Source organism: Salmo salar, chromosome 18 (assembly GCF_965601325.2).
Source record: "Salmo salar chromosome 18, fSalSal1, whole genome shotgun sequence".
Lineage (NCBI taxonomy): Eukaryota > Metazoa > Chordata > Actinopteri > Salmoniformes > Salmonidae > Salmo > Salmo salar.
The window spans coordinates 73,019,462-73,285,161 of record NC_138308.1 but is presented as its reverse complement, the minus strand read 5'-3'; the positions used below and the strand labels follow the sequence as shown (position 1 = coordinate 73,285,161).

At 43.4% G+C, this 265,700-nt stretch overlaps 8 protein-coding genes, 1 non-coding gene and 1 pseudogene across 13 annotated transcripts; 6 read left to right on the top strand and 4 right to left on the bottom strand.

The window, feature by feature from the left end:
- The first annotated feature begins 14,808 nt into the window (after positions 1-14,808).
- On the top strand, positions 14,809-29,926 carry slc1a1 (solute carrier family 1 member 1). The gene is made up of 12 exons (XM_014155794.3): positions 14,809-15,350; positions 19,782-19,922; positions 20,244-20,336; positions 20,517-20,631; positions 20,786-20,828; positions 21,055-21,165; positions 22,133-22,317; positions 22,779-22,886; positions 23,465-23,587; positions 25,291-25,485; positions 25,826-25,960; positions 26,332-29,926. Exons 1-12 carry the CDS (start codon positions 15,251-15,253, stop codon positions 26,570-26,572), a joined length of 1,590 nt encoding a protein of 529 aa, XP_014011269.1. The 5' UTR covers positions 14,809-15,250; the 3' UTR covers positions 26,573-29,926.
- Positions 29,927-39,212: 9,286 nt separating this feature from the next.
- Positions 39,213-43,343, bottom strand: trmt10a (tRNA methyltransferase 10A). Its single transcript, XM_014155793.3, has 7 exons — positions 42,896-43,343; positions 41,742-41,910; positions 41,443-41,514; positions 41,233-41,307; positions 40,322-40,471; positions 39,976-40,081; positions 39,213-39,782 (listed from the first exon to the last, which is right to left on the bottom strand). Exons 1-7 carry the CDS (start codon positions 43,063-43,065, stop codon positions 39,520-39,522), a joined length of 1,005 nt encoding a protein of 334 aa, XP_014011268.1. The 5' UTR covers positions 43,066-43,343; the 3' UTR covers positions 39,213-39,519.
- Positions 43,344-44,143: 800 nt separating this feature from the next.
- Positions 44,144-46,232, top strand: LOC123728662 (tapasin-related protein-like; annotated as a pseudogene).
- A 14,541-nt stretch (positions 46,233-60,773) lies between these two features.
- Positions 60,774-60,847, top strand: trnae-uuc (transfer RNA glutamic acid (anticodon UUC)). Its single transcript has one exon. It is a non-coding gene; the product is annotated as a tRNA-Glu (tRNA).
- A 5,918-nt stretch (positions 60,848-66,765) lies between these two features.
- Positions 66,766-77,369, bottom strand: c18h4orf54 (chromosome 18 C4orf54 homolog). The gene is made up of 2 exons (XM_014155789.3): positions 72,708-77,369; positions 66,766-69,605 (listed from the first exon to the last, which is right to left on the bottom strand). The coding sequence occupies exon 1, from the start codon at positions 77,367-77,369 to the stop codon at positions 72,732-72,734; it is 4,638 nt and encodes a 1,545-aa protein (XP_014011264.3). The 3' UTR covers positions 66,766-69,605; positions 72,708-72,731.
- Positions 77,370-106,673: 29,304 nt separating this feature from the next.
- Positions 106,674-120,592, top strand: hacd4 (3-hydroxyacyl-CoA dehydratase 4). Of its 2 annotated transcripts, XM_014155787.3 has the most exons (8): positions 106,684-106,872; positions 107,054-107,224; positions 107,942-108,048; positions 108,810-108,937; positions 109,271-109,383; positions 115,525-115,631; positions 116,636-116,767; positions 119,799-120,592. In XM_014155787.3, the coding sequence occupies exons 2-8, from the start codon at positions 107,121-107,123 to the stop codon at positions 119,879-119,881; spliced, it is 774 nt and encodes a 257-aa protein (XP_014011262.1). In that variant the 5' UTR covers positions 106,684-106,872; positions 107,054-107,120; the 3' UTR covers positions 119,882-120,592. The 2 variants fall into 2 exon arrangements, with proteins under 2 accessions (XP_014011263.1, XP_014011262.1); XM_014155788.3 differs by lacking the exon at positions 116,636-116,767 and having other exon boundaries at positions 106,674-107,224.
- On the bottom strand, positions 119,088-195,997 carry focad (focadhesin). 3 transcript variants are annotated; one of them, XM_014155779.3, is made up of 43 exons: positions 195,937-195,997; positions 193,244-193,315; positions 193,053-193,127; positions 192,655-192,809; positions 189,353-189,451; positions 171,086-171,187; positions 170,525-170,768; positions 170,151-170,351; positions 169,488-169,575; positions 168,962-169,155; positions 168,430-168,690; positions 162,924-163,028; positions 162,484-162,585; positions 153,060-153,190; positions 152,483-152,609; positions 149,784-149,918; positions 149,572-149,622; positions 149,400-149,483; positions 147,480-147,624; positions 146,386-146,574; positions 145,903-146,024; positions 139,224-139,316; positions 138,957-139,045; positions 135,716-135,757; positions 135,216-135,324; positions 134,432-134,548; positions 133,999-134,237; positions 133,739-133,828; positions 131,122-131,272; positions 130,750-130,869; positions 130,539-130,661; positions 130,306-130,383; positions 129,621-129,692; positions 129,382-129,484; positions 126,118-126,327; positions 125,807-125,922; positions 125,313-125,573; positions 125,066-125,155; positions 124,743-124,920; positions 124,304-124,401; positions 121,543-121,794; positions 121,292-121,367; positions 119,088-121,051 (listed from the first exon to the last, which is right to left on the bottom strand). In XM_014155779.3, exons 2-43 carry the CDS (start codon positions 193,298-193,300, stop codon positions 120,978-120,980), a joined length of 5,448 nt encoding a protein of 1,815 aa, XP_014011254.1. In that variant the 5' UTR covers positions 193,301-193,315; positions 195,937-195,997; the 3' UTR covers positions 119,088-120,977. The 3 variants fall into 3 exon arrangements, with proteins under 3 accessions (XP_014011254.1, XP_014011256.1, XP_014011255.1); XM_014155781.3 differs by having other exon boundaries at positions 168,430-168,687; XM_014155780.3 differs by having other exon boundaries at positions 195,878-195,945.
- On the top strand, positions 141,711-145,854 carry LOC145861829 (uncharacterized). Its single transcript, XM_082965442.1, has 4 exons — positions 141,711-142,056; positions 142,983-143,253; positions 143,449-144,182; positions 145,797-145,854. The coding sequence occupies exons 2-4, from the start codon at positions 143,116-143,118 to the stop codon at positions 145,852-145,854; spliced, it is 930 nt and encodes a 309-aa protein (XP_082821568.1). The 5' UTR covers positions 141,711-142,056; positions 142,983-143,115.
- mllt3 (MLLT3 super elongation complex subunit) lies at positions 194,111-243,701 on the top strand. 2 transcript variants are annotated; one of them, XM_082965108.1, is made up of 14 exons: positions 194,111-194,234; positions 201,880-202,060; positions 223,281-223,363; positions 223,673-223,816; positions 224,649-224,687; positions 225,763-225,891; positions 228,310-228,900; positions 237,465-237,537; positions 237,687-237,740; positions 237,850-237,994; positions 238,322-238,421; positions 238,779-238,847; positions 239,297-239,368; positions 240,793-243,701. In XM_082965108.1, exons 2-14 carry the CDS (start codon positions 201,964-201,966, stop codon positions 240,922-240,924), a joined length of 1,728 nt encoding a protein of 575 aa, XP_082821234.1. In that variant the 5' UTR covers positions 194,111-194,234; positions 201,880-201,963; the 3' UTR covers positions 240,925-243,701. The 2 variants fall into 2 exon arrangements, with proteins under 2 accessions (XP_082821234.1, XP_014011260.3); XM_014155785.3 differs by lacking the exon at positions 194,111-194,234 and adding an exon at positions 201,123-201,283.
- Positions 243,702-253,923: 10,222 nt separating this feature from the next.
- On the bottom strand, positions 253,924-255,493 carry LOC106577590 (histone H2A.Z). Its single transcript, XM_014155778.3, has 5 exons — positions 255,368-255,493; positions 255,012-255,089; positions 254,614-254,727; positions 254,357-254,486; positions 253,924-254,251 (listed from the first exon to the last, which is right to left on the bottom strand). The coding sequence occupies exons 1-5, from the start codon at positions 255,368-255,370 to the stop codon at positions 254,190-254,192; spliced, it is 387 nt and encodes a 128-aa protein (XP_014011253.1). The 5' UTR covers positions 255,371-255,493; the 3' UTR covers positions 253,924-254,189.
- Between the last annotated feature and the right edge of the window lie 10,207 nt (positions 255,494-265,700).

Below are 265,700 nucleotides of genomic sequence, written 5' to 3'. Positions count from 1 at the left end.
CCCTGTGGATTTGTGAACGTTTAACGTTCAAAGGTCTTGCTCACATCGGCTACGGAGAGCGTGATCACACAGTCGTTAGGAACAGCTGGTGCTCTCATCTTGCCACATCCAACGAGCGTCAGAGCCGGTGTAGTAGGATTCAACCTTAGTCCTGTATTGACCCTTTGCCTGTTTGATGGTTTGTCTGAGGGCATAGCGGGATTTCTTATAAGCGTCCGGATTAGTGTCCCGCTTCTTGAAAGCGGAAGCTCTAGCCTTTTAGCTCGGTGCGGATGTTGCCTGTAATGGCTTGTGGTTGGGAAATATACGTATAGTCACTGTGGGGACAACGTCGTCGATGCACTTATTGATGAAAAAGGCGACTGATGTGATATACTCCTCAATGCCATTGACGAGTTCTCATCTAAACATCCTATTCTCCATGTACTTCCGTTCTGTGTCAGAAGACGTAGAATAAAATACCTGTATGTCTCTAGTGGTAAACTTGAGTAGTGTAGCAAAACACAACATATTAACCTCTTGTGAAAGTAAAACTCTCTAAGCATAACCCAACTCAAGCATTCCACAATTCTTGAATTCAAGAGTTATTTTTATACAAAGCACAGAATAATAACAGTTAAAAAAGCACAACATAGTAACCATAACGACAGTAACATCAGAATATCACATTGACACTTTAGCAGTCAATTACAGTACTCACAATTTTTCAGATTTGACTGAATATAGTCCTTTAGCCAAGCCGGGCTTCTTCTGACTCTTGCCTGACTCTGAATCTCTGTTTGAATAGTCTGTTGTGATTGCAAGGGAACTTGGGGGTGGGTGAGCAGCACTGTTTAATAGTGTGGCCTGCTCAGGACACGTCTTTCCGTAGTCAAAGACATATGTGTTTGGTCCTTTCGTTTGGATAACTTTGCATGGCACACTGTAATTTAGTGCACCCTTTTTGACATGAAAGGGAAGATTTACCCACACGCGATCTCCCTCTGATGACTGATCTTTCGCCCTCCGTTTGGCGTTCGTGTAGGATTTAACTTTTTCTTGTGTGGCATCGTCGGAACACGGAGGGACTGTGTAGCGGGAGAATGTTAAGTTTTGTGCGCAGCATTCTGTTGTTCAGCACATAGGGCACAACTCCTTTAGTGGCATGAGTTGTTGTCCTGTAGTGCTGTCGTCCTGCTGGGGCAGTTTCAAACAGACCAACAATGTCATTTCCAAGTTTTTGCATGGGCCTTAAGCAATGTCTGACAGAGTTGACATGTTGATATTGTAGTTTTTTCTGTTGGATCAGTTGGATCAGTTTTAATCTTGCGGATAGATTGTCGCTTCCATCAATGTAATTGTCTGCATCATTTCCAAACCCCCATATATTGTTTGGGATATATATTATATATATACACAGTTGAAGTCGGAAGTTTACATACACCTTAGTCAAATACATTTAAACTCAGTTTTTCACAATTCCTGACATTTAATCCTAGTAAAAATTCCATGTCTTAGGTCAGTTAGTATCACCACTTAATTTTAAGAATGTGAAATGTCAGAATAATAGTAGAGTGATTTATTTCAGCTTTTATTTCTTTCATCACATTCCCAGTGGGTCAGAAGTTTACATACACTCAATTTGTATTTGGTAACATTGCCTTTAAATTGTTTAACTTGGGTCAAACATTTTGGGTCGCCTTCCACAAGCTTCCCACAATAAGTTGGGTGAATTTTGGCCCATTCCTCCTGACAGAGCTGATGTAACTGAGTCAGGTTTGTAGGCCTCCTTGCTCACACACTCTTTCAGTTCTGCCCACAAATTTTCTATAGGATTGAGGCCAGGGTTTTGTTATGGCCACTCCAATACCTTGACTTTGTTGTCCTTAAGCCATTTTGCCACAACTTTGGAAGTATGCTTGGGGTCATTGTCCATTTGGAAGACCCAATTGCGACCAAGCTTTAACTTCCTGACTGATGTCTTGAGATGTCGCTTCAATATATCCACATAATTTTCCATCCTCATGATGCCATCTATTTTGTGAAGTGCACCAGTACCTCCTGCAGCAAAGCACCCCCACAATATGATGCTGCCACCCCCGTGCTTCACAGTTGGGATGGTGTGGTGTTCTTTGGCTTGCAAGCCTCCCCCTTTTTCTTCCAAACATAATGATGGTCATTATGGCCAAACAGTTCTATTTTTGTTTCTTCAGACCAGAGGACATTTCTCCAAATAGTACGATCTTTGTCCCCATGTGCAGTTGCAAACTGTAGTCTGGCTTTTTTTATGGCGGTTTTGGAGCAGTGGCTTCCTCCGTGCTGATCGGCCTTTCAGGTTATGTCAATATAGATACTTTCCTACCTGTTTCCTACAGCATCTTCACAAGGCCATTTGCTGTTGTTCTGATGGTAGGCCTTGAAATACATCCACAGGTACACCTCCAATTGACTCAAATTATGTCAATTAGCCTATCAGAAGCTTCTAAAGCCATGACATCATTTAATGGAATTTTCCAAGCTGTTTAAAGGCATAGTCAACTTAGTGTATGTAACTTCTGACCCACTGGAATTGTGATTCAGTAAATTATAAGTGAAATAATCTGTCTGTAAACAATTATAGGAAAAATTACTTGTCATGCACAAAATAGATGTCCTAACCGACTTGCCAAAACTATATTTTGTTAACAAGACATTTGTGGAGTGGTTGGAAAAACGAGTTTTAATGACTCCAACCTAAGTGTATGTAAACTTCCGACTTCAACTTACCGGTCAAAATAACATCAAATTGATCAGAAATACAGTGTAGACATTGTTAATGTTGTAAATGACTATTGTAGCTGGAAAAGGCAGATTTCTAAGGGAATATCTACATAGGCGTACAGAGGCCCATTATCAGCAACCATCACTCCTGTGTTCCAATGGCACGTTGTGTTAGCTAATCCAAGTTTATCATTTTAAAAGGCTAACTTATCATTAGAAAACCCTTTTGCAATTGTTTGCACAGCTGAAAATGGTTGTGCTGATTAAAGAAGCATTAAAACTGACCTTCTTTAAACTAGTTGAGTATCTGGAGCATCAGCATTTGTGGGTTCGATTACAGGCTCAAAATGTCCAGAAACAAATAACTTTCTTCTGAAACTCGCCAGTCAATTCTTGTTCTGAGAAATGAAGGCTATTCCATGCGAGAAATTGCCAAGAAACTGTAGATCTCATACAACGCTGTGTACTACTCCCTTCACAGAACAGCGCAAACTCTCTCTAACCAGAATAGAAAGAGGAGTGGGAGGCCCCGGTGCACAACTGAGCAAGAGGACAAATACATTAAAGTGTATAGTTTGAGAAACAAATGCCTCACCAGTCCTAAACTGGCAGCTTCATTAAATAGTACCCGCAAAACACCAGTCTCATCGTCAACAGTGAAGAGGCGACTCCGGGATGCTGGCCTTCTAGGCAGAGTTGCAAAGAAAAAGCCATATATCAGACTGGCCAATAAAAAGAAAAGATTAAGATGGGTTAAAGAACACAGACTGTCTTGAAGGCCAGCATCCCGGAGTCAACTCGTTTTGCGGGTACTATTTAATGAAGCTGCCAGAAGAATCTCAAATATAACACTTTTTGGGTTACTACATGATTCGATGTGTGTTATTTCATAGTTTTGATGTCTTCACTATTATTCTTCATTGTAGAAAATAGTAAAAATTAACAAAAACCCTTGAATGAGTAGATGCTCTAAAAACTTTGACCGGTAGTGTACATATACACATCTTTTTAGAATACACCTTCCATTATTATTCCCCGCAAACCCTACCACCCCTCCCCCAATTGGAGTAAACTAATAAACAATAACACTTAGGCTATTACTTCCAGCTTATACATACTAAACACATTTTTACATAGTCTATTTTACAGTAGTTATATTTTGTTTGGTTTTAGTCCTTCCTCTATTTTTGATGTCCATCCAGTTTGATTTCTATTTGCCATATATTTGTAACTGTGCTATTTCACAAAAGTTCTGAACCTATATACATTTTCCAGATATTGATATTGTAGTTTGTATGGATGTGTCCATTCCAGGCCACCAGTATAGCGGTTTCGACCACGGTACACTAAACAGTCTTGTACAGAGAGTTCATCCCGAATGGAAAAATAAGGTACCAGGTCTGGGGAAAAAAGTTCTCGTTTAGGGTAGTAAGGGCCTGATGATCAGTTCATAGTGTAAAACGTGTACCCCAAAGGAACGTTTGCCACTGCTCAACCGACCACACACAGGCAAGCACTTCCTTTTCTACTATGGAGTATTTGCACCTGGCTGAGGAGAGGGAACGGGTTGCAAAAGCCACTGTGCGTTCTGTTCCATCTGGATGGATTTGCGTAAGCACACCCAAGCCATAATCTCGTGGTCGAATATAGCCAGGGCAGAGCTATTGACAATCAGCTGATTGACTTTCTCGAAGCTCTCCTGGACAGCATCCGTCCACGAGAAAGGGTCGTCTGTCCTAAGGCAGGCGTGCATATGCTCGACCTCTGTAGAGTAGTTGTAGACGAATTTGGAGTACCACCTAGGTTAAGCCACGTAAGGATCGCAGGGTGGTAGCATCGGAAGAAGCAGGGGCCTTGAAAATGGCACTGACATGTCCATCATCAGGTAGTAGTCCTTGTGCAGTGATGGTATGACCAAGAAGGGTGAGGCTCGTTTTGTTGAAGTGGCATTTTAATTTGTTTAGCAGCAGACCGGCACTCTCCAAGGTGCTGAGAATGGCTTGCAAGTTGCGGTCATGTTTCTCTTTCGTTTTTCCATGTATTATGTAATCCAGGTAGGCTTTTCCACCTTGTATGTTCTGCAGTAGGGAGGACATCAATCTTTTGAAAACCAGCAGGGACTGAGGCCAAACCGAAGGGGACCCGACGAATTCTGAAAAGGCCGTTGTGCGTCATGAACGCTGTCAAAACCCAGCTCTCATAGTGAAGGAGGACATGATGGTAGGCACTAGCCAAATCAATGGTTGAGAACACAATAGTGCCTTGTAGCTCAGCGAAGAGATCTCATGTGAGGAAGTGGATAACTGTCAATGATCACTGCTTTGTTTGGCTCATGAAAATCCTCACACATGCAGATATCTCAATTTTTCATTTTGGTAACCACTATGAGTGAAACCCATGGGGAGGCATCGATTTTCTCAATGACATCAGAGGATTAGTATGCAAACCAGGTCAGCAGAGACCCTTTTTGTAACAGACAGTGGATCCATAAAAGGTGAGAGCAGTGGTGGATTGGCCAGAACCCACGTCCAGGGTGCAGCTACAACGGTTTCTTGGGTTTGCAAATTTCTACCGCCGTTTCATTCGGGGCTACAGCACCCTGGCAGCTCCCCTCTCTGCACTCACCTCTCCCAAAGTACTGTTCACATGGTCCCCAGCAGCAGACAGGGCTTTTGTGGATCCGAAGCAGCAATTCACTACTGCCCCCATCCTCATCCATACGGACCCGACCCATCAGTTTGTGGTTGAGGTTGACGCTTCCGATGTGGGAGTAGGGCCGTCCTTTCCCAGAGATCCGTCCAGGATAAAAAGCTTAATCCATGTGCCTTCATGTCCCATCGTTTAAACTCTGTGGAAAAGAACTGTGACGTTGGGAACCGGGAATTCCTGACGGTTAAGATGGCTCTGGAGGATTGGAGACACTGGCTGGAAGGGGCGGAACATCCATTTTTGGTGTGGACTGACCATAAGTATTTAGAATACCTCCGCACTAACAAGCGCGGATTCTAACTCAAGGCAAGGATTCTATTTCAAGGCGGGCCCTGTTCTTCACCAGGTTCAATTTCACCATTTCCTACCACCCAGGGTCCAAAAATGTGAAGCCGGACGCCCTCTCTTGCCTGTACAGTTCTGCTGCCACACCCTCTGAATCTGAGACCAACCTCCCTGCCTAATGTCTGGCGGTTTTGGTTGTCTGGGGTATTGAGGCCCTGGTCCGCAAGGCACAATGTTGAGGGGGGCCCGGCTAACCGGATGTTTGTCCCTGATTCGGCCCGGCCTCAGGCCCTGGAATGGGCTCACTCCTCTAGGCTTACCTGTCATCCTGGTGCCCGTCGTACCCTGGCTTTCCTCCGACAATGCTTCTGGTGGCCCAACATGGCTCCTGATGTCTCGACCTTCGTCACCACATGCATGGTGTGTGCTCAAAATAAGACTCAGCGGCAAGCTCCGTCTGGCCTCCTTCAGCCACTCCCTGTCCCTCATCGCCCTTGGTCCCATCTTTCCCTGGATTTTGTCACTGGGCTTCCCCTGTCAGATGGCAACACCACTATCCTGACGGTGGTGGATAGGTTCTCCAAAGCCGCCCATTTTATACCTCTCCCCAAGTTACCGTCAGCCAAGGAAACGGCCCAGCTCATGGTGCAGCACGTCTTCCAAATCCATGGACTCCCGGTCAACATTGTCTCTGATCGGGGTCCTCAGTTCTCGTCCCGATTCTGGAAGGCGTTCTGCACCTTTATTGGGTCATTGGCCAGCCTGTCATCTGGCTTTCATCCCCAATCCAATGGCCAGTCGGAGCAAGCCAATCAAGACATGGAAACGACACTTTGGCGTCTCGTCTCTAGTAACCCCACCACCTGGAGCCAGCAACCAGTCTGGGTGGAGTATGCTAGGAACATTCTATGCTGCTCGGCCACTGGACTCTTCCCTCTTCGAGTGCTTCATGGGGTGTTAGCCCCCACTCTTCCCGGAGCAAGAAGTAGAGGTCAACATACCCTCAGCCCAGATGTTTGTCCGCCGCTGTCGGTGTACCTGGAAAAGGGCTTGGTCGTCTCTTCTCAAGATCACCTCCAGGTACCGTCAACAAGCGGACCGCCACCGGACTCCGGCTCTCCGCTCTTCTCTCGGGCAGAGGGTATGGTTGTCTACACGGGATCTGCCCCTCTGGGTGGAATCCCGCAAACTTTCCCCCCGTTTCATTGGTCCTTTCCCCATCTCAAGTCCTTAGTCCCACTGCTGTTCGCCTGCTGTTACCCCGTATCCTCCGTATACACCCTACTTTTCATGTGTCCAGGATTAAGCCCTTGTCTCACAGCCCTTTGTCTTCTGTTTCCAGGGACATCCCTCCCCCTGTGTCATCGATGGCCAGCGTGTTTTTCCGTGCTCCTGCTTTTTCCAAGTCTCTGTTTTTCTAGTCCTTCGGGTTCTGACCTTTGCCTGCCCTGACACTGAGCCTGCATGCCTGACTATTCAGCCTGCCCTGACCTCGAGCCTGCCTGCCACTCTGTACCTCCTGGACTCTGACCTTGTTTATGATCTTTTGCCTGTGCACAAACTTTCTCTTGCCTGCCCCTTGTTTTATAATAAATATCAGAGACTCGCACCATCTGCCTCCCGTGTCTGCATCTGGGTCTCGCCCTGTATCATTATAAGTAAAGGTTGTCTAGAGTTTTTTTCCCTCTGGTTGCACATGTGACATGCTGGTAGAAATTACGTTAAATGGATCAGTTTGTGGTGGTAAATAGACGGCTACGAATAATATATAGATAGTGTGGTCTACAGCTTATCATGAGGTATTCTACCTCAGGCGAGCAATACCTCGAGACTTATATTAAACATCACGCACCAGTAGTTATTGACAAATAGACGTAGCTGCTGTGTCCTGCCGATGCACGGAGAGTCCAGCCTGCTCTATATTATCTGTGTCGTCGTATAGCCACGTCTCGGTGAAACATAAGATATTACAGCTTTTAATGTCCCATTGGTAGGATAGTCTTGATCGTACTGTAGATCGTCCAGTTTGTTTTCCAATGATTGCACGTTGGCCAATAATACAGAGGGTATTGGTGATTTACCTACTCGTCGGCAAATTCTTACAAGGCACCCCACCCCCTTTTTCTCCGTCTTTTCTTTGCGTCTGACTCATTAAAGAAAAAATCTTCGTCCAGTTCGAGGTGAGTAATCGCTGTTCTGATGTCCAGAAGCTATTTTTGGTCATAAGAGACGGTAGCAACAATGCAAAAAGTTACAAGCAATGCAAAAAAAAATATATAAATAGCACAGTTGGTTAGGAGCCCGTAAAACAGCAGTCATCCCCTCTGGCGCCATTATAATATTTGTGCGAGTGTTAGTGCAAGAAAGACAAGTCTTCGTACATACGTCCCTATATTATCCAGCATTTAGTTTTGTGGAGAAATGGAGCATACGATTAGCAGCGTGCATTCACCATACATTTAAGGAGTCGGGTTACACTGAGATTGTGCCCTTGAATCAAATGGTGCACTTTAACAGTTGTGTTTCTTTACCAGCTTTTCCCGCTAATCTGGTTTCAAGGGCTTGTCGTCATCCACTCTGTTATCCAATATCCATGCTGTTTTCCAAAGCTTCAAAAAAATATGGTGTGAATTTGAAGCTCTCCGCAATTCTATCACAAGCCTTTTTGTTATGTTTTTTCCCCCTAAAATATCTCTGCTAATATTTCCATTAACGACATTTTTAAAATGTCCTGCTTTCTACTGTATGTTTGCTTCTTGGTGGATCGTTGCTACATGACCATCAACATCATGGGAGATCGCCTTTGTACTATCCCCACGCCAATGCTGTCTAAGAAGGAACTGCAGAGGATGGATCAGTTGGCGACGGGGGAGGAATTGGAGATGATAGCCAGAGCCCTTAAGGTGATGTAGTTCATTAGGCAGGGATTCATTAGGTTCCAAACGGAAGAAAACAGATTGACTACCTGGACATAAGAAATATATATATATATATATATTTTTTTTTAATTGCATGCCCTATTGAATACAAACCTACGGTGACATTGTTTGTCCTCAAAACAGTATTTGCATGCAAAGTTTGCATGCAAAGAGATTGACTCTGTCAATCACCACATTCTTATTGGCAGACTCAACAGCCTTGGTTTCTCAAATGACTGCCTCGCCTGGTTCACCAACTACTTCTCAGACAGAGTTCAGTGTGTCAAATCGGAGTGCCTGTTTGCCGGACCTCCGGCAGTCTCTATGGGGGTGCCACAGGGTTCAATTCTCAGGCCGACTCTTTTCTCTGTAAACATCAATGATGTCACTCTTGCTGCTGGTGATTCTCTGATCCACCTCTAAGCAGACGACACCATTCTGTATACTTCTGGCCCTTCTTTGGACACTGTGTTAACTAACCTCCAGATGCGCTTCAATGCCATACAACTCTCCTTCCGTGGCCTCCAACTGCTCTTAAATCTAAGTAAAACTAAATGCATGCTCTTGAACCGATCGCTCTCCGCCCGTCCAGCATCACTACTCTAGACGGTTCTGACTTAGAATATGTGGACAACTACAAATACCTAGGTGTCTGGTTAGACTTTAAACTCTCCTTCCAGACTCGCATCAAACATCTCCAATCCAAAATTAAATCTAGAATTGGCTTCCTATTTCGCAACAAAGCATCCTTCACTCATGCTGCCAAACATACCCTCGTAAAACTGACTATCCTACCGATCCTTGACTTCGGCGATGACATTTACATCTACTCAGCAAATTGGATGCAGTCTATCACAGTGCCATCTGTTTTGTCACCAAACGCCCCATATACTACCCACCACTGCGACCTGTATGCTCTCGTTGGCTGGCCCTCGCTTCACATTCGTTGCCAAACCCACTGGCTCCAAGTCATCTATAAGTCTTTGCTAGGTAAAGCCCCGCCTTATCTCAGCTCACTGGTCACCATAGCAACACCCACCCGTAGCACACGCCCCAGGAGGTATATTTCACTGGTCACCCCCAAAGCCAATTCCTCTTTTGGCCACCTTTCCTTCCAGTTCTCTGCTGCCAATGACTGGAACAAATTGCAAAAATCACTGAAGCTGGAGACCCATATCTCCCTCACTAACTTTAAGCACCAGCTGTCAGAGCAGCTCACATATCACCGCACCTGAACATAGCCCATCTGTAAATAGCCCATCCAACTACCTCATCCCCATACTCTTTTTTTTAAATTTGTTTTGCTCCTTTGTACCCTAGTATCTCTACTTGCACATTCATCTTTTATCACTCCCATGTTTAATTGCTAAATTGTAATTATTCCGCCACTATGGCCTATTTATTGCCTACCTCCCTTATCTTACCTCATTTGCACACACTGTATATAGACTTTTTCTCTATTGTGTTATTGACTGTATGTTTGTTTATTTCATGTGTAACTCTGTTGTTTGTGTTGCACTGCTTTGCTTTATCTTGGCCAGGTCACAGTTGTAAATGAGAACTTGTTCTCAACTAGCCTACCTGGTTAAATAAAGATGAAATAAAATAAGAAGTTGGAGCTAGTTATATTATCTGAGAACTAGAGATCCTAATTCTGCATATTCGGACTGTAATAATGTAATGGATATTTTCAATGACCAATAATGAGGAGAGACAAGGTCAGTCACCAATCAGGATATTCACTTTATTAAAAACTTATTGATAAGGGAGCTGGTCACACCACCCACAAAGTGAAAAGAGTGAGAGCCCACTGAGTGGAGTGAGCCTCTGGGTTACATACTATATAGATGCAACATTAGAGATGACGTACAATGGTCCCAGACACCAACCCCACACATCCTGTGCCAGACCTTGGCCCCAAATACAAAGATATTGTTGTTTTGTTCAGTACTAAGAACTTAAAAGGACATTTGTTATTACTTAGTCTCCACCTTGCTAAAAAGGGAACTAGGGGAGAGAATAATCTCCCCAAGGTGCAAGGAGGGGGTGACTGATGCACAGACATTGTGATTGGTGATTGGTTCCTTCACATGGTTTGCAATAGGTAAAGACACATATTCACATATGGAAACAATGTTTCCTTCTGACCTCCTTTGCCCTATTCTCTTTCTGATAATCTGTACAGCAACAGGGACATGTGATAGACAAGCCTGACTTCCCCCCTCTCTGGGCCCAGGTGACTGAGGCCATATGAGGAAGTGCAGCTGCCAACACCAGAGTCCAAAGGGAAACATTCTAATAACAGAGTTCAATCATATAAGACATCTTAATTATCTATGTTACTTAGCTAATTCTGATTCTCCTACCACAAAATCTCAATCTGAGTTCACCCCCAGTCACCTAACACCTCCTCAGAAGGAATCAGATCCTCCCATAGCACCACAGGGAGCGAACGCAATAGACTCCACAACAGCCACACTGTCTGACACCCAGGTTTAAGCATTTTAGCAGACGCTTTTATCCAGAGTGAGTGCATACATTTTCCCGCGTGGGAATAGAACCCACAACCCCAGCATTGCAAGCCACATGCTCTACCAACTGAGCCACAGGCTACGTAGCCCTGTTGGAACACTTCGTTACGGACGGGATATTAATATATGCATATGCCATGTTTTTTCAAATCTATTTTGTGTACAGATTTAACAGCTTATCACTGCCTATCCTTTTCCGGACCTATTAAATGTCATTATATATATTGTATTTCTCTGAATTCTGTATAAACTCCTCTAGGGATGGGGGAAAATGAGATAAAGTTAGTATTGCAATATTATTTTCAACGATATATCGATTCTATGACTCCAAGTACCGATTCTTTACAATTATTCAGTTGATTATTTTACGATGATAATAAACATTCTGAATCGAACGAGTATTCAGACCCCTTGACTTTTTCCACATTTTGTTACGTTACAGCCTTATTCTAAAATGGATTATATAGTTTTTTTCCCTCATCAATCTACACACAATACCCCATAATGACAAAGCAAAACAGTATATATATATTTTTTTTTGCAAATGTATTCAAAATAAAAAAAACGGAAATATTACATTTACATAAGTATTCAGACCCTTTACTCAGTACTTTGTTGAAGCACCTTTGGCAGCGATTACAGCCTCGAGTCTTCTTGGGTATGACACTACAAGCTTGGCACACCTGTAATTGGGGAGTTCTTCCCATTATTCTTTGCAGATCCTCTCATGCTCTGTCAGGTTGGATGGGGCAGTGTCGCTGCACAGCTATCCAGTGATGTTAGATCGGGTTCAGGCTCTGGCTGGGCCACCCAAGGACATTCAGAGACTTGCCACTCCTGTGTTGTCTTGGCTGTGTGCTTAGGGTCATTGTCCTGTTGGAAGGTGAACCGTTGCCCCAGTCTGAGGTCCTGAGCGATCTGGAGCAGGTTTTCATCAAGGATCTCTCTATACTTTGCTCCATTCATCTATCCCTCTATCCTGACTAGTTTCCCAGTCCCTGCCGCTGAAAAACATCACCACAGCATAATGCTGCCACCACCATGTTTCACCGTAGGGATGGTGCCAGGTTTCCTCTAGACGTGGTGCTTGGCATTCAGGCCAAATAGTTCAATCTTGGTTTCATGAGACCAGAGAATCTTGTTTCTCATTGTCTGAGAGTCTGTAGGTGGCTTTTGGCAAACTCCAAGCAAGCTGTCATGTGCCTTTTACTGAAGAGTGGCTTCCGCCTGGCCACTCTACCATAAAGGCCTGATTGGCGGAGTGCTGCAGAGATGGTTGTCCTTCTGGAAGGTTCTCCCATCTCCACAGAGGAACTCTGGAGCTCTGTCAGAGTGACTATCGGGTTCTTGATCACCTCCCTGACCAAGGCCCTTCTCCCCTGATTGCTCAGTTTGGCTGGGCGGACAGCTCTAGGAAGAATCTGGGTGGTTCCAAACTTCTTCCATTTAATAATGATGGAGGCCATTTTGTTCTTGGGGACCTTCAATGCTGCGGACATATTTTGGTGCCTCCACACAATCCTGTCTTGGAGCGCCACAGACAATTCCTTCGACCTCATGGCTTGGTTTTTGCTCTGACATGGACTGTCAACTGTGGGACCTTATATAGACAGGTGTGTGCCTTTTTTAAATCTTGTCCAATCAATGGAATGTACCACAGGTGGACTCCAAGTTGTAGAAACATCTCAAGGTTGATCAATGGAAACAGGATGCACATGAGCTCAATTTTGAATCTCATAGCAAAGTGTCTGAATACTTATTTAAATAAGGTTTATTTTTAATAAATGTGCAAAAATGGATAACCTGTTTTCGCTCTGTCATTATGGGGTATTGTGCGTAGATTGATAAGCAATAAGGATGTAACGTAACAAAATGTGGAAAAAGTCAAGGGGTCTGAATACCTTCCGAATGTGCTGCATACTGAACAATGTTATGAAAAAATAAGGACAGCAGAATGTATGTTTAGAAATGAGTTATCTCCTCAATGTTCAATTAGAATGGTATTTCTATAAATGGGCATTTTTATTAAAGGATCTTGTGTTATATATTCTTATACGATGCATGTTGTGTGTTAGATAGTGTAAAGATTAGGTGCAGGTGTCTAAGGCACAGTAGGTGGCAGTATAGTTAAGGAATGGACACTGTGTGGGGCTAAATATGCGATACAATAAAATCTCATCAGATAAGATTTGGTGCCTCCACACAATCCTGTCTTGAAGGGCTGACAGTTTGGAGTCCAAAACAAAACAGTTAACTACATTCATCCTAAAATTTGACATTAGAACAATTAATGCAAAAATAAAAATAAAACTGAATGGAAAGGCATTCATTTGAATCATACGACTCCTATGAACATTGAGTTAATCATTTGATAATACATGTCAGAAAAGACCCATAATTATCCATACATGTATTACATGTTTCTTTATGCTTTTAATGATCCATGCATGTTTTACATGTTTCTTTATGCTTTTAATGATCCATGCATGTTTTACATGTTTCTTTATGCTTTTAATGATCCATGCATGTTTTACATGTTTCTTTATGCTTTTAATGATCCATGCATGTTTTACATGTTTCTTTATGCTTTTAATGATCCATGCATGTTTTACATGTTTCTTTATGCTTTTAATGATCCATGCATGTTTTACATGTTTCTTTATGCTTTTAATGATCCATGCATGTTTTACATGTTTCTTTATGCTTTTAATGATCCATGCATGTTTTACATGTTTCTTTATGCTTTTAATGATCCATACATGTTTTACATGTTTCTTTATGCTTTTAATGATCCATGCATGTTTTACATGTTTCTTTATGCTTTTAATGATCCATACATGTTTTACATGTTTCTTTATGCTTTTAATGATCCATGCATGTTTTACATGTTTCTTTATGCTTTTAATGATCCATGCATGTTTTACATGTTTCTTTATGCTTTTAATGATCCATGCATGTTTTACATGTTTCTTTATGCTTTTAATGATCCATGCATGTTTTACATGTTTCTTTATGCTTTTAATGATCCATACATGTTTTACATGTTTCTTTATGCTTTTAATGATCCATGCATGTTTTACATGTTTCTTTATGCTTTTAATGATCCATACATGTTTTACATGTTTCTTTATGCTTTTAATGATCCATGCATGTTTTACATGTTTCTTTATGCTTTTAATGATCCATGCATGTTTTACATGTTTCTTTATGCTTTTAATGATCCATGCATGTTTTACATGTTTCTTTATGCTTTTAATGATCCATGCATGTTTTACATGTTTCTTTATGCTTTTAATGATCCATACATGTTTTACATGTTTCTTTATGCTTTTAATGATCCATACATGTTTTACATGTTTCTTTATGCTTTTAATGATCCATGCATGTTTTACAGTTGTGAAACCAAGGACGCCCTTTGAAAAACGTTTTTCATAGGCCATCTGTAACATCACTTGTACATCACTGCAAAATCTTTCCAATCCCTCCCAGAAATGGTTAACTGTCTGTGCGCATATGATACAGCAGCCAGCCAAACAATATTGTGCCATTTCTCCCATAGCATACTAACTCTGTTAGGATACTACCCATGAATAGTAGGCTATTGCATACAGTGACTGTCTCTGGAGAATATATTTTTTATCTCCTAGATGTAATGAAGGAGAAAGACCCCAGACTGAGCAGCTCTTGGGGTGTGTAGGTGGGTGTGTGTGTGCGTGTAATGGTGGGGGGTTGGAGGTGACCCTATGGATAAATATCTGGTGATGTATCTCCCCCTCTCATTCTCTCCGTCACACACACACTTTCTGCCTCACACAAACACAGAGACACACACACAGGAGGCGGTTCTCTCCAGTCCCTCTCCATCAGAAACAACTGACAGCCAGGCAGGCTAGCTGCATCCTCTGGTAGCTATAGCAGCAGCGCAGACAGCAACTAGCCGCCTCTACTGTCTGCTGCATCTGTCAGCTGGCCACCCGATACGTGGAGCCTTTTGTGTCTCCAGAGAGTCCCGACTCCCATTGTGCTCTCTATTGCGGGGGCTAAAGGAAACAACCAACAGCCACACCAATGGACATGATGGGGAAGAAAGAACGCAGGGGCTGGGACTTCAAAGGCTTGCTGAAGAGGAACTGGCTGCTTATTGCGACCATTGTGTCGGTGCTGTTAGGTAAGTGAAAGAGAAGCCCCCATAATGTCTGCGCTCTGCTTAACGTGAAGAAGCCTTGCTTGATGTCACACTTCCGCGAGGCTGCCCGTCTGTCTCAACTCTCTCCTTGCTCTGTCAGCGGTGGTGCATCCTACCAATTTCTCCTTCCCTCTGTCCTTTTTTTCAGCAATTTATTTTCTCCTGTTTTGCCATATTTGTCATTGCTTTCTCTCCTGATGTATTCCCCTGCTGCAGTCCAGGCTTGGAGTCATCCAGCAGCTTCTCTTGGTCATATAAGGATGCGTAGGGCTGGGGACTGGTTGATTAGAATAGCAATGTGCACGCATGTGTGTGTTGTGTGCATAATGTCGGCTTGTGCATAATGTCGGCTTGTGCATGCTGCATACCAACCTGGTCTCAGAGCATTTCGTATGATTCTGTACGGAAATCTCGAGACACTACGTTTAGTATATGTTGCGTTTTGTATGTATTAATTTGTGGATGTCCATCACCAATTTCGTATGATATATTCCGAATTACAATTTGTGTTATATGTTATGAATTTACTAAACGTACAATATGTTAACATTTAAAAAAATGTATGATATATTACGAATTCTGTCTAGGTGGGTTAAGGTTAGGGTTAAGTTTAGGAGTTAGGTTAAAGGGTTAAGGTTAGGGCAAGAGTTAGATAAAAGGGTTAGGGGAAAGGTGAGCTAACATGCTAAGTAGCTGCAAAGTAGCTAAAAAGTAGTAAGTAGTTGAAAAGGTGCAAATTAGCTCAAATGCAAAAGTTGTCCATGATGTGATTCAAACTCACAACCTTTAGGTTGCTAGACGTTTGTGTTTTTCGACCAATCACCCTACTTTCATTTTTTAATCATCTGTCTAATGTAAGCAAACCAAACGTAACATACTAATTTGGGTGTTCTGGATTTACGTTTACTATGTTACATCTAGTGTATGAGACCAGGCTGTGCATGCATCTGTGTGTGTGCTTATGCTGTGAGGATGTTCGAAGATGGATGCAAACAGTGTGTGACTGTGGCTGTTCATAATGAGTGTATCTGTGTGTGTGACTTATCATTATAGTGTGTGACTGTTCATAATTGTGCATGTGTGTGACTGATCATTATGCGTTCGCAGTTTCTGCTGCTGCTACGCCATTCGTTGCCCACTCTCCAACAGAGACAGGGTTCCCTGTGCTGAGCTTTGCTGCCTCCCAGAGCCTGTCTCACAGCCCCAGTCGAACGTGACTAGACTGAAGCGGCACACTCCACTGGTTCCTTCAGTCCAGTCAGTCGGTACAGCTGTTCTGCATGCAAGGTCCTGTCAATGTGATTCGCAAATAGTGTGATTCAGGGGCCATAAATGGCTCTGATATGGCCCAGCCCACCACAGCATTTCTGGCTTATGACATTTATGTAATAGATATAAAATACATAAGGGATAATCAACCAGGGGCTGTGGAGTCCTGTGGAAATAACCTACGACACAGTCTAGCCGCGGTATAAACTATAATATGCTCCTTTGTTGTCATTCAAACTGCTAAAATGCAACGATGAGCTCACAGCAAAAGGCTAATGGTGGTGGTGGACAATTAATCAAAAAATGCATTGTTAATTATGGAACGTATTACTTTATTATGCAGAGAAGGCTATTATTTATTTAGATTTATTCACAATCCCCCTCTGAAGCTGCCTGCGACCCCTTGTTTTTAGAAAGAATTACACACCGATTTGTATGGCCCCTGTCACCGAATTGTCCTACCCTTTAACCATTTTTGGTGCTTGCTTGGCTTCTTAATGGTTGGTCATTTATCATTTTATGAACTAAATGGACTTAGTCTCAGTGGCAGTATTGTGTCTAATGCGTTTTAAAGGCTTTCGACCAAGTAAATGATAAATGCTGACTTTGAAGTGTCCTCCACAAGGATTACACCATCTCTGCTTAAGCAGAGTTTTAGAATGTCAACATAAACCTGTGTTGGTCCAAATGCACATGGCAAAATAGATAATCCATTCCTATTTTTATTGATCTTTCTTACGTTTTAAGAGCTACAGTGGAGAGGAGTGGGGGTTAAAAGCCAATTGGAAGCCGGGGACAAGGCATATGAGGGTGCAGTGAGATACCTGATGGGTTGGACGATACTTTTCTCATCAATCATCATGGGAAAAAAACATATACTTAACTGGAAATCAACCAATCCTCCATCGTTAACACATTGGAACGGTCAAATGCTTTATTATCTGAATGTTGAAAGTGCGTGGGCGACTGAGAGAAACAAAATGGTGCAGTTTGAGGCCATATGGCGGAGTGATGCGGGCGCTGGAGATGAGGGTGAGTCTGGGCAGGGGTGATGTTGTGGATGTTTGTGTGCATCTGTATGTTGTTTGTATAATATATGTTTTGTGTAGTTAAAAAAAATCTTCAATAAAATCTTTCAAAAATATAAATAAGGAAGCTGGGGACTTTTAGGTGGCCATAGAAGTGTCCCATTTGAATTCTGGCCTAAGTTTGAGTGTTCTGATTGAGCCTTCATTTTTTGTGAATTTCATCGGAGAAATGGCAGAATATGCCTTTAATTAACACCCCTAATTAAGTGACATGGAATCTTGAGTGACAACAGAGAAGTCAGGACCTCGTTTGGATTACATGCTGAGATGAGCACTCTTGTCAGTGTGTAATTTGGTTGGATGCCATGGAACGCCTTAAACAGAAAAGTAGTTCCGCCATTGGATGACAAAAGTTCACTACTCCACCATGTGGCCTCTGTTGCTGACCACTACTCTTTATGAGCAAGGCAGCCCCTTTCATGCCAGTTCTGTACTTAAGTAATTACATGGGCGGTATTGTTGGACGTCATCATGTATGTTTCATTCATAAGTAAGTAATTTAGCTTTGCCAATAACTGTCCTGTTGTGGCAGTATAAAAATGTATGCACTCACTACTGTAAGCCGCTCTGGATAAGAGTGTCTGCTAAATGACTAAAATGCAAATGCTGCAAGATTTCCATCTCCACATGACCTGTATTCTCAGAGTAGGAGTGCTGATCTAGGATCAGGTCCCCCCCATCCATATAATCATATTTATTAGGATCTAAAAGACAAAACTGATCCTAGCACACATACTCTAAGACGCTTTGTGAATACCGACCCAGATCTCAAGAGATGTGCCGACTCATCTTTTTAATTAAACCATGAAAACTGATCAGAAAACGGCATGGAGAGTGCGATTCGTAATTTTTGGAAGAAGCACATTATTTGACAGAAATTACCTGATATTTACATAGAAATTGCATGGCAAAATGCTAATTACAACATGAATCACTTGTTTGTTTCAGTAGTATTCGTCTAGGCTTGTGTAATGTCTATTTGGGCATAATTGCGTAGCCTAGTGGTTAGAGCGTTGGACTAATAACCGGAAAGGTTGCAAGATCGAATCCCCGAGCTGACAAGGTACAAATCTGTCGTTCTGCCCCTGAACAAGGCAGTTAACCCACTTTTCCTAGGCCGTCATTGAAAATAAGAATTTGTTCTTAACTGACTTGTCTAGTTAAATAAAGGTAAAAAATGTAATTAAATTTGGTTCTCAGCATGTCAACATGACCCATCCAGTAGCCCCCACAACAGTTTCTAACACTAAACCACTACTATACAGTATATTCATTATGAGAGGTTTTATTTTTCATTAGGAATGATGTAACTTGTTCAGTTACGATTCGCTGTGTCATCACCTTGCACAAGGTTATTTTATGGTGGCCTGTAATGGTTGATAACACACTCAGGGTGGGGTGGAGGGGGGGGGATTTGAGAAACTCACTGTATGTGGCATTTATGGGCGAAAACCCCCACAGCGATGCGCAATGAGCCTTATAAAAACGGCAAGACAGGCAGCCCGCTTGGCCAATAAACTAATGCTCTCCAAGGCCGTTGTTGCTGCGCAGGTCAGAAATAGCAATGCTACTCGAGCAGCTTATGGCTAAAGGAAGTGTTTTCCTCAATGTCACAACCTTGAGCCAGCGTCATGAAACCCAGAGCAAGGCAAAACTTATGCAACACCTTGGCCCGTAAAACTAAAAACAAGAAAATCACAAGGGCATAATATTGTGGTAGCTTACATGGCAGCTCTGAAATGATAATGATGTTTCCGTTTTAATTTGACGTGGCAGGCAGGTCAAATATCAATATTGTTCCTTTTTGTCATCATTGTCTCTCCCTTTCTCTGTTCTCCCACTTTAAATTTCCACCGTAAAAATGCCTCATGTTAAGTGTATGGCTAGTGTGGGACACGGTCTGCAATAATAGTGTGATGTATCGAACAAGCCACACATTGAACTAACCTGTGTGAACCAACCTCTTGAATTGGCTGTCTTATTTATGTCTTTCTTTCTCTCGCTCTCCCTCCTCTCTCTTCCTCTTTCTCTCTTCTTCCTTCCATCTCTCCCTCAGGGATAGGTCTTGGGGTGGTGGTCAGGGAATATGCCTCCCTCTCCCACCTTCATAAGCAGTATTTTGGCTTCCCGGGAGAGATCCTGATGCGGATGCTCAAGCTGGTCATCCTGCCCCTCATCATCTCCAGCATGATAACAGGTAACTTGGGATGAATTGCATCCCAGTCACTCAGCACTATGTTTAATGAAGAGGGCCATCAGAGAAGGTTAAGATATCTTACTTAAGTATTAATCTGCTTAGTTCCTAGAAGAACTTGGGCTGCTTTCTTTGCCTCAGGAAAGGGCAAGCGGGTCTTCTTGAGTTCTGCGTCTAGACACCTGCGACAGGTCATGGTTGCGCCAGATATCTTAGTTAAGGACAAATGAAATAGTCATTGTCATTGAGAGGACTTGTTGACAGACATGCCTCCTTTGGGTGAACAACCGGTTAATTGTCTTTCTGTCTTGTTTGTGGTCACAGGAGTCGCCGCCCTGGATTCTGAAGTTTCTGGAAAGATAGGTTTGAGGGCTGTGGTGTATTACTTCTCCACCACCATCATCGCAGTCATTCTGGGTGAGTTAACAGGATGACTGGCTTGGTCTCATTCTCTTTCAGCTGCTCCCCATCTGTTATGAAGCACTGAACAAAATGTGTAAGGTTTCAGTGCATCACGCTTCAGATTAAGTGAGTGACAGACTAACTATGTAACATGTTGAAAGCTGAATATTGACTGATGATTAACATGTTTTCCAGGTATTGTATTGGTAATGACCATCAAACCTGGTGTCTCTCAGGAGGCCGAACATATCGACAGGACAGGGACCACACCAAACGTCACCACTGTCGATACTCTACTGGATCTTGTCAGGTGACAGCTACGCTTCATACCATCATATAGGAGAATAGTTTTATAGAATTTCTACAAAAGGTCCGTCCTCCATCAGTCAGAGGTGCAGTGTGTATAACATTTCCACATTTGTCTCACATTGTTGCCATCTCAACATGTCTTATTCCGTCCACAGAAACATGTTTCCTGAAAACCTACTGCAGGCTTGTTTCCAACAGGTAACCATCATTGTCTGATTTGTACATTAAAGCTTTCAGTTACTAGCCTGGTACCAGATGTGTTTGCGCTGTCTTGCCAATTCTCCTAAGAGTTGACAAGACAGCACAAACAGATCTGGGGCCTGGCTATACAATCACTGCACTTTGAGGAGAAAACATGATCCTACATTCAAATGTAACCATGTCAAATGTAACTATTTCAATTCAACCTATTCAATCATTCCAGTACAAGACAAAGCGCAAAGAGCTGGAACCACCTAAAGTGAAGGGGAACACTACAATTACAATGTTCCCTCCTCTCTCTACCACTGTCATGGCAACCATTTTCCCCCCAGAGGTAGGTGTCACTGTTTCCATGTGTTTATCCACCTGCGTGTCAAAAGCTGTGATTTGATAGGATCGAAGCTGCTAAGCCTGGTTTACTTTTAATCAGAAGTGGTTTACTTTCTATACCTGATTTGAGTTAATCAGATTTGGTTTACTTTTTATACCTGATTAGTTAAATCAGATGTGGTTACTTTTTATTCCCGATTAGAGTTAATCAGATGACTATCTGTCCAATCACAATCTTTGTCTTTGTGGGTTGAAAACGTGGGTCTTCAACTTAGCCTTTGTGAATCTACACCTGACCACCCACATCTAATGTGATGGATATGACCACAAATCAACTTACATTATGATGCCACTGTGTAGACGGGTCAATATGTTGTGATCTGAGGAAAAAGCTCAAGACATGGATGTCAGCCCACTGTAACACAATACTTCACAAGTGGATCTTTAAAAAAAAAAAATTTATACAATTTTTAGCCCCTTTTTCTCCCCAATTTCGTGATATCCAATTGGTAGTTACATTCTTGTCCCATTGCTGCAACTCCCTTACGGACTCGGGAGAGTCGAAGTTCGAGAACACGACCAAACACGACCCTACCAAGCCGTACTGCTTCTTGACACACTGCTCGGAAGCCAGCTGCACCAATGTGTTGGAGGAATCACCGTCCAACTGGCGACCGGTTCAGCGTGCACAGAAGTTGCTATGGAGCGCGACTCCTGCGGACATCCCGGCTGGCCAAACCCTGCTCTAACCCGGACAATGCTGGGCCAATTGTGCGCCGCCTCATGGGTCTCCCAGTCACGGCTGGCTGTGACACAGCCCGGGATTGAACCCGATTCTGTAGTGATGCCTCTAGCACTGCGATGCAGTGCCTTAGACTGCTGCACCACTTGGGAGGCCCCACAAGTGGATCTTTTGACCAAAATCTATTTCGTACTTAAACTACTTTCTTCCTTATTTTTCCCCTCTGCAGAACATCACCAAGGACTATAAGATAGTCGGGTCATATTCTGATGGGATCAACGTGCTGGGTCTCATCGTGTTCTGTGTGGCGTTCGGGCTTGTCATCGGCAAGATGGGCGAAAGGGGACGCATTCTGCTGGAATTCTTTGACGCTTTAAACGAGGCCACCATGAGGCTAGTCCAGATTATCATGTGGTATGTAACAGCCTGTTAGACGACATACATCTCTCACTTACAGTACACAACAGCTGTTTAGGTGAATTCACCCGGTAGCTGTTTTCTATGCTATAATAGATGTTATGCTGCCATTTCTGTGGTGATGATGATGACAGTGATGATGATCATAACAATGGCATTAACACTACATTCTTAGAAAAAAATGGTAATCTAGAACCTATAAGGGTCTTTGGCTGTCTCCATAGGAGAACCCTTTGAAGAACCCTTTTTGGTTCCAGGTAGAACCCTTTTGGTTCCAGGTAGAACCGTGTTGGGTTCCGTATAGAACCCTTTCCACAGAGGGTTCTACATGGAACCCAAAATGGTTCTACCTGGAAGCCAAAATGGTTCTACCTGGAACTAAAACGGGTTCTCCTATGGGACAGTCAAAGAACCCTTTCAGAAACCTTTTTTCTAAGAGTGTATTGTTGCAATTACAGCTACATGCCAGTGGGGATACTCTTCCTCATAGCTGCCAAGATCATCGAGGTAGAAGACTGGGAGATCTTCAGAAAGATGGGCCTGTACATGGTGACAGTGCTGAGTGGGTGAGTCTGAGCCAGCCATCTTAGTCCCTCTTTCTCTTTCTGATACTTTGCCACAACAAAGCTAGATTTATAGCTGGCATTAGGGTCCAGGTTTCCTGCAAAGATACTGTAAAAGCCCAGCTCTGTCTCGGCACAGATAAGAACCAAGGACATTTAAAACTGCTCAACCTGCAGTTGCGGTAATGAGGCCTTTGGCGAACGCCTGTCCAACCCGTAAATTTAGCGGACAGAATGATGCTTCTGGGTGACCAGCAAAAGGAAACTGAGTTTAGTGAGGGGGAACGCAGTCGTGAGGGGGAACGCAGTCATGTGTGTCCCAAATGGCTATATAGTGCACTACTTTTGACCAGAGGCCTATGGGCCCTGGTAGTAGACTATAAAGGGAATAAGATGCTATTTGGGACGCAACCCTGGTCATTGTGTTATTATAAGCTGGAGGAGGAGAGTTTTAGTCCCCAGTTAACACCAGGGGTTAGTCAGCTATTTCTTACAATGAGTCAAAACTTGTTTGATCATCACCATTTTTTAATCAGACACTTTTTTTTCATGGCAATGTAATGCTTTATTTCTCTCCTTAGCCTAGCTATCCACTCCACCATTTGTCTGCCGCTGATCTACTTTGCCATTGTGAGGAAGAACCCGTATACCTTTACCTTAGGGATGGCCCAGGCACTGGTCACTGCTCTCATGATCTCTTCCAGGTAAGCCTCAGTCACTATTCAGGATCATACAGTCGTGGACAAAAGTTTTGAGAATGACACAAATATTCATTTTCACAAAGTCTGCTGCCTCAGTTTGTATGATGACAATTTGCATATACTCCAGAATGTTATGAAGAGTGATCAGATGAATTGCAATTAATTGCAAAGTCCCCCTTGCAATTAATTGCAAAGTCCCAAAAATACATTTCCACTGCATTTCAGCCCTGCCACAAAAGGACCAGCTGACATCATGTCAGTGATTCTCTCGTTAACACAGGTGTGAGTGTTGATGAGGACAAGGCTGGAGATCACTCTGTCATGCTGATTGAGTTCGAATAACAGACTGGAAGCTTCAAAAGGAGGGTGGTGCTTGGAATCATTGTTCTTCCTCTGTCAATCATGGTTACCTGCAAGGAAACACATGCCATCATCATTGCTTTGCACAAAAAGGGCTTCACAGGCAAGGATATTGCTGCCAGTAAGATTGCACCTAAATCAACCATTTATCGGATCATCAAGAACTTCAAGAAGAGCAGTTCAATTGTTGTGAAGAAGGCTTCAGGGTGCCCAAGAAAATCCAGCAAGCGTCAGGACCGTCTCCTAAAGTTGATTCAGCTGCGGGATCGGGGCACCACCAGTACAGAGCTTGCTCAGGAATGGCAGCAGGCAGGTGTGAGTGCATCTGCGAAGACTTTTGGAGGATGGCCTGGCGTCAAGAAGGGCAGTAAAGAAGCCACTTCTTTCCAAGAAAAACATCAGGGACAGACTGGTATTCTGCAAAAGGTACAGGGATTGGACTGCTGAGGACTGGGGTAAAGTCATTTTCTCTGATGAATCCCCTTTCCGATTGTTTGGGGCATTCGGAAAAAAGCTTGTCCGGAGAAGACATGGTGAGAGCTACCATCAGTCCTGTGTCATGCTAACAGTAAAGCATCCTGAGACCATTCATGTGTGGGGTTGCTTCTCAGCCAAGGGAGTGGGCTCACAATTTTGCTTAAGAACACAGTCATGAATAAAGAATGGTACCAACACATCCTCCGAGAGCAACTTCTCCCAACCATCCAGGAATAGTTTGGTGACGAACAATGCCTTTTCCAGCATGATGGAGCACCTTGCCACAAGGAAAAAGTGATAACTAAGTGGCTCGGGGAACAAAACATCGATATTTTGGGTCCATGGCCAGGAAACTCCCCAGACCTTAATCCCATTGAGAACTAGTGGTCAATCCTCAAGAGGCGGGTGGACAAACAAAAACCCACAGATTCTGACAAACTCCAAGCATTGATTATGCAAGAATGGGCTGCCATCAGTCAGGATGTGGCCCAGAAGTTAATTGACAGCATGCCAGGGTGGATTGCAGAGGTCTTGAAAAAGAAGGGTCAACACTGCAAATATTGACTCTTTGCATCAACTTCATATAATTGTCAATAAAAGCTTTTGACCCTTATGAAATGCTTGCAATTATACTTCAGTATTCCATAGTAACATCTGACAAAAATATCTGAAGACAATGAAGCAGCAAACTTTGTGAACATTTATTTTTGTGAAATTCTCAAAACTTTTGGCCATGACTGTACAATCTGTTGTGTATAGCAAAACATAGATGTAATGGCTGACTTATCTATGTATCCATCCATCTATACAATCCACCCATCCATCTATCCGTGCATCCATCCTTCATTAAACTTAAATACGACCTCTAGCTCTGCCACCCTGCCGGTCACCTTCCGCTGTGCCGAAGAGAACCTCCGGATCGACAAGAGGATCACCCGCTTTGTGCTGCCTGTGGGCGCCACTATCAACATGGATGGCACGGCTCTCTACGAGGCAGTTGCTGCCATCTTCATTGCCCAGCTCAACGACTACTCTCTGGATGTGGGTCAGATTGTCACCATCAGGTAAATTACCAACAGCCTACGTCAAAATTTGATTTTATATTCTATGTACATAATTTGGGCAAGTTAAAGTGTCTTAGTATACTTGTGATCAGAACCCATAGCCTTTGGTGGCATTGGACTTCAGCTGCTCTGAATGAGTATGCCACTCAGTGATGTCAGAAGAAAACATATTTGAGCTTGACAAAACTGAAAAAACTAAATTGTAATCAGGTGAAATCTGATGTCACATCAATTTATAACATCTGTCGTGTCATTATGTTAGTATCATGTATCAAGCATCTGACCTAATAATATGTCAGGGTAAGGGAATTGTAAAGATGTTAACTTACTCCAATTTCAGTATAACAGCAACAGTAGCCAGCATCGGAGCTGCCGGTGTACCTAACGCTGGACTTGTCACCATGGTGATTGTGCTGACTGCCGTTGGACTACCTGCAAATGATGTCACTTTAATTGTTGCTGTGGATTGGCTACTGTGAGTAATACCTTGTTGAGCGTAATATTGTCAAGATAAATTATTATTTTAGTGATGAATACAACAGTGCGACGTGTTAAAGGTAGCAATATAACATCACCATTCGCAGTGGTGCGACTTCTTAAGAGAAAACAACAGAATTTCAATTTGTCAAGACTGCCACTACTTTCTCTTCCCGATTTGTGCCATCCCTTGAGCAATGCCCAAGAGGGCCAGTCTTGGCAGAATACATTTTGTTGTTGTTGATGTCTGTAAGCAGGGAGTTACCCAGCAATGTATGATGATGTGATATTGCAAATTCTACAGTATCTTTAACTAACTCTTAATCAACAGACAATAGTCACTCACCATACCCCCTCTGGCTGTTTTAGAGACCGCTTCCGCACCATGATCAATGTGCTGGGGGATGCCTACGGAGCTGGCATCGTCCAGAAGCTGTCCAGGCGGGAGCTGGAGAGGATGGACGTCACCTCGGACGTGGACGTGACCAACCCCTTCGTCCTGGAGACCACGCTGGATGACGAGGAGTGTGAGAAAAAGTCCTATGTCAACGGCGGCTTCACCATCGACAAGACCGACGCCATCTCCTTCACCGAGACTTCCCAGTTTTAGGAAGGAGGGCGGGGAGCAAAGAAGTGCCATTGCTGCTAGATGTTAGCCTGGTGGTCCCATCCTGTTTGTAGCCTGGTTCTAGATCTGTTTGTGCTGTCTTGCCAACTGCTATGGTCATTGGCGTGACAACGACTATTGGAGTTGGCGAGACAACACAAACAGATCTGGTACCAGGCTAGTCTGTTTGTGATTTAGCCAACTCCTCTCTATGTTCGTTCATTGCCATGTATACAGTGTAGTACGGCTTGACAAGGATAGAAGAGTTGGCTATAGCCAGGGGTGAAAGTCAATTTAATTTCTTCCCGGTACGGGACCGCCTATGTGTGTACGCACTTCATCATAGAATTGCATATAGAATCCCTATTCATTCATAATGATCTCTGTGGGCTTAGTTGTAAAGATTTGTAATTAAGGCCTCCCGAGTGGTGCAGCGGTCTAAAGCACTGCGGTGCTTGAGTTGTCACTACAGATCCGGGTTCAATCCCGGGCTGTGTACCAGCCGGCTGCGACCGTGAGACCCATGAGGCGACGCACAATTGGCCCAGCGTCGTCCAGGCTAGGGGACAGTTAGGCTGGCCGGGATGTCCTTGTCCCATTGCGCTCTAGCGACTCCTGTGGCGGGCCGGGGGCATGCACGCTGACACGGTAGCCAGTTGGACAGTGTTTCCTCTGACACATTGGTGCGGCTGGCTTCCGGGTTAAGCAAACAGTGTGTCAAGAAGCAGTGCGGCTTGGCAGGGTCATGTTTCGGAAGACGCACGGCTCTCGACCTTCGCCTCTCCCGAGTCCGTACGGGAGTTGCAGCGAAGGGACAAGACTGTAACTACCAATTGGATATCACCAAAAATTGGGGAGAAAAAGGGGTATAAAGTTTAAAAAAAGATTTGTCATTAAAAAATATAAATGTATTACCTTTTATTGTGGCATAAACACAACCAATCATGATGTTTTAATCTGATTGTGCAACAATCACTTCAAAAGGCCTCCTTTAGCCTATTAGTGTACTCGTGCACAATCATGCACTCAAAATATATTTCCAGCCTCCAAACAGTGGTGAAGGGAAAGAGACACAAAACACCACAAAATGTAATGACATTTTGGCGATTGTCATTAGGCCAGAATTTATGCACCCACTGCTGTTCGTTAGCGTCTCGGTGTCGGCCATTAATCTCTGCCTTGGCAAAATTTCAGTGTTCTCGTCGAACAACATCGCATTTTTGGAGCATAGGCTATCCCACCCGTTCAAGTCCATTTGCTCATTTTTCATGCCTCTGACATGTGGTAGCCTATTGATAAATAATGGTGTAATGGTTCTTGACATTTTGTTTTAAATATTGTGACAGGCTCATGTTTTACCAGTACGGCGTAACCCCACTATTTATTTTGCTGGGACGCCATACTGGACCATACCGTCTTACTTTCATCCCTGGCTATAGCACATACAGTATACGACCAGACTTGGTAGAAATGTGAGGGGGGTTCGAAGCTATTCATAAAACCAGCGCTTGTAAAAGAGAGAAAAAACATGACATGAGACACTTTCATGCTCGAACGTTAACAACATTAGCCACCATGTGTTTTCTCTAAATACTATTCCCAGCACTGTCCCTGATGATCAGCCTGCTTTTTAACCTCGAGCGGAAATCCACAGCAGCCCTTAAAATGAGTTGGAAAGTGTCTGAATTGGCACCCTATTCCCTAAATAAGCCCTGGTCAAAAGTAGTGCACTATGTAGGGAATAATGTGCCCTTTCAGACAGACCCATGCTCTCCTTTACTAAAAGCGCTTCCATCGTTATGTTGACATAATGAACACAGTCACTTTTGAACGAATCGATACTTTTGTTATTGTTTTTACATAAAGGGAACTAGGATATGGGGACTACTAGGAGTCAGAGCTTTTGAAATTCATACCTCCACCGTGTGTGTGAAGGTATGTGTTCTGGTGGTCGTTTGTATGTTTGTGTCTTTGAGAAAACGTAAATAATATATCGCCGGGCTGAGCTGTGTAAATGTATTGCAAAAAAGAGCATGGAAGAAGAAATACAACTATATTCCAGACGTTCAATATACTGTGTATTGCAAAGATTCAAACAGACTTTCATAAACTACAGTGTTCCGCTTTGTTTGCCCTTCAGAAGATAACTACTCTTTACAAATGTCTTTTAATTTTTGTCAAAATTCTTGTAAATTTTGTGTGTAATGTTAATGTTATTAAGCTTCCTGTGTCCAACTGTAGATTTACAATATGTGCCAAACATCATATTCACTCATTCATTCATTCACTTTGTATCATTCCATGCAAATTTTTTCATTGCATGAAGCAATACGGCAAAGAAATACAGTGAAACTTGTAATGAACATAGACTTACTATACAGTATGTATTTTTCAAGTGACAAATGGCCTTTAGTAAGACAATAGAGTTGATGGCACAATAACGAGGTTTTCGAGTTACGACTTAATTGAATACTGTTAAATATTTGGAAATATTTTCATAATGAATTGCTAGAGTTAACGCTTAACCCTTGTTAAGGGGGGCTATATGGATAACTTAAGTATTTGGTCTTAGCGACAAAGGCTTTCTGATAGTGAACGATAACTATAAAAGCTTCATGATAGTTTGTCAGAGAAACAATAAAAAATGGTGGGGCCTCTGAAGCAATGTTTCAGAAGACCCGGCAGTAGAATCCAGGAATTCCATTGAATGCAGTTGGTACAATTCCAACTTTAACCATGAAACCTTAGTTAAATGAGATTTAAAAAAACCCAGAATTATGAGCTCCAAACAGCTCATAAATAGGCATTATGTACGTAATCACTTTGTGTGGTCCAACAAATGTATTATTTTACGTAGCCTTACTTTAGCGATATGACCCTTTCTGAGCCTTCACATCAGTTGCAATCAAGGTGTTAACATTTTTTTTGTTATTATAATAATCTCCATCAATTTATTTCAATTTTTCATCCCTTGAGGCATGGGATTATTGAAACTGCCACTCAATGTTACAGCTCATTGCAATCCACCCTCTGTGACTTGTTTTTTTGCCACAACAGTGGCATAAGGGCCTAATTTGAGGTAGTAGACAACTTTAATATATAAAATTTCTGAAGCCGGCAAGGTATTGGGTGCTGGAAAGCAAATTGAGGGCAATTTGTAACATTTGGTTAATCAGATGTGACTAAAAAAAGCTTGTGAATCAGGTTCTTCTGTACATTTCAAAAGCACATTATGATGATATTAACAACAAATCAATAAATGGCTATAGTGTGTACCATTCACAAATCACCTCAGTATATGAATCAACATGTACTAGATGTATCTAACTGCAAGCTAATAAAGACAAATATAACTTGGGTGTTTCTCTTTTGGAGGGGTTTCAAAAATGGTTGAGATGGAGTATTACAGAGTTGTGGACATTACTTCTTTCATTTCCTTGTTTTTTCTGTCCAGCATTGATTATTGAATGTGCATATTTTTTCTACTGAGAATGGTTACTGTACACCGTTTTTTTTTATTATCTATGAGCATTGCTTGACTTTGGCAGGAGATCACCTCACATTTTCTACTGCTTGAGCTCCTGTTCCTCTTATAGAATATTATCTCAAAAGTATTGTGGAACTCCTGCACCCAAATATAAACAGTACCAGCACCCAACATGAGTACCGGCACCTATTTCAGTCCAAGTCAAGCACTGTCTATGAGAATGCCTTAGCACAGGGTTTCCCAAACTTTCTTGCTTCGTGACCGAACATACAGACCAAAGAATAAGTAAAAAATATCATCTTGGCAGGAGACAGAACATTTAGCAGTTTTCAAGGTAGACAGCGAATGACGTTGCCACGAGCAAGACTTCGCTCTCAAACAGTCACTCACACACAGTATGCGCATGTGCATGGGTTCGCTTCACGCTGTTCATAGCATGGTAGCCAGGGGACCAAAAGTTAATTAACCAGGGGACCAAAACAGCGGAGAAGTTGAACCTTGCGCTTGAAAGCTATTAGTTGTTGTGGAAATTGACCCACTATGCTGTTTACTTTCAGCATCTACCGTCATATCGCTGAGTCTACCTTTAAAGCTAATTTCCTGCAGTTCTACATATTTTGCCATGGAGCTGAAAGAAATGTTTGAAGTTTTAAAGCCAATTTCCTGCAACTCTATACATTTTGCCATGGAACTGAGAGTACATTTAGCAGTTTTTAAGCTATTCTTACGCATTTTGACATGGCTAATGATGTGTTCAGGGTTGGGAAAGTTACTTTCTAAATATAATCCATGAAAGTTACTAGTTACCTGTCCAAAATTGTAATTAGTAACGTAACTTTTGGATTACCCAAACTCAGTAACATAATCTGATTACTTTCAGGTACTTTTAGATTACGTTCTCTTTAAGAGGCATTAGAAGACAAACATCCATCAAACAGATTTGGTGTGTCATCAAAGTGGTCTTTGGCTTGTGTTCAGACTCGCTCAGGTGGAACAAACTTAAACTTGCACCTTTTTTCAATGCTGAATTGAATGTCATTGAGAAAACAGAGAAGTGTCATAATTACTGTTTGGCAAACATCCTTTCTGAATTTAAAAGTAATCATGTAGTTTTTCAAAAGTATCTGTAATCTGATTACAATATTTTTGCTGGTAACGTAACTGACAACAGTAAAAGTTTTTTGTAATCAGTTACTCCCCAACCCAGGTTCTTATGCTCAGACGTTATAGCAAAATGAACGGGAGCCTGATTATCTAGCTTTTGTTTTGTTGATTGTAAATTCTCAAAGATTATAGGCTAGGTTACACATTCAGATGTTCTAAATTGAATGAAATGCCTTTGTTCTCTCTCTTATCCTGTATCCCGTCCATGGAGGAAGGTTGTATGATCAATTCTCATTTCCTAGGCTTCTAGGTCTCTTGCCTAGTAGGCATTTCTTTGTTCATGTCTTGTAAGTTAACCTTAGGATCTATATGCTTGGAATAATGCCTTGTAATGCTTGTTAATGCTTTGTAACTTAATCTTTATGCCTTGTATGTGAATCCATTAATTTAACAAATAAATGAAATACACTTGTATTTAGAATTCCATTTCTGAGACATTTCTTGATTGCCGATTACTGTAACTCAACTATAGTGTTCTTACATATTGCTATTTATCTTATGGAGTCAGATAGTTAATTTAATGGGCTAACTGCTTAGTCTTATTCAGAGTCACACGTGATGTAAATATAACATACATATATCAAATAATAATACCCCACTACAAAGGTATGGTGATGGAATAGAGCCAGATCCCAATGTTCCTGAAGCAGCCGGTCAGTGTATATAGTCACCTCGACGGCTATAGAGCTCGCCAACTTGTAGTCCTAAATAACAGAAATGAGTTACCTCTGGTACATTCAGCCATTCCTAATCGGGAAAATGAATGTGGAAAGAATAAGGTTTTGGGATGAACGCAGAAAATAAGGTCTGAGGTTAACACAGGCTTAGGAGATCTTATACGTTTTGTTCTATGAGATAATATCAGTCAGTTAACATGACCTTTATGAATTATGAAGCTTTTTATGTGCTTTTTTTTTTATTACAAAAATGCTTCAACATTCACGAAAAGTGACCTTAGCTGCAGTTGCGTAGCCAGAAATCAGTTGATGGCAGGGCCAGCAACAATCTACATGTGCCATAATTTGGGCACTCAAATCATTCAATTATCATAAAAGCTTACCCTATACAGCAAATTATCCAGTGTTAAATCAACACCGACAGCATTCAATTTGACACTGGGCCAGTGTCTATACAGGTCCACACTTTTGAGTGTTAAATTAACATTGTGCTTAGTGCTGACGCTATTACACTTTGTAAGTGTTAGGGAATGAACACTTTCAGTGTTATGCAATAACACCTCATATAGTATTTTTAACACTAGGAAGTGTATGTAGTTTGCACCAATGGTGTTATGCAATAACACCTCATTTATTTAACCATTACACCAAGACATCCGCATCTCTTGACAAGGTCACTCAGTGTTGGGTTAAGGACATTACAATAATATTTACAAGTCTTTATTGCCACATGCACTTATGTAAGCATTTATAAAGACTTCAGAATTGGAAGCAGAGTTCCACCCATGACTGTATTTGTTAGTGACAGAGACATGGTTGTTGAATTTGTTCATTTTCAGTCCTGTGGACTTCACCAAGTGAGTTCCTACTGTAGGAGAATGGTATCATTAAAATGTTACTGTTTATGACAATACATTACATATATCATAAGGCAGTGGTCAATATCACATCAGCACTGGGTTCACACCACATCACTAGCTTAATCCCATATCTGTTTGTGATATCTTGCCAACACTTGTTACTGTCAATCTTGCCAACACCTATGTCATTGTCAATCTTGCTAACAACTATGTCATTGTCAATCTTGCTAACACCTATGTCATTGTCAATCTTTGTAGAAAAACACAACAGCCAAAGAGAAAGAAGAGACAGAGACAGAGGACAGAGACAGATAAAGGGAAAGAGGAGAGAAAAGGAAAGGTTGAGGGGAGATTTTTGTCTTTCTGCTGGAGTTCAAGGTCCCCCCATGATCATTTCTATCTGGTGTATCCTCCCATACATACCAAACTCTACGGTGGCTAATTGCTAATACTTTTAATTAAATTAGTGTGATGTGACCAGAGGATGAGGCAAGTTATGACATTGTCAAAACATTGGCTTTATAACAAAGTGTAGGGATCAGGCATGACTGCAGACCTGGGTTCAAATACTAGGCTATATGTTTGTTCTAGCCTGCCCGGCGTGCCAGATGGGCGGGGTTTGCCGGTTTACAACTATGCTATTGGTTCCATTGCGCCAGGCAAGCTCAATGAAGCTGACAGAAAAAAGTAGCCTCTAAAGGTTTCAGCTGTTGAGAATGTAACTAGGTCAAATTGAAGTTACAATCTTGTCAGGGTACATTTGGGGTCAATTTCTGTTGTGATTACTGTTATGCATTCCCATCCACCCACTGCAGATGATAGTGGTGTGTGTGTTACTCACATGGGAGAGTCTGTGCACTGCTCTTGGGGTGATAGGGAGTCCTCGGACGCGGCGATGTACCTCCTCCCATGTGCCCTGGGAACTTGGGCGTAACCTGTCCATAGAAATCGAAATAACAATCAGGACAGGGTCAGGCCAGGCCTCAACTGGTGCCTCCTGGTAAAAACGTGCCCTGAACCAAGTGACATGGAGGACCTTTGTCAATGGCTCCTTATAGGAGTCAAGGGCTTACGTCAAGTTAAGTCAAATAGGCTAGACATAACCATTTTGGCTCAAGCTTTCCATGTAGGACCGTCAAAGCATGGAAGGGATGGGTGTGGGTGTAGGGGTGTTAGCCAGGGAACATTGCTGGCTTGGACCTGGGGGGGTAGTCCAGGAGATTGTCTGTGTCAGAGGACGGGGACCGTGGGAGACGAGGAGAGGAGCCGTTGGTCAGGGTGTGTCTGGCCATGACAGGGAAGAGATGATGTGTGGGGGAGTTGCCAGTACCGAGCCAAGGGTCCCTCTTCTAGGGACAGGAGGAGAACACAGCAAAAAACACAATAAAGTCTAATACAATAAAGTGAGGTAACACGTCACTTGAAGGGGTATACATAAAATGACAGGCATGAACCAAATTGATTGAGTTGGGAGTCCAAAGCCTGAAATAACCCTATCATTTGCCAAACGGAATAAAGGGTTTTGTTTTATTTGGAACTGGTGTCCAAAAGTAGACACTAGTCTTTTACATGAATTGATGATGTGCTGCTTTTACTGTCTCCATGTCCTTTGTTGTTATTGTCTAATTATTGTTGTTGTAGTATGTATTGGCTTGTGCAATCAAAATTCACCTTTAGGGGATTGATAAAGTACTATCTAATCTTACCTTATTAGTTGAGTTCAATGTCCTATTTCCTTTATCAACAATGTCATCATCTCAATAAAAGCATGTTATGCCCAGTACAGGAAATCATTGCTACATGACTGAGCAGGGCCGTGGATAAAAGACACATCTGGGAATATTCCTCATCACTACAAATAACAGTGAGCTATTCTCTGCCACCTGCTGGCTGTAATGCCACACGCACACACAAACACATAACTGCATGTGCGCACACCCACCCACAAGCGCACACAAACCAAATAAAATAACATGAACACACATCAATACAACTATCACTTGAGCCCACTGGCTTGTCGCTGGCTCGCTGGTATGACATAGCAGAAGTCATACTTTCATTTGTCACCATGACAACTCACACCACTAGAAGTTAAATATACTAACACGGCAAGGTCAAAACTCCTCATCTATATCCCAGCTTGACCCCAAACTGAGCTGTGCCAGTCGACCCATGTTTCCATGACAACCGTCCATCTGGCTGGCTTTATACGGGGGAGAGGGAGCACAACCTGGGCATTGCTGGTGCCCATCGGGCACTGTCCCAATCTCCTCCTCAATACCCATTTCGAGACCTTTTAGTGTGTTCCTTTGGCACCACCATCCTCTGTGAACAAATGAACGAAGACAAGAAAAGAGCAAACTATTATGGAAGCCGCATGTTTGACTCCATCTCATTTATTCCAGCCATTACAATGACCCTGTCCTCCTACAGCTCGTCCCACCAGCCTCCTCTGTGCTCAGTGTTTTCAATCTTGGTCCTTGGTCCAATGGGAATAAGTGGTTAAAATGATATTCTGCACATAGGCATACAGCTCCTACCTTGGACCAGAGACACCTCGTGCTAGGGTAGGGGCCAATAAAGTCTACGGAGAGTGATAGAAGTGCTGATGGTGTAGTGAAAACATTACCGTTGGAGAACTGAGATGGGTGTTGTTGACCTTGGCGTTCACAGAGCACTCGCTGATGTTGTTCTGGTGGAGAACTCTAACCTTGGAGCAATACCCTAGGGAAGATGAAAGAGTGGATGACTTGAATGGATAGTGGCCCGATCCACTAGTTAGAAGAGCAGCTTAATGCGTCAACATAAATTGTGTCCTTTCAGTACATGTACGCTGTCTCTGTATTTTCCTACTGTGACCTATCAATTATTGTCCAGTGAAACATCCTTGTCTTACACATCTCACTGTAGCAGGACTATAACCTATAGCCATGGTGATGGTGTAAACTCTGTGATGTAAAAATCTCCTAATTACAGGGAAGCTAATGGACTGTGTCATGAGAACATTTCTGACCAATCCAGAGAAGGAAGGAAGCAGTTTGGGTTCTGGGAATAGGAAGCTCCTCAAAGAAGGCCAGTGCCTTCCCCACTGCAGCAAAGCATACAGTGGTCAATCGGTAGGAATATGGGGCTCACAATGCAAGGGCCATGGGTTCAATTCTTGCTGGGGTCATAGAGTATACTAAAATGTTTGCACTTGTAAATGGCGTATGATCAACTTGCTTATTGTCTATTAGGCTACCACGTTGCCATCATGTTAAACACTTAGCCAATTGTTGGACCAAAGTCACTTCTTAACATTTAGAAGACAAATTACAGCACCTGGAGGAATCAACTGTACCAATTCAACGTTGACGGTTTCACCTAGGGAAAAATAAGCTAACAAATAGCAGTTGAATATGAGCATACAATATCTAACATCGTAGTAGAAAAAGGTATCAAATAGGCTTGTCTACAGGCAGAGGTATATAAAATAGAACTTACTCTCCAGCACCTCTGCAACATCTCCTGGGCCAACAGCATAGTGGAACACCTGAATGGGAAGAGAAACTGAACAAATCTCATTTAGAAAATCTTGTTCATACACATTCTAGGATTTCTCTGTTACCAGTGTATGGGACAACTGCATGGCGCCAAACCTCCTGGCATCCAAGAGAGCTACAAGGTATACAGGCTTTTGTTCCAGCCCTGCTCAAACCCACCGGAGTCAGCAAATCAAGTCTGCTGATGAACAGCTGTGTATTCTAGTATCTACTGTGCAAAAGCTTGGCTGGAACAAAAGCATGCACACCTGATAGCTCTCCAGAAGAGTTGGTTGGCCACCCTTGGTTTAGAATAATCAGGAGACGTGTCACATTGAGCCACCTTCTCAAATCTCATCTTCTCTTGAAACAGGAGTGGGAAGACAGGGGGGGAGACACTCCAACTTGTGGTATTGGCTCATGAAGCACCCACTGAGGTAGATGTCATCCTTGGCTGGCAAATGCACACCAGGGCATGATACCTGAAATGCATCATTATATTTAATAACTGGTTATGGTGTCATGCCATCAGCTTTGCAAGCAGTTAGGATGTATGTTCCCCATTGATAATGTAGCAATTGAAAAGGAAGATCCAACCAAATTGGGGCTTATACCCAGGGGCGGAAATCCCGGGGGGGACGGGGGGACACGACCCCCCCATCCTGGGAAAAATATGATTTGTCCCCCCCAATATATCACTGAAACATAACTATGTAATTTAAATAATATTAATAATACGCAATGAAAGCAATTGTGCTGATTATAGACACTTAATAGCGCGTTTTTAAGTTTCAAAAGATTGCGACCCCCCCCACCCTTTGCCTCACAATGGTTTGATCCACTGCCAGTTCCTTAGCTTGCTAGGTAACGTAGAGGTCGTATCTACTGTCTGAAAGGCACTCAATGCACGTAACTGACGTGAGGTTAATCCAGTCAATCGCGCACACACACTAGCTGAATATGCAGAGCTAGCGCACAAATATTAACTATTAAGCTAGCTAGTACCTATTCCATTTATGTGGCGTCGTCAAAGATGGAATCTTTGCTATCGTCAATTTATTCCAAGATCAGCATGCATGTAAGTTAGTGCTTCAAAGTCCCTGTGATAAGGTTAGCGATAAACTGAACAGAACTACACTCTCTTCTACCATTGTTTTAAATATATTTAATGGTCTCGTTGCAAAAGCTAAATTGTTGCAAGGGAACTTTTATTTATATATTTTATTTCACCTTTATTTAACCCGGGTAGCAAAGATTATAGCAAACACCACTGAATTGGTGCTCGCTAGCTTTGCAAATTCAGCTATTGTTAGAAGCCAGCCAATATGAAACAAACGATTAAAATTACAAAAGGTTGCAGCATATGTTGTGTAAATGGTGAACTCATACAGCTGTCAACTCTTGTCACTGCAATCCGTTTCACATTTGCTAGCTACCTTTTAGATCGAAGCCCATATAGAATGATAGAAGATAAGATGATAGAAGCCCATCTCCTACTGTAAATAACCTACATACTGTGTGTGTGTAGCCAACCAGGTAGAAAAATGGCAGAAAAAAGACGGACATCAGAGTATTTTTCAGTACACCAAAACGCAAAGTAAGAACCCTAGTAGCCTAATATCTCAGACTAGTTGATAAAATGTTCATAAGAAAGAAGTGAAATGCTAATGGAAATGTTTCACAATGATGTCATTAGGCAGAGCAGGCAACAGATGGCACACAGACAGCAGAGTTGGGGACAGATATGCAGGGACAGACTGGCAGAGACAGGGAGTCTCAGGTAAGTTTGTTGAGTCTTTGTTTGGCAACATTATGAAAGGTTCTCAATTTTTTTAACTTGTAAAATAGGAACATAATTGGAAAATGCCATGGATACCCCCACTCTCAACTTAAACTGGTGACTGAACTAAGATTTGTTAAAGGCAATGGTATTGCTGTTGTGATTAGTTGTGTAGTTTTGGGTACCGGTAGTTATGAGTACGGCAAACACCTTATTTCTTTGGTTCCTCAATATACATTTACCATATTAAACGTAGGCTATGTGTTACAGCACTACTTTTGGTGTCCCCCTCAGGCATTGCTCTTGAGAAAATGTAATGTAATTGTCCCCTCCAAAGTTGATATCAGATTTTCGCCCCTGCTTATATCATAACTCTCCAATGATGATGGCCATCTGTGCCATAAAAGCCCTGGCCTCAAGGCAGAGGCAGTAGTGTCAGTACAGTACTCAAGGCTACACAATTACTGCAAATCAAAACGATGAAGTCCGGTAAAATCAAACACTGTGGATGGATCCCACAAGTACCGTATATCGCCAATGTCATTATTGTTATGCATATCCTGCATGAAAACGTACAAACTTGCTAGATATGCATGTTTTGCAACAGAGACAGTTTATTTTATTTTCCAGGTTGCTCAAGAGAACCGAAGGCATTAGTGATAAATGGAAGTGCTAGTTGAATGGGCTAGTTTCCGGGTAGATAACGTAAACGATACAACACTGTAAACGACGCTCTTCACAAAAGTAAACTACTGGGAAGCAGGTACATTAGCTAGCTAGTTGAATTAACAAAACGTTCTTACCACCCTGAGCTGTAATTAAACTACCACTTTCATTGCTTTTCTATTCATTTGATGTTAGCTAGCTGCTAATGTAGTTTATCAAGCCATGTATATTTAGCAAGCAGAAGCAGCACAGGTCAGCGTCATCCATGGCGTTTGACATTTACGGTTTCAACCAGATTATTTTAGGTGTATCATCTTTCCTTGGCCACAAGAGGCAGTAGGTCCAAATGTGCAGTGCAGTGATTCTCCTGCAGAATTACCCATTACATATAGTGCTCCGGTGCTAAATGTACCAGGCAACTTTAATTGCACATAGATGTATGTAGGTTATTTTTCCTACAGAGACCCAATTTATACCAGTAATACCAGTCTGTGTAAGTCAACATGTTTTAATTTAATGAAAAGCATTAGACTTGCTACAAAGCACTAATAACAGGTCAAAAGGTATAACATAGATCTGCAAATGTGTGACTTGTTCACTTAATATATGCACTCCAAGTCAAATATTTTCCATAAAAAAGCATAAATCAACAGAAATCTGATAACATAACACTGACTAAAAATTACTATAATTTTGCAATCAAAAAGAACTCAAACCCGCAATTCACTAAATCAACCATTTTGCAACAGATAACAATTCATATTAAGACCCAGAAGAACATGGTAGCATTTGGGGCTATGCTGCAGTCTGCTCTTTGGGAGCCTCTTTCAACTGCAGTGTGTCCTGTCCTCCCTCCTGTTGGTCCTGTGTGTTCGTGGTGTTCTGTATGACTGTCTCTGCTGTGTCTGAGTCTCTGTCAGAATCCTCCTCTTCCACATTCTCTTCCGTCGCTGGTCCCTCTTGGCCCAAGGGAATGGCCCCTTTCCTTAGAGGCAGGACGGTGAAGAAGGCCTCCTGCCAGTCCCTCTTCTCCAAGTACACCAGCATGATCTCAAACACTGTGGCAGGGAACATGCACACACAAACACAGTTATACATTAAGAATTGAATATTAAAAACCCTTATCACATACCACTCATGTTTTTATTCAAATTTCATAAGTCTGTCAATGCTACACACTACATGAACAGGCTACGGTAAATGGAGGTGGTTTCTTATCTTGAGGTGTAAATCATTAGGATAGTTCCTCACCGTGGTTGACCGCCAGCACTTTGCGGCTGTTCATTTTGACGAAGCTGTTCAGTGGGAGCTGTGCGTGGTCGATCCCCAGCTCCTGAGCCCGCTCAAAGGTGATACCCTACAGGACAAGGTAAAAGGTCAAACATAACGCTCACCAACGACTGACATAAATGGGACCTGACGAGGGCTCCCATTTCAATGGCTCAGATCTAGGTGAAGTGTCTAGGGGTAGGGGGTCGATTTGGAATTGGTTGTCTTGACTTGCTGCTTAACATACACAACATGTTGAGTTAAAAAAAATACTTAATAGACCATAAATTAATCTTCTAAATGTTCTAGGTCATTCTGTAGTCCTGACCTTGTGGTGGTTGTGATCCACCAGGCCTCCGATGACGTAGGCCTTGGTATCGTCCAGCTCCGTCAGAACGTTGGGAGAGTCAGAGGTCAGGTACACCAGCTGCTCCTTGGCCACCACTTCGTGGTACGCCTCTGCTTTCACCGTTATATCCTGCCCAAGACGGACACACACACACAAACAAAAAGGTACCAGGTGTTAATGTAAGCTGCCGCCTCCTAACCTCCTAACCTACATAACACCCACGGCCTAATGACATATTACTCTTCCTTCTTCACTTACAGCCGTCTTAAACCACTCAGATTGCATCCCTAAGTAGTGGGGTATTTAATGGGTAATATGGTTGGCATCTGATGGAAAGCGTTGGCAAGTGTTTGGGAGAGGTGTTGACTTGTGAATGTATCCAATTGCACACAGCTCCAAAAATCTATTTTTTATTTTATTTAACCTTTTTTTAAACTAGGCAAGTCAGTTAAGAATAAATTCTTATTTATTTACAATGACGGCCTACCCCGGCCAAACCCTAACCCGGACGACTCTAGGCCAATTGTGTGCCACCCTATGGGACTCCCAATCACGGCCGGTTGTGATACAACCTGGAATCGAACCAGGGTCTATAGTGGCTCCTCTAGCACTGAGATGCAGTGGCTTAGACTGCTGCACCACTTGTTCCACCAGACAAAAGTCTTGCCTACCTTTCGCCAGAGCTTTAAATATGGAAACCCCCATGAGACATTACTCCCCATATGTATGCATACCCCTCAAGTCATTTCCTATCTTCTCAAACACAGTGTAACATGCGCAGTACAACATGCGCAGTGCATCTCTGAAAAACACCCCCCTAACTATTTCCATTAGTAATTTCAACATGCATTGGCAGTGCGTATCCAAACTAACAGACAGGGTACACTCACCTTCCAGTTAACCCATCCTTCATCGGTCTTATCCATGTTTTGCTTCAGCTGTCCACCAAGGCTGGTTAGAAAAAACTGGGAGATGAAAAGAGAGAAAATACAGCACTAAGATGAATGAGTCTTGAATCACTTGAGTTCAGTGGTGGTTGATGGATGATTCTGCAACGGATGATGATGATGCAAGGGGTCCTGTGGGGCAGGTAGACTCACCTGAACAGGGTGCACCGCTCGCCTGTTCACTGCATAGCATCTCTGGATTTGCTTATGGAGCTTCCTAACATCCTTCACAGGGGAAACAATACATAAAGCATGAAACACGGGATTCAATACTGTGCCATCTTCTATGTACATGGAACGTTGCAGTCAGATAGAAATGCCATGAATAGAACTGCCGTGATTCGTTACTCTACATGTCTGAGATGAATGTTTGTTCTACACAATATATTTACATCTGAACATTCCACAACGTTGTGCCCTACTGACCACGGGTGCCCTGACAGTCTAGCTACCTTAAACATCATGAGGTTGTCGAAGCTGCAGTCTATCACCAGTCTCAGGGGGCTGCTGGGCTTCACCTCTTTCCTCAAACGCTTCCGGCCAGCCACAAACTCCCCACCCTCCTCCCCCTGGGTCTTCCTCTCAAGGCTCCTCTTCTGCCTCTTCTCCTTCCGCTTCTGCCTGTGAAGCACACACCATATACAAAGTTAGTCAAATGGAACTTTAAAAGGTAAGACAATACACAACATGATCATCATACACAAAATGGTGCTTTCTGCTTCAGGATATCAACAACATTACAATTTGTCATGTGGGCATTCTTCAAGGTACAACTTGCCATAAGTCAATAGTGGCAATCTTGGTAGATTTGAATTATGTTGTTGTTGTTGTTGTTGTTGTTTGTAAGCAGGAAGTAGTATGATGATGTCATACCGTTGAGTTAATTATTGCCCAGTATGCCCATAATCACTAAGAAGTAGCCTAAGTGAATACAGGGGGCAGTTTAAATGTAAAACATCACTAATGTAAAACACAGTATACCTAGCTAGTTAACTAGCTACTTGCCTGGAAACCCGATGTTGAATTGCATTGAATTCTACATCGGCACAAATGAGTGTTAGGATCAATAAAGTTTCCTCTCTCAACCTCTACAAGCCAGTATGTTGAATTAAATGAAATTTAAAACATACTCTACCAGTTGTTACAACTATTGGTCCTTTTGACAGTAGGAATGTGGGACAATATATCCACAGGAAAGTATAAATAAATCACTTTATCAAAGCGCTGGTAGTGAATTCAGATTTCTATCTACTGAAGCATGAGCAGAACCATGTAAACATGTGCAGGAGCTCAGCAAGTATGCATCTCTGAGGTATAAATGCGTGGCGTGCATGCATTTGTATTTTAATCTTGTACGCATGCTTCCGGAGATAGAAACCTTTGAAAAGTTGATTTAATTGTACTTTCCTGTGGATATATTGTCTCACATTGCAAAAGCATCAACCGCACAGACAACCGGTAAGTAACAATTGAATTGTATTAAAGATTCTGGCTTGTAGAGGTCGTGAGAGGAAACTTTTCTGATTCAAAAGCACATTTCTGCCCGATGTAGACTTCAATGCAATTCAACATCGGGTTTCCAGGAAAACTAGCTAACGTTACTTACTTGCGAAGGTTCCTTTCCTCCTCCCATTTCTGGTGCCTCAAAAGCTTCTTCCTCTGGTTTTTTGAGAGAATCTCTGTTCCTCCGTTATTACCGATATGCGCATCCTTATTTTCAGTGGCAACATTGTTCTCCCGGGACGGTGTCAAATCTTTGACAGTGTCGCTGGACATTTGACGTGTATTTTTTCTTCTGTTGTAAACTGAATGCCGAGTGTCTTCGACTATGCTGCCTGGTTGTAACTGCTAGCTAGTGTTCAAATATACGCACGTACTACGGGAAAGTAAAGCTTACCAACCTCATGCATATAATACTTCACACACACATTAGCTAACTATTGTTTTTAATCGAAAAGTACCATCTAAGAACCTAACAAAATTGCCAAAATATTCCCTGTCAGTCTGGCCATTCCACATGTAGCTTTTTCGTTGTCGCACAGTGTGTCGTCATCAGAAAACACTTTATTCTTCTTAGGTGGGATTTAACGGAGGAGGTTGGCATCCAATTTGTTGCATTACCGCCCCCAACTGGACTATAGTATAAATCCATTATACTTTGATACAAAATGGGAAAAGAGGAAATAAAAAAAACACCCTTCCATCTAACCCTACACTCATCAAAAACACACTACCTCGTTCCACTACTTTGACAATATCTTCTCCTGCACCATGCCAACGGCCTGAGGAGATGGGGCACCACCACTCAACACAGCCAGGAACTCTTTTGAAGTCAAATTTCATACACCCAAGTACTTATCTGCAGCTGCCACCACAACATCTATTTTCTGTGATTTAAGTTCCATTTCTGCAGTACAGTTGATAACCATTGCTCTGAACGCTAAGAAGCCAACCTTACTGAAGCATATATCACTCATTAGCCTATCCCTCTGTGCTGGAACAGATCTACCACTCACAGGGATCCTCTCAGGATCCCTCACCCTTGACCCATCCTCCTCTGCTTTCCTTACTACCTCAGCATATGAGACCTTCTGCACTACTCTGACTGGTCACCTAACCTACCTCTCTCGCACAAGACACTTCCGATCCCCAGCAACATGGGCACCCCTACAGTTGACACACACAACTTTTTACAGCCAATCTGCACAATCACAAAAGTGTGATCATAGAAAGTAAAGTGAAAGTTCTTCTTCAACTTATAAAACAAGTTGAACTTGTTTCAGTTGAAGTGAGAGAGAAGTGATATCTGACATTTCTGAAACATGAAACTCTTCACTCCTCTGTTTAACTCCAGATGCAGGTAAATTATTTACATATTTTCTGTTATTATTATTTTTTTTATTTTTTTTTCACCATTAAGGCTAACATTCATCCCTGTCTGTTTTCACACCCTTGTGTCCAGGCTTGCTGGGATTCCTACAGGTGCAATGGCTGCCCTGTCAACTGACGGATGAGAATGTATGGACAAATGCTGAGGGACACATTGAAACTAAAGGCATCTACAGAGATGCTGTGGTGCAGTTTGGCAACTCAGGAGACAGAGTTTTGTAATGGAGGGTAAACTCAGTTTACCCAGTTTTCTTTTCATGAATTGGGTTTACCTACCTATCACACTGTTTTTAATTTTTTTGCATTAGGGTTTACCCAGAGCCATTAATATGATTATATGGCTCTGGCTTTTCAATCAAAAAAAATCTACAAGTTAAAGGTGCAATATGCAGAAATCACTCTGGCATTTCCTGTTGCTAAAATGCTAATATTTTGCCTAATTTCAGTTTGTGACAAAACAAACAATGTATAGTGTAGAGAATAATGTACCATCTAAACTGCTGTGAAATATATTTTCATTAACCAAAAATATAGTATTTTCAACTGTTTGAAGCTGGTGTACAAAACCGAAAGTAAAAGAAGCAAAAATAACCTTAACGGGAAGCATAGAAATAGCATGCATAAAACAGATCTACCCCTTTTTATTGCTTTCAATAAGATTGACAGATCTATAACTCATATTTCTATATGCATTTGGTCAGGTCGCCCAACAAGTTACATATTGCAGCTTTAAATCTCATCTTGCACTGGTGGTGGTTCGGAATTTTAAGCCAGATGTGTCTCACTCAACATCTAAGGTGGATATGAGGACGTTTGTGGATGGTCCGGTTCATCGGCTGCAGTGTGAAATCCACAGGTATAGCAAAAGGATGAGCCGTGTGCGTTGACCCAGCCTGGCAGGAAAGGAGCACGACATCTGGTTCACTTGCACACTGTGGCACAATGCAAGTCTCTTCACCATCACCTCCTTCCTCAGAGTCACCCCCCACCACGACCATGTTCACCTACCAGCCAGACTTCCACATCTGGCACACCATCAGAGTTAAAGAAAAGCTATGCACTTCAGGTATGGTGCAGACCAATAGATTTTGTTTGTATTGTGGGCTTTCGTACAAATACCGGCACACATACTGTAATGTAACATGTATTCTTACAGTGCACTCTTATGTGTCTACTGGTACACAGAATTATGGCCCAGTTTTTCCTGGTCAGTTTGTGGTCAGGAACAACTTCTGGCCCTACTCATACTATGGGTGTCTCATTTGATACAGTTATGTCTGCCAGTGGTCCAACCTAAGATCTGTCTGTGTACCTCCCCCCATTGCCCTTACCTTCCCCACACTCTCCCTGTAGCCCCTGTCTCTGTGTAGCTGTTATGGTGCTTATGACCCGCTCTCCGTCAGTGCAGGTGGGCCTGCAGAAGGAGCCGATCCTGCACTGTCAGTTTGCCGTGGACCACAAGGCCCCTCACCTCACAGTGGAGTGGTATCTACAGCGGCACGGCGGGTACCGAACCAATCTGTTCAGCTACTCCAGCAGCTCAGGGCAGACAGAGGGCAGCGGGGTGGCAGGAAAGGGCATTGCCAGGGGTGACGCCTCACTGACTGTGCCCGTTACCAGTGTGAGCAGTGAGGGGACGTAGGTGTGTTCCATCCACGTACCCCTACTCAGTGGTAGCCTGGACATTGCCCTGCATGTCATGGGTGGGATCTCTGGGGGTGTGAGGGGGGTAATTCACTGTGTTGGTGTCAATTCAGTTTTCAATTCAGTCAAATCAGGAAGTGATTTCAAACGATTTCTCAATCATAAATCGAGCTGTACAAAAGAGTACAGTACTTTACTTGCGGAAGTATACGTAAAGGTTCACAACTTCACATAATCCCACGACAGACGCTATTAAATGATACCTCACTAACCTCTCCATAATATTGCCCGTCTTTCGTGTTTCACCCTCAGAGCCTCCCCGTGTATTCTTGACCACAGAGCAGTTTTACCCCCGGGACATGGAGATTGACCTATTCAAGGAGACCAGTAGTGGTCAACGGCCTGAGTAGCTGGAGAATATCACTTACTACAGTCACCATAAAAACAACGATGGTACCTACTCTCTGTCAGCCTTTGTCAGGCTGCGGCCCTCCCCTGAGGAGTCAGAGTGCGCAATGTGTTCCTGTAGAGTGTCTCCTTGCCGGGCCTGTACATCCACAAGAGCATTATTATAACTCCTACATATGTGTGACCTGTACCATTTTAAGCCCAGAGTTTTTAGCAGCTTCATGGTTAAGCATGTTTGTCGTAGGAAGGAGACCAAAGCGCAGCGTGGGTATCGTTCCACATCTTTTATTTTAATGTGAAACTATGCAAGACATACAATAAACTATAAACAAACCAACAAACCGTGACGAAGCGGTGCAACATGCACTAACTCAAAATAATCTCCCACAAACACAAGTGGGAAAAACAACTACTTAAATATGATCCCCAATTAGAGACAACGATGACCAGCTGCCTCTAATTGGGAATCATACGAAAACCCCAACATAGAAAAAATTAACTAGAACACAGCATAGAAAATTTAAACTAGACAAAACCCCCCAGTCACGCCCTGACCTACTCTACCATAGAAAAATACGAGCTCTCTATGGTCAGGATGTGGCAATGTTACTGCTCTGCAATTTGCTGTTAGTGCATAGGGAAGATTGGAGCTAAATCCAACACGGGTCAATTGTAGGGTAACTTGGGGTAAAACGCAACCCTACCTCAAAATACGTTTTTGGGAGTGACTTAAAAAATTGTGATGACATTTTTAGTCGAGCAAGAGTAGTGGCAACCAGGGAAAGTGTTGGGGTGGAAATGCCAGACATTTCTCCAGAGGAAACAATGTGTGTGGTACTATGTTATTGTTTTTAAAATTAAATAAATGCTTTTATTTAAGAATTTCTGTACTGCTTCTGGATTGTGCATTGTTTTAACAGTTATGCTATACTTTCTTCTTTCTTTGTTAATCTGGAAGACATACATGTATAGCCTATATAGTCTGATGTAGACTATAGATTGTAGCCATAGAGGTAAAATCCATAAAGTCATATTATCATTTCCAAACAGGGAGACTGGAGGGAGGGACCTCAGGAGAAGGGAAATGGCCTCTGTCAGTATGTCTGGAATGTGTTGCTGGCCAACTGGGATTAAAGGGTCTCTTCCACATCAATTTGATCCTTCCGAAGTCTGGCCACAACCCTGTCTGTGACCTTCCTCCGCCTGGGATTAGCCATGATATATAAATGCTGCTGGATCAGGTCTGTCGGGCATAAAATGAGATGACAAAAGTCACTGCTATTAACCTACCATAAAATGGTCTAATTGAACACACTTCAATGGCCATCTATAGCTTTCATAGACATTTTTTTCATAGACATGTCTCAATACCCTTATACGATTTGTCTTGACCATTACAGTGTACTATACTATCTCTGAATATGTCTGTCTATAAATAGTAATAAAAGAGGCAGGTTTGGTATCACCTGTTTCTTTGATCTTACAATCTTACTTCCTTAGTGAAAGCTGGAATGTTCCGCTTCATAAACAGTCATTGTCGTTAGGTGACAGGCATTCCATATCCAGAATGGCTTGCATACCTTGTTAATTTATTTTCTTTATAGGGCTTATATAGTATGTGGCATTGTGTGGGCTTGTGCCCACTGTTGACTGCATTTGACCAGTGTGGACAGGTGGACTGTAAACGTTTGATGTCAAAGCTCCATCAATAAAAGGACAATAGATAAATTACAGGAGTCAGGACCACAACAGGGGGTGCAGTATTTTTGGCCTTTTTGCCTGGATGCATGCCTGGTGAAGGCAATGCTTCAACTCTAGATACAATGCTCTAAGGAAAGCAAAGCAACTCTGGATCATTCATGCTGTGGGTTTCAGAATGGAATGGATATCTGATGAAGCAGCAAAATTAATAATTGAAACATTCTATGTCAATAAAGTTAGATTTGGTTTGAATGCTGTCACAAGTGTTGAGAGGAGTAGGCAGGAGGCAGTCGCAGGTATAGAACTACTGTTTTTTTTAAAGCACTATATAAAAGCGCCACGAAACCCAAAGTGCAAAATAATAAAGAACTTGGGAATAGTTGGGAGAGATTCCTCTCAGGAAAACAAGCAACATTTACAATGACCGACAAAGACAAATGACAGAGGGAATATATATACAGTGATAGAGTGGGGATTGGAACCAGGTGTGTGTAATGATGACGAGACAAGTCCGGGGTTGATGAGTGAAGGGCGTTTGCTTCAGCAGCGGGTGCCGCCGACCTTGGGAACAACCCTGGAGACGCAGTGCGGGTTGGTCGGGACGACGCCTGGGGAAGTCCTGAATGAGAGAACGCTCCAGGACGTCCTGCGCCGGAACCCAGCACCTGGACCGTACCCCTCCCAGTTGACAAGGTACTGGAGAGACCCCCCACGACGCTGTGAGTCCAACAGGCTGTGGACGGAGTAGGCTGGGGCCCCCTCGACGTCCAAGGGAGGTGGATGTGCCTCATGGGGTCCAGCAGCTGTAATCTGTACGTCACCTCATTGACTCTCCGCAGGACTTTGAATGGCCCCACAAACTGTGGGCTCAGCTTCCAGCAGGGCAGCTGGAGGGACAGGTCCTTCGTAGAAAGCCAGACCCTGTCACCGGGGTGAAAGACAGGGGTCACACTGCGGTGACGATCATCCTGCGCCTTCTGCCGGAGGACGACACTCTGGAGACAGGTGTGCGCTGTGTTCCATACCTCCTCAGGGCGCCGGAACCAATCGTCCACCGCAGGAGCCTCGATCTGGTGCCAGGGTGCCAGGGCCAGCTGATAGCCTAGAACACACTGAAAGGGTTTGAGGTTAGTGGAGGAGTGGCGGAGGGAGTTTTGTCCGTATTCTGCCCAAGGCACTCCCCCGGCCGGTCCTGACAGTAACTACAAGGTACCTACCCAGTTCCTGATTTAACATTTCCACCTGCCTATTTGATTGGGGATGGTACCAGGAGGTGAGACTGAAAGTCACCCCCAGTCGTTCCATGAAGGCCTTCCAGACACAGGAGGTGAACTGAGGACCACGGTCTGACACGATGTCCTCCAGGATCCCGTAATGCCTCTGCGGTCTGCATGGCCGTAGGGAGACCAGACAGAGGAATCAAACAACAGGCTTTGGAAAACTGGTCCACAACGACCAGGATGGTGGTGTGCCTCTCCGAGGGGGGAAGGTCTGTGACAAAGTCCACGGAGGGATGGGACCAGGGTCATTGTGGAACCGGCAGCAGGTGGAGTTTTCCATGGGGGAGGTGTCTCGGTGTCTTGCTCTGTGCGCAGGTGGAGCAGGAAGAGACGTAAACCCGGACGTCCAGGGCCAAGGTGGGCCACCAGTACTTGCCGGCTATACCCGGGTGCCCCGACACAGGTACTGTGTGTGCCCAGGCGAGGAGACAGTCCCGAACATCAGAGGGCACGTAGGTACGCCCCTCGGGACAGTGGGCAGGTGAGAGCTCCTGTTGCAGGGCTCGACAGATGTCCGTGTCCACATTCCACACGACAGGAGCCACAATGCAGGACAGGGGGATAATGGGTGTCACTTTCTCCCTCCGATCCTCTGTGTCATGCACCTGGGACAACGCATCGGCCTTGACGTTGTTAGATCCCAGTCGGTAGGAGAGGGTAAAGTCAAACCTGGCGAAGAATAGGGCCCACCTGGACTGACACGTGTTCAGCCTCTTTGCTGCTTGAATGTACTCTAGGTTCAGGTGGTCCGTCCAAACAAGGAATGGGTGTTGAGCACCCTTCAGCCAGTGCCGCCATGTTTTCAGCACCTTCTTTTTATTGTTTTTTAAAATGTTATTATTATTTTACCCCTTTTTTCTCCCCAATTTCGTGGTATCCAATTGCTAGTGTCTACTGTCTTGTCTCATCGCTGAAACTCCCGTACGGACTCAGGAGAGGCGAAGGTCGAGAGCCATGCGTCCTCCGAAACACAACCCAACCAAGCCGTACTGCTTTTTGACACAACGCACATCCAACCCGGAAGCCAGCCGTACCAATGTGTAGGAGGAAACACCGTACACCAAGTGACCTGGTCAGCGTGCACTGCGCCCAGCCCGCCACAGGAGGCGCTAGTGAGCGATGAGACAAGGATATCCCTGCCGGCCAAACCCTCCCTAACCCGAACGACACTGGGCCAATTGTGTGCCGCCCCATGGGCCTCCCGGTCGCGGCCGGCTGCGGCAGAGCCTGGGCTCGAACCCAGAATCTCTGGTGGCACAGCTAGCTAGACCACTGTGACACCCGGGAGGCCCTTCAGCGCCTTCTTGATGGCCAGCAACTCATGATCCCCCACGTCATAATTCCACTCCGCGGGAGACAGCTTCCGTGAGTAGAAGGCACATGGATGGGGTTTAGGCGGCGATCCAGTGTGTTGGGAGAGAACAGCTCCTACTCCAACCTCGGAGGCATCCACCTTCACTTCAACACAGACCTGACATGAGAGTCATGTTGCTCGCATGTAGTGGAGTACACCAAGATGTCATCTGTGTACACCACTACACAGCGACCCAACATGTCTCGAAATACCTCGTTAATGAAGAATTGAAACAGAGGATGCATTTGTCAGGCCGTAGGGCATTACTCTGTATTCGTAGTGTCCGGTGCTGTTGCTGAGGGCGGTCTTCCATTCATCCCCCTTTCTGATGCACACCAGGTCGCAGGCACCGCGTAAATCCAATTTGGTAAAGTACTGAGCACCGTGCATCTGTTCGATCACAGTGGGTATGAGAGACAGGGGATAACTGAATTTAACAGTTGCCTTATTCAGTGTCCGGTAATCAATACAGGGCTGGAGACCTCCGTCCTTCTTCTTCATGAAAAAGAAGCTGGAGGAGGCCGGAGAGGTGGACGGACAGAGGAATCCTTGGACCAGCGCGTCCTGGATGTAGACCTCCATGGCTTCGGTCTCTGCATGCGAGAGAGGGTAGATGTGCCTCCGCGGGAGGGTAGAACCAGGCAGTAGGTTGAAAGTGCAGTCCCATGGGCGATGAGGGGTCAGGCACGTGCCACGAGTCTTCAAAAAAGCCACCTGTAGGTCCCGGTATTCCACTGGAATAGGGACGTTGGTGGCCTGATCCGGACTTTCCACGGAGGTGGCACAGATAGACACAGAGAGACACCTCCCCTGACACGCCTGCAACCAACCCAACAACCTCCTCTCTGACCACGATATCCTGGGGTTATGCAACTGTAACCAGGGGAAATCTAAAACTATGGGGTGTGCGGGAGAGTCTAAGATGAGGAAAATGCATTCATGGTGGTTGTGAGAAACTGTGAAGGAAATGGGAATCATGGTCTGGCACACTAGTCCTGTTCCTAGGGGACGGTTGTCTAGGGCATGGACTGGGATAGGGGGTTGTAAAGGGCTTAAAGGAATGCGTAATGATAAAGCCACTGACCGGTCTAGGAAATTGCCTGCAGAACCTGAGTCCACTAGGGCAGGGCTAGGTGGGGGGCCAGGATAGTCCGGGAAGGTGACAGGAAGAAGGACGGGCTGGGTGGACAGAGAGGAGCAAGGCACGTCCACTCCTACCTGGGAAAGTACAAGAGCGCTCCTCGGGCCTGTCGCTTCCTCGCCTGGTTCTCCTTCTGGGACAGGTGTTCCAGAGGTTGTCCAACTCCCAGCAGTAGGAGCAGAGACCCTGTTGACAGCTGCGTTGACGTTCCTCTGGGGGAAGGTGCGTCGTGCCCACCTCCATGGAATCAGTCTCGCTGGAGGTTCCTGGGAGAGACCCGAACCCCCGGGATGGGCGACGACAGGCTTGCAGGAGATTTTCCAGGCGGATCAATCAATCAAATGTATTTATAAAGCCCTTCTTACATCAGCTGATGTCACAAAGTGCTGTACAGAAACCCAGCCTAAAACCCCAAACAGCAAGCAATTCAGGTGTAGAAGCACGGTGGCTAGGAAAAACTCCCTTGAAAGGGCGGAACCTAGGAAGAAACCTAGAGAGGAACCAGGCTATGAGGGGTGGCCAGTCCTCTTCTGGCTGTGCCGGGTGAAAATTATAACAGTGCATGGTCAAGATGTTCAAATGTTCATAGATGACCAGCAGGGTCAGATAGTAATATTCACAGTGGTTATCGAGGCTGCAACAGGTCAGCACCTCAGGAGTAAATGTCAGTTGGCTTTTCATAGTCGATCATTCAGAGTATTTCTACCACACCTGCTGTCTCTAGAAAGTTTAAAACAGCAGGTCTGTGACAAGGTAGCACGTCCGGTGAACAGGTCAGGGTTCCATAGCCGCAGGCAGAACAGTTGAAACTGGAGCAGCAGCACGACCAGGTGGATTGGGGACAGCAAGGAGTCATCAGGCCAGGTAGTCCTGAGGCATGGTCCTAGGGCTCAGGTCCTCCGAGAGAAAGAGAGACAGACAGAGAGAGAGACAGAGAGAGAGAATTAGAGAGAGCATACTTAAATTCGCACAGGACACAGGATAAGACAGGATAAATACTCCAGATATAACAGACTGACCCTAGCCCCCTGACACATATACTATTGCAGCATAAATACTGGAGGCTGAGACAGGAGGGGTCGGGAGACACCGTGGCCCCATCCGACGATACCCCCGGACAGGGCCAAACAGGCAGGATATAACCCCAACCACTTTGCCAAAGCACAGCCCCCACACCACTAGAGGGATATCTCCAACCACCAACTTACTATCCTAAGACAAGGCCGAGTATAGCCCACGAATATCTCCCCGACGGCACGAAGCCAAGGGGCGGCGCCAACCCGGACAGGAAGATCACGTCAGTGACTCAACCCACTCAAGTGACGCACCCCTCCTATGGATGGTATGGAAGAGCACCAGTAAGCCAGTGACTCAGCCCCCGTAATAGGGTTTGAGGCAGAGAATCCCAGTGGAGATAGGGGAACCGGCCAGGCAGAGACAGCAAGGGCAGTTCATTGCTCCAGTGTCTTTCCGTTCATCTTCACTCTCCTGGGCCTGACTACACTCAATCATAGGACTTACTGAAGAGATGAGTCTTCAATAAAGACTTCAAGGTTGAGACAGAGTCTGCGTCTCTCACATGGATAGGCAGACCATTCCATAAAAATGGAGCTCTATAGGAGAAAGTCCTGCCTCCAGTTGTTTGCTTAGAAATTCTAGGGACAGTAAGGAGGCCTGCATCTTGTGACCGCAGCGCATGTGTAGGTATGTACGGCAGGACCAAATCGGAATGATAGGTAGGAGCAAGCCCATGTAATGCTTTATAGGTTAGCAGTAAAACCTTGAAATCAGCCCTTGCCTTAACAGGAAGCCAGTATAGAGAGGCTAGCACTGGAGTAATATGATAAAAAAAAATTGGCTCTAGTCAAGATTCTAGCAGCCGTGTTTACCACTAACTGAAGTTTATTTAGTGCTTTATCCGGGTAGCCGGAAAGTAGAGCATTGCAGTAGTCTAACCTAGAAGGGACAAAAGCATGGATACATTTTTCTGCATCATTTTTGGACAGAAAGTTTCTGATTTTTGCAATGTTACGTAGATGGAAAAAAGATGTCCTTGAAACAGTCTTGATATGTTCATCAAAAGTGAGATCAGGGTCCAGAGTAACGCCAAGGTCCTTCACAGTTTTATTTGAGACGACTGTACAACCATCAAGATTAATTGTCAGATTCAACAGAAGATCTCTTTGTTTCTTGGGACCTAGAACTAGCATCTCTGTTTTGTCTGATTGTAATAGTAGAACATTTGCAGCCATCCACTTCCTTATGTCTGAAACATAGGCTTCTAGGGAGGGCAATTTTGGGGCTTCACCATGTTTCATCGAAATGTACAGCTGTGTGTCGTCCTCATAGCAGTGAAAGTTAACATTATGTTTCCGAATGACATCACCAAGAGGTCAAATATATAGTGAAAACAATAGTGGTCCTAAAACGGAGCCTTGAGGAACACCGAAATGTACAGTTGATTTGTCAGAGGACAAACCATCCACAGAGACAAACTGATATCTTTCCGACAGATAAGATCTAAACCAGGCCAGAACTTGTCCGTGTAGACCAATTTGAGTTTCCAATCTCTCCAAAAGAATGTGGTGATCGATGGTATCAAAAGCAGCACTAAGGTCTAGGAGCACGAGGATAGATGCAGAGCCTTGGTCTGACGCCATTAAAAGGTCATTTACGACCTTCACAAGTGCAGTCTCAGTACTATGATGGGGTCTAAAACCAGACTGAAGCGTTTCATATACATTGTTTGTCTTCAGGAAGGCAGTGAGTTGCGGTGCAACAGCTTTTTCTAACATTTTTGAGAGGAATGGGAGATTCGATACAGGCCGATAGTTTTTTATATTTTCTGGGTCAAGGTTTGGCTTTTTCAAAAGAGGCTTTATTACTGCCACTTTTAGTGAGTTTGGTACACATCCGGTGGATAGAGAGCCGTTTATTATGTTCAACATAGGAGGGCCAAGCACAGGAAGCAGCTCTTTCAGTAGTTTAGTTGGAATAGGGTTCAGCATGCAGCGTGAAGGTTTAGAGGCCATGATTATTTTCATCAATGTGTCAAGAGATACAGTACTAAAAAAACTTGAGTGTCTCCCTTGATCCTAGGTCCTGGCCGAGTTGTGCAGACTCAGGACAACTGAGCTTTGGAGGAATACGCAGATTTAAAGAGGAGTCCGTAATTTGCTTTCTAATGATCATGATCTTTTCCTCAAAGAAGGTCATGAATTTATCACTGTTGAAGTGAAAGCCATCCTCTCTTGGGGAATGCTGCTTTTCAATCCCCCGACCTCAACCCAATTGAGATGGTTTGGGATGAGTTGGACCGCAGAGTGAAGGAAAAGCAGCCAAAAAGTGCTCAGCATATGTGGGAACTTCTTCAGGACTGTTGGAAAAGCATTCCAGGTGACTACCTCATGAAGCTGGTTGAGAGAATGCCAAGAGTGTGTAAAGCTGTCATCAAGGCAAAGGATGGCTACTTTGAAGAATCTAAAATATATTTTGATTTGTTTAACACTTTTTTGATTACTACATGATTCCATGTGTGTTATTTCAAAGTTTAGATTTTTTTCTCACTATTATTCTACAATGTAGAAAATAGTCAAAATAAAGAAAAACCTTAAATGAGTAGGTGTGTCAAAACTTTTTACTGGTACTGTAGATTGAGTAAAACCAGCAGTTTTGATTGCGCTGGTTTTACTACTTCAATTGCATGCTTTTCCAGGAGAAAGGAGATTTCTGAGCAGAGTGTTTGCTTTTGAGCAGGGTTACAACCTGTTGTTTTCAAGACACCCCTGAAAAGTGGGGGTCGATGACAAAATTGTAGTGTGTAGCCTTGTGTTAGAGTGCATAACACCCATTTGTTTGCCATTGACCTTTTCTAGCTGGAAAGGTAGTGCTCGGGAAAACGGTGTTGTGCTAGAGAGTCGGTCCCATCAGGACCGAGGTAGTGCGTGCTGTGGTGCAGAGGGTATGCGGCCTGCATATGGTGCACCTCTGCCTCTTTGGCGATGCTGCACTCCACCTCTTCGGTAGGGCTGAGTGTGTCTGTTCCTCCACTCCTGAGCAGGTGCAGCGTGAGTCTAAACCTGGCTTCTTGGCATCTCAGTTGGGGCCCTGGATCGGGTGTAATGGTTTGGTGGTTGATGCATTCTAGGCTTTGGAATGAGGTGCTGAAGCTCCACCTGTGCTTTCTGTCCTCCTTAGACACTTGTAGGTTGGCCGCTGCTTGGCCAAATGTCTGGTCAGGTGATATTTGCACACCTAGTAGTGGAACCTTCTCTTCGTCAGGGAGGTTGGACTGCGCTAACCATCAGCTAACCATGAAGGCATTGGATGAGCAGGTCTGTAACTGTAGACAGTTCTTTCATGGACTCAGCATAATAGATTGCGGAGAGGCATTCCTGCAGCTCCTTATGATAGAATTGCTGAATTGCTAACAAAGCATATTGGCTGAAGCAGTGCTGTCATGTGTGCTGCATGGTCGCAGTTGTAAATGAGAACTTGTTCTCAACTGGCCTACCTGGTTAAATAAAGGTGAAATATATATATATATTTATATTTTTTTATAAATAAAAAATAGGAAGCGATCAGATGCCTGCATCGTTTGTTATGCAGCTCTTGGTCTGAACTGTGACAGAGAGAAGCAGACAGAAGCAATTGATTTGTCGATACGGGCCAAAACCATTCTCAACTGCACCGTGAACTGTAGGGGTTGGGTTTGGTACCGGCAAGGGAAACCTGTCCAGGATGTGCTCGAGGTCAGACTCAATGGTTGCTATATGACTGTCCAGTGACTTAATCTCTTTGCACATCTCAGTGTTGAGTTTTGTGCCCAGGCAATGATGAGTGATGCAGTTTATTGATCATTGATCTGTGTGATAAACTCATCTGATGAGAATCCAGAGGCTCAGCCCCCAAAGCACGCAAGTCGAGATTTCAATGCTCTTGGTTTGTGAGTGCAAGAGCTGCTACCCTGTGCAGCCACTTGAGCATGTTCAGCTCCCGAGCAAAGAACGCAAAGCGTGTGCTCATCTGAGGCTAGGAGTTGTTTTTCACACTGCTGACATGGGGGATTAATAGCAATCTCATAATGTAAAACACGTACATGTGAAGAAAAGACAGTATGTCACGCCACACTGCCTTTTATAGGGACAGGTCACGTGGGTACAGTACGGGTGTGGCATGACTGTAAACATCTTTCATATTAAGCATCTCAATCACATCGCGTGGAGTTCCCATAGGACGGTTGGCAACCCGTTACAAAAACAAAAGAGAACCGAAGCCATTTACAACCTTCTCTAAACACATCAATGGCTATGGCAAGTGTCAAGTTGTATTTGTCAACATTTTAAGGGATGAGTAGATGGACATAACCTACTGCAATCATTCTGGTCGAAGACATTCAAATATTTTATGTGACTGTGTGTGTGTGTGAGAGAGAGAGAGAGAGAGAGAGAGAGAGAGAGGGAGAAGGACCCCTTTGGCCTTCCCGGTCTGAGTTCATCCTTGGTGGGAATGTCTTTACAAATACGGCTGGTTGTCATCTCTGCCAGTGTGTATCATCAGGGTTTCAGGAGATAGGAAGCCCACCTGCCTACTCTGCCCCCCCAGCACTGTGACACCATATTTTCTGAAACAGTAAAGCTGTTGCTTGACTCAATATTGTCAAAGCTGCTAGCCATCGGTATAGCTACACTGCATATTGACTTTTTCCTTGCCATGGTCGACTGGAAATTGAGAGGCATATTAGCCAATAACAGTGTTTAATTAGTTCATTGATTTGTCATGTCCAGGTAACACAGTTATTCTTGTCATTAGAATCACTGGTGTTCAAGAAACATGTTACAATTTACACAAAGTGTTGAACTATGTTTCCTTGATAATGGTTTCCAACATACAATTGGCAAAACTTCACTGAAGAGCAATATTTTGTTATTGTAATTCTAATAGCAGAATACTTAATTGTTTTGACTAGTTTCTGGTAACGGAGTGGCACTCTAAATTTCACTGAACACAGTTTAGCAACAATGGATAAGTCCATTTATAGGGCCTTCCTCTGAGCAAGAGGACAAGCACATTAGAGTGTCTAGTTTGAGAAACAGACGCCTCACAAGTCCTCAACTGGGAGCTTCATTAAATAGTTCCCGCAAAACACCAGTCAAAGCCTCAACAGTGAAGAGGCGACTCCGGGATGCTGGCCTTCTAGGCCGAGTTCCTCTGTCCAGTGTCTGTGTTCTTTTGCCCATCTTAATCTTAAATTTTTATTGGCCAGTCTGATATATGGCTTTTTCTTTGCAACTCTACCTAGAAGACCAGCATCCCGGAGTCGCCTCTTCACTGTTGACGTTGAGAAGTGTTTAGCGGGTACTATTTAATGAAGCTGCCAGTTTAGGACTTGTGAGGCGTCTGTTTCTCAGCTAGACACTCTAATGTACTTGTCCTCAGTATTTGCTCAGTTGTGCACCGGGGCCTCCCACTCCTCTTTCTATTCTGGTTAGAGACAGTTTGCGATGTTCTGTGAAGGGAGTAGTACACAGCGTTGTATGAGATCTACAGTTTCTTGCCAATTTCTGGCATTGGAATAGCCTTCATTTCTCAGAACAAGAATAGACTGGGGAGTTTCAGAAGAAAGTTATTTGTTTCTGGCCATTTTGAGACTGTAATCGAACCCACAAATGCTCCAGATACTCAACTAGTCTAAAGAAGGCCAGTTTTATTGCTTCTTTAAACAGCACAACAGTTTTCAGCTCTGCTAACATAATTGCAAAAGGGTTTTCTAATGATCAATTAGCCTTTTAAAATGATAAACTTGGATTAGCTAACACAATGTGCAATTGGAACACAGGAGTGATGGTTGCTGATATTGGGCCTCTGTACGCCTATGTAGATATTCCATAACAAAATCTGCCGTTTCCAGCTACAATAGTCATTGTCACAGATTTCTTCGTCGTCTGACGATATAGCGAAATCATCGTCGGAGAAAGTGGACCAATACGCAGCGGGTTGCGTGTTCAACATCATATTTATTAAAGACGTTGACCACGGAAAAACAAGAAATGCAGACAATACGACAGGAGACAGTTTCGCAGGCTATACCTAGCAGTGCAAAAAACAACTACCCACGAAACACAAAGACAAACACACCCTACTATATAGGACTCCCAATCAAAGGCAACTCAACACACCTGCCTTCAATTGGGAGTCCAACCCCAATTAACTATTCATAGAAAAACAACCCTAGAACCTATACCAACAACTAACACACCCCACTACACCACACACAAAACCCCAAAATACAAAACAAATATACCTCTGCCACGTCCTGACCAAATATAATACAACTAATACCTAAATATTGGTCAGGACGTGACAGTCATTTACAACATTATGAATGTCTACACTGTATTTCTGGTCAATTTGATGTTATTTAATGGACAAAAAACTGCTTTTCTTTCAAAAACAATGGCATTTCAAAGTGACCCCAAACTTTTGAACGGTATATATACACTGCTCAAAAAAATAAAGGGAACACTTAAACAACACAATGTAACTCCAAGTCAATCACACTTCTGTGAAATCAAACTGTCCACTTAGGAAGCAACACTGATTGACAGTACATTTCACATGCTGTTGTGCAAATGGAATAGACAACAGGTGGAAATTATAGGCAATTAGCAAGACACCCCCAATAAAGGAGTGGTTCTGCAGGTGGGGACCACAGACCACTTCTCAGGTCCTATGCTTCCTGGCTGATGTTTTGGTCACTTTTGAATGCTGGCGGTGCTTTCACTCTAGTGGTAGCATGAGACGGAGTCTACAACCCACACAAGTGGCTCAGGTAGTGCAGCTCATCCAGGATGGCACATCAATGTGAGCTGTGGCAAGAAGGTTTGCTGTGTCTGTCAGCGTAGTGTCCAGAGCATGGAGGCGCTACCAGGAGACAGGCCAGTACATCAGGAGACGTGGAAGAGGCCATAGGAAGGCAACAACCCAGCAGCAGGACCGCTACCTTCGCCTTTGTGCAAGGAGGAGCAGGAGAAGCACTGCCAGAGCCCTGCAAAATGACCTCCAGCAGCCCACAAATGTGCATGTGTCTGCTCAAACGGTCAGAAACAGACTCCATGAGGGTGGTATGAGGACCCGACGTCCACAGGTGGGGGTTGTGCTTACAGCCCAACACCGTGCAGGACGTTTGGCATTTGCCAGAGAACACCAAGATTGGCAAATTCGCCACTGGCGCTCTGTGCTCTTCACAGATGAAAGCAGGTTCTCACTGAGCACGTGACAGACATTAAAGAGTCTGGAGACGCCGTGGAGAACGTTCTGCTGCCTGCAACATCCTCCAGCATGACCGGTTTGGCGGTGGGTCAGTCATGGTGTGGGGTGGCATTTCTTTGGGGGGCCGCACAGCCCTCCATGTGCTCGCCAGAGGTAGCCTGACTGCCATTAGGTACCGAGATGAGATCCTCAGACCCCTTGTGAGACCATATGCTGGTGCGGTTGGCCCTGGGTTCCTCCTAATGCAAGACAATGCTAGACCTCATGTGGCTGGAGTGTGTCAGCAGTTCCTGCAAGAGGAAGGCATTGATGCTATGGACTGGCCCGCCCGTTCCCCAGACCTGAATCCAATCGAGCACATCTGGGACATCATGTCTCGCTCCATCCACCAACGCCACGTTGCACCACAGACTGTCCAGTAGTTGGCGGATGCTTTAGTCCAGGTCTGGGAGGAGATCCCTCAGGAGACCATCCGCCACCTAATCAGGAGCATGCTCAGGCGTTGTAGGGAGGTCATACAGGCACGTGGAGGCCACACACACTACTGAGCCACGTTTTGACTTGTTTTAAGGACATTACATCAAAGTTGGATCAGCCTGTAGTGTGGAAAACCACACTACAGGCTGATCCAACTTTGATGTAAGAGCAGAGGAGAGAGAGTTAGCACTTTAATTTTGAGTGATAAATTGGATTTCCATTGATTATTTTTGTGTGATTTTGTTGTCAGCACATTCAACTATGTAAAGAAAAAAGTATTTCATAAGATTATTTCTTTCATTCAGATCTAGGATGTGTTGTTCCCTGTAGCTCAGTTGGTAGAGCATGGTGTTTTCAACGCCAGGGTTGTGGGTTTGATTCCCACGGGGGGCCAGCACAGAAAATAATTTTAAAAAAAAATAATGTATGAAATGTATGCTTTCACTACTGTAAGTCGCTCTGGATAAGAACATCTGCTAAATGACTAAAATGTAAGTGTTCCCTTTATTTTTTGGAGCAGTATATATAGATATATATTAACCTTTATTTAACTAGGCAATTGAGAACAAATTCTTGTCTACAATGATGGCCTACCCCGGCCAAACCCTAAGCCGGATGACGCTGGGCCAATTGTGCGCCACAATAACCTACAACACAAGGCAAAATCTACACTGGAGTTGCTTTCCAAGAAGACAGTGAATGTTCCTGAGTGGTTAACAGAACTTGAAGAATTTTGAAAAGAGTAATGGGTAAATATTGCACATTCCAAGCTCTTAGAAACTAACCCAGGAAGACTCACAGCTGTAATCACTGCCAATGGTGTTTCTAACATGTATTGACTCGGGGTGAATAAGAAATGTTAGATCCCCCCTAGAACAGCCTCAATTCGTCGGGGCATGGAGTCTACAAGGTGTTGAAAGCGTTCCACAGGGATGCTGGCTAATGTTGACTCCAATGCTTCCCACAATTGTGTCAAGTTGGTTACATTTTACATTTACATTTAAGTCATTTAGCAGACGCTCTTATCCAGAGCGACTTACAAATTGGTGCATTCACCTTATAATATCCAGTGGAACAACCACTTTACAATAGTGCATCTAAATCTTTTAAGGGGGGGGGTTAGAAGGATTACTTTATCCTATCCCAGGTATTCCTTGAAGAGGTGGGGTTTCAGGTGTCTCCGGAAGGTGGTGATTGACTCCGCTGTCCTGGCGTCGTGAGGGAGCTTGTTCCACCATTGGGGTGCCAGAGCAGCGAACAGTTTTGACTGGGCTGAGCGGGAACTGTGCTTCCTCAGAGGTAGGGAGGCGAGCAGGCCAGAGGTGGATGAACGGAGTGCCCTTGTTTGGGTGTAGGGCCTGATCAGAGCCTGAAGGTACGGAGGTGCCGTTCCCCTCACAGCTCCGTAGGCAAGCACCATGGTCTTGTAGCGGATGCGAGCTTCGACTGGAAGCCAGTGGAGAGAGCGGAGGAGCGGGGTGACGTGAGAGAACTTGGGAAGGTTGAACACCAGACGGGCTGCGGCGTTCTGGATGAGTTGTAGGGGTTTAATGGCACAGGCAGGGAGCCCAGCCAACAGCGAGTTGCAATAATCCAGACGGGAGATGACAAGTGCCTGGATTAGGACCTGCGCCGCTTCCTGTGTGAGGCAGGGTCGTACTCTGCGAATGTTGTAGAGCATGAACCTACAGGATCGGGTCACCGCCTTGATGTTGGTGGAGAACGACAGGGTGTTGTCCAGGGTCACGCCAAGGCTCTTAGCACTCTGGGAGGAGGACACAAGGGAGTTGTCGACCGTGATGGCGAGATCATGGAACGGGCAGTCCTTCCCCGGGAGGAAGAGCAGCTCCGTCTTGCCGAGGTTCAGCTTGAGGTGGTGATCCGTCATCCACACTGATATGTCTGCCAGACATGCAGAGATGCGATTCGCCACCTGGTTGTCAGAAGGGGGAAAGGAGAAGATTAATTGTGTGTCATCTGCATAGCAATGATATGAGAGACCATGTGAGGATATGACAGAGCCAAGTGACTTGGTGTATAGCGAGAATAGGAGTGGGCCAAGAACAGAGCCCTGGGGGACACCAGTGGTGAGAGCACGTGGTGCGGAGACAGATTCTCGCCACGTCACCTGGTAGGAGCGACCTGTCAGGTAGGACGCAATCCAAGCGTGGGCGGCGCCGGAGATGCCCAGCTCGGAGAGGGTGGAGAGGAGGATCTGATGGTTCACGGTATCAAAGGCAGCAGATAGGTCTAGAAGGATGAGAGCAGAGGAGAGAGAGTTAGCTTTAGCAGTGCGGAGAGCCTCCGTGACACAGAGAAGAGCAGTCTCAGTTGAATGCCCAGTCTTGAAACCTGACTGATTGGGATCAAGAAGGTCATTCTGAGAGAGATAGCAAGAGAGCTGGCCAAGGACGGCGCGTTCAAGAGTTTTGGAGAGAAAGGAAAGAAGGGATACTGGTCTGTAGTTGTTGACATCGGAGGGATCGAGTGTAGGTTTTTTCAGAAGGGGTGCAACTCTCGCTCTCTTGAAGACGGAAGGGACGTAGCCAGCGGTCAAGGATGAGTTGATGAGCGAGGTGAGGTAGGGGAGAAGGTCTCCGGAAATGGTCTGGAGAAGAGAGGAGGGGATAGGGTCAAGTGGGCAGGTTGTTGGGCGGCCGGCCGTCACAAGACGCGAGATTTCATCTGGAGAGAGAGGGGAGAAAGAGGTCAAAGCACAGGGTAGGGCAGTGTGAGCAGGACCAGCAGTGTCGTTTGACTTAGCAAACGAGGATCGGATGTCGTCAACCTTCTTTTCAAAATGGTTGACGAAGTCATCCGCAGAGAGGGAGGAGGGGGGGGGGGGAGGGGGAGGAGGATTCAGGAGGGAGGAGAAGGTAGCAAAGAGCTTCCTAGGGTTAGAGGCAGATGCTTGGAGTTTAGAGTGGTAGAAAGTGGCTTTAGCCACTTAGATGTCATTTTGGTGGTGGACCATTCTTGATACACATTGGAAACAGTTGAGCGTAAAAAAACCAAGCAGCATTGCGGTTCTTGACACGAAGCGGTGCGCCTGGCACCCACTAGAGCAGCAGCACTGTGAGCAGGAGTGGACTCCTCTGGGACAGGAGGACCCAGAGCCCACACAGATTAAAGAGGGACAGGAGGTACTCAGGACCAGTCAGGAGGAAGAGCAGCTTCAACGGCTGGAAGCTGATGTCAAAGAGTTCATATTCACTCCTTCCTTTGTAAAAAGTGAATGTGATAAGGAGGACACACTTCAGTCCTTGACTCTTCCCCTATCCCAGACTGTCGAGAACAGAGAGTGTGACTCTAAGCCAGTGGATCTCAAACCTTTTGACATTGTAACCCATCTAAAGGGTCTCTGCATTCCCTGTAACCCTTTAGGTAATCAAAACAATGCCTCCAGCCACAGCTCAGCCGTAAGCAATGACCAATTAGGACTTACCAGCAGCCTACCATTGGATCCCAACCCACCAATGGAGAAACACCATTCCAAACCCAGCAACACATTTAAAAAAACTCACTACTGCTGTGACTGTGGCGGAACATTTGCTCTGAAAACTGACCTACAAAGGCATTTGACTCTCGCCAAGAACAGACCCAGCAAATGCCTCTTCTGCAAAAGAACGCTACAACTCCACCTGTCAACTGAAGGTCCATGTCAAACTCTCTCATGTGGAGAAACTCTGCATCTGCAGACATTTAAACTCAAAAGACATCTGACCAAGCACATGAAGGATCACACTGGAGAGAACCAATTATCTGTGGGGACCGCGGGAAAAGCTTCAATGTGAAGTCGAACCTAACAGTGCATAAACTGACTCACACAAGAGAGAAACCATTTAGCTGTGATGACTGTGTGAAAAACTTAATTCAGAAGAGTGACTTAAGGAAACATACTGACTCACACAGGAGTAAAACCATTTAGCTGTGGTGACTGCGGGAATAGCTTCTATGAGAAGGGACACCTAGCTGAACATATTGGGACCTACACAGGAGAGTATGGCTGATCGGTCTGTGGTGCAGGATTCAAACAGAAGGCACTTCTGCTGAAGCATGTGGATAACGTCCACAAAGGAAAAAATTAAGAAAATTAAGCCAAGGTGATCTTCTGTCAGAGGATTGGGAATAAAAAGGAAGGATGTAGACAACACTATTAGGAAAGCAAAGCAACTCTGAATCATTCTTGCAGTGGATTTTAGATAAATATGTGTAATGCATTTACTTTTGTAAAACATTTTATGTAAATAAAGTTTGATTTGTTTTAATGATGATGTAATGATTAAACAGTGCAGATTATTGTCGGAAACTCACAGGTCTGCTGTTCAAAGTCTGTTGTTTTAGAAACCGGAAGTCCTGGTTTGTTTTGTAATGTCTCTCAGGGTAATGAGAGAAGGGTCTGACTTATGTTGTTGATACCTTAAAAATATACCTTCCAGAAAATACTCTCCTTCCATTTGTCCAAAGGTATCTCTCATTCATTGTGTTCGAGCACTGCTCATTCATGTTTTAATTTTGTGTGAAGTAATGATATACAGTCGACTCCTGATAAGTGCATTTTGAATAAGTGCAAACTCTGTGGGGGGTTTTCCAGTCCCAATAATATATGCCATATAGCAGAAGTTTTGGGACTTGAGTGCATACATGTTCGGGGGTGCCAAGCGAGGTTTTATTGGGCCCCCTCAACCTCACAACCCATGCAACAAACAGATTTTCATATGGGCTCAAAACATGACTCGCGATTACGTTAGTTCATCTCTATGCTTCATGGCTAGGTCTGTCTGTGACTGACATACGAAGGAAAACTGCTGATGCACTACCATATTTCAAAATTGCACCTTGTGTTTTCTCAACAAGGAGACTGTTTTGTTTGTTTTTCATCAGGGGCCAGTCATCAGGAGCCCTACGCATGGTGTGTGGTCCGCATATAGGGCAAGCCAGCCCTTATTTTAGGGTTGTATGTGTGACCCCAGCGGGAATCAAACCCTCAACCCTGGCATTGCTAGTGCCACATTCGTACCAACTGAGCCACATAGGACCACTAGTATGAACTTGCTAGCTTTAGTGGCCTTTTGAAATTAATCCAGAAAGAGTATCATCTTTCTAAATTAACACCTAGATACACAGATTAGCATGATGATGCCATAGCTCTTTCACTTAAAGTTCAAGGTCCACCTCATCAGTCACGCATAAACACATACTGAATAACAGGAACACATACCATTTACTGAGGTCTAAGTATAAAACTTCACCTTTTCCACCTTCTCTTAAAAGTTCTTAAAAGTGCATCTATGGAAGCAGCAGCTTCGTTTGTTTGGGTGATAAAGAGAATACCATTTCTTCAATTTAAAATTGTAATCAATATTTCAAATTTTTCTGGAACTCACTACCACACCTGTGTTCTGTTCACTTCATATCAACGAAGAAATGTTATATAACATACAGTATCAAACAATGGTGTAAAGTAATTAAGTAAAAATACTTCAAAGTACTATTTAATCCGTTTTTGTTGGGTATCTGTACTTTACTATTTATATTTTTGACAACTTTTACTTTTACTTCACTACATTCTCAAAGAAAATAATGTACTTTTACCTCCATACATTTTCCCTGACAAGTGGTCTAATTCACACACTTATCAAGAGAACATCCCTGGTCATCCCAACTGCCTCTCATTTGGCGGACTCACTAAACAAAAATGCGTAGTTTGTAAATGATGTCTGAGTGTTGGAGTGTGCCCTGGCTATCCGTAAATGACAAAAACAAGAAAATTGGTTTGCTTAATATAAAGAATTTGAAAAGATTTTTACTTTACTTTTGATACTTAAGCATATTTAAAACCAAATACTTGGGGTGACTTTCACTTGTGTCATTTTCTATTAAGGTATCTTAACTTTTAATCAAGCGTCACGGATCCCGCCGACCACTGTGTCATTACGTACACCTGGTGCCCATTTCCTTGATTAGTAGATGTATTTATGTGCCCTTTGTTTCCCCCATTCGGCTCTCCATAATTGTTCCCATGTCCGTTGGTCGTGTGAGTACCTATGCGTTGTCTCAGACTGTGCTGCGTGTTTTATGGGTTGTGTATTACGGGCCTCGTCCCGTGTCGTTCTACGAGGTTTACCCACGCTCTTTTGTTTGGGTACATCCCAGTGTTTTGTATACATGTTTGTTTTGGGTGTATTAAAAACCCAGATGATGTATCCCTGCGCCTGTCTCCAAATCCTTTATATCAGCGTGACATCAAATATGAGAATTGGGTACTTTTTCCACCACTGGTATCAAATAAATAAGAAAAGGAGACCACGTTCTGGAAAAGTATTTCAAATTTATTAAACAAGTCTCAATGTACATTTGCTTGCAAAAACACATTCATTCGCAGTAGCAATATATTTTACACCATACAGAAGTCTGTGTTTGTTTCCTTCAACTGCTAGTTTTCTACACTTCCTGTAGCCAATTCCTTTGCTGTTTCACAAAAAAATCTATGTTTTCTTTTCTGTTAGGTCCATCCATATTGTCGGCTGTAAGGAGAGACCTCAATATCTAAAAGACACATGATTTTTTTCACTCACTTTCTCTTCCTCCTTTCAACCATTATTTTTAGACTTACTCATACCCTCACAACATTCTTTAGTCCTTCTGTCCAATATTTAGTATACACCTTTCACAATGACGCCTCAAAGGTTAAACCTTTTTTCTGCAGCAATATTCATCAAATGTAGTGGATTACAAAAATTCCAACCCTGAAACAATCCACTTCTGCAAATAAAATTTTTCATGAAGACCTGTGTGATTTACGAAAACAGGTAAAATTATGGAAGTAAATTGTGTAAATGTATTATACTGCATTAAAGTAACTGTCCAGTGTTTCCAGATTTTGATGAAATATGAGTGAAATAGTTTTCCTTAAAAAAAAATTGTAATTAAGTATGTTTTTCTGTGTTGCAATGGTCTGTGCGTACCCCAACAACAGAATGGTGTGGTCATATACCGGCCATTAAAAATATTAATGCGAGTAGACCGCAGATTGGCCAGCTCATCCTCCGAGGAAATAGCAAGTCTTTTTTAATCGGTCTGTTTGAGATACAAGTTTAAAGTGTTTTTTCTCCAATTGCAGCTTTGGCCACAAATACGAGTATTGGATAAGTCAACAACGAAACATAGTTATTAAATTTGATTTTCACTAGACAGTTACTTTAAAGGCCCAGTGCAGTCAATGTGATTTGCCTGTGATTTTCTATATTTCCACACTAGGTTGGAATAATACTGTGAAAATTATGATCGTGCTCTTTTAGTGTAAGAGACGTTTGAAAAGACCGCCTGAAATGTCAGCCTGTTTTGGTGGGATGGAGTTTTGGCCTGCCTGGTGACATCACCAGGCTGTAAATCTGTTAATAATAGACAATTCAAAAAGAGAGTTCCAAACCTCTCTGCCAGCTAGTTTTCAATTTTCCCCTCCCCACTCAGACCACTCCCAGACAGTCCTAGCAAAATTATTTATTGAGAAATTGCTCTTTGCTAAGCAGCTATTTTTGTTTATTTTTGGACCTTTAAAAATATCAAACAGCAATCCCAAAACATACTCATGAAGGGAGATGGACGGACTGGCCAGCAGTTCCGAAAGCATGTGGTTTGCTGTACACATCAATATAAAACAAATACGTTTGCACATATTGTATAGGGGGTCTGGAAAGAAAACATATTTTTTAAATATAGCGAAAGCCCCATCAGCTTGTCAAAAAACTCATAAATGTGAGATTACTCTATCCCTGTTACTATAAAAACATCAACAATACTTTCCACACTGCAAATCTTCAGCTGTGTTTTTATGAAATCTTATGAAAATGTCTAAACACCCACCTCTTACTCACAGTGCTTGCTACCTGCATTAAGAGCACTTAAATGTGACAGGGCAAAATTGTCAACACTTAATGACATTGCAGTAATAACAATACCCAAGATAAACAGGCAACAACATACCAATTTCAGTAGAAGTATATCAAACCAAACCACATACTGCATAATTTGTATTCAAGACAAGCGCTCATTCATTTTCAATAGTAAAATAATAACAAGGTTCAGAAAGGAAATAGAATGTCCACCATAATTGTTTTTAGTGCTAATATTGTTGGCAACATATCGTTTTTTTAAACAATTAAAACAATACAAGATTATAGTGTACTGAACTGAACTCACCAACAGGGAGAAAGCAAACAGCAGGTGGCACCGTAACAGAGAGAAGGGAGGAAGCCAAGTACAGGTTCAAATCAAGGTCAATAAAGATACAAAGAGAGATATAAGCCCTCTTCCATTCTCCTGAGAATTTAGTTCAAGTGTGCTGTCCAAGTGTGCTGTCATGCCTCATGTACTTGCTAAATAAATAAATAGGACAACCTGCACCCTTCCGGAAGTTGTGCATTTTAGAACATAGACCTCTAGTGTGGAGAATGCGACAAAGAAAATGTCTACCACACGTTTCCCAATCCATTCCTAGGAACCTCTCAGTGAGCACTTATTTTTAGCCCAGCACTTGCACACCTGATTTAACTCCTCAACCCTTGATTTGTTGGCAGAGGTGTGTTAATGCTGGGCTATAACAAAGGGGCAATGCTGGGGGTCCCACATGAATGGATTTGGAGCCTAATCTTATTAATAACCAATGGAGGGTGGGTTTGACAATCATGCTTTTCTTATGTGAAAATACATGATTACTATTATTAATTCAATGTCCTGATTAAATTGATTATCATGACAATGCCTGCGAGAACAATTGCATGAGGTTATATTGCATTGCATGAGTATTGCAATATGAAATCAAAATGACACAAAATCAAACATGTACATAAAATATACAGCACAAGGTAAAAAACGACATTAACTAGTGGATATTTTTTTTTACAATTAAACATTTCTGCCAAACTCCCAAATTGAACACAGAGTTGTTAAGAAAAGAAAGGGGGATTGAGGGGTAGCCTACTTCAGAAAGGTGAGGCAATAACAATCGGTTGATTGTGTTGGTTGAGATGACCAAACACCGTGATGACCATGACGACCGGCATTGATGACCATGAACCATAGAGTCCAGACGGTAGGATTAGTGGCACTGGAGGGCCCAGAACACATCAGGACACGTCAAAAGTCACTCCTGTGTGGGAAACAGAACACAAGATAATGGGAGATTAGGATTAGGAAACTGGAAACTTGTCATGGTTCCTACATAAAACGTTAACACTTTAGTTGAAGAAAAAAAGGTGCTATCTAGAACCTAAAAGGGTACTTCAGCTGTGCCCGTAGGAGAACCCTTTGAAGAACCCTTTTTGGTTCCAGGTAGAATCCTTTTGGGTTCCATGTAAAACCCTTTCCACAGTGGGTTCTACCGGAAACCAAAAAGGGTTTTACCTGGAACTAAAAAGAGTTATCCTATGGGGACAGACGAAGAACCATTTTGGAACCCTTTTTTGAAGAGTGTACCTAAAGAATCATGATTATTTACTGCTACAAATGAATGTGGCAGGTATGGAAATAAATATCCTTCAAATCTTCAAATAAAGTATTCCCACCCCCAAAAACAACTGCAGGAATTACAACACAACATTTTTATGCAATTAACGTTAATAGTCCTTGTTGTATAACCATAACCAAGGTGTATGTGGACAGCTGCTCGTCGAACATCTAATTCCAAAATCATGGGCAGTAATATGGAGATGGTCCTCCCTTTGCTGCTATAACAGCCTCCACTCTGCTGGGAAGGCTTTCCACTACATGTTGGAACATTGCTGTGGGGACTTGCTTCCACTCAGTTACAAGAGAATTAGTGAGGTCGGGCACTGATGTTGGGCGATTAGACCTGGCTCGCAGTCAGCATTCCAATTCATCGCAAAGGTTTTCAGTGGTGTTGAGGTCAGGGCTCTGTGCAGGCTAGTCAAGTTGTTCCACACCGATCTCGACAATTTCTGTATGGACCTCACCTTGTGCACGGGGGCATTTCATGCTGAAACAGGAAAGGGCCTTCCCAAAACTGTTGCCACAAAGTTGGAAGCCCAGAATCGCCTAGAATGTCATTGTATGGTGTAGCGTTAAGATTTCCCTTCACTGGAACTAAGGAGCCTTAACCATGATAAACAGCCCCAGACCATTATTCCTCCTCCACCAAACTCCACCAAACCCAGATTTGTCAAGTCGGACTGCCAGATGATGAAGCATGATTCATCACACCAGAGAACAAGTTTCCACCTCTCCAGAGTCCAATGGCGGTGAGCTTTACACCACGTGTGGCGACACTTGGCATTGCGCATGGTGATCTTAGGCTGCTCGGCCATGGAAACCCATTTCATGAAGCTCCCGACGAACAGTTCTTGTGCTGACGTTGCTTTCAGAGGCCGTTTGGAACTCGGTAGTGAGTGTTGCAACCAAGGACAGATGATTTTTACCTGCATCAGCATTCGGCGGTCCCATTCTGTGAGCATGGGTGGCCTACCACTTCGCGGCTGAGCCGTTGTTGCGCCTAGACGTTTCCACATCACTTCACAAACAGCACTTACAGTTGACTGGGGCAGCTCTAGCAAGGCAGAAATTTGACGAACTGACTTGTTGGAACGGTGGCATCCAATGACGGTGCCACGTTAAAAATCACTGAGCTTTTCAGTACGGGCCATTCTACTGCCAATGTTTGTCTATTGAGATTGCATGGCTGTGTGCTCGATTTTATACACCTGTCAGCAATGGGTGTGGCTGAAATAGCCAAATCCCCTAATATGAAGGGGTGTCCACATACCTTTGGCCATGTAGTGTACTTGGTATAAAACTTTTTAGTTGGGTAGGGGAAGTCCCAATGTCTGCTGTGCTTGCGTCCCTACTGATACTGTATGTGCCCATGATTTGTTTATGTAATGGCTGAGTGCCGGAGATGCTGGTCCACTTCTCACTTTTTCCCTTCTGCGTGACTGTGTCCTATAAAAAGGTTGACGCCGTTGCAGCCCTGCGTTGCCACAGCCAAGAGCCTTGATTTCCAGCAGCAGCTGGCCTACCCCTGTATCAGCACAACAAGTGCCTTGCATTGCACTGACCTTTCCCTCCCTCCCCCGGCCCCTTAGCTATGCTGGCCTGGCCAGGCCTCTTCCCCTTCCCCAGCAAACACCAACCAATGCCACTCTGGGCCAGCCCAGGTCTCCTATCCCTGATATCATCCTCGATACCTTTAATATGGCACATAATTCTGTTACTGGAAGCAGCTAGTATACTTTGAGATGTGGGTAAACAGTGTTTCTTAACTCTGTCCCTTGAACACCCCACTCCCAAGGTTGCACATGTTCCAGCCAAGTTCAAGCACACCTGATTCAACATATAAAGGGCCTGGTGTTGAGTTCAGCAGTTGAATCAGGCGTGCTTGCGCAGGGCTAGCATACAAACGTGCAACCTAGGACTGGAGTTGAGAAACACTGCAAGAGAGGCATGTCTGCAGATGAAATGAGCTCGCCTTAGCCGAATAGAACTGTATCCTTCATCCCAAACAGCATGCTTAAAAATAGCAGGGGGTTAATGTCACTTGTTTTAAACAGAGCTGTTTTGATACCAGGTCTGGAGAGAGGTTAAAGGTCAAAAGTTTGTGCATGCTAGAGTTGCGTTACTCAGGAGTGAGTTACCACCTATTCATTCCCTTTACTGGAATAAATAACTGTTGCAGAATGCCAACAGGCTCATAAACACGGGGCTTCAGGTCACCTGCAACACCTTCTGTCTCTGTCTACACACGCTATTAGCTGCAGTAGTGATATGTTAATTAACTGGTTCTAAGGGCTCCCACCTGGGAAAATACTGTACCTCTTGCACTGTAAGGACATGTTTACACTGGAACTGGTTTGTACAAGACGTCTCGGCCTAGACACATATTTTTGTAGTTAAGAAGAGGAGTATTTTTGTAGTTAAGATGTTCTTCTATTCTATGATCCCGACTTATTCATTTGAAACAGCATTATTATGTTTTTGGGACTGAAATGTCACCCATCAATCCTCCCTTAAAATAGCCTAAGACTTGACACCAAAAATCACCTGGAACAATATCCATAGATGTTTTACTCCATTATAGTGGAGGGAAAGATACATTGGTGTGCAAGTGATTAAGATCAATTATACTGTCATAATTAGGATGTAAATTACTTTGATTAGTGAGAAGAAAGAAATATAAGAAGGGCTGTCTGTCTTAATGCAGCCATACTATATGATAGAGTACTCAAAAGAAATCACTTACGTATCATATGACAGGTCCTGCCGTTTACCTGTGCTCCACCACAAAGCTCATGGTGGTCCCATCGAAAGAGGGCGGGGCGATGATGCGTGGCCCCTGCTGGGAGGTGATGCTGATCACTGGCTGCTTCCCGTTGGAGAAGCCCTGGACCCCCGGCCTGCCCTGCTGCTGGACGTGGCCCATACTGGAGCCTCCAGCCAAGGGAGACTTCCCAGACCCTGTGGCCATGTAGTAAGGACTCTCCATGTCCATGTAGTCTGGCAGGGAGGAACCGCCTTTGTCTCCGGAGTCTTCCTGCTCCGATGGCATGGAGAGCTGCGACTGCATTCTTGTGGGGATCAGGGTAGGCGTGCTGGGCATGGCGGGCATGAAGCCTGGGTAGATCATGTAGGTGGGGCCATAGGAGCCGGGGCTCAGGGCTAAAGGCGAGATGGGCATAGGCATGGGCATTTGGGGCATGGACATGGACATGGGAGACATGGGCTGCTGGGACATGGGCACGTCCACATACTGGCCCGTCTCGGGGTCGAAGAGGCGGCGGGTGGCCTGCTGGACGGGGGTGTCCACCAGGTAGTAGTTCCCTGTGCTGGGGTCAAAGAGCATCTTTCTCTGGGTGCGCTGGTAGTGGTCAACCTGGGGGATGGCTTGTGGGGACATGGTTGGGGAGAAGCAGTACATCTGTGGTTGGGCAGACGCCATGCTCTGAGCCATGGGCATGTGGTAGATGGTGGCAGTTGGCGTGTCCTGGGCTCTAGTCTCCATGACGATGGTGGAGCGTTTCTGTGGGGACTGTCGGGTCTCTTCCTGCCTCCTGGCGCCGCAATAACCGGGTGGGCTGGCCATCTGGGTCTTGGTGCCCGTGGCAGGGAAGGTGTATATTGCTGTCTTCTCGCATCCACCGCCAGCGGACGCAGCGGCTTGCTTGGCGCTGGTGGCATGAGACTTGACGGGCATGGTGAGGTAGTTTTCGTGCTCAGCTGAGGCTCTGCTGAACTGGAAGGGCATGTCTGCCTTCATACTGTTGGCTGTCTCCCTCTGTCTCTCCCTCTGTCTCTCCTCTGCCTTTCTGAGCTGCTGGGAGATCTTCACTGACACCGGAAGTTTAGGAGACACTGGGCTGAAGCCTTTGCAGTAAGGTGATTGTGATACAGCATGTGGCTGTGATGATGCCTTGTTATTGTTATTTGTGGGGGGGGTTCCTGAACCCATGGAGCTGACATTAAACACATTATTGGTGCCCATTGGTGTTCCACCTAGCTGAGCCAGGGATTTGGGCACATCCCGGCTGATGGGAATGTGAAAAGTCTTTGGGGGCTCTTTCGCCTCTCGTTTGGCTGGTGTCGTTTCGCAGACGGGCAGGGCGGTCGTAGCAGGCAGGGATTTGTCAGAGTTAGGGTATGAGTCTCTCCGGATGAGCTTGTCCATGTTAAATGTTGGCACGGCCATGGCATTGGCCACATTCACTCCCTCCTCCTCTGGCCCATGCTCCTCGCTGGATATGAGAGAGAGCACATGACTGTCTGATAATATGGAATGTGGCTCTGATTTCCTCTTCCACTCATTTCTATCAAAAACATACAACTGCTCCATGGTTTTGACTGCAGCCTGTAATTTCTCGAAGGCACCCAGGTTGGACATTTTACACTCAGGTTTTGTCTTGTCACCGATGTCAGGTGTTTTATCCTGTCTTCTAGAAGCTGTTCTGGTTTCAATTACAAGTCCAATGGGACCTTCAGACAAATCACCTTTCAGTTGTTTTGTATTGCCTAATGGCTCTCTCCATGTCGGTTGGTGGATGCCGCTTTTGGTGCCCTCTTGCTGGGGTGATGACCTGTCAACGTCAAATGAATCCTCGATGAGCCTAGGTTTAGAATACTCAATTAGATTTCCAGATTGCTTCCCATTCCCATTGGTATTGGTATTCACAGACTGACACTTTATTACTATGGGGGAAAGCGACGCAGGGTTTCGATAAGACCCCTGTTTAAAAAGCTTTTGATCTGAGTTAAGGTCGCCGGCGGTGGCGTTATTATCCAACGACACAAAGTGATAAGAACTTTTAACCAATTTACGCACGTCTCTAACTTGGTGTATAGGTGTTTGCAGCTTGCCCCTGTGGTCTCGTATGTCTCTGACCGTGAAGTGTGGTACTTTTTCGGAGGACTCACCCTTCAACGCTGCGGCGAGCGCTTGACATCTGGACTCGTCGCCTGCCTTTATCAGGTTGACTGAGTTGCAGCCTATATTGGAAGGCACCATCTTTGCAACGTTGAACGGGTCGCTTTTGTTTTCTTTTACACTCCGTAAACTAATTTTAATTTCCGGTGATTTGGATGTTACCACACTCCTCGGACCAGCGACGTATAGGGTGTTGTTGGCGCGTAATTTCATACCTCCTCCCTCTCCTTGATCCGCGGCCGCGCGGGTCGAATAATTCATAGTCGGCAGCTGTTTTGAAACTTCTCTCTCATTGGACAGTTGTTGGATACTTGGCACAAACAAATGTAACATTTTAGTTAGCTCACTGTTGCCTGAATCGGTGTACAAGTCCGTTTCCCCCTGGTTGTCGTTGGACGAAGACGGTTTCCCCTCCGGAGTTTTATCGTTTATATGTTCCTTTTGAAACTCTAGCTCACCGTCCCTCCAGGATCTGAATGCGCTATTTTGGCTGCGTAGCAGTGTGTTGTTGGCCGCTTCGAATGCTCCTTTTTTAGTATCGAATCCTTCTTCATTTGTCGACGCTAAATTCGTTTCTGGTGCAAGAGTTAAAGTGTCTTGTCTCCGACATTCGTCCTTGGCATCGCACGAACTTGTGTCCACTAAGTCCCCTAGTTCATCGACACAAACAATAGTTAAGTCAGAACTCGCCTCTGAGTATTTCGGGCTTTGCCTTCGGAAATCCTTGGACTCTTTCGGTGTAGCCCTCTCCCTCTCCATGTGCGCAATTTCAGGCTCTTGTTGGAGAAGGCAGTGAGATGGAGCGTGATAAGACTCGCGTATCTCCCCCCTCTCCATTTTGCGCTCCTGCTCAAACTGCATTTTCTTAGAAATTACATTTTTAAGAAGGCTCGAGGCGAATATTGCTTTCTTGTGTGTGCCTTCCATGGTTTCCCCTGCATTACAGGGTTGCTTGCTGGCCTCATTCCCCTGGCCGCTTGGCAAGGTGCTGGTAACTTCATCTGTGGAACGTGATCCTGTTGCGTTTTGTGCAAATTTCGAGCGCCTTTCGCTCCCAGGCAGCCCTGATTTGACATTACAACGAATATTTAATGTTTCTGTCAGCGTGATAACTCCACCGTGCCCCGTCCCAAATTTTCCCATAAGCTCAAGTTTCTTTGCTGCAGAAGATGCGTTATAGGGACCAGAAAGAGCACCATTCAAAGCAAAGAGCTTGTTCGGGGGCGGTTTAGTATTAGCCAGTGCCAAACCCTTATATCCTTTATTGTCTTTATTCTTAGCAATTTCAGAGGATGACGTAGAACTTTTATTAGACCCTGTATTTGGTTCGCGTCCCTGAGACATGTTCATGTTGCCATATTTAAGGTCAACAAAAGTTGACCACCTGTTCAACCCCAGCTCGGAGGCGGAGGACTCGCTGGAGGTACTGAAATTGATGGCATCAAAATATGGGTATGCTAAACTCTTGAACGCTCTGGCAGTCAAGTTGCGCACTTCCTTATCCGCATCGTCAAGTTCACTGACGGCGCTGGACGCACCGCTGGAATAGTCGTTAACATCTTTCCCTTTTAATTTCTTGCCAAAGTGCAAGCGTCCGGGGGCGGCTATGAAACACTTTGCACTATCACGGACATTCTCCGTATTTGCATCACCAGCTCCTCTAAAAACATAGCGACTCATGTCTCCGGCGTGCTTGGCATGATAAATAATATTTTCATTTTCTTGGACGTTGCTAGGCTCATTTATAGCTCGAGAAGTCGTTTTGATTGACAGGTGGATCTGTCCTATAACATTATTTTGGTTCTTTGACAGACTTTCATCTGAGATGGCGCACTTGTCCCTGTCCCCGAGATCACTTTCCAGCTTAGTGCTGACTGCCGCTCCGCTATTAGCCTGACCCTGATTGCTTTTCACCCTCTTCTCTCTTCCTGCCATCGTTCCATCGCCGTCAAAAGCAGCATAATCTACAAAAGAGTAGATCTGGTTATCATCCCACCCCTGTCCGATATCATTATCGACATCGTGATCTGAAAGCTCGGAGAGCTGGATCTCGTGCGTGGTTATGTAATGAGGCTCATCCTCCTCCGTACTGCAAGGCACGCAATCTTCACAATCACCGGTCAGCACCAAGCTCACATCATCATCCGATTCACTTTGCCCCGCTTGTAAATCTTCATTGTCAACTGGCATATTTTCTACATCCTCAAATGCGTCCTTTTCCGGTGTCCACTCCGCAGTGACCTCCCTATTACCAACGTATCTAGGGGATTCGGGAGAGTCCATCATGTTTTCATTCAGGTTAGGAACCTCAGAGAAGCAGACAGTTCCAAGAAACCCTGATAGATAGCCCTTGGCACACTCCTTTGTGTTAATATCCCCCTTTAATTTGTCGCCGTTGATATGATCAGTCACCTTACTCATCAGGTCTCCGTCTCCAGAAGTTTTCTTTTCTGCTCTCGAGCCACCTATGCCCTCGTCAATCGCCATTTGGCTCCCCTCACCGGTGACAGTGTTCGTGTCGTCTGTATCTATGTCAAGTAAATAATTCAATTCAACGTACTTCGACTCGTCTTGCGTCCCAGTGGTATCCTTGCTATCTGGCATGCGCTTTTTTAACACGACGGTGGACTTTGGGTAAGTTCGATTTTTGTCGGACGCGTCCATTGTTTCCATTGCATTATGCACGCCTTTTATGCTGTCTATTTTACATTTGGCATGGGATAGAAAAGAAACAATAGAGTTAGAGGTCCCCAGGATTCCCTACTTCACTCCCTGATGTCCAGAGAATCAACCACAGGATCCTAGTGGAGGTATTGCTGTGCGCTGCGCCTCTGGCCAACAGTGGCACTCCGGACTGTCACTTCGGATGCCATTGGACACGCCGGCACTACAGACATTCCATACTGGAAGCATAAAGCATCTAAAATGATTAGCTATTTCTGAACCGGTGCGCGCTTCCACAGGCGTGAACAAAATGAACGCATTAAGCTATAGGCCTACTGTATAATGGATATGTTTAGTTGCTCCAACTCCAAGCCTGAACTTGGGAGATGAACAGAATAGGCATTGTGTGATGGGACGGACCCGTTGCAGCTAGTCTTAACAATACACAAATATAGAAATGGTGACGAAATGTTAAAACGGCTATTTTTAACTTCTGTTATGTGCAGCGTGTTTTGTTTCACACCGGAGACAAGGCTGTCTCACAGACATACCACCCAAGTGCAAACAACTCACTGGGCACAGACGTCAATTCAACGTCTATTCCACGTTGGTTCGATTTCAATTGAAATTACGTGGAAACAACGTTGATTCAACCAGTGTGTGCCCAGTGGGAATGATTGGGAGTGATTTAGAACTTAATGTAAATGCTTGTAAACGCCTAAGTGTATTATCACACTTTTATGCACAGCATTTTAAGCCACATGATAATTATTTTAAGACTAAAAGTGAGATGCGTGTCACTGGGTGGGAATATGATAGTCACGTTGTAAGCGTTGCTTGTAGGCATATGCCAATAGGACAGTCATGTTTTGCTGATACGCACAGGCAATGGTGAATATGCACGGTTGCATCTCAATGAACCTACTCAATTGTTTTATTCTCTACTTCCAGTATCAATGAATAGTTACTTGTGTTGAAAAATAATTACATTGCTTAGGCTAATGACAGTCATTACAGACAATTTATTAAATCATGAAATGAACACTCAATATCGTATTTTCCATAAAAGTACAATTCTAACTGATTTTGTACACAAATGTCACTTGACATGTAATATGTATCAGATTAAGGCTAGATTTCAACATACTGATTTTCAGTATAACAAAAATGTTTTGCTGTGTTGTGCTCAAAAGTGACCTGTTTAGAACCATTTCAGGGCCACAGTGGTGGACAGCTCCTTAGGACCGCCTCCGTAAATTCAATTCGCACACAAATGAGCTCGTGCACTATTGGTTTAGGTTGCTAAGCATACAGTCACCTGCAAACATATTGGCACCTGTCACGGCTGTTTGAAGGAGAGGACCAAAATGCAGCGTGTTCGTAGTTCCACATATTTATCAAAACGTGAAACTGAATGCAATACACTTAAATTACTTGAAAACACAAAACAACAAACCGTGAGCAGAAAGGAAAACACACTACTCAAAAAAGAATAACCCACAAAACAGGAAGAGAAAAACTCCTACTTAAATATGATCTCTAACCAGAGGCAATGAGGATCAGCTGCCTCCAATTAGAGATCAACCCCAAACAATCCCAACATAGAAATAGAAAACTAGAACTTAATAAACATAGAAATAGAAAACATAGAACAACCCAAAACACACCCTGTCACGCCCTGCCCTACTCTACTATAGAAAATTACATCTTACTAGGGTCAGGACGTGACAGCACCCTTCATAAAGATGAGCAAAAAAGACTGTATAAAATAAATAATTCAAATACTGAGCTATATTGTATGCAACAAAAAGGGGAATTATTTTATTTTATACTAGCACAATTGCTCTAAGAAATTGATTTTGTTTAACACAAATAATACAAATAAATACAAAAAAGATTGGTGTCAATATTATTGGCAGCTCTGTTTTTAATACTCTAGCAGCCTCCCCTTGTGAGGATAAAGACAGCCTTTTTCTAAAATGTTTTGAGATTGGAGAAAACATTGGGAGGGATCTTAGACCATTTCTCAATACATATCTTTTCCATATCCTTGATATCCTTCGTCTGCGCTTATGGACTGACCTCTTCAATTCCATACATAGGGTTTCAATGGGGTTCAAGTCCAGAGACTGAGATGGCCATTGCAAAATGTTGATTTTGTGGTCAATTAACCATTTCTTTGTAGATTTGGATGTATGCTTGGGGTTATTGTCTTGCTGGAAGATTCACTTGTGGCCAAGTTTCAGCCTCCTGGCAGAGGCAACCAGGTTTTTGGCAAAAAAGTCCTGGTACTTGGTAAAGTTCATGATGCCTTTGACCTTAACAAGGGCCCCAAGACCAGTGGATGCAAAATAGACAAAGAGCTCTATTTCCATGTCATCTGACTATAGCACTGCCTGGAGTTTGCTGAACAGCATTGGCACTTGGATTGGAACTGGTGCTATGATCAGATGACATGAAAATACAGTTCTCTGGCCTCTCACACCAGTGGTGGGTTTGGCGTCAAAAATGGAGGCATATGCAGAAAAGTACCACATACCTACTGTAAAATATGGTGGTGGATCTGTTTGTTATTGTTTTTTTTACCCTTTTTTCTCCCCAATTCCGTTGTATCCAATTGGTAGTTACAGTCTTGTCTCATCGCTGCAACTCCCGTACAGACTCGAAGGTGGAGAGCCGTGCGTCCTCCAAAACACAACCCAACCAAGCCACACTGCTTCTTGACACAATGCCCACTTAACCTGGAAGCCAGCCACACCAATGTGTCGGAGGAAACACCATACACCTGGTGACCATGTCAGCGTGCACTGCACCTGGCACACCACAGGAGTCGCTAGTGCGTGATGGGACAAGGACATCCCTGCCAGCCAAACCCTCCCCCGGACGACGCTGGGCCAATTGTGCGCGAGCCCCATGTGGTCTCCCAGTCGCGGCCGGCTGCATCAGAGCCTGGACTCAAACCCAGAATCTCTAATGGCACAGCTAGCACTGCGATGCAGTGCCTTAGACCACTGCGCCACTCTGTAGGCCCATGGTGGTGGATCTTTGATGTTATGGGACTATTTTGCTCTCATATAATTTATATTATTATACAATTTTTTTGGTAGTATCATACATAATTGCTCTCACATTTTATTGCAGCAATGGGATTTCAAAACATTACTAGTACATTGTGTTATTACATTAACCTGAAAACATAAAGAGAGCATTTGGGGAATGTTCTGGGGTGGTTGTTACTGATGTTGTGCACACATTTAATTGAACGTTAGGAGGACATTCCAAGGATATTTAAAATATTTTCTAAAAAAAGAAACACATTTTGTTGTCAAAAACATTCTTTGAATGTTTGGGATGTTATCATCCTTATGTTAGATAAAACCACAACTAGAACTTATTGCGAATGTTAGCTAATGTCCTGGGAATGTTCCTGGTTCGGTGGGAAGTTTGCAAGAGTTTTTTTCAGCAAGTGAAATAAAGATAGTAGCAACTCTATTGATGACAAAGACTTTACTGTTTGAATAATAACATACAGTGCATTCGGAAAGTATTCAGACCCATTGACCTTTTCCACATTTTGTTAGGTTCCAACCTTTTTCTAAAATTGATTAAAAAATAGTTTTTTTCCTCATCAATCTACACACAATACCCCATAATGACAAAGCAAAAACAGGTTTTTAGAAATTTTTGCAAATGTATTAAATTTAAAAAACTGAAATTACACATTTACATAAGTATTCAGACACTTTACTCAGTACTTTATTGAAGCATCTTTGGCAGCAATTACAGCCTCGAGACTTCTTGGGTACAAGCTTGACACACCTGTATTTGGGAGTTTCTCCCATTCTTCTCTGCAGATCCTCTCAAGCTTTGTCAGGTTTGATGGGGAGAGTTGCTGCACAGCTATTTTCAGGTCTCTCCAGAGATGTTCAATTGGAATCAAATCTGCGCTCTGTCTGGGCCACTCAAGGACATTCAGAGACTTGTCCCGAAGCCACTCCTGCGTTGACTTGGCTGTGTGCTTAAGGTTGTTGTCCTGTTGGAAGGTGAATCTTCACCCCAGTCTGAGGTCCTGGGCGCTCTGGAGCAGGTTTTCATCAAGGATCTCTCTGTACTTTGCTTCGTTCATCTTTCCCTCGATCCTGACTAGTCTCCCAGTCCCTGCCGCTGAAAAACATCCCCACAGCATGATGCTGCCACCATTCTTCACCATAGGGATGGTGCCAGGTTTCCTCCAGATGTGACGCTTGGCATTCAGGCCAAAGAGTTCAGGCTTGGTTTCATCAGACCAGAGAATCTTGTTTCTCATGGTCTGAGAGTCATTAGGTGCCTTTTGGCACTCCAAGCAGGATTTCACGTGGCTTTTACTGAGCAGTAGCTTCCGTCTGGCCAATCTACCATAAAGGCCTGATTGGTGGAGTACTGCGGAGATGGTTATCCTTCTGGAAGTTTCTTCCATCTCCACAGAGGAACTCTGGAGCTCTGTCAAAGTGACCATCGGGTTCTTGGTTACATCCCTGACCAAGGCCCTTCTCCCCCGATTGCTCAGTTTTGTCGGGCGGCCAGCTATAGGAAGAGTCTTGGTGCTTCCAAACTTCTTCCATTTAAGAATGATGGAGGCCACTGTGTTCTTGGGGACCTTCAATGCTGCAGAATTCCCCAGATCTGTGCCATGACACAATCCTGTCTCGGAGCTCTGTGGACAATTCCTTCGACCTCATGGCTTGGTTTTTGCTCTGACATGTACTGTCAACTATTGGGACGTTATATAAACAGGTGTGTGCCTTTCCAAATCATGTCAAATCAATTGAATTTACCACAGGTGGACTCCAATGAAGTTGTAGAAACACCCCAAGGATAATCAATGGAAACAGGATACACCTGAGCTTAATTTCGAGTCCCATAGCAAAGGGTCTGAATACTTATGTAAATAAGGTATTTCTGTTTTTTTTATTTTATAAATTTGCAAAAATGTCTAAAAACCTGTTTCCACTTTGACATTATGGGGTATTGTGTGTAGACTGATGAGGATTTTTTATTTCTTTAATCCATTTTAGAATAAGGCTGTAACATACCAAAATGTTGAAAAAGTCATGGCATCTGAAAACTTTCCGAAGGCACTGTACATTGTTATTTATGTCTGACAGTCATACGCAAGTCACCATAAGTTGACATCAGCTGTTTATGACATAGGTTATGACATTATTATGACAGCATTCTTCAGGATTAACTCAAGTGTTATCAATGATATTCTATATCCCTAAAGATGCCATTTCTCTGGGTGATAATGTGATTGGTAATGGTGATATCTACAACGTGATGGTCTATAACAGGGGTGGGCAAACTTTTTGGCTCGAGGGCGACATCGGGATTTTGAAATTCAACAGAGGGCCACATTTTTTGGGGGACCAATTGTTCGTTAAAATCAATTTGCGGCGGCCTCAAAGGGGCGCAGTGGTCTAAGGCACTGCATCGCAGTGCTTGATGCGTCACTACAGACCCAGGTTTGATCCCAGGCTGTGTCACAGCTGGCCGTGACTGGGAGACCCATGAGGCGGCACACAATTGGCCCAGTGTCGTCCGGGTTAGGAGAAAGTTTGGCAGGCCGAGATTTCCTTGTCCCATCGCGCTCTAGCGACTCATGTGGCGGGCCAGGCACATGCACGCTGACACGGTCGCCAGGTGTACGTGTTTCCTCCGACACATTGGTGCGGTTGGCTTCCGGGTTAAGCGAATAGTGTGTCAAGAAGCAGTGCGGCTTGGCAGGGTTGTGTTTCGGAGGACGCACGGCTCTCGACCTTCGCCTCTCCCAAGTCCGTAAGGGAGTTGCAGTGATGAGACAAGACTGTAACTACCAATTGGATACCACGAAATTGGGGAGATAAAAGGGGTTACAAAAAAAATGTATTTGATTTTTTAAATATATATTTATTTTTTATGTCTCGAGGGATGGATTGAAGTGCCCGCCGTACTTTGCCCCCACTTGGTCTATAGGGCTCTAGGCATGAGCTATAGGCAGTCGCTGAGCAGCTGTTCACAGGGCAAATACGGACAGGGCTCCTGGCTGTACACACAGGCCATGGTATAGACTAGCCATTAAGCACTTTATAACATCTCGACGTAAAACAGGTGTAAAACAGATGTAAAACCTCATTCCAACCGGTGTCTATTGCACAAGTTACCACCAGTTATATCTATGACAATAAAATGCCAGTTTACTCTGTTCCATCTAACTGTGCAATCCACTATCTATTTTAAAAAAATGTTTTTCTTTATTTATTAACTAGGCAAGTCAGGTAAGAACAAATTCTTATTTACAATGACAGCCTAGGTTCAGGGGCAGAACAACCGATATTTAGCTTGTCAGCTCGGGGATTCGATCTAGCAACCTTTCGGTTACTGGCCCAACGCTCTAACCACTTGGCTACCAGCTGCCTCATCAGCCCAGCTCGGCAACTTCTAAACTTGATCTCCACTATAAAAAAGCACAAATCAGCTGGCTGTCACGTCTGCTCCCGCTCCCACTCTATGGCGCTCGAGGGCGCCAGGCTGCCCTTCATTACGCACACCTGCCACCATCATTACGCGCAGCTGCGTAATATTGGACTCACCTGGACTCCATTACTTTGTTGATTACCCCCTCTATATCTGGCTGCTCCTCAGTTTGTTCCCTGTGTCAGCATTGATGTCGTTATTTGTCCCCTGTCCAGACGCTGTTCCTGTTTTCATGGTTTATTAAATGTTCACTCCCTGTACCTGCTTCTCGTCTCCAGCGTCGATCCTCACACTGGCATCATTTTTATGAATATATAAAAATAATTGTTAATTGAAAAAAGGTAAAACGAAAAGAAGGGCAGCTAGTTTGCAGTCTTTTCAGCTTCAGTTTGAAGTGATTGTGTTAGCTGTGTTGTTGGCTAGCTCCTCTGAACAACAGTAAGCACATTTTCTATGCCATGCAAAATCATTAGCTCATTGTTATGGATGTATCCAAACAAATGTAACTAGAAAACAGCTTAAAGAAATGTAAATGCAGCTACTCTGCTGTTTTTCTGGCTTCACTTTTTGACATGGCTGTAAGTTAGCCGTAGTTGGCTAGCTAGCAAGCAAGGGATAAGAACGTTGCCATCCAGTATGGCAATCAAACATTTAGAACAAACGACTGGGTCGAGTCCAAAGATGCAGAACAGAAAGACTGAAAGACTGGGTTGTGTCTCTGGCAACCGAACCGATAAAATGAACGACCAGCTGGCTTGGATAGCAACCCTAAATTTGTGTCGGGACTACATCTTGTGGAAGGATATCAAAATAACGTTTTTTATTAAAATATGTCAATCCTTATTTAAATATGTTGGTAAACAGTTGTATAAAAGTGATAATGCCCTCGAACCCGGTGTTTAGAGGATATATTGGCACTGTTTGCCAGCCCTGGACTTCCTCTCGGGCCTAACAACACCCCTGGCAATATATCCAGCAAACATCGACTTCTCTGGCATTATCACTTAAATAATGGATTAGTAAATAGTTTATTCATAATTTACTAACCATTACTCCACTTATAAGATGTGTAAATTAGGTTCTATAAACCATTTCCTATTCATTAATCATCATCGTCTGTTTTCGTGGCCTCATCTAAAGTGTGGGCTATTTATACTTTATAACTACTTTATAAATGTTTTGAGTGACCTGTGTAATTTCCCACAAAAAGATTGACATGCCATTGGTAGACATTCCAGTAGTACCAGACCTGATGCTTTATACAGGTATGAATAACTAGGCTACTTGCATTTACAAATGTGGGAGTAATGATTAATAAATGATAAATAAATGATTCACTAATGCTTTATTACTTGGAGTTATTGTAAAGTGCTACCGACTAGCCTCCCGAAACACTTGTGCATTTCTCTTGTTCATATCAATCTGATTATCTGTTATCACTGTCTCATAAAAGTGCATGATGGGGAGTTGCCCCTAGACGCTGATCTTGGATCAGTATTGCATTTCCCTCACTAATGGTTGAGTTTAAGATTGGAGGAGGAGAAGCTGATCCTAAATATGTACCTAGGGGAAACTTCACCCCAGGGCCGGCACCTGAACGAATCAGGACAGGCCTTTGATTTCCATATGCGAGCACGTTTGAGCACCAATGTGTGCACTTGAAAAAGTTTGTGAGTTTAAAGATTGGGGAAGCTTACAATTTATGGTACCATCTACCGATCTGCGGGCCAGTTATGATTATTTTTACAAGCGCATTTTCGTGGAACAGTTAAAAAAATAACATTTTCTGTAAAAATGGCTAGCTGCAGCTCATCTGAGTGGTCAGCTGTGAATGCCCTCACCTGCTAGTACTTATTGCTGATTGTTAACATTCTGACTTGCTAAAGGCAGACTTGGCAGACTTGTCCATATCCAGAGTTGTATTGTCTCTTGGTCACCACCACACATTAGGACACACATACACACAGAAGAAGTGATCTTTGTGATACATAGGAGTGGACTTGTGTTTTTTTATGGATGAGGTCAATCCATAACACAGATGAAGGACATCAATTATCTTCTATGTGTGTGTCATCTGCCGACAATGATAGCAACTCTGAGATAGTTGGATGGGCCAAAGTTAAAATGTGCATTCGGGCATTCTGATTGGTGGAAACCAGGAGGCTGTGATTGACAGCTGAGAAGGGTAGAAATCCCCCTAATGGGACTGTGGGGAAAGACACATGCACAGGCATGTCCTTTTTTTACATTTTAGTTTCTCAAAATCATTGTCACGTGGTTAATCATACAAATCTGAAGTAGGATGATAAAATCTAAAAGTTAAAATGAAACTATGGTGAGAGCACCAGCCTCTGCCATATGGACACATTGATAGACTGTGATCCATTGGCGGCTAAAGAAATTAGAGCATATAACTCAGAGATTGCCTATAGGCCAATGCAGCAGTAGGCATATAACTTCCATCATCAACTAAGTAAAATACATAGGCCTAAAGCCGACAAAATAAAAACAGTATAAAATATCCTTATGAAAATTCTGGTCCTTTCAATAACATTCATCTCTCTACTTCGCCTGCCTGTCTCACCCCCTTCCATCTGTCTTGACTTGGCTATTGCTAGTATGAAATCATCACTGGGTCCGGCCAGAAGCTGACACATGCGAACTTGCAACATTGCATCAAGTAGCCTATTCCATGCCCTCAGAGTTTCCTGTGCCAGTGAGCTTGGGACAGACAGCTGTTTTTTTAATGACGTTTCCACTGGATATATGGGATAATCAGATCATGATATTTTGCTCTATCACACTGAGGCTTGGTGATTATCGAGCCCAGGAGTGTTGGAAAGATTTTACAAATACTGAGGAACTATCAATCGCAATGGATGTTCAGAAGACAGACTTTGTTGACTTGCGTGAGGTTAACAAAAAATGACTGAGAAGCTCAGCTGATGAGTGGTGTACGTGATGAATTAAGACAATCAGAAATCAGACATTGCCAAATGGGCACTTTTCTACATAGGCATGTATTCTGGAAAGAGACGCACCATCTCTTCGCCACAGTTAGGTGTGTATAAGGGAGGCAAAGTCAGGTGCAGGAGAGAGGAGTGAAATAAATAGGTGCACTTTAATTCCATTCCAAAAATGACATACATGAAAAATCAACGTGCCAAAATAACACGAAAATAATAATAAAGTATAGCGCCAGACAAAACACGATCTAACAATAAACAATTACACACAAAGACAAGTAGGGGAACAGAGGACTAAATACATTCAGTATGATTAGGGAATGAAAACCAGGTGTGTATGGAACAAGACAAAACAACTGGAAAGATGAAAAATGGAGCGGCGGTGGCTAGAAAGCCGGTGACGTCGATCGCCGAACGCCGCCCGAACAAGGAGAGGAGCCGACTTCGGCGGAAGTCGCGACAGCCACACACGCCTCACATTCCTCTTGAAGCAACGTTTTAAGTTATACTCAAGTCACATTATCTTCACAAATGTTAGACGCTTTTCACTGACAGCTGCAACTCAATCAGCTAAACCTATTGCCACACGCACTACCCACGGGCTTCCCAAATAGGCATAGCATAGGTCTACACACTTTTGATTTGAAACAATCCACAGCTTAAAAAAAATATATATGCTAATGATCCTCTTTGCCTAAGTCATGCTCCCTGGTAAAATATCTTGAGTTATTTCATTTAGACAGGAGTAATTATATAATTATGTTGAAAAATCTATTTACTTTAGAGCAATCCAGCATCCTAACAGTGCACTGTGCATCTGCCAACTTTCCTTTCCAATTCGCAAGAGGCTGAAACCAGATCTGAACATAATGACTAGATGCTCATGTCCCTGCCCTTAACAATGGGAGTATGTGGACACCTGCTCATCAAACATCTCATTCCAAAATCATAGGCATTAATATGGAGTTGGTCCCCCCTTTGCTGCTATAACAGCCTCCACTCTTCTGGGAAGGCTTTCCACTAGATGTTGGAACATGGCAGAGGGGACTTGCTTCCATTCAGCCACAAGAGAATTTGGGCACTAAGGTCGGGCACTGATGTTGGGCGATTAGGCCTGGCTCACAGTCAGCGTTCCAATTCATCCCAAAAGTGTTTGATGGGGTTGAGGTCAGAGCTCTGTGCAGGCTAGTCAGGTTCTGCCACACTGATCTCGACAAAGCCATTTCTGTAAGGACCTCGCTTTGTGCACAGGGGCATTGTCATGCTGAAACAGGAAAGGGCCTTCCCCAAACTGTTGCCACAAAGTTGGAAGCACAGAATTGTCTAGAATGTCATTGTATGCTGTAGCATTAAGATTTCCCTTCACTATAACTAAGGGGCCTAGCCCAAACCATGAAAAACAGCCCCAGACCATTATTCCTCCTCCACCAAACTTTACAGTTGTCAGAAGTTAACGTACACTCAGTTTAACTTGGGTCAAACATTTTGGGTAGCCTTCCACAAGCTTCCCACAATAAATTGGGTGAATTCTGGCCCATTCCTCCTGGCAGAGTTGGTGTAACTGAGTCAGGTTTATAGGCCTCCTTGCTAGCACACACTTTTTCAGTTCTGCCCACAAATATTCTATAGGATTGAGGTCAGGGCTTTGTGATGGCCACTCCAATACCTTGACTTTGTTTGTCCTTAAGCCATTTTGCCACAACTTTGGAAGTATGCTTGGGGTCATTGTCCATTTGGAAGACCAATTTGCGACCAAGCTTTAACTTCCTGACTGATGTCTTGAGATGTTGCTTCAATATATCCACATAACTTTCCATCCTCATGATGCCATTTATTTTGTGAAGTACACCAGTCCCTCCTGCAGCAAAGCACCCCCAACAACATGATGCTGCCACCCCCGTGCTTCACGGTTGGGATGGTGTTCTTCGGCTTGCAAGCGCCCCCATTTTTCCTCCAAACATAACGATGGTCATTATGGCCAAACAGTTCTGTTTTTGTTTCATCAGACCAGAGGACATTTCTCCAAAAAGTATGATCTTTGTCCCCTTGTGCAGTTGAAAACTGTAGTCTGGCTTTTTTTATGGTGGTTTTGAAGCATTGGCTTCTTCCTTGCTGAGTGGTCTTTCAGGTTATGTTGATATAGGACTCGTTTTACTGTGGATATCAGCATCTTCACAAGGTCCTTTGCTGTTGTTCTGGGATTGATTTGCACTTTTCGCACCAAAGTACGTTCATCTCTAGGAGACAGAACACGTCTCCTTCCTGAGCGGTATGACGGCTGCGTTGTCCCATGGTGTATATACTTGCATACTATTATTTGTACAGATGAATGTGGTACCTTCAGGCGTTTGGAAATTGCTCCCAAGGACGAACCAGACTTGTGGAGGTCTACAATTATTTTCAGATTTTCCCATGATGTCAAGCAAAGAGGCACTGAGTTTGACAGTAGGCCTTAAAATAGATCCACAGGTACACCTCCAATTGACTCAAATGATGTCCATTAGCCTATCAGAAGCTTCTAAAGCCATGACCACATTTTCTGGAATTTTCCAAGCGTTTTAAAGGCACAGTCAACTTAGTGTATGTAAACTTCTGACCCACTGGAATTGTGATACAGTGAATTATAAGTGAAATAATCTGTCTGTAAACAATTGTTGGAAAAATTACTTGTGTAAAGCATGAAGTAGATGTCCTAACCGACTTGCCAAAACTATAGTTTGTTAAAAAGTAATTTGTGGAGTTGTTGAAAAAATGAGTTTTAATGACTCCAACCTAAGTGTATGTAAACTTCTGACTTCAACTGTAGTATATATCACAGGAGAAAGCATCCGAGCGAGCGAAACAGCGCCCCTCTATATGTAGCCCATGTATATGATGCTGTCTGGACAGAAATAGTATGAGATGCCATACTCTTTTGGTCCAGACACATCAGATACATGGTCTACACATACTGAGACAGAATAGCACAGTTTCGTTCGCTCAGATGCTTTACCTGAGATTGATGCGTCTTTCTGTCGGTGAGCGTCTCGGTCAAATAAATGATCAATATTTCAATATTTTATTTGGACTGGCAAGTAGGAGCAGTGACTGTTGCTCCAAGATACCAGGAAAACATAAGGGTGTTGAGTTAGTGCTGCTGACTATAGAACAGTGTTCTCCAACTCCTATCCTGGAGAGCTACTGGATGTGCAGGCATTTGTTCCAGACCATCACTAACACACCTGATTCAAATAATATAACTAATCATGATCTTCTATCTACACCATGATAGCTGAATTGGGTGTGTTATTGCAGGGCTGAACACCCAGGGGCTTTCCAGGATCAGAGTAGGAGCCTCTGCAGAGTCTGCCCGGTTACGCATGGGGGCATGGGAGCGATTGAGTTCAGATGACTATCATAACTGAGTAATGATCCTAGTACGGTGTCCATGTTGCTGAGATTGAGGCTGTCCTAATATGGACACCGTATCTGAGAGCTAGGTAATGATCTAAACCAAACATGTTCAGATGTAAGTGGTATATTTTCAAAACTCTAAGCACAAAACTCTAAACTGATAATCGATCAATCAAATGTATTTATAAAGCCCTTTTTACATCAGCAAATGTAACAGATGTCACAAAATGCTATACAGAAACCCAGCCTAAAACCCCAAACGTAACTCTTGTAATACCCCCTATCTTATGTTCAGAACTGTTGATTGTGCATTTGTTGGGATTTCACACATCTTTCACCCCTGAGTCATTCATACAAAATACATGTTTCCTGTGAAATATGAGCACATTTTGTTTACATTTACATTTAAGTCATTTAGCAGACGCTCTTATCCAGAGCGACTTACAAAATGGTGCATTCACCTTATGATATCCAGTGGAACAACCACTTTACAATAGTGCATCTAAATCTTTTAAGGGGGGGGGGTTAGAAGGATTACTTTATCCTATCCTAGGTATTCCTTAAAGAGGTGGGGTTTCAGGTGTCTCCGGAAGGTGGTGATTGACTCCGCTGTCCTGGCGTCGTGAGGGAGCTTGTTCCACCATTGAGTTTAGTCACCAATACATCAGATAATGATAGGCTCATCATTTAGTAATTTCAATTACCATTTAAAATACAAGATAAACATTTCAAAACTGTTATTTTTGAATGCTGAATAGAAAGAACAGTAGGTGGTAAATATAATTTTCCGTACAGTATTTGACTATAACTTGACATGTAATATGGCATGTTGTGAGCATGTTGAGAAATATGTCAGTTTCATTACAGTTTTTTTTTATCGCTTTGGTGCAATCTTCACAAGTATGTGGTACATTTTCACAACTCTTAGTACAAAACTCTAAACAGAATATTCAAAAAGGCAGTTGTTTCAAAACTCTAGTACAACACTCAAAATCATAGTCCATTTTTCCCCAAACTTAATTAGTGTTTTATCTAGAAATAAATGTTTCACTTGCAATACATGTTCATATAAAGTTATTTATTTTCACAATGCAATGCTCACATTACTTTAGATATGATTCTCTTCTCTTAAAATCCATTTTACTATTACTTAATTGATGATAACTTAAACTTTTAGTAAACCTATACATTTTATATTTAAACTGGTTTGTCTACCACATATTTTGAGAACTACATAATGAAAATGTACACTGAGTGCACAAAAAATTAGGAACACCTGCTCTTTCCATGACAAAGACTGACCAGGTGAATCCAGGTAAAAAGCTATGATCCCCTATTGATGTCACTTGTTAAATCTACTTAAATCAGTGTAGATGAAGGGGAGGGGAGACAGGTTAAAGAAGGAGTTTTAGGCCTTGAGACAGTTGAGACATGGATTGTGTATGTGTGCCATTCAGAGGGTGAATGGACAAGACCAAAGATTGAAGTGCCTTTGAACGGGGTATGGTTGTAGGTGCAAGGCGCACCGGTTTGAGTGTGTCAAGGGTTGTTTGGTTATTCACGCTCAATAGTTTCCCTTGTGTATCAAGAATGGTCCATCACTCAAAGGGCATCCGGCCAACTTGACACAACTGTGGGAAGCATTGGAGTCAACATGGGCCAGCATCCCTGTGGAACGCTTCGACACCTTGTAGAGTCCATGCCCCAATGAACTGAGGCTGTTCTGAGGGAAAAAGTGCAACTCAATATTAGGAAGGTGTTCCTAATGTTCTGTACACTCAATGTATGTCTGTGAAGTAGAAACATAAAAAGTATGATATACACTGAACAAAAAATATAAACGCAACATGAAAAGTGTTGGTCCCATTTATCATGAACTGAAACAAAAGATCCCAGAAATGTTCCATGCACACAAAAAGCCCATTTGTTTACATCCCTGTTGGTGAGCATTTCTCCTTTGCCAAGATAATCCATCCACCTGACAGGTGTGGAATGCCAAGAAGTTGATGAAACAGCATGATCATTACACAAGTGTTCCTTGTGCTGGGGACAATAAAGGGCCACTCTAAAATGGGCAGTTTTGTTACACAACACAATGCCACAGATATTTCAAGTTTTGAAGGAGCATGCTATTGGCATGCTGCCTGCAGGAATGTCCACCAGAGATGTTTCCAGATCATTTATGTTACTTTCTCTACCATAAGCTGCCTCCAATGTTGTTTAAGAGAATTTGTCAGTACGTCCAACTGGCCTCACAACCGCAGACCACGTGTAACCACACCAGACCACCACATCCAGCTTCTTCGCACAGCCATTGAAGAGGAGTGGGACATCATTCAAAAGGCCACAATCAACAGCCTGATCAACTCGATGCGAAGGAGATATGTCGCATTGCATGAGGCAAATTGTGGTCACATCAGATACTGACTGGTTTTCTGATCCACTCCCCTACCTTTTTTTAAAGGTGTCTGTGACCAACATATGCATATCTGTACTCCCAGTCATGTGAAATCCATAGATTAGAGCCTAGTGAATTTATTTCAATTGACTGATTTCCTTATATGAACTGTAACTCAGTAAAATCGTTGAAATTGTTGCATGTTGCTTTTAGATTTTTGTTCAGTGTAGACTTGAATGTACTATTATGATGATGATGACTATTATTTTACTTCACAGTACGTTAAAAAAAAAAGTCCGATATTGACAAGATCAGAGATGTACTGTATGTTACAAATCAAATTCACACTGCTTTAGTAAAATTGCATTGGCCAATAAAAGCCGACGCTTTTAAAAAAAGCTGATCCAAAGTGACAACTGTCCACACATTTTGGTATGTGACCCCAGTGGGAATCGAACCCACAACTGCGGTGTTGCTAGTGCCATGCTCCTGTAAACTGAGCCACATACAGGACCACTACAATACATACTGTAAGTACTGTACAATACTGTAAAATACAGTAGACGATTACAATATAGGTGGAAGATGTCTGGTTGCCAGACCCATGAGCGTACCATCCTCCTTCAGGCCATGGATGAGGCATGTGATGACATCAACCCTGACCTACAGTATGTTTTTCCCCAGGTTCATGAACAATGACGATATTACTGTGATTTCGATGAGAACCTAAAGTATGTGCAAAGGCTCAAGACATACTTGATGCAAACCAGTGCCTGCTAATCGTTGTTTCTTTCATTTCTTTCATTTGATTAAATTGTGAAAGATGTCTTCAATGATCACACCTTTTTTTTATTTATTTTATTTTACCTTTATTTATACAGGTTTTTCTTGTTGAGATAACATCTCTTTTCCAAGCGAGACCTGGTCCAATAGCAGCAGAGGGAACGACGTTTCAGACAAAACAACTTACATACACTAACACAACATTAAACAAAACGATAAAAACACGCATACAGTCCAACAATTACATATTACGTTAAACACACGATAGTCTTGACTAAAAACAGCTCCCCTAAAGACAATTACACTCTTCTGTGATATATACATCGACCAAGTGTTTAAACTCCACCAACAAAACTTGATCATACATGGGATAGAAATTATGGAAATTTGATGTTCAGTCAATTTGAATGGATAGTGCAAGTGTATTGCCTAACGTGAAAACAGGGTAATTTACAGTAGCCTTCTGTAGCATACTACATAATGAGGGAAATATATTGTTATATACAAGACAGGTATTTCAGCAGTGCATTGTACACTACTCTATAATTCAAAATAGTAGCGCATCGAGTGACTCATTCCACTTTGACCTATTGAAGCACACTGGCTGATGGAGAATGGTGTAGTATTTACAGCCACATCCATATATGATTTGGTTTTACCTTCTAGCATACACTACACATACAAAAGTATGTGGACACCCCTTCAAGCGGATTTGTCTATTTCATTCACACTCATTGCAGACAGGTGTTTAAAATCAAGCATACAGCCATGCAATCAGGTCAATGGCCTTACTGAAGAGCTCAGTGACTTTCAATGTGACACCGTCATAAGATGCCACCTTTCCAACAAGTCAGTTCGTCAAATTTCTGCCTTGCTAGAGCTTCCCCGGCCAACTGTAAGTGCTGTTATTGTGTTGTGGAAACGTCTAGGAGCAACAAAGGCTGGACAGTGGTAGGGCACACAAGCTCACAGAACGGGGCCGCCAAGTGCTGAAGCGCATAGAGCGTATAAATTGTCTGTCCTCGGTTGCAACACTCGCTACAGAGTTACAAACTGCCTCTGGAAGCAATGTCAGCACAAGAACTGTTCGTCAGGAGCTTCATGAAATGGGTTTCCAAGGCCGAGCAGCCGCACACAAGCCTACGATCACCATGCGCAATGCCAAGCGTTGGCTGGAGTGGTGTAAAGCTCGCCACCATTGGACTCTGGAGCAGTAGAGATGCGTTCTCTAGAGTGATGAATAATGTTTCACCATCTGGCAGTCCGACGGACAAATCTGGTTTTGCGGGATGCCAGGAGAACGCTAACTGCCCCAATAAATAATGCCAACTGTAAAGTTTGGTGGAGGAGGAATAATGGTCTGGGGCTGTTTTTCATGGTTCGGGCTAGACCCCTTAGTTCCAGTAAAGGGAAACAACACTACAGCATACAATTACATTCCAGACGATTCTGTGCTTCCATCTTTGTGGCAACAGTTTGGGGAAGGCCCTTTCCTGTTTTAGTATGACAATGCCCCTGTGCACAAAGCGAGGTCCATACAGAAATGGTTTGTCAAGATCAGTGTGGAAAAACATGACTAGCCTGCACAGAGCCCTGACCTCAACCCCATTGAACACCTTTGAATTGGAACGCCGACTGCGAGCCAGGCCTAATCGCCCAACATCAGTGCCCAATGTCAATAATGCTCTTGTGGCTGAATGGAAGCAAGTTCCCGCAGCAATGATCCAACATCTAGTGGAAAGCCTTCCCAAAAGAGTGGAGACTGTTATTACAGCAAAGGGGGGACCAACTCCATATTAATGCCTATGATTTTGGAATGAGATGTTCGACGAGCATGTGTCCACATACTTTTGGTCATGTAGTGTAAATTGATGTCAGATTGATACATTTATGTGGTGAAAATATACATATGTACAGTGTTCAGCAGTTATCAAACTATATACAGTGCATTCCGAAAGTATTCAGACCTCTTGCATTTGTTCACATTTTCTCACTTTACAACCTTATTCTAAAATTGATTACATACATTTTTATCTTCATCAATCTACACACAATACCCCATAATGACAAAGCAAAAAAAGGTTTTGAGACATTTTAGCAAATGTATAAAAAAAAAAAAAGAAATACCTTATTTACATAGGTATTCAAACCCTTTGCTTTAAGACTCGAAATTGAACTCAGGTGCATCCTGTTTCCATTGATCATCCTTGAGATGTTTCTACAACTTGATTGGAGTCCATCTGTGGTAAATTCAATTGATTGGACATGATTTGGAAAGGCACACACCTGTCTATATAAGGTCCCACAGTTGACAGTGCATGTCAGAGCAAAAACCAAGCCATGAGGTCGAAGGAATTGTCCATAGAGCTCCTAGACAGGATTGTGTTGAGGCACAGATCTGGGCGAAGGGTACCAAAACATTTCTGCAGCATTGAAGGTCCCCAAGAACACAGTGGCCTCCATCATTCTTAAATGGAAGAAGTTTGGAAGTACCAAGACTCTTCCTAGAGCTGGCCGCCCGGCCAAACTGAACAATCTAGGGAGAAGGGCCTTGGTCAGGGAGGTGACCAAGAAACCGATGGTCACTCTGACAGAGCTCCAGAAACCTGGCACCATGCTATGGTGAAACATGGTGGTGGCAGCATCATGCTGTGGGGATGTTTTTCAGCGGCAGGGACTGGATCGAGGGAAAGATGAACGGAGCAAAGTACAGAGAGATCCTTGATGAAAACCTGCTCCAGAGCGGGGCGAATATTCACCTTCCAACAGGACAACGACCCTAAACACACAACTAAGAAAACGCAGGAGTGACTTTGGGACAAGTCTCTGAATGTCCTTGAGTGGCCCAGCCAGAGCCAGATTTGAACCCGGTCGAACATCTCTGAAGAGACCTGAAAATAGTTGTGCAGCAACGTTCCCCATCCAACCTGACAGAGCTTGAGAGGATCTGCAGAGAAGAATGGGCGAAACTCCCCAAATACAGGTGTGCCAAGCTTGTAGTGTCATATCCAAGAAGACTCGAGGCTGTAATCGCTGCCAAAGGTGCTTCAACAAAGTACTGAGTAAAGGGTCTGAATACTTATGTAAATGTGATATTGCAGTTTTTTATTTGTAATACATTTTCAAAAATGTCTAAAGCTGTTTTTACTTTGTCATTATGGAGTATTGTGTGTAGATTGATGAGGGGAAAAAACAATTTAATCAATTTTAGAATAAGGCTGTGACGTAACAAAATGTGGATTAAGTCAAGGGGTCTGAATACTTTCCGAACGCACTACATCATTTTGGTTCAGTATCAGTTTTGAGCACTTTGATTAAGTGATAGTTAATTGTATTGTTAACAAATAACAAAACAATCATATCAAAAGTACAGTGAATATTGCATTTTGAAAAGCAGATACTTAGATTGAATATGTATCCAAATAGAAAGATTTATAAAAAAAAAAATGAAAATGTGCATAGTTTTGAAACATGAGCAATTTGGATTATCTGTTTAGATTTTTGTGCTTAGAGTTGTGAAAATGTAACATATACTTGTGAAAATTGCACCAAAGTGATTGAAAAAACCCGTATTAGACAATAAGCTAATATGATTCATATGGTTTTGAGATAATGCGCCATGTTTGTGACAGGTGACAGAATTAGTTTTTTTTACAGTAATATTAATTATTATTTTACATTTACGTCATTTAGCAGACGCTCTTATCCAGAGCGACTTACAAATTGGTGCATTCACCTTATGATATCCAGTGGAACAACCACTTTACAATAGTACATCTATATATTTTTTTATTTTCTTTTTTTTTTGGGGGGGGGGGGGGGGGTGGTTTAGAAGGTTTACTATATCCTATCCCAGGTATTCCTTAAAGAGGTGGGGTTTCAGGTGTCTCCGGAAGGTGGTGATTGACTCCGCTGTCCTGGCGTCGTGAGGGAGCTTGTTCCACCATTGGGGTGCCAGAGCAGCGAACAGTTTTGACTGGGCTGAGCGGGAACTGTGCTTCCGCAGAGGTAGGGGGGCCAGCAGGCCAGAGTTGGATGAATGCCTCTTAAATTATGTAACTCTATAAATTGAACCAGTGGGTCAGTTTGTAGATTTGCTTCATAAATAGTTTGATCACAGCACCGGTTTAAATTGAATAGTGCCGTGTGTGTGTGTCAGTGTTGACGACCAGACATGATCAACACTCCATTCCAAGATTCAACAGCTGCATACTCATATTGCGTACTCATCCCTGCCAAGAGTTACAGCACTGGTCATGTCACAGCCAGAGAGTGGCCCTACTCAGTATTACACAAATCTCACTGATCTGGTTTGTTACAAGTCATCGTTTGTTATATCCGATATCTGGATGACAGATTTAATGCAAAATTACTGAAACGTGCACTCCTGGTTGCAAACTCCTGTTTGATCAGTGATAAGCTTAAGGTAAGTAAGGCATAGCTTCCATCAGATCAAGCGGCATAACGGATGTTTTGGTGGTGTCTGAGGTGGAACTGCGTTGGAGCTCTCAAATTGTCGAGCAGCTGCTCTTGTGATCATTGTCACGAAGCCACACCCGTCCCACTCGCGTTAGAAGTTTCGAACAAAATAGTGTAACGTTTATAGAAATAAATCGAAAATCATTCAACAAAATAATGAGGATTTAATCAGCCTGATCAAGGTGTAGATTACATCTCACAATCCAGTGTTGGAACTCGTAAATAAAGGCTGCATGGGATTTGTCTTAATGCCATGGCAATGTCCGCTTTAGGTATAATGCCAGGAGCCGCTTGTGGATTTGACAGCTCTAAAGCAGTTTCACCTCTGACACCGTCAGCTATCCAGTTGTCGGCTAATGCATATCTGATTGAATCCTAAGCCAGGAAGAAAGGAAGGAAGGGAGGAAGAAATTGAAAAGGCCCACGAGTGATCAGGGCAAAGCTGCCTTTGAGGAGTCCGTGTGGGCATCCAACAAGGAGGCACAGTTGTAGAATCTCCATGGCTCTGCAAGGCAATGGTGGCCAACAGTGTAATGTACACTGGGTATCTAGGTAACCAGAGAGGTACCCAGCCGCCAGGGAAGAGAAGGAAAGTGGGCGAAGCCCCAGATATGTCAGGTCTGCATCTGAATAACTCCGGCCCCTGCTGCATAATCCAAATTATTTCTACCGTCTGTATATTTCTGTCTGTCTGCCTATCTGCCTGTCTGTATATCTGTCACTTGTATGCCTCGGCTGTCTAGTACCAAGTATATTTACCTGACCGTCTATCTATGCGGACCTCCTTCCATTAAAAAACACCATTCCATGCTGTGACCAAGGCTAAACCTTCCTTCCCCCACTGAAACAGGGTAAATTTAGAGGGCTATTTTAGACAGGCGGGCTGGTCTGTGCAAGTCTTGGAGAGTAGATACAGTTACTTTTGGAGTCAGCTTGTTAAAACAGCAGGTGGTAAATCATGTTGGCCATTAATCGTAAATGGTTTCAAGTCCTCTGCGGGTGGTTAACAAGGAACTAGTACCCTAGAATTCACACACACACGCACACACGCACACACACACACACACACACACACACACACACACACACACACACACACACACCAATACACACAGTTCAGACTTTCACTGGATTAGTGATTTGTAATGATTTATAATTTTCTCATTTTTCTTCTCACAAAACCTCTCAAAACACAATATGTCTACATACAAACACTGCTTCAGTGTATTTTAACTGTACAATGCGTCTTCACTGTGTACAGCATCACTATATACATTTCCAAGGTGATAATTATAGCCATTGCCTAATACCTCAAGGTATTCAACACAGCACTGTATTCCCCCAGTGAATTTAGTTAGAGCGCATAGGTCATACTCTGCTATGGGTCAGTACAGGCTCTAAGATGTCTTGTGAAAAGCCCTGTAAAAGCTATCAGCTATCGGGAGGCAAGGCAAGACATCTTCTTTAGCAGCCAATAACGCGTCCTGTCATGAGGCTTCCTAGATGGGCCATATCTCTCATCTCAATTCATAGGCAAGGCACACATACAGTATATGGGGCTGTATTCAAATCCAAAAAAAGCCTGACGGTTCATGATATGCCTGTGACATTTTTTGTATGCAATGAGAGAGCGAGAGACAGACAGATAGAGAAAGTGAAACAGCTGTAAGCTAAAATACAAAAGGCCAAGAACAAAGATAACAACCCAACACACGGGGCTGCGGAGTGGGGCAGCGGTCTAAGGCTGCCCCAGTGTTAGAGGTGTCACTACAGACCCTGGTTCGATTCCAGGCTGTATCACAACCCGGCTGTGATTGGGAGTTCGATACGGCAGCGCACAGTTGGCCCAGCGTTGTGTGGGGGCCCAGCGTTCTCCAGGTTAGGGTTTGGCCAGGGTAGGCCGTCATTGTAAATAAGAATTTGTTGTTAACTGACTTAGTTAAATAAAGGTTCAATAAAATAAACAAAATGGATCCTGGACACAGGAGGTTGGTGGCACCTTAATTAGGGAGGCTGGGCTTGTGGTAATGGCTAGAGCGGAATAAGTGGAATAGTATCAAACACATGGTTTCTATGCGTTTCATGCCGTTCCAGCCATTATTATGAGCCGTCCTCCCCTCAGCAGACTGCTCTGATCCTGGAGCTTTTCTCTACTAGGTCATGTTAGCAGTGGCTGTGGGTTCACACTTCACACACATAGGAGAGAACATAACAGGGATAGGAGTGTTTTACAGGCATGGAGGTGTTGGGTAACTGACGGATGGCCTCCGAACCCTGTACCTGTAACATCAGAATGGGCCGGTGGGAGCCTGACACCCTGCGAGGCTCCAGAGGAAGCCTGGTGAACAGGCATGATGAGTTTGACCGCTTTACCATCTGTCACTATGCATTTATCAGCTAGTCAGCCAATGGGGTCAAGGCTGGAGCTGGACAGGGGATTTCCAAAGGGAGGGTAGATACTAGGTGTAAAGGTTATCTGATATGGATCCTGGTATGGTTGTATAGGACCTGGTACTGGAGCCTATATTGTGTGGGTGGTAAGCGTAATGATACAGGACATTTGCATGACAATTGCTACTTGTATAGTGTTTGTATAATCATTTTTGTATACTTGTTTTATTCAAGAAATCAAATTCAACTTTTGTTTCGTTTTTTGTTAAATTTCACTTTGCCCACCTTACCCTCAAAAAGAACAACAGAACACTCCCCATTTCTCTAATGATAGTTACTTCAATCATCAATTTTGACATGTCACTTCTCCATTCTTGAATTGGAATTTCAATTAATTTCTACCACCAGGCCATCAGACTCCTGAACAGCTAACCCTAGCTGTCTACTTGCTCAGATGCACACCTGAGACTATTTGTACCTTAAAGGGCAATTCCACCACTTTTCAACCTCATATTCATCATCTCCAGTGCCAAACCAGTGTCTAAATATGTGAAAACAGCGCGTTTCTATGATCTGTTGTTAAAAAGAAATGAACGGTCCTAAAAAATGCTTCCCTGTGGCATCACAGGGTATGTTTAAATGTAGAAAACAGTGATTTTCAAAACGTACAATGAGTTTCTATCCAGAGGGAGGGTATTTTCCTGCTCCCCAGGCCACCACGAATCTCATAGTTTGAAAATCACTGTTTGAAAATGTTTTCACTTTTGAAGATGTCATCGAGTAAAACTATGTAACTTTATATTTGTTTCTACAAATCTTAGAAATGCGCCGTTTTCACATATGTTGGTATTGTGCTGGAGGTACTGAAAATGAGGTTGAAAAGTGGTGGAGTTGCCCTTTAAAGCTGCCACGTCCGTGTGCCATATCACAACAACAAAGAACTTACTGCAAACAACAAACAAACACACATTATTGCACGCGCGATAGAAGAGAACAATATGTACTGCAATAACAACGACGTGGGGCGGCCAGTGACGCTGTTCCCCCCACTGCGGATTCCATCTTTAAAGACGATCTACCGTAGACACTATTTGTACTGACTCTCCTCACATCCAAAACTTACACGCACAACTATGGCAGATAGCCTAGGGTTAGCAGATGCGTAGGTCATCGATTTTATTTTCCAAAGATTGCACGTATAAGTTATGAAAGCAAGACTATTTGCATTGCGAGCGTTGGGCCAGTAACCGAAAGGTTGCTAGTTTGAATCCCTGTGAAACATCAGTTGATCTGCCCTTGAGCAAGGCACTTAACCATAATTGCTCCAGGGTCGCCGTCAATAATGGCTGATCTCTGGCTATGACCCCACTCTCCAAGGGTGTCTCACGGGGAGTTGGGATATGAAAAAAAAAACATTTCCACCTCTCACTTGTACATGCTGTTATGTCCTGATCAGTAAAGGGGTATTTTGTTATTGTAGTTTGGTCAGGACGTGGCAGGGGGTGTTTGTTTAGAGTGTCTCGGGGTTTGTTGGTCTATGTGCTTATGTAAGAGGGGTGTTTGTTCAGAGTGTTCCGGGGTTTTTGGTCTATGTTCTATGTTAGTGTATTTCTATGTTCAGTCTTTCAATTTCTATGTTTAGGGTTTGTTGATCGACCTTCAATTGGAGGCAGCTGTTCCTCGTTGCCTCTGATTGAAGGTCCTATGAATAGGGGTGTTTGTGCTATTGGGGTTTGTGGGTAGTTGTTTCCTGTTTTGTGTCTGTGCACCTGACAGGACTGTTTAGTGGCGTTCGTTGTTTTGTATACGTGATTTGTTTGTTTTTCCTTCTTTTGATTTAATAATGAAGATGAGTATACACGTTCCCGCTGCACCTTGGTCTAATCCTTACGATGCCCGTTAAACATGCAGTGAAACAGGACAAATATAAGCACCCCCTATTTGACACACTGACATTCAACGCTGCTTACCTAGTATATACTGTTGATTTAACTACGCTACCCACTTTATATTTGTAAATACAGTTATACTTGACATAGCACATTCAGTATCTATTCTGTACATCCTATTATGTACATATCAGCTTATTACTTTCTTTGCATACTACCTTCTTCTAATTACTTGATATTTGACTTTTTTTAAATTATCAATATTCATTATTGTAATGTTGAAGGCGATAGCATGCAACCATTTCCCTGCACCTTTTATACATGCTGTAACTGTGCCGAATTGCCTGGGATTGACCCATTCCACCAAGGCAACATATCTCTAGGCCTGGGATTAAGTTGGGAAGCAATGGAAAACATTGGTATCGGTTTGGTTGGCTGACAAATCTGAGCAGACACTGGGCCTCTCTATAGTCAACTGCCCTGACAACAAGGAGCTCATTGGGTTGTATTTAACCAGGCCTCCTTGGGACACCAGGTCTGTTGAAGGGCTGTCCGTTAGCAAACAGGCTCCTTTGGTTGTCTACAGAGAACTATATTAAGGGCTGGTGCCTTGTGGTTGTAATGGGGCCCTGAAAACAGAATATGTTTTTACAGAAACATGATTCTCGCTTGGTCCGTCTAGCAATCCATTTGGATTAGTGTTTTTTTTTTTCTAAGAATATGATGGTTGGGTGACCTTAGACTCTGGAGTCACGTTTTATGGATTTGTGACAAATGCAATACAGGCATGTGTTCATACTGTATACGGTCTCTGTAAGGTCATAAACTAAACTGCCAGTTGAGATACAGGTTGTTTGCCTAGTATTTACTAAAATACATAGTATCCTACTTTGAGGAATTCTAGACAGTTGGTAGCAATACCTGCTACCAAATGGTACTAAATATTAATTATTTGAATTCATCACAAATGAACAGAATAGTAAATACTAGATAGTTATTACATAATAAGTATCTTAACTATTTTTTCAAAGTAAACATCAGGTAAATAGTAAAGTGTAAGATAATCAATCACATTGTAGGCAGTCATATTGGCATGAAGCCATTTGGTTTGGAATTGTGGCGAGCGTCATAACGTCCCCCTTCAACAAGGCATTTCTTCATCCGTGCACTGTGGTAGAGCCAGCAGAGACACAGGCATCTAAAACCTGCAAACTTGGAATGGACTTGAGTACTTCTCTGGTGTCACTTTGACCTTCCTGTATGGTGGGAAACTCTACCCAGTCCCAACAGACAGTCTTACTTTACTAAAGCCCTGTCAATGAGACATTTGTGTGATCTGAAAAACAGAAATCGTTGGGTGCTACTTTTCTGCAGTAATAAAGGGCCTGTATCTTTAAGACATGCAATGCGAGCAAAAGTCAGCTGTCATCAATACTCTTAGCCAGGCATGCAGGGTCGCTCCCTACAAGCTCCACTGTTTATTTTCTACCACACACCATTAACCTGAACCCCCAACATCACCACCACTACCCCCACTACCCCATCCTGGTGTCTAATAGCTGTCTATTTACAAACCGATGCTGGCACTAAAACCGAAAAAAATATATATATTATGAAATGTATGCATTCACTACTGTAAGTCGCTCTGGATAAGAGCGTCTGCTAAATGACTAAAATGTAAAAAAATGTAAAATGTAAAGACCACACTCAATGAGCTGTATAGGGCCATAAGTAAACAAGGAAATGCTCATCCAGAGGCGGCGCTCCTAGTGGACAGTGATTTTATTGCAGGGAAACTGAACTCAGTCTTACCTCATTTCTACCAGCATGTCACCGTAGCAACTAGAGGCGACAAAACTCTAGATGACCTTTACTCCACACACAGAAATGCATACAAAGCTATCCCTTGCCCTCCATCTGGCAAATCTGACCATAACTCTATCCTCTTGATTCCTGCTTACAAGCAAAAACTTAAACAGGAAGTACCAGTGATGCGATTAATACGGAAGTGGTCCGATGAAGTGGATGGTAAGCTACAAGACTGTTTCGCTAGCACAGACTGGAATATGTTCCGGGATTCATCCGATGGCATTGCGGAGTTTACCACATCAGTCACCGGCTTCATTAATAAGTACATCGACGACGACGCTCCCCCCGCAACTGTTAATACATATCCCAGCCAAAAGCCATGGATTACAGGGAACATCCTCACTAAGCTAACGCCAAGAGCTGCCGCTTTCACAGAGCGGGACACCAGTCCGAATGTTTATAAGAAATCCTGCTATGACCTCCGACGAGCCATCAAACAGGTAAAGTATCAATACAGGACTATGATTGAATCCTACTACGCCGGTCCTGATGTTCATCGGATGTGGCAGGGAAAACTATCACGGATTACAAAGAGAAACCCAGACATTAACTGCCCAGTGACACGGGCCTACCAGACGAGCTAAACGCCTTCTATGCTCGATTTGAGGCAAGCAACCCTGAACCATGCATGATAGCACCAGCTGTTCTGGATGACTGTGTGATCATGCTCTCCGTAGCGATGTGAGTAAGACCTTTAAACAGGTTAACATTCACAAGGCCGCAGGGCCAGACGGATTACCAGAATGCGTACTAAGAGCATACGCTGACCAGCTGGCAAGTGTTTTCACTGACATTTTCAACCTCAACCTGACCCAGTCTGTAATACCTACATGTTTCAAGCAGACCACCACAGTTCCTGTGCCCAAGAACGCTAAAGTAACCTGTCTAAATGACAATCACCCCGTAGCACTCACATCTGTAGCCATAAAATGCTTTGAAAGGCTGGTCATGGCTCACATCAACACCATTATCCCAGACACCCTGGACCCACCCCAATTTGCATACCTCCCCATCAGATCCACAGATGATGCAATCTCCAACCTGCCCTCTCCCACCTGGACAAGAGGAACACCTATGTGAGAATGCTGTTCAATGACTACAGCTCAGCATTCAACATCATAGTGTCCTCCAAGCTCATCACTAAGCAAAAGGACTCTGGGATTGAACACCTCCCTCTTTATCTGGATCCTGGACTTCCTGACGGGCCGCCCCCATGTGGTGAGGGTAGGCAACAACAAATCCGCCACGCTGACCCTCAACATGGGGGTCCTCAGGGGTGCCTGCTTAGTCCCCTCCTGTAGTCTCTGTTCACCCACGACTGCTTGGCACAACTCCAACACCATCATTAAGTTTGCTGATTACTTGACGGTGGTAGGCCTGATCACTGATGAGAATGAGACAGCCTATAAGGAGGTCAGAGACCGCAAGGCACTACATAGAGTAGGGTGTACGGCCCATTACATCACTGAGGCCGAGCTTCCTGCCATTCAGGACCTCTATATCAGACAGTGTCAGAGGGAGGCCCAAACAACTGTCAAAGACTCCAGCCACCCAAGTCATAGACTGTTCTCTCTGCTACCGCATGGCAAGCAGTACCGATGCACCAAGTCTGGAACCAACAGGACCCTGAACAGCTTCTACCTCCAAGCCATAAGACTGCTAAATAGTTAGTTAAATAGTTAACCAAATAGCTACCCGGACTATCTGCATAACTTTTTTTGACTCATCACATACACTGCAGCTATTGTTTATTATCTATCCTGTTGCCTAGTCACTTTATTCCTAGTTATATTTACATATCTACCTCAATTAGATATATAGCCAAGTTATCGTTACTCATTGTGTATTTATTATTACGTTTTTTATTACGTGTGATTACTTTTCTATTATTTATCTATTTTCTTTCTCTATGCATTGCTGGGAAGGGCCCATAAGTAAGCATTTTACTGTTAGTCTACAACTGTCCTTTACTAAGCATGTGACAAATAAAATTAGATTTGATTGGGTTGGACCCTATGGGTGCTGTTCGCACCCGAATCCTGAGGTGTCAGAGTGGCAGGCTGCAGCTATAAGCCAGACCCCTTGGCATGTCACGCTGCACGGCTTCTGTTACGCCGACATTGGGGAAGCACAACATGTAGGTCACATGGATTCATTCCTAACACTATATTAGCCGAAAGTTGACTTTGTGGAAATGTCTGGATTACCTAGTCCTGTAATACCAAACAAATGACCAAGGTTGTTTAACATTTTACTTCAAGTACTTTAAATCAAGTTAGATTGGGTTGGTTTACAGGGTATGGTTTAAAAACAGATTATGGAGTAAGGTTGAAAACCAGTGATGTGAAGACCTCAAGGACTGAGTTTGAATTCCCTTGTTCAAAATCAACCACTAGAGGGCATTAACCGCCATATCTGACAGATGGTCAAAAATCAGCAACTTAAACCACTGGGAAAAGATGCATAACAGGGTGCCAGGTTCCCTTAGGTAGGCTAGTGCGTTCCCAGACCTCAACATTCTCTCAAACCCCTTCATGGGTCTGCTCACTCTTCGGCCGTGCGGTGTCTTCCCACTTCTGACATCAGTGTAGTGAACTGGGCGGTGATCTGACTCTGAATATCCGGATTTATGATTATCCATGCAGCATTGTAACAAAGCACTGCAGGTATGATTGAATTCTAGTATAATTCATATTCATACAAAATGTGATCAATTGTTTGTTTTATTTATCATATTTATGGACCTTTGATTTATATAATATTTTAGGTAGAGGAATAGATAACGTAACATATGCGAGCACGCGCCATAGTGCGCACACAGAATCGGCATCATCATCATTTTTTTAGGGGGAAAAAGCACCAAACGTGACTGAATATCCGACCAACCTCCTTGACGTCAGATAGCTGCACTTGCATGAGAGAGATGTCGACTTCCTCGAATTTGGGATTTCCAAAAGCACAGGAAACAACTAAAGTACATCATTTACTTTTTCGTCCGTCGTTTCCAGGTGAAATGAGGTAAGGACACAAAGCTTTGTCTTGCCCAATTTCGGAATGAAATAAGAATTTGCAGTGTGCTTTGGCCGCAGAGACCTCTACTTGGAGAAACTTTAGGTTGTGTTTATGTAGGGAACTTCCACTTATCACAAAACTGCATAGAAAATCACCAAATGGTTAAAAAAAACTAGACGAGGGGCTTTATGTGGCTGAACATTCCGTGACTGTTAACATTCTTTTCAGTAGTCTGCCAATTATACCAATTTATTCCAACAAGCCATTAACCACAACAGGATTTGTCAAGACTTGTTGAGGAGTTTTAGGAAAACATAAGACAAAGTTAAGATTTGAGTCGCTTAGTAGGCTGTATAATGATTTGTTTTATTGCCCAAAAAAAACATATATATTATTCTTATAATTATTGTATTAAAATAATGATAATTAATTATAATTTATGTTATGTTGTATTGTCATGAGCTATTATTATGTCAAATACTGTAAAAGATGCCTTCTTGTGGAAGGTATGCATATCATAGGCCTTCCCTGTGGCTCAGTTGGTAGAGCATGGTGTTCGATTCCCACGGGGGGCCAGTACAAAAAAAAAAAAGAATGCATGAAATGAAATGTATGCATTCACTACTATAAGTCGCTCTGGATAAGAGTGTCTGCTAAATGACTAAAATGTAAATCATACTTTTTCATATATCGGGTATTAGTGTGTATTATTTTCTTTTCTAGGCTCAGCATTAGACTTGCTTACCTTTTCCTGTATAACCTGCTTCAGTTCTGTGGGCACACATGGATATTTGCAAACATGACAGCCAGGTTTCTCACGTTTGGTGGAGGTAAGTTGTCGAGATCAGAGTCAAAACAGCAGAGCTGGATAGTCTAGACCAGGGATGGGCAACTTCCACTGAACCCATAACGAGGCGCTGCAGGGGTCTGCTACGGGGGTGCTGATCTCAATACTGTTATTCGTAAATTTTATCATGCTTGATACTCGTGATCGGAAAACCCGGAATCGTGCTTTAAATGTCGGTAAAGCCTATACTTCAAGTAGGCTACGCGTTACATCGCTATTACTCAGATCACATCTTTATGTTCCTTCATTCATTACGCACATGCAGTCAGAGCCGGCCTTAGCCTTTTGTCATAATTTCGTTGGTGGGCCCTCCCCACCACCTTTAGAGCAAAACATTTTCGCAGCCCCCCTCTTGACAGCTGAGAGAAATTGTTTTCGATTTTGCAATTTTAAAGCAAGTTTGCTGCATTTCTACACATTTTGCCATGGAGCAGAGAGAAGATTTTTGCAATTTTATAACAAATTTCATGCAACAATTATACCAAAGGGTTCCCCTATGGGGACAAACCGAAGAACCCTATATGGTTCTACTTAGCACCTTTGTTTCTAAGAGTGGAGACTAATCTAAAAATGTTTGGCAGACAGTCAGTGACTTACATAACGAGAAAAACTGCTGCGGGCTGCCAGTAGTTGCCCATCCCTTGTCTAGACTCAAGAGCCCATTCATAAATGCTTTACGAGACTGTATAATGCAGTATGAGTACAGGTAAGTATAAACCCGAACCTAATGTTCTTGTTTCCCAGACGCGCTTGCTGACACCTTCTATGCTGTGGGGGTTGTGATGAGTCTATGCCAGCTGTTGTCCGTGCTCGAGCTCTTCCACATCGCTGATGGGATCGAGAAGGCACGCCTTCTGCCACGATTTGTTCAAGTGTGTGCCACTGCCAAGCTTAACACTGTGTTCTGTCTCTTTGGAGTCTGGGCCCTGTTCAAATGCTACAAAGTGTACCCTTCATCCATTAATTGAGGATTTTCACTTCACCGATCAGACAAAATAGGACCGGTTAGAGCAATTCATCTCTGATTAGTGGTCCTGTTTGGTGTGTACGTGACTGTACGTGACTGTGCAAGCAACAAATGGAGATAAGTGATGCACTATGTCATTTTGGAAAGCACAGTATGTCCGCAACGACTTCTGTGGTAGTAGTTCACACCAATATCAAAGACCTCAAAAGTAGTCTAATGCCAACGTTTCCTTGTCCAGGTTATGACCAGAAACTTCCTACTATTTATGGTGATAGTCAGTCAAGAGGAGGTCCAGAGTAAACCAGTTGTGTGTGCACAGTTTTACCTGTGGAATATTCTAGATCTGTTAAGGTATGTATATTTCATCGGAACAAAGACATAAAAAGGGTTTGGGTTGCATATTTTTGTCCTAACTCAGCACTAACATCTGATTCAACTATTCACCTAGCCCTTGATTAGTTAGGCTGGAACAGGTGTGTTGACCTGGTAGTATGGTGCCGTGACAACAACCTTTCCCTCAACGTCAGTAAAACCAAGGAGATGATCGTGGACTATAGGCACAGTCGTGAAGAAGGTGCGACAGTGCCTTTTCCCCCTCAGGGTCGCATGGCGCTACAGAGGGTGGTGCGGACAGCCCAGTACATCACTGGGATCAAGCTCCCAGCCACCCAGGACCTCTATATGAGGCGGCGTAAAAGGAAGGCCTGGAAAATCGTTAAAAACTCCAGCCACCTAAGCCATAGACTGTTCTCTCTGCTTCCGCATGGCAAGCGGTACCGGTGCATCAAGTCTAACACCAACAGGCTCCTGAACAGCTTCTATCCCCAAGCGATAAGACTTTTATATAGCTAACAGAATGTCTACACACACTGTCTGAGTTGACCCTTGTATTTTATTTTTGCACTGTCTCTATACACACTCACAGGACTCTACACATTCTCGCACACTGACACGCCAACACACACATAACATGCACACATTAATACTGACTCTACACACACGCCCATATAATCATAATTTACGCTTCTGCTACTCTGTTTATCATATATCCGTATGCCTAGTCACCTTAGCTCTATACATATACAGTGGGGGAAAAAAGTATTTGATCCCCTGCTGATTTTGTATGTTTGCCCACTTACAAAGAAATGATCAGTCTATAATTTTAATAGTAGGTTTATTTGAACAGTGAGAGCCAGAATAACAACCAAAAAATCCAGAAAAACGCATGTCAAAAATGTTATAAATTGATTTGCATTTTAATGAGGGAAATAAGTATTTGACCCCTCTGCAAAACATGACTTAGTACTTGGTGGCAAAACCCTTGTTGGCAATCACAGAGGTCAGATGTTTCTTGTAGTTAGCCACCAAGTTTGCACACATCTCAGGAGGGATTTTGTCCCACTTCTCTATGCAGATCTTCTCCAAGTCATTAAGGTTTCGAGACTGACGTTTGGCAACTCGAATCTTCAGCTCCCTCCACAGATTTTCTATGGGATTAAGGTCTGGAGACTGGAACCAGAACCTTAATGTGCTTCTTCTTGAGCCACTCCTTTGTTGCCTTGGCCGTGTGTTTTGGGTCATTGTCATGCTGGAATACCCATCCACGACCCATTTTCAATGCCCTGGCTGAGGGAAGGAGGTTCTCACCCAAGATTTCACAGTACATGGCCCCGTCAAATGATGCGGTGAAGTTGTCCTGTCCCCTTAGCAGAAAAACACCCCCAAAGCATAATGTTTCCACCTCCATGTTTGACGGTGGAGATGGTGTTCTTGGGGTCATAGGCAGCATTCCTCCTCCTCCAAACACGGCGAGTTGAGTTGATGCCAAAGAGCTCCATTTTGATCTCATCTGACCACAACACTTTCACCAGTTGTCCTCTGAATCATTCAGATGTTCATTGGCAAACTTCAGACAGGCATGTATATGTATTCTTGAGCAGGGGGACCTTGCGGGCACTGCAGGATTTCAGTCCTTCACGGCGTAGTGTGTTACCAATTGTTTTCTTGGTGACTATGGTCCCAGCTGCCTTGGGATCATTGACAAGATCCTCCCGTGTAGTTCTGGGCTGATTCCTCACCGTTCTCATGCTCATTGCAACTCCACGAGGTGAGATCTTGCATGGAGCCCCAGGCCGAGGGAGATTGACAGTTCCTACCATTAAAATTATAGACTGATCATTTCTTTGTCAGTGGGCAAACGTACAAAATCAGCAGGGGATAAAATACTTTTTTCCCCCACTGTATACCTCTATCACTCCAGTACAGTCGTGGCCAAAAGTTTTGAGAATGACACAAATACAAATTTTCACAAAGTTTGCTGCTTCAGTGCCTTTAGATATTTTTGTCAGATGTTACTATGAAATACTGAAGTATAATTACAAGCATTTCAGAAGTGTCAAAGGCTTTTATTGACAATTACATGAAGTTGATGCAAAGAGTCAATATTTGCAGTGTTGACCCTTCTTTTTCAAGACCTCTGCAATCCGCCCTGGCATGCTGTCAATTAACTTCAGGGCCACATCCGGACTGATGGCAGCCCATTCTTGCATAATCAATGCTTGGAGTTTGTCAGAATTTGTGGGGTTTTGTTTGTCCACCCGCCTCTGAGGATTGACCACAAGTTCTCAATGGAATTAAGGTCTGGGGAATTTCCTGGCCATGGACCCAAAATATCGATGTTTTGTTCCCCGAGCCACTTAGTTATCACTTTTGCCTCATGGCAAGGTGCTCCATCATGCTGGAAAAGGCATTGTTCGTCACCAAACTGTTCCTGGATGGTTGGGAGAAGTTGCTCTCGGAGGATGTGTTGGTACCATTCTTTATTCATGGCTGTGTTCTTAGGCAAAATTGTGAGTGAGCCCACTCCCTTGGATGAGAAGCAACCCCACACATGAATGGTCTCAGGATGCTTTACTGTTGGCATGACACAGGACTGATGGTAGCACTCACCTTGTCTTCTCCGGACAAGCTTTTTTCCGGATGCCCCTATTCAATCGGAAAGGGGATTCATCAGAGAAAATGACTTTACCCCAGTCCTCAGTAGTCCAATCCCTGTACCTTTTGCAGAATATCAGTCTGTCCCTGATGTTTTTCCTGGAGAGAAGTGCCTTCTTTGCTGCCCTTCTTGATACCAGGCCATCCTCCAAAAGTCTTCGCCTCACTGTGCGTGCAGATGCACTCACACCTGCCTGCTGCCATTCCTGAGCAAGCTCTGTACTGATGGTGCCCTGATCCCGCAGCTGAATCAACTTTAGAAGACGGTCCTGGCGCTTCCTGGACTTTCTTGGGCGCCCTGAAGCCTTCTTCACAACAATTGAACCGCTCTTCTTGAAGTTCTTGATGATCCGATAAATGGTTGATTTAGGTGCACGGGGAGTTGGCCCAGAATTCCATCCTGGCTCTGCCACACTCCCCGTGTTCATATAAACTCCCTAATTTTTTTGGGGGGGGCTGCCTCTCGTGCCTGTTGCGCTCCCTTGCCTCATACTATCGCCTCTCCGCTCTCGCTGCCTCGATCTCCCACTGCGGGCGGCGATACTCCCCAGCTTGAGCCCATGGTCCTGCCCCATCCAAAATGTCCTCCCAAGTCCAGGAGTCCATAATGCTCCTCTCCTGGTGCTGCTCCTTCCTCCGCTGCTTGGTCCGTTGTTGGTGGGTGAATCTGTAACGGCCGTCGTCAGAATGAGACCAAGGTGCAGCGGAGGATGTGTTCATCTTGAAACTTAATGCAAAAATGAACACTTTACAAATTAAACAAAAATGACAGCTGACAGTTCCGTCAGGTACTTACAACTAAACAGAAAGCATTCACCCACAAACCCCAAAGGAAAAACAGGCTGCCAATGTATGACTCTCAATCAGCAACAACGATCTACACCTGTTCCTGATTATTCAAACTCAATCAGCATGACAGAGGGATCTCCAGCCTTGTCCTCGTCAACACTCACACCTGTGTTAACAAGAGAATCACTGACATGATGTCAGCGGGTCCTTTTGTGGCAGGGCTGAAATGCAGTGGAAATGTATTTTTGGGATTCAGTTCATTTGCATGGCAAAGAGGGACTTTGCAATTAATTGCAATTCATCTGATCACTCTTCATAACATTCTGGAGTATATGCAAATTGCCATCATACGAACTGAGGCAGCAGACTTTGTGAAAATGAATATTTGTGTCATTCTCAAAACTTTTGGCCACGACTGTACAGTATCCTTCAGAAAGTTCAGAAAGTATTCACACCCCTTGACTTTTTCCACATTTTGTTGTGTGACAAAGTGGGATTCAAATTGATTTAATTGTCATTTTTTTGTTAACAATCTACACAAAATACTCTGTAATGTCAAAGTGGAATAAAACTTCTAACATTTGTAAAAGAGTTATGAAAAATAAAACATGAATATATCTTGATTAGATACGTCTTCAACCCCCTGAGTCAATGTGTTAGAATCACCTTTGGTAGTGATTACAGCTGTGAGTCTTTCTGGGTAATATGTCTTTAAGAGCTTTTCACACCTTGATTGTACAACATTTCCATGACTCTTTTCACAATTCTTCAAGCTCTGTCAAATTGGTTGTTGATCATTGCCGGACAACCATTTTCAGGTCTTGCCATAGATTTTCAAGCAGATTTATGTCAAAACTGTAACTCGCCCACTCAGGAACATTCACTGTCTTCTTGGTAAGCAACTCCAGTGTAGATTTGGCCTTCCGTTTTAGGTTATTGTACTGCTGAAAGGTAAATTCATCTCCCAGTGTCTGATGGAAAGCAGACTTAACCAGGTTTTCCTATAGGATTTTGCCTGTGCTTAGCTCCATTCGGTTTCTTTTTTATCCTCAAAAATTCCCCAGTCCTTAACGATTACAAGCATACCCATAACATGATGCAGCCACCACTATGCTTGAAAATATAGAGTGGTACTCAGTAATGTGTCGGATTGGATTCGCCCCAAACATAACACTTTGTTTTCAGGAGAAAAAAGTAAATTTCTTTGCCAATTTTTTTACAGTATAACTTTAGTGCCTTTTTGCAACAAGATGCATGTTTTGGAATATTTGTATTTTGCAAGGCTTACTTCTTTACTTAATCCTTTTCAGTTAGGTTAGTATTGTGAAGTAACTACAATGTTGTTGATCCATCCTCAGTTTTCTCCTATCACAGCCATTAAACTCTGTAACTGTTTTAAAGTCACCATTGGCCTCATGGTGAAATCCCTGAGCGGTTTCCTTCCTTTCCGGCAACTGAGTTAGGAAGAACGCCTGTATCTTTGTAGTGTCTGGGTGTATTGATACACCATGCAAAGTGTGATTAATAACTTCACCATGCTTAAAGGGATATTTAATGTCTGCTTTTTTTTACCCATCTACCAATAGGTGCCCTTCTTTGCAAAGCATTGGAAAACCTCCCTGGTCTTTGTGGTTGAATCTGTGTTTGAAATTCACTGCTCCACTGATAATTGTATGTGTGGGGTACAGAGATGAGGCAGTCATTCAAAAATTATGTTAAACACTATTATTGAACACAGTCGATGCAACTTATGTGACTTGTTTACTCCTGAACTTATTTAGACTTGCCATAACAAGGGGTTGAATACTTATTTTTTATTTTATTTTTCTTTATTTCACCTTTATTTAACCAGGTAGGCTAGTTGAGAACAAGTTCTCATTTGCAACTGCGACCTGGCCAAGATAAAGCATAGCAATTCGACACATAGAACAACACAGAGTTACACATGGAATAAACAAAACATGCAGTCAATAATACAGTAGAACAAAAGAAAACAAAAAGTCTATATACAGTGAGTGCAAGAGGTAAGATAAGGGAGATAAGACAATAAATAGGCCATAGTAGCGAAGTAATTACAATATAGCAATTAAACACTGGAATGGTAGATGTGCAGAAGATGAATGTGCGAGTAGAGATACTGGGGTGCAAAGGAGCAAGATAAATAAATAATACAGTATGGGGATGAGGTAGGTAGATAGATGGGCTGTTTACAGACGGGCTATGTACATGTGCAGTGATCTGTGAGCTGCTCTGACAGCTGGTGCTTAAAGCTAGTGAGGGAGATATGAGTCTCCAGCTTCAGACACTTCAGCTTCTCATTTGTAGTTCATTTGAAACATATAATTCCGCTTTGACATTATGGGGTAATGTGTGTAGGCCAGTGACACAAACATTTCATCAATTTTACATTCAGGCTGTAACACAACAGAATGTGGAAAAATTCAAGGGGTGTGAATACTTTCTGAAGGCACTGTAGCTTCTCACTTTCTCTTTCTTATTTCTTGTGTGTTTGTTCTACCTTATGTCATTTTTAGTGCTACATTGATATTGGTTACTGCATTGTTGGGTTTTGAGCTCGCATGAAAGGCATTTCACTGTTCTTGTGCACGTGACATTAAAACTTGGAACTAATGTTAAGATGGAACAAAAATGTGCACCACTCCAATGGTTGCTAATGGGTTGACTTTTGGTTCTGTCTGGCATTTGCAGGTACCCCCATGTTCTCCTGTGTTTGATGGGCACGGATTCCTTTGGCATGCTGTGGGCTCGATACACCCTATCCATCCCCATCTACATAATGTCAGTCATCACAGAAGGTTCATACGTTACTATTATTTTACATAAGGTGCATTCAGTAAGATTTCATTGCCACAGCTCAGTGATTATTACAACTATTAAAATACACCCCCTGGTTTTTGAAATAGATTCTTGCAGGGACGTGAATATGGTTACCAAAAAGAAAATATCTGAATGAACCTGCTGTTTTTATACAGTGAGGGTTTGAGACCGATGCTTTGACAGTAAACATTAAACAGGGGTTTTATAGGTTGCTTGGAATGTTATTTTTCTCCTACATAATTTAGTTCCTGACCAACAGATTCATTAGACTCTTTATCTACAGACTCAGGGCTCATTGCATCTTACGGAATGCCCCTTTAAAGGGCCAATCTGCAGTTGAAACAATAACAAAGCTTCTACCCCATCACTGTTTTAGTAAAGAGATGAGGGATAGAGTTTGAGAAATGTAACCACTCTTGAATGTATAGACAGAGCTATGGATAAAAGGACTGATCATCCATGAAATCAAAACCATGTTTTGAGGCTATACAGTGTTTGTTTCCATTTATGTTGTTTACAAACATTGTAGTAAAACACGATTATATTTTGGGTTCTGATGGGGTACAACAGTTGAACTAAGCTCATGAGGCATTTCTAAGGTCTTTTTTTGAGGGGAGAGAAGATAGAGAAATGTATTAGTACACTTTCACTTGGTATGTTTTAATCTCCACTCACAGCGTCGTGTTTTATCCCGTTACAGTTGGTGATGATGTGTCAGGCATTGCAATATTTAGAGTTGACAGGAAGTGAGTTGGCACAGCAGGCTGACCAAGATATCAAAGTCAGGAAATGGGACACATTCCAACTTCTTTAGGCGCCTGTGTGTGTTTTTTAGACAGTACAGAGTACATGCATTTTTCCTAAACAACTTATGTGTTTTAACAGTAGACCATAGACATTTTTGCAATTTTGCCTTCCACTTGGTCTATTTTGTGTATCGAAGAGTGTGTGCGAAGAATCTTTCTGCTTTGGTCTTTTCCAGGCATTACCATTCACCAATCACTGCCTTACTTTGAGTCATTGGGAACATACTCATTCCAGCTCAGCCTGCCTGTGTCTGCAGACATTTACTTCCCTATCCTCCTGAAGGCATACTTACCTTTACTGGCTGTTGGTAAGTTAACAGATTTAGCTTCCTTAGCAGAGCCTAAAGGCGCAGGCTGAATGAAACTGGAAGAGCCATTTACAAAAAGGGAATGTTTCTGTAATTAATTCCTTAAATGAGTTCCACTATGTCTGACGGAAAAACAAAACACAGCGTTCCACAGTAAGAACCTTATACCAATGTTTAAGCATGGTGGTGGTATTGTGATGGTTTGGGGATGCTTTGCTGCCTCAGGACCTGGATGACTTAGCCATCATTGAAGGAACCATGAATTCTGCTCTGTATCAGAGAATTCTACAGGAGAATGTCAGGCCATCTGTCCGTGAGCTGAAGCTGAAGCGCAGATGGGTCATGCAGCAAGACAATCATACAAAACACACAAGCAAGTCTACATCAGAATAGCTCAAATGCAACACATTCCAAGTTCTGGAATGGTCTAGTCCAGGGGTTCCTAAAGTTTTTTGTCCCACGACCCCATTTTGATATCTGAAAAATCTCACAACCATGTGAAACAAATTCTGTGCATAACAGCCAATGTTTACTTTTTTTATTTGGGGCTATGGCAGTCAATTGAAAAGCATTCTAAAAGTATTTCTGATTGTCTTCTCACCATCACATACTTTTAATGTGGGGCTATGCCAGTCAATTGGAAATTAGTCTGACAATGTATCTCATCTCACCACCACTAATGAGATGGGTGTGCTTAATGCATGTCGCGTCAGAGCTTCTCAAAGTCAGGGGGCGTGGTGCAGTGTCTTAATGCAGACGATTGCACTGAATACAGCTTCACACAGATATGAGCTGGCGAAGGGTACCATGAGTTTTATGGTGCTTTCAAGACAACTAGGATACAAGGTCAAATCATGACGTTGTGATCTTCAAGTCGGGAAGTCGGAGTTCTAAAAAGAGGCCAGAGTTCCCGAGTTGGAACTCCAAGTTGGATGACCGCTCAAAACGATTTTTTCCTCTCGGAGCTCGTTTTTTTCCCCCCAGAGTTCCCAGTTGTCTTGAATGCAGTGAAGTCGGATGTCAGAGATTTCTGAGTTCCCAGTTGTCTTGAATGCAGTGAAGTCGGATGTCAGAGATTTCTGAGATCCCAGTTGTCTTGAATGCAGTGAAGTCGGATGTCAGAGATTTCCGAGTTCCCAGTTGTTTTGAACGGTGATGATTTCTATATTTTGAAAGTTACAAATCTTGAAAAGTTCATTGCTTACAAGCAAAACATTTTGGAATTATGTCAACAATGAACTAAAGAAACAAATACAAAAATAGATTTTGGGTGGAATTTTTGCTCAGAGGCCTACCATAGGTCAGGGCTGGCCAACCCTGTTCCTGGAGAGCTACCCTCCTGTAGGTTTTATCTCCAACCCTGTTCCTGGAGAGCTACCGTCCTGTAGGTTTTAACTCCAACCCTGTTCCTGGAGAGCTACCATCCTGTAGGTCTTCACTCCAAACCTGTTCCTGGAGAGCTACCATCCTGTAGGTCTTCACTCCAACCCTGTTCCTGGAGAGCTACCGTCCTGTAGGTTTTAACTCCAACCCTGTTCCTGGAGAGCTACCCTCCTGTAGGTTTTATCTCCAACCCTGTTCCTGGAGAGCTACCCTCCTGTAGGTTTTATCTCCAACCCTGTTCCTGGAGAACTACCGTCCTGTAGGTTTTAACTCCAACCCTGTTCCTGGAGAGCTACCATCCTGTAGGTTTTAACTCCAACCCTGTTCCTGGAGAGCTACCATCCTGTAGGTTTTAACTCCAACCCTGTTCCTGGAGAGCTACCGTCCTGTAGGTTTTATCTCCAACCCTGTTCCTGGAGAGCTACCGTCCTGTAGGTTTTAACTCCAAACCTGTTCCTGGAGAGCTACCGTCCTGTAGGTTAACTCAAAACCTGTTCCTGGAGAGCTACCCTCCTGTAGGTTTTATCTCAAACCCCAGTTGTAACCAACCTGATTCAGCTTTTCAACCAGCTAATTATTAGAATCAGGTGTGCTAGATGAGGGATGGAGTGAAAACCTACAGGAGGGTAGCTCTCCAGGAACAGGGTTGGAGTTAAAACCTACAGGACAGTAGCTCTCCAGGAACAGGGTAGGAACCAAAACTCGTTCTTAGAGACCTGTGAATGCATTCGGTCACATGACGGCTCGATCAGCTGTTCGATTTTACTTACGGGCATGTCAACTGAGCCAGGATCACAGTGAAACTTCCAAGTGTTGGGAGGTGAGCGGTCATCACTCGTGTGAGCCGAGGGAAGGGGGCATGGTTCGCTTTTGAAAGACTCTCTCCAATAAGAATTCTTTCATATGAATCCACCGATTCAGTCACTCATCTGTAGAATGTTTTTTAAAATTTTATTTCCCCTGCATGCTTGCGTTCAGTACATTCAGTTTCACAAGTGTCTGTTACATAGGCAAGGATGCATTTTATTTTCATTACACAGAAAGTCGACTAAGACCTTTTTTTTTACACATCCATTGTGAATGACAACGGTTCCTCTCAATGCGAAAAATCTTTCCACTTTAGTCAAAGTCCATACCTAAACCCAATTGAGATGTTGTGGCAGGACCTGAAACTAGCAGTTCATGTTCGAAAACCCACAAATATCATTGAGTTGAAGCAGTAATGCATGGAAGTGTGGGCCAAAATTCCTCATCAGGGATGTGAGAGACTGATCAGCAACTACAGGAAGAGTTTGGTTGCAGACATTGCAGCTAAAAGGTGGCACAACCAGTTATTGAGTGCAAGGGGGCAATTACTTTTTCACACAGGGGCATTGGGTGTTGCATAACCTTGTTAATTAAATAAATGAAATAAGTCTCAACATTTTGAGTAATTTGTTCACTCAGGTTCCCTTTATCTAATATTAGGTTTTGGTTGAAGACCTGATAACATTCAATGTCAGAAATACAAAAATAAAATAGAGAACAAAAGAAAGTAAGCAAATACTTTTTCACAGCACTCTAGCTCCAGTACGGAATATTTTATATTCAACTACTTGCCCTGCCCATGAACAAACCTGCTAACTCTGACAACCTTTTGTCTTTCTAGGGGCTTGTGTAACAGTGTGGCATTCACTGAGGGCGAGAGAACTGCGTCTTGAGAAGTGGAATAAGAAGATTAAAAGGAAATGAGGTGGATTTCTTATTTTAGGATATATCACTTTGGGAGTTACTTAAGAAGACATGAAGACATTATTACCCAACAGCAAATGAGAACATCTTCCTAAGAAGCCTTCTTTGCACAACATTGCTTTGATGAGGTCACACTTTCAGAATAGTTGGATGAGCAAAATGTTTATAAATGTGTTCAGTTGAGAAACTTGCTGGTCTTTTCTTCCAAGGCTTGATGTCCAATCTAAGCACTACTCAGTCTAAAATGAACAAAACATCAGAAAATCAGTTTGTGTTAACATCTCAAGTGTTTTAATGAGGAACTCATGGTTGCACAACAAGTGTTTTTCTCAATAACGTTAGTAAAGCAAACAATTCCACAGTACAATTGGCAGGAATGATAAGCTTCCATATATATATATATATATATATATATATATATTTATCATCTTGTTATGGGGAAAATAGATTGTTTCATGGCCAAACAATCCCACTGTCGAAAGCCCACCTTAAAGCCAGGGCAGGCACAGGGGTGTCTAGACTCTCTCCACAAGGCCTTTCCACAGGGCAGGAGTTTTAAAGCTAGATTACTTAGTTGCTACATCCATTTTTATATATACCAATTGATTCTTGAAGAATGTAACTTGCCTCATGAGCATAGTTCAATTGTTGTACTTCATTATAAGCTTGTTTTACTCCAATGTAAAAAATAAATAAAGCAAACAAACACTGTATGGCCTCAAAACATAGTTCAAACTATAATTTTGATATAATAGATGGTCAGTCCTTGCATCCATAGCTCGGTCTATGAATTTGAGAGTGGTTACATTTCTTCTGGCCCATCCCTCAGCCTTTTACCAAAACAATCAAGGATTCTAGCTTTAAGCAGGACACCTCAGAGTGGGGGAATTATTCTGCTCCTCCCTCTCAAATTCCATCCCTAACCCCCAAGTCACCTCTGCGGCTGCTGCCCTGGGATACCGCCCACAATACACTGCTACAAGCAGACCAAGGCAGTGAGTGTTTGAAGCGTCAAAGCTGAAGAATGCCAGGCTGGGCCGAATGGCTGTGATGTCACTTCCTGTTAGCCCAGAGAAAAGCAGGAAGTTGGCCCAGGTCACCAACCGTACGCTCGCGTCCACACCGCTTTTTTCTTGAAATCCGTGGAGGACTTCAGAGCCAGCAAGGCAGCTGTACAGAAAAGGGAGAGAAATACCAGTGGGGTGTGAGAAACCAGTACTTATTAAGAGAAGTCGAGAATGGTCAGTGGCCAAAATCATTTAATCAATATTAGTATTGAGGGATAAAAGCCAGTGTACTGACCCTTTTGCCTTGAAATACTGCATGTACTTCCTATTTTGCCATATAAAAGTGTCTGCTAAATGACCATATTATGAATTGGACATTGAGCTTTGTGGCGCTGTGTCTCACCTTTGGCAGTGTTGATGGAAGTCTCTGACAGACCAGTTTCCGGACCTTCAGTGATGCTGAAAAGCCAATCTATGAACTAAGAAACACACAAGTTTTCTTATTGGTAACTGCTACCAATTCACTGACATTATTCATCTTTTATTTTGTTTAGAGCAGTGCGTAGTAGTGTCTTTTGTGATCTGTTTCCACATAGTAAACCTCATTGTCATCACACAAACAAAATAATTAATGTGTGGAGGTTGGGGACCTACCTTCTGTGACTGTTCCCTCCAGGGCTCTTTAGCCAATAGCTGCCTCAGGCTGTGGGGCAATCCCAACAGGCATAGCGAGACTGACTGCTCAGCCAGCACGGCGTCACCGTAGAGAGCATGAGGTAGACCGGGCGGCTCTGACCCCTGCTGCCATGGAAACCACTGGGTCCTAATGCCCAGGAGGAGGGGCATGGTGTGGTCGCCCCAGGAGATCACCGCCGCAGCGAATACCTGGAGCAGGAAGTCTGTGGCCTGCACAGGATGATGGGTAATGGAGTCCAGGTTATTCAGCCCAAGTATATGCAACACACAAATAGACTACCTGATTAAAAGACTACACACTGTGCACTTGGCAATTGAACGACTATAAAAGCATACCAATGCTAACAAATAGAAGTCAGAAATCATACCATTCCTTGAAATACCACAGCTACAACTTCACAAGGGTCGACATTCCAAAGTAATTCCTGAATGATAGCCATTCAACCAGAATCCACCCACTACAAACCGGCAGTACATACAGTGAGCTCCAAAAGTATTGGGACAGTGACAAATGTTTTGTTGTTTTGGCTATCTACTCCAGCACTTTGGATTTGAAAATATACAATGACAATGAGGTTAACATGCAGACTGTCAGCTTTAATTTGAGGGTATTTTCATCCATATCAGGTGAACCATTTAGAAATTACAACACTTTTTGTACATAGTCTCTCCCCCCCCCCTTTTTAGGGGACCAAAAGTATATACAGTGTATTCAGACTCCTTAACTTTTTCCACATTGTTACTTTACAGCCTTATTCTAAAATTGATTAAATTGTTTTACACACAATACCCCATAGTGACAATGCAAAAACAGGTTTTTAGAAATGTTAGAAAATGTATTGAAAATAAAAAACTGAAATATCACATTTACACAAGTATTCAGACCCTTTGGTCAGTACTTTGTTGAAGCACCTTTGGCAGTGATTACAGCCTCGAATCTTACTGGGTATGACTCTACAAGCTTGGCACACCTGTATTTGGGGAGTTTCTCCCATTCTTCTCTGCGGATCCTCTCAAGCTCTGTCAGGTTTGATGGGGAGCGTTGCTGCACAGCTATTTTCAAGGCTCTCCAGAGATATTAAATCGGGTTCAATTCCGGGCTCTGGCTGGGCCACTCAAGGACATTTGGAGACTTGTCCCGAAGCCACTCCTGTGTTGTCTGGGCTGTGTGCTTAAAGTCGTTGTTCTGTTGGAAGGTGAACCTTCGCCCCAGTATGAGGTCCTGAGCACCTTGGAGCAGATTTTCATCAAGGATCTCTCTGTAATTTGCTCCGTTCATCTTTCCCTCGATCCTGACCAGTTTCCCAGTCCCTGCTGCTGAAAAGCATCCCCACAGCATGATGCTGCCACTACCATGTTTCACCGTAGGGGATTGGTGCCAGGTTTCCTCCAGATGTGACGCTTGGCATTCAGGCCAAAGAGTTCAATCTTGGTTTCATCAGACCAGAGAATCTTGTTTCTCATGGTCAGAGTCCTTTAGGTTCCTTTTGGCAAACTCCAAGTGGGCTGGCATGTGCCTTTTACTGAGGAGTGGCTTCCGTTAAGGCCACTCTACCATAAATGCCTGATTGGTGGAGTGCTGCAGAGATGGTTGTCCTTCTGGAATGTTCCCCCATCGCCACAGAGGAACACAGCCTAGAGCTCTGTCAGAGTGACTAATGGGTTCTTGGTCACCTCCCTGACCAAGGCCCTTCTCCCCCGATTGCTCAGTTTGGCCGGGCGGCCAGCTCTAGGAAGAGTGTTAGTGGTTCCAAACATCTTCCGATTAAGAATGATGGAGGCCACTGTGTTCTTGTGGACCTTCAATACTGCATACATTTTTTGGTACCCTTCACCAGATCTGTGCCTTCGACACAATCCTGTCTCGGAGCTCTACGGACAATTCCTTCAACCTCATGGCTTGGTTTTTGCTCTGACATGCGCTGTCAACTGTGGGACCTTATATAGACAGCTGTGTGCCTTTCCAAATCATGTCCAATCAATTAAATTTACCACAGGTGGACTCCAATCAAGTTGTAAACATCTCAAGGATGATCAATGGAAACAGGATACACCTGAGCTCAATGTAGAGTCTCATAGCAAAGGGTCTGAATATTTATGTAAATAAGATATTTCAGTTTTATATTTTTAATACATTTGCTAAATGTTTTCTCATTGTCATTATGGGGTAGTAGTGTGTAGATGAGGATTTGTTTTTATTTAATCCATTTTAGAATATGGCTGTAACGTAACAAAATGTGGAAAAAGGGAAGGGGTCTGAAAACTTTCCGAATGCACTGTATGTGTATTAAAGTAGTCAAACATGAAGTATTTGGCCCCATATTCATAGCACGTAATGACTACATAAAGCTTGTGACTCTACACATTTGTTGGATTCATTTGCTGTTTGTTTTGGTTGTGTTTCAGATGATTTATGCCCAATAGAAATAAACGGTAAATAATGTAGTGTCTTTTTGGAGTTACTTTTATTGTAAATAAGAATAGAATATATTTCTAAACACTTCTACATTAATGTGGATGCTACCATGATTATGGATAATCCTGAATGAATCGTGGATAATCCTAAATGAACCGTGAATAATGATGAGTACCAATATCTCACCTGCACGTGAACTCTAAACATACCAGCTATCCCATGTATCAATTCACACACATACACAGAAATAACACAGCACCTGTGTATGTGTTTCTGAGAATAGTGTTAAAATACTGTACTGACCTGCCTGGTGTCTCCACACTTGACAGTGGTCACTCCGTAAGCAACATTTCTTATGAGTCCCATCAGCTCCAAAAGCCACTCCATTCGTTTGGACACACCTAGAAAGTGTACTTATTATAAACCAGGGTTTCCCCAACTCTGGTCCACCAGTACCCTCAACGTTACATGTTGTTATTCTAAACCTGCACAAGCCCACGTGATCCAACTAATAAAGATAATTGATTCGCCAAATATTTCTAATCACGTGTGCTTTTGCAGCAAGAACAAAAATACTTTAGGAGTATTTGAATGACCAATAAATGATCAATGCAGTATATTACAAAAACTTTGCAAATACCCCTGACCCCCCTTGGCACTTCTATAGGTCTAAAGGTCAGATCAGTTCAAGCACAACGTTGAAATCCGCCAGCCCTGAAAGCTGATTGGTTGCTGGGCTGACCTGTGTTGGGACTGGCGGCCAGACGGCATTGGTAGAAAGTCTGCAGGAGGAGCCAGCCCACCTTGTGGCTGGACCAACCCCGGAGCACGGCAGCGATGACATCGTTGAGGCCCAGAAGTGGCACGCGGCCCTGGGAGGTGAGGTGAGCCAGGATGAAGCCGGTCTTCTCCATCTGTGCCTGTAGAGGAGGCAAGAGAGCAACACATCACTCAAAGAAGGGATGTGATCGATATCGGACAAAATGGAAAAGCAGCAGGAAAAACGACATTGGTTTTGGGGAAGGTTGATTTTAATGACGCATGGGGTGAGGCGACAATCATTACCTCTGTGACCTGGGCGATGCGGTCGATCTCTGTGTCAGCCAACTCGGACAGACATTTGGAAACTCCCACGTACAGGTGCACCTCTTGGTCCTACAATAAACCATGGACATACATCTCAGTGCATGGTCGATATTCAATAATGTTTAGTGATCACTAGTCTCGCACACACAGCCAATTTCTTGTCGTGTGATTGACTAAGAAGAATAACTGACAGGTGTACTTGTCTAAAAAAAGAAGATTTCCCTGCCTGTATGTGGTTGGGGAGTACGTTGAAGATCTTCTCTATAGTAGTACACAGGACGGCCCAGACTGTGTTGGGCGGGTTGGGGAGGGCCATGGCCTGTGCCAGGCCCCGGAGGAGGGACAAACAAATGGCCAGGCGCTGGGGCCGGACGTCCTGCTGGAACTGCTGCAGACCCAGGGTCTCCACGTAAACCTGAAGCTTGTCCTCCGACACGTGCTTCATCCATACAGAGAGATTATCGTACAGGTGACCTCGCGTCCGCATCTAGGGGGAAGAGAACCGTGGAGGAAGAATGAATGGAGGGCTCGCACTCTTCACTTTGTTCCCAGGGGGGGTTTATTACAAGCTGTAATGTCTGGCCAATCAATAATTGACCAATTAACTTCCAGGGAGAAAATGAACCCCATAGTACTCTGACCATCTACTGACATTCAGAATTGAAAATCCCTGAATGGCATATTCATAGAGGATTACAAACTGGGTTATGGAGGACTCACACTAAGACTGTGGACCAGGGGAGGGCTCAGCCACACCCCCAGGAAGAGAGATGCACTCTGGGAAGACTGGGCTTGGTTGGATGCCAGCTCTATACATTGGTGTTGGACCACCTCACCTGTTGGGAAAATAACATGTATTTTGCAAATACATGATTGCTAGGCTTTCACTGTGTGTGTGTGTTTCATATTTTGAATGTATCCTTTCCTACTGAGATGTACATCTCTTTTACAAGGAGGCCATAGAATTTCTCTGCGTGTTTGTGGAATGTATGACTATGTGGAAGAGATAGGTGGGGAGGGTATCACAGTACCAAAGTTGAGCCTCATGAGAGGGGACAGGATGGCGCTCCAGTTGACAGGGGGGTACTGGTAACTCCCTCCCACTGTGGCCAGGGAGCCCAAGCCTGTCTTCACCAGACTAGGGTGGGAAAACTCTGGACCTTTCTTTCCTGCCTCGGCGAGGAAGTCCACAACCGACCTGATCACACTCTTCTCTGGGAGGTAACTGAAGTCCTGGGGCACTGAGAGAGAGAGAGAGAGGCGTTTGACTAAGCTTTTTTTCCATGCATTGGAAGGGGCAGAATTTACACATTTAGCACGACTCCATTAGTTGTGTTACACAGGGCAAGCTAAGTCTACCTAAAGTATTTAAAAGAAAATACCGAGTCATGCATAGAAGTACATACGGTCGTGGCCAAAAACATTGGCACCCTTGCACTTTTTTCAACTCACTCACAATTTTCACTAAAAATAAGTTGAAATTGACGAAAGCGTTTGTTCTCCACAATTTATTTCATTGTTAATATTACAGAACATTTGTTTTTCATTCAGAACTTAATATATCCAATTAAATCAGAAAATAAACAAATGGCATTATTGATACCCTAGACTTAATATTTGGTAGCACAGCCTTTAGTCACAATTACTGCAATCAAGCGCTTCCTATAGCCATCAATGAGCATCTTGCACCTTTGTACTAGCAGTTTGGCCCACTCCTCTTCTGAGAGCTGCTTCAGTTCTCCCAGATTTGAAGGGTGCCTTCTCCCAACTTCTGTTTTCAGATCTCTCCACAAGTTTTCAATGGGATTTAGGGTCTTGACTCATTGCTGGCTACTTCAGAACAATCCAGAGTTTTGTCTTGAACCATTCCTGGGTGATTTTTGAAGTGTGTTTGGGATCATTGTCTTGCTGGAAAACCCATGACCTTCGACAGAGACCCAGCTTTCTGACACTGGGTCCGATATTGTGGTCCAAAATGCCTTGGTATTCTCCTGATTTCATGATGCAATGCACACTTTCAAGGCACCCAGTACCAGAGGCAGCAAAGCAACCCTAAAACATCATTGAACCTCATCCATGTTTGACTGTAGGGAAGGTGTACTTTTCTTTGAAAACTTCCATTTTGTTTTCTGTAAACAGAGAGATGGTGTTCTTGGCCAAAAAGCTCTAATTTGGTCTCATCTGTCCAGAGGACATTCTCCCAGAAGGATCTTGGCATGTTCAGGTGTGTTTTGGCAAATTGCAGTCTGGCTTTCTTATGTCTCTCTCGCAGCAGTGGGTTCCTCCTGGGTCTCCTACCATATAACCCCCTTTCATTGAGTTGGCGACAGATGGTGTGAGTTGAAACTGTCGTACCTTGTGTCTGAAGGTCAGCTTGAATCTGTGTGGCAGTTGATCGAGGTGCTTTCTCCACCATTCAAACAATCCTTCGCTGCAATCTTCCATCAAGTTCTCTTATGGCCACGTCCAGTGAGGCTGGCTACAGTGGCGTGGGCCTTAAACTTCATGATAACATTATGTACGGTGGAAAGAGGAACATCAAGGTCTCTGGAGATGGACTTGTAGCCTTGAGATTGTCAACGCTTGGCTACAATCGTGTGTCTGACCTCCTCAGATAATTCTCTGGTTTTCTTTTCTCCATGCTCATTGCGGTACACACAGTGACACATTACAGGAGAATGAGTCCTTTTCTCTATTCAAACTGGTTGAATGAGTGATTTTTATAGATTTTAATATTGCAGGCACCTGCAACTCACCACAGGTAAGTTCAATTCCAAAGTAAATAAAAATCACCTGCTTGAAATCAAATTATTTCTAGCTACTTCTAGAAGGTGCCAATAATATTGTCGGGCCATTATAGGATTTCTTTGGTGGAATAAGCTAACATTTAGTAAATTATTCAGATTTTTTTGTTTTGTTCAACTGCAAACCAAAGACATACATATGTGGATACCAAAATATTCTTTCATTTCAACAGAAATGGTGCATTATTTGAAAAAAGTGCAAGGTTGCCAATATTTTTGGCCACGACTGTATAGAACAGTGGTCACCAACCGGTTGATCACGATCGACTTGTCAATCTCCAAGGAAGTTCTAGTCGATCGACAAACATTTCTGTAAAAAAAAACAACAATGAAGCCTTGTGTTCCTGTTTTGTTTTATTAGTCTGCCCTGCGCGCCGGTTAGACAAACTGTTGCCATTTCATGTGTCTGAAGGTACAAACTCTGTCTTCCCGGTGTGGCTGGAGAGGAAATTAAGTGCACTATGCTCCCGCTGGCCAATCAGATTGCTCAGATGACCGAGTCTGCAATAATGAGGCATAAAAGAAAGCTTCTGCAAAATTGATACTGTGAGATTTCAAAACATTTAAAACCATGACTAGAGAGAGACTGTCAACAAATACAACAAAGAGCTGCTGTTTTTATGAGTGTTCTTACTCAGCACTGTCAACACTTTGTATTCAACACTTTTATAAATCCATAAAATGCGTGTTCTTCCAATTTCCACTCTGTGCTACAACAAGCAGTCCAGCAGTAATGAATGAGTAGGAAAGTGTATCTATAGGTTTGCGTTGTTATTATCATTAGCGCCTTGGGTCTTTTTTAATATCGAGGAATATTTCACTTTCTCGGTTTATAGGAGTAACAACATGAATTTGTGCATGAGGCAGAAATAACACGGCGCGACTAGAGTTTCGCCATCAGCTGGAAGACGGTGTTCCTTTTTGGTCAGTGTCAGTGGAGGAAAGGGAGAGCGGAGGGATGTTGAGAGACAGACCCTCAGTCTGCTGCTCTCTCCCTTCGCTGAGACTGACCATCAGATGCAGGCACCATCAGCCCAGTAAAATAAAAAGCTAATTATTTAAATGAATGCTCACTCAGCTGTGCCTCACAAGTAATACAACAATGGATCTATTACCGGTGTGATCATATAGCCTACATCAAATATTTTAAATATAATTTAAAAAAAATGTCCCGAACAACAATGCATTGGCAGGTCAATTCAAGCAAAGCCAGTATGTGGCGATAACGTATTGGGCCTATAGCTTACTGCACAAACCTCATTTCTACAGAACTGTTTTTAATTAGTTATTGTTGCATAGGCGTACATTTTTTAAGTCATGTTAATAAAAAAATCAGAGCGGTAGATCTCGGCATGCATTTTGACTCAGAAAGTGATCGACTCCGAAAAGGTTGGTGACCACTGGTATAGAACCACTGAATTCTAGGATCTCTATGAAGCCACAAATCTCTAGGTATGTTAGGTCTGGGGCATGTTGTTGTGTGGTCCTTACCTGCTGTGCGACTGTGGCTGGTGGACATGTGGGCCAGGTGGAGGTGCCCCACCAGACAGGCACTGTTAGACTGCAGCCCGATGGCCCCTGAGAATGTGATGATCTACAGGTGAAAGGCAGGAGCCGTGTTAGTTTGTTGCTTGTTGTTTGTTTCTTGCTTTATGCATGTCCCTTGTGAGCGGTTAAAACAACATCCTCTTGAAGGACAGTAAACTTCATTAATCAATCAACGTTCTGACCTGTGTGATGGCCCGTATGACCTCGTTCATTCTGCTCTGCTGCTGGGAGGACTGCTCAGATTCATTCTTCAGCTAGAAGGGAGAGAACAGACACACATCGTCACTTATAACAGAGAGGAAGAGAAAGAGAGAGGCCCAACTGGGCGTAAAAATCAGTCTCCCACCAACAGGTGGTGTTGTTTCGCCAAGCAAGGAGTTTTTGTATGGAGGTCAATGCGAGTGTGTCGAATTTGGTCCCCCCCAAAAAATGTATGGCTTATTTGCTACGTGAGGTTTATTGGATCTAATAGAAGTCTCGTAATACTTAAGTTGTTACGAGTGTACTGATATAAGTAGGACTTTCATTGAATATTCAAAAAAGGATTACAATAAATGAGATGTATCCACCAATCCAAAAAAAGGATAGGTGGGAGCTAGACAGCCTGCCGCGCTGCTTTGTGGACGACGACTCCCATTGTTAGGGCCGGAGAGATATCTTGTCAATATATCCATACTATTTGCTTATATTCACTTAGAACACACTTTACCATTGCACATGTAAAGCCATAAATAGGTGTTTGGCTCTATCTAGGGGGAAGTTTTGGAACTGTTCATTTGGGAGGATTACCTTTTGTATTTGTACAGTACAGCACTGCACTTTTAAGTTCGATTCCACTAACCCCATCCCAAATGTAGGAAGACTCACCTGAAGGATGCCAGTCTCTGATCCCACCAGAGCCACCAGGCCGTTGACAGCAGCCAGCCTCTGCATGGTGGGACAGCCCTGCAACACAGGGGAGGAGAGCCCACTCAATTAATTACACCCGGACTCATACTGTTCATTGGCATGAATCACTTGCGATGCCAGGCCCATTGTTTAAAATAGCTTGTTTGGAACATAGGTAAACGTTTGCTCTGCCCTGGTTGTCGCTCCAGTACCTCAGCCAGTAGGATCTTTATCCAGGCATCCAGAAGGCGGGGTTGGATGTCCTCTGCCTTGCCGTGGCCGCAGGACGACAGACCATGAACAACCAGGCCAAGAGCCAATGAGAAACCTGGAGTCTGGACAACACAGGAAAGACGTATAGTTGTAGATTAACATTACACACACACACAAACCTCGCACACTCATGAAACTGTACCATCTCACCTGCTGGCTCTCCTCTGTCATGCTACGAAGAGCGCTCATGATCTCCTCTGCTTTAAGGGCATCAACTACCCCTCCACTGAAGGCTGCCACCCCCACACCTGCTACAGAGTAGGCCAACACCTTGGGAGGGAGGGAGGGAGGGAGGGAGGAAAGGAATGAGGGAAGGAGATAGCATATGGACATTTCAATTATTTAGAATAATGATTTGTAAAAAGGTGAGCAGACTTTAAATATTATCTGTTAATAACCTTCTAAATGATTTATTTAAGGGAAGACATCGTTATAAACCCTGCTTCAGGTGTCAAATCTGACCCTACACAGTAAAACAGCAGTGATTGAGATATAAACTAATATGAAGATTTGGGCCAATACCTCCTGCAGCATGCGACCCTGACTGCTGCTGTCCCCCTGTAGGGCCTCCAGCAGCTTGTCCAGGGTGAGGCCCACACGGGCCCGGTGTTCTGTCTGTCCACTGCCACTAACGGCCCCCAGCACCAGGCCTAGGCCCAGCACACAGCCCGCACTGGAGAAAGGAGAGGTAGTGAAAAACGGAAGATAGTAGGGGAGATAGTAGGGGAGTACATTGTTGCACAAACTGAAAGCTTGCCACCTCATACACACGCATGCGCACATACAGCGCATTCGGAAAATATTCAGACCCCTTGACTTTTTCAACATTTTGTTACAGCCGAATTCTAAAATGAATTAAAATGTTATTTTTCCTCATTCACTTACACACAATACCCCATAATGACAAAACAAAAAGTTTTTTTGAAATTTTTGCAAGTGTTTTACAAATAAAAAACAAAAAGATCACTTTTTTTTGTCACCAGCAAAGCACCCCCACAACTCCTCCTCCATGCTTCACGGTGGGAACTACACATGTGGAACCCAAAATCTCAAATTTGGACTCATCAGAGCAAAATGACAAATGCTCGTGTTTCTTGGCCCAAGCAAGTCTCTTCTTCTTATTGGTGTCCTTTAGTAGTGGTTTCTTTGCAGCAATTCAACCATGAATGCCTGATTCACGCAGTCTCCTCTGAACAGTTGATGTTGAGATGTGTCTGTTACTTGAACTCTGAAGCATTTATTTGGGCTGCAATTTCTGAGGCTGGTAACTCTAATGAACTTATCCTTTGCAGCAGAGGTAACTCTGGGTCTTCCATTCCTGTGGCGGTCCTCATGAAAGCCAGTTTCATCATAGCACTTGATGGTTTTTGCGACTGCACTTGAAGAAACTTTCAATGTTCTTGACATTTTCTGGATTGACTGACGTTCATGTCTTAAAGTAATGATGGACTGTCGTTTCTCTTTGCTTATTTGAGCGGTTCTTGCCATAATATGAACTTGGTATATTACCAAATAGGGCTATCTTCTGTAAACCACCCCTACCTTGTCACAACATAACTGATCGGCTTGAGGAAAGACGCATTGAAGGAAAGAAATTCCACAAATTAACTTTTAAGAAAGCACACCTGTTAATTGAAATGCATTCCAAGTGACTACCCCATGAAGCTGGTTGAGAGAATGCCAAGCGTGTGCAAAGCTGTCATCAAGGCAAAGGGTGGCTATTTGAAGAATCTCAAATATAAAATATATTTGGATTTGTTCAACACTTTTTTGGTTACTACATGATTCCATGTGTGTTATTTCATAGTTGTTGTCTTCACTATTATTCTACAATGTAGAAAATAGTACAAATAAAGAAAAACCCTGGAATGAGTAGGTGTGTCTAAACTTTTGACTGGTACAGTAAATATTTTGAATCTTTGGCAGCGATTAGAGGCTTGAGTCTTCTTGGGTATGAGCTTGGCACACCTGTATTTGGGGAGTTTCTCCCATTCGTCTCTGCAGATCCTTTCAAGCTCTGCCAGGTTGGATGGGCAGTGTCGTTGCACAGTTATTTTATGGTCTCTCCAGAGATGTTCGACCGGGTTCAAGTCCAGGGTCTGGCAGGGCCACTCAAGTACATTGAGATTTGTCCCGAAGCCACTCCTGTGTTGTGTTGGTTGTGTGCTTAGGGTCGTTGTCCTGTTGGAAGGTTAACCTTTGCCCCAATCTGAGGTCCTGAGAGCTCTGGAGCAGGTTTTCTTCAAGGATCTCTCTGTAATTTGCTCCGTTCATCTTTCCCTTGATCCTGACTAGCCTCCCAGTCCCTGACGCTGAAAAACATCCCTACAGCATGATGCTGCCACCACCATGCTTCACCGTAGGGATGGTGCCAGGTTTCCTCCAGACGTGACGCTTGGCATTCAGGCCAATCTTGGTTTCATCAGACCAGAGAATCTTGTTTCTTATGGTCAGAGTCCTTTAGGTGCCTTTTGGAAAACTCCAAGTGGGCTGTCATGTGCTTTTTATTGAGGAATGGCTTCCGTCTGGCCACCCTACCATAAAAGCCTGATTGGTGGAGTGCTGCAGAGATGGTTGTCCTTCTGGAAGGTTCTCCCATCTCCACAGAGGAACTGAAGCTCTGTCAGAGTGACCATAGGTTCTTGGTTACCTCCCTGACCAAGGCCCTTCTCCCCTGATTGCTCTGTTTGTCCGGATGGACAGTTTTAAGAGTCTTGGTGGTTCCAAACTTCTTCCATTTAAGAATGATTGAGGCCGCTGTGTTCTTGAGGACCTTCAATGCTGCAGAAATGTTTTTGTCCCCTTCCCAAGATCTGTGCCTCGACACAATCCTGTCTCGGAGCTCTATGGACACTTATGTAAATAAGGTATTTCTGTTTTTGTTTTATTTTTATAATTAGCCAAAATTTCTAAAAACATGTTTTCACTTTGTCATTATAGGAATTGTTTGTAGATTGATTTTTTAAATTGTATTAATTTAATCCATTTCAGAATAAGGCTGTAACGTTAAACTAAACGTGGAAAAAGTCAAGGGGTCTGAATACTTTCCGAATACACTGTATAAGATGGTAGGGCAGTGTCAATCCAGCCATTCTCATATTTATTGACTAATTTATAGATGCAATTCAGACACACTCACTTGTACTCCAGGTTGCTGTCAAAGCAGCAGGCTTCCAGAGTGTCTAGAGAACTCATCAACAGCTCTGTGATCTTCTGACCTGACACATCACTGAACCAGAGAGAGAGAAGGAAGGAACAGAGGGAATGCTTTGGAAAAACCCAGAAACACAACACCCAATGACATCCAATGTCACAATACCAACAAACAAACACACAACACCTCATGAGTCAATTCTCACACACACCACCCCATCTCTACCCCCATGGCAGACCCCCTACCTGAGCCTCTCCTGGTGCAGGCAGGACAGCAGCATGCCCAGGGCCAGGCCAGAGTGGAACTGGACGGCCTGGGAGTCGTCTGCGGTGGGCGAGCCGGGAAGCCCCGCCCTCAGGGTGGCTAGGACCTGTGGCACGCTGTCCTTGTGCCAGGCAACCAGCACGGGCACCACCAGGGACAGGGCCAGGGCGGCACAGGAGCGGGCGATGGCACTGGCCGTGTTCTCTCCCGAGTAGGACCGCTAAGTAGGATCAGTAAGTTGAAGAAAATACTATTAAACAATAATACCATTCTGTTGAATGGTATTGTAGAGACATTCAACAATAGTGTACAGGTATCCATTTATTTTTATGATGTAACATCAATATAGCATGATTTAGCTGCCAGCATAATTCAGTGATAATTCTAGTTGTTGTGCTTGGTTGGTGTACTGACGTGTAGGAACCAGGGGAAGACTTGTCCTCTGGGCTTGTAGCTGCTGCTGACGATGCTGAGGAGAGTGTCCAGGACCATGGCCAGCCAGGTAGATGTGGACAGGATCTCAGGGCCCACCTACAGCATATACCACAACAAACATGGCAGGGGAGAGTTACAGCACCACCCAAATGGTAAAAGCTTTAGATGACTGTGGTCCTTTTTCAGTTCATATTTATTAGGACTATATCTGGTAAAACAATGGGATACTTTTAGAGACACGCCTCCCTATTTTATGGTACAGAAATGACCAGCTATTTACTTAAGCAATAAGGCACGAGGGGGTGTGGTAATATGACCAATATACCCTCAGCTGAGGGCTGATCTTAGGGAACGCAACGCGAAGTGTCTGGATACAGCCCTTAGCTGTGGTATATTGGTCATATACCACAAACCCCCCAAGGTGCCTTACTGCTATTATAAACTGGTTACCAACGTAATTAGAGCAGTAAAAATAAATGTTTTGTCATACTCGTGGCTGATATAGCACGGCTGTCAGCCAATCAGCATTCAGGGCTCGAACCACCCAGTTTATAATAAGAAATAACATGGTAAAATGGTAATTACACAGTAACAACCTTAGCATGCATTATTTTCTGTTTTCTCTTCAGATTCATTATAACAAACACTACTAGGCACCAGGGTACTAGTATCCCTTGACACCACATCATTTCCTAGTTAATACCAGGTAAGTACCAGTGCTATAAAATACAATGCTCCCATAACGTGTGGAGTCTGCTCTTACCCCAAGTCCTCCCTCCGTGTCAGCGGGCATGTTGCTCTCGTATTTGGCCAGCACTGCAGCCAGACCGCTCAGAGCCAAGATGGAGTTCCCCTGCACCACCGGACTGTCCCTATCGCCACGGAGACACAGGTGTAACACCGGGTTACCATGACAACAGTAGCAGGACTCACCGCCATCATCAACCAAACAGCGTGGCTACCGGCCAGTGCTCCTCGATCCCGGTTTTGGGGGGCTTTCAGTGCGTACAGGATTTTGTTCCAGTCCAGTACTAACCCACCTGCTTTAAGGGTTTTAATGATGGCACTGACCTAGTCTAGAATAGTCCCACTGTTTTGTTAAGACCAAAGCTATCAACAGACAAACAATCGGTAAAATCCCTTACCATAATTATAAATGTAATATAATTGCGACAAGTTACATTGTTAATGCATACACTTGACACAGTGGGGAAATTCAATGTCAATGCAGAGGAGACAAACATGGGGGACAGACAGACTTACTTTGCTGCAGATTTGACAACATCAGTCAGCTGGTCCCTGACCCTGTGTAGAGGGAGAGAAGGGGAGAGGAAGACAAGGAGGATGATTTAGATTCTATCGCTGGACGGGGGGTTGAACGTTTCATCTTCTCATGTCTTGATTTACGATTATGCACTCACGCACACAGTCTCTTTTCATCTGAGCGTAGCACATCACTCACATGGCGGCTGTCTGTCCCAGTGAGAGCATGCATTGACACCGATGTTCCCGCTGGTGTGCGTGTGTGTGTGGAGATACAGTTGAAGTCGGAAGTTTACATACACCTCAGCCAAACACATTTAAACTCAGTTTTTAACAATTCCTGACATTTAATCCAAGTAAAAATTCCCTGTTTTAGGTCAGTTAGGATCACCACTTTATTTTAAGAATGTGAAATGTCAGAATAATAGTAGAGAGAATGAGAATTTGATTTTTTTCATCACATTCCCAGTGGGTCAGAAGTTTACATACACTCAATTAGTATTTGGTAGCATTGCCTTTAAATTGTTTAACTTGGGTCAAACGTATCGGGTAGCCTGCGCAAGCTTCCCACAATAAGTTGGGTGAATTTTGGCCCATTCCTCCTGACAGAGCTGGTGTAACTGAGTCAGGTTTGTAGGCCTCCTTGCTCGCACACACTTTTCCAGTTCTGCCCACACATTTTCTATAGGATTGAGGTCGGGCTTTGTGATGGCCAGTCCAATACCTTGACTTTGTTGTCCTTAAGCCATTTTGCCACAACTTTGGAAGTATGCTTGGGGTCATTGTCCATTTGGAAGACCCATTTGCGACCAAGCTTTAACTTCCTGACTGATGTCTTGAGATGTTGCTTCAATATATCCACATAATTGTCCTACCTCAAGATGCCATCTATTTTGTGAAGTACACCAGTCCCTCCTTCAGCAAAGCACCCCCAGAACATGTTGCTACCGCCCTCGTGCTTCACGGTTGGGATGGTGTTCTTTGGCTTGCAAGCCTCCCGCTTTTTCCTACAAACATAACGATGGTCATTATGGCCAAACAGTTCTATTTTTGTTTCATCAGACCAGAGGACATTTCTCCAAAAAGTACGATCTTTGTCCCCATGTGCAGTTGCAAACCGTAGTCTGGCTTTTTTATGGCGGTTTTGGAGCAGTGGCTTCTTCCTTGCTGAGCGGCCTTTCAAGTTAGGTCGATATAGGACTCGTCTTACTGTGGATATAGATACTTTTGTACCCGTTTCCTCCAGCGTCTTCACAAGGTCCTTTGCTGTTGTTCTGGGATTGATTTGCACTTTTCGCACCAAAGTACGTTCATCTCTAGGAGACAGAACGCGTCTCCTTCCTGAGCGGTCCAATGGTGTTTATACTTGCGTACTATTGTTTGTACAGATGAATGTGGTACCTTCAGGCGTTTGGAAATTGCTCCCAAGGATGAACCAGACTTGTGAAGGTCTACAATTTTTTTTCTGAGGTCTTGGCTTATTTCTTTTGATTTTCCCATGATGTCAAGCAAAGAGGCACTGAGTTTGAAGGTAGGCCTTGAAATGTATCCACAGGTATACCTCCAACTGACTCAAATGATGTCAATTAGCCTATCAGAAGCTTCTTAAGCCATGACATCATTTTCTGGAATTTTCCACAGTCAAAGGCACAGTCAACTTAGTGTATGTAAACTTCTGACCCACTGGAATTGTGATACAGTGAATTATAAGTGAAATAATCTGTCTGTAAACAATTGTTGGAAAAATTACTTGTGTCATGCACAAAGTAGATGTCCTAAACCACTTGGCAAAACTATAGTATGTTAACAAGAAATGTGTGGAGTGGTTGAAATACACTTAGGTTGGAGTCATTTAAAAATTGTATGTAAACCTCTGACTTCAACTGTATTTGGCCTGCAATTTCTGAGGCTGGTAACTCTAATGAACTTATCCTCTGCAGCAAAAGTAACTCTGGGTCTTCCATTCCTGTGGCGGTCCTCATGAGAGCCAGTTTCATCATAGCGTTTGATGGTTTTTGCGACTGTGCTTTAAGAAACGTTCAAAGTTGTTGAAATGTACCATATTGATTGACCTTCATGTTTTAAAGTAATGATGGACTGTCATTTCTCTTTGCTTATTTGAGCTGTTCTTGGCATAATATGGCTTTGATATTTTACCAAATAGGGCCATCTTCTGTATACCACCCCTACCTTGTCACAACACAACTGATTGGCTCAAATGCATTAAGGAAAGAAATTCTACAAATTAACTTTTAAGAAGGCACACCTGTTAATTGAAATGCATTCCAGGTGACTACCTCATGAAGGACTGGTATAGTGATCTCTGTTGAGGTGATGGATGGACCAGTTGTTTTAATCCACCTTAGTATGCCTGGAATCTTGGCTTCAGTTAACTTTTTGGAAGAATCTGCTGTGCACATTTCCCTCATATCACTGTCAGCCATTAATAGTAGAAAAGTAGTCCTATTTGGCTCAGTTGGTAGAGCATGGCGCTTGAAAAGTCAGGATTGTGGGTTACGATTTCCACTGGGGCAAACCATACGAAATATGTATGCGTGCATGACTATTAGCACCTTGGATAGTGTATGCTAAAGTGCATATTATTTTAAAAAACGAATTAGATACCAGAATATTGTGACGAGGAGAGGAAGCTATTTTAGACTATTGATATGTAGCCCATATTCCTGGCAGATTAGCCTTCAAACGATCCCCTCATTTGAGAAGAGAGCTGTTTTAGGAAGTTAATATCTAGTTAGTAGTTTCTGTCACTGAGATATACTGGAATTACATTACAAGATTGACATCCAAATTAGATAGTTAGATTCATGCGAAGCTATGCAAAAACTAGAAACCCTATTGTCAATCTTGTAATGTAATTCCAGAATAACTCAGTGACAGAAACTAACTAGATTTATTCAGGAATGTTTACTTTTTTCCTTTTACCCAGTGGTAAAGGGCAAAGTAATCTGTGTTAAGAGCTTAGATGTTTTTGATTATAGGGAGAGGGGTCAAAATGACAGGGCTTTTTGGTGGATGCCACAGAGGAAGTAATTCAGAAAATGACCATCTCCGCAAAGGTCAACTATGTCCTGTTGTTCCATAGTCTTAAATAATGTCATGCTGTCGGCTATAGGGACCAATGAAATGTGCAATGTTGGAAGATGGGCTGGATTATGGTGGAATAGAACGGCATGTTTAAAGACAGGTGGGTGTGTGTGTCCGTGTCTATGTGTGTTCTCACCAGAGCCAGGCACAGTGCTGTTTGTACTGCAGCTCCTCTGGACTCTCCTTGCCTTGCTTTTGCTGCATCTCCAGCTCTGCCCGACGACCCTAATGACCACAGCAACCATGACCACACAGCAACTACATACACACAACCACCATACCGGTACAGCAACCATGATCGCAAAACAACCGCATTCATACGGCAACCATGACCATAAATTGACCAGGAAACTCAATACAGATAAACAGAAAGACATGCAGTATTCATACGGCACGCACATACCTGTAGGACGGAATGGTAAGCTCGACTCATGAACCCTCGCCAGGCCTGGGGTAGGAGGAGGGCACGATGCCACTCTGACGGCTGAATGTTCACCTGACCACAGAGAAGAAGAGAAATACTGAGTATGTATGTACATTCATACATGTACACTACCGTTCAAAGGTTTAGGGTACTTAGAAATGTCCGTGTTTTTGAAAGAAAAGCCCATTAAAATAACATTAAACTTATCAGAAATACAGCGTAGACATTGTTAATGTTGTAAATGACTATTGTAGCTGGAAACGGCAGATTTTTTATGGAATATCTGCATAGGTGTACAGAGGCCCATTATCAGCAACCATCACTCCTGTGTTCCAATGGCACGTTGTGTTAGCTAATCCAAGTTTATCATTTTAAAAAGCTAATTGATCATTAGAAAACCCTTTTGCAATTATGTTAGCACAGCTGAAAACTGTTGTGCTCATTAAAGAAGCAATAAAACTGGCCTTCTTAAGACTAGTTGAGTATCTGGAGCGTAAGCATTTGTGGGTTCGATTACAGGCTCAAAATGACCAGAAACAAAGACCTTTCTTCTGAAACTCGTCAGTCTATTCTTGTTCTGAGAAATGAAGGCTATTCCATGCGAGAAATTGCCAAGAAACTGAAGATCTCGTACAACGCTGTGTACTACTCCCTTCACAGAACAGCGCAAACTGTCTCTAACCAGAATGGAAAGAGGAGTGGGAGGCCCCGGTGCACAACTAAGCAAGAGGACAAGTACATTAGAGTGTCTAGTTTGAGAAACAGATCTAGCAACTCATAAACAAAACAAGGGAAGGTTGATGAACAGATTGCTAAAATAAACAGTTTGTGTAGTATGTTGAGGATGCCTTAAACTGTTACTGTAGCGTACAACTAGGGCTGTCAGCCGGTGATTGTCAAGCAAACAACTGCCGGTCTCACGGTAATTGACTGTTAATTAACATAAACACATTTAGCATCTCCTGGCTCCCACGCATAGCCTACAAGCCACTGATGCAGACCTTTGGAGCATCTACATTTTAAAAAGTCTAATAAATCCATGTAATATAGCCTACACCAACACAATAAATCCATTATTTATTTTAGACAGGTCTAAAGAAACATGAAATGAAAAAAATGTAGTCTATTTCAGAAGAACAGACTGGCATACTGAGTTGTCCTTATGTTGGGCCCTGATATGGCTAAGCCATATGGCAGTGGGCTACACTAGTTAATTTAGCAGACAAGATTTGCTTAGAATTCTGTGGCATTACTTTATATTATGAAGAATGCAATCGAACTTAGCTGAATAAAACAGAAAGGATATTTTCTCCATGCGTCTATTCTGTGTTGAGCGGTTAACAAAGAAACAGGTTCTCCTACTTTCTTAATTTATAGTTATTTATGCAAATTTAGTTGTGATACAAATGTTAGGCCATACGTTTAGATTTTTAATACATTCTAAGGCTGCATGATGCAACTCTAATGATGATTTAGGCAGGCTGTACACACTTCATCAGTCTCTCATTCACAATTTGACAATCACTTGATAACACCTCGAACTTTCCGGCTGCATCCCCTTTGTGTGGCCATAATGCCCCCTAAAAAAATCATGTATTTTGTGGCCAGTGGCCGTTGTGCCCTTGGGCTGAATATAATAATTCTAATTCCCTTCTCCCGGCTGTGTGCCGAAGCAGCTCTCACTCACATGGTGCTCAGTCACGTGATCGGGTCTTTCTCACAGGCTGAAGACAGACACATTGGGGATGCAAATTGCGCACATACTTTTCCAATTCCAAGGCACATATTGAAGATATTGGAAGAACTGTCCACATTTACTTTTTGTCAGCCAACAAGATGAGTAGGCCTAACAAACAGCAAAAGCACTAGCCTATGTCAATCTACAATCCCGCATTGTACAAAAGTTGACCTATTCTATTCTGTGAGAAATAAATATTCCAAACATAGTCTGGGACAGTTGTAGCATCAAAAAACATGTTTTAAGCAATGAGCCTGACGCAACAGATGAGAACATTTAGCTTAAAATGTTGATAAACTATTAGGCAATTTCTTCACATTATAAGCGCAGCAATGCACACATGTAAGCTATAAGCGCAAATGTTCCATTAGCAGGAAAACACCATTCTCAAAAGTGACCACAAATGTGATTATGAATGTAATGGTTTTATTATAAAGGTGCATTTTTATGGTGAAAATTATCTTCTCCAAACTTAAAACTCCCCCGCTGCATATGTATGCCAGTTAGGGTTTACACCCGTTGCAAAGCAGATTAATGTGCTTCATTTAAAGAAGTTATTTGGCCACTTTAGTTGTGATACAAACCTTATCAAAACATATAGGCTAGGCTACATGAGGTGTGCAACTATGATTTGAAAAAGTCTCCCCAAAAAATAATGCGCTGTTTGCCTTAAGCTGGGCATACTTCATAAGGCTGAGTTCATCTCAGCCTATGCTACCCTCCAGTCCCTAGACTTCCTGGCGCTGACGGAAACATGGATCACCACAGATAACACTGCTACTCCTACTGCTCTCTCCTCGTCTGACTACGTGTTCTCGCATACCCCTAGAGCATCGAGCCAGCGGGGTGGTGGCACTGGAATCCTCATCTCTCCCAAGTGGACATTCTCTCTTTCTCCCCTGACCCATATGTCTATCTCCTCATTTGAATTCCATGCTGTCACAGTTACCAGCCCTTTCAAGCTTAACATCCTTATCATTTATCGCCCTCCAGGTTCCCTTGGAGAGTTCATCAATGAGCTTGACGCCTTGATAAGTTCCTTTCCTGAGGATGGCTCACCTCTCACAGTTCTGGGTGACTTTAACCTCCCCACGTCTACCTTCGACTCATTCCTCTCTGCCTCCTTCTTTCCACTCCTCTCCTCTTTCGACCTCACCCTCTCACCTTCCCCCCCTACTCACAAGGCAGGCAATACGCTTGACCTCATCTTTACTAGATGCTGTTCTTCCACTAATCTCATTGCAACTCCCCTCCAAGTCTCCGACCACTACCTTGTATCCTTTTCCCTCTCGCTCTCATCCAACACTTCTCACTCTCCCCCTACTCGGATGGTATTGCGCCGTCCCAACCTTCGCTCTCTCTCTCCCGCTACTCTCTCCTCTTCCATCCTATCATCTCTTCCCTCTGCTCGAACCTTCTCCAACCTATCTCCTGATTCTGCCTCCTCAACCCTCCTCTCCTCCCTCTCTGCATCCTTTGATCTCCTCTGTCCCCTATCCTCCAGGCCGGCTCGGTCCTCCCCTCCTGCTCCGTGGCTCGACGACTCACTGCGAGCTCACAGAACAGGGCTCCGGGCAGCCGAGCGGAAATGGAGGAAAACTCGCCTCCCTGCGGACCTGGCATCCTTTCACTCCCTCCTCTCTACATTTTCCTCTTCTGTCTCTGCTGCTAAAGCCACTTTCTACCACTCTAAACTCCAAGCATCTGCCTCTAACCCTAGGAAGCTCTTTGCTACCTTCTCCTCCCTCCTGAATCCTCCTCCCCCTCCCCCCCCCTCCTCCCTCTCTGCGGATGACTTCGTCAACCATTTTGAAAAGAAGGTTGACGACATCCGATCCTCGTTTGCTAAGTCAAACGACACTGCTGGTCCTGCTCACACTGCCCTACCCTGTGCTTTGACCTCTTTCTCCCCTCTCTCTCCAGATGAAATCTCGCGTCTTGTGACGGCCGGCCGCCCAACAACCTGCCCACTTGACCCTATCCCCTCCTCTCTTCTCCAGACCATTTCCGGAGACCTTCTCCCCTACCTCACCTCGCTCATCAACGCATCCTTGACCGCTGGCTACGTCCCTTCCGTCTTCAAGAGAGCGAGAGTTGCACCCCTTCTGAAAAAACCTACACTCGATCCCTCCGATGTCAACAACTACAGACCTATCTGCTGCCTTTGATACCGTGAACCATCAGATCCTCCTCTCCACCCTCTCCGAGCTGGGCATCTCTGGCACCGCGCACGCTTGGATTGCGTCCTACCTGACAGGTCGCTCCTACCAGGTGGCGTGGCGAGAATCTGTCTCCGCACCACGTGCTCTCACCACTGGTGTCCCCCAGGGCTCTGTTCTTGGCCCACTCCTATTCTCGCTATACACCAAGTCACTTGGCTCTGTCATATCCTCACATGGTCTCTCATATCATTGCTATGCAGATGACACACAATTAATCTTCTCCTTTCCCCCTTCTGACAACCAGGTGGCGAATCGCATCTCTGCATGTCTGGCAGACATATCAGTGTGGATGACGGATCACCACCTCAAGCTGAACCTCGGCAAGACGGAGCTGCTCTTCCTCCCGGGGAAGGACTGCCCGTTCCATGATCTCGCCATCACGGTTGACAACTCCCTTGTGTCCTCCTCCCAGAGTGCTAAGAGCCTTGGCGTGACCCTGGACAACACCCTGTCGTTCTCCACCAACATCAAGGCGGTGACCCGATCCTGTAGGTTCATGCTCTACAACATTCGCAGAGTACGACCCTGCCTCACACAGGAAGCGGCGCAGGTCCTAATCCAGGCACTTGTCATCTCCCGTCTGGATTACTGCAACTCGCTGTTGGCTGGGCTCCCTGCCTGTGCCATTAAACCCCTACAACTCATCCAGAACGCCGCAGCCCGTCTGGTGTTCAACCTTCCCAAGTTCTCTCACGTCACCCCGCTCCTCCGCTCTCTCCACTGGCTTCCAGTCGAAGCTCGCATCCGCTACAAGACCATGGTGCTTGCCTACGGAGCTGTGAGGGGAACGGCACCTCCGTACCTTCAGGCTCTGATCAGGCCCTACACCCAAACAAGGGCACTGCGTTCATCCACCTCTGGCCTGCTCGCCTCCCTACCTCTGAGGAAGCACAGTTCCCGCTCAGCCCAGTCAAAACTGTTCGCTGCTCTGGCACCCCAATGGTGGAACAAGCTCCCTCACGACGCCAGGACAGCGGAGTCAATCACCACCTTCCGGAGACACCTGAAACCCCACCTCTTCAAGGAATACCTGGGATAGGATAAGGTAATCCTTCTAACCCCCCCCCTTAAAAGATTTAGATGCACTATTGTAAAGTGGTTGTTCCACTGGATATTATAGGTGAATGCACCAATTTGTAAGTCGCTCTGGATAAGAGCGTCTGCTAAATGACTAAAATGTAAAATGTAAATGTATAATATATCATTCACAAGTGATAGGATAATAGTGTCACCCATCACACCATTATTGATTTAATGTTGTCTTTACATATACTAAATAATACATGTGTGAAATTTGCTTTGATTTAGAATGGATCGTTATCACGCTCCTGTCTCAAAACAGGGTCAGCGGAAAAAATACATGTCATCTATGCACTTCAATAGCGAATGGAGGACGCTTTTCACGTGGTTCATTTTCTTGTAAAGAGAAACAATGTGCTTAATATAAGAAAGTTGAGAAATAAATATAGTAGGCCTAGCCTATAGAAAGCTGATAGGATCCTCTTATTTTTAATAGAAGCAATCACTCTGTTTTCTCGTGTAATTGCATAACCTATAGAAATGTTGCGTAACATGAGCTAGTGGGTTCTCATGAAGTGTTTGATTCGATTTTGGATGGCATTTGCATTGATGTCAGAGTGATTAGAGGGACAATAGAGTGCTGAGTACCAGGCAGTTAGCAAGTTTAGTAGGCTACTAATGACCTTCAGCAGCATCAGAGCTTGGAGAAGCCTAATTACCGTGACTAAATAGTCACGTGGAATTTGACTGCCGTCATGACTCGTGACCGCCGGTGTGGCGGTAATACGGTCACCGCAACAGCCCTACGTAAAACCAGCTGTCAGTTTGAAACATGGCTGTTGGATGATACACGGTGGCCACCAGATGAGAGAGACAAAGTATGTATAAATGTTCAGGTTACTTTTCTCAAGTCAACCAGCCAGTGATGATGACAGAGGGAGAGAAAGAAAGAGCGAGAGGAGACGAGAAACAGAAAAGGTAAGGACAACAGAAAAAGAAGAGAGATAATGCGAGTAGATAGAGAGAACATGAACGAAAGAAAGATAGTGACCAGAAATATGATGGGATAGGGGAGAAGTAGAAAGGCCTCTACAGAGAAAGAGAGGAGACACACCCTTGCCCCTACCAACTCACTCAGAGGGCCTTCCGTTGGCACGTGTTGCTGATGAAACTTTGAGGGTGACTACCAGAGTGGCGATGGAATCAATAAACCCATCAAGTTCGGAACACACTCGTGACTTGAATGACGCAATACGTGTTCCACTTTTAAATAATAAAACTAGCAATTCAAATGAACAAATCCCCCATTGTTTTACAAGATATAAACCTCAGTAACAGTTAAACATTTAATTTGGGAGTTACTTAAGTCTCAAAATCAGAAATACATGCACGTGGAACATAATTAGGCACGCCTCTCCATTCTTTTCTATGAAATTGGACAAACTCCAAACATATCGCAGTGTGTGTCGGGATAGCACTTCGCTCTGAAGCCTGCAGCTTTGCTGGCTCGTCGAAGTTGCTATCTGAGGGTCTAATTAACCCCTACACCCTCAATAAATTTCACTCCCTCAGCTTTGGGACACTTCTGAAAATGGCGGAGGTGCACGTGAATGCACAAATTGAGGGCTGAGGGGAAGGGGGTGATTTGGGATTCAGCCAGAGAGAGAGGTGAGGTCACCTCGTGAATGAGAGTGGCTAACATCTGCTGGTAGCTCCGCCCCCTGCTGAGGAGGAAGCGGTTGATTGGTCGTCCATCTCGGTCGGTCTGGACGGGCAGGTCAAAGGAGAGGAGGAGGCCGGCTGGAACACACAAACATTACATCACATAAAACTTACATTTGCGGAAAACCTAGCTAAACTGGTCCTAGTCAAATAAATTAAAAATATTAATTTGAGAAATGTAACCTTTATTTTCATGAACTGTACACTAAATGCATAGTAACTCATGCAGTCAAGAATTATTCATTTTGCATACATTTAACTGACTAGCCAATTCGTGATTTTAATTAATTTATCCTATATTTCAATACAGAGGATGTCAACAATTTAGCAGACTTATTAAGTCCTTTAAATCAGATAATGTAATATAAGATTTTTTTTAAGGACCAGCGGATGCCCTGTTATTGAATATTTCTCATTTATGGTGTGTGTTGGTACCTACCTGCCAGGCCAGGTTTGAGACCAGGCTGTTTGCTCTTCTCATAGGTCTTCAGCATGAAGCCTGGGATCCCTGCCACCGTTTTCCCCTGGTCTGACCGGAGGCTCCCCCTTTTCAGGGCAGAGTGGTACACCCCACGGGGCATCTGGCTCATCTCCTGCCTCACCAGTGATGTCAGGAAGAGCTCAAATGCTGAACAGAGGGGGGGTGGGGAAAGATAGACAGGGAGAGAAATTGGAAAAGAGGCGATAGTGGCAGATTTGAATTCTGTTGTTGAAGTCTGCAATGGAACAAAATAGAACTCTAAAAAGTGCAAACCGCACCCATCCGGCACTCAGGAAGGCTAAATGAAACACTATTTGAAATAAAAACAAATACTATTTGAATTTAGGCCTACATACTGTATATAATGGATGCCATGATGGATGTCCGCAACCAGTGTAAGACCAGAGAAGAGTATTCACAGTTTCACACACAATGGGAGACCATGGTGTAAACACACAGTTTATTTTAACGAGGCAGAGAAGGAAAAGAGTGGCCCGGGGCGTCTGGGAACAAAGCACGTCGACAAAAGGACATCGAGTGTCGGTTTACTTTTCAGAATTCCTCATCGTTTAATATAATTGACACGCTTCATTAAAATTACATTGGAGCAGGAAACTGGAGTGGGGAAGAGTTTGGTCGAAAGAGGCTGTCGAGGGATTGGGGCAGAATTTCTGATTTATTCGAGTCAACTGCTCTGTGGTGCTGCGTTTCAGCATGTAGAGACAGTCCTCGGGGGGTATTGCTGAATAGTTTCACACAAAACTATTTAAAACGCTGCATTAAATCGAACACACTATTAAATCAAGATCCGAAAACACTTAGTCCCATCCTCAAAAGTTGGCACGGTGCTCAATACTGCTGTGATTCTAAAGAGCTGTAGTGAGAGTGAGAGTGAGAGTGAGAGAGAGAGAGAGAGAGAGAGAGAGAGAGAGAGAACACGTGTGTGTCGTGAGTATATGTGTCTAACATTACAGTAGTTATAAAAAGGACAGAAAAGGAGAGAACCAAGGTAGTTAGAGATGTGGGGTATATTAGATATGAGCAGCTTCTACCTGGCAGGACTGAGAGGGATGTGAGACCTAGGAGCTTCACATAGGATGGACCTGGAATGGACAAATCTTCTTCCTCCTCCTCCTCCTCTTTCTCCTTTACCTGTTCCTCCTCCACACTTTCAGGAAGTTTTGCGACCGGCCTGGCCTATCAGGAAGGCAAACCAGCATACCAAAGTCATGATTGGCTGACTGATTGCATTACACAACAATGATAAACAACAATATGATTAATTGTGAGTATAATGGATTAAAATCAGATTAAGATAACTTTTTGGGTTGATTGCACATAAGGTCCATACAAATTTTGACTTCCGCTTTCAACCCAACCCCTCCGATACATATACAGGTTTTTGGAGAGGTGGGGGGGCTACCACACTGGGTGCCCGGGGAGCTGTTGCTGTGGCGGGTTAAGTGTCTTGCTGTATTTTTCAAAGAAATGTTTAAAAAAGGTATAATTTTAGTGAATGATATTATAAATAGGACTGGTGGAGTGATGTCACACATGCAGCTAACACAGACATATGGAAATGTCTGCTCTACCCAAAATTACAACCAATTAATTGCAGCATTACCACAAAAATGGAAGAGGCAAGCAGAAGGGGAAAAAAGTAAGGAACTTGTATGTCGGCCCTGTATTAAAGAACATAAATGGTTAAAGAAAAGTGTGATAAATAAAAACATATACCAATTTCATTTAAGGACCAAAAAACTGACAGCTGTGCCATATAAATTGCAAAATAGTTGGGAAGAGATTTTCGATGTACCCATTCCATGGCACATTGTTTATGAATTGATACGCAAAACAACTTCGGATTCAAAACTTCGAATTTTTCAATTGAAATTACTATACAAAATTCTTGCAACTAATAGAATGTTATATATATGGGGGATACAATCTTCCCAGCTCTGCAGATTCTTCTGTGCGGAGGCAGAGTCATTAGATCAATTATTTTGGTACTGTCCAGATGTAGTTCGTTTTTGGTCACAGGTCCAGGAATGGCTGAAGAATTGCAACATTTGCCTAGAACTAACACTGCAGATAGCAATACTGGGTGATTTGAAAAGCCATAGTCAATCAATCAATAATATAATAATTATTTTAGCAAAAATGTTTATTTTTACAATCTGTAGAAGCTATGAGAATAGAAAGGTTCAATTGTTTTGTGAAGCATCACAGCACAGTTGAAAAATATATGGCAAATAGAAATCCGAAATGGATGATGTTGAGAGATAGATGGGAGGGGTTGAATGGAGCTGAAGGGTGGGACTAATAACAAGATAAACAATGTAAAACATACGGGGTCTGTAAAATATATATAGGTTCAGAACTTTTGTGAAATAGCACAGTTACAAATAGAAATCAAACTGGATGGACATCAGAAATAGAGGAAGGACTAAAAACAAACAAAAAATAACTATTGTAAAATAGACTGTCTGTAAAATGTGTATAAGATGAATAAATTGAAGGTAAAAGCCGAAGTGTTTATTAGTTTACTCCAATTGGGGGATCGGTGGTAGGGTTTGCGGGGAATAATAATAAAGGTATATTCTTTAAAAAAGTATGTATGTCTATATAGGTATGTGTATGTATATGAGTATATGTATGCATGCGTGTATGGATATATATATTTACCCCAAAAATATATGGGGGATTGGAAATGATGCAGACAATTACATTGATGGAAGCAATATTTTTTCCACAATATTAAGCTGACCCACCCCCCCTCAAAAAGTGTCTTGCTCAAGGGCACAACGGCAGGCAATGTCATCTAGGATTCGAACAGGCAACCCTCCCGTTGCTGGCCTGCCTCTCTTACCACTAGGCTACCTGCCGCTCCAGGGATGAATTACTACTACATAACGTTGCTAGGTGGTTGTAGGAACATTGGGAGAGCGTCGTCTATCCAGTGGGACTCTCACCTGCTCGGGGAGGTGAAGGAGCGTGTGCGCTGCCTCTGAGAACTCTGACAGAGCCTTGTATCCACAACTGGCCACCTCAGGTTCCTGGAACACACAAACTCATCAAAACAAAAACATGCACAGAGATCTGGGATTTGGCTAGTCTGGGAAGCAGGCTGATTTCTCCACCAACCTTGTTGAGAGCATAGCCCCAGAGAAAGCTGACAACCTGCTCTTTGAGTTTCTGAAGGAAAACAAGCCATAGTTAAGGGCGAAAAGGCCTCAAATCACATCAAATTGAAATGCTGCACAAAAACAAAACACTTGTTTGCATTGCCATGGTTAAAATATGGGCCCCAGGTGTGTTATGCATAGTCAACAGATTTGGAGGAGCAGTTGGTGTACCTCGTACTCCTCAGTCTTGACAGTGAGCTGTGGCAGCAGAGCCAGGAGCTCTGCTATGGCCTTGACCACCAGAGGTCTGGAGTCACAGCTCAGCTTAGGGCCCAAGGCTGTCCATGTGGAACCCACATCCACCACCTGGAAAAACATCATCATCATCATCATCATCAATGTTTACTACCTGAAGACAACGTTATATTAGGGGGTTTACTGAATTATGCTTATTGTAACAAACACATACCAAGTAAGACAGTATTCATATTCAGACATCTTAGGAAATTTAGTGACTGTGCGTGTGTGCATGCGTGTGTGTGTGCGCACATCAGGGTTTCCGTTAGGCAAATGTGGCGCCGGACAACGCGACGAGAATATATCTTCATTTACCGGACACATATGCTTTAGGGCGTCCACTCACGGTGTTCAGAATCTTAACAAAACATGCAACTCCTGTAATGAAGCAGGCAATAAAACGTCCTTTTCAAACAGTTGCCAAAATGCAATTCACAGGAAAAAAAGGGGGAAAATAAACACTTAATCAGCACTTGACCCCCTGTAACACCACCAGCGAAACCCCCTTTCTAGCTCTGACTCTACTGACAGCTACGTTGAGGAAAAATGTCCTTTCTACGCCTGTGATATATGGTTGTCCCACCTAGCTATTTTAACATGAATGCACTAACTGGAAGTCGCTCTGGATAAGAGCGTCTGCTAAATGACAAATGTAAACAGCACACCTGATGCGAGCGGTATACGACAGATCTCCATTAGAAACTACGAAAGAGGGTGAAAGAAAGTTGATCTGAAAACCAATAGAACAGGTATGAAATGGCATATGAGGAAGTCTTTCATAGGCAGCTGTGTGGCAAAAGGCCTAGCTGATTATTGAGCTGCAGCTGTCAGTGAAAAGCATCTATAGTGTGTGAAGAGAATGCGCCTTGAGTATAATTTCAAACATTGAGACAAGAAGAAGTGGGGTGTGTGGCGAAGATAGCCTGTAGGTGTGTCTCTCTCCAAAATGTATGTGCCTAACTCTCCAGAATCCACTCCGCTGTCTCCCACCAATTCTTGCGCATTCATTGTTATATGTGAATGTATTGCCCTTTGATTGTTTCTTTTTTAGCAATTCCCCATTACATCTGTCACCAGTAGTATATATACTGTTAATCACCGTCATTTGGTTACATTCATTTATGTTAACGCATTTGTATTACTAATTAGGCCTATAGTTATTTTGCGTTCTCGTTCTCGGAGTGGAACTGTCATTTGCAGAGTTCCCAACCTGCTACACTTGTGAGAAACACATTTTGGTTTTATTTTATAACTATCATTTACGAGTTGTCAATTTTTTCATTGTCTTTTGTTTGGAGTGCTCCATGTGAGCAATGAGCATGGGCCTGGTCTCTCTGTCTTGTTAATGATAAGGGAGCACGCCCGCCTTTTTTTTTTGCCCGCCTGAGCACGTACACAACGAGCCTACCTGGCCTGCTGCGCGCAAATGTTGGAGTGCCCATTTCGGGATGTTTGCTTTCTGATCGTCTTAGTCACCACATCCACCACTAATAAATTACTGAGAAGCTCAGCTTAAGTCAACAAAGTCTGTATTTTTTTTTTTAAACATCCATTGCGAATGTTAGGCCTACTTTGAGGAACTCTTAGGCTGTTTGGAAAATCTTTCCAACAATCTCCCCCTCGGGTAATCACCAAGCCTCCATGTGAAAGAGCAAAATATCATAAATCGGATCATCCCATATATCCAGAGGAAACTTCATAAAATAGCCTACCTTTCCCTTGCGCAAAAACAGCCGTTTGTCCCGAGCTCACTGGGGGGAAACTCTGAGAGCCCAGAATAGGCTAGTTGATACAACGTTGCAAGTTCGCTAGCTACAGCTTTGGGCAGAACCCAGTGAGGATTTGATAGGATTTTGCACTTCACTAGCAATAGCCAAGTCAAGACAGATAAGGGAGGCAGACAGGCAAAGTAGAGAGATGAATGTGATTGAAAGAATCCAAATTTTTATCAGTAGACTATATTTTCTACTGTTTTTATTTGTCGGCTTTATCTATTTTGAATTGGTTGACAATGGAAGTTATAGGCCAACGGCTGCATTGGTCATCTCTGAGTTCAATGCGCTCATTTATGACATTTCGCAGCCAATGATTACAGTAATGTGTCCATGTGGCAGAGGCTGGTGCTCTCGCATTAGTTGAATTTAAACTTTTCTATTTTTATTATTACAAATAATATTTGTATGATTTCCACATGACCACGATTTTGAGAAACAAAAACATTATTATTGAAATTAAACTGATCCACAAAAACACTCATATGAAAATCCTAACTGACAGGCAGATTGGTAGAAATGATAAATTGTATGCTTCCCCAAACTTGAAACTCACGCGCCACCTATGAAGTTATGAAATAATTGCCTCCATCTTTCCACGGTCGGATTTTCAAGAACGTGAAGACATGCCTCATAACATGAAGTAAAACATTCAGGTTTCAAACAATTAAGTATGTTTTCAAAATGCATACTGCCTCTAGCTCACATTGTAAAGTGATGGGTGACGCGTTGATAGCCTGCGTAACGTTGGTTTTTCTCCTGGTCAATTTGTCAGGCCACAATTTAAAAAAAAAAAAATATCCGGCCAAATGACAGCAATTACCGGCTAACAGAAACCCGGGCGTGCACGTCTATTCTCACCTCGGTGCGGCAGAGCTCGTGGAGGCCTTGCAGGGCCAAGGCAGCAGGGGCGGCCTGGTCTGGTCTGGAACACTGGGCCAGAGTGTGTGTGATGGCAGCCAGCATGTCCCCTCCGTGCTGGTAGGGCCTGGGACAGACGAGTTATTAAAACCTCTTTCTAGAAGTGAATTCAAAATCCACCCCTTTCCCTTACCGCCAAGGCATTTTTGTAACTCTGAAACTTTCAAAAGATTGAACAAGTGTTTATCTAATATGGATCGAAGGGTGTAGGAAAAGTGTGGAAGGGACGGTAGAGTGTAGGGCAGGGGTGGCCAACCCTCCTCCCGGGGAGCTACTGAGTAAGCGGGCTTTTGCGCCAGCCCTGCTCCAACACAACTTATTCAGCTAACCTAGGTCCTGATGAGCAGCTGGTCCGTTGAATCAGGTATGTTATAGAGCAGGGACGGAGCAAAATCCTGCACAGCCAGTAGCTCCCCAGGAGGATGGTTGGCCACACTTGGTGTAGGGAAAGCGAGGGGCTTAGGAAGAACCCTGAGGGGACAGACCATATACGTCTCAGAGGAGTGTTAGAGCCCACCTCTCTCTGCAAATGTCTCTGACACAGGCAGCCCTGGCTAGAATCTGTTCCCACTGGGCCTCCTTCCCCAGGAGCACAGAGGACTTCTCAAACTGGGAGATCAGCCTCTGGAGGTCAGGATACACACGGTCCTACAGCCCAGAGAGGGACAGATAGATAGTGAATGAGAGAGAGAGGGAGGGAAAGAGACACTTAATCCCAAACCAAGACTGCCAAAGTGTCAACTCCCGCATCTGGGAAACAATCCATTGCAAATGAAACACCCTTCTGAAGGTGCAGTGTGGACAATCAGCTGGCATCATATATTGTATTGTTATTTGAATGTAAAAAAGTATTGTGTTTTGTTTGTGATCTGAAAAACAAGAAAACGTAATACAACTTTATATTGAATAGATATACACACTATATATCTACACTACAGTTCAAAAGTGTAGGGTCAGTGTAGGGTCACTTAGACCTTATTTTTGAAAGAAAAGCAAATTTCTTGTCCATTAAAATAACATTAAATTGATCAGAAATACCGTGTTGACATTGTTAATGTTGTAAATGTAGCTGGAAACGGCTGATTTTTTATGGAATATCTACATAGGCGTACAGAGGCCCATTATCAGCAACCATCACTCCTGTGCTCCAATGGCACGTTGTGTTAGATAATCCAAGTTTATCATTTTAAAAGGCTAATGGATCATTAGAAAACCCTTTTGCAATGAACCCTTTTGCAATGAAAACTCTTGTTCTGAATAAAGAAGCAATAAAACTGGGCTTCTTTAGTCTAGTTGAGTATCTGGGGCATCAGAATTTGTGAGTTCGATAACAGGCTCAAAATGACCAGAAACAAAGACCTTTCTTCTGAAACGTGTCAGTCTATTCTTGTTCTGAGAAATGAAGGCTATTCCATGTGAGAAATTGCCAATGAACTGAAGATCTCGTACAACGCTGTGTACTACTCCCTAGACAGAACAGCGCAAACTGGCTCAAACCAGAACAGAAAGGAGTGGGAGGCCCCGGTGCACAACTGAGCAAGAGGACAAGTACATTAGAGTGTCTAGTTTGAGAAACAGACGCCTCACAAGTCCTTAACTGGCAGCTTCATTAAATAGTACCCGCAAAACACGTCCCAACGTCAACAGTGATTCCGCAATGCTGGCCTTCTAGACAGAGGTCCTCTGTCCAGTGTCTGTATTCTTTTGTCAATCTTAATCTTTTATTTTTATTGGCCAGTCTGAGATATGGCTTTTTCTTTGCAACTCTGCCTAGAAGGCCAGCATCCCGGAGTCGCCTCTTTACTGTTGACGTTGAGACTGGTGTTTTGCGAGAACACTCCTGAGTGGCACAGTGGTCTAAGGCACTGCTTTGCAGTGCTGGCTATGCCACTAGAGATCCTGGTTCGAGTCCAGGCTCTGTCGCAGCCGGCTGCAACCGGGAGACCCAAGGGGTGGCGCACAATTGGCCCAGTATCTTCCAGGTTAGGGGAGGGTTTGGCCGGCAGGGATGTTCCTGTCCCATCGCGCACTAGCGACTCCTGTGGCGGGCCGGGCGCAATGCGCAATGCACACTGACACGGTCGCCAGGTCTACAGTGATTCATCCGACACATTGGTTCAGCTGGCTTCCGGGTTAAGCAGGCGTTGTGTCAAGAAGCAGTGCGGCTTGGCTGGGTTGTGTTTCGGAGGACACACGCCTCTCGACCTTCGCCTCTCCCGAGTTCGTACAGGAGTTGCAGCGATGGGACAATTGGATACCACAAAATTGGGGAGAAAAAGGGGGACTAAAATTAAAACGTTCCCACAGCTAAATAAACCGGATGTGGAGGTCCTGGGCTGGCGTGGTTACATGTGCTTTACGGTTGTGAGGTCGGTTGAACGTACTGCCAAATTCCCTAAAACGACGTTGGTGGACATTCCTGCAGTCAGAATGCCAACTGCACGCTCCCTCAACATGAGACATCTGTGGCATTGTGTTGTGTGACAAAATTGTACATTTTAGAGTGGCCTTTTATTGTCGCCTGGTGCACCTGTGTTTAATCATATTCATGATATGCCACCCCTGTCCGGTGGATGTGTTAACTCGAAATGACACAACGGCAAGGTTCCAATTTAACAAAGTTTACTATACCGTATGAACACACTACAAGGTAGCCATTCCACTCTAGGCTAGGTCCATCAACCAGAAGACTCCCTGCGCAGGCACACTCTTGACTGAGTGATAGCCCCGTAATAAAAGAAATATAGGGATACTTAAAACATGAATTTAACAATCTCCCCCTTTTCTTTAAAGACAAATAAAACATCAACAACATAATTAAATGTCCAAGTATTATTCAAGTTCCCCATTACAAATGGGTTGTGTGACAGTTTTTATTTGTATTACTCAAGCTGCCACTTTCCATTACTGAGAGCCTGTAGGAGGAGAGCCTGTAGGAGCACAAGACCGGATGCTCCTTTTTTAGTCAGACAGTCAGCAAGCTGTTCCTTTGTGGTCGACCACAGAATCCACTGGATTCTCTGTGCTTGAATAAGTTCCTTGATGCTGCTAATCTCAAGACGAAGTCTTTTCTCTGTGACAGACTTGGTTGACTTCACAGCATCAACTAATGAGTAGTTGTCAGTGACACAAACTACAGGTAGAATGTGCCGTTTTGTCTCACCAGTGGTAAGCTCTGAGAACAGAGTTGCAAGAAAGATCGCATTGTCAATTCCATCCGCAAGAGCAAGTGTTTCTCCAGCAAGTGTGCTTCGGACAACCCTTCTGATCCTTTTTGACTGCCAACAGATAGCTGAGAATCTTCCTCCTTCACCCATTAACACGATTAGATGTCCACCTTGTGTGCCTCCATCTGTAAGGTTCCCTAGCGAAGCATCACTGAAGACAACTAGTTTCAAAGAGTCATCTTTTCCAACATGCTGAAACTTTAAAGTCATTTGTTGTGATTTCAGTTTACGGACAACTTTGTTTGCCTCATGAATGGTTTGTACAGTGGCGTGTTTTGTGTTAGATGCCAAGTTGCAACCATCAAAGACTACATCAGGTCTACTCTGTCTAGCAACCCGTAAAATCTGTCCTATCTTTAACATGAATTGATCAGCTTCAATTCCACATAGAGGGGAATTCCTTTGTACGGCTCTTGAAGGATCCATGTGAATGGGTTGAAGATTCTTGATATAGCTTTCCTGTTGCATCAGTATTGTCCCATCAACTGTAATAAACTCTATGCCAACATAACAAAAATTATCGTGCTCCTCACGGCTGACCTGGAAAACAGATTTGAGGTGTGGAATCACAGTTGTAGCAAAGGTCTGTGAGCCACCCCAGATAAAGTCATCAACATGACAGGCAAGTACTCCAGTCACATTGCAGTCTTGATCAAGCCAATAGAAGACTGCAGGATCCACTTGTGACATTTTTCCACCTGTATTCAGCATTGTTGCCTTGACTTTGTTGTACCAGTAGAGTGGTGCATCTGCCAGTCCATACACACACTTTTTTAGTTTCCAAAGTGTTCCTTCGCTTTTAGCTTCAGGCGGTCGGATGTGAATGTCTCTTGACACCTCTGTTCCCTGCAAAAATGCAGCTTTGATGTCTATGAAATTAAGTTTCCATTTTTTCTGGCAGATCACTGACATCAGCAATCTGAGTGACTCTGAGGTGCATGTCGGTGAGTCTTTTGGGAGTTGTTTAGCAGCCAGTGTAACCGATGTGAAATGGCTAGTTAGTTAGCGGTGGTGCGCGCTAATAGCGTTTCAATCGGTGACGTCACTCTCTCTGAGACTTGAAGTAGGGTTTCCCCTTGCGTTGCAAGGGCCGCGGCTTTTGTGGCGCGATGGGTAACGTTGCTTCGTGGGGTGTCAGTTGTTGATGTGTGCAAGGGTCCCTGGTTCGAGCCCGGATTGGGGCGAAGAGAGGGACGGAACCTACACTGTTACACCAGCTCCTCAAAACCTCTAGACGTGCTTTAGGCACTATACCAGTTAAGGATTCTTTAAGGGTACACAGCCACCTTGTTGAGACACACTTTTAGCCAATGTCTTTGACTTCCTCAAACACTCCATTTTTCCTCCAATTACTGAGCTCATCTAGCTTAGCTGAGTCAAATGACACGTCCTTTGTTTCAAGTACATCATCATTTTGTATGTCATTCTGTTTTTCTCGATTTTCCATTGGTTCAATTCTGAGATTATCTACAAGTGACAGGTCAGCTGACCCTGTTGTACCAGAAAGTGTAGCTGGTTCAGAGTACTGCAAGTTGTACCAGTTCTGGTTTTTCCTTTGGCTTTTCCTGCTCTTCCAATTTCTCTGTCCATGTATTTAACAGTTTGTCCAGTTTTCAGATTGGAACAACCATGTTCTCTTAACACGTGGCTGTTGTTGAATGTTTTCCTCATTTGAACGCTCAACAGTATTATCTGTGGCATGGTTGAAGGTCTCTGCTTCATTTCCTGTGTCAGTTTCAGTGTCCATATCATTGGATGCGTCATCTGGTAGGTTTGTGTCTGTTACTGTGTCCTTTTTGTCATTTTCATTAGGAGGCTGATTCTCAGCAACAGCCCCTCTATTTTGTTGATCATTTATTTTCCGCAATCTTGAGTGATGCACCCTGACAATGATGCCTTCGTGCCTCACAAATATCACCACACCATCTTGGCCAATGACTACTCCTGGTCCTTTCCACTCTTTGACAGTCAACTCGTTTGTAGTACACTTTGTTCCAGTTTCGGACTTCTCATCGGTGGGTCGTAGCGGTTTACGCAGAGCCCTGCGAATTCTTTCTGAGCACTCTGCTTCAGTGAACACTTTTCTCGCTGCATGTAGTGCTGAAAGGTGCTGTCCCACCCATGCACTCACACTGGTCCCTTCTAGTGCTGGTGGCTTGTCAACCAGTACAGAGGGAAGATTAGGGTTCTGCCCGAACACTAGTTGGTATGGGCTGTAACCATGAACATTGTGCATTGAGTTTTTTGCCATCAAAGCCCAATCTAGGGCTGTGTTCCAGTAACATCCATTGTCTTGCTTCACTTTCAGCATGATCTCTGTGAGTGTTTGATTGTGTCTCTCCAGAAGTCCATTGCTCCATGGACAGTATGCAGCAGTTGTCTTTACTTCCATGTTGAAGTTCTCTGCCATTTCTCTTATTTCATTATTATTGAATTCTCCTCCATTGTCACTGTACAATTTCTGGGGCGGGCCATGCACACATATCCAGGAATGAATGAAGTGCTTGATGATGTCACTGGGTTTCTTTGCATTCACAATGCTTTCAGCACTAAAGCGTGTGAAGTGGTCGATTATGTGAAGGTACCACACACTTGGTCCTAACTCATGTAGCTCTACAGCCATTGTACTTGGAAGCCAGTGACAAACCAACAGCTGGCTTGGGCTTACGTTTACTGTATATTTGACATGTGTCACAACTGTTAACCATCTGCTCTAGAATGGAAATACTCTCATCATCATTATTCCCTGAACTGCTGAGTAACTTCTGAAGTCTGTCAACTGTAGCACGTCCAAACTGTTTGTGAAGCTTTAACAATACTTTGTGTTTTTCTTTTGTGTTCATGTTCTCTGTGTGTGTCAGAATCTCCATGTGCTCTGTGTCCGTCAGAATCTCATTTTCGCATGGACTCTGTGTGATGTCTTTGTCTAAAATGTTTACACAATAGTGGCCTGAGGTAGTAAGTTCAAGAGTCACTGGTTGTTTAAACATCACTGCCTTGTCATTTTTTATGTCTAGTACAGGCCCTGCCTTCTTGAGGGAAGCTTTGCTTAATAGTAAGGGGACATCTGCAGGGACCACCTCTGTTTCAATGTGACACTTAGTCTGACCAATTTTTGCTGGCATCTTAATTCTCTTAGTAGAATGGACAATTCTCCCATCTCCAAATGTGAAAGCTCTGTTGCTTGGTGTGTCAATCATATTTTGTACTTCTTTCATATTTAGTTCACTAACATAGCTATCAAGCCATTTTGCACCACACACTGTCCGTGTACATGCAGTATCAATCACAGCAGATCCTAAGGATTCAATTATAAAAATCTCAGTATCAGATTCATTTGAAAACAGTGTAATGTTACACTGCTCTCTCTCTGTGTTTGCATTTTCCTCTGTTAGTTTAACTTGTTCATTTTTATGAGGACAGTCTTTAACCCAATGGTAAGTGCTTTGACAAATAGCACATTTTGATCTCCTTCCATATTTGTCCAGTGGATTTGTGCCGGGAAATGGCGCCCTCTTCTGGATGTCTTGAGAACGTGACTTGTTGGTGCCTTTTCTCTGCTGCTCAGTGTAATATGCTACGTCACTCACTTGCATTCTATCTGTTATTGGCGCGACAGACGTCTTTTCACCAAAGATTATTTTTAGTGCCGACTTCATTGATGCAAAAGTCAGCACAGTACAAGCAGTCAAAGCCAACTGTTTCTCCCTACCATCCAGACAGGCAGTCTCTAGCAACTTGAAAGCTAACACTGCATCCGGGAGAACCATGTCGTACTTGCGCATCCTATTGTACCTCTGTTCGAAATCAATGATGTAGTCCGTCATTGCAACCGAAATATCTCTCGTAACACTGTCAAAGTTTGAATATGCCTCGTGGGCACGGTCTTTCTCTTCTTTAAGAAATATCCAGTGCTCTGATCAAAGTTCCCATACCATCATCCTTGTTCAAATCCTCAACGGATAGCGAGCGATAATACCACCGCAAGTGCTTGCTTTTTCGCGTCCAGATTAGTAACCCGTGTCCAGATTCCAAGTTCATTTTCCCAACTTTCGTACGACCTCTTCTCGTCGAAGCGAGGTGGCATATTGTAGTTATTAGCCATCCTCTGCTACCAATGTTAACTCAAAATGACACAACGACAAGGTTCCAGTTTAACAAAGTTTACTATACCGTATGAACACACTACAAGGTAGCTATGCCACTCTAGGCTAGGTCCATCAACCACAAGACTCCCTGCACAGGCACACTCTTGACTGAGTGATAGCCCCGTAATAACAGAAATATAGGGATACTTAAAACATTAACTTAACAGATGGATTATCTTGGCAAAGGAGAAATGCTCACTTACTGGAATGTAAAGAAATCTGTGCACCAAATTTGAGAGGAATAAGCTTTTGTGCTTACGGACATTTTCTGGGATCTTTTATTTCAGCTCATAAAACATGGGACCAACACTTTACATGTTGCATTTATATTTTTGTTCAGTATATACAGTTGAGGTCGTAAGTTTACATACACTTAGGTTGGCGTCATTAAAACTTGTTTTTCAACCACTCCACAAATTTCTTGTTAACAAACTATAGTTTTGGAAAGTCGGTTAGGACATCTACTTTGTGCATGACAGAAGTAATTTTTCCAACAATTGTTTACAGACAGATTATTTCACTTATAATTCACTGTATCACAATTTCAGTGGGTCAGAAGTTTACATACACTAAGTTGACTGTGCCTTTAAACAGCTTGGACAATTCCAGAAAATGATTACATGGCTTTAGAAGCTTCTGATAGGCTAATTCACATTATTTGAGTCAATTGGAGGTGTACCTGTGGATGAATTTCAAGGCCTACCTTCAAACTCAGTGCCTCTTAGCTTGACATCATGGGAAAAATAAAAAATAAATCAGCCAAGAAGTCAGAGAAATATTTGTAGACCTCCACAAGTCTGGTTCATTCTTGGGCGCAATCTCCAAATGCCTGAACGTACCACATTCATCTGTACAAACAATAGTACGTAAGTATAAACACCATGGGACCACGCAGCCGTCATACCGCTCAGGAAGGAGACGCGTTCTGTCTCCTAGAGATGAACGTACTTTGGTGCGAAAAGTGCAAATCAAACCCAGAACAACAGCAAAGGACCTTGTGAAGATGCTGGAGGAAACGGGTACAAAAGTATCTATATCCACAGTAAAACGAGTCGCTCAGAAAGGAAGAAGCCACGGCTCCAAAACCACCATAAAAAAGCCAGACTACGGTTTACAACTGCACATGGGGACAAAGATAGGACTTTTTGGAGAAATGTCCTCTGGTCTGATGAAACAAATATAGAACTGTTTGGCCATAATGACCATCGTTATGTTTGGAGGAAAAAGGGGGAGGCTTGCAAGCCAAAGAACACCATCCCAACCGTGAAGCACGGAGGTGGCAGCATCATGTTGTGGGGCTGCTTTGCTGCAGGAGGGACTGGTGCACAAAATAGATGGCATCCCGAGGATGGAAAATTATGAGGATAAGTTGAAGCAACATCTCAAGACATCAGTCAGGAAGTTAAAGCTTGGTCGCAAATGGGTCTTCCAAATGGACAATGACCCCAAGCATACTTCTAAAGTTGTGGCAAAATGGCTTAAGGACAACAAAGTCAAGGTATTGAAGTGGCCATCAAAATTCACCCAACTTATTGTGGGAAGCTTGTGGAAGGCTACCCGAATCATTCTCTCTACTGATAGTGATCCTAACTGACCTAAGACAGGGAAATTTTACTCGGATTAAATGTCAGGAATTGTGAAAAACAGAGTTTAAATGTACTTAGCTAAGGTGTATGTAAACTTCAGACTTCAACACACACACACACGCACACACACGCACACACACGCACACACACGCACACACACGCACACACAGGCCACTCGGAAAGTATTCAGACCCCTTGACTTCTACCACATTTTGTTACGTTACAGCCTTATTCTAAAATTGATTAAAAAAAAATAATTCCTCATCAATCTACACACAATATCCGATAATGACAAAGCAAAAACAAGTTTTTGAAAACCTTTGGCAGTGATTACAGCCTCGAGCCTTCTTGGGTATGACGCTACAAGCTTGGCACATCTGTATTTGGGGAGTTTCTCCCATTCTTCTCTGCAGATCCTCTCAAGCTCTGTCAGGTTGGATGGGGAGCGTCGCTGCACAGCTATTTTCTGGTCTCTCCAGAGATTTTGGCTCAGGTTCAAGTCTGGGCCCTGGCTGGGCCACTCAAGGACATTCAGAGACTTGTTCAGAAGACACTCCTGCTTGGTCTTGACTGTGTGCTTAGTGTCATTGTCCTGTTGGAAGGTGAACCTACGCCCCAGGTGTGTGCCTTTCCAAATCATGTTCAATCAATTCAATTTACCACAGGTGGACTCCAATCAAGTTGTAGAAACACCTCAAGGATGATCAATGGAGAAGATGCACCTGAGCTCAATTTCAAATCTCATAGCAAATGGTCTGCATACTTACATAAATAAGGTATTTCTGGTTTTTGCTTTGTCATTATCGGGTCTTGTGTGTAAATTGATGAGATTTTTTATTTATTTAATCAATTTTAGAAGAAGGCTTTAATGTAACAAAATGGGGAAAAAGTCAATGCATCTGAATACTTTCCGAATGCACTGTATGTATATATTCACATAAAAAAAGTATGCCTTTGACTATTGCTCTCCCATCACTAACCTGTTTCTCCCACAGAGCGGTCATGAGGCGCAGTGCCACGGCCCTCAGCTTGGGGGCGCTGCCCAGCATCTGGAGAGTGTGGAGCACCTGGGGAAGACACAACTGACAACCACACATGTTAGAGAGGGGAAGCCACACACACAGACACACGTCAATATAAAGTATGATGTTACGTTTGAGCCAATACACTATTCAATGACACTCGTGCATAAATTGGTACACAGGAAAGCAAGCTTTCTTGGAAGGCTTTGCGTTAAGTCTATCTTGACCATATTCAATGAGGCAATGAGATGCAAAGTCTTCTCTGAAACTGAGCACTGTCCTTTGACGTTGAGACTCCTACTACTAGTTATAGCAGCTAAAAGTATAGCATTTTCCCACTGTTTGGGGATATGACTCAGCCTTTCAAACAGGCCAGCCGTGTGCAGTGCAGTAAGTACCTTGTGGGTCCCAAAGTTTGGCAGCGAGTACAGCACAGCGTGGGACAAGTCTGGGTCACACTCCTTCCCCAGCTTAAACAACAGAACATGAAGAAGGGATGGGACCTGGAGAGAGAGAGAGAGAGAGAGAGAGAGCGAGAGAGAGAGCGAGAGACAGGGGGGAGGGGGGAGAGAGAAAGAGAGATAGGGAGGGAGAGAGAGAGAGAAAGAGGGGGGTGGGAAAGAGAGAAAGTGAGTGACAGACAGACAGACAGACAGACAGACAGACAGACAGACAGACAGACAGACAGACAGACAGACAGACAGACAGACAGACAGACAGACAGACAGACAGACAGACAGACACAGACAGAGACAGACAGAGAGGACAGGACAGGACAGACGGGGGCACACACTAGTTGAAGCATGTTTACTTGAAACACTTTTCTTCTTGTGTAGGGGAGAGTGGGAGTAAAGGGGGGGGGGTAATATTCTACATTCTTGCCCGAGTTCTTCTCACCCACATCATTACAGGCCGCGCTAAGCTGCACACTGTCACAACCGATCCATCTCACCCGCCACCGCCACCCCCGCCGCCACACAGCGCAAGGAAGAGGCAAAGGAATCGTCGGGCTTTGAACTTTGAAAGTCGCGTTCCTGTGCTGGTGTTACCCCCCACTCCCTCCCCCGCTCTCAAGGAGCTCCTCATTCCTTAATTTCTTCCTTTCTTAATAACTTACTTCTGTCTCTCGCTTTTCACTCCCACTCGCTCTCCTTCCTTCTTTCCAACCCCCCACAGCTGACACACTGTTGTACAAAAGCAGAGTCTTGTCCCGGAGGCTTTTGCCATTCCAAGACACCTAAGTATGCTTCCTCTCTCTCCCACAAACCCTGACAAACATATAGAGCCTTGGGGGCAGAACAAACAGACAACCCCAGCCAAATTAGTGTCAGTTCTAGTGGAGGTATCATCATCATCATCATCATCCCAGGCCAAGACTAGAGAATATGGAAAGGGAACTGAGGGAAAATAAATCTGTTATTATAGAAAGCAATAAAGACAAATTAGGTAATGCACACACGTCCAATGTACAACCGGCCCTCCATACAGTATAGTGAAGGGGTGCCAAACAGCAGGCCCATGGGCCAAATAGAAAACTGTGGCCAGATAGGTACACAGGCAAAAATATGCTGCATTTGTTTGCTTGTTTTTGCTACGCAAGTAAGTGGAACAGCCTTGTGTTCTTGCGTTAAGTATATAAGGTATAGATGCATTGCCTTCAACACATTACTGAGTACCACTCTCCATATTTTCAAGCATAGTGGTGGCTGCATCATGTTATGGGTATGCTCGTCATCTTTAAGGACTGGGGAGTTTTTCTGGATAAAACATAAATTAAGCTAAGCCCATGCAAAATCCTAGAGGAAAACCTTGTTCAGTCTGCTGAATGAAGTTACCTTTCAGAGATGAAGTTACCTTTCAGCAGGACAATAACCTAAAACACAAGGCCAAATCTACACTGGAGTTGTTTACCAAGAAGACAGTGAATGAATTTCACAGAGCTTAATTAATTTTGAAAAAAAAAAAATGGGCAAATGTTGCACAATCCAGGAGTGGAAAGCTCTTAAAGACTTACCCAGAAATACTGACAGCTGTAATCACTCCCAAAGCTGCTTCTAACAAAGTAATGACTCAGGGATGTAAATACCTATGCAAATAAGATATTTTTGTATTTCATTTTCAATAAATTAGCAAGAATTTCTAAAAACATGTTTTCACTTTGTCATTAGGTGGTATTATGTGTAGATGGGTGAGGTTTTACCTTTTTTTGTCTCTTCATTTTGAATTCAGGATGTAACACTACAAAACGTGGAATAAGTCAACAGGTATGAATTCTTTCTGAAGGAACTGTAAGGCTTAATAACAACCTCCGGAATGGGAATGCTCAGTGGTTCCCTCCTAAAATCATATAGCCCCTCCTACCCCCAACAGTGTAAATTGTTCTAACTTCTGAACTGAGACGGTGCGGGATTAACTCCCTGTGCCCCCCCAATAACAGGGATGTAGCCTCTGGCCCCTCCCCATGGATTGCAGGCCTCCCTCTTTTGGAACATTCATGACTTGGCCAATATTCATGATCTTATGGACACCATGGTAAGATCAGGAATGTCACTTACCAGTTAGCGCAAACATTGGATGCATTGGATTGATAGAATTCCGCGTCACTGTCAGTGTGCCTATCATCCTTTACTTTCATCACTACTATACATGTTTCCATGTCTCCACCTAACTCTGTTGCCCCCTGGTTTGGGTTGAAATTGTGTGCAAATGGTTTCATCCAAAAACGTTAGCTTCAAAGGCCAGGGACTTAAGTTAAGTGCGCCGTGAAAGAGCTATTTTCAGTTTTTATAAAATCCAATTACATTTTGAGGGAATCCTCTGAAATGCCCCAATGGGCACCCCAAACGGTCGTGTCAGAGCAGAGGTTAAAGCCACTACTCCATGCCTTGCTTCCATCCTTCTTTCTTTCCTTCCTTCCTTCCGGGAGTAAAAGAGTGAGAGAAAGGTGTCCTTCTCTGACCCTCAGTCCCCTGTCGGCGATGCCTCTGCCACTGCTATGCCTTCATTAGCATAACGCGCTTATCGCTCCCCATTCGCCCACACCTTGCCCTGTTGCCTAGCAACCCTAACATCTGCATGGCTTATCATGGGGGGGGGGTCTCTCCCTTCCCGTTTTTTGGTGTGCCTTTGAGGGAACGGCCTCCTGTGTTCCCCAATACAATAACCAACCACCTCTGCAATTACATTAAATGCACAATCTGTGGCCATATGGTGTCAAACTACTCAGAGTAGGATCAGTTTTGCCTTTCACATTTCAGTAAGTAAGATTACATAAACAGGGGGAACCTGATCCTAGATCAGCACTCCTACTCTGAGAAGCTTGAAACATACAGCCACAGATCTTTACAACAGTGCATTGAGTGTAACTACAGAGTTTAGATGGTGACTGAATGGTTGATTACTGTGTTGGTAATTGTGTTGTCTGTACTTCTTGGTTAAAGACTAGGTCCTTCCTTCCGTTGTTGCACCGCAGTGCCTGAAGACGCTACAAGTTAGCATTGTAGTGACAAGACAGTAAGTAGAAAACATTAATAATACTGTAGATACTAGCCTAGCGTGTTTCTATTTGCGGCTTGTAAATCTCGTGTTTGCAGCACCCTAGTGCCTGCAGGCTGAGGCAGCCGCAGTGGTGGTGTTGTGATTTAGCCTCCTAGTTACTGAGAGACATGGAGGTCGGGGGGGGGGGGGGGGGGGAATTAGCCCACAAGCCAATGGTGTAAAGGAGAAATTAATCAGCCCATAAAAACTGGATATGGGGTGTCGACACACACATGTGCACAAACACACTGTAACGACACAAACATGCTTCATACTGTACACACACACACACTCACTCTCTTACACACACACACACACACACACACACACACACACACACACACACACACACACACACACACACACACACACACACACACCATGGGTATAAAAGGCACCAATAACTTACTGCTCCCCACTTAACTAGCAGAACAACAGGCGCTCAGGGAGCAATTACAGAATCAAAAAGGTGTGCACTAAGCCATCTAATGAGCGCTGCAAATAAGGGTGATATACAATGTGACATTTCTTTATTGTCTATAGCAGGTGATAGTCCTCCAGGGTCGCAGTGTCTGACAGTTTTAATCCTTTGCCTTTCAACCAGCGGTATATAGTGCATCCGGAAAGTATTTGAACCCCTTCACTTTTTCCAGTTTGTTACGTTACAGCCTTATTCTAAAATGGATTTAATCGTTTTATTTCCCCCTCATCAATCTACACACAATAGCCCATAATGACAAAGGAAAAACAGGTTTTTAGAAATGTTTGCAAAAGTATTGCAAATAAAAACTGAAATTTCGCATTTACATAAGTACTCAGACCCTTGATTCAGTACTTTGTTGAAGCACCTTTGGCAGCGATTACAGCCTCGATTCTTCTTGGGTATGACGCGACAAGCTTGGCACATCTGTATTTGGGGAGTTTTTCCCATTCCTCTCTGTAGATCCTCTCAAGTTCTGTCTGGTTGGATGGGGAGTGTCGCTGCACAACTATTTTCAGGTCTCTCCAGAGATGTTTGATCGGGTTCAAGTCCAGGGATCTGGCTGGACCCACTCAAGGACATTCAGAGACTTGTCCCGAAGCCACTCCTACGTTGTCTTGGCTGTGTGTTTAGGGTCGTTGTCCTGTTGGAAGGTGAACCTCTAGAGCAGGTTTCAATCAAGGATCTCTGTACTTTGTTCCGTTCATCTTTCCCTCGATCCTGACTAGTCTCAATCCCTGCCGCATGATTCTACCACCACCATGCTTAAGCCGGAGGGATGGTATTGCCAGGTGATGAGCAGTGCCTGGTTTCCTCTAGACGTTACGCTTGGCATTCAGGCAAAAGAGTTCAATATTGGTTTCATCAGACCAGCGAATCTTGTTTCTCATAGTCTGAGAGTCCTTCAGGTACCTTTTGGGCAAACTCCAAGCGGGCTGTCATGTGCCTTTTAGTGAGGACTGGCTTCCGTCTGGCGACTCTACCATAAAGGCCTGATTGGTGGAGGGCTGCAGAGATGGTCGGGTTCTTGGTCACCTCACTGACCAAGGCCCTTCTCCCCCGGTTGCTCAGTTTGGCTGGGTGGCCAGCTCTAGGAAGAGTGTTGGTGGTTCCAAACGTCTTACATTTAAGAATGATGATGGCCACTTTCTTCTTGGGGACCTTCAATGCTACAGAAATTGTTCGGTACCATTCCCCAGATCTGTTCCTCAACCCAATCCTGTCTCAGAGCTCTACGGACAATTTCTTCGACCTCATGGCTTGGTTTTTGCTCTGACATGCACTGTCAACTGTGGGGACTTATATAGACAGGTGTGTGCCTTCCCAAATCATGTCCAACCAATTGAATTTACCACAGGTGGACTCCAATCAAGTTGTAGAAACATCTCAAGGATGATCAATGGAAACAGGATGCACCTGAGCTCAATTTCAAATCTCATAGCAAAGGGTCTGAATACTTTCCATATGCACTGTAGCGATAGCAACAAACAGGGTTGTGTTCAGTAGGGAGAAAATGTTTGGAAGCAGAGTGAAACAGGGAATAAGAATGCACATTTTTGTTTTCAGTTTCAAAGCGATTTGCTCCAGTTTACCGTTCTGAACAAGACAGGGCAGGCAACAACAAAAAATATTCGTAACGTTTTTGTATTTTTTTTTGCAGGATGTAACATCATACGAAATGGATGGCTGAAATTATGCAAAACCTTTTAACGCATCTTTAAGTGATTCAATAAAAACTATTGTTCACCCCAAAAAAGTATGACAGTTCTGTGTTTCCTAGAGTTTAACTTTATATAGTTTTCAGTTATATATGAATGTGGGTCCTGCATGTGGTCAACAGTAACTTCAATAAAATGTGGCTTCAGCATGCGGTTTCCAGTAGCTACCTGTGCGGGGTCTGCCAGGGCGATGGCAGCTGCGGTTTTCAGGGCCAGTCTGCAGACGTCCTGCTGACCGGTGACCACCAGGTGAGCCACGGTAAGGGTGAGGGGAGAGGGGACGCGCTGGCTCAGGGGCAGGGCCGAGGTCACCGCCAAGAGCCACTCGCTAGCCGCCACCGGGTCCCCCGTCACCTGGCGTAGGACCTGGGTGGCCACCAGCACCTCACTGGACCACGGGCTGAGGGGTAAGGCTAACAGGGACACCTTCTGGTAAGGAGTAGAAAAGACAGGGTTGATGAGGGTTGGAGGGGGGTTGGCAGAACTATGGGTATAAAGACCATATACTAACAAGAATGCAGGGCATCATATTTACAGTATGACACACGTACTGTTAACTTGGCATATTTCATTGCTTGGCATTAATCATTGCTCCTCTCACACACGTCATAAAAAAGGTCAATCTGGAGGTAAATCCGCTTCAAGTTTTTTGGTGAGTAGGCCTTTATAGAAATTAACCTTAAGAAGTGCATTTGTTTACCTCAGCAGGCTTGGAGGATGCTCTCTGGGCATTCTGTAGGAGGCTGTGGGCCAGGCTCTGGTTGCGTGTGTGTGTGCATGGGTCCGTCAGTGGCTCCATGAGGGAGGAGCAGGAGAGGACTTGCAGGAGAGGCAGCACCAGCACCGGGGTCCCCCAGGGGGGTCGCTCACACTCTGGGGGGGCCAGACTTAGGGCTGCAGGGGGTAAAGATATCATCATTAAGAGAGTTGGGGTGTAGGGATGGAGATAGAGGGAGCGATGAGTGTGTGGATAGCTGGAGGCAAGTATAGTGGAGAGAGACAGAGAGAGGTGCATGTAGGGAAGGTAGAGAAAAGAGAAGCGAGTGTGGGGGAGGGAAAGAGCGTGGAAGAGTGAGACAGAGGTGAGAGTAAGAGGCAAAAGGAAAGAGCGAGAAAGGTGAGTGAGTGAGAGAGAGTGAGAGAGGTGTGTTTAGAGGAGAAGAGAGAGGGACAAAGAGAGGGACCAGTCTGTGTAAGGAGAGGAAGCTGAGAGAGAGAGTTGATACCCAGTGTAAGCAGCCCGGTCTGCTGGGACGCTGAGGCCTCGAGAAGGAGCAGAGCCAAGCCCACCATCATGTCCTCCACAGGGAACTCCTGGAAAAACACAGTCACACGCACGCACTTTCGAGGAAGTGAGAATACAAACTGACAACCCCCTCCTACCCCCCCCAACACAAACACACATCCCAACCCCGAGGGGTCTCGAAAACGCAGGGATCGTAAGCGCAGCACACTGAGCTCAAAAGATTCCCTCTCAGTCTCCGACCCCCGGAGGAATCTTTGGAGCTGTATGTGCTCCCAAACCAATGCTTTGAGGAGATTAGGATCGCACAGCGAGGTGGATCTGGATACACTGAGCGGGAGCTGTCGACAGAATCCTAACAAACCTCCACAGCCACAGGCAGACAAACAAGCTAAAGAGCTGCTGTGCTTTGTGTCTGTCTGTGAGGAAACGGTTTGCTGGGGATTCTTCCTTCTCAGAAATATAACATAACCATAAACAGCGGCGCAACGTCTGAAAGAGCGTGAAGCAAGAGGCTGATCTCATTAGAACCTACACAAACTGCTTCCTGATCTGTGCAGATGAAGGAGATAAGACAAGGTGAGGAAGCCATTTTAAACTATTGAGATGTAGCCCTGGTGTACTTTGGCTTGCGCGGCTGGCTCACCTCTGTGCGGGTGGGGAGGATCTGGTGCAGTAGTTGGAGTAGTGGTCTGCAGTCTCCGCTAAGCTTCAGACTTAGCTGACAGGCACACAGCAGCTGCAGGGCCAGCCGGGCCCTCTCACTCCCCCAGTCGGCCATCTCCAGGGTCGGGATCATGGCCTCGACTAGGCCCCGCAGCTCCAACACTGCCTCCACACTGTCCACCTGAAGATGGAGACATAACACAGGCCGTGTCAATGATCATACCATACCTGCTGTGTTGTGTCTTTCACATGTGCTGTGTTGTGCTATGCCATAGTGGGTTCACAGGTTGATGTCTACACTGTAAATGGTGTGTTTCCTCAAAGAAACAAAAAGGAAAATCAATCTCGTCTCACCTGCATGTGAGGAACTAGCTCGTAGAGACAGCGAACCAGGCTGTGGCATACCACAGGGCTCTGTCCCGGGTCCTCTTCATTTTCCTGGTCTTTCTTCTTTTCTTGGTTGTGATCCCCCGGCTGTGGGGGTAGTAGGACCCTGAGGAGGCTGTGTCTGAGCAGGGCGTACTCTGGCAGCCGCTGGGGCTCACAGTACAGGTAGCGCAGGAAGGGGGCCAACATGGTCACGTACGCAGACTCACCCCTACACGTGTTATATGCATGCACACACACACACACACACACACACACACACACAGACAGGAGAAATCTATGTTAAACATAAACTTGCACATCCATGTAGTAAAATGTAACTTTAAAGCATATTTAAAGTAGATAATATCACGCCTCGAAGAAGAACACAAATCAAACAGGTGAACTAGCTGACAAGCATGTCATGAGTTATGGAGGACGCTCCAGCTGTACGACCAGATGACTTGTACATGTTTGAAGGCCGAGCAGTTCGGCCTCTCCTCTAGTTGGTTCCCGGGGCTGGCCAGGGAAGAAAACCCTTTAGCTAACCTGTCAGCGGCCCGCTGGATGAAGTCGTCAATCTCCAGCAGCAGAACGGGCCAGCAGTCAGGACGGTTCTCCAAGACGATGATGTATGGATGGGGGCTGCTCCTGTAACATATTCATCTATTTGTTTGGCTTTGCTTTGGGCTACTGGTAGGTATGCAATCTCTATGAATGTGTGAAGATGAGTTATGTTTGCTCACACACTGTAAATAAATCAGAAAAATTAGTGTGCGTCCCAAAATGGCAACCTATTCCTTATGTGATTCACTACTTTTGACCAGAACACTATGGGCCCTGGTCAAATGAAGTTCACTATGTAGATAATAGGGAGGCATATGGGACACAACCATAGCGTCTTATAAGCCCATATGTCTGGGCAGCAAAGACACTTAAATAAACAATCATTCATAATCAATTATCCCATTTGTTTATCTGTCTTCCTTCGTCTCATTTAGCTGACAAGGCCAATGCAAAGCAATCAAGGTTTCAGGTTTCACGTCCATGTGAAAAGTGCCGGTCCACTGGAGTTTAGTTTGAAAGCTAATGCAACAAATACGCATGAATATATAAAAAAACATATCATTTGGATATTTGGTTTCATGTATTCTGTTCCCTTATTTAGATATTTCATTATATTACAGGCCAGTGGGTAATAGTGTAGATATTATGGCCACTTCGTTGTGCTTATAGTCTTTCCCTGAATGAGTGAGTCTAGCAGAAGCCTGGCCTTGAAGAGGGGTGTGACTGACTGATGCATCTGGGCCTCATCGACTAAGAGTTTCTCAGGCAAATGTTCTTCCGATATCTCTTTCTGACCCTCCACACAGTTTTACATCTGACCCATATCAGATTTGCGCATTCACACTGACGTAGCACGCAGATGCAATGCTCATTTCCTGCCCCTGTTCCTTAAAAAGTTGGTGGCTGTCATGGTAACGGCAGGTCATGTGCAATAAAAAAACACATCGGAGTAAAAAAAAAAAAATGATTTGAGCGTCCAGACAGAGGCCGCATATGGAGGATAGGGTTTGTATCAGAATTAAGATCCACATATGGAAGTGGTATAAATTGGAAGTCAAAAGATCAGATTCCATGTGTTTTTTTGTTGTTGTTGTTGTTAATGTTTATACAGTTTAGATAGGTATCAGATATGCAAATAATTGCCAAAAGACCTGAATTGGACTGCTGCGTAAATACAACTAACATTCTAAAATGACCACAGAACTCTGAATTAGGTCAGATATCAGTCAGCAGCTTAATCTTTTGTCACAAAATTGTTTCACCGAGACGTGACCTATCCATCAAACAATATATAGTCACATTTAGATGTAATAATTAGCTAAGAATCTGTCTTAGTTGGAAACAAAGCCAAATAGTCTTAATATAGGGCTATTACTTTTCAGTCCATCTTTAAACAGATATTTTTTGTCATGCTGAGCCTTACAAATGTGCATAACCAGAGGCTTTCAAATTTCTTCAGTCTACAAAGCTCTGTGTAACTTGGCAGACAAGTTCTTCTTCTGATCTGGCCAAAGTGTACATAGATTCCTCCAGGACAATGGATCCACTTCTGACCCCCAAGCTTCAGAAAGGTTAATGTAGAAAGGTCCTATGCCTCAAGCAAAGGCTAATGGAGTTTAGGCCGACAAGAAAGCAGCTCACATAGGAAACCTCTCTACCCAACAAAGTCCTTGTCAATGCCTTTAAATGGCCTGGCTGTCATTGTAACATGATCTTGCCTTATCTACTGTCAGACTGGACGACAAAAGAGAGGGGGCACAAAAACATTATGAGGGGGACCACCAAAGCCAAAGAAGCCTCTTCCGAGGCTAATGCCTGCCCTCGAACCTCATCCCAGTCTTCCCCCTGCCACCTGGGGGTTGGGGCAGGGCTGGCGTCAGGCAGACTGTGCCCAGGCTAAGATCTGGCCACAGGCCGACTGGTGAACAGAGGGGCCGTGGTGCTCCTGGTCCCAACAATCCACAATGACGTTCAATTACGTCAGAAAAGAAACTCCAGTCCTGATTCTGGCAGAGTAGTTGTAAGTGGGAAATGGTTGACTGTCTTAGTGGTTAAAGAAAAGTGGGTAAACTCTGAACATCGGTGGAGCTGAAAGAGGGCAAAGACTCTTTTATGAAAAGTGATTCGTGGATTAACATAACGAGGATATAGCATCCCACTCTTTAGAATCTGAATGAGTAAACCAACCTGAAGTCTACATTTCAAGAGAGATTGGACATGGCCTTTGAACAAGACAAAGGCCCAGGTTAAAACAACACACTTGTGGCAGGGGGACATTGCCTGCAGACAGACAGGCGTGATTCTGACCACTGCCCCACGTCAATCATTGCACGCGCCACTGAGTGCCTCCAACACCGGAGGAAGGACGTCTCTCTCTCTCTCCCTCCCTCTTTTTCTCTCCCCCTCTCTCTCTCTCGACTGACCAGCTTGCCTGCCACAGTCTCTTGCGGAACAAAGCATCCCCCTTCCCTTTACTTCCCCCTTCCCCTTCCCTCCACGTCCCATGGCGTAATCTGTCTGACTATCTCTCTATCCCTCTCCTCAGGTTCCCCGTGGTTCGTCTCAACCTCCAGTTCAATGCAGCCTATCCATCAGGCCTTCTTTCTTTCCAGACAGGCCAGACAGACCCACCATTACCTGCTTTCACAGCCAGACAATGGAGAGAGCAGGAAGCTGACAAGACTGACCTTGCTACCTTGCCATTGTTGAACTGCAAGTTCATTGGCAGTGGCAGAATAAAGGGCGCTGGGTTGGAGGGTAGCAGGGTATTAAAATCAAAGTTTGTCGTCTTCAGATTTTAAAAGTGGTTTGAAGTCCACATCCCACGCCATTGGTTGTGTAGATACACTATACCAGGCTATATGGCTGAAGTTATAATGAATAGAAAAGCTTTGGAAATTAGATAGTGTTTATCTTTTTCCATTCATTTGTGATTGAGGCAAACAGCTGGATCTAGCCCACATAACAGATGGTGTGCAACACGAACACACCTCCCCCATTAGACCAGATAGGACACGTGTCAAACTCATTCCACAGACGGCCGAGTGTCTGCGGGTTTTCACTCCACCCTTGTACTTGATAGATTAATAAAGTCATTAATTACTAAGGAACTCCCCTAACCAGGTTGTCTATGTCCAAAAACCCGCAGATACTCGGCCTTCCGTGGAATGAGTTTGACACCCGAGTTGAGGTCTGAAAAAGTCACTCATTTTAAACTGTCCATTTAAAGCTAGAATCCTTAAATACAGCATTTAAAAAAATAAATGTTTAACTTAGAAATGAATGATATGTACCCATTGATTCTTGAAGAATAAATCAAATCAAAGTTTATTTGTCATGTGCGCCGAATACAACAGGTGTAGACCTTACAGTGAAATGCTTACTTACAGGCTCTAACCAACAGAGCAAAAAAAGGTATTAGGTGAACAATTGGTAAGTAAAGAAATAAAAACAGTAAAAAGACAGTGAAAAATAACAGTAGCGAGGCTATATACAGTAGGAAGGCTACATACAGGCACTGGTTAGTCGGGCTGATTGAGGTAGTAGGTACATGTAGATATGGTTAAAGTGACTATGCATATGATGAACAGAGAGTAGCAGTAGCGTAAAATATACTTGTCTTATGAGTTTAGTTCAACTGTTGTATCCCATCAGAACCCAAAATATACTTTTGTTTTACTCCAAAGTTTGTAAAGAAACACTGATAAGCCTCCCAAAATTTTTTTTACTATAGTTTTGATATAATGGATGGTCAGTCCTTGCATCCATAGCGTTGTCTATGAATTTGAGAGCAGTTACATTTCTCCAGCTCCATCTTAGTTGTTTTTTACAAAACAGGGATGGGGAGAACACTTTGTTACTGTTATAATTAAGGATTCTAACTTTAACTGCCCAATTAACTTTGAACAGTCATTTTAAGAACCCACCAGTCTGGCAATGTGTGCAGGTTACGCTGACTCCCAGATGAACTCAGAACACACAAAAGGAGATGGGGGTTGGGGTGAGGGAAACACGACAGTGCCTCACCGGGAGAAATGTATACAAGCTTCAGTGCCACACCAAGTCGGAATCGGAAATCGTCAGACGCCCTGGAGATGCAGCTGAACTGAAGCCTGTCTGGTTGGGTGGGACCGACAAGGTTATGGTGACAGACAGACAGATCCAGGACGTGATCCTGGGAGAATGTCGCTCGTTTTCGCACCGGACCGCCTGAAAACCCCCCTCCTTCTGGTCCCGCTGGGTAGTTAAGTGGCTTAGTGTCTATGTGGAAGATTGAGCGGGGCAGCGGCGGGCAGACGGTCAACAATGGGCACCTAGTGGGCATTCTTCATTAATCCCGCAGCATTTACAATCGCCCAGCAGAGCCAGGCGCATCCACCAATGGCGGAGCAGGGCTGTCGGCCCGGCGGCTCCACCCTGCTGCCCCAGGCACATTCATCTTCTCACCAGGGAATAACAGGGAGTGAGACGGAGAAGAGATGTAAAGAAGGGGAAAAGGTAACAATAAAATTGAGGGAAATGTAGAGAAAGGGGGGGGTATAGAAAGAGAGATACAGGTATGGTGTGAGAAAACAAGAGGGATGGCGAAAGAAAGAGAAAAGATAGGCCTAGCTTGTATCTGTGCGTTTTTACCCACTACTCTGTAACTGATTTCGGGGCCCCAGGATCTTGGCAGAGGTCCACATCAAAGACTGGGGTAGGGAAAACGAGGACGGGGGAGGGAGAGGGGGAGGATTCTCTCTACAGGCTTTGAGAAAAGCATCAATTTCTGCCCTGGATATACAGTAGCTAAGAGTTGTGTAAATCTTACAATTACATTTTTGCCATCTAGCAGACGCTGTTATTTAGAGCGACTTACAGTATAGTGAGTGCATACGTTTTTGAACCCACAACCCTGGTATCGCAAGCGCCATGCTCTACCAACTAAGCTACACGGGACTTGTCCCCAGAAGGATTCCCCTACCCTTGGTGGTTGACAGCCATTCATTCTCAAAACCTGAATAGCCATGTCCGTTTTGGAGAGTTGTATGTTGGTTAGCTGACTCGAGGTGCAGCTTACTATATGGCTGCGCAGATCACTATTGAAGCATCTAGTGGCAGTAGACGCTGGCCCTTTTGTACTATGACGCGATTCGACCCTACCCCCCACAACTCCTGCACCTCATTCCTGACACCTTAGGTGACGGCTGAGGTGTCATGATACATGGTTCATCACTCCACTATGAAATTAAATCAGAGCTGGGCCTTAACAACCCATCGGAGTAGGTTGATGTTACCCAAATGAGATATTAATCATTCTCTGCAGGATGGCTCAGCCAGAGGACAATCCTATGGAAGGGGTCGGTATACTAACTTCCTAGCATTTCTCCACAGGGAAATAATTCTATGCGTCCCAAATTAAACCCTATAGTGCACTACTTTTGACCAGCCCTGGTTAAAAGTGGTGCACTAAGGAATAGGGTGGCATTTGGAACGCAGACATGATCTACAGCCCCATAATTGCAGTAGAAGGAAAAGTACTCCCATATTACTGTGATATCATCACAGCATTTCTACTGCTGTACAAAAGACTAAGACATACTCTGAGTTGATATTCACGTAATAAGAAATTCCCCTTGACCACAACTTGGGGGAAACAAACATTCTTTCCCATTCACCCCCATGGTAAAATATTTTTTTGCTATACAGAATGAGAGAAAAAAAACATCCCGAAAAGCTGCTGCGTTGTTCAATGTACATGTAACCAGGTCAAAAATCCTGTGAGAAGAGGCTTCAGGCTTGTTTAGTATAGCCCATGTGTAACTCCACTCACTATTTGTAACTGTATCGTCTGTTAGTTTGTGTCATTGGTTTTGGCTAGCTTAAATGTTCCAGTCGGTTGCTAGCTAGCTTGCACTCACTCATGTGGCTGCTAGCACCTTCATGAAAAGGGGAACGAGGGAAGCCCTACAATATAGTGTTTTTCTAAGTAGTGTGAACTCTCTGGAGCTGGCAATGTTGAAAAGGAATCTTTATACATGTTGTAAGTTTATTAACTGTAGTTTTGTAATTGACTAAAACAAGGAGACAACAAGATAATTGCATTTGAAAAGGGTCAAGTTTCTACTGTGAGCCAAATGGGGTAACCTAGGTAGCCACAGGTTGTTTTCCCCACAGGCATTCTATCTAATACCGACTGGGACTACTACTACTCAGAAACAGTATTATTATGACCTCATTGCAGCATTTCCATGAAAAACCAACAAGACATTAGGCTACTAATGTACTACATCTGTAGCATTTTCATGACTTCATTAGGATCTTAGATTACTATGATGATATCAATGAAGTATTTCCACAACTAAATAACGACTAAGATATTACAATGACATTGTAGTATTTCCATGACCTTACAGCGGAGTAACTCAGATATTACTACTACAGATGCTATTATGACATATTGCTATTCGGACTACTACAAAAGTTATCACAATGTTATTATTACTACTACAGATGCTATTATGACAATGTTATCATAACAAAAGAAAAAACATAACTACTACAGATGTTATGACATCACGCTATTATGACTATTACAGATGTTATTCTGACAGGGACAGATGTTATGACATGTTTTATTAAGACTACTACAAGTTATGACATGTTATTTTGACTACTTTAGATGCTATTGTGACCACTACATATTATTACTACAGAAGTAATAAGAACAATGCCATCATGACTACAACAGGATGGTATCATTACCACTGCAGAAAATGTTGATGAATAATAATAATGCTTATTATAACATTTAATTTGTAAAGCACTTTTCTCAACCCAAGGCACACAAAATAACAACAACAATCCAAAACACAGAAAACAATCAACGCTATATACTGTCGCCAGATCCGGAGTACATGAGAACAGAATTAGCAGAGGTCCTTGAAAGCTTTTCTGAAGTGCACGGTCTTGAGCTGTGCCTTAAAGGAGGACAGAGACTCTGCAGCCCTAATAGTGTCGGGAAGTGAGTTCCACAGCCTCAAAGCCGCGCAACTGAAAGCCCTGTCACCCATAGTTTTTAAGTCTGCTGCGGGACTAAAGGGAAACAGAACTGGAGGAGCGACGTGTGCGTGTGGGGCAAGAGGGTAGAATGAGGTCAGACAGGTACTTGGGTCCAGAGTTGTGGATAGCTTGGTAGGTGTGAACCAGGATTTTGTAGTCGATGCGTGAGCATATGGGGAGCCATTGAAGGTTGAACAGCACTGGAGTGATGTGCTCGCGGGGGAGGTGTGGGTGAGCTCCCAGCCCATAGACAGAAGCTAAAACAGGAAGCTCCCGCCCTCAGGTCTGTTCAACGCTGGTCCGACCAATCAGATGCCACGCTTCAAGATTGCTTCGATCACGTGGACTGGGATATGTTCCGCATTGCTGCGAACAACAACACTGACGAATACGCTGACTCGGTGTGCGAGTTCATTAACAAGTGCATCGGTGATGTCATACCAACAGCGTCTATTAAAAAACATTCCCCAACCAGAAACCGTGGATTGATGGCAGCATTCGCGCAAAACTGAACGCGCGAACCACTGCTTTTAATCAGGGCAAAGTGACCGGAAACATGACCGAATACAAACAGTGTAGCTATTCCCTCCGCAAGGCAATCAAACAGGCTAAGCATCAGTACAGCGACAAAGTGGAGTCGCAATTCAACGGCTCAGACACGATAGGTATGTGGCAGGGTCTACAGTCAATCACGGACTACAAAAGAAAAATCAGCCCCGTCGCGGATCACGATGCCTTGCTCCCAGACACACTAAACAACTTTTTTGCTCGCTTTGAGGACAATACAGTGCCACTAACACTGCCCGCTAACAAAACCTGCGGGCTCTCCTTCACTGCAGCCAACGTGAGTAAAACATTTAAACATGTTAACCCAAGGCTGCAGGCCCAGACGGCATCCCCGGCCGCGTCCTCAGAGCATGCGCAGACCAGTTGGCTGGTGTGTTTACAGACATATTCAATCAATCCTTATCCCAGTCTGTTGTCCCCACATGCTTCAAGAGGGCCACCATTGTTCCTGTTCCCAAGAAAGCTAAGGTAACTGAGCTAAATGACTACCGCCCTGTAGCCCTCACTTCCGTCATCATGAAGTGCTTTGAGAGACTAGTCAAGGACCATATCACCTCCACCCTACCTGACACCCTAGTCCCACTCCAATTTCCTTACCGACCCAATAGGTCCACAGACGACGCAATCGCCATCACACTGCACAAACCCATCTGGACAAGAGGAATACCTATGTAAGAATGCTGTTCATCGCTTACAGCTCAGCATTTAACACCATAGTACCCTCCAAACTCGTCATTAAGCTTGAGACCCTGGGTCTCGACCCCGCCCTGTGCAACTGGGTCCTGGACTTCCTGACGGGCCGCCCCCAGGTGGTGAGGGTAGGAAACAACATCTCCACCACGCTGATCCTCAACACTGGGTCCCCACAAGGGTGCGTTCTCAGCCCTCTCCTGTACTCCCTGTTCACCCACGACTGCGTGGCCATGCACGCATCCAACTCAATCATCAAGTTTGCAGACGACACTACAGTGGTAGGCTTGATTACCAACAACGACGAGACGGCCTACAGGGAGGAGGTGAGGGCTCTCGGAGTGTAGTGTCAGGAAAATAACCTCGCACTCAATGTCAACAAAACAAAAGAGATGATCGTGGACTTCAGGAAACAGCAGAGGGAGCAGCCGCCTATCTACATTGACGGGACAGTAGTGGAGAGGGTGGAGAGTTAAGTTCCTCAGCGTACACATCACGGACAAACTGAAATGGTCCACCCACACAGACAGCATGGTGAAGAAGGCGCCGTAGCGCCTCTTCAACCTCAGGAGGCTGAAGAAATTCGGCTTGTCACCAAAATCACTCAAACTTTTACAGATGCACAATCGAGAGCATCCTGTCGGGCTGTATCACCGCCTGGTACAACAGCTACTCCGTCCATAACCGGAGAGACTTCTGGAGGGTAGTGAGGTCTGCACAATGCATCACCGGGAGCAAACTACCTGCCCTCCAGGACACCTACACCACCCGATGTCACAGGAAGGCCAAAAAGATCAAAGGACAGCAACCACCCGAGCCACTGCCTGTTCACCCCGCTAACATTCAGATGGTGAGGTCAGTACAGGTGCATCAAAGCTGGAGCCGAGAGACTGAAAAACAGCTTCTATCTCAAGGCCAGACTGTTAAACAGCCATCACTAACATTGAGTGGCTGCTGCCAACATACTGACTCAACTCAAGCCACTTTAATAATGTGAAAATTGATGTAATCAATTTATTACTTGCCACTTTATATTATTTATATTAGATAATGTTTCCATAACCTACATTATTCATCTCATATATATATATATACTGTACGCTATACCATCTACTGCATCTTGATGTATTAGATGTATCACTAGCCACTTTAAACAATGCCACGTTATATAATGTTTTCATACCCTACAATACTCATCTCATATGTATATACTGTACTCCATACAGGTCGACCGATTATGATTTTTCAACGCCGATACCTATTATTGGCGGGTCAAAAAAAAGCCGATACCGGTTATTGGGGGGCCAGAAAAGCCAATACCGATTCATCGGCGGATTTTATTTATATGTAATAATTACAATTACAACAATACTGAATGAACACTTATTTTAACTTAATATAATACATAAATAAAATCAATTTAGCCTCAAATAAATAATGAAACATGTTCAATTTGGTTTAAATAATGCAAAAACAAAGTGTTGGAGAAGAAAGTAAAAGTGCAATATGTGCCATGTAAGAAAGCTAACGTTTAAGTGCCTTGCTCAGAACATGAGAACATATGAAAGCTGGTGGTTTCTTTTAACACGAGTTTTCAATATTCCCAGGTAAGAAGTTTTAGGTTGTAGTTATTATAGGAATTATAGGACTATTTCTCTCTATACGATTTGTATTTCATATACCTTTGACTATTGGATATTCTTATAGGCACTTTAGTATTGCCAGTGTAACATTATAGCCTAATCTTGGGAGTTGACAGGCTTGAAGTCATAAACAGCGTAAGGCATTGCGAAGAGCTGCAGGCAAAAACGCACAAAAGTGCTGTTTGAATGAATGCTTACGAGCCTGCTGGTGCCTACCACCGCTCAGTCAGACTGCTCTATCAAATCATAGACTTAATTATAATATAATAAACACAACACACAGAAATACGAGCCTTAGGTCATTAATATGGTCGAATCCGGAAACTATCATTCGAAAACTAAATGTTTTTTCTTTCAGTGAAATACGGAACCGGTCCGTATTTTATCTAACGGGTGGCATCCCTAAATCTAAATATTCCTGTTACATTGCACAACCTTCAATGGCATGTCATAATTACGTAAAATTCTGGCAAATTAGTTCGCAACGAGCCAGGCCATGAACGCAAGACCAGTGACACAATTTCATGTTAGCAGGCAATATGAACTAAATATGCAGGTTTAAAAATATATACTTGTGTATTGATTTTAAAGAAAGGCATTGATGTTTATGGTTAGGTACATTGGTGCAACGACAGTGCTTTTTTCGCAAATGCGCTTGTTAAATCATCACCCGTTTGTCGAAGTAGGCTGTGATTCGATGAGAAATGAACAGGCACTGCATCGATTATATGCAACGCAGGACACGTTAGATAAACTAGTAATATCATTAACCATGTGTAGTTAACTAGTGATCATGTTAAGATTGATAGTTTTTTTATAAGATAAGTTTAATGCTAGCTAGCAACTTACCTTGGCTTCTTGATGCCCTCGCGTAACAGGTAGTCAGCCTGCCATGCAGGCTCCTCGTGGAGTGCAATGTAAGGCAGGTGGTTTGAGCGTTGGACTAGTAACCAGAAGGTTGTAAAAACGAATCCACCCCTGAACAAGGCAGTTAACCCCCGTTCCTAGGCCGTCATTGAAAATAAGAATGTGTTCTTAAATCTGACTTGCCTAGTTAAAGGGGAAAAAAAATATATATAAAAAAATACAATTGGCTAATCGGTGGCCAAAAATACCGATCGTTATGAAAACTTGAAATCGGCCCTAATTAAATCGGCCATTCCAATTAATCGGTGGACCTCTACTCCATACCATCTATTACATCTTGCCTACACCGTTCGGCCAGCACTCATTTATATATTTTTATGTACATATTCGTATTCATTCCTTTACACTTCTGTGTACAAGGTAGTTGTGGAATTGGTAGATTACTTGTTAGATATTACTGCATGGTCGGAACTAGAAGCACAAGCATTTCGCTATACTTGCATTAACACCTGCTAACCATGTGTATGTGACAAATACATTTGATTTGATGTGAGGAACAGTTCTGGACATATTGTAGCCTGTTAAGGCACTTGGTAGATGCGCCAACAAAAAGGGAGTTACATGGAAAAATGTGACTTTGGTCAAACTCTTGATGTGCGCCTCAAACGAGAGCTGACTGTCAAATATCACACCCAGGTTGCGAACCTCGACATCGTCAATATTTAGGCTGTAGCTGGTGATGTTGGTAATGATAGTGCCAATCAGGACGACCTCTGTCTACTTGCAGTTTACCTGCAGGAAACTCAACTGCATCCATGTTTTGATGTCCTGCAGGCAGCTGACCAGGAGTGCAGTGCCATTGGCAGTGTCAGTGTTTGTGGAGACATACAGCTGTGTGTCGTCAGCATAAAAGTGAAAGCCCAGTCAGTGTTTCCTCAAGATGTTCCCAGTGGCAGAATGTGGATACAAAACCGTAGTGGCCTCAGTACCGAGCCTTGAGGGACCCATGTCGGAGCACAACTCTGACTTACTAGGACCGATGGCTACAAAACTAGTAGAGATCAGTGAGATAGAACCTGAACCAGTCCAAGACCGTGTCTGACAGGCCCTTCTCCATGCTGTCTAGCAGGATGGCATGGCTGACCGTGTTTAATGCTGCACTGAGGTCCAGCAGTCAGAGGATGCTGGCAACCCCAGAGTCAGCATTCATGAGGTCATTAGTGACCCTTACCAGGGTAGTCTCAGTACTGTGTCTAGCTCTGAAACCCAACTGGATGGGCTCAAGTAGGTGGCCAGATGGCTTTGGAGTTGACTACAAACAGCACGTTTGAGGAGCTTAGGAAGGGCAGGTTGGAAATAGGCCTTTAGTTCTGGAAGTTGTCAGGGTCAGATCCAGACTTTTAAAGTATTGGTGTGACTGCAGACAGTTTGAGCTGAATGAGGGACACATCCAGTGATGAGAGACTTGTTGATAGGCTCCAGAGCAGGTAAGCAGGTCTTGACAAGTGAGGTGGTGATAGGGTCAAGTGAGCAAGTGATGGGCGTCTTTGTCCTAACCAGCTTGGTTGCATCAGCTGCAGTGAAGGTGGGGAACCTTGACTCAGGGAGCATAGGACTTGGTAGCTCAACTAAAGGGGCTTGGGAGGTCAGGAAGGTGCTATTAATGTTTTAAAAGTTTGCTTTGAAAGAAGCACAGGTATTGATTGCACCGTTCTGGGAAGGCTGAGGTAGCACAATTGTTCACAGTTTGGAGGTAGGGCTGTTATGGTGACCGTATTACCACCACATCACGAGTCATGACCGCAGTCAATTTCTATGTGACCGTTTAGTCGCGGTAATTAGGCTTCTCCAAGCTCTGATGCTGCTGCTGGTCATTAGTAGCCTACCAAACTTGCTAACCACCTGGTACTCAGCACTCTATTGTCCCTTTAAATCACTCTGACATCAATGCAAATGTAATAGAAAATGTAATCAAACACTTCATTAGAACCCACTAGCTCATGTTACGCAACATTTCTATAGACTATGCAATTTGAAAACATAGTTTTGATGGCCTCTATGAAAAAAGGAGGATACCAACAACTTTCTATAGGCTAGGCCTAATATATTTATTTCTCAACTTTCCTAATATTAAGCACTTTGCTTCTCTTTACAACAGGAGTTTAGCCTACCTGGCTGGCATGAAAGGAACCACGGGAAATGCGTCATACATTCACTATTTAAGTGCATAGATGACATGTATTTTTTCCCCTGACCCTGTTTTGAGACAGGAGCGTGATAACGATCCATTCTAAATCAAAGCAAATTCACACATATATTATTTAGCATATGTAAAGACAACATTAAATCAAGAATAGTCTGATGGGTGACAATATTATCCTATCACTTGTGAATATCCTATCACCAGCTTGAATGCAGTAAGGCAAGAAACAGCGCATGCCTTTCCCCCCCCCCCCCCCCAGACTTTTTCAAAATATAGTTGCACATGTAGCCTATCACCGGTGTGTAAAGTGTCCAAATGACTTCATAAAATGAAGCACATTCATTTGCTTTACAATGGGTGTTCAGCCTATCTGGCACACACACACACATTGCGTGAGTTTAAAGTTCGGGGAAGATCATTTTCACCATAAAAATGCATGCATAATCACATTCGCGGTCACTTTTGAGAATGGTGTTTTCTCGCTAATTGATCGCATTTTGGAACATTCATACTTATAGCCTACTGCCGTGTGCGCATTGCTGCGCTTATAATGTGAAGAAAGCCAAATAGTTAATCTACATTTTAAGCTAAATGTTCTCATCTGTTGCATCAGCTTCACTGTTTTAAAAAAAAAATTTGAAGCAAGTGATTGTATTAATTTGGGATCCATCGCATCCTACAACTGTCCCAGACTATGTTTGGAATATTTATTTCTCACACAGAATAGGTCAACTTTTGTACTATGGCGGATAATAGATTGACATAGGCTAGTGCTTTTGCTGTTCGTTAGGCCTACTCATCTTGTTGTCTGACAAAAAGTAAATGTGGACAGTTCTTCCAATATCTTCAATATGCGCCTCGGAATTCGATAAGGACATGCGCTGTTGCGTCCCCGATGTGTCTGTCTTCACTTGTAGCTTGGGTAATAAGAATTGAGATATGAGAGAGCCATGTGAATGAGAGGTGCTTCGGAGCACGCAGCCGGGAGAAGGGAATTATAATGATTATAGTCAGCCCAAGGAACACAACGGCCACTGGCCGGAAAGGCATGGATTTATTTAGGAGGCATTACGGTTACACAAAGGAGATGCCGCCGGGAAATTCGAGGCTTTTTCAAGTGCTTGTCAAATTGTGAATGAGAGACTGATGAAGTGTGTGCAGCCTGTGCAAAAAACAAAGCAAATGCTTTTCATGCAACTTTTTTCAAATCAACATTTAGAGTTGCATCATGCAGCCTTAGAACATATTAAAAATCAAAACATATAGCCCAACATTTGTATCACAACTACAGTTGCGTAAATTACTATAAATGAAGCAAATAGGAGTACCTGTTGCTTTGTTAACTGCTTAACACAGAATAGCCGCATGTGCGCACTCCCTCAAACCGTTGAGAAAATATCCTTTCTATTTTATTCAGCTATGTTCAATTGTATTCTTCATACTATGAAATAATGCCACGGAATACTAAGCAAATCTGGCCTGCTAAATGAACAAGTGTAGCCCACAGACATAGCCAGACAATGGCCTAACATAAGGACAACCCAGAGGATGCTCTTCTGTTCTTCTGAAATAGATCTAAAGAAAGATGATATGAAGCAAATGTAGTCTAAAAGAAATAATGGTGTAGGTTATATTACATGGATGTATTAGATTTTTTTTTTTTAAATGTAGATGTTCCAAAGGTCTGCATCAGTGGCTTGTAGTCTATGTGTGGAAGCCAGGAGATGCTAAATGTGTTTATGTTAATTAATGGTCAATTACCGTGAGACCAACAGTTATTTGCTTGACAATCACCGGCTGACAACATTTCATGACCGCCACAGCCCTAGTTGGAGGAGCTTGCTCACAGTAGAGAACAGCACCCGGACTTACCACTGCTGTTGCTGATCAGTTGGGAGTAGTAGGATGTCCGAGCTGCATTTACCTCACAGCAAGAACTGGCAAATCTGGTGCAGTCCATGAGAAGGATATGCACATCAGTACTTAATGCAGCTGGTGGCCGCACCAGATACTGACTGTTACTTTTGATTTTGATCCCCCTTTGTTCAGGGACACATTATTCCATTTCTGTTAGTCACCTGTCTGTGGAACTTGTTCAGTTTGTCTCAGTTGTTGAATCTTGTTATGTTCATACACATTAAGTTTGCTGAAAATAAACGCAGTTGACAGTGAGGACGTTTCTTTTTTTGCTGAGTTTACATCTGCGCATGTACAGTTATACGGTTGTTCTAGACGACGGCCAGTTGCTTTGAAAGAGCGTAGCTCTTCAGTGTACCAGGGAGGAGATTTGGAGAAAGACACCATAAAAGGTTTTCAAAGGAGCAACTTCATCCAGTATGGAGGCCGGCAGTGTTGTATTAAGCCAGAGTCAGTAACTGGCTTAGTAAGCTGGCCAGTGTTTACTGTTTTCAGACACCTAAACTGAATGGAGCGTTTCTTGGGCCAAATGAGTAGAGGAATAGCTAGGGTGAAGGTGATGAGTTTATGGTCGGACAGCCCTGACACATTTCCTTTCAATTTGGCGAGATCCACGCCTGTGGAGACCAGGTCCAGTTTATGGCCTTTCTTGTGGATGGCAAAGTCCACGTGCTGTTGGTGTCCAAAGTTGTCCAGGACATCCGCCAGGCCGGTAGAGAGACTGCAGTCAGGGGAGTCGACATGCATGTTGAAATCACCAAGCACTAGCATAGCAAGGGCTCAGGGGTGTTAGTAGCTCAGATAGTTCAGCAGGAAAGTTAGGGAGGCCAACAAATTAACACAGACAGTGCTGATACAGAGCCATTGATCTTGAAAGACATTCATTCAAAACATGACAGCTGGTACTGCAGTAAAATCACAGTGCTGTCAGTCCTGCAGATTACAGCCAATCCGCCACCCTGTCCGGATGTGCGAGGACATTCCAGGTAGGTGTAGCCAGATGGAAGGAAATGGTAGAGGGATATGTACTCATTGGGCTGATGTCAAGTCTCAGTGAGAAAGAGAATGTCTAGACCTCTATCAGTGATGATACCATTCAGTAGTAAACCTTTGTCGTTTATGGACCTTGAGTTTAAAAGCCTCAGTTGTGCATGATGTACTGCTCGGATTACGAGTGCACACAACAGACTTAAGTTTGTTAATTAGTCTCCTACCGCCCCGTCATCTGCATTTTTCCGCAAGATACCGTCTTGCATAAGGCTGTTGCTCAGATCCCTGCACAGGGTTGTTTTAATATGTTAACTGAGAAAATCTTGGGTGTAGTGAGTGATAGTTGCTTCCATTTCTGTATCTTTTGGTCCAGCCTTTGGTCCAGTAGATGGGAGATGAGATAAAAAGAGATGAGGATCGAGGAGGATCTGAGCTGGTACTTGAATCCAAACAATTAGCTAGTTGATTGGAGAAGTAGTCAAATACTTCTGTGTATATATATATATAGTGTATGTGTGGATTCATCCATTTCAGCCACACCCTTTGCTGACAGGTGTATAAAATGAGCACACAGCCATGCATCTTCATAGACAAACATTGGCAGTAAAATGGCCTTACTGACTTTCAACATGGCACCGTCATAGGATGCCACCTTTCCAACAACTCAGTTCATCAAATTTCTGCCCTCCTAGAGCTACCCCGGTCAACTGTAAGTGCTGTTATTGTGAAGTGCAAACATCTAGGTGCAACACGAAGTGGTAGGCCACACAAGCTCACAGAACGGGACCGCTGAGTGCTGAAGCGTGTAAAAAAAAAGTCTGTCCTCAGTTGTAACACTCACTACGGAGTTCCAACTGCCTCTGGAAGCAATGTCAGCACCAGAACTGTTCGCCAGGAGATTCATGAAATGGGTTTTCATGGCCGAGCAGCTTCACACAAGCCTAAGATCACCATGCGCAATGCCAAGTGTCAGCTGGAGTGGTGTAAAGCTCGCCGCCATTGGACTCTGGAGCAGTGGAAAAGCGTTCTCTGGAGTGGAGAATCACGCTTCTGGGTTTGGCAGATGCCAGGAGAACATTACCTGCCCCAATGCATAGTGCCAACTGTAAAGTTTGGTGGAGGAGGAATAATGGTCTGGAGCTGTTTTTCATGGTTTGGGCTAGGCCCCTTAGTTCCAGTGAATGGAAATCTCAATGCTACAGCATACAATGACATTCTACATTTACATTTACATTTTAGATGATTATGTGCTTCCAAGTTTGTGGCAACAGTTTGGAGAAGGCACTTTCCTGTTTCAGCATGACAAAGTCCCTGTGCACAAAGCGAGGTCCATACAGAAATGGTTTGTCGAGATTGGTGTGGAACCTCACCGAACACCTTTGAGATGAATTGGAACGCCGACTGCGAGCCAGGCCTAATCGCCCAACATCAGTGACTGACCCCAATAATGCTCATGGCTGAATGGAAGCAAGTCCCCCCAACAATGTTCCAAAATCTAGTGGAAAGGCTTCCCAGAAGGATGGAGGTTATTATAGCAGCAAGGGGGGGGGACCAACTCCATATTCATGCCCACGATTTGAGATGTTCGATGAACAGGTGTCCACATACACTACATGACCAAAAGTATGTTAACTAATTTAACGTTGTTAGTAACATTCTTAGTTCTGTGTTCAATACTTGATCAGCTAAAAGTCGATAAAACAATGCACATAGAAAACACTTACAAATAACTAAGGATACGTTTGCAGGAGTAAACTACCAAGGCTGCCACAATGCGCCATGGCAGGCATGGAATTACCTGAAGGAGTAGTGATAAGATGTGGACTCAAAGACCGGCACCTCACTCCAATCAATAGAGTCTCACACTCAGAACCTAACTTGATGTTATGAATCAAAAGTAGCCTAGACATCTTTCCTCAAGTGGTCACAGTAAAGTTGAGAAATAGAGCCTTGTGTATGGTCCTATATGGCCCCCAACATCAGACCACGGGAAAGAAAAATAAAAAGTGGACTAACCTGATGGAGTGGGGACAAGTGAAGTGGAATAACCTGATGGACTAGCGACAAGTGAAGTGGAATAACCTGATGGACAAGCGACAAGTGATGGAGTGGGGACAAGTGAAGTGGAATAACCTGATGGACTAGCGACAAGTGAAGTGGACTAACCTGATGGACTAACGACAAGTGAAGTGGACTAACCTGATGGACTAGCGACAAGTGAAGTGGACTAACCTGATCGACTAGCGACAAGTGAAGTGGACTAACCTGATCGACTAACGACAAGTGAAGTGGACTAACCTGATGGACTAACGACAAGTGAAGTGGACTAACCTGATGGAGTAGGGACAAGTGAAGGGCGTTCCTTTGTCTCGCTGGTCCGCTTGCACCTGGAGAAGCCTTCCTATCACCTTTATCAACCCCTGCACATTCCTGTTCATAAGGGAAAAAAAGAAGGAAAAAAAAAATCAATAAGGCCAGGGGTATAACTAGCAGTTTACAGAAAACCCAGATAGCTTAGGGCTATATTGTGCAGAGGACCTTACAGGGATACTTCGGGATTATGACAGTGACGCCCTGTATATACTTCCCCAGAGTCAGATGAACTTGTGGATACCATTTTTATGTCTGTGTCCAGTATGAAGGAAGTTAGAGGTAGTTTTGTGAGCCAATGCTAACATTGCGCTAACGCTAGTTAGCATTGGCTCGCAAAACTTCCTCTAACTTCCTTCATACTGGACAAACTTTGCTGTGGGGTTGTGGAAGCTGTAGTCACAGAGATTTAAGCTATCCGATTGGCCAGCGCAGTAGGAGCACTTGATTTAGCTCTCCTGGTCCGCCGGGTAGGCCGAGTTAGTTTCTTCAGACAAATAAAATAGTTAAAAATGGGAACACTTTGCCTATCCAGCGTAGGGCTTCTGAATCAAGTGCACCTACCGCCAACAGTGCAAGACTAATAAAAAAAGATTGGAGCTCAAGGCTTTATCATTGGCTTTTCTACAGAAATGTTTGGTGATAGACTATGAATGCCTTGAAGATCGACTAGTTGATCAGGATCGACCGGTTGGTGACCATTGCAGTAAGAGAAGCACACTGTACACTTACACAATGATATTAGACAGCGCATGCGATAATGTCAGAGATGGGAAAGGTCACAAGCTGTTTGGCGTTCCATTTCCTGCTGCGCTGGCCATTACCTCAGCACGATCAATAGCTCAAAGTCAGCAGTAGCAGCAGCCTGGCGAGTGGCAAAGACAGCGTGTCCCCTCCTCAGTGAAATTACTTTGTTACCATCTTATTACAGTGAGAGCAGAGGGCCCAAGGTGTTATGAGCAATGCAATGTCAACAGGGCAGAGTGTTCAGATCCCAATACACCACCATCATGCAATATGTTTACCACTGTAACAGACCTGAATGAATTTGGTTAACAACAAAAAAGGAAATAAAAAAAGAACATACTCAATGTCATACAGTGAATCATAGTGGCCATGGTTATCATTCTGCACGGATATGATCTCTAGGCCTATACGTGGGGTGCAGTGTATTTTCAATGCTACAGAACTACTATCGAAAGAGTTCCATGACTTTTAATATAGCCCGATCAACTGCTCTACAGTTTGGTGTGACAAAACTGTGTAACAGGATGTGCTGATAAGTGTTCAACCAAAGAGAGATAAGGGGAGGGGCTCATGTCTGACAGTATGGCTAAGCTCTGTTAAGACCTCCATAGCGCGCGGGAGGCTGTTGTAGAAGAAGAACAACGGTAGAAGACAATTTTTATGAGTCTGACTCTAATCAAGTCTGTCTGAACTCTGAGCATGTGTAATAAAAGGCTGTGATACAAGCCGAGACATATTTTCTGAATTGTGTGTGCGCGCGCCAGGGTTTCCGTTAGCCGGTAATTGCCGGCTTTTGGGCTATAAAAAAATGAAAAAGAGAAATAAAAAACTGGCTCTGGCCAGGAGTGCCAGGTCCGGGAGAATAAAAAAAAAATAATCCCATTGCAAATAATTATTTTTAGCCTATTCATTGATGGAAATACCAGTCAATGTAAACACATTTGACTGGTCAGGCTTAGCGGTCTATAGGTTAATATGCAGAATTAAATTGGCACGTGTAGAGTATATTGTTATGCATCTTATTTATCGCACGCGTACAGCTTACAGATACTTTCAGTGGGAAATCTGCTGCTGCTACAGGATCTCAGACTGCAACGGACAGCAGGCTTCATCAGCGCATCACACACCACTTTGCAATGAGCTAGAGGCACTATGCGTTTTGAAAACATATACTTAATTGTTTGAAACCTGAACGTTTTACTACATATTATGAGGCATGTCTTACCTTGCCAAAATATCCGTGGAGGCAATTATTTTATATCAACTTTCTTTCATTGTCCAGTAGCCAAAAGGCACAATCCTATTAGATCTCCCCTCTTTCTAATGGATATTTCCATCTCTGTCACATGAAACCGCTCGCATGTGCAGTGCTCTTTGACAACAGTGTTGTCCCCTGTAAATTGCATTATGGAACAAACATTTGAGCGTAGCCTAATGCCTTGTGCGCATTGCTGCGCTTATAATGTGATGAAATAATAGCTGATCAACATTTTAAGCTAAATGTTCTAATCTGTTGCATCAGATTCATTGCTTTTTAACTTGTTTTTATGTAGCCCAGGCCTACTGGTTGTATGAATTTGGGAGCCAGCAGCATACCACCATGCATCCCACTGCTGGCTTGCTTTTCAAGCTAAGCAGGGTTGGTCCTGGTCAGTCCCTGGATGGGAGACCAGATGCTGCTGGAAGTGGTTTTGGAGGGCCAGTGGGAGGCACGCTTTCCTCTGGTCTAAAATATATCCCAATGCCCCAGGGCTGTGATTGGGGACACTGCCCTGTGTAGAGTGCCGTCTTTTGGATGGGACGTTAAACGGGTATCCTGACTCTCTGAGGTCATTAAAGATCCCACTGCACTTATGCTAAGAGTAGGCGTGTTAACCCCAGTGTCCTGTCTAAATTCCCAATCTGGCCCTCATACCATCACGGCCACCTAATCATCCCCAGCTTACAATTGGCTCATTCATCCCCCTCCTATCCCCTGAAACTATTCCCCCACATCATTGCTGTAAATGAGAATGTGTTCTCAGTCAACTTACCTGGTAAAATAACGGTAAAATAAATAAAATCTATCGTCCCAAAACGGTCAGAGAGCCTGTTTGGAATAGGCTATTTCTTACTCGACAAGCTGACTATAAAATAGGTCAACTTTCTACTATGGGGGATAGTAGACTGATATAGGCTAGTGATTTTTGCTGTTCGTTACTCATCTTGCTGGTTGAGGAAAAGTAAATGTGGACAGTTATTCTAACATCTTCAAAGAGCACATCAGAATTCAAGAAGGACCACACATCGTTGCATTCTCGACTTGCATGTTCTGTTAATATGAATTACCATCATCTAAATGTGATTTCTGTAATTCTGAGCACCGTGTGTGGACGCCCTAATCAGGTCACGTGCCCAATGCATATGGGTCCGGAAATTTCTCAAATGTCCAGTAAATTAAAAAATGCTTCCGGTCAAATGTCCGGCGCTACATTTTTTTTTACGGAAACCCTGGTGCGTGCGTGTGTGTGTAATACCTGGCAGAGGGCAGGAGGTTGAGGACGCTGTTGAGTATGTAGTGCAGGTCGGCATGGGCCTGCTCTACCAGAAGCACCACGGCGTCACAGCAGGCTGAGCGCACAGCAGCACAGTCACTGCAGCACTGCTCCCACAGGGTCTCCATAGCTGGGCCCTGCAACACAGTCAGACACAGTCAAAGACACAGGAGAGGCAGAGGCACAGCCACTACGGCACTGCTCCTACAGGGACTCCACAGCCAGGAGTCAGACACAGTCAAAGGCACATGATGTGGTCATAAACAAATTGCATCAATCGAAAACACAGCGGGTCAGTCAGAAACAAATGTTACAGCCTGAGGCACAGCGTCACACTCAAACATGATACTCAGATACACATTTGAAGGCCAGACACCTACCTGGGTGGAGGACTGGCTGATCCTCTCATTCTGGCCCTTCTCTTTCAGCACAGCCGCAACCAGACTCCTCACCGTCTGCAGACATAGACAACAGGCTTACTACAGAGTTGGATCCTGGCTCACAATAACCTGAACAGTATGACCCCCATTGCATCCCCAATCCAGAGACAATCTCTCAGTCAGCACTTTACCTGGGCCTGTATGAGCGGGCTGGGAAAGTCAAATCTCTTTTTCAAATTCTCACTCATCTTCTCTGGTCATGCCTGCGAGTAAGGGAGAAAGACCGAAAGATTATGCTTTGGATTGAGAGCACAGAAACGGGAATATTTCTAAAGAAGTTAAAACTCAAATAGAACGGAGCTCTCCTTGTTGAAAATAAAAAGTACACAACAAAACTAAGGTTATTGAAGAGGATACCTGGAAAATCAAACTTTCTGGCCATGTTTCAAAGAGACATTTTACATGACATTTTTTGTCCTAGCTCCCAGCGGACTGACATGACAACCTACGAAAGGAGCTGAACTGCCCAAAGACAGAGTGATTCCCCAAACTCCAGCCATCTGCTGTGTCATATAGGCTACAACTAGCCTAATGTACTGTGTACCTACATTGAAGAACAGCCCCCAAGCAGGTACCTGCATCCCTTTGAAAGACGACCCCCGCAGTGTGAACTAAAGCTCTGACAGGTGGCATTGGCCACTGACATAATTTTGCATGAATTGAATGCATTATTCACGAGACACCTTCCCGAATACAGACAGATGACTGGCCCCCGAGCAGTTTGCTAGTCGCTACATTGAATACATTGAAACTTGGACCATCTCAGGTTGTTGTTCCATTAAAGAATGACAATGAGGCAGAGAGGACAGACAAGTGGACTGACTACCAGATGGTTATTGTCGGGACCCTGGCTGCCTGGCTGGCTGATAGCCAGGGAGATCTGTATGTGTTGTGTGTGAGACTCTGAACAGAGGGGGAATATGGGAGACAATGTAGCCCCCCCTACCGCACCGCACTCCAGCCCCACCCGTTCCCCCTCTATTATAGAGCTGATAAGTGACAGGCCAACAGTGTGCAACAGCCCATTCACAGCCCCTGACGCAGCTATAACATTCACTCTCAACGACGTAATACAGCATCCACAGAAACTGCCACACTACTGCAACCCAAACGTATAGCGAGGTAAGGCTCTCATATTCAATGCTAAAAGTAGACTTCTGACAACTGTCTTCGACAAGTTGGTGTTTATGGTTGAAACTTATCGTAGGCCTTTGTGACGTGACTGACTAGGATTAAAGGATAAAATCCACCTGTCAATGCTGGTTGGTTGATATTACACTGCACAAGGTGCTTGGTTCCATAAAATGACATTTTGTTGTGAAGGGATTGAAATGTGGCCTAAATTGTTGTGCAGTGTTATTAAATGTGTATAAAAGACAATAGAGGGAATAAACTAACATTCATATTCTTTGAGAGTGTAAAAACAAAGTTGCTGTTGTTGAATTAGGCATAAGCAAGATGGCACAAAATCATTTATGGATTGACATGACTATGTTCAAACATATTCAACTTGCTCTAGTCTGACTATTGTTGAGGTTTGACACCCAGATATAGTCTTAAAAAAAATAGATGTTATTTCACTGTGCTGCATGGCACATTTTCCAAACTCAAAGAGGGACAATAGTCAGTGAAACATGTAAATTAAAGTATTCAGGGGTTTCTAGACTGCCTTTAACTTGTTCACTAACAATGTAAACAGGCCTGTACTGCTGGCTCGCCATTGTTAGTGTAAACAATGTGACATTGTTTAAAATGCTCATTCCTGTGCCTTTGAAAGTGACAGTCCTAACGCTTGTGGATAGCAGAATTGACTATGGCTTGTTGCTTGCCCTCCAAAACGATTTAGTTACTGGTTAAGGCAGGCAGAACAGATAGCACATTATCATTACATTGTTAATGCAATGGGATACATTTGGTAGAATTACCATAAACTCTACCAACAGCGTGGCTGTCTAGCTGCTGGTGTACCTGGGGTTACTATTAGTAGAGACAGAAAACATCAATACCATCATGATGAGTTTCCTGGAACTGAGCTAGCCAGCCAAGTTCCCTGACGCTTGCAAATGTTAAACAAATGTACTGTAGCTAGCTAAAACAGCATCTGTGCATTAGGGACGTCTCTAACGCCCAGAAAGCTCCGATTCAAACTCCCATTCAACCACGAACAGGTCGGAAGCCCACAACAGCTCAACACACATTTGGAAGTGCCGAATACCCTTTTCTTTTTCTGTTGTTTTTAAAATGTAGACATTTTTTGTTTGTACATACCGGCCGAAACGAGAGTAAATGGAGATAGTTGCTCAGCGAAACTGCACATTTGGTGATTAATTAACGTATTTTTACATTATAACGTTTGCAGAGCTGGTGAATGGGAGTTTGAGTCGGAGCTTTCTGAGCGTTAGAGGTGTCCAACGCAAATATACTGGTTCAGTAGCTAGCTAGATATCAAGCTACAGCTAACTTTACTGTACATCTAAGTCACGTTCACCTTCAGTTAGGTTAATCATTTTTAGGGCTTGATAACTTGCAAATAACACAAAGTTAGAGTTGGCATTAAGTTAGAGACAAACTAACAGAACGTCTGTTGAAATTATACCCAGCTAGCTTGCAAAGTTTAATGAATTTGGTGAGCTAGCTCCTAAACTGGCCACTGCACTGAATAGCCAATAACGTTAGATTGCAGCGCGCGAAATCTTATTCCACATAAAACATGCAGTATTTTAAACGTCTACACCTTACCATTACAGACCGTAATACAGACTTACATTTTCTAACTAAAAATGATCAACCAATATCTGTAATTGCAATACACTTCAAACTGTACCTCTGGTCCAGAACTGGCAAAAAACACATGGGAGTACGGCGTGCAGTAAGCGTCAAATAAGTATGGAAAACGCAATTGAATAATTCCATAACGTTCATGTCATTCAAACTTATTTGAATAAAGAATGATGTCATATTTGAATAAATAAGAATGCTATTTTTCTTGAATTGATTATTATTGCATACATATATTTAAACTTGCATTCATCTGGATATAGCCTACTGATTATGATGAGGAGGAGGAAGAATCACTGGACACAGATCTTGTGCATCCTATAAAACACCAAATTGCCAAAAGAAACCTACTGTAATGTTAGATCAACATTTCACTAGCAAGTTTTTTTTATGGTTGTTTCCTTCATTTCAGCATGCAAGCTCATAACTGAGATTGCCTTCTAGCTGTAAATTGCTGTTATCATTAATAAAAGCAAATCGTTTTTCAAATAACATTGTTGATAAGACTGGGACTTAGTTTTCCAGGAAATGGTCAAGTGTGAAGAAATGTTTCTATTCTATTAAATTAACTGTGCTGTGACCTTGAACAATGTAGGATGATTGCCTTGAGTTTCTGACACCACAAGTGAAATTTCTCTGTGAATGTGCTGGATTTCTTTATTTCTTTATTATTATTATTATTTGTGTACTTGTTTGACATTTTACTGCATTGTTGGGAGCAAGTAACAAACATTTTGCTGCACCCACTATAACATCTACTAAACTGAGTACACGACCAATAAACTTTGATTTGATGAGTGGCTTCGTCAAACCAGTCCTCACAGACATGATGGTGTTGATGAGTATGTAGGCTCAACTGGTGGAGCCAGTGATAATTGGTCCTAGTGTTACATTAAATGTCAAGGACACGATATAATACAAAAATTAAATTGAAACATAATGACACTGCCACTGTCATCCTAGGTTTGCTTGCTTGGGATACGCCTCGATCACACCGACAGCGTCATTGCATTTTGGTACACCAGAAGTACATTCATTTCCAATGGAACCCTGGGTTTGCATTGTAGCATTGTGTTGCAGAGGCAGTTGCAGTGCGTTCGGTGTGGTGCATACGTTGGATTTATTGAACATATGCGTCAAACTGTATGCGTAGATGGCTTGACAGAAATGGTAGCAGAAGGTGAATGTTGAACTTTTGTTGCACACATATCCAGATGATGCTGCGTACCATTTTGCGCAATGATGCTATCGGTGTGATCAAGGCTATAGCGTTTCTTCAGCAAACATTCTGTGTGCAATACAAATATTTCATTTTACTTGATATGATTTGGATTGGTCTATTGTGTAAGTGACTATGGCCAAAGCTGGCTTGGTTAGGTTTTTCTCTGGACTTCCTGTTTTAACGGACTGATGAGGAATCGATCCTAATCCATCCTGTCATGGCGCTTTGGTTTGGCACTGCATGCATCACCACCTCTGCAATAGGTCATCTTTTTGTGCTTGCCTCCATTCTACCGATATTAAGAGCTGTCAGATTAGGACACCACTTGACCTGATCCTCAATAAAATCATGATTACCTTTTTAACAATAATCCATGTGTTCAAGCAGAAGTAATCGCTAGTGGGCAGACTACATAAATGGTACAGTAGATCTTCCTTCAGACTATTGGCACCGATAGCTAATGAGCAGCAATAGTTCTGGTGCATGGGTTTTTCATCACTGGTTATTTGGACAAATCACCATTTCGCAGGTGCGCATCTTTCGAATTTCTCAAGGGGAGGGTACATCCGACCCATACGCTACGTTCGTAACCAAGGGGGAAGGGGTAATTTACCACATACCACTGGGAAAAATCCACTTTACCGCCCCTCCAGCTGGTAATTACTAGTGGAAACGCATCTATCATCCTGAGCTCCCACATGCTGACCTCTGACATCACCTACTAAGGAAATGACCACAAATCACAAGGCCAAATCTACACTGGAGTTGCTTACCAAGATGACATTGAATGTTCCTGAGTGGCCAAGTTACAGTTTTGACTTAAATCGGTTTGAAAATCTAAGGCAAGGTTTGAAAATGGCTGTTTAGCAATGATCAACAATCAACTTGGCAGAGCTTGAAGGATTTTAAATTGAATAGTTGTCAAATATTGTACAATCCAGGTGTGCAAAACTCAAGGGTGTTATTTATTAATTCATTTATAGAGCCCCACAGTGGAGGTGTCATAATACCCATAAAACCTAGCGGTCAAACAGGGAAATGGTTCCAATCGTTTTTTCCAACATTCATTTTTCCCATAGGGAATTTTAGAAACACTTAAAATAAGGGCTATGTTTCGTGTAGGCTTACCCTGGCGTGATGTTTTGATAACCATGTAAATCTCTCTCAGACAAGGTGACATTTATCAATATATTTGGCTCTATTTACTCTGACTCTAAAATGCTAATTAGCGTCAAAATAAAACATCATGCAAGACTACAAATCCATGTAAGCTCCTTTGATTACAAATCCCTGCAAGCTCCTACAAATCCCCGACACCTTTGCTAACAAGTATTGTCAATTTAAAACTTGCACAAGACAATTAAAAGAATTGTCAGTTTAAAGAAACGTAGCCAATTTATCCGTTACTAAATGTAGCGAACATTAGACAGTTAATCCAGAGATTCTTATTTTTGCCTCGATTCGTCAGTCTCGTCCAAATCATCATGGCATTTGTAGTTCTTTATGATAGCCACATTAGCAGCAATTAGCATTTCATTTTGGGGGGGTAAATACAGGTGAATGTATTGATGAAAGTCACCTTGTCCTAAAAAGATTAGACACACAGACACGGTTATCGAAACAACAGGCCAGGGCAAGCCTACACAAAAAAAGGCCTTATTTTAAGTATATGTAAAATCCCCTATGGGAAAAATGAAAGGTGGAAAAACGACTGGAACCAATTCCTTGTTTGACCGCTAGGTTTTATGGGTATTATGACACCTCCACTGTGGGGCTCTATTTGTCAGGGACCATGTACAACATGCCATTGCACCAGATTTAGCTAGTTTGCTCATTTTCCTTTGTAGTGCCTGGGCTTAACACCTATGGACACAAAGCTTATGCTGCTTTCGTAACCAAGTTGGTGTTGGGAATTTACCAGTTGTGAAGCCGTAAATACCAGTTGGAGGGCCATTCAAGTGGATTTTTACCAGTCTAATGTGGTAAATTCCCACTTGGTTAAGAACTCAACATTAATCGAGCGGCTGACCAATTATGTGAGACTTTAACTCTGGGCTAACCGAGATTAAAGTAGAAGCAACATCAAGGTGATTGTAAAAACAATTACATTTTTCAATGGGGAATGATGAACAGTTGGTTGGTTGTCGAATACAACACTTGTTAAGTCCATATTGTTAGGTTCTCTTTCTTGTGATACTGACACAACTTAAGAAAAAATAGTTAGCCCACTGATGGAAAGTGGAAACTGAACCCTTGCATTGATATCTCAATCAGAAACTATATTGAGCTCATTAACGTCATATGTAGACATGATCAGAATTGGTATTCGGTGTTAGCCTGTAGTTCAAAATCAAGATGTTTAAAGCTGATTTATGGTCATTCCAGAAGATGCATTGGCTGTACAGCATTTACTGCTATGCGGCCTCTGCAGAAGTCAGTCCATTCATGCTTCGTGAAGGAAGTTGTCAAGGAATTGAGTTTTTGTTTATACATGACCTCTCACCCGCTCCTACAGTCAACCAATCACATCAATGCGAGCTATACAGAGCCCCTGCATTGTTAAAGCCAATTTGTGCTTGATCCAATTATGTGGTTGGACGATGTTGTAGTTGGAGGCTTCGTATTGAGGGTGTGATGCATTTTCGGAGGGTGTGATGCATTTGCGGAGCCTTCGGAGGCACAGCAATTGCGTCATACCCTCAGTTTTTAGCCCCCGGATCGCATTGCCAGAGCAAGCATAAATTGGCATTTAGGTTAATGTGTGTTTTAACATGCATCTTTCTTACAATGGCTGAAGATGTAACATAAGTTTCCAAAAACACCACACAGAGAGAATGTTTGTTAAAAAATGTGTGTATTTGAGGCATGTGTTCATACTGATAGGATCGAAAGAAAGGAAGCACTGCTCTTGGATCAGGGTTTTCCCTTTCCAATCTATTCCAATTGTCAAATTTGTATTTGTAGTCACCTGTTCCATTCGTTACGGGCGTTCCAAAAAAGACGGGTAAAAATCTTGATTTTATGTTTAGCAGAGATCGGCTGTGTATAAAGTAATGCGGAAGGTCAAAAAAAGCTTCTAACGACGTACTTAGCTGTTCTATGAGTGGTCTGAGGCAGTCGTTAATAACGAGCGTTTTCAAGAGAAACTTTAGTAACGATGGTTTTGGGAAACAGTTGGGAGATTTAACGACTGCTCCTATGAAAGATGTAATGATGAACGTGCTTTTGGGAAACCGAGGCCAGAGCTGTTGTGAATGAAGTTGTAAATAAAGTGTGTTCATGTTTATACAGGACGTACCGCCCCCACCAACCGTCAACCTATCATGTCAATACAGAGTTATATGCCGCTATACCGAGCCCTCCACATTGTTACAAAAGTTGGGAGGCGCAGCGATGTGGTACGGCGCTTGATTTGGCCTCCGCAAGCCAACGGAGGCTCCGCAAGTGCGTCACACCCGCCATATGGAGCCTCTGGACCACATTACCAGATCAAGCATACTTGGGTGTCATTATGGACTGGCAATGTTCAAGGAACATGAGATGTTGGAATCAAAAAACATATGAATAGTTATCTATTTTGGGCCTCATAATATGTTGTTTGTTTTGATATGGATGGTGTATGAATGATTGTGTGGATTCAATGACCATTTGCGGAAAGTATATTTTTGAGTATATTGTTTGAGTATATTGACATCCAATTGTAGGCTAATAGAGGATTGAACAAATATCTAATAGCAGAGTGTAGACTATGTTTGATATATTGGATAATGTTATATTACAGTATCAAGTGCTTCAGTCAACGCTGTTATAAGAGAGCAAATGTATGTTTTGACTGTTCAGGCTGGGTAACTATGTGCACTCATCAATGGTTTGAAAGCCACTTGCCTATGTGGGTAAATTGTGAGGTGGATTTACTATAGCCCATGCATTGGTTGTCTGCGCGTGTGCGCTGTCTCATTGGTTCGCTTTCCCCCTGCTCGTCTGCGGCGCTTGTCAGTGCACAAAACAGCGCATGCGTCTTATTTTGCTCCTCAGCCTTTGAAACTCGGGGTTGAGTTCAATTAGGAGAGACCATGTCCGCCATCAGCCATATGCACTTCTCTATCTTCTCATTTAAAACAAATTCTCCATGAAATAGCGGTAGAACGCGGCCTCGAGAATGGCCACATCGGTGAGTACACTGCTTGCGACCATGCTTAGCAAGGGTGTGTTGCACGGTATTGTTTTCTTTGCTAGAAGAAGGCGGAATTGCCCGGCGCGACTGAGCAGAAGATTTCCAGCCATATTTCTATCGAAGTACAGTAGACACACAGATAGCTCTTGGTTAGAACTAGTTGAGCTGGGAAGCGCGTATAGAATGCCGCATATCTCGTGTATAGGAACATTAGTGCGAAAGTGATGCTTGGATAGTAAAATAATGAAAAAAGTCTAGCCTGGCAAATTAGACTTTTAATAGTTTTTCGGCGTTGTTCAAAATGACTTGCAGTTTGTAGCGTATAGACCACGGTAGCCAAAGCTACTTCATGAACATCAATATAGGGCAGGCTATAGACCCGATGCTTTCTTTGCTGAAATGCTATGCCGGATAGTGTGTATGGGATTTTGAGTAGGCCTATATCAAATCGAAATGTGTTATTCTGCAACGTGAGTGTTTTAATTGATTTATTCCACGCATTGCGTGTGTACCTATTGAGACCATCGTTTTGCCATGGTGCCAGTCCAGCCTTCGATTGGCAACAATATCTGATATGATTTTGGATGTTACAGGGTGCTGTTCAGGTGAAACTAGAACTTGGACATCGTGCCCAGGTCAGAAAGAAACCCACGGTGGAAGGCTTTACGCACGACTGGATGGTGTTTGTCCGAGGACCAGAGCACAGCAACATTCAGCACTTTGTGGAAAAAGTTGTTTTTCACCTGCACGAAAGCTTCCCAAGACCAAAAAGAGGTAGAATTATAATTTACCCAAATTTTTATTAGATTGTTTTGGATAGTTTTACTGTCATAGAAGAATAGACTGCTTGGTTGTAAAGCAAACCCTACAACTCCGGACAAAGACTATATGGGTTGATTTGTGTGCACGAACTTTCTTAAAAAAAAAAACACGATGTTTTGTTATAACCTCCACTTTGCAGAGTTTGTCAATTTAAAATATTGGAATTTGTACTGCCCAAAACAGCCCCAAAACCTGCTTAATTCATTTGAACATGCCCACCTATAGCGCATACATAATTTATTGGATGCGCAATTGGAGAATTGAATACCAACATATTGATTCATTTTAGTTTAAAACAACCTGAGGTTAGATGAAAGCAATATGAATTTTTTATTAGAAGAGGCAAATTCCCGCCCCACCTGCTGCAGGCTATGAATGATTGGGCAACCCAAATTAATGTGAGTATTCTGCAAACCATAACTTGTCTAAGTGGCTTTGTTTTTAATAGCTGATCCATGGAGGGTAACTTGGGTTTAAACGCCCCCCCTCCCTCCCTCCTGTAATTCTCAAACTACTTTGTTGCCACATTTTTTTTTCTCCCCCCAACACTTTCCCTGGAAAAGTTTCCCTAAAAATTTAATCTTGCGTCTCAACTTTTTAAATCACTCTAACAAAACGATTTTGAGGTACATTGGTCAAATATTGGGTCATTTACAAAAATATACAGTACCAGGCAAAAGTTTGGACACACCTACTCACTCCAGGGTTTCTTTATTTTTACTATTTTCTACATTGCAGAATAAGAGTGAAGACCTCACAACTATGAAATAACACATATGGAGTCATGTAGTAACTAAAAGTGTTAAACAAATCCAAATGTTTTAAATAAAAGATTCTTAAAAGTAGCCCCCCTTTGACTTGATGACCACTTTGCACACTTATGGCATTCTCTCAACCAGCTTCATGAGGTAGTCACTTGAAATGTGTTTCAATTAACAGGTGTGCCTTGTTAATTTGTGGAATTTCTTTCCTCAATGCGTTTGAGCCAATCAGTTGTGTTGTGACAAGGTAGAGGTGCTATACAGAAGATGGCCCTATTAAGTAAAAGTCCGAGTCCATATTATGGCAAGAACAACTCAATTATGCAAAGAGAAATGACAGTCCATTACTTTCAGACGTGAAGGTCAGTCAATCCAGACAATTTCAAGAACTTTGAAAGTTTCTTCAAGTGCAGTTGCAAAAACCAAGCGCTATGATGAAACTGGCTCTCGTGAGGACCGCCACAGGAAAGGAAGACCCAGAGTTACCTCTGCTGCAGAGGAAAAATTCATTAGTTAACTGCACCTCAGATTGCAGCCCAAATAAATGCTTCACAGTTCAAGTAACAGACACATCTCAACATGAACTGTTCAGAGGAGACTGAATCAGGCCTTCATGGTTGAATTGCTGCAAAGAAACCACTACTAAAGGACACCAATAAGAAGAGACTTGCTTGGGCCAAGAAACACTAGCAATGGACATTAGACTGGTGGAAATCTGTCCTTTGGTCTGATGAGTCCAAATTTGAGATTCATATTTCCAGCCGCTTTGTCTTTGTGAGATGCAGAGTAGGTGAACAGTTGCTCTCCGCATGTGTGGTTCCCACCATGAAGCATGGAGGAGGTGTGATGGTGTAAGGGGTGGCTTTGCTGTTCATATAAGGAAATCAGTCAATTTAAATAAATAAATTAGGCCAAAATCTATGGATTTCACATGACTGGGAATACAGATATGCATCTGTTGGTCAGAAAAGGAAGGGCGTGGATCAGAAAACCAGTCAGTATCTGGCGTGACCACTGTCGGTCTCATGCAGCGCAACACATCTACTTCACATAGAGTTGATCAGGCTGTTGATTGTGGAATGTTGTCCCACTCCTCTTCAATGGCTGTGCGAGGAAGCCGGATGTGGAGGTCCTGGGCTGGTGTGGTTACATGTGGTCTGCGGTTGTGAGGCTGGTTGGACGTACTGCCAAATTCTCTAAAATGATGTTGGCTTATGGTAGAGCAATGAACATTCAATTCTCTGGTAACCGCTCTGGTGGACATTCCTGCAGTCAGCATGCCAATTGCATGCTCCCTCAACTTGAGACATGTGGCATTGTGTTGTGACGAAACTGCACAATTTAGTGGCCATTTATTGTCCCTAGCACAAGGTACACTTGTGTAGTGATCATGCTGTTGAATCATCTTGATATGCCACACATGTCAGGTGGCTCTTGGCAAAGGCAAAATGCTAACTAACAGGGATGTCAGAAATGTGTGCACAAAATTTGAGTGAAAGAAGCTTTTTTTCGTATGGAAAATTTCGGACATCTTTTTTTATTTTAGCTCATGGGACCAACACGTGACATGTTGCTTTTAACATTTTTGTTCAGTGTCTGTGTATCTCACATGCACAATATACCATTAGGGGAGCCTAAAGATGAATAATCCACTTGGTTAGATTATTATTATTTATTTTTTTACCAGTTTTTAATAAAGTAGTACAAATCATCTGTAAGTTACACAATTGTATTTATTGAATAAATAAACCCCACCCCTTCAAAATGTGTTTGCCTAAGGATAGCCAGTATGTACATATCTAAATCTTAATTTTTTTTTGGTTGAAAATATACATTTCCCATAAGGTGGACGGTTTCCCCCAAGTTACCCTAAACTAGAAAGGCAAAATGTGACCGCTACCCAGTGTATTTGGCGATGGTAAACAGAAGAAGGTTTGTTCAAACAGTGGAGAGCATAGTGGTTGTTTAAGTGTCTGGCACGGCTGGAAGGGATCAATTATAGTATTTGTTAGTTTGGGATTTTTACCCCCCCCCCCCCCCCCCCCCTTTCCTGCTGGTGTGTTTGAGTGTTCTTCGGCGTGACAAGTGCTGGGAAACGTGCCAAAGTCGGTGCCTTGGAGAGACCCTGTCATATTGTAATTACACGCGACTCAGATTGCCGGGGAACATTCGTCGTTTATTGGGAACAGTTGTAAGATCATGCTGTAGTTAAACCAAATAAAAAAAATAAAAAGTATTTACTCGCCTTTAACACTAATACCCCGGACTCCTCTCAACAGTGTTTATGAAGAATAGTCATTGCATCAAGAAAAATATGCATTAGGCAAAGTACAGAATGGGTCTTATAGAAGACGTGTTTATAGGGTTCTGTTGCACCTCAGTAGGCTCTTTTACTATATAAATCAAGTCTTGAGTAGGATTTTCTTTGTTAAAGTTCTTATACTTTGGCGCTTTCACCTCTTTTTATAATATAAGTATTCTGGTTTGTTGGGTATTACTGACTTGACCATTTGTATGTTAAATATGACCTGCCAGTGTCTTCCGGTTTCACACACAGTGGAAACTTGTTGCATGGGCAGTTGGACTAGACAGCCTTCTGATACATTTCACATACTTTGTCCAGGGTGTTAGCACAATTCACAACATGGTCATTGTCCATTTACCAACATCACCTGTAAGTGTTCAAAGATTTCCATTGACAGCAGGTAACTGTGTGCTTTCATGTTACCAATACCTATAGTAGAAGCCTACAGTGCTCTAATTCTGACTCCTATTCCTAAAATTCAAAAATGTCACTAGTATTCTCACAGTTTTGACTGAATGAATGACAACAGCCTATTACGATTTTCATTAAAATGCTGGTAGACTTGAACACAAGACAGCCATAGAACCAGTCAGCCACCATAAGGATGTTTTCATTGGTGTTGCATATGCTTGGTCCCTGTTCACTGGTGCAGGTAGGCTACAGTCTGTCGTACATGGTTGATTGTACACCCCCCCCTTCCCCCACCCCTGCAATCCACCAAAGGCTGCTTTTGAGTCTGCTCTTTGTTGCAAAGAGACAAAACAGCCTGCTAGACTAGAGCCAGGGATTGAGGTTGAGATCAGTTCAAGAGAAAAGCTTTCTCTTTTACTGAGAGAATACTGTCTCTGAATGCTGGATTACGGGTGCAAATGTTATAACCTGACTCAGTGGATTGGATGTTGTAAATCATCACAACTCAAGTATGGCTTTGATAAGAAAGTAACTAGCCCCTTGATCTTGCAAGACAAAATGCATAAACAATGAATTGTAAGTTGCCTTCTACTTGAGTTTTGAATAAAATAAAAAAGACAGTTGCTGTTAAATGTTCATTCTTTATTCATGACACCAATGTTATGTACTGTTTGATTGGTTAAATTGAGCAATATCTGAGCAAGAGAGCTTCATTTGAACATGGTGGCGAGTATTCAAGTGGGTGAAATAGAAGTGAATGTATAGTGCACTGCAAAGCATGATGTATTTGGTTATGAATCTACCTTGTCCAGCAGTTTACTGCGAAGTCATTGAGCAAATCAGTCTTTCAATAAACTGGAAAATCTGTCCGTTTACATGCGCGTAAACAAGAAGCCATTTCAACAAGCATAAATCTATACTGTGTTAGGCAAATAGAGGAGAGGTGGTCAAGGCAAGTGCTATTATACAAAGTGTCGCTTGTACTTGAAGTTCCAAAGTGCTGCTCGCATGTTTTCAATGCGTGCAGGGAATTCTTGGGGCATTTGAAACGGATCTCTTCATTCGTAGGACCACCTGACTCAAGAGTTTGATGTGGTTAGCAAAAGTACATTTTATCACCCAGTATTCCTGATTCATGGCATAAATGACAGATCTAAAGATGTGCTCATGAGAACAGCTGAGGTGTGTGCGCACGCCTGCCTGTCTGTGTGACAGTGTGGTGAAATCCTCCCCCACTATGTTTATTTCCCCATAGCATTAAACATAAATCAAACAAGCGTTCCTGATTTGGACACGGAGCTGCTTGAGATGAGCGCTAAAAGTATGTGGACACCATCAAATTTAATGGATTTGGCTATTTCAGCCACATCCGTTGCTGATAGGTGTATCAAATCGAGCATACAGCCATGCAATAAGTAGAATGGCCAATACTGAAGAGCTCAGTGACTTTCAACGTGGCACCGTTATAGGATACCACCTTTCCAACAAGTCAGTTGGTCAAATTTCTGCCCTGCTAGAGCTGCTTCGGTCAACTAAGTGCTGTTATTTTGAAGTGGGAAAAATCTAGGAGCAACAGCTCAGTCGTGAAGTGGTAAGCCACACAAGCTCGCAGAACGGGATCGCTGAGTGCTGAAGCACGTAGCTTGTAAGAGTCGTCTGTCCTCGGTTGCAACGCTCGCTACCAAGTTCCAAACTGCCTTTGGAAGCAACGTCAGAACTGTTTGTCGGGAGCTTCATTAATTGGGTTTCCATGAACGAGCAGCCACACACAAGCTTAAGATAACCATGTGTTGGCTGGAGTGGACTCTGGAGCAGTGGAAACGTGTTCTCTAGAGTGCGGAATCATGCTTCACATCTGGTAGTGCGACGGACAAATCTGGGTTTGGCGGATGCCAGGAGAACACTACCTGCCCCAATGCATAGTGCCAACTGTAAAGTTTGGTGGAGGAGGAATAATGGTCAGGGGCTGTTTTTCATGGTTCGGGCTAGGCCCCTTAGCTCCAGTGAAGGGAAATCTTAACGCTACAGCATACGATGACATTCTGTGCTTCCAACTTTGTGGCAACAGTTTGGGGAGGGCCCTTTCCTGATTCAGCATGACAATGCCCCCTTGCACAAAGCGAGGTCGAAACAAATGGTTTGTCGAACGGTGTGGAAGAACTTGACTGTCCTGCTCAGAGCCCTGACCTCAAACCCAGCGAACACTTTTGGGATGAATTGGAACATAGCTATGGCTCGCAGTCAAATTGCCCAACATCAGTGCCCGACCTCACTAATGCTGTTGTGGCTGAATGGAAGCTAGTCCCTGCAGCAATATTCCAACATCTAGTGGAAAGCCTTCCCAGAAGAATGGAGGCTGTTATAGCAGCAAAGGGGGGACCAACTCGATATTAATGCCCATGATTTTGGAATGAGATGTTTGACAAGCAGGTGACCTCATACTTCTGGCCATGTAGTGCATGTTCTGAAGAAGCCCTTTGACAAGCGGTGAGTAAAATTAGGGTTCGCTCTAGTCCCCCCCCCCTGCCCTTTCTTGATAAATGTGCTTGGCGAGAATAAAATATTCCAAAAACCCAGCAGGAAGATACTTAACCTCGTTTAAATCACCTGATATGACACATGCCATGAGATCTTACCCCAGTCCCTAGGAGGTGACGGTAGTATGCAGACTTCCCTCTAATTAGAGGGAACATCGGTAGTATGGTACTTCAGTGTTTTCACATGGTAACAAATTGCCAGCCTAAGTACTTCCTGAGCTCGAAGGGTTTGGTATAAAACGTAGGTGCAATAAATTAGGATGCATGGGCAAAATGTTAAATCATTATTTTAGGTAGTTGAAATTGTTTTGGGGTGGGCAGTGTTGCCACCTTCTGGGTATGATGGTTCATTAATAGGTTACCCTCATGTGAGACAGTGCGCTGACATCAAAACGTGGTGTTGCCAACAGTGACATTGGTTCTGTTTTTAGGCACGGTCATGGTTTTCAGGCTAGGCAATGGCTTTAAATGCTTTCAACCTTGGATTCTGTTTGCAAGGATGATGTATTTGCAGCTTATTGCTCAATTTGACCAATTGGGCACTCTCCTCTTAGCCTGAAACCTTCCTTAGCAAGTTCAAGCTGTATCCTGGTTTGCAATCTACTGCCTCACACGTTTTTATTCTAAAACTTGGTGTTGGCTCCCTTAACGGGTAAATGACTGGTGTTCTGATGGTACACCTAAAATAAACAGTAAAAAGTTAGGCTACATTTTACATTTGTGGAATTGACGGACTCGAACCCTAAGACTCGTCAGGAGCAGTGTGGCATCAACGCTCTCTCTGTGCTCTTCTGTTGGGTACAAAATACCTCCACAACCAGTCTTCAGCTTGGCTGAAATGTATGATGCCGTTGTTTACCTGACAATCAGGCTTATTATTTTGTATCACGGGAGGTTACCCCTACCCCCCTCTGGTACCTTTTTTGATCAGCATTGGGCCTCTGATGGGCGAAGCCAAAGAAGTTGAGGGCAAACCCTGCATAGACAAGCATGTTTGACAGTTTTAATACTGGTCTTGTAAGGGCACAGCTAGTTTTATGGCCAGCAAGAGATTTAAACAGACCTGTAGAAAATGGCTATGATTGGCTGCCATGCTGTGTAGCCTTGGAAACCTGATATTTAGTCCTGTGAGGAGGACTGGAGGAAAAGGAGGGGGTGAGACCCCCCCCCCCCCCCCCCATCCTAAAATAAATGGACTGGAACATGGTTTAGTCGGCCATTTTTACTTTGGGCTTCACTTGTCAAAGCATAACCAATACACACCTTTTTATTATTTTTTTTTAGAGGGACTGACTTGATTCCATCATCGTATTGTTCTCTGAACGAGATTTCCCTATTTTACAGACGTGTTAGTAAAGTAGCCTGTTATGACTCATTTTATTTTTTTGCCTGTCATTTCAGGTTCTGAAATGAGCACTTGCTCATCATATGCAGTGTATGCTCTGTGCTGTAAGGATACTCTCACCTGCCTCGAAGCCAGTGGGAATAGCTGGCCTGTTCCCTTGACTCCACAGTCATAATCGTAATTCAAAACCTCAGCCAACATTTTAAGGCATGATAGTAATAAATCATGACCGTTGGCTCTATGGGAAGTTTGAAGCTATTGATTTTACGGAGCTGAGCAGATCACATTTGTGTCACCCGCAAAATATATTTCCCTGTAAAAAGATGCTGACGATTGGCAAACTGATAGTTCACACTGGCAGAGACGTTAACAAGGTATTGGGCAAAACGGGCTCAGAGCGTTGTTTCAAATCTTAAATCTAAACCTCTATTCCTATTTATTTGTGTAACAGTGCTTTTCATTTTCTAATTGTTTGGGTGGTTTCAACTACCCTTATTCCATGTTGCTTTAACTTACCTGGCCACCGTATATCTCTTTTCAAAAGCGATAGAGAAAATGTTGTGGGGCATAGGAAGTGAACTGGAGACTTAGCGGTAACTCTGCTCTTGCGTTCCCCCACAGCTGCACTGATTTCCAGTTTCAGTCCAGGAGGGGAAGCTGCTTCTCCTCGACACATTAAAATTAATGATGCAACAGTCTGTAAAGTCACAGTGCCGCCTCATTATAGGCAGCAGTTAGGCCCTGGCGTTCAGGTGTTGCCGTGGCGACGGCCACTGCCGAATGGCATCGCTGTCGTCTCGGCGGAGGGCACCAACCCTGAAGAAGTTAGCTCTGGACCGGAACCGAGAATGGGCTATTTTTGCAATCAGCTCCGATGGCACATGCTGCTTTGTGGCGTTAAGCACCCCATTTGGCGTGTTTTAATCTGGTTTTGAGATGGTAACTCTTAGGATGTGCGGGTAATATTTCATGAAAAGCGTGTCCCTTTAATGGGAAGGAATTTCGTCATTACGGGGGTGGAATGGGGGAGTTGAGAAGCATTAATGGATCTTTATGTCGAGACACAGTGAAGGGCTCTTTATTTTTCTGTAAGAAGCTCTCCGATAACCAGTTTAAATAAGGTGTGTGTGTGTGTGTGTGTGTGGGGGGCGCCTGCCTGCCTGCCCTATTCCCTCAATAGCGGTGGTTTAGCTTAATGATTGGTTCTGTATGTTGGCCCCTGGGTCTCGCCTGGGCTCCTGGAGTTGTAGCATGAAGCTTTTTTTTTTTTTTTTTTTTTAACTTTCCCCATCCTTGCTCTGCCTTTCCTAATCATTATTTTTGTGGCTGTGCACATACCACAAGTCAAGTCACTGGAGTACCCATACACGAGATCTCCTCAGGCTTAAACATGTCTTAGATGTAGTGTGGCATTCCTCTCCTCCCTTTTGCTGCGGTTTCGCTAATGTGATCTCGTCTTGCTCTGATTATTGATGGCGATATTGTCTTTGTCTGCAATGTAGTACGTTCTGATGCATTTAGGGGAGTGCGGGTTTGGAGATGTACTAGACTAGATGTGCATGGTTCCGTTCGTAGTCAAAAGTAAATGTTGAGACGTTTGTCTGGATATTGGGAGTGAAGGTGCATGTGTGCGTGACCCTGCCAGTGTTTACTAGCAGTTGTACAAGCTTCACTTGAATGCCATTATTTATTTACTGTATTTGTATCCCCCTCATTGTTATCGTTAATTATTAATTGGTGGGTATGATAAATGTTGTAAGCGCAAAGTCGATTTCCAGCAACGGGTTTGATTGTGGAGCCTAGAATAGACTCCTGCTTGCGGACACCAGATCCGCACACACCTCTGCTGAGATAATTGTGTCTCCAGCCCTGGGGCTTGACATGTCGTCCCTGCCTTCAAACTGATTACTGCCCATCGGAGATGTGCAATGTGACTCATTCCTCTCCCCTGATTTTTTTTTTTCCTTCCCCCCTCATGATTTGGGAGGTCTGTCAGAAACACTCCTCTGCCGGAACCTCATTTTGGTTTAGTTTCCCCCACTTCTCCTCCCGCTGCTCTACCTCAGTGTCGCCCCAAGACAACAGTCATGCCAGCGTTACATCCATCCTCCCCTCCTGCCAGCCAGCTGGATATTGGCCTTCTGATACCTTTTTTAAAACTTTTTTTAAAGAGGGTGTTTACATTTTTACAGTTCTCCAGAAAGTTTCGTAGTTGAGGCGTTATTCTTATCAGGGAGAGACAGGGAGTCGGTCTATGGTACAGGGCGTTTAGAGATTAGCAGTTGCTAGCCACTAGTTATGCCGTGTGTGTGTGCGCGCGCGCACCTTGGGTCCTTCAGTTCATTCTACTGTTTCCTAAAGACCACAGGATCTGCACTGTCACAAAGCTCCAGTATTCCTTGATGTTCCCAGCACTGGACAAAGCCCCCCTCTGCCTCTACTTCACTGTGCCCCCCACCCCTTACTGGAGAGCAGAGGTACCATCAGCCACTGGATGTGCCCCCCCCCCCCCCCCCCCCCCCCAGCTTCTGGCCAGAAATCAAAGAGCTGCAGGAATTTGCCAGTAATTGTTTTACGACTCGGCAGAAATCATACCTACTTGTATAGGTGGAGCACAAAGGGCCTGGGCCGTGAAACGGCAGGCTGCCTGCCGCCGCTGCTGCTGGCATGAAAGGAGTGGGAAAGAGGTAGAGATGGAAGGGGGGGAGCAGCCGCTGAAAAACAGGAACTGAGCCATAAATGCTCACTCTCCCCTAGTTTTGTCAATGAAAGGAGGGCAGAGGAAGTGCTTTATTGATGCATTGTCTATAAGGGCTGTCTGTTGGCAGGTCTTTCTCTCCTGATCCCCCGCTCACGCTCGCCATAAAACATTTTTTTTTTTATATATATATATATTTTTTTTACTTTACAGCACCTAACTGAAGCTGGAACATTTTTGTCAAGATTTGCTGCACTGTGTGAGGGCCTCATTAATGAGCCAAATGGCAAGGTGTTTGGCTTTGCTCAACTGGAATTTGAGTACTGAGTAATTGTCATCCTCTTGCGGTTTACACACCCCTGCTATACTCTGTCATGCATATTAGTTATTCTTGGGCACTGTCTTGATGTACTAAACTGATTCCGTGTTCATTAAAGTTTAAATGTGGCTTCACGATATGAAAACTACTCTGGCTCCTTTTCGTTTCGTGCCTCCTGGTTTCCATCATATTCCAATTGTTTTACTTTGTTGCATTTAGGCCATGTCAGATTGTCTAAAATATTTTAACCAGGTTAGTTTCGTTGAGAATCAATTTTTCAACAGAGACCTTGACCAAGACGGCAGCATCAACACAATCGGTTTCAGACAAACGGGCAAATGACCTCAAGCAGACGAAGATGCCTCTTACGTCACTCCAAATCATTTCACGTGTCTCTACATTCTTGCTCTAGATGGATATCTGTAAGAGGGGTGAGGGACCTGATGTGGTGAGCACAGTAAGGAATTGGGGCAGAAATGCATTTATTTTAGTTTAGGCCAAGGAACAGGTTAATCTTATTGTTATCGGTCACTTTTTCAAAGACTGCTTTTAAAATAGGAGTTATAAAAGATTAGTCTTTATTTTATTTTTCTTCAGTCCTCATTGGTAATATTTTGTCGTTCACATATTTGATTCAGAATGGTTGGAAATACTTTTAAAATATGAGAAATTGACAAGTTGCCTCGGTCATAAGTGCTTTCACACAGCAACATTGTGCCTAATTTAAAAGCAATTTGTAAATGATGAGTGGACCCTTAATCTCAAGGGAGACTTTTTCTAGAAAGGTGTCTACAAAAGGGCTATTGGGAAGATTTCTCAAGATTTGACCATATATTTTATGCATTGTTCGACTAGGTCTATCGTGAGCATGACAGCCTTGCAGTTTGTCTAAATGAACCGTCCCATCCCCCACATGTATGACTTGTGCAGTGCTCATCTTCCCCACCTGCAGCACAAGGAGTTGAAGCCGAGTGGGAAATACTTTCTGGTACAGAGGAGCTTGGGGGTAATCCGACGGCATGGAGGCAGTGATGACAAACGGGTGATGCAACACCAGCTTTGTTCTGTTTCACGCGCTCTGTGCCTGGGTGGGCGAGGTGGTTGGCAGTGATGGCAACTGCCTGCGTTTCCTGATAGCTTTGTTGTCCTTCCATGTAATGCATCTTTAACCGTAATGCCAGTTTTTCCCTTCAAAAAAAGCCAGTAGAGAAATTTGTAGAAGTACTGGATGACTATATTCTATTAGAGGAAATTGTTAGTTGTTTCAAAGCACAGATTTTATAAGAAAAGGTTTAATATAAAAAATATACAATGCCAGTCAAGTTTGGACACAGCTACTCATTCCAGGGCTTTTCTTTTATTACTATTTTCTACATTGTAGAATAATAGTGAAGATATCAAAACTATGAAAAAATCCTATGAAAAAATAAAAAGCCTTGAATGAGTAGGTGTTCTAAAACGTTTGACCGGTACTGTATATTTGTCATGTCCCATCATGCCTCCACTATTACAGTGGAACTACACAGGACAAAGAATCAAATGAAAACCTGGTGCAGCGCTGGTCTGGGAGAGTGCTTTTGAAGGCTGGGGGAGCAGCTTGAGCATCGGGTGTGATAGAGGGACCACCAATGGCCTTGTTGCCCGATGGCTAGCCGCCGTGCTGACAGCAAGGCTCCCTGGGTAAAATATGGCGGAGGGGGGGATTTGGCGTTCTTAAGCCTTTTACAAGCCAGGGAGCTCAGCAAGGTATGCTGAAAACTATACTGTACAGGAAATTAAATCGCATTGTGAGGGAGTGAAATTGGTCGCCGCAGCCACCATTAATGGCCTTTTAATTAGAACCATAATGGAATTCTACCCGGCAACCGATCTCCCTGGTATTGTGCCAATTACGGCGTGTGAGCGCCCTGTTTTCTAGTAAACCTCGTGCCCTCGTTCGTTGATTGGTGAGCTGGGGTCGGGTGTGGGGTTTTGGGATAAAGGAATGTATCCCCTTAACATCTTGGCCCCTAATGGTCAATTACAGGGGATAGCTGGCATCAGGGAGACACTACAAATCTAAGAGGGGACTGGGTGGGAAAACTATACCCAGTTCAGTCAAGGTCCCGTGCAGACTGACCTAACCCAATCTGTTTGGCCAGTATCATGCCATTGTTCGCATAACAACTTAATGCTGTTGAGAGCGTGCTGGTGTCTTTTTTTTTTTTAAATGTAAAAAAAAAAGTTTTTGCTCACTATAAATGCTTTGTCTTGCGTCGAATGACTTTCTAATTAATGATCTTCGTAATTAAAAACGAAGTCTTGTTATGAGTAGTGTTTTCTAAGACTATAAAAAGAATGCTCTGGTTTGGGGTTTACTTTGAGGTCCGCCATGGACTGTTAAGCTTGGTGTTTAGTGTTTTTTTTCCTCTGTGCTCAGCTGTGGTTGGTGAACGAGGATATTGCCTACACGTGTTCACTGTTCACCCCTTTATATCAGCGTCGGCCTGGCCGCTGAATCATCATTCAGTACGCTCACATTCAGCTGTTTTGGATCAGTAGTGTAAAGGGGTGTATGGGACGGGAAGTTGCACCCTCAAGATCTAGGCGAGAGATCTGTGGTTGTCTATTTCTGAACAAGAGGGTGTGGGGTGTATGTGTAGGAACCATGGGGAAACCGAAAGGCACTAGAGTGCACTTTAAAAAAAATGTTATGCTGTAGTCATGGAGGCCATACTATTCTCATGAGATCCAACCATCATGCCCCTAAAATACTATTTTCCCACACTGATGGTCCCCGTACTATAATCAGGTAGAATAGTAAGAGTGACTTGTGTGACGTCGTAAGGGAAGCTTGAGGAAGTGGTCCACTGTATCCGAGTGACAGATGTTTATGATTTGGTTACGAGGTTGGTGTTGTTCATGTACTCCCCCTGAGGTTCTCTCTCTCTCAAAAAACTGTGGGATTTCTGAGAATGTCTGAGCGCTGCTACTGTGACACAACCCCCTCCCTGTCTTTTGGTGTCTTCCAATATGGTAGGTGCAGAATCACACCTTTTTGTGTTTTGAGTCCCCCCATATGGCAAGATGTGCTTTGGGGAAGCGCTTTCATCCCTGGTTCTCCCTGTCTTTTCTCGTTTTCCTTTTGTGTTTTTTGTCTGAGCATTGGACTGTCTCTCTCCACGAATTCAAACTTCCACTCGGCATTGGCAAAAGGGAGCAAATTGCCCATATGAACAAGAGCTGGGCCCTGGCAGGAGTCAGGAAGGAAACAGGCTGTATGTCTTTGATTAGCGCATGAGTTGCCGGGTCAGGTTGGTTCCTGTTGCTACAGTAGTGGTCAAAACTACACTAAACAGTGGTCAAAACTACACTAAACAGTGTTCAACTGTAAGGAATGTTTTGGTGCTGATGACTTTACAGGTATTTGTGTAGCAGCCTGCTTGAGGAATTAGCCTTGTTTGATACAATGATAGAGAATGAGGATAAATCAACTCCCTATAGATTGTTAGTGGCGGTTCTCTTCAGATCAGTTGTGACATTCTACTTCCTTCCCCTTTTTTGATTGGACAGACTGACATCCATGTTGTGGCATTGAGGTCCTAATGAAAATGCTTAGATTAGCATTTTTCTGTAATCAGTCTAGGGCTGAGGGCTGCTCATAGGCTTGTACATCAGTCTACAGCCAGTCATATAGGTCAACAGTGCAGAAGAAAAAAGCTTGAGGGGAGAGGAGAGCGTCGAGCCTGTGGTAATTAAGCCCATGCCTGGGACCAATTATCGGCAAACCAATTTTAATTTTGCAAATGGTTTGTTATTTCAGGTCGGCCGCTGCTTGGCCAAGTGAATGAGCAGATTTTATGAAGGCCACAGCATGGTCTACACTGCACCCCCCTTTTACATGAGCATTGTGCAATACTGTCTAGGACTCTTCAGTCAACTCCTTTAAGGCCATAACCTGCCACCTTCCATTGTTTTGGCACTTGCTTGACCAGGGGATATCCTGGGTGACACCCTTTTTCTTCTTTTTTGCGGCATTGGCTTTTTCCTAGGAGCTTAGCAACTAGCCCCCTGCGTCTTAAGTCCCTTGCTAACTCGATTAGTCCAAAGGGAAGCAGGTGACCTCTCCTCGGTTGCACACTGGCCCGTGTGTGGAGCATGGTAACCACAGGGGTTTGGGGGAGGGAAGATGTTCAGCAGCGGACTGAGGACTCACCTCTGCGGAGCATCTAATCATTACTCTCCATAGATTGAGCAGCTCACGCCACTATTAAATAGTCTCGACGTATCAGACTCGCTGTGCAGAAGTTTGTTTCAGGATAATGAATGTTCCTTATCACAACTTCATTTGATTCTGTAGAGTCTGGGAGTTCACGATTTGGCATGTGAACATTTTAGACCCTTTAAGCGAAGCATAACTTGTAGCCACATTAAACCGCTTTTGTCAACAGTTCTTGTTTCTTTTAAAGTTGGACCTTAAAATGGACTTGAAAGCACCTCTTAATATTTTCTGTGCAGTCCTTTCCCGTTGGGAAGACGCTTGATCTTTCTGCACGGCCTGTCATTCAAGACCTCACAGCTGGGACGTTCGATTTAAAAATTGAAGTGATTCACTGTGGCTTAATGGCCTTAGACACTAGAATCTCTAGATGTTCCAATTAAATGATGCAACACAGTTAGTGCACCGTCTGCCTATGGAACAACAGGAACAGTAAGGCTGCAGATTCATGAATAATGAGTCATGGACCAAATGTCGACCAATAGAAATAGTCAGACTAATAACTGACTGGCTTTCAAATTACTAGGGTTTTTAAACTGCAAGTGTGAGCGCTGTTGAATAGAGCTTGAAATGTAACTAATTTGTATAGGTGTCAATATTTGACTATGTACCTGTTCCATCAATGTTTCTGTTGTTCCATAGGCAGACGGAGGCCCTTTCTGAGCTGCAAGCTCTCCTCTACCATATGCGTTACAATGTGGAGTATGACAGCATGTCCTCTACGAAAGCTTTTTATTCAGCAGCTTTGACGGATCAACTTGACAGATGTATTTATTTTCTCTTGAAAGTGCCTTAGGGTAAAGTTTTGCGAAGTGCAAGTGGATAATCTGTATTCTAACAGTTACTTTACAGACGTTAAGTGCATCTGTTAGGGAAGAGAAAGCGTTCTGTAATTAAACCTATAGGGAAAGGGTATACATAGTCAATTGCACAACTGACTGCATCCAACCAAAATGTGTCTTCCACATTTAATCCAACCCCTCTGAAGCCGAGAGTTGCGGGGCGATACCTTAATCAATGTCCACATCATCGGCGCCCGGGGAGCAGTTAACCTCTCACATCTAGACGTTCCGCTAGCGGAACACCTGCTCCAATATCTAATGATAGGCGTGGCGCGAATTACAAATTCCTCAAAAATACAAAAAAACGTCAATTTTTCAAACATATGACTATTTTACAGCATTTTAAAGACAAGACTCTCCTTTATCTAACCACACTGTCCGATTTCAAAAAAAGCTTTACAGCGAAAGCAAAACATTAGATTATGTCAGCAGAGTACCAAGCCAGAAATAATCAGACACCCATTTTTCAAGCTAGCATATAATGTCACAAAAAACAAAACCACAGCTAAATGCAGCACTAACCTTTGATCTTCATCAGATGACAACCCTAGGACATTGTTATACAATGCATGCATGTTTTGTTCAATCAAGTTCATATTTATATCAAAAACCAGCTTTTTACATTAGCATGTGACGTTCAGAACTAGCATACCCCCCGCAAACATCCGGTGAATTTACTAAATTACTCACGATAAACGTTCACAAAAAGCATAACAATTATTTTAAGAATTATAGATACAGAACTCCTCTATGCACTCGATATGTCCGATTTTAAAATAGCTTTTCGGTGAAAGCACATTTTGCAATATTCTCAGTAGATAGCCCAGCCATCACGGCTAGCCATTTAGACACCGACCAAGTTTAGCCCTGATCAAACTCCGATTTACTATTACAAAAGTTTCATTACCTTTGTTGTCTTCGTCAGAATGCACTCCCAGGACTGCTACTTCAATAACAAATGTTGGTTTGGTCCAAAATAATCCATCGTTATATCCGAATAGCGGCGTTTTGTTCGTGCGTTCCAGACACTATCCGAAATGGTAAAGAAGGGTCGTGCGCATGGCGCAATTCGTGACAAAAAAATTCAAAATATTCCATTACCGTACTTCGAAGCATGTCAACCGCTGTTTAAAATCCATTTTTATGCCATTTTTCTCGTAGAAAAGCGATAATATTCCAACCGGGAATCTCCTTTTCGGCAAACAGAGGGAAAAATCACAAAGGCGGGGGCGGCCAGGTCACGCGCTTAAGCCCACAGTCCCTTGATCGGCCACTTGAGAAAGGCGATAATGTGTTTCAGCTGGGGCTGGGATGACGACATTCAGGTTTTTCCCGGGCTCTGAGCGCCTATGGACGACGTAGGAAGTGTCACGTTAGAGCAGAGATCCTTAGTAAAAGATAGAGATGGCAAAGAAGTTCCAGAAATGGTCAGACAGGCCACTTCCTGTAAAGGAATCTCTCAGGTTTTGACCTGCCATTTGAGTTCTGTTATACTCACAGACACCATTCAAACAGTTTTAGAAACTTTAGGGTGTTTTCTATCCATATATAGTAAGTATATGCATATTCTAGTTACTGGGTAGGATTAGTAACCAGATTAAATCGGGTACGTTTTTTATCCAGCCGTGAAAATACTGCCCCCTAGCCATAAGAGGTTAACCATTAACTGCCTTGCTCAAGGGCAGAACAGCAGATATTTCCACCTTGCTGGCTCTGGGATTTGAAACCAGGGACCTTTCGGCTACTGGCCCAACGCTCTTTACCGCTATGCAACTCAATGTGATGATGGCACTAATCCTAAACACGATGCAGTAAAGACATGTTAAAAATGCCTGTAACTCAGAACCTGAAGCAAGGATATGCATATTCTTGATACCATTTGAAAGGAAACACTTTGAAGTTTGTGGAAATGTGAAATTAATGTAAGAGTAACACATTAGATCTGATAAAAGATAATACAAAGAAAAAAACATGCTTTTTATTTTTATCCTTGAAATGCCACAATGTAGTATTGCAGTTTAGGTTCAATTTAGATTTTGACCACTAGATGGTGGCAGTGTATGTGCAAAGTTTTAGACTGATCCAATGAATCATAATATTACTGTTCAAAATGTTGTATCAAGTCTGCCCAAATGTCCCCTAATTGGTTTATTGATACATTTTCAAGTATGTAACTGTGCACTCTCATCAAACAATAGCGTGGTGTTATTTCACTGTAATAGCAACTGTAAATTGGACAGTGCCGTTAGATTAACAAGAATTTAAGCTTTCTGGCAATATCTGATATGTCTGTCCTGGGAAATGTGTTACTTAAAACGTCATGCTAATCACATTAGTGCACCGTTAGCTCAACCGTCCCGTGGGGGTGGACACTGATCCCGTAGAGGTTAAGTTAAACACTCGCCATTTGAGATGAGGGGGTGCAAATAAGGGGGGGGGCAAGGGGGAAGAGGGAACATCTGATTTCATGAGTGGAAGGAGCTGTTGGTGAAGTAGCTGCAAGATGTCGTCAACTTGTTTTTATTTTACTGTTCAGTTTTATGTCCAACTTTTGGCTCATTACTAACCAGTCTCTGGGGAAAGGGCAAATGTATTGTGACTGGCATTGTTCTATGATTGACATCTCGGCTTGATCCACGGGGAGAAAAAGTGAGTACCTCGGGCCTGCTCAATAAATAGGCTGGCCCTCAGTCTCCCTTCCAAACTTTGCTCTAATCGTTGGCAAAGTTCCTGTTACAGGTCAATGAGTGTATTGTGTACCTCGCTCTTCCAGTTGCAGGTTGTTTATTGGGATGAGTCTTGTCCTGTAGGCAGAACTGTGTGATTTCTGCTAGATGTGCCTGCTGCAAAGTCAAAATTGTCATAAACAAACATTTGAAATTGTCTTAATTTAAGGTCAGGCATTAGGTTTATCAGTGTGGTTAGGTTTAAAATCAGATTTGTATAACTTTTGGGCTGTGCCAATTAGTGACTACTCTGCAGAGCTTCCTCCAGAACAAGATTCATTACGAAAAACGCTAACCTGCCTTCCAGTTGCTCCTTCACATGTACAGTGACCTTTTCAATTTCGAATAGGGAACCATAGCCAAGATGGTACTGCTAAACTCCTCCCACAGCTCAAAGCTCAGTCATTTAATTTGCTTTCCTTCTTCCCCTTTCCTGTCTGTGACGCACACAGATGGTACCATAGCCAATGTGTTGGCTTGGTAAATCTTTTCTCATCAATTTAATGAGTTCCATTCTAGGTCACTTGTTGCTATGATGTGTAGATTACAAGCAGTGTGCATCTAATGGTGATCTACTCTTCACAGGTTGCTTATCCAGTTTTGTTGCCACATGAGATTTACCATGCAGCAGGGATCCTGCATTGAAATTGTGGTTCAGGCTAAGAGAGGAAATGCACCATAACATCGGATGGTCAAGTACAGCAAGCGATAGGATGGCCAAGCGCGGCCACCCACTCGTCGCAGTGTCTGAATTCTAGTGGGGACTGTTATAAATGACTTGATTGAAGAGTTTCAAGACATTGGGATTGTGGTGTTTTAACAGTCTACAGAGTGAACCATTTGATTCGATTTGTAAGAAACCACAAAACTGCTACAATGAAATGGCTGTGTTCTTCATTGGTTGACGAATCCCAAAGATTTACATTCCAGCCCCTAATGACTTTGGGGGCTGTCAAGACCATGGTGGGTTTTTTTTTTTGGGGGGGGGGGGGTCAAAAGTCCATCCTCAGTCCTCGATCTCCTCCGTAACCCGGAAACTGATAAGTGTCTTCGTTAGTAGACAAGCGGAAGACTGTCTTCCCCTCCTTGAGTTGAGCAAATCTAAATGAGAAAAGGCCTATGTAAGGTCATGTGGTGAATGGGTTGTTGAGCTACGCTGTGTTAAATGATGGGTGTGCTCTTTCCTGGGCAACAAGTAGGAGACACAGTGGGAGGTAGCAGCATACCTGGGAGACCAGGTGTTGATGCTAGCTATCCCTTAGAAAACACCTTCCAGACAGTCTCTTAGGTCGACAAACCTGCCTCTCCACGTCACCGCCACATGGAGGAAAAAATACTGGAGGCTTAAATATGTGAAAGAACTGCTCAGACAGAGCCCAGACTATCCCACGCTATGTTTCTGGGTGGTGCATCTCATTCTCAACCCATATTTTCCAGGTTCTACATAAACAAGTTCGGCAGGCTACGGTGAATGGAACCTTTTAGCCGCATGTAATTGAACCTGACCCGACCACGCAATTAATCATGACCCACAATATTTGCTCAGCGTTATTGGGTTCTGGGGCAGCGCGTACCCCAGCAGTGAGGTTGACTCTGGTCTAGCCATCTGAGCCGTCAGTCACCCCGACGGTGGTGACACTTAGAGCTGGTATAATGTGAACAACGGACTTCCTGTCTGATGTTGCAGTTTGGCTCCTTGGATTCTTCTCTCTTTGTACTAGGTTACTGCCAGACAGGACTCTGTCGGGGATGAGTACTTTTTTGACCATTCCGACACATTTTTTTTTTTTTTTTACGTTTCGAGAACCGTTTCTCAATTTCTGTCGGATTTGGCTAGTTTGAACGGTTGGCATACACTGGTGGAGAACGCAGTCATTGAAAAACCCAATGTTTTGTTTATCCCCGTTGGTTGTCTGTCATGCTGTGCCCTGCCATTCCCTGCTTTTACTGCCTTTTTAAAAGACTGTCTGACCTTGACAGAGTTAGAATGACTGAATTTATACTATTACCACTCCTCCAAATTAGATTAAATGAGCTAAGGAGCCCATTGTATATTACTTAGTGCTTTATCAATGTACAAACTGAAAATTATGGTTATGCTGCACATACTACTCCGTAAAGACGAACAAAATCTAAAAGATGTTGAAAGGGAGCTAGTGTATTCTCTTAAATGTGCCTTTCAGATGCCTTACTATCAGTAAATACACACACTGACTGAACATGCAGACTAATTGGCAGTCTTGCTGCAAAGCCCCCTGCGACGGAGAGAATGACAAACAGGTGTGTCCGAGGGGGTCATCTGACCTGGAGCGCAGGTTGTTTGTCCTGAAGAGCTTGATGGGAACCAAGCGTTTCATGTCGTGGGCTGCCAGGATTTGAGATGTATTTATATCTTATATTATACCAGAGTTTCTGGTATCCGTGTTGCATCAGATTGGTGGCGGAAATGGTCTTCATGTTTATAATGAGATCCCAGTAGAGGGAGCGCTTTCAGGTAGTACCTTGGCAGTGTGAAGTTGTGCGCAAGAGACATTCCAATTCCCATTAGTGCCAATGTCTCATACACACATTGAGAGCTTTGTTAGTCATCAAGGTTACCTTCAGATTACAATGTAGGTTTAAATACTTTCTTTTATTTTTTTTTATGTTAAGAGGAATATATTTGGTACCTTGAGACTTTGCTGTTGCATGTGGTTGGAATTAGATTTGTTTTCTAATCACGTTCACGTCCTTTTTTTTTTTTTTTTTTTTTTTTTTTAAGGAGCTTGTCGACTCACCCACGTTTTTAGTAAAAAAAAATATTTTTAAGGCTTTAGTGACAGACAGACACTGAGCGGTGAGGAGACACGGGGAGCACATGGGATTCATATTATTTCAGAGGACTAAGGATAACGTATTTACAAGTGAACACACAGCATTGAGTGAAAAGCACTTTTATTTTTCCTTCCCCTCCCTCTCTCTATATTTCAGTGTGCAAGGATCCACCCTATAAAGTGGAGGAGTCTGGATACGCAGGCTTCATCTTGCCCATTGAAGTTTACTTCAGAAATAAGGTACATTTAACAAGGTTTTGACCTGCGTTGCAGGATTCCAACCTGTAAACATTTGGCTTAGCCTGATATGAGACCATGATCATCCCACATTGGGACATTTTAATAATCTAAAAGTAGCATTTGAATTGTGGGTAATGGCAAAAAAATATATATCCTTTTTTATATCCACATGCATTTGCTTAGTTCTTTATACAGAATATGATAGTTAACACTTTCTTTGCCTTTGTACGTTTTACCATTTGGACTTTGGTACGCAACTGACTTCTCTCCTTTCTTTTGTTCCTACGGATGTCCCACTGCACCTCTCAGGAAGAACCTAAGAAAGTGCGCTTCGACTACGACCTGTTTCTACACTTGGACGGCCACCCGCCTGTCAATCACCTGCGCTGCGAGAAGCTCACCTTCAACAATCCCACGGAGGAGTTCCGCAGGAAGCTGCTTAAAGCCGGCGGGGTACGAGATGACAGGACTGGGGGGGTGGAAGATGGAAATTTGACTCTGGGTGCATCTCAATAGCTGGTGTTTATCTTAATGGCCATAAGCATGGGTGGCCATACTGGATAGGTAGGCTTTTGCTCCAGCCTTGCTTGAACACCTGATTCAGCTGTGAGAGCAGGGCTTGAGAATAGGCCTTCATATCCAGTATGGCCAACCCCTGGAGAGGTAAATTATTAAATGACAAATCAGAAGTTGAAGGGAATGTAACGCAATGAATAGCACTTTAAAAACATCCAGATGACATAAGAACTTTGATCTTGCTGGCCACGAGATACGCAACCGACATGGTTCATATCAGACCAGCCATTGGTAGGCAAATGGGCGTATCGGACCAGCCATTGGGCGTATCGGACCAGCCATTGGTAGGCAAATGGGCGTATGCTTTTTATTTCTTTTTTTTTTTTCCCACTGCCCTCCCGAAAACCTAGTGCCCACATAGGAATGTCCCCAAAACATTTTTGTGGACAATCGCTTCAGGAACATATGTAATTTGCAAGGTCATGATTTTTTTTTTTTTTAGCAGGCCACTCTCCATGCTCATTCCAGTAACACACCAATGCTTTTTGGCTTTGCACATGACATCATACACCTTAATGTCTACAGTCCTTTTCAGAGTAAACAAATAAGATTGGAAAAAGACACGCTGACTGACATGGTTTAATTAAGAAAGGACTGGTTTGCCATAGCAACATTTATTCAGCTTACTCTGGATGTTTTGAGGCTTTCTCCAATAGAGCTGATTGGTGTGTGAGTGTGCACTAACATGCTTGATGTGTGTCCTTCACAGCAACGGGATCCTCACAAAAGAAGTTCGGAAGACTCTCAAGTAAGACTTATCATGTGAACTGTAACATTATTCCAATTGAGATATTTACACACAAGAATGGGTTGACACTGAAGCTTCAATGCTATTGGTTCACTCACTATGACACTGACAACGATTGGCTTTGACAATATAGACTTGTATCCAATATGCACAGTAGGGCAAGCTTCTATTATTTCTCAGACTTTCCCCATGTTGTTGACCCAGTGTTTCCCCTACCATTGTGAAGGCGGAACCCACCCCGCCTAGCTCTGTTATCCCCCTCCTAAAAGAGTTTGACATCTGTTGGTTTCATTTGGAGAGAGGGTAATGGAAAGACTGAAAGGTAGGGATAGTTGTATCAAAGGAAATGCTTACTAAGTAGTTTTGGTGCTGACTCACAGCAGATCATTTCAACCTCAGAGAAACGGCCTCATGTTCCCAGTGAAGTGTTAACCCTTTGTTTACGTCTTGCTGCTAGGCAAGACATAAAGTGTTTATTCTTCCCTCGGCTGCTATGTTGAAGTGACACCACAAACAAACGCACCCTCAAATTTAGACACACAGGGAAGCAGCTGTGTTGTCTTTCCTTTGCTCGCGCGTGCTCACTGTCATTCCATACAAAGTAATGACTGTCTGTGAGCAGTTCCAGGAATAACGTGCAGCGTTAATTAAGTGGACAAGTTTCTTTTTTTGAGGAGGTTTGCGGCTCTTGGCATCGACAAGAACGCTACGATAATCTGTTAGCCTCCCTAAAAAAATATTTAAAAAATATCCAAACGCAAGCAGCTATAATAAGCAGGAATTATGAAACAGTCCAATTCATGCGGTACTTGATATTGAAATAGATTGGTTAAGCTCTTCACTCCCAGTCCACGTGGGCACAAAATACAATACAATAGAAAACTGTTTTCCACATCAGGACAATATCATTCTGTTAATTTCTCTGCCCTTTTTTATTGCAGTGTATTATTACTATATTATTTTTCTTCTGTTGTAGATTTGTTTCCCACAGGCTACATTATATATTAAATATGTCACTGATCTGTAAGTCACTGTGGATGAAGGCGTTGGCTAAATGACCCCGTTTTACTTCCAGGTGATGGTAATGCAGGAGGGTTCCACATCTCTGTTCGGCCAGCACCTCAAGCTGCCCACCCTCCCCAGCAACTCTCTGACATTGACCTTCTCAGACGCTAAGAAAAGCAAGGCCTTGCCAGGGTCAAAGGTCAGTAGCGGTCTCCAGGTACAGACCAGGGCTAGACTGACTTCCCCCTCTTCTCAACCTCTTCCCAAAGAACTCCCACTTCAAAGCCCCCCCACCTCCCCCCAAAAAATATAAATAATAATAATCGCAGTGTACTTGGCTAGGTTCAAAGATGTTGAGAATATTTAAACTCATACTTGGCTAGGTTCAAAGATGTTGGGGGTATTTAAACTCTGTGGATTTTCAAGATGTTCAACTCGGCATTTCTTAGCTGCTGCGAGACATGGTCCTGTTCCCAATAACTTTGAGACACTGGGGTCCTCTGCTACCAATGACGGTTATAGCACCGGCCATAATGTATCAATTAGGCAGCATATAAAAGCCACTTTAGTTTTAAAGCCTGTTGAAGCTTGGTACGTATCAGTGTTTCATCGTGACGCAATTGTTCTCTAGCGGTCTCAGAAAGCCAACTTTTAGATGCATATGTGGTATTATCCGTCATGGCCGTAAATCATACATGTCAATAAACTGGCATGTTGCTTCCATTTACTTGTTCTTTTTAGGCCCTTTAAATGGTATCATTTACCGCGGCCCGGCAGAGCCCACTCTGGCAAGACTGGGTTACGAGAGGCCCAGTGCACATGGAAACGGTTTCCAATCCAAACAGACTGTGCGTGTGTGATGGATTACTGATGGAGCAGAGGGGTCACACATGCACAGTAGTTCTTCCACTAACGTCCAATCGCAATCCACCTACTGTTGTCTCCTCTCCCTCCGGTTCACTTGTACCCGACTTTTTTATTTTTTTAAGTGTTACTGATTGCTATGGGCAGTCTGCCAAGTTTTACTTGACTATAAGTGCATTTTTATAGGCTAAACGACCAAAACTCAATTGTTGCACATAACTACAAAACAGCACAATGTGTAAAGAGCCAGTTACTTTCTCAATTGCCTTGACAGTTATAAGGTGCATAAGCAGCTTTGAAAGTAATATTCTCTGTACATAGCACTGAGTAGCAGGTGATTGTAACAAGTAGACTGCAGTAAAGTAGATGATACACACATCCATATACTCTGGAGTGGCAAGTACCAGTGGGGGGGGATTGGGTGCTGTTTTTGTGGCCAGTTAATGTATTGGGCTGTTATTGGCGAAGCGCTTCACTTTCAGACCAGTAAAACTTTGCTATAAACCGCCTTTAAAGTTTTTGGCCCTGGGGGGTGGGCACCCAGAGTGTTTGTTGGTGGGAGTAGTTTTGTGTGAGTGGGTTAGCAGCTTTACGTCCCAGGGTTGGGAACAAAATAAAAGGGTTTTGGAGGTAGTTTGTGCAGGTCATAACACCCCCCCGTCCCCCCCGTCGTCGTCTAGACTTGCTTCATGGCATTGATGAAATATTGACGGGGGGCCAGCAGGCGTGACCCCAAGACAAACAGCCTGTGTCGTTTAGTTAGTGAAAAGAGAATGCACTGGCTTTAGTCGCTTCCATCTCCAGGTTTGCTCACCGGCCGGGCCACTTTAAGGTCGCACTTACAGCTGTTGAGTCTTCCCTCCCTTCCCCCACATTCTGGACAAAACAAGTTCCCAGCTCTTTTCTCAAGTAAACCCTTTTCTTTTCTTTTTTTCTAGAATAGACGTGCTCTTTATTGAGCGAGCAGTACAGAACCCCAGGGTGGCACAAGGGCTTTCTCAAAATGAACACAAAGTATTTAGACTCCTTTTAAAATGCCATGCCCAGACCAAACCTTTTCTTTGCTCATTTATTTGTCTGGGGCGTATTGATTTGAGCATTGTAATCAAGCCTTCAGTGCTGGAAGCCAAGTAAATAATTCCCTGCAGTGTTTTTTAATTTTTTTTATATTGACCCCAACAAATCTCACTGAAGTGGCAAAGCTCAAATTGCATCATCCCTAACCATTTCCCTGGATATCTAGTCAACAGTTGATCAAGACTAATTTCAGTGGTGTATATAGAAAAGCCCTTGAGGTCAAAAATGTACTTTTAGGCCCATACCGTCCGCTATGGATCGAGGGAGTTATTAGCTGAGCTCATTGACATGCTGACGATTAGCAACAAAGTGGGTCAAACAAACTAATTAGGTGTTTGCCCCATCATGTCCACTGACCCTGAGACGGGATTTCTCCATCTTGCCAGTGTGCAATCCTCTGAGTGTTAGTTAGGGCTGAACTAACCTTTTTCATTATGTTCGTAGCTTGTGCGGGCTGTATTTAATCCAAATGGTAGAACTTGTTATTCAGATAATCACTTAGTTAGTGAAACATATCAATAAACTGTTCAGCTATCCATTAAACCTAAAGGTAGCTCAAAACCCAACTTAACCTTAGTTGTTGCACATGAAGAGTTAAAGTTGATAGCTTGATCGACCATCCTATAGGAGACTATCCAAATAAATTGAGGCCTAATCTATGTGCTTTTTGCTGCAGGATGGCTTCAAAGGATCTGACTCTCTCCTCACCACAACCACCAGCTCATCCAAGCTCCACAAACTCTCCAAGGACTACAAGGACAAGCCTTTGAAAGAGCCCAAAAGTGCCTTCAGAGACTGTAGCAGGGAACCAAGCAAAGCCTCCAAAGATACATCCAAGAAACCCAAAGAGAACCAGCCTCTTCGGGACAACCCCCCCATCCCCAAGATGGGCTTCAAGGAGCCCAAGGCCATGTCCAAGGAGCACCGGCAGGATGTGGGCTACTCGCACGGGGCTGGGAATGGGACAGGGACTAACAAGCGACTGTCCATCACCGACAGCGAGGACCACCTGACCAAAAAGCGCAAGAAGGGCTTCTCGGAGTTGACGTTAAAGCCGCCGGGGGGCTCATTGCTGCCGTACCCCCAGTCCCACTACTCGGATAAAAAACTGTTAAAGGACAAATCCCAGGTGCGGCCCACTAAACTGCGGGTGGATGGCGGTGAGGCGCTGGGGGAGCGCAGGAAGGCGCCGACGCTACCGCCGTTCTCGGAGTTGACGGACGCCAACGACTCCGACATGGAGGACAATATGTCCACCAAATCAGATGTGAGTGGAGCCTATGTATTTTGTGTTTGTAGGTTTGTGCCATCTGCCTTGACCACATTGGAAGAGTTGAATTATACTTTCATGTCTTCTGGGCTCTACTCTGTAGCTGTAAAAAGATGTTAACCTACATTTTTTTTTTTTTATAATTGCTTTAGGGATGAGCAATTCTGGTCCTCGTGGCCAATGTCTGCTGGTTTTTGTCCCTTCAAATCAGTGAGTGGTGAAACCAGGTGTACTTTTGGGGCAATAAAGTGTGTCCATTTTGTTTGCACTGTTACAGCTTCACATTCAGGAACAACCGATAGGAATCATTCTTCTATTTAGCATTTTTAGACTTTACCATATGAGTAGGTCCATTGAGCCTACTGGACTTTTTAGTATTAGGTAGCAGAGTGGAGTTTCTGCCTGGTGCAGGAAGGTTATTGAATCCTCTGGTTTTAAAAGTGGGTATGTTCTGTTGGTCAGTCTCATCCTCCGCATGACCAGGCAATAAACATCTAATGACCGAGTCCAAGGGGGTGGCTCATAAACATGGTTGGTGTGCAGCTGCAGAGAGGCTGCTTTTGTTTGGAAGGAAACAGGAAATGGATACCTCCTAAACCACCACCCCACCTTCATGAATTTACCTCCCAGTCCCCCATTTTGACAAAGCCAAAAAAGCTGCCCATGCAAAGTGACAATGTTTGCAGGTTTAGAATGTTCTGCTAGATCCAGGTTGCATGCTCAACTGTTGAATTCTGAATCATTTTTGTTGTTGACAATTTTGTTACATTTGATACTCTGTGCAAAGGATTAGAGATCTGGGAAATTATTTTTTTACATACCACAGTCTTGTTCCTTTTGTAAGTGTCAAGATGGGAATAACGGAGTCATATTTAGACCTTGAGAGAAATCAGTAGGCCTTTCAGAGTGTTGCCAGCTCCTCACACATTCAGTAAAGGATCTTAACAAAGTGGGGACTGTTATTAGCAGAAAAGCAAGCTGGGAGATTTATGGTTTTACGGCACCCAAGGAGAATGCAGAAGGACGCCAGGAATAGCCAAGAGCTCCTCTTCAATCTTTTGCCTTTTAGAAAAGAGGAAAAAGGGGGCAAACATTCTGCATTTGTCAGAAAGCATCTCATTGTCTTTATCTGTTTGCTTTCAAATTTTCTTTCATGCCCATAGTGTGTTCACCAGTCCTGCTTCAAATACATTACACACACAGGTGCTAATCTCCCTTAACCATTTCCCCGCCAGAACCAGCAGAGCCATTGCAGCCCAAAGCCAAATGTGTGTGTGTGTGTGTGTGTGTGTGTGTGTGTGTGTGTGTGTGTGTGTGTGTGTGTGTGTGTGTGTGTGTGTGTGTGTGTGTGTGTGTGTGTGTGTGTGTGTGTGTGTGTGTGTGTGTGTGTGTGTGTGTGTGTGTGTGTGTGTGTGGGGGGAGGGAGGGAGGGAGGAATTTGCCCTACAGGAATGGTCATAAATGGGAAGTGGGGTGGGTGCAGGGCGAGTGGAGACAAATGCCAGGTGGTCGGTCCTCCACAAGCTGCCTTGACGACTCTGGTGGCCCAGTCCTGGCTATCCCTGCTTACGCCTAACGCGAACCTTCATTTGATCTGGGCTTCTGCCACGCTGTGTAGGCCTGGGGGAAACCAAGGAACTACCAAAGGGGAGGGAGAAAGTAACAACAAGAAGAAGAAAGTCTAATGAAGGCCACACAACTACACATGGGTAGATCATATGAACAGCTTGTATTTTAGGTTAACTTCTGTCATGTAATGGAAACACAGGCTGTTTCATGAATTTGTCCTTCGGTATAAGCATTGGCCTACTATTGCGCAATAGTACACACAAGTTGGTCCCTCATCAATACAAAATGTGTAGGCTGTGCGCACTGCACATGTTGCATGCCTTCCTGACTCTTTCTCAGCGCAATAGGGTGGTTTGTGGTTGGTTTTATGTTTGTGGAGTGCTACATGTCCATGAGTTAAACAGTCATTTTTATTAGATTGACCTACTACATGACCAAACTGAAAGGGCACCTTCAGTTTGGTCGCATCGAAACGACCTTGTTGATCAACCTCCCACTGAATTGAGAGTGAATTAACTGACGTTTTGGCCAAGTCCAGCAATCTTCATCTTGTACTTGTATCTCACTTCAAATAAAATTGTATTTGTCACATGCCCAAAAATTTGCACAAATATAAAATGGTAACAATATAATAACAAGACTATATACAAGGAGTACCGCGTCAATGTGCAAGGGTACAAGGTAGGGTAATATGTACATGTAGGTAGGGGTAAAAGTGAAATTGGCAATCAGGATATATAATAAACAGATTAGCAGCAGCATGTTTGAAGCGTGTGAAAGTGTCTGTAGCGTCAATACACTTGTTTGTGGTGTGTGTTGGAGCGATAGTGTAATATGTGTGGGTAGAATCCAGTGAGTGTGCAAGAGTCGGTGCAAATAACTGGTGGCTTCGGGAGACTGAAAGAGAGGAGACGGCAGATTGATGGGGGCAACCTAATACTAAAGTCCTGTTTATTGTCCTATAAGAGGTCTGCTTTGGTGGCTTTGAGCAAGGCAAGACAAAAGCCCCTAAAGCAGAATGGCTGAGAGATTTACGATGTACTGAAGAAGCCCGGGCCCATAAACCAGTAGACCAGCTGCATGTTTGTTGTCGGAGGTGACGGCTATTGAAGTTTCCCTACCTTTTGTCCTCACTTCTCGCTCGCGCTCTCTCGCGAAAAGAATGGTGGATGTTTCTTTGGGGCCTTCTACTGTCTATTGGGAAGAGAAGTTGTTAAAACCAGTTGTTTATCCTTGTTACAGTTGGGCTGATTGAAAGTTTCCCTGCGCTGCAGCACAGGTATAGAAAAAATATGCTGCAAAGGGGACTTAACTGCACCACTAGGGACATACTGTATTTAAGACATGTGTTTTCCTGATTTGAATTTATTGTTCGTTGACTACAAACTTGCCGCCACCATGCGAGAGTTTGTCACATTAACGATGTTCCGTTGCTGCAGCTTTTGCACAAGCACTTTGAAAAGTAACATTTAAACCAAGACATCTGTAGGTTTCCTGGTTTAGGTGCAAATCAAATGTCTGCAAAAAAAAAGTATTTAAAATAGGCTAATGGCCTTATGTGCTATGAAAATGGACATCTAAGATGTGGGTTTCTTACTCTGACCACGTGAGGTCCATTTACTCGGTTTCTGTCTGTGTTTTTGACTCCAGCACACTAGAAGACCTCATGATTCTGAATGAAGGCTAATCTTTGGCCCTCTTAATTGACTAAGTCTTTGGATCTGAGAGAAGTTCATAAACTGTAACAAGGGTATACGGTTTCAGAGACCGGGGTTAGAGAGGGCTCTATTTGGCAGCCCGGGCCCGTAGATTAAGAGGCTGTATCCCCATAGCCAGGGAGGCGATTTGTGGCTGCTCGCACGCCTCTAGAATTTGAATGAAATTCCATCTCGTATTCCCCTTGCTCTCCTGTGTAGTACAACGAATTACAGAGAAGGCTTTCACAAGGGCTGAACCGTACTAGGCAAGCAAGTCAGTCTCTTTGGTTCGCGTTGCTGTCTAGGGTTAGGCCTTAGCCTCTACAGTCAGCAGACACACACACACACACACACACACACACACACACACACACATCCTGGAAGTTGCATGTCATAGCGGGGGAAGGAGTAGATTTATCTTTACTTTGTGTGGTGTCTCAGGGCCACAGATCAGACAAGAAAATGATCTGTCATTTAGCTTCAAAGTGCCTTTCCCCTCAGTCTTCCACTTGGATGAGGTTTAAAGCTCCCAGGCACACAACCAACCATGTGGTCACACACACTGGAAACATCACGCACTTGGATGCATTGTCTGTCATTGCCTATTTCATCTGGATACTGTATTGTTTTCCTCATGGTATTTTGTAGTCTTTAGCCCAGGGATGCACTCCTACTAGTTTCCATTTCTCCTCACTGGCTCATACTTAATCAACATGCTACTGATTGGCTGGAGAGGACACAGTACTACAGTACATAGACCTCTGCTGGAGAATTGGAAGAAGTCAGTGTTGGCCTTTAATCATCAGCTCTGTTTCTCCCTACAAATCAGTTTTTGTATCTTCTGTGAAAAACCTATTTTAGCTGGGTGTGAAATGTAAATGTCAAAATACAATTTATTTGTTTACCCCCCCCCCCCCCCTTTTCTCTCCAACTTCTACCTTGTCTCATTGCTGCAACTCCCTTAAAGGGCTCGGGAGATGCGAAAGTGAAGTCACGCGTCCTCCGACCGATATTGCCATTTTTCGCGCATCGTGTTCAAATCGTTTGATTTTGCTGAGCTTCACAATCAATGTTGTATACTTTCGGATTATATGGACATGATGCGGGAAAAAGGCTTATCGATCTCATAGTCCCAGTCGGTATTAGATAGAATGACGCGGCCTGTGGGGAAAACAACCTTTGGTTACCCCATTGGCTCACAGCAGAAACCTTTTGAAACGCAATTTTCTTGTCTGCTTATTTTAGTAAATTACAAAACAATTTAAGAAAAGTACAACATGTCTAAAGATTACTTTTCAACATTGCCTGCTCCTGAATGTTCTCACTACTTATAACGGTGCTAGCAGCCATATGCTAGCTACCTTTCGGAACGTTAAACTTGCCAAAACCAACGACACACACTAACAGACTAACGTTATACAGCTACAAGTAGTGAGGGGTGATAAAAACAGACTATACTAAACAAGTTAAATGTTTTACCTGTGATAAAAGGTTTTCCACACATAACTACGTGTAGCCTACTTTGACACCGGGTCCTCACATTTCCCCCTCTCCCACACCGAATAGCTTGAAGTAACAGGGCTCTTCTCATAGGCTCTATTTCCCTACGTGGGAGCATTGCGAACCTTAGGTTGGGATTTTTACCTGGTTACATGTACATTGAACAACACGGCTTGTTTAGGTAATTCTGTATAACAAAAAATGTACAATGTTGGCCCTCTTACAATAGTGGTGAATGGGAAAGAATGTTTTCCTCAATTTCTGTGCGTGGTCGAGGGGAATATCGACTCAGTGTATGACTTCAATGGGATTTGTTCCACATTCTAAAACATTGGCATGTGTAAACAGTGACGGGAAAACTAAAACAAAGCATGGATTGCCGTCATACCGTGTCCATGGACTACTTATATGGTAAGGAAACCAATTTGTCATGGTGTAATTTGTCTGAACTATCCCTTTAATTCCCTTTTCTGTCGGTCTTCCCTGCTTATTTACATAACAAAAATATTGAGATGAGTTGTGGCTGATTTCTTGCGATATGGAGGACGAAACCAATGACTTAGTCACGTTTGGCTTAACCCACACAGTGCTTCAAGAGCCAGCTAAAATATAACACTGACAAATAATACTCTTCCTTATTTTATGGGCATGTGGTTGACTTTTAGTTAAGTGAAACAGCACAGACATACTACTATTTTTTTTTACAATGGTATTGGGAATTTTAAGCAGTTTGGCTATTTTGTTCTGTGTTTTATGTTTAGCTGGTGGCTGGTTATCTTGCATCTTGTCAGCTGTTGCACCACAGTTGCTGTCTGTCAATTTTGATTGAAGTCACTTTTTCATTAGCTTTAAAAAAGTAATGTACCGTTACAGTTTTGCTATTAATCAAGGCAGGGTGAAGGGTAAGGGATAGGCCTTGGTAATCTCCAGCTCTCTCCTTCACCCGCTCTCTTTCTCTCTCTCTCTCTCTGGGACACAGCGCAAATGCCAGACCAGATGATTTTAACGTGGCTCTCTCCACAAGCTCTGAAATGCCCTTTATTATTTTTTTACAAGTTTCTCGTTTTTGGCTGGACAACCAAAGACTGAGAAAAGCCTCTTGATTTACAACCAAGGCCTCTGACCATGCATTTGATGTCAGCGAGACACCCAGACAGACAAACAGGCTGTAAAATGCTCCAAAAAGAAAGGGAGAGAAAAAACATCAAAGATTCCCCTCATGACTCTGCGGGACCCCACAGGGGGGCTTTGTTTTAATGGGCTTACCCCTACACTTGCCAGCCAGACACTTGGCAGCATCAATACTCAGCCCAGATCTTGGTAGAAGTGAGGGGAGGAGGAGTTTTTTGTTGTTGTGTGTGGTAATGGAAGTTTTGTTGACTCTTCCCCAGTTTGAAATGGCAATCGTACACAGCCTTGCAGCACACCTCACAGGCCAGACGGGAAACCGAAGCCCCGCCATATCAGGCATAGATCCATCACTTGGAAATTCTCCAATTCAATTAATTACTTCTATTTGTTGCCTCAGGAAAATAGCTTGTCCTCTCCATTCAGGCCCTATTCGATTTTTAAATCCACCGTTTCTTTGTTGCAGCAGGTGTATTCATAAGATGGTCCTATCAAGCGTTTTTATAAGCTGAAAACATTTTGTATCAGCCCTGTCCTGGCTGTAAATCACTGCTTTGTGCTGCCTTGGCTGGAGGGCCAGAACACTTCTGTGAGTTGGGTATTGTTCAGGAGACCCAGGCCTGGTTCTTCCAAGGGGTCATCTGAGAGGAATGTAAACAAATTAATTCAGATTAACTTTAATGGCTTCTTCAGATTTCCATTTGTGCAGCCTTCTAAGGAGGATTAACTTAATGGTAACTTGCAGATTTTCATCTCTTTCTCTACTGAAAGGAACTATCACCCCTTTTGCACTAACTTAAAACGCAGTGGAAAAATTTACAACTTTGTTAGACTGACATGGATATGAAAGTTGGTGTAATAGGTAACAGAACTTCTGGTGTCATTTGGAGCACAGTAGATTGGCACATCTTGGCACTCATCTTCCTCTCTGGTGTCATGAGTGTCACGATATAAGGTATGATGTCCTCCTATAGAGTCTCTTTATTCATATACCCCTCCCCTTTTTGTTCACTCAAATTGTCTCGGTTAACATACTGCCATCAATCAGTACCATTTTCAATCAGTGATTAGCCCATACATGAAGGAAGGAGGCATTTTCAAAGTATTGGAACCAAGCCATTGCTCACCCACACATGTTAGCGTTTCTACAGTGACGGGAGAGTGAATGTTGTGCATGTGCGTTGTAAATACAGGAGCCCCTGGGAGCCCAGCCAGTAAACCTGTCACATTCTCTCCTTATTGGCCCATGCCAGGGATTCCATCACTGCCACTCATGCCACCGGGGTGCCAAGCCTGCCTACAGAGCCCTGTCTTCCTAAGGATTTAATGCACTTAATAGGCTTTCTGGACTCTTATTAGCTATTATTGCAGCCTATAACCATAAGCCCAATAGGAACTGTACTAAGGAGAAATTGAGTGGTTGGGAGAGCCACATGTCCAGTAGAGAATTTGAGGATGGCTCCTGCAGTGCTAGAGGCGTCACTACAGACCCGGGTTTGATCCCGGGCCGTATCGCAACCGGCCCGTGATCTGGAGTCCCACAGGGCGGCACACAATTGGCCCAGCGTCGTCCAGATTAGGGGAGGGTTTGGCCGGGGGGGGGGGCTTCACTTGGCTCATCACGCTCTAGCGACTCCTTGTGGAGGGCTGGGTGCCTGCAGGCTGACCTCAGTCGTCAGGTGAACGGTGTGTCCTCCGACACATTGGTGCAGCTGGGTTAAGCAGGCGGGTGTTAAGAAGCGTGGTTTGGTGGGTCGTGTTAATTTACTTTTTGTACATCTCTGACTTTAAATGTATTTGTTAATTATTTGATACTGTACCTGCACATGACTTGCAAGAATTGGGAAGTATTTGATGCTTCTACACCTCCATTGTTTGCGGTTTTATGCTTGGTTTCTGTATAGCACTTTGACATCCGCTGATGTAAGAAGGGCTTTATAAATTGCTGGTTTTATTTAACCAGGAAGTTCCATTGAGGTTAGACTTCTTTCCCAGTCAAGACCAGTGATCAATATGTTTTTCACTGTTTTTCTCATTAGAATTGGTTGGTATGAAACTTAGGCAGGATGATGGCGCTGAATAGAACCAAATTCACCCCAGACCGCTTGAGTTGATATGGGCGTGCAGCCGTGTGAATGTAATATGTGGATGGGTATGTGGGAACTTTAATTGGGATTTTCTTGCTTGCTCCAGAATTGTTGTCTTTTATGTGGAAATTGAACCAAATTCCCTTTTTTACATTGACAGGCTGCAGTCTACCTTTCAATGGTTGCCTTCCTGCCAAATTGTCTGTTTCGTGTGTGTTGAGGGGGGTGAATACTGCTTTCAAACCTTGTGAAGCATTAAGTCTACCATCAGTAGGTTTTGGGTTTGACAAGCCCAGATTTACAGTGGAAGCAAGCACTGTTAAGCCTTTTTTTTTTTCTGATCGCCAATCCCCTCGCATTTCTACGTGACACACTACCATGGCCCTTTGTGGGAATGTTATGCCGCCCTAACTGGACTTGAAGCGTTGGCTGTGGACTCAGTGTTTTTGGTCCAGTGTTTGCACCCTACCCAAGGGGCTTTGCACTCTCTGTGAGCACTGTTTTTTGTTCATTTGCCATGTAGTAGATCTCTGATAGTGTATGGGTTACTGATCTCTCTTTCCCCCTCTCCTCTTCCCAGTCAGAGCAGCCCAGTCCAGCCAGTTCAAGCTCTAGTTCCAGTTCAGGATTTGCAGCCAGCCACAAACGCCAAGGTAACACCAGAACCTATGCATACACACTTTTCTCCAGATCACCTGGAAATGACAATCATTCTTTTTTTATTGGCCACCCCAAATGGGGTTTAACATGTTGCATGTCTTCCCCCTCACTTCTATGTTGTGTTTTTGTTCCATGGACACAGTGGCCGAATTCGTCCGCAGGAAGGTAGGGGCCGTCCCTGCCACAGCCCACACAGGTAACCTCACACCTGACTACACAATCCATGGATGGAATCACAAGACTGGGCATGTCACTATCAAATTGTTTTCTCTTCACGAATGTTCGCTTTCTCTCTCTACACACAGTGTTGGGTCCCCTTCGTTCAATAATTCACGACCTGCACTCTGACGAGAACGAGGATGATTCGGAGGAGGAGGACAACGATGACAACGACATGGACTCTGACCTGGAGCGACCGATGCACACGCACATGACACACCGCCACCGCCGGTAGGTAGTGCCTGGCCGTTGTCATGGCAACATGGCTCTTTGGGGGCCCCCCCAGGGTCGTTTTCAATGGGGCTTTAATGAACTGGCAACTTAAAGGTTACTAGTATTATATGCCATCTCAGGTACTACCTCTACTGTTGTGCCCTTAAGCAAGGCTCTTCATCTCAAAATGGCTTCAGGGATGCTGCTCTGACCTTGTGCTGTGTGTGTGTGTGGTTCGATTGGATGGAAAAACAACCACAAACATTTTCCATTTTTGAATAATGTTCCATTATCAGTAATAAAGTTGTATAGTATTCCAATAGTTGCCATCCTCCTTTTCTGCAGGGTTAGCCTGAGTGACGGCACTGAGAGTGAGAACAGCTCAGCGCCCTCTCCCCACTCTCGCCACGAGCCCCCGCCTTTAATAAACACCAGTAATAACCAGGTAAGACCAATAAAATTATGAAATTGAACACTGCTGTTATTGGTTTTAGACACTGCTTGTATGGAAACATCAGTCTTATTAGCATCCTATAATTCCCAGGATGCATTTCCCTCATGCGCCAGACAAAATGCTACTCGTTAATAATGACCGCTGTGTAAAGTTTAAACAAAGCAGCGGTTTTCCAGTGGGTACATACGGTAATCCCTTATCTGGGTCGTATTCACTGAGAACGAAATGAAAGGAAACGGGTCAAAACTGGGAGGGGCCTGCCTGAACCTGTCTAATAAGCGCTTGTTTTTCGTTGCCAAACTTATTGCTACGTTGTGTACTGATGAATACAACCCTGATGTCTCGCAGATACTGGAGGTGAAGAGCCCCATTAAGCAAACGAAGCAGGATAAGAATAAAAACATTGACTGTGACAAGGTGAGTAGCTTCCTTGTGGTCGGGTTTTCCAGATTTAAGGTCATATCAGTGTAATTGAATGGCGTTGTAGCCAGGACATTTGTTGTAGCCAGGACATTTGCAGTCTTAAAACTGAAGTCTCTGCGGTCACCAAGGCTCTTGCAAATGGACAGGAGACGGTCTTCCTGATAATCATAACTTGGCACGGTTACTCTCCTTGTCATAGTCCCAGATGGTGTAAATAGGTAACAGACCTGGGTCAAATACACACTTGAAAGTTTGAGGTTTGCACTTTTGCGACAACGCCTTTGGCACCGTTGTCATCCCAGGCAAATTTAAAATCAAACCACGGCTCACATACATGACATTCGGATTTAACCCAGTTAAAAAAAAAAGTTATTGTTGATTTGAACTCCCCCACGCTGATGGGCCGTGCTTTCCGTCTCTCTCTCTCTCTCTCTCTCTCTCAGGCTTACCTGGATGAGCTGGTGGAGCTACACAGACGACTGATGACACTGAGAGAGAGGCACATACTCCAACAGGTAAGGTCCAATAGTGTTTGTTTGTGTGCGTTTGGTGTACTGTACATGTGTTCTCGGAGGACAAACCCGTACGTTTGCCGGGTTCATGTTTGCATGGAAGACGTCGCTTGCTAGGGTCGTTTTGTTTGGGCTTCATGCTGTATCTCTTACTCAGCACATTATAATTGAGGACTTCGTATAGGTGTCTGGCAATTATTAATGATTTGGTTAACCTTTTTTTTTCTCCACGCCATCTAAAAGCACACGTCCTCTTGCTTATGTTCACAAGGCCTATCATATGACCGCATGAATGGAGATTCCCAGCCGCCGTTGCCAAGGAGCGGGCTCGCTCTCCTAATGAGAAGTTTGGCTCTGAGCATTGGTGGAAAAACTCATCCCCTCATCATCATCAGCGAGCCGAGCGCTAACTCATGGCATAATCAAGCTAATCCTCAGAGCGCTTGGAGACTTGAGTGTCATAGCAGTGTTTCACATCCTCTGAATATGAGACATGTGAATGATTAACTTTCCAACCTCCCAATGCTATTTTGCCTCTTTTTGGAAAAACCGCAATGTAGTCATTTCATAAAAAAAAATTTTGAAGAAGAATCAAGAAAATGTTGACGGTTTATTTTCAATATAAATGAATCTGCCAAAGTGCTGTCCTACCTGACCAAAACCAGGTCCGGTAATCTTGGTGTGGTTCCTTCTCCCCGGAAACGGGGGGAGGGGTGTGTGTTGCGACTCGGCTTGCAAGCATCTGAATTCTATCTTCCATGTCATAACAATTGGCCGAGTCTCCCTGCACTCCTGGTCCGGCCGGCGCTCAGGGAGGGAGGAGGAGAAATGCGTTCCACATGGAGGCCCAACCGGTGCTTTGTAGTATGAAACGGATCAGGCTAGGGTCACCCATTACGTTACAAAACCGCCACGGCTTCAGACACCGGAGTTCCAGTAATCACTGCAAGATAGACGCATACACACGCACACACTTCCCTATCAGAGGAGAGCTGGAACCAATAAGACACCAGCCAAGGAAAAAGCATATTTCCTATTAGGGCCTCTCCCTCTATGATAGAGTTCACATGCAAGGAGTGCAGTGGGGTGAATTAGGAGGGTCCCCATTTCAAATTCAGTGTAGTAAAAACCGACACTAGCCCACCCACCGTTCAATGACGCTTCCCACAAATTTGTTTTGAATTAGTTTATTGTATAGTGTGCGGTCCAACATTGTCTGACTAGGCTGCTCCCTGAGACTGTATAGGGCAGAAACGCTGCTGCTGGTCAATATACCAAACATTAGGACAACTTCCTAATTATGTTGAATGTGGATGATTTAACAAAGGAAATGTGTACAATTCCTCCGTACTTGGTAGGATTAGGGTTTACAGACTGTAGTCTAAGGGTTTGTTGACTTTCTATCTGTGCCTTCTTTCCCCTCACAGATAGTGAACCTCATCGAGGAGACTGGACACTTCCACATCACAAACACCACTTTTGACTTTGACCTCTGCTCCCTGGACAAAACTACGGTGCGGAAGCTCCAGAGTTACCTGGAAACGTCTGGAACGTCATGAGGTCTGGGAGCTGCTGGCTGCTGCAAGGAACAATGTTGGAAGAACTTAGGAATCATCCTCTTTTGTTCTCTCCCCCACCCCCCAAAAATGTACTTTTCACTGCAACGCAAAAAGACGACCTGCCACGGCCGGGCCCTGCCCCGGGTCTTAGTGCCTGGCCTTCTGGTCAATGCTCGTTGGATCCTGTCTCTCCACGCGACCAGGGTAGCCCGTAAGCACAGACCGGAACGGTGTGTCGTGTCACCCTGGAGATTAGTCCTGTCGACCAGGAATATCACCCAGAAAGCCTTGAAAAATTCCACAGTTGACAAAAAAAACGTGGTAAAGAAACAGAGACCTTGCTTTTAAAACTAATGTGCATATTATTACCATGTATTGAATTTTTTTGGGCGTTCTTTGTGATGAATGGTGCATGTTCAACACTGCCTTACCATGTTTGTCGGTCTTTATTTATTGAGTTTGAGTTTCGTGTGTGTGTGCGTGTGTGAGAGAATAGCAACACTGAGTTAGTCTTGTGCAAGCACTTCACAACATGCATCTCTCTGGCTCTGGAAGGACGGTGGAGCAGCGCGTTGTCATCACAACGTTAAGATTTAAATGATCTTATGTGACGGATGACTTGAATGGCAATCAAACGTCCCGCTAGATGAAGACGGCAAATCTACCCTCTCCAAAACAATAATTGTTATCAGTGCCCAGCGGTACGAGCTGAAGACAAATCATGGACTCAAATTGTTGAAATTAACACAATTGCATATTCCATTCTTGGTACCAAAACTTTAATTGATGTATTGGACAATGACGAGGCAAATTTCCAAAGTGTACTGCATGTTGTTTTTACAAGCTCTCACTTGTATTCCGCTGCTCAAGTTGAAACCAAGCCTAGTGTTTGTGATCAATCTATTCTGCCCTACCAAGCAAAAAGGCAGTAACTGCTCATAGTGTGGAACTGATAGAAATGGCTTTTATTTACCTTGGTTTCACAGTACCTTACTGCTAACATGACCCCCATTTTCTCCAAAATACAATACGAGGCAGGATACTTGTCCGCATATATATAATGTTGCAAAAATGACCTCATTTTTATCCAAATGAGCAGTTACTGCCTTTTTTTTTTGCTTGGTTGGGCAGTATTGTAAGCAGGCCTGTGCTAAAAATTAACTATTTGAATCCTGGAATTTTAGGGGGGAAAATGTACTCTTACGTATGTAAGACATTGAATCTTATTTATTTCAAGGTGACCTCAGTTGCCAAATCAAAGTTGTGCATTAGAATTGAGAGAACTGAACTGAGAATTTTCTTTTGTGCAACTCTGTCCTTTTTGCTAGCCTGAGGAGTTGAAGTTAATTTTGTCTGCTGAGAGCGATGCCTCAACAGGAATACCCGTGGTTGTAGCTGCTCACAGGGCCACGCAAAGGCAGAATATGTTGCATTTTTTTCTTGACCAATGTCAGTCTTATGAGTTTGTGTATTCTTAGGACATACAATAAAAATGCTGTGTTTTGTACAGATGAGGAAATGTGCAACCTGTGGTAAAAATAGTTAGTCACTGTAAATGTACATTTTGTTTGTTTTGACTTTGTTGCAATGACATTTTGTAATTTCTCTTTTTTTTTTTTTTTTTTTTTAAATGTCTAAGCCCAAAGATGTTTGTTTTGGTTGGAATATCATGATCTATTGTTTATTTGTATATAAACGTTGTGATTATTGTCATCTTTCATTTCTTGGAAGGTTGGGGAAAAAAATAACATTTGGTATTTTAAACAATGGTAACTTACAATCATGTGTTTTAGTCAAAGCTATAACTGGCTTCTTTCTGGTGGATCCACAACATGCAGCAAATTGTTTTGGTTAGATTTCATCACTATACTTGACTTTCTTCTAATTAGTTCTCCAATTCAAATGGCAGACTAAATGACCACACTGCTCCCCCCTATGTTTCTAATTTGGGAGGGCAACACGATTACTTCCTGTATACACGGAGTGTACAAAACATAAGGAACACCTTCCTAATATTGAGTTGCACCCCCTTCTGCTCTCAGAACAGCTTCAATCCGTCAGGGTATGGACTCTACAAGGTGTCAAGCGTGCCACAGGGATGCTGGCCCGTGTTGACTTAAACCGGTGCGCCTGGCACCTACCATACCCCATTCAAACACAAATATTTTGTCTTGACAATTCTCCCTCTGAATGGAACACGCACGTCTCAAGGCGTAAAAATCCTTTAACTTGTCTCCTCCCCTTCTATCTACACGAATTGAAGTGACATCGATAAGGGTTCATAGTATTCACCTGGTCAGTCTGTCATGGAAAGAGCAGGTGTTCTTAATGTTTTGTAGACTTAGTGTATATGAATGCTTCTATTTGGAGAGAAGTGAGTGCTGGGAATCGGTATACAATACCAACCTTTTTCAAAGGGACGTGTAATGCTCGGGTCTGTTCAGGATGGCGCAACGTTACAGAAAAATAGGCATAGGCAGTCATTTCAGCTCTCATACATTGCATCTCCATCTGCAACATTCTGAACATTTCGCTCTATTGAATACTCTGTTATCCTCATCTGTATATCTAGTGCTAGCAGTCATCTCAATCTCATGTCTCTTGCCTATTGAGATGTATATGGGGGGGGCATGAGGTTGCAATGTAGTGCAGTTTTGTGTTGGGTTGAATGTGGAACTTAATGTCTGTCTCTGCTGTCAGTTCGACCAGATCTGACCCATTTACTGTGTGTTTTCAACTTGCAGACTATTTCCTATAAAATGCACAGTTGCAATTCCTTTCTGTGAGGACATTGGTTTTGTGTGATTCAAGGTTTCACGTTCAAGGTTTCATTCATGTCACTGAATTCCAATGACAACTTGATCATTTGATAACCTTAGTTTTCTTCAACTAGCCACTAACTACTGTATAAACGCCACTATTCCTTTTAAACAAAGTGTTGATTATTTCTCAGTGGATCTTCAAATGCCCAGTGTTTCAGGATGTTTTGAATCCTGAATCTTCGAGACAAAGTAAATAGGTAGCCTTTTTTGGGCCGTGGGGGAGGAGCCCACAGCATGTGCCATTTCTGTAGCATGAGAAGTACACTCCCTGAACAGGACCCTAGTTTATCTCTGAGACATAAATGCAACTATAAAAGGGGAAAAGTTCATGAACCATTTATTTTTATACATAACACAGGTCTCAGGTCAGAATGTTGATCCCCTCTTTAATTAGCTGACACGATTTGTGTAGCACATGTGGTTTTTAGGTTTGTCAATGTAGGTGGTCGGACAAACGTTTGGAAGGCATCCAGACTCCCCATTTTGTGAAGGGGATGGGGAAGTATCATGCTCAAGCCTTTTATCAGGGAAATAACCTCTTCTTTTAAAATAGGATTTTCAGCTCTTGTTCGCTGTATTGCTCGCCAATTCAAATCCTCTGATTCATTCAGAGCTCGCTGCCAGGGTTAGCTGTCCTGGGCCCTGTCCAGGAGTGTGTGCAGATAGAAATGTGTTGTCTCAACCGGATATGATTTTTCTGTCATGTAGAATATGGAATTATGTCTGCTCTTCATTACATTTCTATCTGCAACACACTGAATATACTCCTGTTCGTTTAGATCCGTGTGGTTGAGAGAGAAGTAGGGAGAGGAGGATGCCACTTTAGACTATTGAGATGTACCCCCTACAACCTGCACGGTAAGGACCTTCCTGTCTGTAAGGACAACTCTCCTGTGTCCCAAATTACACCCTATTAACGATGTAGTGGCACTACCTTTGACCCGAGGCCTATGGTCCCTGGTCAAAAGTAGTGTACTATAATGGGAATAGGGTGCCATTTGCAATGCAGCCAGGGAGTAGCTGGTATCGTGTTGGACATGTGAAGGCTATGGCCACTAACGGACATGCTAAGCCAGCCAACTTAACACATTTTGAGCAGCTGTTTAATGAATTGGAGCAGGTGGACGATGGTGGTGCCAAGGTATTTTGAGAATGTGATACACTTCTAATCGCATTAACACGGCGCCATCATACTCCTTACTCTGCCATTCCACCTCGTGTAAGAGCCAGAGGCTACTCCAGTTGTCCATTGACAGTTTTCACACTGTATTTGCAGCGGTGGGAAAGAGTCAGCCCAACAGAAGTCTTAAGGAGACATTATCGTTCTAGAAGTAATTTACAAATGTCACTATTGTTGCAAAAAAAAAAAGATCAGTTCTTATATGCAGGTTTTTTGCCTTTGGGAAGTTACTTAATGACAAAGAGATTGAAATGGCTTAAATAATCATAATTTATAATATTTCGTTTTTGCTGGAGTCCCTTTTTTAAAGACAATTCCACAAGCTGTTGTGTCTGTCATTCTGGTAACAAAGAGCTTGGATACACTTGTTTTGCTGGCAGACCTGTTTGTCAGTGATTTAAGAGAGAGTATACTGCTATCATATCACACCATTTAAGAAGAGGATCTTGTTTGGTTGTGGTCTGAGCAGTGCTGCCAATTGCATCACTTCAAAGATATCCGCCTTTCACTTAAGCTGCTTTTCAATGGTCTGGTTTAAGTACAGTATGTATACATGACGGTGCAGGCTGCAAGGCAACAGGCCTGAGCCTCAGAGCTTGTCCAGCTGCTTTTGTCGCACAATGATAGTTATGGATTGGACATGGCTAGATCCTTCAATCGTTCTTCAACTCCTTTCCTCAGTGTGTTTTAGATTGTCCACTTAGTTGTTTTTTTTTGTTTTTCAGCCATGGTTTCTTAAGCTCTTCTCTTGAACTCTACACTCATTGTGACTCACTGCAGCTGACACCATACCCTGTGTATATAGCCAAGTTATCATTACTCATTGTGTATTTATTCCTTGTTCTCTATTATTTCAATTTTTTCTGTGCATTGTTGGGAAGGGCCCGTAAGTAAGCATTTCACTGTTTTACAAAGCATGTGACCAAATTTGTTTTGAAATTAGTAGCGGGGCTATGGCATATCCCTCAAAGTTCCAGAATGGGGTGAAAATGACAGCCATATTGGTCAGGGAGAAATCCAAACCAGTCTATTTGGAATGATTGGCAGTAGAGGCATAATCCTGTTTTTACTTGTGCAGGACAATAAAAGTAAGTCAGGTGATGTATGTAATATATTTATTGTAAACCCTTTTGTTTTCTTGTAAAGCTGTGTGTGTGCTATTATGATACAATATCAGTACTTGTTGTATTTACAAGTTATCTATACAGAGCAAAAATGTAAACGCAACATGTAAAGTGTTGGTCCCATGTTTCATGAGCTGAAATAAAAGAGCCCCGAATTTTCCACACGCACAAAAATATTATTTCTCTAAAATGTTGTGTACACATTTGTTTACATCCCTGTTAGTGAGCACTTCTCCCTTGCCACGATAATCCATCCACCTGACAGGTGTGGCATATCAAGAAGCTGATTAAACAACATGATCATTACACAGGTGCACCCTGTGCTGGGGACAATAAAAAGGCACTCTAAAATGCACAGTTTTGTCACACAACACAATGCCACAGATGCCTCAAGTTCTGCAGTTGGCATGCTGACTGCAGGAATGTCCAGAGTTGTTGCTGGAGAATTTAATTTCAATTTCTCTACCATAAGCCACCTCCAACATCATTTTAGAGAATTTGGCAGTATGTCTAACTGGCCTCACAACCACAGACCCCCTAAATAATGCATTTTATTTTGTAAAGTAGTTTCTTGCATCAAACACATTTTCAGTCACCTTATCTGAAGGACAAGTGGATAAACCGGTTGATGTCAAGCTCTGCATGTTTTTTTCAATGTAGGTCTACATTGAGCACCACACATTGGCTGCTACTGTCAGCTGAATGATATAACTGCTATTTCCATGTTAAAATGTTATGGGTTGCATTTTCTCCATTTGTTTTTGATTGTAGGCCACTCTGGTAGACCTACATTATTGTCAAATAGCCTACTTGGCCCCTGTTAAAACGAACTTAAAGCGGGTACAGCCTCAGCGTTCACAGTAAACGTGCGCTGGAAATTGCACAGAATTTTCACAACTTTCAGGTTTGCGCTCAGCAGACCTGAAATTTGCTCAGTGTCTGAATTTTTTTTAGGGAACATCGCCTGAGGCCCATTGTCGTGCCATTCATCCGCCGCCATCACCTCATGTTTCAGCATGAAAATGCACAGCCCTGTGTTGCAAGGATCTGTACACAATTCCTGGAAGCTGAAAATGTCCCAATTCTTCCATGGCCTGCATACTCACCAGACATGTCACCAATTGAGCATGTTTGGGATGCTCTGGATCAACGTGTACAACCGTATGTTCCAGTTCCCACCAATATCCAGCAACTTTACACAGCCATTGAAGAGGAGTGGGACAACATTCCATAGGTCACAATCTACAGCCTGATCAACTCTATGCAAAGGAGATGTGTCATGCTACGTGAGGCAAATGGTGGTCACACCAGATACTGACAGGTTTTCTGATCCTCTCCCCCACCTTTTTTTAAGGTATCTGTGACCAACAGTTGCATTTGTGTTCGCAGTCATGTGTAATCCATAGATTAGGACCTAATTTATTTACTTCAATTGACTGATTTCCTTTATGTGAACTGTAACTCAGTAAAATCTTTAAAATTGTTGCATTTATATTTTTGTTCAGTAAAAATCCTATTAGCTGATTTCAGCCAGTGTATGGTTGACTAGCAAAAAAATAAACAGTGTAAATAAATTCTTTAAATTAATTATTTCACACTATTTTATCACAGCACTGGCAAGCCATGGTTGACTATCTCCATGACCAGAATGGCTGACCTTTAACACATCAGAAAGTTCATGTCTAGTATTCTAATTCCTAATTCTATGGCAGAAACACCATTGCGTCGTCCGCGGCAACGACACCATCCGGCGACTAGATGATAATCCTGCGAGAGGGAGTGAGACGGTGGAGACGAGAGGAGGATGAAGAGAAGCATTACTCATCTGTGTCTGATTTCACTGGGATTCTAAAGGAGCGAGAGAAAGGGGGGAGAGGAGGTGTGGGGGGGGGGGGGGGTCTGCTTTGGGGATCCTGGATTAATTTAAGCCATTTCACAATGTCCAGCCATAGAAGAGGGAGGACAGAGGGAGGACGGAGGGATGAGGAAGCGAGGGATGGGGGGGCGGAGGGGGGTTGAAACAGTTCAGTCAGGGCCAGCGACGGGACATCCTGTTGTAGCTTCCAAATACCATTTCCTCCAATAAAAAAAGAGAGGGGTGAGGGGGGGCAGTGGGGGAGAGACCTCTGAAATAATCTCCCACAGTAGACACACAGAGACATTGATTGTCATCTTGGCATGAGGCCAAGTCTGGAGAGAAAGCTCCCTCCCTCCCGCTGCCCCTCTGGAAGGCAGTCAAAAAGCACCTAAAGGAAGTCATTAAAGCTGAAGGTTGATGAAAAGTCTCACCCCCCCTCCCTCTGTCGTCCTTCCCTCCGTCTCAGCCCCCCCGCCATCCCTCCCTCTCTCCCCAAAGGCATGCTCCAGACTGTTCTCGACAAAGGACCCCTAAATGCTGACATCACAAAGAAAATTCTTCCTTTTGCATCCACATGTTTACACTGGCTCTAGAGTTGTGTTCGGTGTGACAAGAAATGACTAACCATTTTTAGGATGATTACCTGTAGGTGTCCAATGAGAAGGCTCATTTGTATTTTCTGTTTTACAAAGTGACTTACAATTTGGTTATTTGAATTATGCATTGCGTGCTTTGGGCATGAAATCCATTTTTATGGATTTCATGACGCATTTAAGAGTTGGATATGAAAGCAAAAACCAAAAAAATATTTGAACCTAAGGAGTGTATAAGCCACGTCAAAGGTAATTCCAGTATATACTTTCTAATTTCTGGGAGGAAATTGATAGTGAATGGCGACCACCGAAGCATCCCCGCCTCCCATTTGCCAAGAGATTTCATCCACCCAGACTAATCTGCCATTGTCATCAAATTTGCCCCCAGTGACAATAATTCAAAAGCATTTATCATATGCTTTAGCTTAGTTGTGTCCCGTCTCTTTTTCTCTGTGTGGCCAATCTTGTTGACCTTGCTGTCAGCTCTCCTGTAGAATTCTGGGTGGCAGCTCTGTCGCCCCGAAAGCGGCATACAAATTAGCTTTTCAAAAATCAGATCAAGTTATGTAAAGAACAAAAGCAAGCAGACATCAAAGAGGATGGGGAGAAGAGGGGAGCGCGGCAGGGGGTAGGGGGGATCCCCCTAGGTCTCCATACAGACTGGGACCAGGCGAGGGCCGCATAAAGGGTTCCCAAACGTCTGGGTCCCCAGACGCCCTAGGTTTGATTATTGTTTTTATCCCCCCCCTCCCCTCCTGGCACCTCCCACCTTCTTCCAACCCCAGACCTTGCTCCATCCCTTCAAATGAGTCCAGCTTTTTTGGAACGAGTCCCAATCCTAAACCTGGTCTTTGATTTCGGTGGGGCTTGGCACTGTCTCTCTTTCTCTCTCTAGGAGGACCAGTGAGCCGTGACCCCTGGCAGCCCACCCCAGTCTGTGTGAGCCCGCAGACACTCTCCCTCACAAACACACATGTACACACACACACAATACCCTGCCACAAAACCCCACAGGAAAGGAGGGAGAGGGGGGGACACACATAAGGGAAAAAACTGGACAAATCTATTGAACTCCAACTTTCAATGGAATCTTATCCTCTGAAAACAGATTACAGATCTGCTCTCTAATACTGCTGTATGTCTGTTCTGGTGAGTTGGATTTAGTGTGTAGTCTGCTGGTGGTACCAGGGAGACTGAAACCAGTAGAACCTGACCTGCTCAGCATTCAAACGCTACCAGCCAGCCACCTGCCACCAAACAGACCAAAGTGTTGAACATGAAAGAGGAAAAGAAAAACAAATCTTGAATTCAGTATGCCTGTTGACCGTCTTTCCCAACTGTTGTCAAACGACACATAGCTTTTTACTAACCGGTAAGCATAGCTCCCTCAAGATGTGTTGTGGAAGGAGATTTTATAATATGGTATTTATGCAGGCAAAACATTTTCATGTGGAGAGTAAATATATTCAGCTTATGTGGCATTATTTTGTCAGTTATAAAATATTAACAATGCGCTTTAACACCAGGATAAGTAGTCGCAAAACTGTAAAACTGTAACCACTCTCAAAAAATAAAATAAAAAAGGTTATTCAACTCTAATACAAGTCTACTTAACCTATTCAATTACTCCTGTTTAAAAATGTATAATATGTTGTATATACTGTATAAATATATTCTATATAATATATAGTATAATTTAATATCAGTTCTGTAATACTGGATTCAAAGGTTCATAAGAGTTCAAAGGAAATCACTTTGTCTTGCACAGCAACATTTTCCTCCATTGTCAGTAGTAAATTCCCATAATCTCGTGATGACATGCTGATATGTACATTCCATTAAAGCGTCATGAACCTGAAATACTCCCTGTCCCTCTCTGAAGGCCCAAGATGTGGGGGATAGTTTCCAGCAGGGTGTAGGGAAACATAATGGGTGTGTCCCAAATGGCACCCTATTCCTTATTTGGTGCACCATTTTTTATCAGAGCCCTATGGACCCTGGTGGAAGGTAGTGCACCATATAGGGAATACAGTGCCATTTGGGAGGCAACCCGACTCTAAAGCCTCAAGGTGTGCACTGCTTATTTTCTGCAAACTAATTGAAAACAAATGAACGGCAGAGACCCCTTTCTTTCTCATCTTAATTGACTTAATGGTTGAGTGCTGTGGTGCTTTGTTGGCCCGGTTCTCGGTTTGTGAACTGTGTGGACTGGAATGGTCTTGATCGAGGAAAAGACTCATTAGCCAACAAGTTTTCATCACAGATACAAAATAAACAATCAATAGGCCAATCAGATGACAATTGAGGATTAGCTATTTAAGAGAGTACATATACTTTAATGTTCTTATAGTGGTCTAACGATAACTTACCACAGTAAAATGCTTCTTACTCAGCGTAGGTGTAGTATGGGACTTGGTCTTCAATGACCCAGTGAGATTGTGAACAAACCTTTTGATCTGGCGCCATTTTATTCAACAGCAAATATGTAAACGCCAATCAGCCTGTCCTTCCTATTTCTGCCTCCACCACCCTCCACTAGTAAGCCTAGACAATCCACACCTCATCTATACCCTCACCAATCTCACCAGGCTGAATCATGGGGCCAACAGGCCATGCTGTCATGCCCACAGGCTGACAGACAGCTCTCCAACTCATACTCTTCTTATTCCTGCCTTGACAGAAGAAAATATATGATCATATCACTTGTGATCCCGGCAGTTTCCAGGCTATCTGGCATGCCCTTAAAGAAATGAGGGTGCCTGTCTGTGCTCATTGCTGTTAATGAATCAGTTGAAACTCTGGGACCTGGAAGATTGTAGGCAATCCTTCTTGAAGTGCAGGGTGCTGGAGGGCACACTGATGTGGCTATGAGAGGAGCTGCCATCCCATCAATGGCCCAGCAGGCAGGGTTGGGGAGTTTTTTTGTAATCTGATTTTTTTTTTTTAAACTGTAACTGTAATAATATTGTAATTAGATTACATACTTTTGAAAAAAATAGATCATTACTTCTAGGATTACTTTTAAATTCAGAAAGGTGAAAAAATACATTGACACCTTTCGTTTTCTCAATGACATTAAAGTCTGCATCGAAAAAGCTTTTGTTTGTTCCAGCTGAGCGAGTCTGACCACAAGTCAGAGACCACTATGATGACACACCAAATGTGTTTGATGGAACCTTTTCGTCTTCATTTACTGCCTCTTAAGGGGAAAGTAATCCAAAAGTAAAGGAAAGTAATCCGATTACGTTACTGAGTTTGGGTAAACCAAATGTTACATTACATTTGACAGGTAACTGACTGATTACATTTAGAAAGTAACCTTACCAACCCTGCCAACAGGTGCAATGAGATGGACCCTACAAATTATCTCCTTGTTTGAGCATGTTCAAGTTAACCAAGTTTCTTATCAATCAAGAACAAAAAGAATGCCAATGGACATTGCTGTAACCACTCTCAAATTAGCCGGGTTTATTCATTAGTCAATATTGTAGCAACAAAAAACAAGTTTCTATTGGACAAATCCAGGTAGGTCCCTCCCTGTTTCATTCAATTTGCTTCTGTTTGGTTCCTAGTAAATACAATCCAGGTTGGTGAAAGAGGTAGGTGGTCAATATGATTTAGTTTATTTAGTTCTTGACATAGTTAGTGTATGGCAAGGTGCCACCAAACTGTATAATCCATTATGAAAAAGTCAAATTGGAACTTGGAATTGTGCATGTTTATAACCAATTTTTAACAATTATTAACCTGTTGGGGCTAGGGGGCAGTATTTGCACGGCCGGATAAAAAACGTACCCGATTTAAACTGGTTACTACTCTTGCCCAGAAACGAGAATATGCATATAATTAGTAGATTTGGATAGAAAACACTCTAACCGTATTCCAAACAGTATCTCCTCAGGTGAGTAACTTAGTGAGAAATGTCGTCGGCACTCAAACCAAAGCCTGCCTTTGTCATACCGCACACCTGTCTAGTTACCTCACTGACATCCCCTGTCATAACCCACTGCAAATCTAGTCATTAAAGTGTTACTCCTCAAAAAAGGATTTCTACTGACATCCCTTTTTCTTCCCCCCCTCAACTTGGTGCCTTTGACTGAAAAGATACAGATAGGCCTACAGAACATTCAGGTGTTGGTAGATTCCATTTAACTTCATCAGCAATTCAAGAAGTGATCCCTTTTTTTCAAACAAGTATTCATTAGATGCAAAAATCTCATGTGGGTAACTGCTATTGCAGGTTTCCAACTAGCAGCCCAGTTATATTTATCATTTTAATTGTTGGACATAAAAGACCAGGAAATTAGCTCCAAGTTGTTTTTATTTTGGAAATCTGTTCCCACGCATACATAACACACGTGACCGTAAATGTAACAAGGCTCGAAATGTTTGTCAAATATCTGTTTGGGCTTCTTGCAGTCAATTTGAAGTCTACAGATTGTAATCATGTTCCAACCGACCAGTCGCTTAAGAAAAAAAATGTATCCCACGGCTGAATGCTGGTAGTACTGTCATACTCCATGGCGCAAGTGACACCTAGTGGACAGAAGACATTGAGCTGAATTTAACTGAACCTATTCATCAGTTAAACATTAACAAAAAAAAGATAAATCCACTGAGAAAACATGTAGTTTGATGCAATGTATCAAACTCAGAACAAAAGTGGGCTTTGTGTAAAGAGAGTGGCACAAATGTGCTGTCATTTAAGGAGTCATGTTAAAAATTAGACAAAAATCCCACTGACAAGTTTTATATTTGAAGTGAAAGCTTCCATTATGCATTTGTCACTCACAGCAGCAATATTTCTGCTATGTGAAGGCTCACCAAGAAAGCCTTTCCCGCATAGGTAGCTTTCTGATTCTGATGCAGTGACAGGCCCCAACTGCCTGAAGCATGTCAATCGTGCACCCATACAATTTCTCCTTTAGGAACACCTGGACAGAGGCTACATCAGGGTGGGAATAATTTCAGCTCGAGGGCCACAAGGTTTAAAGATTAGTGAAGGGCTGCACAGACAGTTGTTTGTCAAAAGTAATTTGTAGGCCAGAAACAGAAGTTACAGAAACAAAGTATGTCTAATTTATAATGGTCCCATCAAGATTTGGACATTGAAGAGTGGCATGGGCTCAGATCCCAGCAGCCCATTGCCCACTAATGGGCTATGAAACTTCTACCTCGGGGTGCTCTTAAAAAAAGAAAGGTATTTGATGTCATTCAAGGTTGTGCCAGCACATGAACATGCATCAGTCCACAATCCTAGTCATATTGTCAAAGGAGCTGGAAAAGTTAACATCCATGGAATAAACATGCTTGGTGATGCAATTATAGCATTTCCCTCATTGCAAGTCAGGGACATGTAGTAGACTACACCACATTTATAGGGCACAAATGTTGACTAAAAGACATAAACAAGGAACAGATGCACAATACCGTGGCGCTTTATTCAAATACAACTTCAAACATGGAAATGCCACTGGTATGCCAAAATGTACACAATAAAAACAGCACACAACTGCAGTTGTATCAACAAAGCCAAAAATCAAAACCAGCTTCTCTGAAGCCACTTTTCCTCAGATGAGTAGATGCAAGTTCATACATTTAAAAAGTCCTAAAGTTCTACCAAGCAAAACATTGTTCAACCATTGAAGCAGAATGTCCTGAGATGACCCCACACCACTGTTTGCAGGGTTATACAGTCTTTTGCTGTCCCTTCTTTCCAATCAGTGACTTATGGATATGAGGGATGACACCTGAAAGAGGGAAACAAATGATCAGTGGATTCAAACACGAAATATAAAACAGGGAAGTGGTACAATAACAATACCACTGGGAAACAATACAACTGCTGCACTTACCACCACCAGCAATGGTTGCTTTGATGAGAGAATCCAATTCCTCATCGCCTCTAATGGCCAGTTGCAAGTGACGTGGAGTGATACGCTTGACCTTCAGATCCTTTGATGCGTTTCCTGCCAGCTCCAGAACCTGAAGTTCAAGAGCTTGCAGGTCAATATCACTGACTCGAGTGAACTGCGATTGCATATATGGCACTGCATGGTTTTGTGTCATAAACCGCAAAAAAAAGAAAGTGAGTGTTTTGAACATGCGTTACCTCAGCAGTTAGGTATTCAAGAATAGCAGCGCTGTAGACAGCTGCAGTCGCGCCAACTCGACCATGGCTCGTTGTTCTGGATTTCAGATGTCTGTGAATACGACCCACGGGGAACTGAAAAACAGGGCGGGAAACGTTATATGCATTTATTTACCCAACTAGCCATCATTAAGTTGCGAGCAAATTACACTGAAGGTTTGCGCGACTCCCCAGCCTACTTGGCAGATTGTTAGCAGGTTACGAACAGTGTGATCTTTAGAAAATTGTGTAGTTTTGAATTATAGATTCACCGCCACAATATTTGTTAGACGGTTAAATCGTTCGCAAATTAACACATTTAGCCTACACTACCACACGTTTATCGTTGGCGCTAGCAAGCAATGAATGAATGCACTCACCTGCAAACCCGCCCTCTGTGAGCGCGAAATGGCCTTTGTCTTAGTCTTCCCGGAGTCTTTTCCTGCCTTCCCACCAGCCTGAAATACAGTTTTATTGTATGGGTTATTTTAATGTGTTAAGCAATTGCTGCAAGACAGCAGTGTGTAATTAGCCTGTTTATTCTACAGCGCGTGTTGGGGTTTTGATTATAACCAGCCAATGCCAAGGGTTTCAAATTGCTAACGTCAGTTAGCTAGCCAACGTTAGCTAAAGAAAATTACCTTTGCTAGCTAACACAAATACGTGCTAATTCTCACGGTAAACCCGTTGAATAAAGTGATGGATTTAGTAACGAAGAGTAAAAAAATATATATACCATTTTATATGATGTTCTGGCTATTTGCAGCTGCACAGATCCTCGGCGAGCACTTGTCTAGTTTGAACAACTAGTTCCGCATCAGATTGCCATGAATTTATGAAGGGGAGCTTGATCCGGGACTTTGCATGGAGGAAGTCAGCCAATCAACTCTCGAATTCATTTTTTGTCATAGCGCTTAACCAATCACAATGCAAAAGTGCTCACTGTGCGGGAAAATGTGACACGTCATTTTTCTCTGGATGTTGGATAATGTCGTTTCTATTTTATTCTCAATTTATGTTATTATAATAATCATAATAATTTCATCAGCAAAAAACAAACAGGTAATAGATCACGACAGGTCAACCAATAAAGGCCAAGTCTTTGAAAGTTTGTTCTTCTTCTTCTTCTTCGGTGAGGTTTAATCGCGGTTGGCATCCAATATGTTGCATTATCGCCCCCAACTGAACTATAGTATACATCCATTACAGTTTGTGATACAAAACGGGAATAGGGAAAAATGTAAGAAAATACAAATATTACCCTACCAACTAACCCTACACTCAATAAAACACACCACCTTATTCCACTACTTTAATCCTACCCCCTGCCAATACAGGACACTACCACTCAACACACCATGTAATTCTTCTGAATTCAAATCTCGTACGCTGAAATACTTCTCTGCAGCTGCCACAACAACATCTATTTTCTGTCTCTGCGGTACAGTTAAAAAACCATTGCTATGAACGCTAAGAAGCTAACCTTACTGAAATATATATCACTTCTTGGCCTATCCCTCTGTTCTGGCACAGATCTACTATTCACAGGGATCCTCTCAGAATCCCTCACTCATGATCCACCCTCCCAGGGGCGGAAATCCCAGGGGGGACGGGGGGGACACGACCCCCCCATCCTGGGAAAAATATGATTTGTCCCCCCCAATATATCACTGTAAACATAACTATGTAATTTAAATAATATTAATAATACGCAATGAAAGCAATTGTGCTGATTATAGACACTTGATAGCGCGTTTTTGCCTCACAATGGTTTGATCCACTGCCAGTTCCTTATTTGTCAATGTAACAGAGTGTTAGTATCTACTGTCTGAAAGACACTCAATGCACGTAACTGACGTGAGGTTAATCCAGTCAATCGAGCCAGGGTTCACACACACCCTAGCTGAATTTGCAGAGCTAGCGCGCAAATATTAACTATTAAGCTAGCTAGTACCTATTCCATTTATGTGGCGTCGTCAAAGATGGAATCTTTGCTATCGTCAATTTATTCCAAGATCAGCATGCATGTAAGTTAGTGCTTCAAAGTCCCTGTGATAAGGTTAGCGATAAACTGAACAGAACTACACTCTCTTCTACCATTGTTTTAAATATATTTAATGGTCTCGTTGCAAAAGCTAAATTGTCGCAAGGGAACTTTTATTTATTTATTTAATTTCACCTTTATTTAACCCGGGTAGCAAAGATTATAGCAAACACCACTGAATTGGTGCTCGCTAGCTTTGCAAATTCAGCTATTGTTGGAAGCCAGCCAATATGAAGCAAACGATTAAAATTACAAAAGGTTGCAGTATATGTTGTGTAAATGGTGAACTCATACAGCTGTCAACTCTTGTCACTGCAATCCGTTTCACATTTGCTAGCTACCTTTTAGAACGAAGCCCATATAGAATGATAGAAGATAAGATGATAGAAGCCCATCTCCTACTGTAAATAACCTACATACTGTGTGTGTGTAGCCAGCCAGGTAGAAAAATGGCAGAAAAAAGACGGACATCAGAGTATTTTTCAGTACACCAAAACGCAAAGTAAGAACCCTAGTAGCCTAATATCTCAGACTAGTTGATAAAATGTTCATAAGAAAGAAGTGAAATGCTAATGGAAATGTTTCACAATGATGTCATTAGGCAGAGCAGGCAACAGATGGCACACAGACAGCAGAGTTGTGGACAGATATGCAGGGACAGACTGGCAGAGACAGGGAGTCTCAGGTAAGTTTGTTGAGTCTTTGTTTGGCAACATTATGAAAGGTTCTCAATTTTTTTTACTTGTAAAATAGGAACATAATTGGAAAATGCCATGGATACCCCCACTCTCAACTTAAACTAGTGACTGAACTAAGATTTGTTAAAGGCAATGGTATTGCTGTTGTGATTAGTTGTGTAGTTTTGGGTACCTGTAGTTAGGAGTACGGCAAACACCTTATTTCTTTGGTTCCTCAATATACATTTACCATATTACAACGTAGGCTATGTGTTACAGCACTACTTTTGGTGTCCCCCTCAGGAATTGCTCTTGAGAAAATTTCATGTAATTGTCCCCTCCAAAGTTGATATCAGATTTTCGCCCCTGCACCCTCCTCTACTTTCTTCACTGCCTCAGCATACGACATCTTCTGCACTACTCTGACCATGGCCACCTCAAGCTGCCTCTCTCGCACCGGACACCTCTGATCGCCAACAACATGGGCACCACTACAGTTGACACATACACATTTTTCCACCAAAACTACACATTCCTCTGTCCTATGTCCTCCTGCACACTTCCCGCATTTTGGATTCTCCCTCCTACACGCTGCTGCAACATGCCCATAAACGTGACACCTATAACACCGCAGTGTATTCGGCACAAAAGCTCTAACAGCATAACTCATACAGTGGGCTCCAAAATTACAGGCACCCCTGACTGGCAATGCACAAACAATACTTAAAAAAATATAAACCATAGAATTATAGAGATAAACTCAAAAAACCAGCATGTGAAAAATACTGTACTTTATTAATGTTTTCATGGAACCCAACAAAATAATTTATTGATTTAATTGAAAATCAATGTCCTCCAAATCAAGGTTTCACAATTAATGGCACCCTTAAATATTATTGTAAATAGCATCTACCAAAATTAAACCAGGAATTAAATTCCACTTATTTAAGTTTATCTAAGTGTTAAGGAACTATATTGAGCCATTACATCACTTCCCTTTTCACTAGGGTTTAAAAATGAGGTAACAGGCATGCAATATCCCTTTGTCATCCAACGCCATGAAGAAAAGAAAATAACTGGCAGTTCAAAAGGGACAGATGGTCGTAGACCTTCATAACTCTGGTAATGGCTACAAGAAGATCAACAAATGATTGAATATAACACTGAGCACTGTCAGGGCAATTGTTAAAAAATTCAAAAGATATGAAACAGTTGAAAACCTCACGGGTAGAAGACACAAATTCATTTTGCCCCCCAGGATAGGGAGGAGGATCGTTAGAGAAGCAACAAAATCCCCAAGAATCACTGTGAAAGAATTGCAGGCCTTGGTGGCGTCTTGGGGTCACCAGGTTTAAAAAAGCACCATCAGATGCCACCTCCACAACCACAGGCTCTTTGGAAGGGTTGCCAGAAGAAAGCCCTTAATGACCCCAAGACACAGACGCAAGCGCTTGGAGTTTGCCAAACGTCATTTAAATTATGATTGGAAGAAGGTGCTCTGGTCAGATGATACCAAAATTGAACGTTTTGGTCAGATACAGCATCGGCATGATTGGCGTCGAACCAGAAATGCATACAAGGAGAGGCACCTCATACTCACGGTGAAATATGGTGGTGGGTCAGTGATGTTTTGGGGCTGTTTTAATTCCAGAGGTCCATAGGCACTGGTTAAGATTGATGAACGAGTGTTTCCCCCTGCCTGTGATTTTTTTCGCAGAGATTATTGTGGGCTGCGTCCCTGCTTTGTGTTGAGCTGGGTTTTTGGAGCATTTGTTTTATGCGCCCTGCCCTACCTTGTTTCGTACTGAGTGGATGCCCATTTAAAGTGTGTTCACGGATTTCTTGTCTCCTGCGCTTGACTCTACCTCTCCTGCTTCCTTGAGCCAACCCTGACAATGCTGTTATCCTTGCCAGAGGTGGTGGCACTAAGTACTAAATCAGGAGTGCCAATAATGATGAAACCTTGATGTTGGTGAAATGTATTTTGTATTCAATAATTGTATGATTTTGGTGGGTTCCATTGAAACATTAATAAAGTACAGTATTTCTCGCATGTTGGTATTTTGAGTTTATCTCTATAATTATATTGTTTATATATTTTTAAGTATTGTTTGTGCGTTGCCAGTCAGGGGTGCCAATAATTTTGTCAGGTAAAGACTCCGAATCAAAGCTCAAAAGAACAGACAGTGTCACCTCTGTTTTGAAAGCGGCATCCTCCGAAAATGGAGAGGTTAATTTGAAATTAGCAAACTTTATAGAGAATTACATAACGTCTGTTTCTCCTGTGTGTGGACCTAACAATTTTATTGAAATTAAATAGCTACAAATGTTTTGTTCAATCAACCAAATATCTGCATGTTCAAGTTTCTTCAAATGAATGTAGTGTGAAAAATGGCATTATGAAACAAAAATGGGATTATGATTCCGTGATATTCAATTGATTCCTTGAGGGGGAAAAAAGCACGATTAATTACCATACAGACAGTCAACTGAAATAGGGCAACTGAGAGGATAACGGGCTACATGATATCCATTTAAATACCAATTTCTCAACAATGCATATCTCAAATAAAGGGAATGTTTATGGCAAAAGATCCCCTCCTTTACATTTACATTTTACATTTTAGTCATTTAGCAGACGCTCTTATCCAGACGCTCTTATTCTATGAACAACTAGGCCATTGGCAAGTTGAACGTAGGGTTTGGGGTTAAAACTGTGTTAGTAGCTAAGCCTAAAATAGGTTAAGCTGATTTACTAGATCTCTTTGCTGATATCTACTTTATTGAGGAAAAATGTACTTACTATGACTGTGAAATGTGGTTAGCCTACCTAGCTATCTTAAGATGAATACACAAACTGTAAGTCGCTCTGGATAAGAGCATCTGCGAAATGACTAAAATGTAATGTAAATGAAGTTATGGTATACTAATAGAGATACCTACATTTTCTCATGCACTCTCCAACGATCAAGCATTCAACCATTCCTCCGACCATTGTAATGCAGTAATGCACCAATGTCCTAGGCACATTCACTTCAAATAAGCCACTGGTTGTGACAGACAGGGGAGGGGGTTGGGACTATTGAGAACTGCCTGCACACCTCTGAACAGGGTCTGAATAGCTACCCATTTTGCACCCTAACCACATAATGGCTCTGATGCCAATAGCTTCCATCGTTAGGTAAGGAAGGTATTGTGTAGCAATAGCCAAACCCATCCATTCAACCATCAGCCTGTTTATTTCTGTTAGGCAAAAGCTCTCTGACCCGGCTCCATTGGGACTGTGCAGCAAAGCGCCCGGGCACACTGAGTTCCCTCTGGGAGGAAGGAAAGTGGACCCACTCCTTCCATGAAGCCGGTCTTGCCAACATTGGTAAAATGCATAAACTTAAGACATGGTGGAATACCTGTTTTGGTGAAATAAGCAATCTTGAAACGTTGTTGTAAAAAAAAAGAATGTGGCCGCAACATTGCTTATAAAGGAACACAAATGACTTTCCATGTAACAGTCAGTTAATATATCATCTTAAAAGGGCAATCTGCAGTTGCTACAGTGAATTCAGAAAGTATTCAGACCCCTTCCCTTTTTCCACATTTGTTACGTTACAGCCTTATTCCAAAATGTATTAAATTCATTATTTTCCTCATCAATCTACACACAATACCCCATTATGACAAAGCGAAAACAGTTTTTTAGAAATTTCTACAAATAAAAATAAATAAAGGCACACACCTGTCTATATAAGGTCCCACAGTTGACAGTGCATGTCAGAGCAATAACCAATCCAAGAGGTCGAAGGAATTGTTGTTTGAGCTCCAAGACAGGATTGTGTCGAGGCACAGATCTGGGGAAGGGTACCCATTTTTTTTGCAGCATTGAAGGTCTCCAAGAACACAGTGGCCTCCATCATTCTTAAATGGAAGAAGTTTGGAACCACTCTTCCTAGAGCTGGCCGCCCGGCCAAACTGAACAATCGGGAGAGAAGGGCCTTGGTCACGGAGGTGACCAAGAACCCAATGGTTATTCTGACGGAGCTCCAGTGTTCCTCTGTGGAGATGGGAGAACCTTCCAGAAGGACAACCATCCCTGCAGCACTCCATCAATCAGGCCTTTATGGTAGAGTGGCCACACAGAAGCCAGTCCTCAGTAAAAGGCACATGACAACCCGCTTGGAATTTACCAAAAGGCGCCTAAAGGACTCTCAGACCATGAGAAAAGATTCTCTGGTCTTATGAAACCAAGATTTAACTCTTTGGCCTGAATGCCAAGCATCACGTCTGGAGGAAACCTGGCACCATCCCTACGGTGAAGCATGGTGGTGCCAGCATCATGCTGTGGGGATGCTTTTCAGTGGCAGGGACTGGGAGACTAATCAGGATTAAGGAAAAGATAAACAGAGAAAAGTACAGAGAGATCGTTGATGAAAACCTTTTCCAGAGCACCCAGGACCTCAGACTGAGGCGAAGGTTCACCTTCCAACAGGACAATGACCCTAAGCACACAGAAACTCCCCAAATACAGGTGTGCCAAGCTTGTAGCGTCATACCCAAGAAGACTTGAGGCTGTAATTGCTGCCAAAGGTGCTTCAACAAAGTACTGAGTAAAGGGTTGGAATACTTATGTAAATGTGATATTTATGTTTTTTATAATTCTTTTTATACATTTGCTAAAATATCAAAAACCTGTTTTTGCTTTGTCATTATGGGGTATTGTGTTTAGATTGATGAGGGGAAAAAACGATTTAATACATTTTAGAATAAGGCTATAACGTAGCAAAATGTGGATAAAGTGAAGATGTCTGAATACTTTCCGAATGCACTGTACATCCATTTTTAGACTTAATACGTGATTTGGGGGAAAAAAACACCTGATAAATCCCTCATGAGCTTAATTCAACTTTTGTACCCAATCAGAACCCAACATATTAACTTGTTTTATTCCTATGTTTGTGAACAAAGCAAATGTAAACAAACTCTGTAAAGCCTAAAAAAATGCTTCATACGATCATCTTGAGATCATGGATGGTCAATCCTTGCACCCATAGTCTATGAATTTGAGAGTATTTACATTTCTCCAGCCTCATCCCTCAGCTTTTTAGCGAAACAGTGGAAGGGAGGACACTTTGTTATTGTTTCAAATCAAATCAAATTAAATGTTATTTGTCACATGCGCCAAATACAAGTGTAGACCTTAGCGTGAAATGCTTACTTACAAGCCCTTAACCAAAGCAAATAAAATACAATTTTTGTTCTCACATTTGCCGAATACAACCTTACAGTGAAATGCTTACTTACAAGACCGTAACCAACAATGCAGTTTTAAGAAAATCCTCCCCAAAAAGTAAGAGATAAGAATAACAAATAATTAAAGAGCAGCAGTAAATAACACATATATACAGGGGGTACCGGTACAGAGTCAATGTGTCAATGTGAGGGGGTACCGGTGTCGAGGTAATTGAGGTAATTATGTACATGTAGGTAGAGTTATTAAAGTGGCTATGCATAGATAATAATAGAGAGTAGCAGCAGTGTGTGGTATGTGTGTGTGTGTGTGTGTGTGTGTGTGTGGGGGGGGGGGGGGGGGGGGGAATGCAAATAGTCTGGGTAGCCATTTGATTAGCTGTTCTGGAGTATTATGGCTTGGGGGTAGAAGCTGTTTAATAGTCTCTTGGACCTAGACTTGGTGCTCCGGTACCGCTTTCCGTGCGGAGGCAGAGAGAACAGTCTATGACTTGGGTGGCTGGAGTCTTTGACAATGTTTTGGGCCTTCCTCTGACACCGGCTGATGTAGAGGTCCTGGATGGCAGGAAGCCTGGCCCCGGCGATGTACTGGGCCGTACGCATTACCCTCTGTAGTGCCTTGCGGTTGGAGGCCGAGCAGTTGCCATACCAGACAGTGATGCAACCCGTCAGGATGCTCTCCATGGTGCAGCTGTAAAACCTTTTGAGGATCTGAGGACCCATACCAAATATTTTCACTCCTGAGGGGGAATAGGTTTTGTCGTGCCCTCTTCATGTCGGTCTTGGTGTGCTTGGACCATGTTAGTTTGTTGGACGCCAAGGAACTTGAAGCTCTCAACCTGTTCCACTACAGCCCCGTCGATGAGAATGGGGGCGTGCTCAGTCCTCCCTTTCCTGTAGTCCACAATCATCTCCTTTGTCTTGATCACGTTGAGGGAGAGGTTGTTGTCCTTGCACCACACGGTCAGGTCTCTGACCTCCTCGCTATAGGCTGTCTCATCGTTGTCGGTGATCAGGCTTACCACTATTGTGTCATCAGCAAACTTAATGATGATGTTGGAGTCGTGCCTGGCCACGCAGTCATGAGTGAACAGGGAGTACAGGAGGGGACTGAGCACGCACCCCTGAGGGGCTCCCGTGTTGAGGATCAGCTTGGCGGATGTGTTGTTACCTACCCATACCACCTGGAGGCGGCCCGTCAGGAAGTCCAGGATCCAGTTGCAGAGGGAGGTGTTTAGTCCCAGGGTCCTTAGCTTAGTGATGAGAACTTTGAGGGCACTATGGTGTTGAACGCTGAGCTGTAGTCAATGAATAGCATTCTCACATACAGTGGGGGGGGAAAGTATTTGATCCCCTGCTGATTTTGTACGTTTGCCCACTTACAAAGAAATGATCAGTCTATAATTGTAATAGTAGGTTTATTTGAACAGTGAGAGACAGAATAACAACCAAAAAAATCGAGAAAAACACATGTCAAAAATGTTATAAAGTTATTTGCATTTTAATGAGGGAAATAAGTATTTGACCCCTCTGCAAAACATGACTTAGTACTTGGTGGCAAAACCCTTGTTGGCAATCACAGAGGTCAGATGTTTCTTGTAGTTGGCCACCAGGTTTGCACACATCTCAGGAGGGATTTTGTCCCACTCCTCTTTGCAGATCTTCTCCAGGTCATTAAGGTTTCGAGGCTGACGTTTGGCAACTCGAACCTTCAGCTCCCTCCACAGATTTTCTATGGGATTAAGGTCTGGAGACTGGCTAGGCCACTCCAGGACCTTAATGTGCTTCTTCTTGAGCCACTCCTTTGTTGCCTTGGCCGTGTGTTTTGGGTCATTGTCATACTGGAATACCCATCCACGACCCATTTTCAATGCCCTGGCTGAGAGAAGGAGGTTCTCACCCAAGATTTGACGGTACATGGCCCCGTCCATCGTCCCTTTGATGCGGTGAAGTTGTCCTGTCCCCTTAGCAGAAAAACACCCCCAAAGCATAATGTTTCCACCTTCATGTTTGACGGTGGAGACGGTTTTCTTGGGGTCATAGGCAGTATTCCTCCTCCTCCAAACACGGCAAGTTGAGTTGATGTCAAAGAGCTCCATTTTGGTCTCATCTGACCACAACACTTTCACCAGTTGTCCTCTGAGTCATTCAGATGTTCATTGGCAAACTTCAGACGGGCATGTATATGTATTCTTGAGCAGGGGGACCTTGCAGGCGCTGCAGGATTTCAGTCCTTCACGGCGTAGTGTGTTACCAATTGTTTTCTTGGTGACTATGGTCCCAGCTGCCTTGAGATCATTGACAAGATCCTCCTGTGTAGATCTGGGCTGATTCCTCACCGTTCTCATGATCATTGCAACTCCATGAGGTGAGATCTTGCATGGAGCCCCAGGCCGAGGGATATTGACAGTTCTTTTGTGTTTCTTCTATTTGCGAATAATCGCACCAAATGTTGTCACCTTCTCACCAAGCTGCTTGGCGATGGTCTTGTAGCCCATTCCAGCCTTGTGTAGGTCTACAATCTTGTCCCTGACATCCTTGGAGAGCTCTTCGGTCTTGGCCAATGTGGAGAGTTTGGAATCTGATTGATTGCTTCTGTGGACAGGTGTCTTTTTTACAGGTAACAAGCTGCGGTTAGGAACACTCCCTTTAAGAGTGTGCTCCTAATCTCAGCTCGTTATCTGTATAAAAGACACCTGGGAGCCAGAAATCTTTCTCATTAAAATGCAAATCAATTCATAACATTTTTGACATGCGTTTTTCTGGATATTTTTGTTGTTATTCTGTCTCTCACTGTTCAAATAAACCTACCATTAAAATTATAGACTGATCCTTTCTTTGTCAGTGGGCAAACATACAAAATCAGCAGGAGATCAAATACTTTTTCCCCCCACTGTAGGTGTTCTTTTTTTTTAGGTGGGAAAGGGCAGTGTGGAGTGCAATATAGATTGCATCATCTGTGGATCTGTTGCAAATTGGAGTGGGTCTAGGGTTTCTGGGATAAGGGTGTTGATGTGAGACATGACCAGCATTTCAAAGCATTTCATGGCTACAGATGTGAGTGCTACGGGTCTGAAGTCATTTAGGCATTTAGTGTTCTTGGGCAC

What these genes read in the sequence shown, in the direction of transcription:
- slc1a1 (XM_014155794.3), top strand. Translation starts at nt 15,251, where the DNA reads ATGGACATGATGGGGAAGAAAGAACGCAGGGGCTGGGACTTCAAAGGC. An exon ending in CTAGTCCAGATTATCATGTG is followed by an intron (nt 22,318 to 22,778) that starts GTATGTAACAGC and finishes TTGCAATTACAG; the next exon opens with CTACATGCCAGTGGGGATAC. An exon ending in GTTGCTGTGGATTGGCTACT is followed by an intron (nt 25,961 to 26,331) that starts GTGAGTAATACC and finishes TGGCTGTTTTAG; the next exon opens with AGACCGCTTCCGCACCATGA.
- trmt10a (XM_014155793.3), bottom strand. Translation starts at nt 43,065, where the DNA reads ATGTCCAGCGACACTGTCAAAGATTTGACACCGTCCCGGGAGAACAAT. An exon ending in ACAACCTCATGATGTTTAAG is followed by an intron (nt 41,515 to 41,741) that starts GTAGCTAGACTG and finishes TCCCCTGTGAAG; the next exon opens with GATGTTAGGAAGCTCCATAA. An exon ending in AGTGCTGGCGGTCAACCACG is followed by an intron (nt 39,783 to 39,975) that starts GTGAGGAACTAT and finishes TCCCTGCCACAG; the next exon opens with TGTTTGAGATCATGCTGGTG.
- c18h4orf54 (XM_014155789.3), bottom strand. Translation starts at nt 77,369, where the DNA reads ATGGCGATTGACGAGGGCATAGGTGGCTCGAGAGCAGAAAAGAAAACT.
- hacd4 (XM_014155787.3), top strand. Translation starts at nt 107,121, where the DNA reads ATGAGAGAGATGTCGACTTCCTCGAATTTGGGATTTCCAAAAGCACAG. An exon ending in GTTTCTCACGTTTGGTGGAG is followed by an intron (nt 108,049 to 108,809) that starts GTAAGTTGTCGA and finishes CTTGTTTCCCAG; the next exon opens with ACGCGCTTGCTGACACCTTC. An exon ending in CTTACCTTTACTGGCTGTTG is followed by an intron (nt 116,768 to 119,798) that starts GTAAGTTAACAG and finishes TTGTCTTTCTAG; the next exon opens with GGGCTTGTGTAACAGTGTGG.
- LOC145861829 (XM_082965442.1), top strand. Translation starts at nt 143,116, where the DNA reads ATGTCAACAACTACAGACCTATCTGCTGCCTTTGATACCGTGAACCAT. An exon ending in TGACAGGTCGCTCCTACCAG is followed by an intron (nt 143,254 to 143,448) that starts GTGGCGTGGCGA and finishes TCTGACAACCAG; the next exon opens with GTGGCGAATCGCATCTCTGC. An exon ending in CACGACGCCAGGACAGCGGA is followed by an intron (nt 144,183 to 145,796) that starts GTCAATCACCAC and finishes TCACTCCCTCAG; the next exon opens with CTTTGGGACACTTCTGAAAA.
- focad (XM_014155779.3), bottom strand. Translation starts at nt 193,300, where the DNA reads ATGAGTGAGAATTTGAAAAAGAGATTTGACTTTCCCAGCCCGCTCATA. An exon ending in TCTCAAACCTGGCCTGGCAG is followed by an intron (nt 146,025 to 146,385) that starts GTAGGTACCAAC and finishes TGTGTGTTCCAG; the next exon opens with CCGGCCTCCTCCTCTCCTTT. An exon ending in CTTACCATTCCGTCCTACAG is followed by an intron (nt 139,046 to 139,223) that starts GTATGTGCGTGC and finishes TGTGGTCATTAG; the next exon opens with GGTCGTCGGGCAGAGCTGGA.
- mllt3 (XM_014155785.3), top strand. An exon ending in GAAGTTCGGAAGACTCTCAA is followed by an intron (nt 224,688 to 225,762) that starts GTAAGACTTATC and finishes TTTTACTTCCAG; the next exon opens with GTGATGGTAATGCAGGAGGG. An exon ending in TAAACACCAGTAATAACCAG is followed by an intron (nt 238,422 to 238,778) that starts GTAAGACCAATA and finishes GATGTCTCGCAG; the next exon opens with ATACTGGAGGTGAAGAGCCC.
- LOC106577590 (XM_014155778.3), bottom strand. An exon ending in CACAGAGGGCGGGTTTGCAG is followed by an intron (nt 254,728 to 255,011) that starts GTGAGTGCATTC and finishes CCTGTTTTTCAG; the next exon opens with TTCCCCGTGGGTCGTATTCA. An exon ending in AGCAACCATTGCTGGTGGTG is followed by an intron (nt 254,252 to 254,356) that starts GTAAGTGCAGCA and finishes TCCCTCTTTCAG; the next exon opens with GTGTCATCCCTCATATCCAT.